General features: G+C 54.2%; 74 protein-coding genes and 2 pseudogenes across 76 annotated transcripts in view, besides 2 other annotated features; 41 read left to right on the top strand and 35 right to left on the bottom strand.

Annotated features, from left to right (window-relative positions):
- The window catches only part of NCS54_01139900 (CN hydrolase domain-containing protein), a gene marked incomplete at both ends in the record, with an annotated part of 3,419 nt that extends 1,140 nt beyond the window's left edge, over positions 1-2,279 (top strand). The window contains one exon of the mRNA XM_053156677.1: positions 1-2,279. This exon is cut by the window's left edge and continues 446 nt beyond it. Within this exon, the coding sequence (XP_053012652.1) occupies positions 1-2,279 (2,279 nt within the window).
- A 1,040-nt stretch (positions 2,280-3,319) lies between these two features.
- Positions 3,320-4,516, top strand: NCS54_01139800 (DUF3669 domain-containing protein; the record flags this gene model as incomplete). The annotated part of the gene is made up of 1 exon (XM_053156676.1): positions 3,320-4,516. One exon carries the CDS (start codon positions 3,320-3,322, stop codon positions 4,514-4,516), a length of 1,197 nt encoding a protein of 398 aa, XP_053012651.1.
- Positions 4,517-5,978: 1,462 nt separating this feature from the next.
- NCS54_01139700 (Hypothetical protein) lies at positions 5,979-7,717 on the top strand (the record flags this gene model as incomplete). The annotated part of the gene is made up of 4 exons (XM_053156675.1): positions 5,979-6,231; positions 6,294-6,375; positions 6,427-6,587; positions 6,636-7,717. 4 exons carry the CDS (start codon positions 5,979-5,981, stop codon positions 7,715-7,717), a joined length of 1,578 nt encoding a protein of 525 aa, XP_053012650.1.
- Positions 7,718-8,317: 600 nt separating this feature from the next.
- NCS54_01139600 (H/ACA ribonucleoprotein complex subunit CBF5) lies at positions 8,318-10,040 on the top strand (the record flags this gene model as incomplete). The annotated part of the gene is made up of 4 exons (XM_053156674.1): positions 8,318-8,444; positions 8,572-8,728; positions 8,811-9,442; positions 9,496-10,040. The coding sequence occupies 4 exons, from the start codon at positions 8,318-8,320 to the stop codon at positions 10,038-10,040; spliced, it is 1,461 nt and encodes a 486-aa protein (XP_053012649.1).
- A 1,650-nt stretch (positions 10,041-11,690) lies between these two features.
- On the top strand, positions 11,691-12,713 carry NCS54_01139500 (Hypothetical protein; the record flags this gene model as incomplete). Its single annotated transcript, XM_053156673.1, has 1 exon — positions 11,691-12,713. One exon carries the CDS (start codon positions 11,691-11,693, stop codon positions 12,711-12,713), a length of 1,023 nt encoding a protein of 340 aa, XP_053012648.1.
- A 1,013-nt stretch (positions 12,714-13,726) lies between these two features.
- Positions 13,727-15,183, top strand: NCS54_01139400 (Hypothetical protein; the record flags this gene model as incomplete). The annotated part of the gene is made up of 3 exons (XM_053156672.1): positions 13,727-14,021; positions 14,082-14,336; positions 14,387-15,183. The coding sequence occupies 3 exons, from the start codon at positions 13,727-13,729 to the stop codon at positions 15,181-15,183; spliced, it is 1,347 nt and encodes a 448-aa protein (XP_053012647.1).
- A 571-nt stretch (positions 15,184-15,754) lies between these two features.
- On the bottom strand, positions 15,755-21,671 carry NCS54_01139300 (SAC3-GANP domain-containing protein; the record flags this gene model as incomplete). The annotated part of the gene is made up of 4 exons (XM_053156671.1): positions 15,755-17,790; positions 18,028-19,893; positions 20,401-21,596; positions 21,655-21,671. 4 exons carry the CDS (start codon positions 21,669-21,671, stop codon positions 15,755-15,757), a joined length of 5,115 nt encoding a protein of 1,704 aa, XP_053012646.1.
- Positions 21,672-22,110: 439 nt separating this feature from the next.
- On the top strand, positions 22,111-24,168 carry NCS54_01139200 (Hypothetical protein; the record flags this gene model as incomplete). The annotated part of the gene is made up of 2 exons (XM_053156670.1): positions 22,111-23,128; positions 23,180-24,168. The coding sequence occupies 2 exons, from the start codon at positions 22,111-22,113 to the stop codon at positions 24,166-24,168; spliced, it is 2,007 nt and encodes a 668-aa protein (XP_053012645.1).
- A 652-nt stretch (positions 24,169-24,820) lies between these two features.
- Positions 24,821-27,649, bottom strand: NCS54_01139100 (GAR domain-containing protein; the record flags this gene model as incomplete). The annotated part of the gene is made up of 1 exon (XM_053156669.1): positions 24,821-27,649. The coding sequence occupies one exon, from the start codon at positions 27,647-27,649 to the stop codon at positions 24,821-24,823; it is 2,829 nt and encodes a 942-aa protein (XP_053012644.1).
- A 3,174-nt stretch (positions 27,650-30,823) lies between these two features.
- NCS54_01139000 (Hypothetical protein) lies at positions 30,824-34,031 on the bottom strand (the record flags this gene model as incomplete). Its single annotated transcript, XM_053156668.1, has 5 exons — positions 30,824-32,479; positions 32,546-33,057; positions 33,294-33,505; positions 33,682-33,710; positions 33,792-34,031. 5 exons carry the CDS (start codon positions 34,029-34,031, stop codon positions 30,824-30,826), a joined length of 2,649 nt encoding a protein of 882 aa, XP_053012643.1.
- Positions 34,032-41,992: 7,961 nt separating this feature from the next.
- NCS54_01138900 (Hypothetical protein) lies at positions 41,993-44,677 on the bottom strand (the record flags this gene model as incomplete). Its single annotated transcript, XM_053156667.1, has 6 exons — positions 41,993-42,899; positions 42,958-42,998; positions 43,054-43,338; positions 43,398-43,828; positions 44,058-44,260; positions 44,349-44,677. 6 exons carry the CDS (start codon positions 44,675-44,677, stop codon positions 41,993-41,995), a joined length of 2,196 nt encoding a protein of 731 aa, XP_053012642.1.
- A 7,588-nt stretch (positions 44,678-52,265) lies between these two features.
- Positions 52,266-57,179, bottom strand: NCS54_01138800 (Telo-bind domain-containing protein; the record flags this gene model as incomplete). Its single annotated transcript, XM_053156666.1, has 1 exon — positions 52,266-57,179. The coding sequence occupies one exon, from the start codon at positions 57,177-57,179 to the stop codon at positions 52,266-52,268; it is 4,914 nt and encodes a 1,637-aa protein (XP_053012641.1).
- Positions 57,180-57,901: 722 nt separating this feature from the next.
- Positions 57,902-59,299, top strand: NCS54_01138700 (Hypothetical protein; the record flags this gene model as incomplete). Its single annotated transcript, XM_053156665.1, has 1 exon — positions 57,902-59,299. The coding sequence occupies one exon, from the start codon at positions 57,902-57,904 to the stop codon at positions 59,297-59,299; it is 1,398 nt and encodes a 465-aa protein (XP_053012640.1).
- Positions 59,300-59,826: 527 nt separating this feature from the next.
- NCS54_01138600 (Aminotran-1-2 domain-containing protein) lies at positions 59,827-61,970 on the top strand (the record flags this gene model as incomplete). Its single annotated transcript, XM_053156664.1, has 4 exons — positions 59,827-60,022; positions 60,165-60,840; positions 60,897-61,256; positions 61,310-61,970. The coding sequence occupies 4 exons, from the start codon at positions 59,827-59,829 to the stop codon at positions 61,968-61,970; spliced, it is 1,893 nt and encodes a 630-aa protein (XP_053012639.1).
- A 461-nt stretch (positions 61,971-62,431) lies between these two features.
- Positions 62,432-63,696, bottom strand: NCS54_01138500 (60S ribosomal protein L4-B; the record flags this gene model as incomplete). The annotated part of the gene is made up of 3 exons (XM_053156663.1): positions 62,432-63,134; positions 63,191-63,341; positions 63,492-63,696. The coding sequence occupies 3 exons, from the start codon at positions 63,694-63,696 to the stop codon at positions 62,432-62,434; spliced, it is 1,059 nt and encodes a 352-aa protein (XP_053012638.1).
- Positions 63,697-64,190: 494 nt separating this feature from the next.
- Positions 64,191-67,520, bottom strand: NCS54_01138400 (Hypothetical protein; the record flags this gene model as incomplete). The annotated part of the gene is made up of 2 exons (XM_053156662.1): positions 64,191-67,392; positions 67,444-67,520. The coding sequence occupies 2 exons, from the start codon at positions 67,518-67,520 to the stop codon at positions 64,191-64,193; spliced, it is 3,279 nt and encodes a 1,092-aa protein (XP_053012637.1).
- A 2,320-nt stretch (positions 67,521-69,840) lies between these two features.
- NCS54_01138300 (Hypothetical protein) lies at positions 69,841-70,314 on the bottom strand (the record flags this gene model as incomplete). The annotated part of the gene is made up of 1 exon (XM_053156661.1): positions 69,841-70,314. One exon carries the CDS (start codon positions 70,312-70,314, stop codon positions 69,841-69,843), a length of 474 nt encoding a protein of 157 aa, XP_053012636.1.
- A 1,046-nt stretch (positions 70,315-71,360) lies between these two features.
- NCS54_01138200 (Elongation factor Tu) lies at positions 71,361-72,779 on the top strand (the record flags this gene model as incomplete). The annotated part of the gene is made up of 2 exons (XM_053156660.1): positions 71,361-71,564; positions 71,646-72,779. 2 exons carry the CDS (start codon positions 71,361-71,363, stop codon positions 72,777-72,779), a joined length of 1,338 nt encoding a protein of 445 aa, XP_053012635.1.
- A 685-nt stretch (positions 72,780-73,464) lies between these two features.
- Positions 73,465-73,932, bottom strand: NCS54_01138100 (Hypothetical protein; the record flags this gene model as incomplete). The annotated part of the gene is made up of 3 exons (XM_053156659.1): positions 73,775-73,932; positions 73,562-73,661; positions 73,465-73,473 (listed from the first exon to the last, which is right to left on the bottom strand). The coding sequence occupies exons 1-3, from the start codon at positions 73,834-73,836 to the stop codon at positions 73,465-73,467; spliced, it is 171 nt and encodes a 56-aa protein (XP_053012634.1). The 5' UTR covers positions 73,837-73,932.
- A 358-nt stretch (positions 73,933-74,290) lies between these two features.
- On the top strand, positions 74,291-75,472 carry NCS54_01138000 (Hypothetical protein; the record flags this gene model as incomplete). Its single annotated transcript, XM_053156658.1, has 2 exons — positions 74,291-74,801; positions 74,856-75,472. The coding sequence occupies 2 exons, from the start codon at positions 74,291-74,293 to the stop codon at positions 75,470-75,472; spliced, it is 1,128 nt and encodes a 375-aa protein (XP_053012633.1).
- Positions 75,473-75,680: 208 nt separating this feature from the next.
- Positions 75,681-76,134, bottom strand: NCS54_01137900 (Hypothetical protein; the record flags this gene model as incomplete). Its single annotated transcript, XM_053156657.1, has 3 exons — positions 75,681-75,766; positions 75,819-75,921; positions 76,081-76,134. The coding sequence occupies 3 exons, from the start codon at positions 76,132-76,134 to the stop codon at positions 75,681-75,683; spliced, it is 243 nt and encodes an 80-aa protein (XP_053012632.1).
- Positions 76,135-76,695: 561 nt separating this feature from the next.
- On the top strand, positions 76,696-79,215 carry NCS54_01137800 (RING-type domain-containing protein; the record flags this gene model as incomplete). The annotated part of the gene is made up of 1 exon (XM_053156656.1): positions 76,696-79,215. The coding sequence occupies one exon, from the start codon at positions 76,696-76,698 to the stop codon at positions 79,213-79,215; it is 2,520 nt and encodes an 839-aa protein (XP_053012631.1).
- Positions 79,216-79,474: 259 nt separating this feature from the next.
- Positions 79,475-81,951, bottom strand: NCS54_01137700 (Zn(2)-C6 fungal-type domain-containing protein; the record flags this gene model as incomplete). Its single annotated transcript, XM_053156655.1, has 2 exons — positions 79,475-81,335; positions 81,434-81,951. The coding sequence occupies 2 exons, from the start codon at positions 81,949-81,951 to the stop codon at positions 79,475-79,477; spliced, it is 2,379 nt and encodes a 792-aa protein (XP_053012630.1).
- A 5,235-nt stretch (positions 81,952-87,186) lies between these two features.
- Positions 87,187-87,768, top strand: NCS54_01137600 (Hypothetical protein; the record flags this gene model as incomplete). Its single annotated transcript, XM_053156654.1, has 1 exon — positions 87,187-87,768. The coding sequence occupies one exon, from the start codon at positions 87,187-87,189 to the stop codon at positions 87,766-87,768; it is 582 nt and encodes a 193-aa protein (XP_053012629.1).
- Positions 87,769-89,955: 2,187 nt separating this feature from the next.
- On the top strand, positions 89,956-91,770 carry NCS54_01137500 (Rhomboid-like protein; the record flags this gene model as incomplete). The annotated part of the gene is made up of 3 exons (XM_053156653.1): positions 89,956-90,649; positions 90,702-91,669; positions 91,723-91,770. 3 exons carry the CDS (start codon positions 89,956-89,958, stop codon positions 91,768-91,770), a joined length of 1,710 nt encoding a protein of 569 aa, XP_053012628.1.
- A 1,503-nt stretch (positions 91,771-93,273) lies between these two features.
- NCS54_01137400 (DNA polymerase) lies at positions 93,274-96,759 on the top strand (the record flags this gene model as incomplete). Its single annotated transcript, XM_053156652.1, has 3 exons — positions 93,274-94,032; positions 94,083-95,896; positions 96,018-96,759. The coding sequence occupies 3 exons, from the start codon at positions 93,274-93,276 to the stop codon at positions 96,757-96,759; spliced, it is 3,315 nt and encodes a 1,104-aa protein (XP_053012627.1).
- A 4,533-nt stretch (positions 96,760-101,292) lies between these two features.
- On the top strand, positions 101,293-102,890 carry NCS54_01137300 (Glutamate dehydrogenase; the record flags this gene model as incomplete). Its single annotated transcript, XM_053156651.1, has 4 exons — positions 101,293-101,353; positions 101,406-101,631; positions 101,689-101,738; positions 101,860-102,890. 4 exons carry the CDS (start codon positions 101,293-101,295, stop codon positions 102,888-102,890), a joined length of 1,368 nt encoding a protein of 455 aa, XP_053012626.1.
- A 1,770-nt stretch (positions 102,891-104,660) lies between these two features.
- NCS54_01137200 (Hypothetical protein) lies at positions 104,661-105,920 on the top strand (the record flags this gene model as incomplete). The annotated part of the gene is made up of 2 exons (XM_053156650.1): positions 104,661-104,721; positions 104,773-105,920. The coding sequence occupies 2 exons, from the start codon at positions 104,661-104,663 to the stop codon at positions 105,918-105,920; spliced, it is 1,209 nt and encodes a 402-aa protein (XP_053012625.1).
- Positions 105,921-106,431: 511 nt separating this feature from the next.
- NCS54_01137100 (Vacuolar protein sorting-associated protein 1) lies at positions 106,432-108,811 on the bottom strand (the record flags this gene model as incomplete). The annotated part of the gene is made up of 6 exons (XM_053156649.1): positions 106,432-106,600; positions 106,649-106,733; positions 106,790-107,051; positions 107,106-108,492; positions 108,560-108,694; positions 108,759-108,811. 6 exons carry the CDS (start codon positions 108,809-108,811, stop codon positions 106,432-106,434), a joined length of 2,091 nt encoding a protein of 696 aa, XP_053012624.1.
- A 3,705-nt stretch (positions 108,812-112,516) lies between these two features.
- Positions 112,517-114,920, top strand: NCS54_01137000 (annotated as a pseudogene). The gene is made up of 4 exons: positions 112,517-113,633; positions 113,682-114,085; positions 114,144-114,769; positions 114,830-114,920.
- Positions 112,517-114,920: a sequence feature.
- A 6,553-nt stretch (positions 114,921-121,473) lies between these two features.
- On the top strand, positions 121,474-123,469 carry NCS54_01136900 (Hypothetical protein; the record flags this gene model as incomplete). The annotated part of the gene is made up of 3 exons (XM_053156648.1): positions 121,474-121,545; positions 121,605-121,766; positions 121,856-123,469. 3 exons carry the CDS (start codon positions 121,474-121,476, stop codon positions 123,467-123,469), a joined length of 1,848 nt encoding a protein of 615 aa, XP_053012623.1.
- Positions 123,470-124,359: 890 nt separating this feature from the next.
- On the bottom strand, positions 124,360-127,596 carry NCS54_01136800 (Importin N-terminal domain-containing protein; the record flags this gene model as incomplete). The annotated part of the gene is made up of 7 exons (XM_053156647.1): positions 124,360-124,987; positions 125,043-125,346; positions 125,397-126,792; positions 126,851-127,021; positions 127,080-127,247; positions 127,311-127,453; positions 127,527-127,596. The coding sequence occupies 7 exons, from the start codon at positions 127,594-127,596 to the stop codon at positions 124,360-124,362; spliced, it is 2,880 nt and encodes a 959-aa protein (XP_053012622.1).
- A 2,275-nt stretch (positions 127,597-129,871) lies between these two features.
- On the top strand, positions 129,872-134,746 carry NCS54_01136700 (Hypothetical protein; the record flags this gene model as incomplete). Its single annotated transcript, XM_053156646.1, has 1 exon — positions 129,872-134,746. The coding sequence occupies one exon, from the start codon at positions 129,872-129,874 to the stop codon at positions 134,744-134,746; it is 4,875 nt and encodes a 1,624-aa protein (XP_053012621.1).
- A 2,463-nt stretch (positions 134,747-137,209) lies between these two features.
- Positions 137,210-138,863, bottom strand: NCS54_01136600 (Hypothetical protein; the record flags this gene model as incomplete). Its single annotated transcript, XM_053156645.1, has 3 exons — positions 137,210-137,256; positions 137,314-137,457; positions 137,507-138,863. 3 exons carry the CDS (start codon positions 138,861-138,863, stop codon positions 137,210-137,212), a joined length of 1,548 nt encoding a protein of 515 aa, XP_053012620.1.
- A 2,461-nt stretch (positions 138,864-141,324) lies between these two features.
- On the top strand, positions 141,325-143,916 carry NCS54_01136500 (Hypothetical protein; the record flags this gene model as incomplete). The annotated part of the gene is made up of 8 exons (XM_053156644.1): positions 141,325-141,460; positions 141,519-141,894; positions 141,945-142,016; positions 142,065-142,188; positions 142,238-142,408; positions 142,455-142,718; positions 142,769-142,886; positions 142,934-143,916. Exons 1-8 carry the CDS (start codon positions 141,385-141,387, stop codon positions 143,914-143,916), a joined length of 2,184 nt encoding a protein of 727 aa, XP_053012619.1. The 5' UTR covers positions 141,325-141,384.
- Positions 143,917-144,328: 412 nt separating this feature from the next.
- NCS54_01136400 (Hypothetical protein) lies at positions 144,329-145,192 on the bottom strand (the record flags this gene model as incomplete). The annotated part of the gene is made up of 1 exon (XM_053156643.1): positions 144,329-145,192. One exon carries the CDS (start codon positions 145,190-145,192, stop codon positions 144,329-144,331), a length of 864 nt encoding a protein of 287 aa, XP_053012618.1.
- A 675-nt stretch (positions 145,193-145,867) lies between these two features.
- NCS54_01136300 lies at positions 145,868-147,472 on the top strand (annotated as a pseudogene). Its single transcript has 3 exons — positions 145,868-146,230; positions 146,274-147,201; positions 147,252-147,472.
- Positions 145,868-147,472: a sequence feature.
- Positions 147,473-147,695: 223 nt separating this feature from the next.
- Positions 147,696-149,204, bottom strand: NCS54_01136200 (Hypothetical protein; the record flags this gene model as incomplete). Its single annotated transcript, XM_053156642.1, has 1 exon — positions 147,696-149,204. The coding sequence occupies one exon, from the start codon at positions 149,202-149,204 to the stop codon at positions 147,696-147,698; it is 1,509 nt and encodes a 502-aa protein (XP_053012617.1).
- A 2,096-nt stretch (positions 149,205-151,300) lies between these two features.
- Positions 151,301-152,378, top strand: NCS54_01136100 (PALP domain-containing protein; the record flags this gene model as incomplete). Its single annotated transcript, XM_053156641.1, has 2 exons — positions 151,301-151,386; positions 151,439-152,378. The coding sequence occupies 2 exons, from the start codon at positions 151,301-151,303 to the stop codon at positions 152,376-152,378; spliced, it is 1,026 nt and encodes a 341-aa protein (XP_053012616.1).
- A 647-nt stretch (positions 152,379-153,025) lies between these two features.
- On the top strand, positions 153,026-153,552 carry NCS54_01136000 (Hypothetical protein; the record flags this gene model as incomplete). The annotated part of the gene is made up of 2 exons (XM_053156640.1): positions 153,026-153,140; positions 153,197-153,552. The coding sequence occupies 2 exons, from the start codon at positions 153,026-153,028 to the stop codon at positions 153,550-153,552; spliced, it is 471 nt and encodes a 156-aa protein (XP_053012615.1).
- Positions 153,553-153,729: 177 nt separating this feature from the next.
- Positions 153,730-154,185, bottom strand: NCS54_01135900 (Hypothetical protein; the record flags this gene model as incomplete). Its single annotated transcript, XM_053156639.1, has 3 exons — positions 153,730-153,920; positions 153,977-154,100; positions 154,153-154,185. The coding sequence occupies 3 exons, from the start codon at positions 154,183-154,185 to the stop codon at positions 153,730-153,732; spliced, it is 348 nt and encodes a 115-aa protein (XP_053012614.1).
- Positions 154,186-155,509: 1,324 nt separating this feature from the next.
- On the top strand, positions 155,510-156,472 carry NCS54_01135800 (Hypothetical protein; the record flags this gene model as incomplete). The annotated part of the gene is made up of 2 exons (XM_053156638.1): positions 155,510-155,973; positions 156,025-156,472. The coding sequence occupies 2 exons, from the start codon at positions 155,510-155,512 to the stop codon at positions 156,470-156,472; spliced, it is 912 nt and encodes a 303-aa protein (XP_053012613.1).
- Positions 156,473-157,200: 728 nt separating this feature from the next.
- On the bottom strand, positions 157,201-160,579 carry NCS54_01135700 (Hypothetical protein; the record flags this gene model as incomplete). The annotated part of the gene is made up of 7 exons (XM_053156637.1): positions 157,201-157,975; positions 158,031-158,160; positions 158,210-158,540; positions 158,591-159,463; positions 159,511-159,599; positions 159,647-159,786; positions 159,840-160,579. 7 exons carry the CDS (start codon positions 160,577-160,579, stop codon positions 157,201-157,203), a joined length of 3,078 nt encoding a protein of 1,025 aa, XP_053012612.1.
- Positions 160,580-161,034: 455 nt separating this feature from the next.
- NCS54_01135600 (Hypothetical protein) lies at positions 161,035-161,913 on the bottom strand (the record flags this gene model as incomplete). Its single annotated transcript, XM_053156636.1, has 2 exons — positions 161,035-161,821; positions 161,888-161,913. The coding sequence occupies 2 exons, from the start codon at positions 161,911-161,913 to the stop codon at positions 161,035-161,037; spliced, it is 813 nt and encodes a 270-aa protein (XP_053012611.1).
- A 2,310-nt stretch (positions 161,914-164,223) lies between these two features.
- NCS54_01135500 (NDT80 domain-containing protein) lies at positions 164,224-166,371 on the bottom strand (the record flags this gene model as incomplete). The annotated part of the gene is made up of 3 exons (XM_053156635.1): positions 164,224-164,974; positions 165,096-165,458; positions 165,509-166,371. The coding sequence occupies 3 exons, from the start codon at positions 166,369-166,371 to the stop codon at positions 164,224-164,226; spliced, it is 1,977 nt and encodes a 658-aa protein (XP_053012610.1).
- Positions 166,372-175,355: 8,984 nt separating this feature from the next.
- NCS54_01135400 (Hypothetical protein) lies at positions 175,356-177,488 on the bottom strand (the record flags this gene model as incomplete). Its single annotated transcript, XM_053156634.1, has 2 exons — positions 175,356-176,848; positions 176,906-177,488. 2 exons carry the CDS (start codon positions 177,486-177,488, stop codon positions 175,356-175,358), a joined length of 2,076 nt encoding a protein of 691 aa, XP_053012609.1.
- A 453-nt stretch (positions 177,489-177,941) lies between these two features.
- NCS54_01135300 (Dolichyldiphosphatase) lies at positions 177,942-179,018 on the top strand (the record flags this gene model as incomplete). The annotated part of the gene is made up of 2 exons (XM_053156633.1): positions 177,942-178,322; positions 178,380-179,018. The coding sequence occupies exons 1-2, from the start codon at positions 177,981-177,983 to the stop codon at positions 179,016-179,018; spliced, it is 981 nt and encodes a 326-aa protein (XP_053012608.1). The 5' UTR covers positions 177,942-177,980.
- A 373-nt stretch (positions 179,019-179,391) lies between these two features.
- On the bottom strand, positions 179,392-181,426 carry NCS54_01135200 (Hypothetical protein; the record flags this gene model as incomplete). Its single annotated transcript, XM_053156632.1, has 4 exons — positions 179,392-180,486; positions 180,535-180,911; positions 180,964-181,124; positions 181,176-181,426. The coding sequence occupies 4 exons, from the start codon at positions 181,424-181,426 to the stop codon at positions 179,392-179,394; spliced, it is 1,884 nt and encodes a 627-aa protein (XP_053012607.1).
- A 1,231-nt stretch (positions 181,427-182,657) lies between these two features.
- NCS54_01135100 (Hypothetical protein) lies at positions 182,658-183,114 on the top strand (the record flags this gene model as incomplete). Its single annotated transcript, XM_053156631.1, has 2 exons — positions 182,658-182,701; positions 182,751-183,114. 2 exons carry the CDS (start codon positions 182,658-182,660, stop codon positions 183,112-183,114), a joined length of 408 nt encoding a protein of 135 aa, XP_053012606.1.
- A 2,031-nt stretch (positions 183,115-185,145) lies between these two features.
- Positions 185,146-185,409, top strand: NCS54_01135000 (Hypothetical protein; the record flags this gene model as incomplete). The annotated part of the gene is made up of 2 exons (XM_053156630.1): positions 185,146-185,267; positions 185,322-185,409. 2 exons carry the CDS (start codon positions 185,146-185,148, stop codon positions 185,407-185,409), a joined length of 210 nt encoding a protein of 69 aa, XP_053012605.1.
- A 317-nt stretch (positions 185,410-185,726) lies between these two features.
- On the bottom strand, positions 185,727-186,521 carry NCS54_01134900 (EXPERA domain-containing protein; the record flags this gene model as incomplete). Its single annotated transcript, XM_053156629.1, has 2 exons — positions 185,727-185,917; positions 185,975-186,521. The coding sequence occupies 2 exons, from the start codon at positions 186,519-186,521 to the stop codon at positions 185,727-185,729; spliced, it is 738 nt and encodes a 245-aa protein (XP_053012604.1).
- Positions 186,522-186,947: 426 nt separating this feature from the next.
- On the bottom strand, positions 186,948-188,834 carry NCS54_01134800 (Hypothetical protein; the record flags this gene model as incomplete). Its single annotated transcript, XM_053156628.1, has 2 exons — positions 186,948-188,690; positions 188,748-188,834. The coding sequence occupies 2 exons, from the start codon at positions 188,832-188,834 to the stop codon at positions 186,948-186,950; spliced, it is 1,830 nt and encodes a 609-aa protein (XP_053012603.1).
- Positions 188,835-190,381: 1,547 nt separating this feature from the next.
- NCS54_01134700 (PfkB domain-containing protein) lies at positions 190,382-191,766 on the top strand (the record flags this gene model as incomplete). The annotated part of the gene is made up of 7 exons (XM_053156627.1): positions 190,382-190,464; positions 190,508-190,904; positions 190,967-191,125; positions 191,200-191,276; positions 191,326-191,339; positions 191,411-191,442; positions 191,506-191,766. 7 exons carry the CDS (start codon positions 190,382-190,384, stop codon positions 191,764-191,766), a joined length of 1,023 nt encoding a protein of 340 aa, XP_053012602.1.
- A 10,637-nt stretch (positions 191,767-202,403) lies between these two features.
- On the top strand, positions 202,404-203,453 carry NCS54_01134600 (Hypothetical protein; the record flags this gene model as incomplete). Its single annotated transcript, XM_053156626.1, has 1 exon — positions 202,404-203,453. One exon carries the CDS (start codon positions 202,404-202,406, stop codon positions 203,451-203,453), a length of 1,050 nt encoding a protein of 349 aa, XP_053012601.1.
- A 931-nt stretch (positions 203,454-204,384) lies between these two features.
- Positions 204,385-206,054, top strand: NCS54_01134500 (Saccharopine dehydrogenase; the record flags this gene model as incomplete). Its single annotated transcript, XM_053156625.1, has 5 exons — positions 204,385-204,434; positions 204,486-204,568; positions 204,680-204,957; positions 205,016-205,028; positions 205,096-206,054. The coding sequence occupies exons 1-5, from the start codon at positions 204,424-204,426 to the stop codon at positions 206,052-206,054; spliced, it is 1,344 nt and encodes a 447-aa protein (XP_053012600.1). The 5' UTR covers positions 204,385-204,423.
- Positions 206,055-206,382: 328 nt separating this feature from the next.
- On the top strand, positions 206,383-207,387 carry NCS54_01134400 (Hypothetical protein; the record flags this gene model as incomplete). The annotated part of the gene is made up of 2 exons (XM_053156624.1): positions 206,383-206,759; positions 206,808-207,387. 2 exons carry the CDS (start codon positions 206,383-206,385, stop codon positions 207,385-207,387), a joined length of 957 nt encoding a protein of 318 aa, XP_053012599.1.
- Positions 207,388-207,581: 194 nt separating this feature from the next.
- NCS54_01134300 (Hydroxyacylglutathione hydrolase) lies at positions 207,582-209,047 on the top strand (the record flags this gene model as incomplete). Its single annotated transcript, XM_053156623.1, has 11 exons — positions 207,582-207,701; positions 207,753-207,795; positions 207,867-207,954; positions 208,013-208,084; positions 208,134-208,167; positions 208,219-208,432; positions 208,479-208,570; positions 208,622-208,756; positions 208,808-208,834; positions 208,887-208,969; positions 209,026-209,047. Exons 1-11 carry the CDS (start codon positions 207,639-207,641, stop codon positions 209,045-209,047), a joined length of 873 nt encoding a protein of 290 aa, XP_053012598.1. The 5' UTR covers positions 207,582-207,638.
- A 638-nt stretch (positions 209,048-209,685) lies between these two features.
- Positions 209,686-210,451, top strand: NCS54_01134200 (Hypothetical protein; the record flags this gene model as incomplete). The annotated part of the gene is made up of 3 exons (XM_053156622.1): positions 209,686-209,766; positions 209,827-210,017; positions 210,079-210,451. The coding sequence occupies 3 exons, from the start codon at positions 209,686-209,688 to the stop codon at positions 210,449-210,451; spliced, it is 645 nt and encodes a 214-aa protein (XP_053012597.1).
- A 647-nt stretch (positions 210,452-211,098) lies between these two features.
- Positions 211,099-211,958, bottom strand: NCS54_01134100 (Hypothetical protein; the record flags this gene model as incomplete). Its single annotated transcript, XM_053156621.1, has 2 exons — positions 211,099-211,427; positions 211,484-211,958. The coding sequence occupies 2 exons, from the start codon at positions 211,956-211,958 to the stop codon at positions 211,099-211,101; spliced, it is 804 nt and encodes a 267-aa protein (XP_053012596.1).
- A 1,162-nt stretch (positions 211,959-213,120) lies between these two features.
- Positions 213,121-214,018, bottom strand: NCS54_01134000 (Hypothetical protein; the record flags this gene model as incomplete). The annotated part of the gene is made up of 2 exons (XM_053156620.1): positions 213,121-213,578; positions 213,631-214,018. The coding sequence occupies 2 exons, from the start codon at positions 214,016-214,018 to the stop codon at positions 213,121-213,123; spliced, it is 846 nt and encodes a 281-aa protein (XP_053012595.1).
- A 2,890-nt stretch (positions 214,019-216,908) lies between these two features.
- Positions 216,909-217,764, top strand: NCS54_01133900 (Pectate lyase; the record flags this gene model as incomplete). Its single annotated transcript, XM_053156619.1, has 3 exons — positions 216,909-217,149; positions 217,206-217,357; positions 217,411-217,764. The coding sequence occupies 3 exons, from the start codon at positions 216,909-216,911 to the stop codon at positions 217,762-217,764; spliced, it is 747 nt and encodes a 248-aa protein (XP_053012594.1).
- Positions 217,765-221,723: 3,959 nt separating this feature from the next.
- Positions 221,724-223,537, bottom strand: NCS54_01133800 (Kinesin-like protein; the record flags this gene model as incomplete). The annotated part of the gene is made up of 2 exons (XM_053156618.1): positions 221,724-223,309; positions 223,363-223,537. 2 exons carry the CDS (start codon positions 223,535-223,537, stop codon positions 221,724-221,726), a joined length of 1,761 nt encoding a protein of 586 aa, XP_053012593.1.
- A 453-nt stretch (positions 223,538-223,990) lies between these two features.
- On the top strand, positions 223,991-224,816 carry NCS54_01133700 (Hypothetical protein; the record flags this gene model as incomplete). The annotated part of the gene is made up of 3 exons (XM_053156617.1): positions 223,991-224,609; positions 224,665-224,732; positions 224,790-224,816. Exons 1-3 carry the CDS (start codon positions 224,156-224,158, stop codon positions 224,814-224,816), a joined length of 549 nt encoding a protein of 182 aa, XP_053012592.1. The 5' UTR covers positions 223,991-224,155.
- A 267-nt stretch (positions 224,817-225,083) lies between these two features.
- On the bottom strand, positions 225,084-225,967 carry NCS54_01133600 (Hypothetical protein; the record flags this gene model as incomplete). The annotated part of the gene is made up of 2 exons (XM_053156616.1): positions 225,084-225,832; positions 225,883-225,967. 2 exons carry the CDS (start codon positions 225,965-225,967, stop codon positions 225,084-225,086), a joined length of 834 nt encoding a protein of 277 aa, XP_053012591.1.
- Positions 225,968-226,573: 606 nt separating this feature from the next.
- Positions 226,574-230,673, bottom strand: NCS54_01133500 (Hypothetical protein; the record flags this gene model as incomplete). Its single annotated transcript, XM_053156615.1, has 2 exons — positions 226,574-226,824; positions 226,875-230,673. The coding sequence occupies 2 exons, from the start codon at positions 230,671-230,673 to the stop codon at positions 226,574-226,576; spliced, it is 4,050 nt and encodes a 1,349-aa protein (XP_053012590.1).
- A 1,180-nt stretch (positions 230,674-231,853) lies between these two features.
- On the bottom strand, positions 231,854-233,860 carry NCS54_01133400 (Importin subunit alpha; the record flags this gene model as incomplete). The annotated part of the gene is made up of 3 exons (XM_053156614.1): positions 231,854-232,768; positions 232,821-233,330; positions 233,627-233,860. 3 exons carry the CDS (start codon positions 233,858-233,860, stop codon positions 231,854-231,856), a joined length of 1,659 nt encoding a protein of 552 aa, XP_053012589.1.
- A 760-nt stretch (positions 233,861-234,620) lies between these two features.
- Positions 234,621-237,015, top strand: NCS54_01133300 (Protection of telomeres protein 1; the record flags this gene model as incomplete). The annotated part of the gene is made up of 3 exons (XM_053156613.1): positions 234,621-235,169; positions 235,221-236,187; positions 236,243-237,015. 3 exons carry the CDS (start codon positions 234,621-234,623, stop codon positions 237,013-237,015), a joined length of 2,289 nt encoding a protein of 762 aa, XP_053012588.1.
- A 507-nt stretch (positions 237,016-237,522) lies between these two features.
- On the bottom strand, positions 237,523-241,221 carry NCS54_01133200 (SCD domain-containing protein; the record flags this gene model as incomplete). Its single annotated transcript, XM_053156612.1, has 3 exons — positions 237,523-240,438; positions 240,491-240,702; positions 240,756-241,221. The coding sequence occupies 3 exons, from the start codon at positions 241,219-241,221 to the stop codon at positions 237,523-237,525; spliced, it is 3,594 nt and encodes a 1,197-aa protein (XP_053012587.1).
- A 445-nt stretch (positions 241,222-241,666) lies between these two features.
- Positions 241,667-242,656, top strand: NCS54_01133100 (Hypothetical protein; the record flags this gene model as incomplete). The annotated part of the gene is made up of 1 exon (XM_053156611.1): positions 241,667-242,656. The coding sequence occupies one exon, from the start codon at positions 241,667-241,669 to the stop codon at positions 242,654-242,656; it is 990 nt and encodes a 329-aa protein (XP_053012586.1).
- A 160-nt stretch (positions 242,657-242,816) lies between these two features.
- Positions 242,817-244,049, bottom strand: NCS54_01133000 (Hypothetical protein; the record flags this gene model as incomplete). The annotated part of the gene is made up of 1 exon (XM_053156610.1): positions 242,817-244,049. The coding sequence occupies one exon, from the start codon at positions 244,047-244,049 to the stop codon at positions 242,817-242,819; it is 1,233 nt and encodes a 410-aa protein (XP_053012585.1).
- Positions 244,050-244,782: 733 nt separating this feature from the next.
- NCS54_01132900 (Hypothetical protein) lies at positions 244,783-246,466 on the top strand (the record flags this gene model as incomplete). Its single annotated transcript, XM_053156609.1, has 2 exons — positions 244,783-245,212; positions 245,268-246,466. 2 exons carry the CDS (start codon positions 244,783-244,785, stop codon positions 246,464-246,466), a joined length of 1,629 nt encoding a protein of 542 aa, XP_053012584.1.
- A 796-nt stretch (positions 246,467-247,262) lies between these two features.
- Positions 247,263-248,770, bottom strand: NCS54_01132800 (Hypothetical protein; the record flags this gene model as incomplete). Its single annotated transcript, XM_053156608.1, has 6 exons — positions 247,263-247,768; positions 247,817-247,884; positions 247,938-248,026; positions 248,082-248,378; positions 248,432-248,539; positions 248,600-248,770. The coding sequence occupies 6 exons, from the start codon at positions 248,768-248,770 to the stop codon at positions 247,263-247,265; spliced, it is 1,239 nt and encodes a 412-aa protein (XP_053012583.1).
- Positions 248,771-251,282: 2,512 nt separating this feature from the next.
- NCS54_01132700 (Kynurenine formamidase) lies at positions 251,283-252,212 on the top strand (the record flags this gene model as incomplete). Its single annotated transcript, XM_053156607.1, has 2 exons — positions 251,283-251,416; positions 251,474-252,212. The coding sequence occupies 2 exons, from the start codon at positions 251,283-251,285 to the stop codon at positions 252,210-252,212; spliced, it is 873 nt and encodes a 290-aa protein (XP_053012582.1).
- A 160-nt stretch (positions 252,213-252,372) lies between these two features.
- Positions 252,373-253,772, bottom strand: NCS54_01132600 (Hypothetical protein; the record flags this gene model as incomplete). Its single annotated transcript, XM_053156606.1, has 2 exons — positions 252,373-252,885; positions 252,948-253,772. 2 exons carry the CDS (start codon positions 253,770-253,772, stop codon positions 252,373-252,375), a joined length of 1,338 nt encoding a protein of 445 aa, XP_053012581.1.
- Positions 253,773-256,535: 2,763 nt separating this feature from the next.
- Positions 256,536-258,519, bottom strand: NCS54_01132500 (Zn(2)-C6 fungal-type domain-containing protein; the record flags this gene model as incomplete). The annotated part of the gene is made up of 2 exons (XM_053156605.1): positions 256,536-257,693; positions 257,755-258,519. 2 exons carry the CDS (start codon positions 258,517-258,519, stop codon positions 256,536-256,538), a joined length of 1,923 nt encoding a protein of 640 aa, XP_053012580.1.
- A 6,965-nt stretch (positions 258,520-265,484) lies between these two features.
- On the top strand, positions 265,485-267,657 carry NCS54_01132400 (Cyclin N-terminal domain-containing protein; the record flags this gene model as incomplete). Its single annotated transcript, XM_053156604.1, has 4 exons — positions 265,485-265,496; positions 265,635-266,717; positions 266,770-267,309; positions 267,361-267,657. 4 exons carry the CDS (start codon positions 265,485-265,487, stop codon positions 267,655-267,657), a joined length of 1,932 nt encoding a protein of 643 aa, XP_053012579.1.
- Positions 267,658-268,965: the final 1,308 nt, after the last annotated feature.

Here is a 268,965-nt window from a genome sequence, read left to right as displayed (position 1 = left end):
AGGCAGACGATTCCTCCAAAAAGGGCAAAGAGGTTGAAGAAGACAAGAAGAACAAGGGCGAAACGGAGACCAAAGACAGCCCATCACCCAAGGAGGTCACAGAAGCCAATGATTCAAGCAAACGCTCAGTCGACAAGTCCATTGACGACAAACAAAACAGCTTCAAGGCCAGGGTTTCCGAGAGCAAGCACAAATGCCTGCCACCACTACCTCAATTGCCCGATGACCTTGCCGAGGACATGAAGCCGTCCAAAAGGCGCCAAGCACCTACAATCAGCATCCCCAAGGAATCAGACCTCATCAAGGCCAACTCAGCGCGCTCTCCTGGAACTGGAAGACTCAGCATTCCCACTCCATCAGCACCGAGTCCGACACCCATGGCGATTCGCCCCCGTCTGATCATTCCCGAGTCCCCTCCTATCATGCCGTACCAATACCCACCAGACCACCCACTCAGTGCTGCATCGTTGAGATCAGAAAAGTCGATCCGTTCTTTCAAGTCGGAAGAGTCTGAGGCTTCTTCAGTGAGGACTGTTCGCACAAATCCTCGGCCACCAGAGGAGAGCACCCCGTATCCCGATAGCGGTGCGCCTCTGAGCGGTTATCCGTCAAACTTCTTCTCCTCAGAGAAGCTAATTTACGGCGGGGAGGTCACTATCCAGAGTGCAGGCCCATTCAGCCCAACAACTCCGTTTGAAGACGTCTCTCCTGTTTCTAACCATCCGTATTTCTGGCGCTCAAATGACAACTTCATGCGGACACCTATTTCTGGTGGAGGTTGGACGCCTGGCACCCCAATTGGGAGAAGACCAGAACCCTTTCCCTGGCCGGCCATCACCGGGAGCCAGCGCCCAGCAAGTCGAAACGGTGTCAAGGACCGGGTCAAGGAGAATGCAACTCCCAAGGATCTCCGACATCTCCATTCGCTGTCCCCTCAGTCCAACACCTCTTCCAACCGTTCTAACCGGACTTCCAAGAGCCACCGAACGACGCATTCGGCATCATCTGTCAATTCCAAAGGGACGGTGCAAGCAGCGGTGGTAGAAGACAAGTCGTTGGAGCGGCCGTCCTCCCCCAAGTCGCGCAATGCTAGTCGGTCAAGGATGCATGAAAGATCTGACTCTTCCCTTGGGGATCGAGAGACCAGTGCCGCAATTTCACAACACCTGGAAAACATCTCTCAGCGAGCCGAATCGGTGAACAGGCTGCGTTCAACCTCTGCTACCACGCCAGTTGCTGAGCGGCGGGTCCAATCACCTCACTCCAGGAACCAGAGCCGTTCTCGTCCCAGTGAGCCTGCCACCACTCCATCGGATCAGCATACGATTCGCATTGCCGCAAGCCCGAGCATCCTTAGTGATGAGGGGCGAAACACTCGCCAGTCCCTGACCCGAGCGACATACCATCAGCGCAGCAATTCGTTCCCTGCAAACAATACGCTCGCCACCAATGACAGAGCTGGTACCCCAAACTCTGCAATCAACATGGCTCGCCCAGCTTCGCGGGCTGCCAGCCGAGGTCGGACTCCTGGGCCCAAGGTTTCCCCTACCCACAGTGTGCCAGAGGACGACGCCGAGGTACCACCCCATGAGCGAGCATCATCGGCGGATTCGACTCGGAACGACAGACTCCATCGTCGTATCCGCTCGAGTCAATCTCGTACCCGACCATCTCGAACCGGAAGGGGCTCGTCTGTCAGCAACAACAACAACAACGGACGGCGTCGGTCGGATGAGGGTCCCTCAGAAGGGTTTGAAAGAGTCGAGGCCATCATTTCGCCGAGCTGCCCTGTTCATGGCCGGAGGCCGTCATCTAACAGAGGTCGTGTCAATGAGATCTCAATACCCGTGTCGCGATCGCCCCCAGAGCCATCCCCGCCACAGAGACCGGCCTCTAGCACTGGCACGTCGCAGTACTTGGAACCGGGACAGCCTGAACCTCGTCGAGCATCATCTGGCGATGCCAGCCAGATGGCCTTTGTAGAGTCCCAGAAACCCACCATCAAAGACACACAAGTTTCGCAGAACGAGGCTGCAGAAGCCAGTGACTGCGGATCAGTCACGGAAACGCTCCAGACTATCTCCACCCCCGGGCGCTCGCCTGCTACACCTTACTTCAACCCGTCCACACCCAAGGCGATGGTGCTCAACACGAACGATGCCGACGTTGAGCCCCTGTTCAGTGGTAATCTGGAGGGTACGGCGAAGACACCCACGCCTCGATGTGCTGAACTGGACGCCCTCACCCCAGTTGAAGTTCCCGCCAGCTCCGTGGCGTGACGATTTTATGACCTGTACTACATCCACTCAGTGGAGTTTCGATTCTATACAATTCATTTTATGTTGATAAGAGAGCGGCATTGACTGGCTGTTTGTTAGCCAGCGATCCATGGATGAGACGGACGAAAATTTTGGTAAATTCATGATGGGATGCGGATTTTTGGCTGCCCTCGCGAGTAGCTGGCGGCCACGATACCAATGGTGCTTTGTTCTTCTGCAAGCCCATGATGATCTGGGTGGAGGATTTGGTTCATTTCATACTGCATGTTAGATGTCGGGAGTTTGCACTCACCTTAGCCCATCTTTCGTTGCAACCGATCTCCCTCCGATCCTTTGGGATTTCTTTTGTTTGGATAGTGTTGGGGAACAGAGCCAGGAGTTTGGTTTGGTGGTATGTAGATAATGGATATAACCTTCAAATCAAATTATACTACAATGAACCTTTTGTGCTATGCGCCATGGCTTGTCCAAGGTAGTGTTGAAGCCGGTGGAACTATTAGAGTGTAGACTTTGACATGACTTGTGTACTGAGAATGAGTTTTCTTGTTGGGATTGTTATCTGATGCTGAATGGAGCGAGGTTTGTTTGCTCTTTGAGTTTTACAGCCACAGGAGCGCTCATCTTGTGACTCATGGATCCAAGGTTTCTGCATATATAAACCTTAGCAGTAACTCTAATAAACAATATCATAAGCTGTTTATAACCTCGCCTTCTTTCTACGGATGCAGTTAGACCATTTCTACACAACTTGAGATAATTCTATCATAATCATATCCCATTTATCTTACTTTCAACTTTAGATTCTACGGTGCTTAGGTGTCTACATCTATCACTCCGGAGGTACCTTCCCTCCGGCTGTCAACAAAGGACCTAGACGCCCAGCTGAGCCGACTGTTCTTGCTGGATGAGATCGTCTTGGCGTCACCAAGCAAAAGAACTGTCACAGTTACAGAAGTCGATCAACAGCAACAAGAACCCTTTCGAAAGATTGGCGCAAGCGCCTACGGAGCCATATTTGGTCGCTACCAACAGATTTCACCATGTCCGACGATATTGAAGCTCTCTCGAAGTCGGTCCATGCTCTAGGGTTGTCCTATATACCTGATGAGTCCCGACACCACTCCCCAAAGCTCGTGGATAGTCAGCTTAAACACGTTTTGTCCTTGAACCGAATCGTCTCGACATCCTCATCCTTTAGCAGGAAGCACACAGTGGCCCAATTTGAGCAATCCGATGGCTTTAGAAAAGTCGGCGCGGGAGCATGCGGAGCGATATTCGGTCAGCATGGGAAATCCCTAGTCATCAAACTGGCCAAGGTCAGCGATGATAACGAGCTGTGGAACGACTACGTCAAGCACAAGATCCTCCTGGAGCAGTTCAAACTCCATCAAGTCACCTCAGTGAAGATCCCCAAGTGTTACGGCTTCGTACCGAGAGACCGACAAGAATTTTGGGACAACAACAAGGCTCTCGTGGAAGCAGCCCAGTCCGTTTGTCATCTCCCAACCCACGGGCTCTGCACTGAGAAGATACTCCCACTCCCGGGGCTAACGCGACAACTACTCATCGAACGATTCTGCGCGGAGTCAGGGAAGACCAAAGCACTCAATGATCCAGCAAACCAGGACTGCCTGGTACGAGTCTACCTTGGATCACAGAAGGGGAGAAGCGGCGGGATGTTCTTCTCCCTGCGCAACTTTAAAATGCACCTCAACCATGTTATTGAGCTGGACCTTGGAGTGGAGGAGATCGCCTTAGGAATGGCGACTGCCCTTGCGGTGATGCACTGGGGGGCGAAGACGGACGCAAGAGATGTTGAATTTGCCCTTGGGAGCGTCACGGAGCCTCTGCCAAGTATGAGCGCCGCAGATATCGCTGCCCTGCCTCCAAACACTTGGACTGGCCCCCCCAGTGATGACCTGGAAGACTTCCATCATCGAAAAACTGTCCTGTGGCTCCTAGACTTTAACCAAGTCAGAACCATCACCATGGACGCCGAGGGCATCGCCATGGCAGTCCAGGCCTTTGGGATAAATGACCCATATTACCCAAGGCCGCTACAAGAGTCCACAGTCGCTCAGGGTCTGTGGGATCAATTTGTCAAAGTTTACCTGGAGACAGCTGGGAGAGTCTTGGCGGGGGAACCAGAGGAGATCCGAGATCTGCCAAATCAGTTTATCCAGGGGGTGGTGAGGTTGGAGGAGGAGAAGCAGAAGAAGATATCGTCGGTTCCCTAATTGGGAAGGTAAGGGTATGGATGAACATCCTTAAGGGCAGAGCTAAAAGGTTGACAAGGAGCTTAACTTCTTTCGTTGCCTTGGGGATTCGAGGTTTTCATAAGTTGCCTTGGGACCCAAAATTTCGGGTCCAATTAAGGTTACGTTAACATGGTCTACAACATGAAACCATGGCAGCTTAGTGCAAGTGTTGAGATGAAGCATAGTGTCACCTGGGTTAAGCAAAAAGCAAGACAAAAGGATAGACATACTAGCTCATTCTCCCCTAAATATTATTATTAAAATAAGTAAATTGATCCTCTGGCGTCTCGTTTATTTCCATACCCGCGTGAGTGTCCACCAGCCTATTACTGACGAGTTTTGATAGTAATTACCACCGCGGCTGCTAGTCGGACAAGCTATTGCGCATCGTATGGTTTTCGGAAATACGGAAAGAAGCATCATACGACGCAAATGTCTCATTGAGGCCAGCAACGGGGAAATTCGAGCATGTTTGCGCAGTAGATACTTGCTGCGAGCACTTGTTGGCTGCACGTTGCTCGAGTTGAGGTCTTTCGAGTGTGGATCTTTGCTCAATCCTTCAGAGGGGAAAAGCCGGGAGAGGGCGCTAGACAGGGGTCAGCCCTGACGGGACAGGGCTGGGCGATCGATCATTGAGTGTCTAGCCGCCGGAGCTTGTGTGAAAAGGACAAGGGGGGGCTTGCAGTGAGCGGTGATGGCTCCTGTGAGTGGCTGGTTCCCCTCCTCGGTCGTGCTCTGGACCATGCCGGCTTGGATGAAGGAAGCACACCGCGTCCGTGGCTCCCGGCCAATCCTGGACTCGAGAGGACTCATTCTTGACCTTGGACGACTGGGGTTTTGAGGGCCAAGAGAGGCGGAGGCTGGGAAAACCCTCTCGCCCCCAATCACGGCATGTCGTGGACGACGGCCGCTTCTTTCTCATCACCGCGCCATTTGAACTCATCACTCGCATCATTCACAATCACACGATCCCCCCCTTTCAGTCCGGAGTAAAAGAACTCTTGCCCCCCGAGTTCCTGTAGCCGCGCTGCAACAGCAGATTCCCCCAGTATCGCCTCATCCGAGCGGCACCAGTCCAGGCACAAGAAGCGCCTGCTTCACTGCAGACCTGTCGGCATATGTCACATCACACACACGGGCGTCTGCACAGACATTGCGGAGCAGAAAGGCGCAGGAAAGAAGGGTCTATCGGGTTGATATAAGAGCCCCGGCCGATCGTCGTTCGGCCCCCAACCTCGTCCTACAGTCCACAAAGTAAAACCTCGCCCACCTACCTACCTATCGCCTTGCCTATCGCATCGCATCGTCTGAACTGGGCATGTAACTCAGCGGACCCGTCGTCGCCGTAGGGCTCCGTCTTCTTTATTCTTCAGTCTCCGAGCCCTGTTTCGGATTGTCAAACCTTCTGCGACCACCACCTTGACCTCGTTCTTTCATAACGATGCGTGGCTCCAGCCTACTAGCAGTAGGCCTCGGCCTGCTCAGCCCTGCCGCCTCGCTCCTCGTCGCCTCCGACTCGCCTTGTGGGACGCTGTGCGGCAACGTGCTCTCCTCCACCACCAACAACGATATTGTCTGCCATGAGGACGACTACACTAGCGGATCTGGCGTTGTGTTTCAGCAGTGCCTCGCCTGCGAGCAGACGAGCGACTACCGCACCTCTGATAATGAGACTGACCAACAGTACTACCTATGTGAGTTGCCGCACTCCGTTGCTCATGCTGTCGACATTACTGACCTGGGCCGGCGCATTCAGATAATCTCCGCTATGCAGTCTCTTACTGTCTGTTTGGAATCCCCGATAATAAGGATGTCATCAACACGCCCTGCATGACCTCGTACGAGACCTGCCATCCTAATTGCTCGAGCATTTGCTAATGTGTCCATAGCAAGGCCTGTGGACCCTTCCATGATGCCATTGTGTACAAGAACCTCTCTTCCAAGGTCGACAAATATGAATATTGTGATATTTGGCCTGTGGATGATACCCTCGACTTTAACGGATGCACGGAATGTCTGCAAGCTGGCGACAACCATTTCCTTGCCAATTGTACGTGCCATAGTCTCACTCACTTGTTTCAAAGCTGACCATCCACAGTCATTACCGTCCTCCAAGCCGGATGCGAACAACAACCTTCACCCGGCACGCTAGTCTCTACCGAAGGCAGTATCTTCTCAAAGGACAATGTCAATGTAACGGAACCGACACCCATGCAATCTGTGAACCCCGACTGGTTCAACGAAGGGCCTTTGACCCTTGATGCCAAGGTCGGAATCGCCTTTGCTGGATTTGCCGTGCTTCTGGTCATTCTCGGCTTCGCCATTATCTGGCGCGGCCGGAGACGGAGAAGGGCCTTCCTCAACACGCTCAATAACAAGCCGCGCAAGTCTTGGCCGGGCGTTACCCCCATGTTTGGCACCACTCGCGACACCCCCATGAGCCAGAAGCCGTTGAGAGGCTGGGACGAGTCGCCGATTAGCGTTCGATCCGAGAAGCCGTTCCAGCAGCACGTGTCGCCTTTCGCCTCACAGTACAGCAGCCCTGTGAGCGCGACAGAGCTGAAGCTCGCTCACTGGCCCGTGATGGCCCCCAACTCTTCGATCCCAGACCTACCGCTGTCTGAGCAGCAGCAACAGCAACTGTACCAGCAACAAATGTACCAACACCAACTGTACGAGCAGCAGCAATTGTTTCAACACCAGCAGCTATATCAGCAACAACTATACCAACAACAACAGATGTACGAGCAGCAAAGGATGTATCAGCAGCAGAACCAAAGCAGCCCTCATATTGGGGTTGCTATGGGTGGCGATGAAGCCTCTGTCCACACCTCTGGCTCAAAGGGCAAGGGCAAGCAAGAGGAGGAGTACGAGATGACCTCTGTGGAGAGTCCTCAAGGGGCCATGGGAATCTATCAGCACGAGTACACTCACCCGGGATATACCCAAACTGGATACCCTCAGCCTGGATACCCCCAGTCTGGGTACCCTCAAACCGAGTATCCCCAGCCCGGACAGCCTCAGGCTGAGTACCCACAGAACGGGGAGTCCAGCCGGGGACACCGTCGAGGGAAGGGGTCCTTTTCAGACAGACTCAGCAACGTGGATGACCCTCACACATATGATGAGGATGATCCGCGAAGTGGTCGCACACCGCACCAAGACGGTAGCGACAGGTAGACATGATCAGATGTCTTTTTGTTTTGTGTGTATGAGCCTGGCGTTTGGCGATGGAGATACCAATGTGTGTTAATGAGAGATGAAAGATCTGGATACCACCACTATGTGGGCATTTATGGGATGAAGAGCCCAGACTTGAAGAATATAATGACATGAACTTGTGATGAAGCTTCCCAGATTGACAGTGAACATGATGGTGATGGTGATTGGTGACTTGAATGAGTTGAATCCTCTTCGGCTTCAAGGGGAAAAGTGGCTAGTGACCGTGGCTAATACGTCTTGCACGTGCTCAATCGTGGCTAATGTATGTGGCTGGGAGCCAAGGTGACCTAATCCGGACTAGTGCTCAATTGCCGCCACACACCGGTCGCGCTTTCCTCCCGGCCCCACACAATCATCCTTCTCCAGCGAGCCAGAGGAAAAAAAATTTGGAAGCTTCCAACCACCACACCGGGCAAGACACCGAGGAGACCAACGACTTCACCCTTCCGTTCTTTCCCTCCTGTCAAGAAAGAAGCACCTGCCGCGCTCGGCCCGGTACATCTACAGATTCTACAAAAAGGGAATCAACATCTTTGATTGTCATTTGCTCTAATCATCATGTCCAAGGAAGTCGCGGTCGTGAAGAAGGGGTCGGAGGAGGATGAGTACACCATCAAGCCCCAGGCCACCACGCCTGCTCTTGACACGAGCTCGTGGCCGCTCCTGCTCAAGAACTACGACAAGCGTGAGTCTCCTCGTGACCCTCAGCTTCAGCATCATCTTGGCTGTCGCTGAGGGCTTCAATTGCTCCCTGTTTTTTTCTTCGCAAGACGTTCAAAACGCTAACGCATGATGTTTGAAAACTTCAACAGTCCTCGTGCGAACTGGTCACTTCACCCCGATCCCCAATGGCTGCTCGCCTCTGAAGCGCGACCTCAAGCAGTACATCAGCTCTGGTGTCATCAACCTCGACAAGCCTTCTAACCCTTCCTCTCACGAGGTTGTCGCTTGGGTCAAGCGCATTCTCCGGTACGCAAACTTTTCTCTCCAGATGGAGCATCCGCGTCAATGCGCGTTCCAGAAGCATTCGCTAACCTGTCGCGCGCAACAGATGTGAAAAGACTGGCCACAGTGGTACTCTCGATCCCAAGGTCACGGGCTGCCTGATTGTCTGCGTTGACCGCGCCACCCGTCTCGTCAAGTCCCAACAAGGTGCTGGAAAGGAGTACGTGGCTGTCATCCGCCTCCACGACAAGCTGCCCGGTGGCCAGGCTCAGTTCGCCCGCGCTCTCGAGACTCTCACCGGTGCGCTGTTCCAGCGTCCCCCCTTGATCTCTGCCGTCAAGCGTCAGCTCCGTATCCGAACCATCCACGAGAGCAAGCTCATCGAGTTCGACAATGACCGACACCTGGGTGTCTTCTGGGTCAGCTGCGAGGCCGGTACCTATATCCGAACTCTCTGCGTCCACCTGGGTCTTCTTCTCGGTGTCGGCGGCCACATGCAGGAGCTTCGACGTGTTCGCAGTGGTGCCATGGACGAGACCAAGGGCCTGGTCACCCTCCACGACGTTCTCGATGCTCAGTGGCAGATGGACAACACCCGCGATGAGTCGTACTTGCGCAAGGTCATCTCGCCTCTTGAGACTCTCCTGACTTCCTACAAGCGTCTGGTCGTCAAGGACAGCGCCGTCAACGCTGTGTGCTACGGTGCCAAGCTGATGCTCCCCGGTCTCCTGCGATACGGTTAGTGTTCACGTGAAATCATTTCTGGATCAGTCAACTAATAAAGTGTACAGAGGCTGCCATTGAGCACCACGAGGAGGTCGTCCTCATGACCACCAAGGGTGAGGCTATTGCTCTGGGTATTGCTCAGATGTCCACTGTCGAGATGTCGACCTGCGACCACGGTGTCGTTGCCAAGGTCAAGCGATGCATCATGGAGCGCGACCTGTACCCCCGCCGATGGGGTCTCGGCCCTGTTGCCCTTGAGAAGAAGAAGCTCAAGGCCGACGGCAAGCTCGACAAGTTCGGCCGCCCCAACGATGCCACTCCCGCCAAGTGGACTTCTGAGTACAAGGACTTCAGCGGCAACGACACCTCTGCTGCTGCTGCCGCCGCCGCTCCTGCTACTCCCGCCAAGGAGAGCGAGGATACCCCCATGGCCGAGGCCGCTCCCTCGTCGCCTGCTGCTGAGGACAGCAAGGACAAGAAGCGCAAGAAGCACGAGGGCGAGACGGCAGAGGAGAAGGCTGAGCGGAAACGACGAAAGGCGGAGAAGAAGGCGGCCAAGGCTGCTAAGAAGGCGGCCAAGGGCGAGGCGATGGATGATGACAGCGATTAAAGGGATCCTGACCCTGGTCCTGGGCGTGGGGACGGACCTGAGCCTGAGCCTGAGCCTGAGCCTGAAGCTGAACCCGAACCCTCATCCGGATCTTGATACCCGAGAAGCAGGGTCTGGGCTGTTGATATGGGGCGGTCTGAAAGCTGTACCATACTGTCTGCCGTGTTTGCTGCTGGAGTGTTTCTTGTTTGAACTGTTTTGTCGTTCTGGGGACTTGGCGTTTGGTTCGAAAATCCTGGTTGGAGTAGATGAAAGGCCATCAATACAAAGAAGGATGATCAAAGCAGAAAGCTCCGAGACAGACGGTGCGTGTGATTGTGTGCGTGTGTGCGTGTGTGCCCATGTTGTACTGCTGTAGATGGATGGATTGTGGTTGTGTGAGGGCAGAGTTAGGGACGCAGGCACTGCCACGCATGATGGAGGCGAGTAGTTAGCGAACATGTAATATCTTGGTCGCTAAGGATCTGGTGGAGTTGGTTCTTCTGCATCTGCATCCATATCTGTCTCTACTATTAGAGTCTGTCCCGTGATATCCATGGCATGGATGTGAGCCCGAGCCGAAGGATCCACGGGTTTGAAACGCCGAGACGGTCTGGGCGATGCATGCGTTGGCGCTGAGGCGATGATGACATTTATACTGGGGACGACGATGAATGGATCGATTGAGGCTGAAACTGGCGCGTAGGGTTCCACCAGGAGCGACATTTTACGAGCCATGGAGGGCTCTGAGCTGTCCAAGTTCCACAATACGAGGAACTCTGTTGAGGCTCAGGCGACTGAAACTAGACGTTAGCTGCAGGTGTGTGAACCTGAGATGGTGAGAGGTGAGAGGTGAGAGATAAGGTGGGCGAAACGTGGGAAACATGTGGGAAACATTGGGCGAATCACGGACAGACGAGAGTTGCATCGCCCCTGTTTCACATGATGACTAGAAGGGGGCAATCAAGGATCTGTCTGCATGGCGGTATCTTCTGAAAGAGAGTCTTGTTCTGTCTGGCATGACACGGCATGAAATCGCCCTGGCACATCCTGGTCGAGCGCTTACTTGGACACGCGCGACTGGAGCCACCCGACGCGCCGGGCTGGTCATGGTCCCTACACTGCCCTTGTCCCCTTGGTGTAATTAAACCAATGCAGGAAAGCGAAGAGGTCTTAAAATACCCTCATAAACTCAAGCTAGGCTACTTGGGGGGTCGCGAGAAGCGAACTGAGCTGAGCGGTACGGTACGCATTGAAGCTATATCGAAAGCGTTCGAGGTGTTGGCTTGGCGAGATGATGGGGCCATTGGATGGGGAGGTGTGAGCTGGACAGGTATAAAGATAAGAGAGAGAGTGTGTGGTGAATGGTGTGTCTGTTGGGAGGTTACCAGCAGTTTTCTTCACACTTTCAACTTTTGCTTCATTCCTTTTTTTTCCTTTCTCTCAAACTGTTGTTAGGTGTACCCAGCAGAGTCAACGACGACAAGACAAACAAAAACGTCAGAGACTTGCTGATCACCACTTAGTTGCACCCAGAGCTCCAGTGATCAACCCTCCATGACATCTGAGATTGTCAGGAACCTGGATTGAGGCTCAAGCATTCGACGACTTATAACCCACTGGCTGGAAAACTTCTCTCTCCTCGTTGAGCTTTCATAAAGGACGCCCAACATGTCTACTGCTGCAACGACTAGTCCCTGGAGGACGATACTCTCCCTTTCTCTTTTACTCTCTCTTTTCAACCCCGTCACTTGTCTTCCTACAAAGATTCCCTCTCTTCACTATGCATCTACTCCTGTTCTTGGATCACCCCCTGAACAACATATAAGACGGAGACAAGACGGCACTACAACACTCGAGCCGAGGATAGGAGTCGACTTTCCTGACCCGTCCATTCTCAGGGACGGTGACGGACGTTGGGTCGCCTTTGCAACCAGTGGCAACGGACATCACATTCAGGTGGCCACTGCTGATGACCCCTTTGGCGAGTGGACTCATCTTGACCAAGACGCACTTCCCACTGATGGGTGGACGAGTGGTCGCAACTACTGGGCCCCTGATGTCCGACAGCTGAGTGACGGTTCGTACATCATGTACTTTTCAGGAGAACTTCCTGAAGGCGGTCACTGTGTTGGTGCTGCACGCTCCAAGAAGAGCACTGGCCCTTATACGATGGACCCCAAGCCCATCGTGTGCCCTCGAGACGAAGGCGGAGCTATCGACCCGACAGGCTTCTTTGATGAGTCAACGGGTCGACGATATATCATCTACAAGGTCGACGGCAACGCTCTCGGCATCGGTCATCCTACCCCCCTTCGTCTCCAGCGCGTATCAGCCAAGGACGGCACAACACACATCGGCGACCCCGTAACCATCATGGACCGCATCGCCGAAGAAGACGGCCCCCTTGTCGAAGCGCCAAGCCTCGTCCGACTGCCCGACGGAGGCTACCTCCTCTTCTTCAGCAGCCACATGTACACTGACGACGCCTACGACGTGAAATACGCCGTGTCGCAGAACGACATAAACGGGCCGTACGTCCGGGGCCCGGCGCCGTTCCTCAAGACGCCGGCGCTGGGTCTCCGGGGTCCTGGAGGCGGCACAAGTTCCGAGGACGGAGGGTTCATGGTGTTTCACGCGCGGTGTGAGGATCACAAGCGGTGCATGTATGCAGTTGGGTATGGGATCATGTGATGGGACGGGTCGGAAAAAAAATACCACGGGATAGAACGGGAAGGCGTTTGGAATTGGTGTAACATTAGCTGTACCTACCTATTCAGTTCGAATGGATGGACTTCAAGTCCAAAAATGGACAAAAAGGGGCTTGGCCCTGCATCCTGCGATCTCATCAAGACCCAAACGGTCGGCGCATCGACACCGCCCAGACGCAAAGACGGCCCAGGCGCTGAAGAGCACGGTCAGGCACAGGCAACGGGAGCACTAAGCGGTACCGTACGGTAGGGGGTCCAGGCGCTGAAGAGCCATTGGCTGTAGGGCAAACCTTAAGCGCTCTGCGACACTGAGGCGCTTGCTCTCGGGCACGTGATTGGCCAATCGCGGCCATCTTCCCGCCTGGGCCCAGGCACCCGGCGCAGACTCGCCCTCAACACCATCACCATCACCATCCACTCTCAGACCTAGGCGCCCGTCGCCGTTTCCACCGGCAGCCATTCAAGTCTCTCATTGGCTGTGTCGTCGCAAATGGGCGTGATGGACACGGCAAAGCATTGGCGGCTCTGCCCGTGCCAGAGCAAGAGTCACAATTTATCCTGTGGACTATTGTTTCTCTACTTTCTGGCGTCTGATGCTATTGGTGGCTTGCTCTGCCTGACCTGAGACCCTGTGGTCCTTTCATCCAGTGATGATAATGATATACATTCGGCATCTCGCTCGTTTTCTTGTCAAGTTTGCTTTGTTGTTTTCATTTGCTCTTCCCGTTGTTCGTTTGTTGCTCTGTGCTTGCTACAGCACATATCTATCTACAAGTATATACTGTGACGAGCATGCTGTAGGTCAAGAGTGGCCGGTACACTCCTCGGGCCTCCAATTCGACCTCGACCGATCCTATTGTTTCAGTCCCTGGTCTTTCCCTCGTCCATTCACGACGTCCAACAGCCGGCCTGGCCTCGACCGCATCCTTCGACCTCGAGGCCCCTATCAGCATCAACAACCAACACTTGCACAGCCCCCAGCTTCATCTCGCAACAATGGCCCGTCATCATCAGCCCGCATCACTCACGATGCTTTTGCCTCTGTTGTTCTCGGCTCTGGCTCTGGCATTGCAGGTCGCCCCAAACTCGCCCTGCGCCCACTTCTGCCTTGACTCTGCGGACCTCGACCGCTCTGACCCAAGATCGTCCAACACCAACGGCGATGACATTGTCTGTAACGATGACGACTTCAAGAACAAGCCCGCGGGCCAAAAGTATCAGAGATGTCTTGCTTGTCTACAGGATAGCACCTTCAAGCGTGAAGATGAGAACGACCTGGATTGGTTCTTGTGTAAGTCAGCCTGCATGTCACTTCTCCATGCAGCTTCCATCTAATCTCGCAAACTATTAGACAACATGCGTTACTCATTCGACTACTGCGTCTTTGGCTACCCCAACGCTACAGATGTCGGCTCGGGCCCCTGCATCACCTCTGAGGCCTGCGGCCCTCTCGAGGATGCCCTGAAAGCGGGCATCACGGAGCCTGACGATGATAGGAAACAGTATGGCTACTGCGATACTGATGGCAAGGCAATGCTGGGTGATGCATATGCCAAGTGTCATGCCTGCGTCAAGGCCGACAGCAGCCACACCATCATCTCCAACTGTTGGTCCATCCTGTACCCTATTAAATGCTGCGATCTAACCCTTGTTCAGTCTTGGTTGCTCTTGAAGCTGGATGTCAGCAACGGCCCAAACCTGGCGCCACTCTCGGTCTCAATGACACCGTCTTCAGTGAGAGGACCATTGAGATGGTCAACCCATCTGCCCCTGTTGCCCCTGGGGATAACTACTCGCTCCCCAACACCTCCATCGCTGCCATCGCCATTGGTGGATTCGTCTTCCTGCTCGCCATTGCCGGCTGCGTCTTCGTGCAGCGCCGTAAGCGCCAGAAGCGTTCTGTCCTTAACCGCCGCTCCTCCATGTCATTCCACTGCCAGGCTCGTCTGACACCCCGGGGGACGGCCTTTCGCAACATTGACAAGGAGTATGTCGGCCAGCCTTACATGGACGAGGCCAAGTCCCCATCCGGATCGTCCCTCTGGAACCCGCGCAATGCCATGACCAGTCTACGCGGCGGCCATAAGCTGGACACCTTTGCCCCTCCCCTTTCTCAGCCCCCTCCCGTCCACACTCCTATTCAACAGAGCCCAGCCGACGATATCTCGCCGATATCGACCCTCTCAAGCAGCTCTGCTGCGCCGCTGATGGCCGGCCAGTCTCGTCACCCTGCCACATCACCCAACGTGGACTCTCCTCTTTACAGCCCCGGCTTTACCATCACCACCCCTCGCTTAGGCCAGGACAGTAACAACCCCTGGCAGCAGCAACGTGCTGGTGGATCAGGAAGGAGCTTTCGAAAGAAGCAGCGCTCTTCTACTACACAGAGTCCTGTTGAGACGCGCAACATCCAGCTTGTATTTGACCCGCCACCCAAGAAGGCAACCAAGTGATGAGTACAAGTTAACGGTGTTTCGGTGCTCAGCCATCTTTACTAGGCTACTTTGATTTCTTAGCTAGGTGTCAATCGGGTGGATCTTTGTTTCATGGCTGCCATTTCGTTGTTCCCCTCGATTCCAAGCGTTGGCGTTGTTAGTGGTGACATCTTGAGCATACATAGGCAGTAACTATGCTCTAGTTGGATAAGAAAGATAATGGATAATACCAAAAATCAATCACGAGTGCAATTCAACGACCTCGATAGTGTGGTCTGGCTTCAATGCCAGTTGTGTATATTTGCTTAACCATTTTCCCCTGCCGTGAGACCCCCATCCAAAACCTATGTAATCATGCCATCCCTTCATTCATCCCCTGTTTAACAAAAAAAGACAATGCGATGCTGCAAATGAGTCGCTAGTCAAGAATACAGATGCCAGAAAACAAATCCACATGCTTAACCTTTATCATCCCCCCCATCCAATGCCACGGGTATCTCCACGAGCTCGACACTGTCAAGGCTGGGCTACATTATCGGCCTTCGTCGTCAAACACATTCTTTTGTTCCTCTTTTCCCCCTATAACATGTCATGAACCTTGATCCCACGGCGTCGAGCCGCGGCTAATCATCTCGCTCTGTAATCTCTCGTTTTGATCGTGGAACCAGGAAGCCCCTTCTTCCATCTCCGCCCTCATAGCGCGAAGTTCGCTGATCAGCTTCTGCGCGTCGCTCATGACGCGCTTGTGCGTGTTGGAAGCCCCTTGTTGAGGTGTGTCGTCATCATCCTCTGCGGCACGCTTCCGTTTGTTATTAGCGGCTGTGCCGTCAAACTCGGTCGTGTCGATGGCTCCGTGCGAGCTGGATAGGCGATGTCCCCCTTCGGAACGGGCGAGGTCGCTCACCGAGGCTCGACGGATGAAGCTGCTACTAGGCGGCCCCATGGTACCGGTTCCCGAGTGTCTTTTCTTGCCGTACTGAATCTCGTTTGCCAGTGACTCTGGCATGGCTGTGCCGTCTGGCATCTGAACGATGCCCATGGCCTTGAGCCGCCAGCGTTCTGATACTTTGCTGACACGGCTGCTTGGCTCAGGGCTTGATCCGTTCCCTGACATCGACGGAGGTAGCGAGCGTCGGAAGGTGGAGGACCTATCCCCAAGGAGCTGCTCTCGTAGAGCTCGCGTCTTGGATCCGCCCTTAGTGGTAGATGCCCTGGAAAGCCTCGACTGTTGACTAGACACTGTGCCGTTCACAGATGGTGGTCCATGTACAATCTGTGCGATGACCTCTCGCTCGTTGCCAACTCCTGACAACACACCGCTAGCGAGGAGAGCATCCTCCTCTGACTGTCGACGTTTGCCTGGCTTCTTGTGCTTGAGAAGATCCATGAGCTCTTCCGGGCGGTGCCGGTTCAGCTCCGCAAGCTCAGCCTTTTCTCGTGCTGCTCGTCGAGCCTCAGCCTTTTGAGCCTTGACTTGTGCTGCTCGCTGAGCTTCGTAGTACACTCTCATTTGCTCTCGACCGCTGCGACGAAGCTGGCTAAGTCGTAGCTCGCGTGCCGTGTCCCTCCAGCGGTAGAAGTATCTGACTGAAAGGGTGTATCTGCGGAACTCGGTTGCTTTGGCAAGTGCCTGTTCTTCTTCTTCCTTCTGTCGTTTCCTTTCTTTGTCCTTCACAAACTTCCGGTATACGCCCTGCAGGATGTTGTCCAGCATAAAGGCTTGGAAGTCTCCAAGCATGCCTTCATCGCCAAGCACGTACCACTTCGTGAAGTCTCCGATGAGATCACGAGGCGGTTGTGGTGGAGCTGGAGGGGCTGGCGGAAGAGTTGGCGGTTGTGGTGTCTGGATTGTTGGTTTGGGAGGTGAAGTAGTAGCAGGCTGAGGAGGAGTGATGCCTAGTGGTGAAGGCTGATAGGATGGGGTCGAAAAGGCAGGAAACGACAGTTGAGGCGTTGATGTAACAGCCGGACTGGAGCTGAGAACACTTGGTGCTGGGTTGTCCTGCTTGTCGGCTGAGGGCAGTGGTGTTCCAATGCCAAGCCCACTGATCGGTTTAGCCACGCTGCCCAACGGAGGTGGAGTAGGCTTCAGATGCCGAAAAGCGTCAACGGTTGGCCCAGAGGATGGAGGAACTGCATTGTTATCGATCTTCTTTGCTGGTTCAACTGCAGGAGTTGCTGGAGCTTGAGGCAGCAGGCTCGCAGGCTTGTCCACCTTGCTCGGAGGTGTTGGAGCATCATTTGATGGTACAGTAGGTTGGGGTGTGAAAGAGGGAAAGCTAGGAGCTTTAGGCGTTTGGGATTCAGACGTAGGCGGCCAGGCAAATGGGCTGCTCTGGGCGGGACCAGTCGAAGCCGATGGTGTAGTAGACGGAGCAAACGGATTTGACGTAGCCGTAGCTGTTGTTGTAGCAGCAGCTGGCTCCTGGGAGCTGGGTGTTGTACTGCCAGGGGTGCTGATTAAGAACGACGGCAGAGTCGAGGTAGTAGCTGTTGCAAATGGATTGACAGCTGGCTTCGCAGGCTCTGCTGCCGGTGCTGGTGTCGGAGCAAAGGGGTTCTGCTGAGGCGTTGACTGCTGAAAGGGGGAGGCAGAGGCTGAAGCGTTCCCGTTGAGTAAAGTCCCTAAGCGAATACAACGTCAGAACCAGTGGTGTAGGCGTTTCTTTGCCAGATTTCCAGTGGTTCGTCTCGAGCCAACCGTGTCACCCCGAGATGGTCTTGCGGGTTATGGCGTTTAGAGTCTCCGGCGGAATGTCTGTCAAGGAGAGGCTCTCACACGCATGTGCAAGATGCAATGAGAGAGCCATGAAATGCAAAATCTTGGGGGTAAACTATATAAAAGGGTTGGTGGGATCTTACCTGAGTTGCCGTTAACAGCATTGTTGCTACCCAAAACTCCATTCGGCTTGAAAGAGGAGAAGGGGTTTGTTGTCGTACTGTTAGGTTTTGATGGTTCAACAGGCTGTGGCTGTGCCGCTGGCTCCGGTTCATCCGTGACAAAGAGACTCCCCTCGCCATCTCCATTAGTCGTTGGCTTCGGGGCATTAGGATCTTCGTGTATTGTCTGATGAATAAGGTCTGGTAGAGGCCTGGAGCCGCGTTTCTTCTCTACCAAACTCTCAGAGAACTGGTGTTGATAACGGTGGTGAGGGAGACGTTTGCGGTTGTCCAGTTTGAGATATTTGCGGGCGATATCCGACGGGTCGTCTTCGCATTCGCCAAATTCGAACTCGTGAAGCTCTGCAAAGTCAATTGCTTCGTCTATAGTGTCGAACCGAAGGAACTTGTTGAGGACGGCGGCTGTGACGTCCTTGGCTGTCTCTCGAGGCCGGGCTAGTGATTTTTTGATCGTCGTCAAGATGGAGCGACGAAGCGGGGGGAAATGGATCTCTGCGAAACAAGCCATGGTGTATGAAACCTTAGGGTCTTCGACTATCCGGAAATACGAATGGTATGCTGCAGAGGCGGCCATTGAAGGTGCGTCCTTGATCGGTCCGTGAAAGTCTTGGGTATTTTGAAGAGCCTCGACGAGTGAGGCTGCCGTTCGAACCGCGTCAGAGTCTTTCCACAGGTTCGGCTTCCATTGTCGCTGTAGCGTCTCAATAATGTTCGAATCAAAGGCGTGGAAAATAAGGTAGTAAGCTCGGAACTCGGGTTCGTTCTCGCACCGGATGCCCTGGTCGTTACAGTCGTCATATGCGTCGCGGAGGGAAAGAAGAGCTTTTCCAAGTTGCTCAAGTTCCTGCTGCTCGACAAAGTCTTCTGGTGCATTGCCTTCCTGGGAGAGGAGGTGGAGTGCTGTGACGTGGAATCGCGCAATGTTCTCCAGTACATAGACCTGTGTTTTCATCTCTTCGGGATTGAGCGATGAGAAAAAGGTAAAGTCTCGGCGAATTGCTCGTGTACGATCCCAGAGAAAGCCGTGCAAGCTTGGTAGGTTGTCGTCGTTTCGCAGCAGTTCGTCAATTAGGTAGTCCAACGTCCTCCGGAGAGCCGGCACCGATCGCACGTCCATAGGAAGAGGGGCTTCTTGACCGGCAGCTGAGCGCGCGAGCTTCTTGACCATGCGACGGGTGTTGGGAAATGTCGTCCTCGGGTTCTTTTCAGGTTGGTGGACGTCCATTTCGTTGATGCGCTGGATCTTTTCGTACTCGGGGCACATGTCCTCGCAAATACCCTTGAAGTCAATGGCATCTTGAAGAGTCTTTCGCTTGTCCGGATCGTCGATCAGGCCAGCCTTTGTCAACGACGCGCGCGCCTTGCGGCGGTAGGCCTCGTACTTTTCGCGAAACTTGGAGACCTCGCCCTTGTTCTTGGGGTCACCGGGCTGCGACGGCCACGGCGGAGGAAAGATATTATCTTTTCGAAGCTGCTCGTAAACCTTTCTAGCCTGCGGATCGTTCGAGTGGTACGCTTTCGGGATTCCGTCAGTTTGCGATTCGGCACTCGAGGACGAGGTTGGTCGCGATTCGTTATCACGCGTCGACGTGAAGGGATTGAATCCGTTGGCCTGCGCGTCCTTGGGCGCCTTCTTGGGGGGTTTGACACCTTCAAAGGCCTTCTTTATGTCGCCGTTCTTTCTCTTCCGCTCCTCCCCCTTCCACTTCTTCTGCTTCCCGCTGTCGCTCATGTTGGCGTCTTTGTTCGACTTTCGCTTGCCCTCGTTGTCGCTCTTGTCGGCAGGTCGCGAGGATCGCTTGTTTCGCTTGGACCGGTTCGAGTCGCCTGCATCATCAATACCAAATGAACTGTCTCCGGCCCCCGAGTTTGTTGCGAAAGGATTGAACGCTGGAGGTTGACTCCGCGTCGGTTGGCCAAAGATGGAAGTCATCTGTACTTGTGTTGATGATGCAACGGTCGTCGCACTCAACCAGCGAGTCGTTTGAACATGGGGAGGATTTTCAGCGCGCAAAGTGCGGAGCAGAAATCGAGGAACAAAGAATCGCGATTGTCGGATGTTGATGCTGAATGAAGTTGAGCCTCTTTGGATGGATTGGATGGCAGCTAATTCCTATTCTGGGAAGCTCAGGGATCCACCACTGCACGTGACCGTGATGAACCAGCCACCCTCTACCATTTTAGGAACAATTTGGGAACAAAGACATCAGCAATTCAAATGAAGAAAACGTTCGTTCATGTTCATTACTACCAAATGACTCCTTTTTCCCAACCCAGTTCTTTTGTGGTATTCTCAGCCCGAAATGTCACTAATCTTAGATCACCTTATCCGACCTCGAATCCGAGCAGGACCCAGCCCCTTTCGAATCTCATCCAGCTGTTCGAGCCCTGTCTGGGCCTTGGTCTTCTTTGATGTTCTCTTTCCTGGCTTGGTGAAATTTCCAAGGAAGTCGTCCATGATGTTATCAAAGTCGCCGCGGATTGGGCCCTGGACGGTGGACATGGTAGACACGGCCGACATGGACTGCATGTCGTCGTCAAGGTCCTCGTTGTACCGCTCCTCAATCTTGTCGAACCTGGCATCAAGCAATGTCATTTGCTCAGTTCGCACCAACGACGAAGATGTCATGGAGTAGCTTGACGCATCGGTCAGGGCACCCTTTCTCTTCTTGCGTCGGCCACCGTTTGTTGTGGTGGTCCAGTTGGACTGCATCTCAGACGGCGCCGCTGGTGCGCGGCCGCTCTTCTGCTCCTTCTTGAACTGCTTGAAATCTTCAAGCCAGTCCTGCGAAGGGCCCTCTTCCGGGTGCTCTGCTGGCGCCTTGACAAGCTGGGGCACCTCATCGTTTTTGTACTCCTTGTTGGGCTTTGCCGTGGCATCCGACTCCCAACCATCGTCCTCATCAAACTGTGTATCCTCAAACTCGTAGTCGTCTAGTTCTCGTCCATCCTTGGCGAGCTGCTGGAAAAGGTCGTCATCCTCTTCATCCACATAAGCGTCGTCGTCCAGAGCCTCGAGAACCTCTCGTAGCCGTGGGTCCATATCCGGCTGGAAGCCCTTGATGGAGTCTGGGATATCTTGCTGGGCCTCATATGTGACCCTAGTGAGGTTCTTTGAAGGCAGAATGTCCTCATCGAGAATATCGCCGGCCTCTTGATCAATATCCAGCTTCTTGAGCGCATCCTCAAGCGACTGCTTCTGCTTTCCCTTGCCCTTGTTGGCTGTCGCAGTTGATTCGACAAACACAACCTCACCTCCTCCAGTGTTGAGATCGCGCAGATGCTGCATGTAATCATACTCGGTATCATCGTAGTAGACGCCATAGCTGGCAGCCTCGCCTTCGTTTGCGCGGATGTTCTCGGCCTCGTAGCCCAGCTCGGAGGCCAAATCGTCTAGATCTTTCGACTTTGAGGAACCCTTCTTGGTCTGAGTAGGGTTGAGCACCATGGAAGGCGCATTTTCGTCGTGGATGAGCGGGTCATTTTGCGGCCGGTGGACGAGGGTGAAGTGCTGCGCCGACTTCTTGTCGCTGGAGCATTTGGTGAGTAACTAAAATATCAAAAATTGTCTCTGATTTCTAGACTTACATCCACTTTCGAGGCATCTTGGCGACTTGGAGCGACAAGATTTTGGGTGTGAGGCGGGTATTGGAGGGAGAGAAAGAATGGACGGCAGTGATTCGATGTTAGGCCGCGATCACACTCATCCGGGTGCAGAAATTCTAGCGGGGTGACGAAAAAATCCTTATCGGCAATACACAGTAATCTTTTTGTTAACACCGTCTTTTGTGTGGTTATTTGCGTGTAACATACAGTGTTGATATCACTCTTGCACGGACACCCTGAAAATTTGCCCCTCCATGGACAGTCATTATTCAGCGGGGCACAACCATCCAGTTCACTTCATGCCCTCACATTTCAAGCCATTCAACAACTCTACACAGCGGCATACACCTCGATAGGTATATTACGCCTTGGAACATCGATTCCTCGTACATAAGACACCAGAAGATATCCCAGATTTGACCAGACAACGCCGCCATCATGGTTCTGGCAAAGTCTAAAACCTCGGTGGGTTTGGGAAATGCCCTGATGAATGATCGCTTCGGCAAGGGCAAAGGCAGCGACAGGAAGAGGACCTCTGCCATCACCAGGACAAACCACGCCACCGGCGAGCAGTACCTCGTCAACGAGAAGCAGGATGCCGCCTGGGTCAAGATGCGATCCGTCACCGAGCAGGGTGCTCTCGATGAGTTCCTGGCTACCGCCGAGCTGGCCGGCACCGACTTTACTGCTGAGAAGACCAACAACGTCAAGATTATTCACACCGATCAAAGGAACCCTTACCTTCTCTCTGCCAACGAGGAGAGGGCCGTTCTTGGAAAGCACAAGCAGCACAAGGCTCGTCTTACAGTGCCTCGAAGACCCAAGTGGGATAGCACAACTACACCCGAGGAGTTGGACGTTCGAGAGAGGGAGAGTTTCCTTAACTGGAGGCGTGGTCTGGCCGAGTTGCAGGAGAACAACGATCTTCTCATGACACCGTTTGAGCGAAATCTGGAGGTTTGGCGACAGCTGTGGCGAGTTATCGAGCGATCAGATTTGATTGTCCAGATTGTCGACGCCAGAAATCCCCTGCTCTTCCGATCCGAGGATCTTGAGAACTATGTCAAGGCTGTTGACCCCAAGAAGGAGAACTTACTCCTCATCAACAAGGCTGATATGATGACACTCAAGCAAAGGACAGCATGGGCAAAGCACCTGCGAGCAGCAGGTATCTCATACCGGTTCTTCTCGGCGCAACTGGCCAACGAGTTGAACGAGGCGAGGGACTTGAGCGACTCAGAGGAGGAGGCTGGTCCTTCATCATCTGGCAAGGCTGCAGAGAAGGAGTCTGCTACTGAGGAGGAGCAGGGAGAGGACAAGCAACAAGAGGGCGCTCCTCTGACGGAAGAGTCCGTGGCAAAGGTTGAGACAAATACAGAGGAGGAGGTTGATACCCAGATTCTTACCGTGGAAGAGTTGGAAGACATCTTCCTCCGACACGCACCAACAGAAGAAGGTAAGTCAAGCATCATCAACTTCACAAGACCCTCAACTCACTGTTCAACAGGCGCAGATCGCAAACTCCAAGTCGGCCTGGTCGGTTACCCCAACGTCGGTAAATCATCCACCATCAACGCCCTCATCGGCGCAAAGAAGGTCTCGGTCTCTTCCACCCCCGGAAAGACCAAGCACTTCCAGACCATCCACCTAAGCGACCGAGTCATCCTCTGCGATTGCCCCGGTCTCGTTTTCCCCAACTTTGCCACCACAAAGGCCGACCTCGTCTGCAACGGCGTCCTCCCCATCGATCAGCTCCGCGAGTTCCTGGGCCCCGTCGGCCTCGTCACACTGCGTGTGCCCCAGCCCTTCCTCGAGGCCATCTACGGCATCACAATCCGCACTCGCCCTATCGAGGAGGGTGGTACCGGTGTTCCAACCGCCGCTGAGCTCCTCCGTGCCTATGCCCGTGCCCGTGGTTTCCAGACTCAGGGTCTTGGTCAGCCCGACGAGTCCCGTGCCGCCCGGTACATCTTGAAGGACTACGTCAACGGCAAGCTGCTCTTCGTCTCGCCGCCCCCGGGAATCGAGGACGCGGCCGACTTCAACCGTGAGCTCTACGATGAGCAACACCTCCCTGAGAAGCGCCGTGCTGCCCTCGCCGCTGCCATGGACCACCTCTCTGTCGCCGAGTCATCCAACAGCTCTCACTTCATCCCCATGGACGATGACTCCATCGACCTCGCCTCCACCGCCGACGTGCCCATCCCCGCCGGTCCCAAGTCCAAGCAGCTCGACAAGGGCTTCTTCGGCCCCTCGGGCTCCAAGGGCCACGTCACCAAGCCCTTCAACTACCAATACTCGGAGCAGGGCAAAGAGGATACCCTTGCCGGAAAGCACCTCTCAGGCCGCAAGGCTCGCGCCGTGGTCGCTCTAGAGAACGGCCTCGACCCCAAGGAGGTCCAGATGGCCTCAAGCAAGAAGCACTTCAAGGGAAACCCCAAGGGTGGAAAGGGCAAGCGTCGTCTCGCTCGAAGGGCCAACGATGACGATGATTAGACGCAACGGATAGAGATGGCATGAATGATGGATAGCATGAAATACGAGAGGGAAAGGAAACACATAAAAGGAGGGCTGGGTAAATGGGAACATTTGTTGGTCTGGTTTGAAAGGATCTGGCTAGGGATAGGTTTCAGAGACGACATGACACGACACCATGTATGTCCTCACCATGATGGTCAGCTATGGAACATGAATTCATTTTTTTCTTTTGTTTGAATAAATGTCAATATTTGCGCTGCGTGTATGATCATGGTCGATCTCCCCAATCTAATGTCTAACCAAGGTCCATCGTGCTAAATCATGTCACCCTTGCCGCATCCCAAGACTTCGCCAACAGTTGATAATGAGGTTCAAAAGAGAGTAATGAAAAAAAGGAAATCTGGGTATTGACTGTCTACACTGCTCCGCAGTTCGCCCCCCGATGAAAAGACCGTGCCGTTGAAAACAACAAAAATGAAAATGCTATGCCTTTGTATGCCGTTCTGCCATTGTTCTCCTAAACTCCACAAAGTGAGGTATCTCGATGCCGTTGGGGCGTATCTCCGGATTCTTCCTTGGTATAAATGAGGGTATAAGTTAAAGAATAAGTAAGTGATTGGTTGGTGGTGATTGTTGTTTTTGTGTGGTGTCGGTTGTAATAATGCCAATGTTATCGAAGGCTTCCTCTTGAATCTCGACGGTCTTCGGCTCTTTTGAATAATCGCTTCGTGCCGCCTACTTTACCCAGCTCACCAAACTGACTGCTTGACGAGATCTTTCGTTCGCCGCTTGCAATTCTAACCTTCTCTTTCACGCTTTCGACCCATGCCTTGTTCTCCTCGCTCATCTCAACCTTCTTGCCCGAGGGTCCTGCAAGTCCCAGGAATGAGCTTTCGTCCTCGCCCCAACTAAGTCGAGAACTAGACCTCGATCGGTTGGATTCTCCTGACGACGGACCATCCTCGCCCTGTGCAGGTGCCACGGCAGGTGTCCTGGGATGGAGTCTCGGGACCTCACTGCTCATGGCTCCAACACTTCGTCGCGTCTTACGGACAGCGAGGGGTGACATGGGAGACATCTCGAGTGCCGAATGTGGTCGGCTTGTTGGGCTCGATCCAAAGTTGGATCTTCGGGTAACAGGCACATCAGGGAGGACCTCGACCTTGGCATTGGACGCGCCGGCGGATCGCCGTTTGTGATGGTTAGCATACTCCTTGAGGTACTCTCCAAGATCTGCCCAGCCACCACCGACGCGGACCATGACACGTTCGCCTTGCTCTCCAACGCAGCGGATGAACAGCTTGATCGGGGCCTCGCCAGTCGACCGAGAGAGATGGTAGACCTTGATCTCCTGCTGACCACGATTCCGGACCCTCGCATTCTTGGCCGGCGAGAGCGTAAACGAAGGTGTTCCTGCTCTAGAGGAAAGATTCGAAGCGCTCCTGCGGAATGGCTCTACAGAGGGTCTCTTTCGTACCCGCGGTAATTGCAAGTCTGGCGGGTTCAAGTTGACCTTAGGCAACTCGGTCGACAGCTTAATCTTTGCAGGAATAGACTCAATGATTTGGCTGATTTGTTGCTGCAGTTGCTGGTCGCCTGTGCTCCCTCGACGATCAAAAGGACCTGTATACTCGTAGATGGAAATTTCGTCGTCAAAGTCATCCGTAAACGAGTCATCGATCGCATTAATCGACAGGTTGAGGTCATCGATGCTCCGGTTGGGTCCCAACAGAGGACTATCAAAGGGAGGCATAGACGATTCACGCGAATCAGCTACTCGCATAGGCGGAGAGCTAGGTGGGCTAGCTTGAATGTACTCGGCCTCCCGAATTCGAGTACGAGGAAGATCGGGAGAAGCGGATATTTCAGGGGGGTCACTGGACAAGCCATCGAAATGGCTTGACGACCGACGAGTGACAGTAAGCTCTCGAGCAATGCCGCTCCTTGGCCTGGCGAAAGGGATAGGACGAAGAGGTGGCAGATCCGGAGACTCGTCGAGGTCGAAATCCTGGGGGAAGTGACGGTTGGGTGTTTCGGGGGTGTGAACCAACGAAGAGCTAAAGTTATGCTCGGTAGTCGGTGTGGGAGGTTGAGCTGCCCCCAAGGGAGATGACATCTCCCTTGTACCATCAAAGGTTCCAGTCAAATCTTGGCTCGGCTCTGCAAACTCGCCGGTGATGTTGAAGGAAGGACTATCAGGCTCGCTTTCTGACGACACATCTTTCGTGATTGAGTCTGGCACAACTGTCTCGGCCTCGGATGCACCAGAAGCCATTCTGGACTTCTGCGGTTCAGCCACTGTTCCGTTCTTGCGCGGCAATAGTAGTGGAATGGGCGCGAGGCCCTCGTTGGCGTCTGCGGTGCTCTCTGCATCACTAGAAGAGTCGTCGGCAACCAGGGTTTCGCCGTAAACGGTAGATTCGTCGACGTCGACAAGTTTCTTCAGTGGCGAAGGGGATCGAGGTGGTTGCAGTCGAGCAGATGCGGCAGCCCATTCAGTCTCCCTAACCTTCCTTTCGCAGACTGTAACCCATTCAACGTAGCCCTGTTCCACAGCGGTCATGCGATCCAGCCAGTCGTCTGGGAGTGTGTCGACCAATCCTTCTAAGCAATCAAGCATGTAATCGAGGGAGCGGCCTGGGCGTGAAATCTGCTTCTCCAGCATCCCCTTCATCACCTCGAAATTATTCCTTGTTAACGTCGGTTCTCGTGGAGAGACCTTGTTGTAGGTCTGCGGTGTCTGAGTCGAGGGCAACGAAATAGCGTTCCATCCCGACTTGAGAGCAACTTCAGCATCCTCAATAGCGATTAACAAAGGAGGAACCTGGCGTAGAACTGTGAGCCGTAAGCCCCAGGAATGCAGCAACCGGGTCACTTTGGCCAGGTTGGGCAGAGCCTGGACGACAATGGCGGTGATGACGGCGGTGAGATCCTCCATGCGGTTATAACTGGAACTGGACAGCTGCCCGACCCTGGTGAACTCGGTGAGGGGTGTACCCGGCCTGGAAAGCGGTAGGATGTGGTTGTTGAGGACATGCGCCTTGATATCCTCGATTTCGAGATCGTCCAGATCGCGCTGGATCTCAACCAGCCTCCGCTCATATTGAGTAACCTCTCGAGCCAGCAAGCTACCCATATAACCGTCGTTATCCCCATCAGGTACTGTAAGCTGCATGGATTTCCTCTTGCGCTCCTTCTCGCTGGGCATCTCGAACCCAGCAGAGCTAGATTCGGTGGGCCAGGGCCAATTTTGCAACTCGTCGACCCACATCCAGATGGCTTTGGACGCAGAAGCTGTGCGCAAGAGAAAGTCGCGCTCTGTGGACGAGGAATTCGTCAGACATGCCCGAAGGGCACCGGTAGCGGTGTTGAGGGCATCGACGACGGTGCGCGGGCCAAGATTGGCCAGAATATCATCGGTGAGGCGATTCTTAGGGGGCGGCGAGGTAGCGGTGGGATGCCGCGCATGCCGGATGACTTGCGTGGGCGGATCGCTCATGGTTGTTGTCTAGCACAGACGGAGACTCGCGATGAGGTAATGGGCCGAAGAATCATGGTCTGTCTTTCTAGGAGCCTGAAGACAGGTCGACGGGGCGGGCGCGAGCGACGTTTTTGATGCCCATGTCGAACAAAGACGCGCCGGGGGGTTACGTCGTCGATGGGGCCTTTCTGAGCGTTCTGGCTGCTTCTTTGACGACCGCGTTCGTTTGGGTGACTGATTGAGAACGAGAGACAAAGGATGCAGGGAGATGAGAGATGAGACTGCTGGCGTCAGGCAGAAAAAAGGGCAAATGGATGTTGGGATCCACGGATGAAGAGGCGGACTGAGCGATGAAGTCTCGGTCTGCGGCTGGTCTTACAAACCAACCCACCCTCGGCCGGAAAAAGCAAGGCCGAGACAGGCGAGCAAGGCCGAAAGGAGTGAAGAAGCGAGAGGAGCGACTCTCGACAAAGGTGATTGAGGTGAACAGAGCAACCTGAAGGCGAAGCAATCGCCAGCGGGTGGCGGGCGGTAAAGAAAAGGCTGAAAGTTGTGTGGGCGGCAAGGGCCACGTCGCGGTCGCGTTTTGCGGTCCTTCGTTGGCACTTCGGCTGTGCGAATGGAGGTTTACCGTGGGAATTAGCGGCGCCCCCCAGTCCAGTCAACTCGCGACAAGAGATGGTTCGTGGGTCGTGGTTCGTGTGACGAAAGAGAGGCAGTTACAGTTACACGTAGATCGGTCGACTCATCCAAATTGATGCCAGAGTCCCGTGCGGCCCCGGTCCAAAGAGGTAGCTCTTGAGGAGATTGAGGTCGTTTTAGTCAGTGTATTCCGTCTTTGTGAGCCCTCAGGTGACGACGGCTCGACTGTCGGAATTAGAAAAAAGGTACCCTTAGAAAAAGTGGATTGAAGCGGCGGATTCCGAAAGGCAAACGAGTGAGGCTGCAGGATGATGTGCAGCGCGCAGTTGATGGAGTCAAGTTGGCGAATAGGGGACGTGAGTAGGTAGAGAGAGCTTGAAGCTGTGACCACTTGTTAGGCGTCGATGGTGAAGGGATAGAGGGAGCTCTCAGGGAAGGTGAGCAGGCAGCGACAGAAGGAACGACAATTGGCGGACGATGTACAAGACGCAAACAAAGAGCAGGAAAAGAAAAGCAAGCATAGTCGTTCGTGGTGGACGAGGCGACAGGTAAGAAGAGAATGTTGTAGGTTGTAAGTAAGGATGGAAGAGGAGGGGAAGATGGGATGAGAAAGGGGAACTGGCTCTAGCTACGTCCCGTCTCTTTCGAGATAATCGAGAGGACCCTCGCCCCGTAATCCCGACAACCTGCCAGCCTAACAACCTTCTACACCTGGGTAACCAAGACAATTCAGCCCAGCCCAAGTCGACGACTCAGATTCCGTATTCTTCTTCTCATTCTCCGTATCCGTACAAGCGCTGCCTACATCCCTGAGCAGTTCACCTGGGCCCTTGCCCATGACGACGGTCCATCAACCGCGATCGGCCCCCCGAAGCGAATATTGGCTTGATTGCCCTGTACGACCGGGCAAGGGGCTTTGAATTAGATCTCATTATTGTTTTTTTCTCTTTTTATCCATGTCCACCTGTCGGAAGCAATGTAACGATGCACCTGCCTCTTTTTCATTGACGGCTAAAATGATTCAATCTCTCTTGACAGAGTCACCACCTCCTGGTTGAGGTCTTCAACAAATTTGTCCCATCCGTAGATGCATATGAGACTGAGGGGCAACCCAACGTCAACAACACCCAAGACAAAGAAAAGGGGCAACAGCAATCAGAAACAACCTCATCTCGTCATCAGCTGTCCCCTCTGCATCCGGAGCCTTTGTCTCTCTCGTCCCTCATGACATCGCCGCTTGGAGCGTTCCCCCTGTCTGCCAGTCATCATGACCATGTCAACAAACCATGCAAACCCACCACTACCCGTCCTTCTCTTCATGCTTCCTTTTCTCACCACACCCCAGCTCATAATTTCTTTTCGTCTTTTGCCTCCCGTGATCATAACCACCGCTGTAGGCTCACCGTCCTGTCCGCTTCGAGCCTCATCCCGTGTTTTGTTTCCCACAAGGAACATCCCATCCCTGCCGCTACCGGAGCCCGGTAGTCCCCCTGTTAGGCATGGCCTCCCCAGCTGAACACCGAGAGACAGACAAACGCCACTGCGAGCAGCATGCCCATCGACTGTAGCTGAAAGACAGGGTGACGCGGTCGTGTCATCTGGTTGGCTGCGGGCCGTGGTTGTCTTGACATCGTCCTCCTCCATCCATCTCTTCAACCTCCACAAAGGTACGAGTAAAGACACAGGCAGTTTAACAGTAGTCTCCTGGGTCATTGGAGAATAAGAATAATATTCGGCCTAATTAATTCAAACCTTTGCTCAACTCCCATGACACGTGCGTTCCGACGTAACTTCATCCACCTCAGCCATTCTCATCCCTTCACCATCATGACTTGGCAAAATGACTTTCACCGTCACGATTCCCATTTCTAACCCTGTCTAGCCTGGATGGTGGCTCAGAGCTCTCATGCCTCGTTTGAATCGTCGATTGCCACGAGGCGAGATGCGACCCGCTTCGGATCATCAGCTCACAAACTGCTCACCCCGGTTCAGCTCAGATCGAATCACGCCATGCCACCCCATCATTGTCTGTTGGACTCTGTTGTGACTCGTCCGATGGGCCAGACTCACGTCACATCCCAGATTAGATACTCATCTCGAATGGATCTTGACTCTTGTTTATTCACTAGCTAATATGTACTGTGTAGATTGGCTGTTTGTGTAAATGGCGAGAGTGAGGGCGCCAAGAGATATGGGTCATGATTCCTCTCAAACCAGGTGCGCCCTCTTCCTTCTCTTCGTCCTATTTGCTTAGATCCTTCAAACTCCGAATGTGAATTCCCTTCATCAACCGTCATGCCAAGCGTTGCTTTTTGATGCCCAGGAACCAACCCAAGCAAATCCCACCCAAATAAATCCGCCGTCCCATACCCAAACAGTTGCGCCACCTGGAGCCAGAGCCCGCGCTCAACGCCCCGAGTTCCAATATCGCCGGCTCTAATGCAGACATGTACACCAGGTAACACAATAAGAAACAAAATGCCAGACTCCATCCATAAATCATCTTCAAAAATGGGTCAAACAAGAAACAAATAGTTGCCAGAGTCATGTTTACGCCTGGGCAGGAACTTCTCCCTGGACGCGGCCATCTGGCTGCCTGGCTGTGGCATCAGCCTCGGCATTGATAGCCCAGTTCAGAGCTTGCTCGGCCGACATGGTAGGCTCCTCGACTCCTCGTCCAAGCACGCCAGCAATCAGGTTGTCATCCTGGTTGGTGACACCCTCAGGAGGGAACTGAAGCCATTGATCAACATCGAAGTCAGTTCCGGCCACGGCGTTCCAGTCAAACTCATCGTGACCCTGCATGAAATCAAGATCCATGTTTCCGACATCCAACTGAATTTCCTCCGATGCGGCGCTGACGCTGGGTGTCAGACCAGCAGGGGACTCCTCCAGTTCGGTCTGGGGTGGCGAGTTCGTAGAGAGCTCCAAGGCTGCAGCATTGACCGTATTGGGCGGCATCATGGTCGGGGTCGGCTGTGGTCGAGGCTCCTTCGGCCTCTCATTAAAGAGAGACTCGGCGGCGGTCATGTAAGGCGCGTTCTCGGGCGGTGGCGTCTGAGCGCTGAATTCGACTGGCACTCGCTTCATCATGGCCAATGTCGAGGGACCAACGCTAGCATTAATATCGATGGCGGCCTTGCGCAGAGCAGCATCGAGGAAGCCAGTTGCGTAGTCGGCAGCCGCGTACACTTCTCGAAGCTTCTCCATCACCCTCATGCATTGACGGAAACCTCGAGTGGCACGCTCGCGAGCCTGTGGTGCGGGGTTCTTCATCTCGAGTAGGTGAATAATCATGGCCGGGAGAATGACGGTAACACCAGTCGTGGGCAGGAATCGCTCCAAGCGGCACTGGTGAAGTTCCGTGGCCATTCGAGTAATGTGCATGGCGGCATCACGCACTCGCAGTCGTGACATGTCTTGCACCTGGCGTGATGTCGTGGGGGCCTGCAGAGGCGACGACGGCAGAAACTGAGGTCGATGCAGGGCCGAAATAGTCGTGTAGTAAACCATGTGGAGCAGCGTGCGCTGCACGGCAATGGTAGATCGTCCATCCTTGACATCCAAAGGAGTCAGGGTACGGTACTGGCAGCATGTTGGGAGGGACTCTGCCCATGCCATGAGCTCGTGGTCGACCTCAGTAACGCCCTCGACGTTATCTAGCTGCTTGTTAGGAAACAGCATCATGGTGCTGTTGGTCGTGTTCTCGGGCTTCATCTTGTCCCGAATCAAAACCGAGTACTGTGCCTTGAGCATGTGGCTGATGCACACGCAGAGCTGGGCCTTGGAGATACACATGATGGCCAGTTCTCGCTGCATGTCCAGATTGCGGACCAATGTGCAGCTAGCGGGGATGACGGTGTTGTCCTCGGCTAGGATCTCGATTTCAAAATCGCTCTCCTCGAGCATGGGGACGTCAAAGTCCTCGTCCTTGATTCGGGTGGGTCGTCGCATGCCGAGGGCAATAAGACGGTCTCGCATGAAGCACGACCACCAGATTCGCTTCCACAGCTTCTGCTTGGCCGGGGCCATGCTCGTCGATCCAGGGTTGCGGTGGAGGCCAATGGTGTGAGCCAGCGAGATAGCCACACCCATCCAGTGCCAAGTGTCTTTCTGATCATCAGGGGTCTCGTACCAATACGTCATCAGGAGTAGTGCCTGGACGAGAACAAGGCGGTCTGACTCGTAATCAAAATCGTAGAGAAGCTATTGGCAAATGAGCTCCAGTCCATTCAAATCAAAGTTTTTAATCCCGCGTGGTTTGTCACTCACCCTGGTCTTCTGGAAAAAGGACTTGCGGGCAGCCTTCCGTGTAGTGTAACCACCCTCACGAAGATACTTCATATCGACGAAAGCAGAGGCGGCGAACATGACCGCTTGGTAGAGGAAGAGACTGGTCTGGCCATTCTGACCGTCACGTGTGTTGATGATGCCGAGAAAGTTGTTCAGGTCCATGAGCGGCATATACGGGTGGACGTATTCGACGTAGGCCTGCAGGAGGGCATTCTGAAGCGGCAGGGTGGGCACAGACAGGGCGCCCTTGATCTGAAGATACTTGACATCCTCGGCGGCAATCTTGGTTGGTAGGGGGCGCAGAAAAGCAGGGAGTTGAGTGGTCGAATCCTGCTCCTCAAGCGAGCTGATGAACTGAGAAGTGCGCAGACTGTCAAAGACGGAAGGGGTTGACATGAGGTTATTGGACCACACGGGACGCTGAGGGTTGCCATCATTGGAATGCAGCTTGTTTAACAGAACAGGGTCGTGGCGGTACCCAGATCGTTGGTCTAAGGTCGCGTGGTCAGCCAGCGCGTCGACAAAACCGGACAATAGCACGTCCAAGATTTCATGTGATCAAGAGTTAGGCGGGGCGGGGTGCAGGAGAAAAGCGGGCCAGGGGCGGCTGAAAATGCGGAGATCGGAGGCTTCTCCAAAATTTTGCGGGCAGCCAATCAGAGGTTCCAGACCAGTGCGTGCGCACAAAAACCAGTGTTCTTGAGGTTGGGAGGCGTTCAAAACTTACAGATCATGTGAGGGACATGGTTGTCAAGTCCGGAATTGCTCAGGAAGCTGCTGGGCCCGTCAATGCTGCTCGTCGAGATTGCAGAGCCGCTGCTGGGACGCCGAAGATCGGCTGTGCTCATGCCCATGGGATTGCTGGCTGCGGTCTTGCAGCGCAATTGGGCTTCGGCGGAGACGGGCTGGCCCGCGGTGCTGGCGGTAAGAAGATTCTTCCTGCAGGACCCGTTAGCAATCAATGGCTGGATGGTTGCAAATTCCACCTCCTCCAAAGTGCCGCATTGCATGACGCCATCCGAAGCTGCCGCTCCAGTAAACCGGAAGCCGGCATCGAGGTCCGGGATGGAGCCGATCGGAAAACCATGGCCGGAAGGGATTGGGAATCCACTCACTTTCGTCTGCGGCTCTCTTGTACAACGCACTGCTCAAGAGTCAGTCACTGCTGGGAGATGAGAGCGGGTCAAGGCCCTTAATGGCCCAGAGATTCCGGAATCTCACTCACCTCGACATTGTCCCAGCGACAGTTCCCACAAGGGGCTCCTTCGACGACGTCGCAGCGGACCTTTCGGGCACGGCAGGACACGCAGGCACGAGCAGCTCGTCGCTTGGTGACCTTTGTGGGCTGTTCCGAGTCGCCGGATGGCGAGGCTCGCTTCTTGTTGGTCTTGTCGGTGACAGTCTTTGCTGATGTCGACGCCGGCGAGGGCGGAGCAGCCGAGCCTTCTGGTGTTTCCGTATTCATGATGATGTGAGTTGGTGTCGCCAATGGGATGAGGTGAGATCGGTGTGTGAGATTGACCACACAATAGGCGAATTGGTCAAGAGGCCTGTCGTCGAGGTCGAGTCGTACTTGAAGGGTGAACGATGTGTGGAATGTAAAGACACGGCTCTATTATGCTAGATGCCTTGGTTGAATAGGGCCGAGTAGACAAACTCAGGGGAGACCTGAAAGCGGATGGTACACGTCGAACTTGTTGATCATTGAAGCATCCGGCGAAGCGGACGGTGAAAGATTAGAGCGGTAGAGTGGAGAGTGGAGATTGAAAAGATCAAATCGTCAAGCAGATATTCGTGACTGTCGTCGTGATTCAAATTGCGCTGGTTATCGTCGTGAGAGGCAGTTCCTTTGTCGTGCTGTTGTTCAGGTCAAGAGTGGAGAGTAAGAGTGAGACTCAAAGAGGCGATGAGGGCGAGGCTGCAAGCTGCTGGACAGGGACAGGATGAGGCTCAGTGGTCGACCACGATCCTTGGGATTTGGTTGGAGCAAACGCCCAAGTCCCCGTCGAAGAAGAGTGCAAGTTCGTGACAGTTGGAGAGGAACGAACACACAATGAGGAGTTCGAAGCCAAGGGAACGGAAATCCGGGGGCGGCAGGTGGGGGGGGTGGATGGTTATTATATTCTGGTCGCTAGACTGGCTGAGGGCTCGTTACTCAAGAAGGGGGGCAGAAGAAGTTTGGTCGATGAGAGCCAAAGCAGGGCCAAGCCCAGTGGAGGAGGGCGTGTGGGAGGCGTTGAGGGTCCATGGTAGGGTGCGGATGGCGTCTGGGAGACCAAAGAAAGGCAGAACAAGGCGCAAAGAGGGTGGATGTAGTGCCGGGGACCCATTACCACTCCACACAAGGAACCCGGATGATGGAGAGCGCTTTTCCTGGGTGAGGGCGGGTCTTCTCCGATTACGGTAAAGGGCCTTGCCAGGAAGACAAGTCTGGAGGTGGCACCGTGGCATCGGGGTGCGTGCGCGTGCATCTGCGTGCGTCTTGGTTGTGGGGATTACGGTCGGGGGGGAGGGATGGTGCGGCGGTGCTCACAGTGGCAGTTGAGACGCAGATGTTGACGAGCAGGTTGAGTACCATGAGTGATTACCACCGGTAATGCCAAGCCGACTCTGGGGAGGCAAAGGCAAACGTCAACCATTGACGGCGTCGTATTCTGGAGATGGTTTTCCTTTTTCCTTCAGGTTCAGCCCAGACAGACAGACAGAAAGAGACTGAGGCAGAAGCGGAGGAATGGTGGGGTTACGTACCTGCCTACGCGAGGTGAGGTGCCTGACTTCCAGGCATTTTATTTCATTCAACTCCTCAGACTCTCCACCACACCTTGACCTTGATGAGACTCACTAATCCCTCTTGGAAGCCGACCCCAAGACTTGTGTGGTTTTTGCTCCTTCAACAGCAGCACGACAATTGAGATAGAACCCTTGTGGGCGACCCCGGATAAATCCTTGTCCTCCCACCCATCACGCCTCTTCCCCCTCTCTTTATCTTACTCCAGCAGCCACCACGTCCTTGCCCAGGCTTCTCGACCAGCTCTTGGCGGCTGGGCCAGATGCAGTTCACTTTCTTGGGTCATCTTGGTCTGGGGTGGGCGTTTCAATCCTTCCGGGTATGGGCGGACACGGCCGGGGAAAATCTCTAGCTGCCACCTGGTTGGACAGACTCGAGGCTGTCGTCGCTCATGGCCATCTCAAGGCCACGCTCAAGCCCTGCAACAACTGATTGCCTGATCCTGGAATATCCGGGGCATTGGGGCTTGGTGTCGTCAACAGCGCCTCCCCCTCCTCACGCTGGTCCCGGCTCCACGCGAGCATCAGGGCCATTGGCACACGGACACACACACAATGTGCGATCCCGCACGATATCGACGTTGACACGACGTACGACACGGCGCGACGACACCAGGTCCAAGGGTCCGGGCATTGAAGAATCAGACCAAACTCTGGGGATCCGGGGTTGCCATGTGTTGACTTGTGCGGCGATGTACACGCCACCACGCTCCAAAATCTAACAATTTCCAGCACGACAAGTCGGGCATAACGGCGCCCGCAATCCACATCACGCCGCCCTCGTGGCATCAGAGACGTGACAAGCAAAGAGGCAAGCGGTTGTTACGGTGCCCGCGCTAGACCCCGACAACATCGTACGGACCCTGTCATAAATCAACTTTGACCCAGACAGGACAGTCTGCGTGCGTTACGCTGTCAAAGAGGAAAGGCAAAAGAGATGTCCTCTTTGGTCTGGTTTGGAGCCTGCCCTTCTCCAAACATTACCCCGATGTCCAGGGAGGTACCCACTCGCTAAAAAAGACTCGCCGTCCCTCATCTTCATGATGATCCTCATTCACCTGGCCCGGAGGGCCTCCCCTCCCCACAGTCGCCCAAAGCCTCATGAGCCAGTCTAACCAGCGGCTTTGAATCTTGACAGATCTCACTCGCTTGTCAGCGATGGCGAGATGGATGTCATGAACGGGCCCGGGCCTCTGCCTCAAGGACGCAAAGACCTGCCGTCCCCAGCTTCCGTCCCAGCTCGATTCGTCTCCGATCCTGGTTGCGGGCTCCGTGGCCAGGGTGGCTTTTCTTCGCAGGCCTCCCCCCCACAGTTTGTCATTGTAGTGTGGAGCGGCCAATCACCGACCCGGCTTGGGGACCTGAATCGAGTCAGCAGCCCCGTTGAGCTAGGGGGCGTGCCGGAAAGGCTGGCGCATCACGAGGCGCCGCAAACGCAGAACTGCGGGCTGTGGGGACAAACAATACACGCAGCGTTTTGCAGCAATATTCCTTCCTTTTCTCGTCATTCATCTCATTCCGCGCTACCGTTACGGTGCGGTGCGGTGTGGTGCCCAATGCCGTTTCATTCTTGCACCGTCCCTGCAGCCCCTGTTAAAGTCAGTCGTTCCATCGGCATTGGAAGACGTCAAGTCAATGTCGACATCTCATCCACAACACGCCGGTCTTCTGTGGATGTGGAGGTGGATACCACGCAGTGACATGGGTTCTCACGGTTCGCGGGCGGAGTGCCGTGGTCCATGCCAAGTTCCTCCCAGGTCCCGCTCTGAGAGCTAATATTGCTCCCATAGGCTGCCCTTTTCCTGGTCGATTTCATCAAAGCGTCCCCCTTCTCTCCACTTGGATGGAGCTCTGTCTTGATGATAACTCTTTCATTTTTGAAGGCGAACAACCACAAAGTCAAAGTGATGTGACGCAAAAGTTGCAATGCGAGGATTCATGGCGCCTGTCCATTAGTCCGGTGCAGCCTTCACGGGCAAGGGGAAATCTTGGGTTGCAGGATTTGGAGCTGGGCCAATCATCAAGAGAGATCGAAGAGAGCCTCTAAATTCTGGACCAATAGCGGAGATTAGTCGGCAATGTTCGGCTACTCCGTCAACGAAGCCAAAAAAGACACAAATCCTTGGTGGGCGGCCAACATTTCGACTCTGGCGAATCATGAGGCCATGAAATCTCTGTCGCCAGCGCCGAGACCCCATTTCCACTTACAAGCACTGGCGTAAACACCATCCCAACGTCTAGGGGGCGTGAGGTTTTGCAAAGAGGCAACGCTGTTCTGGTTCTGTCCAACGGTGCATGTCTCGACGGGACGCCCCGGGTTGGGCAGAACCTTAAGGGGCTTTGAAATGCGTTTGGTTGTCGACGATTGGACCAGCCTCTGCTCAGGGATTACTTCACATTCACTGTCCAAGAATGCCTCTTTTCGTCCCTGGCTTATCTAATCCCTACTGCGACAGCTGGCTGGAAACTCTGATGGATGCCAGGATTTGGTGTATCAACCTTGAGCCAATGATGGCTGCCTGCGGGTATCTGGGGAGTCGGACATGATGTGTGAGATGAAGCAGGCACGGCGTGCATTACCTCCAAATTTGGCACCTTCCATGTTGGCCGGCCGGCTGGCTGCCCTGGCTGACGGCGGCTGATGAAATGGAAGGACACACACACACGCAAAGCGAAAATTCCCTCTTCCCCACATCAGCTCCTCTTCACGATCCATCCATCTCACTCTACCCACGCCGCATATTTTTGCCGACTGCGTCGCCATCGCAGTGCAGCTCAGCGCAGTACATTGCCTCCGTCATCATAATAAGGTGACGCACCCCTCCTTCTCCTTTTGTCTGTTGCTACGCATCGCCGCCCCCCAATCCCCATTCCGCGGCCGGGTTCTGATCGAAGCCAAGGCCTCCGTGAGCTGGACGGCCAGCTTCACCGCGCCGGTGATCGATCATGTGGAGGGGTGTTGGAGGTCTTGGTGGGTATTTCTCCCCGTCACCGCTTCAAAACTCGATGGAGCGAGCAAGGTGAGCATCCCAAAGAGGAATGAGCTAACATAGGTGAGACGGCTCGAGAAACAAGAAAACCTTCGCGAAAGGGATTCAAACACGATGCTTGGATGCAAGTCAATCACCGAGCCCGGCTCCAGCAAGCTGCCAGCCCAGCCTCAGCGGAGCCTAGACCGCAGTGGGGCCGGGTCCCCGGTGCCTCCGGTCCTCTCCCTGAGGGACACACTGCGGGATGCTGGGAGACGCTGGAACCCAGAGATCTGCCCCCCATCGGCCACATACCGAGCCCGCTGGAAACCACTGAAGGCCGCTGGGGGCTGGGCGGGGCGGATACTGACGTCCGACTGGGTTCTGCCCGGGCGTGGCTTGGGCCAAGGTGAGAGCCCCTTGGGCGGATGGACATCGAAGTCCAAGTAAAGCGGGTCCCGAGGCCTTTTCACCTTCCATACAGGCTCTCCTGCTTTTTCTCCATGGGGTGCGAGTGGATCGCGAGCCTCGCATGCAGTCTCGTGCCGGGCCAGGGCCTTGGACATGCAGGACTAGCCCAGACGTGACCGGGCCTGACAATTGAGCTCTTTCTTTCTGGACGGACCGGCTTTGGTCGGTGAGCATCGGTCTGGCTTAAGCGAGCTCTAGAGACCCTCAGAGGCGTGCAAGGCTGCTGCCGCTGCAACTCCCTGATGGTTCTTGGGCGCCCCAAAAGCCGTCATGGTGTTCTAAATTGGAAAATTCTGATTGATGTCCATGCCGGTTTCCTGTCGGCAGGCGACTCTCAGCCGCGACTCTGTGCTACCTATGTACAACGCTCTCGATGCTTCCGCCATGCAGCTGCAAAGTCCCTGGGGAAGTTGGAGGAGGGGTGGCTGATCTCCCGCCAGTGGGCGTGCCACGACGGACTGACGTCCTACTTCTGTCTCCGAATGAACCATTCCGAGATTGACTTCTCCGTAGCTTCTTTTCATTGCAGCTCACCTCCGATCTGCGTACACACCAACGGACAAATTCGCGATGAAAGTACGCCAATATCAAAGCACAGATACTACGTACGCGCAGTGGGATCGAAGGCCGGAGCACCTGGGAGGACAGGGGTTTCCCGGTACTCGACTCGAAGTTCACTTCAGCCATGTCATGATGCTTCAGGAAATATTCAGGAAATCGGGATTCGGTCTTCTGTCTTGAATCTCGACATCCACAATCCGGAATGGACGGAACATCGAGATGTGAATGAAACCGTGTCCAGAGTCGATGTCAATCTCCACTATGGGGATTTCTCAGGCAGGCTCATGGGTCACAGCCCAAGATCAGGAACAGGCGGAGCTGTCCAGAGTGTGAGGTGGAATCTCGACGTCGGCGTCATGTCATGCGCAGGTCCATCCATCTATGATGGAATTTTCAAACGGTGGTCCGGCCAATTTTCGCAATCCGACCCAATCGCCGATATTCAAGGATCATGTTTTCCATGCTTACCTACTTGGCGGCAAAGAACTCGGCTCTCGTCGTAATGTCGCTCGTCTCGCGGTTGCATGCCATGGAGACCAAAGGGAGGCACAGGAGGTACAGGGCATGACAGACAGACAGACAGACAGGAGGGCGCTATGCTGATATGACACCTTGAGCAATGCAACCACGAGCCTCGACGCCACCGTGCGCCCATCCACACACCCAGCATCCAACATCCAGTCTGCATCCCAAGAAACGTCACGGTCCAATCCCTTTGCTGCCGGTCTCTTGCCCTCCCGCGCCCTCCGGCGTCGAGCGCCGAAAACTGGGGCCCGGGCCCGAACGGGCTCCACTAGAGCCAACCCCATGCATACCCCATGCCCGAGGGAGCCATCATCACAAACCCCCAAGGCCGCCGTCGCCGCCGCTCAGATGCCGTGTAAGAAACGGCATCCAACAAGCAGAGATTCAACTCGACTACCCTTGCTCGCTTCAAGCATCCTCCACCCACCCTCGCCGCCGCCCAATGGCAGAGCCCTCGTTTGCCTTGACCAGAATATGTCTCATCCTCTCCCGCAGCCACGCGCCAATGCTGGCGCAGATTCGCTAGCTGCCGCCCCCGATGCACCCAACAGAAACCCCTGCTCGGCGTTGACCTCCCCCATCCCCGAGCTTCCAGGCGAGCTTCCGCTCGGCTACCGACGCACCGAGAAGGCCCATCTACCAACTCCCGCCCATCCTACCACCTGGGAGAAATCAAAAACCATTGACCCCCAACCACCACCCTCGCTTGTGCTTGTGCGTCCATCTGGATGCCCGTCCATTGAGATCGAGATCCTCAGTTCCTAGGCCCCCGATCGCGCGTGGGAGTCCCGAGTCTTGGGGCTCACATGCCAAACTCTTGAAACCACCATTATCAAGGAGATCCCCATATCACCACCCAAACCTGGGCATCACGCCAGCTTCGCCGTCCTCGCCAGCTTCCCTGTCTCGTCCCGGACATTAATGTGCGGAGGGGGATACTCACATGTCGTGATCCCTTCGCTAATCAGTCAGCTGTCCACCATCACTGGTCAAGCTTCCATGGACCTGTCACACACTCAATCCTCCCAAATCCTCAACTTGGCTCGGGGAGTCTAGCTCTGATACGACTACAATGAGAAAGACAGCATAGCCCTCATCGGCATACTCCCTTCATTGAAGTCAGTGAAGGTGGGCATTTGTTCATGTCATTACCACCGCTATCCGACCAAACAAAGGTAGGTAACCGCTTGTTCCTGGGTTAAAGATGTCACTCGGATCACCTCACCACGTCCTCTCACCGATCAACATGGACAAGCACGGGAATGAGACATCATGACCGGCAACAAGACGACACACATACTGAGATAATACCGGAACGCCAACTTGCCAGCCAGGGCTTGTTGCAGCCAACCCTTGGTCAGGATTGGTGATGCCAATCACTACTTTTCTCCTACCTTCAGATGGCTCAACATCAGGGTAGGTATGCAGTTGACTCTGGACCATGAGCCCACAAGGATCACTGCATTACAGAACGACCATGCATCTATCTACCCATGGTTTGCCAGCTGTCCCTGGAGCAGCAACTATCACGACTACGACAAACACGACATGTACCACGTCACCATGGACATCTCAGCATCTTCAAGCCTCAGCCTCAAAAACGAGTTTCAACAACTTATCAATCACAAACAAGGCACATTCAACATGTAACGATGAATCCAACTCCTATTCAACAACAATCTCATCTACCAGTATGTACGCTCTCTTCCCACGTCTTGTTTTGGTCCGCCTCTATCCTGTCAGGCCCATGCCAGAGGAAAACAAAGATTAAATAGCCGTTAACGCATCAAGCAGATTATGAAAACGCAAAAACGCCCATCACTGGAGCCGCTCAACAGAATTCTCATGGCCACCGTCCAGAGCGTGTGGCATGACATGAGTAGGTATCAAGTTCACTGGCAAGGCAAACGAGAGTCCAGCCCCAGTGAATCCATGACACGGAAGTCCGGTCAAGGGCCATGGGTCGTGGTCAGCTCAAAACGCCCAAGTTTCAAAATCTCCGCAAGTGCGATCTCGACGACGAGCACTTCACAGTCGAGAAACACACCCGTTCAATCCAAACATGCTGCAAATCATACACAAGTGTGCACAAACAAGCTGGGACACGATCCATCTACAGATGGGTCTTGGCATCAGCGAAGCAGAGGGGGTCATAGATGTGCTTCTTGATGTAGGTGGTGAGGGCAACATCACCCCACTCCTCCCACTCGGCCCACTGGGAGTCAGGGAGCTCAGAGACACCACCACGTCGGGCAGCCTTCATCACCTCACGGGCAACGATGACGCTGGCGTCACGGACACGCTCAATGCGGGGGTAGATGAGACCCTTGTGGACCTCCTCAGCAGTCAGGGAACCAGCCAGAGCAGCGGCAGAGGTGTAGATCATCTCGTCAGTGACGCGAGAGGCCTTGGCCAGGATGGCACCGAGACCGATACCGGGGAACACGTAAACGTTGTTACCCTGGTTGGGGTAGTAGGTGGTGGGGTGAGACTCGTCACCGAACTTGGCCTTGACGGGGCTGAAGGGAGAGCCAGAGGCGAAGAGGACAGTGCCCTCAGTCCACTCAATGGCCTGCTCGAAGGTGCACTCAGCCTTGGTGAGGGGGTTGCTGAGAGGGAAGAGGATGGGGCGGCGGCCAAGACCACCAGCCTCAACGGAGGCCTTAAGGGAGCGGACAATGTCCTCGGTGAAGACACCGAAGGTGGCAGTCAGACCAACAAGAGCGCTGGGCTTGACGTACTCAATGACGTCCTGAAGAGTGCGGTACTGCTGGCCGTCGTTGTCGGTACGGGCAAAGTACTTCTTGTGCTCAGCAAGGCGGTCACCACGGTCCTTGGTGACAAGACCCTTGGTGTCGACAAGCCAGAACTTGTCACGGGCAGCCTCCTCGCTCAGGCCGCGGCGAGTGTAGTACTCGACGAGCTGCTTAGCAACACCGACACCGGCGGAACCGGCACCCATGAAGACCAGGCGCTGCTCCTCCAGGGGAACGCCGGACTGCTCAACGGCACCAATGTAACTGCGTTGCTATTAGTCCTGATGTCAAGTGATATCGGGCCAAAGAGATTGCTACATACCCAGCCAGGACAACGGCACCAGTTCCCTGGATATCGTCGTTCTATAGGTCTGTTAGTCATCATTTTCTTTTCCTCTTGGTTCTCCATTCCACTTACGAAGCAGCGGTACTGGTCGCGGTATCGGTCGAGGTAGCCAAAGGCCTTCTGAGACTCGAAGTCCTCGAACTGCACAACCATGTCGGGGAAGACGTCACGGACAGCCTCCATGAACTCGTCCATGAAAGACTGCTGCTCCTCGTAGGCGGGGCGCTTCTGTCGCAGACCCAGGTAGAAGGGGTCCTTCAGGTTCTCTTCATTGTTGGTACCGCAGTCGAGGACGATGGGGAGGGTCTTCTGGGGGTGGATACCAGCAGCGCCGGTGTAAAGAGCGAGCTTGCCGATCTACAGCGAAACGTTAGCAGTGTCCTCGAAGTGCGCTAGCCAGAGCGAATTCGACTTACCGAGATACCGACACCGTTGATGCCCAGGTCACCGAGACCAAGGATACGAGAACCGTCTGTCACGACGCAAATCTCGGGGTTTTGGCAGGGCCAGTTTCGGAGCATGGTCCGGATGGACTTGCGCTGCTTGATGGAGATGTACAGAGCCTCGGGGCGAGTGTAGATGCTCGAGTACTGGAGGCAGACATCACCAATGGTGGGAGTGTAGACGAGGGGCATGAGGTCGCGGATGTTGTCGATGAGGAGGCGGTAGAAGAGGTCGGTGTTGGACTCCTTGATGGAGGAGAGGTAGAGGTACTTGTCGATGGGAGTCTGGCGGGTGTGGATCATCTTCATGGCTCGGGCGCACTGGGTCTCGAAGCTCTCCATGGTGTGGGGGAAGAGACCAGTGAGGTTCTTGGAGGCGCGCTCCTCGGGAGTGAAGGCGAGACCTGGAGGGGTTGAGGTCAGCGATGGACATTGGAAGGGCTGATGAGGAGGGCGCAAGGTATGGAAGGGACAACGACATGATCCATTGTTGGGTCATGAGCTTGGGAGTGTATGCGATGGTGGGAGCAGAGCTCAACCAAGCTTCGAGTGAAGCTCAGGCGGGAGGCACCATGCAGCAACACCATGGTGATGTTGACAACAAGTGTTGATCAAAGGAACGGGGAAGCTTACCCTTGTTCCAGAGAGGCTCTCGCACAATCTGGTAACCGGCAGCATTCGTCTCATCGATGTACTGGGTAGGCCGGTCCTGCTGGATCTCGGCATAGTGGTCTTGGGCGTAGCCACGGTGTTGGTCGAGGGCAGTCATCTTGATCTGTTCTTCAATCTTGGAAAGGTCGACAGAGGACATGGGATTTGAATCTGTAAGTCTTCGCCTAGAGGGGGGACATGGGCCGGTTAGATATAGATGTCGACAGTGGGAGGAGCAGGAGGGAGGGGAGGGGGGAGAAGGGGGGTACACACGATGACGAGGTTGATGAGCGAGAGCGAGGCGTGGCAATGTCAGAGCTGGCGGTGCTATAGGGAGACGACGACGCCATGGACATGGACAGTAACGGATGGGGTGACGGGGACTGGGACGACGGGGAGTAGGATGAATAGGAGAGACGGGGGAGCGGCAGTCGAGGGCGACGATTATTAGTAGTCGCGGTGACAGCAGACGAGCGGGTGAGAGCAGACGATGTCGCGGATCGCAAGGGGCCACTAGCGAGGAAAAGTCGGTTTAAGACGTTTTGGGCGGATCCGGGTCCCGAAGGCGAGGCCACCGTCATGGTCGAGAGCGTCTGGCCCATGCGAGCGAGTTGGAGTCAGTCAGAGAAGAGGGACTCCAGGAGATACCGGAGTATGGGGGAGGGCAGCAGGGGTGAGCTCGGGGGTCGGGGGTCGGGGGTGGCTGTTGGTTGGTGCTGTTCTGGGCAGGGTATGTAGGTAGGTAGCTTTGTTGATGCAATGGATGAACGGATTCCAATGCAATGATGCTGTGGATGCCGATTCCGACACTGGTTGATGCGAGAGTGTGTGCTGCTTGTCGCAAAGATGTGCTTGTAGCTGTCCTGTCTAGTGGAAAAGATGGCGAAAAGAACCGATCAAACTAGAGAGACGGCAACGGATGGACGAGAACAACTTTTTTTGGTCTTACACCCTGTAGGTCGACAGGCAGGCTCTCTGTCCTTCACTCTGGCGCCAACGGAAAAGTCTGCGGGACGACCGAGTGAGCTTAGCACATCCCTGCAACGTTGACTTCTTGGGCGGACGGGCGGAGTAACGTCAGAGGGGAAGGGAAGGAAAGCCAAGGGCGTGCAAGTGCAAGTGCAAGTGCAACATCTCCTCAAGGTGAGTGATCAAAGTGATTGATTGGATTGCATTGGGTTGGGTTTGGGAATTGGGATTGAAGTCGACGGATTGGTGGGACGCCGCCTGTGGGAATGGATGGGGAAACCGCATGGGGGAATTATTTCTTTGGGCATTGGGGCTGAATGGTGAGTGGATGGTGGGGCCGATGGAGTCGCCCGCGCTTGCCTGGGATGACCGCGTGGGAATGGGACCTGGGAAGGAAGCATGGATGGATGGATGGACAGGGGTTGTTGATTGGGGTTATCGGTGTATCGGGGGCCAGGATATTGAGGTACCCGGGGCATGGGTACATGGGTGGGTACATACCTGGTAGGTCTGATGGAACGAGACCCCTGCTGCGGAAGCTGCAGGTCGAGCTTCTGCGTTCTTTCCTCTTGGGGCTTGAGGTCACCCGCCGACGGCCTGGGGCAGCTGTACTTTTCTTTTTGTGTGGGCGAGCAAGAGCCGTTCTGTATGACTCTTCTTGAAAGTGGCTTTTTTTTTTTTTTTTTTTTTCAAGGTGAATCACCTGAAAGATAGCAGAGTCGGGATGATAATGGCGGCGGCAGTGCTGCTGCAAAGTGGCCTGTGGAGAGCGTGTACGTGCGCTGCCTCACGATGCGCTGGGATGTAATATGATGCTGTCGTGTCGTGTCGTTGATCAGCGAATATGTCCACTTTCCTCTGTCCGCACACCGGGAAAGGGCGAAACCATGTGCGTGTCGGTTGACCGAAAGCACGCCAGGACTCAACGGCGCGGCGAAACGGACTGGACTCGACCACCCCCAGATGTGATGGGATAGGTTGCCTTACCTCTTGGATCAACAGGCAGCTCTTTACAGCCTCGGACGGGATATAACGGTCAAAACGTCCAGAAAGCGCCCCCGGGCGGCGGGTAAAAAGGGACGGACGGGCTGCAACGGGGGGGATGGACCGTATGCTGCGGCGAGCGCTGGGCTGGCCTCGCGGAATGGAATGGAATGGCAAGACGGGCTTGTTGACAATGGCCCTTGATGGGGTGATGGTGGGGGTCACGTCACGTTGTCGGGGGACAAGAATCGACGTTTCTGGCCAGAACGGACTCTTTTGCTGGGTTGTCGATTTGTCTGTTTGATGTTGAATGATATTGCTGATAGGGCGGGAATGGGGGGTGCGCAGGCGCGGAGGGAAGGAAAGGCAAGGCAATTTCCAAGGGGAACAAAAAAGACGGACGTTGCGATTCGTCTCAGTAGCGTTGGCTTTAATGGTATGTTTCAAAGCCCTAACATCAGTCATTATCCTACGATTTATTCCCCTATCTCATTATCGGTCACTCTTTTTGGACCCCCCAGCACCAATGGTTATTTTTTTCGTTGGGGCTAGGGGTTGGAGTCATGCCGATGGGTGCCGTCTTCAAAGACACAGCACACAGCGAGAACGCAGCTATTCACGGGGGAGACAAAGAAAGTCACGGTGAACGGAGGACGGAAAACGGAGGTCCAGCACAGCAGCAGCCGACCTTCACGGCTCCGACTACGGGGGGCCTACTGCCGCTACCAAGTGGGCAACATGGGGAGCCGACTGGGGGGGTTCCATGCCATGAGATGCTTTGTTGCATGTCGTGTCTTTGTGGAAAATGTCAGACATATTTGAGATTTCCGTTTGACAAGGGGTGGACCAGCGATGCTTTGTAACATGTACGTAGCAGGACAGGAGACGGGGTGACTGGGACCAACAGGGCATTGTGGCTTGGCTGATCAGGATCGATGCCGGTTGGACAGCGATTTCGAGGGATGGTTGATGGGGTTTGAAAGTGGTCTGAAGACGACGTCTTGACGAGATTGGAAGGCCCCCGGAAAGTCCAAGAGGTCAAAGCCCCTTGGAAATCAACTTCGGCCGAAAAGTCCCCGTCGTATTATCATGCATCGTGGTCTTACGCTCAAGGCGTCATCGCAAGTTTTGGGCCCTTTCGGTTTGATGAAAAGTATTCGGGGCATCAAGTCCCGGTATGAATCCACAGAGAGAACCCGAAGATACCCACTCCGCGTTGCAAGAGCTCCTCCGGCCGACGGCGAACTACTACGTGCCGTTAGCCAAAAGTGTAATTAGATGGGGTCGTCGGGTGAGACTTTTTTCTTCACATTGTGTGATGAATCTGCAAATCTGTGAGAAATCTGTGAGATTTTCATGATCCTCCCTTGCCTGGGCTTCTAGACGCTGGGCTGCCCGGGCTTAGAAATCGGGCACTAACTGGGGTGCTCCGCTCACCGGCACCAAATCTGTGGCCGCCGGGCTGCTACACTGAAGGACCTGACCTACGCCCCGTTGAGGGAAAACGTTTACGCAGTCACACGAGCTCGGTAGCGCTTGTTAAGCGCTTCTAGGCCCTGTTAGAAGAGTTCCATGTTGCATTACACGTCGTGTCTCAAGCTGCATGCAACTCCGTATTATGCTGGAATCGATCCAAACTCGAGGCTGGCCTCCTGTTGTGTCTCGACAACAAAAGATCTGCACCAGGTCCGATCCAGGTGAGAGAAAGGTCAAGGTCCCAGGTGACAGCGGCGGCGGCTTGACGGCCTCCCACACATCCATCAAACAGAGCGCGGGCCAGTCAGAGGGGGCGCTTATGCCTCATTAGGCCAGGCGACATTGGATCCATCCCATCCACGGATGGATCTGTTTGCTCGTGGAGACGCTCTTCTTTTTTTGCTTTGGCCGTGGGGCCGGGACGAGTAAACAGAGGCGACCACAGCCGCTGCCCGCCACATGCACTTACAACGGCGATATTACAGGTTGTGTTTTCCCATGCCTCATCTCATCAGCTAATCATCCCAAGGGATAAGAATCTCCTGAGCGGCCGCCTCGCAACACTCTCACCGAGATATAGATAGAGGACAACAGCTCGGGCGATTTGAAATCACATCACCCGAGCCAAGGTTACGGCCCGACCCTTTCAGCCTGGCCTGGTCCCCCTTTGAAAGTTCACAAAAGGGGGTAGCGGTATCCGTAACAGAAAAGGCGAAATACCAAGAACCATGTTCATCGAACCGTGCAGGACCTGCCAAGCCCTGTCCGAGTATCTGTGTCTGTCCTCGACGGGGGAGGGCGGTCGGTCGGCACGATGGCATCCCTTGCCGGGTCCGGGGTTCGGCGAGTCGTTGCGTCTCCGGTTTACTCGAGACACTGACTCTTTGAAGGGCTTCCAAAGACTCGATGCTACAGAGAGATAGCAACAACGGCTTTGGGCTCCGTCCCCTCCGTGATTCAGCTAATATGGAGACAAAAGGGCGGGAGAAAAAGGAATACAGTCACGGTGAGAGCAAAGGCCCCGCAGTCTAGGGCTGCGGCTGCATGCGCTGCCGTTCCTGTTGCTTGCTTCTGCTGAGATCCAATCCCATCACCATCTCGGCCCCCGCGCGCGCCATTGGCCATGCCTGTCGTTGTCGTCACCCGTTGTTGTTGCGTGTGTGCGCCAGGTGTGATACGGTCAGCAAGTATACTGTACCAGCCCATGCATTGTGCCTGCAGCGGTTTCTCTCCCGCAAGATTGACCACTGGAGCTTGCTGGGTACGGCTATCTTTAGGCGCGAGGTAGGGAGTACTTGCATACCGAGTCACCGAAGGTGAAATGATAATTGGGGAGGGAAATTGGAACGGGTGTGGTTGTGTGTGTCATGGCTTGCTTCCAGATCCTCAACGTTTGAATACTGATTACCAAACCTGATGAGCGGGCATCAACTACTGGTAGCACTCGAAGCAACCCCAATGCTTTTTTTCCCTTGCCCCCAGGTTTAATTGGCATCAGTCATGGTTTTACAGATCAGGTAAATGGTCGCGCATCTCTCTCATCTATTAACCCAGTTGGTGAATAGCATCCGTACCTAACATTTGCAACCTGATACCCAAAAGCATGCCTCTCATTTGTCGTTTCCCCAGTGGGAAGCACACACCGCGCGGACTTGAAAGAGGCTCCACTTTCTTTCCGTCGGACGAAAACTAGGGAATGTCTCCCGACTTCCAGAATCGCCGTGGGGCTTCCGACTTTGCCCGAACCCGCACAACCCCCCCGGCCGAGGGACAGCAAGCACGGCGATGCTAGCGCTGCCGCCCGTTTGCCAGCCCAGCGCTACGGGTCAGGCAGGAGCTGCCCCGGCTTGCAAGCTACCATCCCGAGGAGAGGTGAGCAAAAGTGGGAGAGAAAGAGAAAGACGTCTACTACATTAGTCTTGCTCCCCCGGAGCTGCAGGAAAGGACAGGGCCATCGCAGGTACATGCTGTAAGTACTGCGCTAATTTGATGCAATTAGCGAGGTGAGGGTGGGTCGGGGCAGGTACATTGTGGATCCCAGAAAGGTGGGTGTGGGTGTGGATCGGTATGTGTGGGTCCGGCGGGGAAGGCGCGACCAGGGACTTGCTCGGGTACGCCTAACCTCTAGAGGTTCAAGGTCTCGCGGGTCTCACCACGGAATCTCCAGGATGACCTGACTCCACCGAAAGGGCCGCCGGTCAACCCTGACTGCCTGACCTCTTTTTCACCTCAGCCCGTCCCCACCGGTGGTGGCTACGTGCAATCCTGGCTGGTTTCCCCTTGGCTGTCCTGTTGTTGACTTTTTGGTTGTCCCTGTTTGTTGTCTGATCGCGCTGTTAAACTCCGTGTCAATAACCTCTAGTTGGCTTCTTGCAGCTCGACACTTGTCCCGATGATTCCCTCTAGCTCAGGTCAACAGTCGTGACGGTCAGCCATGTCTAGCTCCCCTATTGGAGCCCACACCGTCACCCCGCATTTCGTGCACACCTTGGATCTTGTTGACTCGCCTGGATCGGCCTCTAGCAAACTGTCAACAAAAAAATCAAGTCCAAATCTAGGGGACCTGTGTGTGGGTGAGACTCGGTGACTCGAACCCCAGCACACAACATGCTTCACATGCACAGGCACACGAGGCAAGCCACGGGGGCATGGGTGAGACCTCTAGAGGCATTGGCATCATCCATTCATTCCGGACGAGCCTCGGGTTCCTGTGTCAGCTTTGTCATGTGGTTTTGGGTCGTTTCTGATATCGCATCCATTGCATTGCTACCCTGGACATTTTCGTCTCGATCATGCATCACGAGAATGGCAAGAAACAGCGAGCGAGATAGGACATCTCTCCGCCTCGCCGAGCATGTCACCTCTGCAGTTATCCCTTCAAGTTGTACACATCGGTATCCCGGTGATTGCACCGATGTGGCGTCTTCATAATACGTAACTGAGCATGATTGGCAACCATTCACACGTTCAAAACAGTCATGCTGCGTAGGCGCTCAACCGAGAAGCTCGCCAAGCTTCACACCTCAGGGCAGGCAATCCGACCGACGGCTAAACCAAGCACGTCACCGCGGTAGTTCGTCCGCTCCGCTGCCGGCAGCTTCAGGGCCCAGTCTCGGGCAGCTGCTCTACTGCTGCTGTCTGCTGCTAGGATCTGGATGGACATGCTCCTTGATGGATCCGATATCCAGTGTGGCTGCACCTACGTAAGCCACTGGTATCCGAGTCTCTCGTCGGAAATTAACCATGCAATCCCACGCCAGAGCTGTGTCTGACTCTTCTGTCAACCCTCTTTGGTGCGCCTGCAGCTTGTTCAAGACCAGTGGCTGGGAACTTGGGTCGGCTCGGCTCAAGATGCCGACACCCTTCGACTCAAACCCTGGACCTGAAATCCTTCAGGCCCAGAGGCTAGCTCAGCCGTGGGAGCGTCGTGATGGCCTCACTTACAGCTGGGATTCGGTTCGGTTTGCTTCGGTCCAGTACAGCTCTGTAATCACCGCTCAATGGGCTGCCGCCTCCAACTCCGTGTCTCTCATCATCCCTAAGCCACGTCAACAATTGCTTCTCGGAATAACTTTCCATGCACCTAATCGACAGTGTTGAACAAGCCCTGCGTCTGCTCCATCACATGGGGGTTTCAACCTCGAACCAGCTAGTCATACGCCCAATGGCATTCTAGGTACGGCTTCACTCACACACCTCGAATTCATGCCCTGTCCTGCTCCTCCTCCTCCTCCATCTCCAGATCCTCGTCCCTCGATTTTTCCGGTTCCCCGGGCTCCCCTCTCCACACTCGTCTCTAGCCTCCCCCGCCTCACGTGTCTCGACCCTTAAACTTCAGGTCCAGGGCGAGTCAATCGACGCGTGGTGTTGAGATCTACTACTACAATTGGCAATCCCATCCTCCTCCCCGCATTCATCTTCATGCCCTCCCCGAGCTAGAGCTCCTCTGACTCCCCGGACTCTCGCCGAACCCCCGAGGGGCGCCTGAAGAGTCAGAGTCACGGCCATCGTCTCTCTCTGCAGCGCCCACTTGACTTCACGGACAAGGACCGAGAGAGGACCGCTGCGGCTGCGGCTCCGTGCTAAACGAGGCCCCAGACAGAGAGAGGATCTGGGGATGGAGAAGCTTGTTTGAGCGAGCCGTTTGTCCTAGCTCCAACCCACCCGCCAGAGGTGGAAAGCATCCGTTCCTCCAGATTTGACTGTGACTCCCCTCCCCACGTTTTGGACCTGAGCCTCGGAACCTGTCCTTGAAGGGCAAAAGTCAGACACAAGAGCTTCAATGGGCAATGACACATGCGCCGATACCGGCAGCCAAGCAGCTCTGACCACAGCTTAAGCTCAAGCAAGCTCATAGCTATGACTGGGGAGCTTGCACTTGCTTGCACATGGGGTTCAGCTCATCTCATCCTCGGCACGGCATCTGTCGTATACCTGCACCTCCACCATGGCAAATGTGATCGCTTGTGACTGTATCTTGCCTTGTAGAATTACATCTAGACTCCTCCCTATCTCATGAATGAGTGCCAATTACATCATGCATATGCAGTTCGCAGTTCGCGGGTGAACGGGCATCTTCCTCGACGCCCTCACCTCGTTACTTTTTTTGTTCCTCTCCATCTGACCTCGAAAAATGAAATGCATGAATACGCCTGTATGTATCGCCGTGTCCCCAGAGCCGCAAGTAGACTGTGGTAAATCCTCCCCATTCTCTACTGCATGATCCCTGTCCTGTTCCTCAACTCACACCCCCTTTTGTCCTTATTTGGTGTCGTCCTTGCCCGCCTCGGTCACCTTCCGGCTGGCCCTCTCGATCTTCTCCATCGCCTTGTCATCTAAGAGGCTCCACCACCGCCGTAGGCCCTCGGCGTACTTGACATCATCCGCGGTAAGTTCGACGGGCGGGCCCTTGACCTGCGGCTCCATCTCCACGCCCGCCTTTTCAAACACGGCCCATGCCGAGGCATCCCCCGCCCGGAGCCCAAAGCCCCGGCCCTTCATTGACACCACCTGGAACCGCCGGAGGAGGACCACATCTCCGATGTGGACGGCCGGCATAGCGGCGAGGTGCGGCCGGAAGATGTGGGCCACACAAACCCCGGAGGGAGCCATCGATGGATCGGTGAGATTCAAGGTGAGCATATAATCCCGGGGCCCGTGTTTCGGTCGGTGTGCCTTCTCCGGCGTTGCTGTCGCTATGGCCAGGATGTCGGTTGTTTTGTTCAGTGAGTGTCTGAGCGACTTGAGCGACAAGTAGTCGGGCATGGTCGTGCGCAGGCTCCTAAGCAGCTGCAGCTTGACTGTGCCGACATTTTCGTCCTCAGCCGCTGTAGCAGCAGACCCTGCAATAGACGGTGACTTGAGCGCTACTGAAGTCGCCCCTGGTGTATCTCCTCGAAGCTGTAGGCTTCGAGAGGCTGACCGAGTCTCACGCTTAGGGGTCTCGCGCCTGTGATCCGACGTCCTGCGGCTTCGTGTCTGTCGCGTCGAAGGGCTCGACGCCTTGATGAGGCGAATGCTGGGGTCATCCTCTACCCTCTGACGGGTCACTCTCAGTGATCCTGGCGAGCTGTTTTCTGCGCTCGCAATGCTCTGACTGTCGGCAGCCTTTCTCTTTCCTCTGCCCTTGCCTTCATCTGCCTGCGCTGATGCCCTCACTAACTGGAGGCTAGGATCATTCTGCTCCGCCCTGCTGCGCGTCACACGAACCGATCCCGTTGGGCTGTTGTGCTTGACATGACCGTCCCCATGTGTCGGTGCGGCCGATCCTATGGCCAATAGAATACTGGGGTCAGGCTGTGAGAGGTCGGCATGGTCGGATGATTTGCTTGACCTATGGCGCCGGCTGCGCAGGGACTTGGTGACAGGGGCCGCTTCGGGCGCCCGCCGAGCGGTTCTCGATGGCGTTTCGTGAAGTTCCTCGGTCTGCACAGTCTGGGGAGACGATTTGGGCACTGAAGCTGTGGGGGAGCATGCGGCAGGGCTTGCAAGCTGAAGGGTGGTGTCTGGTCGAATGGGGGAGTGCTGAAGGATTTCGGCCATGATCTGATCCTCTGGGCCTACATCACCTTCGTCGGCCGGCATGTCTTGGTTGGTCGTGGCCGTGGTGATGGTGACGGCCATCTCGACCTCAATTTCCTGCTGTGTCTCGCCAGGGGTGGGAAGATGGGCGTCGTGGTGATCGTTCGAGATGATGGATGTAGCCTGAGAAAGCAAGGGTGCTTCTCTGTTGGTGTCTTGAGATGCCTGTGCGTGAGAAAACTGCGTTGGCGGGGGAGACATCTGGCCATGGGTTGCCAGCTGCCCATCGGCTGCCAGCTGCTCATCACTGCCAGCTTCCCCGGTACCCTCACCCTCACCGTGGCCCGTTTGGTCTACAGCACCTGTTGGCTGCTGCTGAGCCGCTGTTGTCAGCTCAGAAGAAGCATCCTGCATTGTGGCGTCAGGAGATTCGGCTGGATCCTGGGCTTGAGATTCTCGAGCTTCCACGACTGCTTCTCGATTGTCTGGGGCTGCACCCGTCTTCTCCCCGGCCAGGGCAACCCCCGCTGCGGGAGCGGTTGGCGATTTCGATGGCTCGACGCCATTTTCTGGGGTACCGTGTGGTTCTGCAAACGCTTCTTCCCCAGCTGGGGCCTCGACTGGGGTGACCTTATCCTTGTCTTCCCCCAATGGCCCCTGTGCGCTCTCCGCAATCGTGCCATCGACTTCTTTGCTGACAACAGTAGTCGTGTCAGCAATCTCCAAAGATATGGTCGTTGTTGGCTCCTCGGGCGCCTCATGCGTTTCATCGATATCCATGGCCTCAGCTTGTTCCTCGGTCGTGGTAGTGACAGGGTGAGCCTCGTCCGAATCGTTCAAGCCAGTGGTTTTGTTTTCCGCCTTGTCTTTCGATTCCTCAGCCAAGACGGGCGCATCGCCCATTTCCACGTCAGTCGATATTTCATTCTCCGGAGCCGCTTCGGGTTCTTCATCTTGTCCAGCATGCGACCCTTGCGCTGGCATAGATTGCGGAGATTGAATCGACGGAGCCTGGTGCGCAGATTCCGCATCTGGGATCTCCTTATCAGGAGGCGCACTGTCATGGTCTTGATCTTTGCCTGCGTCTGTTACTTCAAGATGTGATGGTTCGGTGTCGACTTCCATCTCGCCGGTAGAAGGTTCAGCAGAACCTCGGGCATTGTCTGGTCCCGTTGGTTTGCTAGGGGTGGTGGCTTCTGCCTCGTCAACCTGATTTGCCTCCTCCAGATCCGCGCGTGGTGATTTCTCTGCTGGAGGCTCTGGCTTAGACTCTGGCTCTGGCTGGGCGATCGACTCTGTCGCCACCTCCTCTTCGGGCTTTTCCTCCTTGGATTTCTCCTCTGGTGGGTTTTCTGGCTCCTCTGCTTGTTCGGGTTCCGGCTCTGGTTCAAGTTCTGGCTTTGGTGCTGAATCTGGCTCTGGCTGCTCCTTTTGTTCGGGCCCGGACTCTTGTGCAAGGTCTGGTTTCTGTTCGGGCTCCGGTTTTGACTCTGCCTCGGGTGGTTGTTGGGGTTCCTGCTCTGGTTCCTTGTCCTGCTCTTGCTCCGGGTTTGATTGATCCTTATCTTCGTCTTCGTCTTCAGAATCAGAGAGCAAGCTGATGAAAACAGGCTCTGCGGGAGGGGCGAATCGACCAGGAGGACCAGCTCGTGTGTCGCCGTCTTCTTCTTCTTCCTCTTCTCCCTCCTCCTCATCATAGGAGCCTTCTTCACCCGAGTAATATTCGCCTTCTGCATCACCATCGCTGCCTTCGTACTCCTGGCCCTCTCCTTCGAAGCCTTCTTCGTACATTTCCTCCTCATATTCATCGGGCTCTTCATCCAATTCCCGCTCTTCCTGTCCATCGAGCTCCTCATCTTCATCCGCTTCGTCTTCCTCGGGATTCATGATCTGTGCCTCCACGTCGTTGTTTAGACCTTCTTCTTCAGAGGATTGGACGTCGTCATCGTCATCATGTGCTCGGTCGTAGTTCCGTAGATCGTAATCGTCGCCAGGTTCATCGCCTCCATCTCGGTAATGCTCTGCCTCACTCGAGAGTTCCTCCAGTGCCGGTTCTGGCGAGGCTTCCGCAGCAGCGTCCTCGGCTAGATCCTCCCCTGAAGGTGAGAAGGGCCTGGGACTTGCTTCTCTGCTGGGCGATGAACTCAAGATTTCAACTGGGTTGTCTACATCGCTTCTAGCGATTGCATTAGAGAACGGCCCAGCTGAGACTTCAGGCGCCCACGCAGTCTGTGGCGATCGCGAGGGGGCGTCGAATACGGGGTGTAGAGTTGACGCCGAATCAAAAGAAACTTGATGGTCTGTAGGCTGGGGGCTGATGTGCGATTCGTGCGCAGAAAGACTTGGATGAGAAACGGTACTTTCAGGGGGGAGATGAGTGGCATCCAGGAATTCTGCTGGGTAGTCCTCTGCCCTCGCGCCGCGACTAGGCGACTCTGGTGGTGCATCTTGGTCGTGGTCTGCAGGGAAAAGGCCTGGCGCAGACGGGAAGAGCACGGTTTGAGGGGTGAAACCGAATGTGAGCCCGGTATCGATGTGGTTTGGCGAGTGACTGAGTAGGTCAGGGTGTGCCTCGGGATGGAGGTGTTGATGACCCTCGGCTTCTCCTTGAAATTGCAAGGAGTGGCCCAATAGCGCATTGCCTGCCTCGATTGGCTTTGTTCTTGGGAGTGGTGTTGGGGTCGCCTGCGGAAACCCAAAGGTAGGCCGCGACTCGGCCAAAACTTGGACACTAGCCATGGGCGTGAAGTCGACGTCTACTGTCTGGCATCCCTGATCAATCATGGGCGGCCGCGGAGGCGTGGGCATTGGCGTATCCTCAACTGTGCCATTCTGACCAAGGGAACCGTTCGTCTGGGGCGCGTCGTCTGCTTCCTGGGAAGCCTCATCGGGTTCGGGGCTGGGAGACTGGCTGGTATATCTCCAAGCATTGGCAGGCAGACTGAACCTTGAGCGCTTCTTGGACTTGGCCTTCTTAGTGATTTCCTCATCGAAAATGTCCAGGCCACCCTCAAATAGTCCTCCGTATGAAACTCGAGCTCGCTTGAGAAAGGCGGGAGACGAGAACTCTTCTGGTTCTCGCTCAGGAGCATTTCGCTTGGCTGGGAGAGAGATGTTCGGGGATCGTGGTGAGGGTATCGCAAAATCGGTGTTGGATATGGTGATGTCAGCAGGCGCAATGCTCTCGGTCTGGTCGTTGGTGGCTTCGGGCTCCGTGGCTGGCGTGTCGATGTTGATGACTTCATCCTGCTCTGAACCAGGCCTGCGGATGCTTAGGATCAGGCGATTGTTGAATTCGAGTTGCCATTCGAGTGTGCTACCAGCAACCTGCGTCTGCGTCTCGTTCCTCTCCCATTTGACTCCTTCCAAGCTTAGGCGGATCTCATCGCCACCTCCTAGAGAAGCATCCGAAATAGCCTTTGCTGAAGCGCCATGGAATCGAATGCGCACCTGTCCCTTTTCGCGTCGAAGTCGAAAGTCGCGCTCGGCTAGTAGAAATGCGATTGATTTGTTGAGAACGCTGAAAGGCCATGTAATGGTGATGGTACCGTCGACGACTCGTCTATTCTGATCAGAAACCTCGGGGTTCAGCTCGGCGATGGCGGTGAGTTGTCCATCGCGAAGGATCTCTGCTAGAGGTTGGTTGTCGGTCATGTTGGCTGAATCGCAAAGTCGATCGCGTCGGTGGGGAGCCGCGAGGTCATGGAAGGGGAGAGTAACGTTCTATCTCAGATCATGAGATTTCGCCTGAGACACGAAGCTAGTACAAGCCCTCAATATCGATGACACATGGCGAAGCAGTTGTTTGCAGTCTCGCGATGCGTGTCTTTGTTGTTGATGATTGTTCGGTTGGTTGCGGTCACAAGTAAAGCCTACCTAGGCAAGCTCCCAGCACAAAGAAGGTGGAATGAAGCTAAGCTCCCGTGGGGACTGTCCCAAAGTGGAAGGCGGTGGGGGCGGCACTAACATTTTTTTACATCTCAAAACCACCTTATCTTGGCGCATTGACAAACCCGACCACTAACAATCGGCTTCGTTCCGTTCGGCGCCGCTCGAGAGCCGGGGCAACTCTGCTTACCATATCAATGGAAGGCGACCTTGAGTCACGTAGGTTAGTTGCCGGCGTGGGCGAGCCGGAGCGAGTAAAGAGGCACCCACGCACAGCAAAGCACGATGTCGAAATAGTTCCACTCCCCACTCGACGTGTTTTTGGTTTGGTGCGTGAAGGAGGGCAATCATCGTCGGACGATTTCTCATCTTCCATATATAGACGGAGGCGAATTGATCTTGTCAACACTACCTCGACAAGCAAGAGCCGCTACAGTACCAACAGGACGCTGTGATCTGGTCTGTGTCTGCTAACAGCTGCTGCAACCATGGGCTCCTACCCTCCGGCGTCGTTCGACGTCCGCAAGATAGCCATCATTGGCGCTGGTCCGGCTGGCCTGTCGGCTGCCAAATACCTCACGGCGCAGGGGTCCTTTGACCAGATTGTCGTCTTTGAGCAGCAGGACCAGGTCGGTGGCATCTGGAACTACAGCGGCCTCGCTCCAGGAACTTGCCCGGCTCCCCAGGAGGACCCCTTCTGTCCTCCCAGTGAGCCTATACGCTGGTGCGAGGGCGCCGCACCCATCTTCACCTCGCCCATGTACGAGCAGCTTCACGCCAATCTCCCCAATTCTGTGATGAGATTTTCCTGCCAGGCCTTCCCCGACGATGCCAGGCTGTTTCCTGAACGGACCATGATCCAGGACTACCTGCTCAAGTACGCTGAGGACGTCAGGCCCCTGATTCGCTTCTGTCAGCGGATCAACCGGGTGACTTTGAAGCCACAGGAGAATGGCCGAGACAGCTGGGAGGTTGAGGCGCAGTCGACAGTCGACGGCAAACTCACTGTTGCAGAGTTTGACGCTGTCGTCGTCGCCAACGGCCACTACACGATCCCCTTCATCCCAAACATGAAGAACCTCGCAGAGTTCAACGAGGCATATCCTGGCGTCATCACCCACTCGAAGCAGTACCGAACTCCTCATCCCTTCAACGACGAAAAGGTCATTGTCGTTGGAAACGGCCCCTCCGGTCTGGACATTGCTCTGCAGATCAACCAGCAGTGTAGGAGGCCAGCCATCTTATCTGTGCGGCATCCTACTGCCCCGGACAGGCTAGCCCATTCAGGCTGCGAAGAAGCGGCTGAGATTGACGAGTTTTTGATCGAGGAGAAGGGGGTCCGCTTCAAGGATGGCCGGGTCGAGAAGGACGTTGACGCCATCGTCTTTTGCACTGGCTTTCTTTACGGCTTCCCCTTCCTTCCAGACCTAAACCACAAGCTCGTCACTACAGGACGAGGTGTTCACGGGTTGTACAAGCATGTATTTCACATCCAGCATCCTACTCTCGTTTTCCCTGGCCTCAACATGAAGGCAGCCCCGTGGCCGCTCTGTGAGAGCCAAGCAGCACTCTTCTCGGCGGTGTGGTCCAACAACCTCAACCTGCCTAGTAAAGATACCATGGAAGCGTGGAGCCAGGCGCTAGAGCAGGAGGAGGAGGGGGATGCATTGCATGTGTTTGGTCCCGATGGGGATGGTCACTATATCAATGAGCTGCATGACTGGGTCATGACAGCCCAGCGGCTGGGCAAGGAACCTCCGCGGTGGGATGATGAGCACATGTGGCAGCGCAGCGTCTTCCTCGAGGCCAAGGCGCGCTTCGAGCAGCTGGGCTGCACGGCGCAGACGCTCGAGGAGATTGGATTTCACTATCAGCCTGGGCCGTAGCCGTGGCAGGGCAAAGGAAACAAACGAAACAGCTTGCGAGCAACGGACAAGCCGAGAGAGAGAGGGATAGGACCCGATAGACTATTTCGCCATTTGTTAAGGCCAAGACGTTTTGCGTTTTACGATATAAGATCCGCTTCTCCAACCCATCCATCCTCGTCGTGCGCCCTCATTGAAGGGCGCAGACAACAAACAAGATGCATCTGCGAGCGGTGGTTGGCCCATCCCGCTCTATGCCCGATAAACCCCCCGGGGAAAAAGAACCAATTTATGGGGGAGTGCGAATGGTGCAGCGAGGCGATGTTGTGATGGTGGATAAGAATGGCGGAGGTTGTTGTGGATTTGTAATGGTTGGCGCGATGCCGCCATCGGGGGATACGATTAACAAGAGGATCCTATTGCCGAGACCTTCAAGGGGGGACTTGTACTTGAAGAAGAGAACGGCCCTCAACCTCTCGTGATCTCTCATCATAATCGTATCACGGATCTCAGCTTCAACAGCCGCCAATCTATAGAGAACCGAAATCATGGCTCCCTCTGCAAGCATTGATACCACTGCTGCCGCTGCTGCTGCGGCACAGGCTGCGGCGACCCTCAAGGCCCTGCCTCACCCCAAGGACCTGTCGCACCACTACTCGCAGGTCACCAAGAACAGGATCCAGAGCAGGATCAAGGCTTTTTACAGGTTCATCCAGACTCCTGGTATCAGCAACTTTTCTGGAGGTGAGTGTTTTGCGAGTGTTTCTTCCCCGTGCCGGCATCTCGGGGCGGAGCGGGGCCGGTCTCATGCCGGAGCTTAGGCCGCTACCTCCGACCAAACCTTTTTGTCTCTGTATTTCCGAAAACTGACATGATGATTTGATAGGAATGCCCAATGTTAAATACTTTCCATACGATACACTAGAGGCCGACGTAGCAACCCCTGAGCGGTGGCAGCCCTCGCCAAACACTCCCGCCGAGGTTCAGCAGCAACTAGATGAGGCATCGTCCAACGGCCATTCCAATGGCAAGACCAACGGCAACTCCAACGGTTCAAAGAACGGAAACGCTCCCCAGGACCCTGACTACAAGGGAACCACAGCACACATTACTATTCCCAAGGTCCTCCACGAGCCGGACCGCACCAAGAAGATCGACCTTGCGACCGCTCTCCAATATGGCCTCGCCGCTGGCTATCCACCTCTGCTGTCCTTTGTCAAGCAGTTCACCAATGAAGTGCTGCACCCCAGTGTTCCTTATCATGGCGGCGCGGACGTGATCCTCAACAACGGTGGAACGGACGGTTTCTCCAAGGTGCTGCAGCTCCTGGTTGACCCCTGGTATGAGGGAGTCCACCCTGTGACTGAGCGGCCAGGCATGCTGTGCGAGACATTCGTTTTTGGAAACGTTCTTACACAGTCTCGACCTCTTGGAGTTCAGGTTGTGCCTGTAGAGCTTGATCGTGAGGGTATGCTGGTGGAGGGACCAGGAGGTCTGCGGGATGTGCTTGATAACTGGGATCCTCGAAATGGCCGACGACCACACTTCCTTTATACAGTGACGTGAGTACTTGGAAGCAGCTGAACAAATGAAGGCCCAATCGCTAACTGCTCACTAGTATGGGACACAACCCCACAAGCGGTGTCTTGGGAATCAAGAGGAGAAAGGAGATCTACGCCCTCGCCAGCAAATACGACATCATCATCGTTGAAGACGACCCATACTGGTACCTTCAATTCCCCTCGGCCGCCGTTCACGAGGCCAGGCTCAGGGGCCACGAGACACCTCGACACATCGAGACGCACACGCCAGCAAAGACGTCTGGCTACGAGTTTATCGACTCGCTCGTGCCCTCGTACTTGAGCATCGATGTCGACGGTCGTGTCATTCGCCTTGATACCTTTTCCAAGACAGTTGCCCCTGGCTGCCGATTGGGTCATGTTACGGCCCAGCCTGCCATCATCGAGAGAATCACTCGGTAAGCACTTGCAGTTCTCATCAACCTTGAGACACTACTAACACAGATGACAGAATCACCGAGGCTAGCACCAGCCAACCTTCAGGCTTTGTCCAAGCCTTCATCGCCCAGGTTCTCCTTGGCCCACACTCCTCCGCCCTGGCAGAGTTCGGCGCCCTCTCCGAGTCCGAAAAGGCCAACTTCAAGGGCTGGAAGCTCGACGGCTGGGTGCGCTGGCTCGAAGGTCTCCGTGGCGAGTACGAGCGTCGCATGACACGCATGTGCACCATCCTCGAGGACAACGCCTTCCAGCTGAAACAGTCGACCCCTGAGAAACCAGACTCGGACTGGGACGTCATCACCAAGACAAAGCTCTTCGAGTTCGACTGGCCTCGTGGAGGCATGTTTGTCTGGCTACGCATTCATTTTGAGCAGCACCCTCTCTTCAACGCCCGCGGCACCGACGTCCCCGTCATCAACGGGCCAGAGCTGGCAAAGGCGTTCCTCATCCACAGCACCCAAGCTCCCAACCTGGTGCTGGGCAGCCCTGGAGGCATGTTCAGCGCTACTCCTGAGATTCTGGCTGAGCACGGCTGGAAGTACGTGAGACTGTGCTTTGCTGCCGAGAGCGACGAGAATATTGATGCTGGCTCGTTGAGATTCTCCAAGTCGGTTCAGAACTTCTTTAGGATCACTGATGTTGCTGAGATTGAAAAGTTGATTGAGGAGTTGTAAGCGGAAAAGGAAAATAACCTCAACTCGTAGAAGTACTTATGCCAAGATACTGAATACGATAACTCAAGACATGCAATGTTGGTCAATGTGTGTGTGTATTGTGTGCTGAATGACTGATGACTCTATGTAAAGAAATGTCATTGGGAGGTGTTGCTTGATGTATAACCTCACAACCCTAGGGTATCAACATGTCGTGTGTCAGGACAAGGTCACACTGGATCTCACATATCTCTCATCACATCACATCAATAATTCAGAAATGACGCAATTCACAACGCTCAATCGTTACAAACATCAAAGTACGGAACCAATGCCGAGTCTAGGCTGGAATTCATATCAAATCTCTGATTCATTTTTAAGAGCTCAACCTTCCAGAAGCCATTACGCCTCGATATCAAATCATGCCAGACCCGTCACCAATTTCCCTCCCAGCCTGCTGCACACCCAGCAAGTCGAGAATCTTAGTTCTGCTTCTTCTGAGCCTCCTGGGCGAACACGGAGGCGTAGGGGTTCAGGCGAAGCATGACCTGCTTGTTCTTGAGGGGGTTCTTCTTCTGGACAGCAGATCGTCGGGTGACGGCCTCGCCCTTGGGAGCGTTGAGGGAGCTCTGGATTTCGGAGCTGTTGATCAGGCGGGTGAGGTCGGCCTGGGAGACAACGTTGGAGGGGAGGAGGAAGTCACGCTTGTGGGTGGAGGCCTCGGTGGTGGAGCCGTAGATCTGGTCGAGGGCCTTGAAGGCGGCAGAGGTCCAGACGATGAATCGGCCGAGGTGACCACCAGGGGCGAGCTGGAGGAGGTTGAGGGCGGTGACGGGGGAGGTCTCGACACCGGGGATGTTGCGGAAAGCGGTGACGAGCTCCTTGCCGTCGGTCTCGGCATCGTAGATGACGAGAGGGCCACGTCGCTGGCGGTGGCGGCGGCCACGGAGCTTGCCCTTGCCAGCTCGGAGCTTCTTGGACTTCTTGACCTTCTCGATATCGGCACCAGCACCGACAGCCTTCAGGAGGCTGAGAGCGGCAGCGGTCTTGGCGATAGCGGCACCCTCGAAGAGGGCAGAGTCGACAACCAGGGGAACCTCAGGGACGGAGCTGACCTGGTGGCCACGGGCCTGGAGCAGGGGAACGGCAGCAGAGGCAGCCAGGGCGGAGCAGACAGCATATCGCCTAGTTTCGATGTTAGTTTCGTTCCTTCGACCATCTTTTCACCAAGAAAAACTCACTTCTGGCCCTGGTTGACCTTGATGTGCCACTTTCGCCAGATCTTGGTAGGGGCGAACATGCGACCGGAACGGCACATGTTACCGAAGGCGGCCTGACCAGCACGGTGGGTACCACCACCAGAGACACGGGGGATACGGGCGACGGCACGACCTGTGAGATATCCTGTTAGCAGCTGTTCCCCTCGTTGTCGTGGTGGTTTCCTGAAGCATCTCCTCTTCCCGTGGATGCCATCCATGCCCCGGCGCCCACAAAAATTCCCCTCCAATTCCTTCAAGTCGAAAAAAAAAGTTCTTCACATACCAGTTCCCCAGGACTCAGCGGAGGTCTGGTGACCAGCCTTCTCGCTCACAGCATAGGGCTGTCGCTTGTTCTTGGCGATACCGGTGTGAACCTGCTGGACAATGTCCGGTCGGATCGGGCTGGTGAAGACGGCGGGAATGGCGTGGGTAGCTCCAGTGGGAGCACCATCTTTGCCGATGATGGAGACGGTAGGTCGCGAAGCCATTGTGAAGGTTGGGACTTGGACCTGACGAGGTTAATTGAGTCAGTTGAGGTCTGGAAGGGAAGCGTTGATGTTCAAGTCTCACCTTGTTCGTCGTGCGGCGTCGAAATTGGTGATGGAGTGGGAGGTTGCAATTCGGGCGCGATAAATTTCACATCGATTTTTTGGTGGGCGCCAGGCGGGACCCTAAGCCCCACCAACAACTCCGCCCTAGCGAGTGGCACGTGACCGCAGAGCTCCCCTGCTCTGCACTAACACAAACACCAGTCCAACCCCACTAGAGAACGTGAAAATGGACAAAATGCTTTAGTCTGTATCGACCACTCATACAACTTCGAGGGGCCAGGATTCTACATAGGCCTTATATCATATTTACAGAGTAACCGTGCATATTGCTTCATCTTATTATACGTACATGCATGTCGTCATTATGCCTAGTCTAGGTATTTTCAAGATGCAGATACCCGCCCCGTCCCAAACCGTCCCCCCATAGTTCATCACTCCCATCTCTTCCACTCCTGAATCAACTTGTCCACCTGTTCATCCACCCACTCTTCATCGTTTCCTGACCTGTCCAATTTGGCCAACTTGTCGTGAATCCTAGCCTCAATATCCATACGCTCGACGACCTTGTTTTCTAGGTACTTGGGGTCATTCCAACGACAAGCCTTTTGGAAGATCTCCCTCATTCTGGGAGAGTAAAGTTGGCATGTTGCCACTGGTAACCTCTGAGGGTTCATATAGAAGTTGCGAGCAATCACGTTGTCGTCGTTGATCAATGGACGGACGACCTCATCAAAACACTCGCCGCAGACAGAGAACTGACGGAGGAACTGCATGGTATGCCAGTACCCGTTGTGGATGGGTGTATCCTCCTGGCATTCACTGACGGCAGCCATTCTTTCCACCTCTTGAGCAAGACTCTTGACATCTGGCTCCTCGTGTTCCAGACGGGCTTGATCCGAGGTGGTCTCCATGGCGTCGAAATACATGACGAACCGTTTCCGCTTCGGCTTGAATCGCATTGCGCAAAGGCCCCTTGTTGGCTCTGAACGGGGATCAAGGGGAATAAAGATGCCAGTAAGGTTAGGAAGCAAAGCCTGTATGATCCTGGCGCATTGGGGGCAAACGGTGAAATCGTAGACAAGCTGTCGCGTGTACGGATTGTAAAGCGTCAGCCAATTGCGAGTAGTTGTCCTCTCACCAGGGCATGGAATGTTTTTAGTATCAGAGATGACGCTGGCAACATCATGGAACAACCGCAAGTCTGGCAAGTTGTTCTTTAGGGTGAGGAGCCAGGCTATGCGATACCAAGGGCCAACGCCAAAGTCACAGGCGATAGGCCTGTCTGTCGGGCGAAGCATGGGTTGGAAGGGGTTTCGGTACTCGGTTTTCGAAAAGACGGCACCGTAACAGTCCGGGCAGATATTGAAGTCCGTCCGTGGCAAAGTAAGCCAGTCCACCATGCCTGCTACAGGATGTTTGCGTCGGCACTCCGGGAACGTGGTGACACCGGTCGCTTCTGTATGCTCCGAGTGTCGCCGAACGGCACCAACGGGCTTCTCTAGGTAAACACCGTCTCGATTAGGATCGAAAGCCGGTGGTTGCCATGGCTGCGACGAGAGAGGAGGGCGTACACTTGACGGTATGGCTGATGCAGGTCTCATCTCAAGGGGTGTTTCAGGGCCACCGATAGGAACGGGTATCGGGATCTCAGGCATAGAGACGATTGGGTCTACCTCGTAGCGAGACCGTGGCCTGCTGAATCGTTCAATGCTTCCCCGGGGATCGAGAGGATCAAATGGGTCGTCGTCCACGGGGTAGGGAAGTTCGTTCTTGGGTCTCTCGGGGAGAGCATGCTCGCTTCTGACAATCGGCTCTCTGGGGATGGCTATGGGTTCCCTAGTGATAGGATCTCTAGCGATAGGCTCTCTAGTGATTGGATCTCTAGTGATTGGATCTCTGGCAATCGAGTCTCTGGAGATAGGGTCTCTTGTGATCGAATCTCTCGCGACTAAGTCGCCAGCAGTTGGGAAAGTTGCTGCAGCCCGCGGGTTTGGAGGCAAGTCATCTGAAGGGGCCGAGCTGGAGCCAGAGGGAATCGGAATTGGTATAGGCACCATAGGCAATCGAGGTCCGGACCTGGGGCCAGTAGGGGCGTCGACTTTTTCGAGTTTGGACTGTGAGTCGCGTTCGTCCTGAAGTACGACAGACTTTTTCCGCCGTGCGTGGAGTTCTCGTGGCCCCTTCGGATGCTCATCACCAGAGCGGTTATCATCCCCACGGTCATCGCGACTATCGCGGCTGTCACGGCCGTCACGACGATCGTCACGACGCTCATCACGGCGGTCATCACGGCGGTCATCCCTGCGCTCGTCTCGGCGTTCGTCACGTCGGTCATCGCGTCTGTCGTCTCGACGGTCATCTCGGCGAGTTGCTGTCTCTCGAGAGGGGTATGTCGAAGCCCGGCTAAGGTCCTCTCGGTCTGCTCGCCCATACGAGGGCGACCTCTCCTTTTTGGCGGTCCTAGGTGGTATATACTCGCTGCGATAAGGAGTTTCATTAACCCTATCTTTCGAAAGTGGTCGAGTTGGCTTCTCAGGTTCAACGTTTGAGCGTTTGGAGGTGGATGCAGTTGAGGAGGTGCGGGTATGAGTTCCATCGTATCGTCGGTCATCCGGCAGATTGGTAGAATAAGTTGGTCGAGTTGGCGATCTGCGACTGGAACCCTGAGGCTGTGCATAACTATGATAGGCCTTCTCACGGCCGCCTGCGCTATGCTTGATGACTTCAGGTGGAAGTGGTGGATCGATTGGAATCTTTGGTGGTCGCACAGGAGGCTGATCTGGTCGGCTGCTTGCTGCAGCAGATGGGCGACTACGATACTTTTCGGGCAGCTGGTCGTCCCTAAATTCCGTGTCAAGTCGGGGCAAGTCCTGCCGACTTCGGCGCTTCTCCAATGGAGGCCTGCTGCGATCTCTGCTTGTTGGCGCACTGGTGTTAAGATTGGTGTCGTATCGTCGACTTGACCTCGTGTCCGCATGGGTATCGCTGGATGGTTTTTCGTTTCGCTCAACCCGTTCAACCCGTTCATTTCGTTCAGGTCGCTCGTTTCGTTCAATCCGCTCTGTTCGTTCGCCCCGCTCAGGCCTCTCAGTTCGTGCAGGCCTCTCGACTCGTTCTGGACGTTCAGCTCGCTCGGATCGCTCTGGTCTTTCAACTCGTTCAGATCTCCCAGCCCGTTCAGGCTTTTCAATGCGCTCTGATCGCTCGGGTCGTTCTGGTCGCTCTGGTCTCTCGACACGCGCTGGTTTCTCAACACGCTCTTGTCGCGGTTGCACTGGCACTGTCTTCCGCTCTGTCTCCCCGCCTTCGGATCCACTCGACGAGCCTGTCAAGATGACGAAACGACGCTCTGGATTGTACTCATGAACTTCCATGATCAATGGAGCCTGGTCAATTTCTCCCCGGGACGGAGGTTCGTCCTCGGGGTTCTTGACATAGTATGACCCATGCTCTCTCTTGAGTGAGGTCTCCTCATCTTCAACAGAAGGTGGCGGCGGGCGGACCCTTGGCGCACGCGACGACGAGTTAGAGGAATACGGCCGCGAGGATTGTTGGTAGGACGACTGATAGGACGAGGAATAAGACGACGTAGGTTTGGAGTAGGAACTAGCTTCGAACTGCGAGGATGATTGCCTGCAAAGACATGTAAGCGGGGAACCTGATGGTCTGGCGGAGAGGGCATACGGCTTTGGGCTCTTGGCCCGGGATGTTGTAAAGTACCCCGTCTGGAGGAGGTTCTGGATGTCAAAGGACTCGACCATGGTGCGTGTCTATTCGTTATTCGTGCGAACGGCAAGAAATCATTATAGTCTATCCAAGAAGAGAGGACAGGAAATGCGCCGGCGAGAATGAAAAGGTGGGAAGCGGGCAACTGGAGTTCGGGCTGGTTGCTGGTGTTTTGTTTGCTCTGGTCGGGCTGTTGTCTCGGTGTCGCACAGGCCGTGCTGGCGCCCTCCAGGCGGCGCTCGATGATAGGAAGCAGCAGAGCAGTCGCAAAAAGCTGGACTGCACTGCACACGACTCGGAGGCCCCTTCAACTTAGGAGGAGGTTTTTTACGGAACAAAAAGCCCAATAAGGAGGAGGCGGAATAAAGAGACGATCTGTTTGGTTTACGACGTCAGAAAGGTGAGCGAGAGCAAGCCCGAGACGTCTTGGGGCGCAGCTGGGCCCAACCTGCCTTCCTGCGTGAGAGATGACATAGCACAACGGCTAGGTACCTGATGCCACGCCCGATGGCCCAGCCAAGCACATGTACCTCGGAGTCGCTGGGCATCCACCCCTCCTCGTTCTTGGCCCTGTGAAGCCCGCCAATCGCCCCGCCAGGTTGCCCCTCCTACGTCTTGCTTTGCACGGCTGGTCCATGCCGATGGCTTTCACGGGAACAAACTAAGAAAAAATGTACCGATATTGGCGCCTGCGTCATGTGTTTGTGTGATGTGCTCTGGGGAATACCCTGCTCGGTGAACCTCCAGAGCCTCTAGTGCAGCAATGCGCCGTCGCACAGAGTTTTACGGCAGTTGCAGAGTATTACCTATCACAGCAGCAATCATGTTCGGGCTAGAAGTACTTGAACTCCATTCCAGCGCTGATATTTGCATGGCCGGGTACACAATCATGTTCGGGGCTGGTACCCGCTGGACGGGAGTGAGTGAGTATGTAGCATAACAGTCGTCACCGCTTCAACGGCCGTCCATCGATCATGGCGGGTGCTGGTAAACACGCCATAATTCCGCCAACAGGTTTTGAGTCTTAGCAGCGCATATACGGTGAGCTGACTTAGCAAATCGATGATATTCCCAGATGATCCCAGGTCATGAAATGTGACGGTACCGACAGATCTGCCCAGCGGTCAAGGATATTTACTTGTGCTGTGGGACCCATCCTCGCGAAATAAAAGAGTACTTATAACTCCTACCAAAGGCACTGCTACTTTACGATGCAACAATTCACAAAAATACGAACGACAGAAATAGATACTACAATAGAAGGTAGTACTGTATAATTCTGTAGGATATTATTTACATATTTCAAGTTATAATTTGAGCCATAACCTGATACCCAAGATACATAGAAGTATGTACCAGTGTCTTCTTGGCTCAAGCGCCATCATGAGGCCCTGCAAGCCATCTTCATGATGGTCCCACAGGGGACGACCCACAATCGGGCAGGACGATGCAACTTCTGGAGGCTTCTTTGGAATGTGCATATGTATCTGTGAGGTCGTTGACACTGTTTTATTCCCTGGGAGACTTCCAAAGGATTCCGCCGTACCTTGCCACAAGCCCATCATGACGAGTATCACTGAAATTGGCTTCGATAACATGATTCCATTCATAAGAGAAAGCCATATGTGCCTAGGGGAAGGCTGGATCGCACCCTAGAACTTAAGACACTGCTAGGGAATCACCAGCCATATTTCTACTCAATTCTGTGATACAGTCAGAGCGAGTACTATGCAGGTCAAGGGCATGTCGGTACATGTCGGCGGTACCGGGCGTCATATGTGACCACGAGGTTCAAGGCAACTTGAGACACTAGGCGTCATGATATGTTACTTGGTAAATCACAAGGGTCCAAGCAGACGGACAGCAAGTTTTCAACCTCTTCTCAAGGGTTAGCTACGTGACAATAGACCTCAGTAGTATTTATAGTCCTCATTCATTATGCTATGATCCTGGGAAGGTATAACTTGTCTCATCTTCAGTGCCCTAGTACCACTCTAGAGATCCTCCAGGGATTTATTAAGAGCAGTATTCTGACAAAAACGGTGAAAATTGTGCTAGTTATTGGTCAGTCTGGCATGTCGTACAGCATATACAAGCAACCAGGCTCTTCACCATTCAACGACACAGCTCTTGGCGTCACAGGCAAAAGACATTGGCGGCCTCATTCAGCTTCCTAAAAATAAAAAGTCCTAGAATCCAAGCTGATTTGATACAGTGTGCAAACCGGGCGTTGCGCCAGCACGTAAAGGATAATTAGTGGTATCTTCCTTCACATTGCTCCATCCAGTCTTGACCCCATGAGTAACGTCGTTTCGTACAGTGCCCAAGAATGAAAAGCCCCAACAAGTGCCCATTCTAGTCCTCAAGAAGGTCTGCAATGTCCTTGTCCTCCTCCTCCTCAAGTCTCCGTTGCTCCTCGGCCTCAAGCAGGTTCTTGAGCATGGTCCTCTGCCTCACCCTGGCCTTCTGACCCCAGTCGGCACCCGTGCCATCGCCCTCCTCGTCAATCTCAGGTTCCTCCTCAGCCAGGCCCCGCAGCTCATTGGGCGAGATCTGAGCCTTGCGCTGTTCCCTCTCATCCTCCTCCTCCATCTTCTTGACGGCGCCCTTGGTGACAAACTTCATCATGTAGGGGCGGAGGAGCATGTAGCCGCCGACAATGACGACGAGGCGGATCCAGGACTGCATCGTCATGTTGTTGAAGGTGTTTGAGAGGTTGTTGGAAGCGTTGGCTCCATACTGAAGGAATTGGGCGGTGAATTTGCCCAGGGCATTGAGCTCAATGTCGTCTTGAGCAGGCTGCTCTTGCTGCTGGGCCAGGGGGTCCATTGTGAAGGGTGTGTTGAAAATGAGGTCGTAAGTTGTAGATGACTTGTCTTGAGATTTATCCCGATTTTAAGCTCCCAGACGTGACCCTGATGAAAGAAGATTGTTTTGATGTCGAGCTTAACTTTGATCAAGCCGAGAAGCTGAAGCTACCGTGTCGACAAGGCAGCTCAGATGCGCCAAAATTGAGACTTCGGGTGTGGTCAAAAGGGAAGACAAGCGTCGAGGTCTCACCTGCGATCGAGGCAATGGGGGATTAAGTGAGATTCGTGGTGTTTGGGTGATGGTTGAGCTGAGATGAAGTGTTGGAGCATCAGGGTTTTATATGGCGCGCGAGTCGGGAGGTTTCTTTTTGGCTGGATTTCTCCGATGGAGCCGGCGCCCACTGGCCACATTGACTTGTTCTGGAACGGGGTGGCCAATTTGCCAACAATAAACACCGCAATTCAAGCGCTTTGTCCCTGGCTGATTACGGACACTCTTGAGTTATTTTAAGTGGAATTGACATGGTTGCTTGACCGAGGCAGTCTTATTAGATGCTGTTGATCGTCGCGACAGCGTGTAAAGTGAAGGTTACAAGTTCCACCCATACATTAGCAGCGAGGAATGTTTCTTGCACAGCATGAAAGCCAACACTACCGAGTTATGTCACGAATTTTACCTCGAGCAAATAAAGGTACTCGCACCTCACTGTCCACCCTTCAGCATGTCCTAAACCCACAAATACCTCTCTTACACGCATCTTGAAGCTGGTCATGATCCAATGCCAGATGCGCTCCACGTGACTTGATTAGTAGCTCTCGCCTCTGACTGGATGCCTTGATCCCTGGGCCAGCGGCTGGTCGGCTCCACCAAAAGAGACTCTCAAGCGGGCAAGAGCGACCAGAGCTGCTGTCGAGAAATTTTCGAAGCCTCATACCCGATCATCTCCTCCTCAGCAGCACCACGGCGTGTTCTGAATCCCCTCATCTCCCCTCCTTCTCCCTTCTCCTCTCCATCTCCTTCTCGTCCTTTCGCAATTGGTCTTTATTATACCCAGAGCCGTCACAATGTCGACCGCCTTCCGATCTCTTGCGCCTTTCCTGCGCACCGCCCGCCACGGCCTCAAGGCGGCTCCCATCAACCCCCTCCAGTCCGCCCTCAAGAAGCAGAATGCCTCTGGCGTCCTCAACCTCTACCGCACATACGCCGTCTTTGAGCGATCAAAGCCCCATGTGAACATTGGTACCATTGGTCACGTCGATCACGGAAAGGTACGAATCTACTTGCAGCGCACCGTTCCATCAATTGGTTGCGAAAAAAAAAAAAACCTCGGCTGACCTGATAATTCCCAGACCACCCTCTCCGCTGCCATCACCAAGCGACAGGCCGAGAAGGGCCTCGCCAACTTCCTCGAGTACGGTGCCATTGACAAGGCTCCCGAGGAGCGAAAGCGTGGTATCACCATCTCCACTGCTCACATCGAGTACTCTACCGACAACCGCCACTACTCCCACGTCGACTGCCCTGGTCACGCCGATTACATCAAGAACATGATTACTGGTGCTGCCAACATGGATGGTGCTATTATTGTCGTCGCCGCCTCTGACGGTCAGATGCCCCAGACCCGTGAGCACTTGCTGCTCGCCCGTCAGGTCGGTGTCCAGAAGATTGTCGTCTTCGTCAACAAGGTCGATGCCATTGACGACCCTGAGATGCTTGAGCTCGTCGAGATGGAGATGCGTGAGCTCCTCAACACCTACGGCTTCGAGGGTGACGAGACCCCTGTCATCATGGGCTCTGCTCTCATGTCCCTCCAGAACCAGCGCCCCGAGATCGGTAGCCAGAAGATTGACGAGCTCCTTGCCGCCGTTGACGAGTGGATCCCTACCCCCGAGCGTGACCTTGACAAGCCTTTCCTCATGTCCGTTGAGGATGTCTTCTCCATTGCCGGTCGTGGTACCGTCGTCTCTGGCCGTGTCGAGCGTGGTGTCCTGAAGCGCGACCAGGAGATTGAGCTCGTCGGCAAGGGTAACGAGGTCATCAAGACCAAGGTCACCGACATTGAGACCTTCAAGAAGTCTTGCGAGCAGTCCCAGGCTGGTGACAACTCTGGTCTCCTCATCCGAGGTGTCCGCCGTGAGGATGTCCGCCGTGGTATGGTCGTCTGCGCCCCCGGCACTGTCAAGTCCCACACTCAGTTCCTTTCTTCCCTCTATGTCCTCACCAAGGAGGAGGGTGGCCGACACACTGGCTTCCAGGAGCACTACCGGCCCCAGCTCTACCTCCGAACTGCTGATGAGTCCATCGACCTGACCTTCCCCGAGGGTACCGAGGACGCCAGCAGCAAGATGGTCATGCCCGGTGACAACACCGAGATGGTCATCACCATGGGCCACCCCAACGCCATTGAGGTCGGTCAGCGATTCAACATCCGTGAGGGTGGCCGAACCGTCGCTACCGGTCTTTGCACTCGTATTCTCAAGTAAGGGAGGGGTGATCTTATAGACAGGAGAGGGAAAATTTTGGGGTAGTGTACGAATTATGGCGCTCATGTGAAACCGGGCATTGTCTCCCACTTTGAGTCCAGTTTGGCTCTTGTATATCTAGCTACGGCCGGGGGGGCTCAAAGATCTCCGCTCTGCTTCCTCCCGTTGTCTTGACGATTGTAATGTAGACAAAATTGGGGAGGCAGTAATAAGACATGTAAAACTAGCACTTAAATTTTTTTTCGTTGAAGTGATGGTTTTATGAGATTTTGGCAACGTTTCTCAAAGTTGTTGTTTCGTGAACGAATCGTTCCGACTGGGCATTTCAAGCCAATGGGCACAGGGAGTTTAATCGATTTCATGTGTATTGATTCTCATCTTCACAATGAACCGACACGCTTCATAACCGTAATCCAGTCATGTTGGCAGACGAGGATAGTCCGGACACACAGACATGTGAGGTCCAATGCAATGGTATTCGTCTATCCTCGGAGGATGTTCGTCAGACGCACGATCTTCCTAAGGGACCCAAGCAAGCCATAAAACTCCTGTTCCAAGCGGCCGCCCTCCGAGTGCTTTTTTGTGCGCAAGGCCTTGACTTTCTGCCGAGAGTTCCCCCATCCACTACTTGTTCTCTCTCAACAACCCCCCCTTAACCGAGAAAACTTGGTGTCATGATGATCGTTTATCGGTACTGTAGAGACGATCGGTCAGTCTCTGTTCGTGCCTCTTATTGTCGGGACCCCTTGGGTAGGGGAATATCGTGTTCGTTCGAAACTCACCTTGTTGAAGCCAATGTCCTTGGCCTTCTCACGGAAGCACTGACGGCAGAGGTTGAGGTCGTACTTGCGGATAAGACCAGCCTTGTGCTTGCAGACGCGGCTACAGACCAAGAGAATGTCAGCATATTTTCGTTCGAGGCGGGCATTGTCATCGAGGATTCCCCCCGTCGCTTGGGGATTTTGGCGTCCGGGGAGGAAGGAGATAAATCGTACCAGCTGCGAGAGCCCTTGCCGTAGCTTCGGGGGCGCGAGTTCCAGACGCTTTCGTGAGACATGGTTGCGGTGCTTGGGGGGGATGACCGAAAGCTGGAGTTTGCGGGATGGTTGAATTCGCGAGGGTTGAAATTCGGCGGGAAATTTTGTGTGAATTCAACGAGACGTACCGCGCACCGATTGGAGGGCTCCGCAGCCCCAGCCCAGACGAGGGTGAGCGTGGGGCATCCTGCACGTGATCAGAGCTGTGTCTTATGTCACGTGCTCCTCTCAAGGTGACGACAGCAGCGCTAGCGGCAGGAGCTCACCCTGCCTTAGCTCATCCCGCTTACCTCACCGGTCCGTTCACCTACAAGGGCCATTCCGTTGCAAGCTGGCATCTCGGGTGGATTTCCAAGCAACCACCGAGCAACAAAGCACATCTTACGATTGTGTTTTTGATCAGCTCTTTTCTTCTTCATCCAATTACTCCATCTCCTTCGTAAAAGTCAACTTCCTCGAGGCCTACCATCCACAATGGTCTTGATCAAGAGCTTCGTGCTCTCGGCCCTCGCCGCTACGGTGGCAGCCAAGTCGGCCGTTATCGAGCTCCTCCCCTCCAACTTCGACAAGGTCGTCCTCAAGTCCGGCAAGCCCACGCTCGTCGAGTTCTTTGCGCCGTGGTGTGGCCACTGCAAGAAGCTCGCCCCCGTCTGGGAGGAGCTTGCCTTTGCCTACGAGCACACCGACAAGGTCCAGATCGCCAAGGTCGACGCGGACGCCCAGCGTGAGCTTGGAAAGCGATTCGGCATCCAGGGCTTCCCGACCCTCAAGTTCTTTGACGGAAAGAGCGATAAGCCCCAGGAGTACAAGTCTGGCCGCGACCTCGAGAGCCTTACCGAGTTTATTGTTGAGAAGACTGGTGTCAAGCCCAAGAAGAAGCTTGAGCTGCCCAGCGAGGTTGCCATCTTGAACGATGGTTCGTTCGCCGAGATCATTGGTGGAGACAAGAACGTCCTGGTTGCCTTTACCGCTCCTTGGTGTGGCCGTAAGTGTTCCCTTGGGTGAATTGCTGACGAACTCTGCTCATTCGTTTCTCTAGACTGTAAGAACCTTGCTCCCACCTGGGAGGATGTTGCGACCGACTTCGTCAACGACAAGAATGTTGTGATTGCCAAGGTTGACGCTGAGGCTCCCAACAGCAAGGCCGTCACCGAGCAGCAGGGCGTCAAGTCCTACCCCACCATCAAGTGGTTCCCTGCCGGCAGCAAGGAGGCTGTCGCCTACGAGGGCGGTCGCAGCGAGGAGGCCATCCTTGCCTGGGTCAACAAGCACGCTGGAACTCACCGTGTTCCCGGTGGTGGCCTGGATGCCATTGCTGGTACTGTTGAGTCTCTTGACGCTCTTGTCGCCAAGATTGCTGGTGGCGCCGCTCTTGCTGAGGTTGCCGCCGAGGTCAAGAAGGAGGTCGAGGGCCTTACAGATGCTATTCAGCAGAAGTACGCCGAGTACTACGTCCGTGTGTTTGACAAGCTTAGCCAGAACAACGACTGGGCGTCCAAGGAGCTCACCCGACTGGACGGCATCTTGTCCAAGGGCGGGCTGGCCCCGACCAAGCGAGACCAGATCCAGCAGAAGACCAACGTCCTCCGCAAGTTCCTCGAGAAGGCCGAGGAGAAGGTTGAGGAGAAGGTCGAGGAGGTCAAGGATGAGCTATAAAGGATTAGGAATGTGAACAACAAAAGGCAAGAGAAAGCGAGTACAAAATCATCAAGGTTTATATAGTAGTCTTTGGTTACTTGATGTCATGACTGAAATAACGTAACAATGAGGCAGCTTCGTTCTATGCGTGAAGACCAACCACCTTTCGTGAAGGACAACCCAAACGCCCCGCAATTGGACAGTAAACGGCAGGGTACATTGCTCTTTACGACTTTGTCGAGCCTCCGTCCTTGGATTTGCTTTCTTGGAGGGCTGCTTCGAGGTTATCCAGCCTCCGAGACATCTCATCCACTTTGCAAGGTCAGCGTGGGGCAGAGTGCATGACTGCGGGCAGAAGACTTACTCTTGGCAAAGATCTCTGAGGAGACGCCAGCAAACTTGTTGGACAGTGAGTTGAGGAGCTCCTCGACGGCGGCTGTGACATCGGCACGAGCATCATCCGAAGACTACAGGAGGGAGGATGGTCAGTGGCGTCGTCGAGACTTGGGCCATGGGGGCACTCTGCAGTCGGCGCTTTCTCTGATGCAGCTGGTCGTGTGTAACACGGCATGCATCAAAGCTGCTGAATGGTGGGCGAGCAGAGTCGAGAGGACAATAGCACATACGTTCTCAGGCTTGAGGCCTGCAGGGGTCTCTGACTTGGGGTCGTTGCTAGCCATGATGCTCTGTTTTGGTTGCGACGAGGGTGGCACGAGAGTGGTCTATTCACAATTGCCTGCCGTCTTCAGGAGAGACCACGGGAAAAAGAGAGGATAGGAGAAAAAGACTGGGTTGTTTGTGTTGCAAGTGTGCGTCCTTTCCCCCCCTGGGTTGTAGCTTAGGTAGTCGTGGGATTGTTTGCTCAGTGGCTGTTGATAGAAATGGCCCGTATTCGTACTGTGTCCTCTGTAGGTATTGATTTGAATGGCCCCGGCGGATACGGCGTTTCTCGGCTTCCGCCAGTGGAGGGAGGTCGGGGCAGGAGCACTGCAGGTGTGCACCTCAGGCCCACCTGGTACATTCCGTCATGAACGGATACGTACCACTCTCACAAATGACCGTCTGCAAGTGAAGGCAGCTCACTCACATTCATATCATTGACATCCATCTTGAAACACGCGCCATCACATCAACCACCAACAAACATTTAACTGATTTCTTGAGGGGCCGTTCAGCAGTCACCATCGCCCTTAGCAGACCTAGCATGTTGCAGCGGTAGTCGCGTGCCGCCGCGGGTCATCATGCCGCAAGCGCAGCATCCGATCGCCACGATCGCTTTCATCATATTTATTATCTGGCTCGTTTTCCCCGAGGGCGACTACTCGAGCCAGTCTCTTACACTCTCCGACCTGGCCGCGGAGAGGTTGGGGCGCTTTCACGATGCGCTCGACGTGTTGAATGCCTCGCGCTGGGGGGACTTTACCCCTGCTCCGAAGAAGGGTTCCAAGACCAAGCCTTCCTACTTGAATCTTACGGGGTTCCGCGAGGAGGACAAGTTTGCTTGGAAAGACTTGAATCGATTCCGTGAGAGGAGCTTGGAATTCAGTCGACATGCCATACCGCCGGTCGGAGGCAAGAATCTTTGGGATGCTGGAGAGGGGGATGCAGTTTGGATGAATGCGTCAGGGACAGTCCACGGTGAGTGGGTGAAGCGCAAAGGTTCTGCGGCTAGAGGGTATGACAGCTATAACCTCACCAAAGTTGCTCCCGGGATGGATTGGATAGGCGACGAGGTCTCTTGGGCACGAAACATTACGGGCACCTCTGGACGAATGATGCTACGACTCGAAGGGAACAAGACGGTCAACGAGTACGAGCAACTGCCAGCCCAAACCAACACACCCGTCGCTGGTGGTCTCATCCGGAGTGTCAAGGGCACAACGACTATCGAGGACATGTCGGGTTCGGGCCACGACTGGGAGATGAAGCTATGGGGTGTCCATTGGCCACGACAGGGTGTCATCCTGATGACAACCACAAGCGAAAAGTTCGAGGGTATCTTCGGTCTACCACACCTGGCACCGAGTGAAGACTTCTTTCAGTCCAGTCAGAAACTGCTCAACCAGTCGATCGCCCGAACTATTACCCGGAAGGAAGAAAACATCTATGTCGACCAGACTGTTCCGTGGACATCGGATCTTGAAAATCCCATGTATACCACCAACCCGTCACCACACTGCGAGTACATCATGTACGCCCAAGTCTACCCACCCAGTCGACAACACTTCAACCTAGACCCGAACGAGCCAACCAGAGACGCCATGGAGTCAATCATTGGCGCAATTGAATCAGAGTTGCAATCACCGGTGGGCGCGCCGATTCCCAAGATTCCCAAGCTCCAGATATCCGCCGTCATTTACTCTCCGGACTGTGGTTTCTTCCTCGAAACGAAAGGACCCCCTGACTTTAGCCCTAGTGAGGCTCAACATCTCACCGGCATGAAGATGGAGGTGCAGATTTACCAGGTCAAGACGTGGATTCTGGTCTATGCCGTCATCGTCTTTGCGCAAGTCAATCTGCTCAAAAACCAGATGCGAGAGTCGTGTACTCCCTCAACTATGGGTCGCGTCAGCTTCTGGACCATTGCCACGATGATCATGGTTGACGGCATGACCTTTACTGCCGCTGCCACATGGGTTTCTTCAGCTGCTGCTACATTCTTGCCCACATTGGCGTTCTTGTTTGCCGCGTTCCTGTCCATGACCATCGGAGGCAGCTTCTTGGCCAAGATCCATGAAGTTCAACTTCCCGAGGCACGTCCGCGTCGTGACCGGGACCAGACATCGAGCACTTCCACCAGCAGCCCCGATAGCACACCGGCCTCGGCCACCCCGAATCCCACCAGCACCGGCACCGGTTCACTCCTCCCGGCCCCCGTAACAGCAAGACAGCCTACGATACGTCCGCCGCCGTCTCAGCCCGTCATTGTCCCATCCGATCAGGACGTTGATGCCGAGATTGCCGCCTCCGCAACTCCAGTGCCTGGGGCTACAACCGCCGAACGCACACCCCCTCCTCCCCAATCATTCCAGAGCATCATCAGCCGCCTCATACTAACCTCCTTGTGTATCATCTTCTTGGCTATCTCCTCCTCAACTTGGTATCCCAGTCTCCGCTCCCTCTTCCTTAACCTTTGCATATTCTTGTACTTCTCGCTCTGGATACCCCAGATCTACCGCAACACCCGCCGAAACTGTCGTCGCGCCCTCACATGGTCCTTTGTCCTCGGCCAGTCCATCCTCCGTCTCCTCCCCGTCGCCTACTTCTGGGCCAAGGAGGACAACTTTCTATATGCCCGACCCGACCGCCATGCCTTTCTCGTCTTTTGCGCATGGCTCTGGATCCAGCTCATTATCCTCGCTGCCCAGGATGTCATCGGTCCACGCTTTGGTGTTCCAGCCGGCTGGGCCCCTGATGCCTGGGACTACCACCCTGTCCTCCGAGAAGACGGCCTCGAGGCTGGCGGCTTGCCCATCGGCCTTGTCGCTGACGATACCCCGGGTATCGAGCGGGCTCGCTCCGGCGACGACGGCAGTAAGCGGAGCTCTACCCGGAGCATCGACTGCGCCATCTGCCGTGAGGTCCTCGAGGTCCCTGTACTCACGGCCGAGGACGAGGATACAGGAGTGGCGGGTGTTTTTGCGCGCCGCTTATATATGGTTACGCCCTGTCGGCACATTTTCCATAGCGCATGCCTTGAGGGTTGGATGAGGTTCCGGCTTCAGTGCCCTATATGCCGAGAGGAGCTGCCACCACTATGATCACAGATGAATAATTGCTTGTATAGCATCGCTTGGCTTAACATGGCGTTGGTGGATATAACCTGTGTTGGGCACAATAAACATCAAATGTCTTTCTTGAGACATTGTCTTTATACAGCGCTTGAACGCTTCAACTTTTTTACATTATGCATTGACATGTGCAGAGTACCCATATTCCACAGACCAGTCATGTCCAGGTGGGTTATATGGGGGATCTAATAATCTTATATGTAACCAATCGGCCTTTTATATCAAACGCTCACCATGTGAGCCGAGTCTGCCGGAACTTGGGATCAGGCAACCCAGGTTGGAGGCCGCGGGTGCCGACTTGCAGCTCTGCAACTCGGGCACGCAAGTCAAAGTCGACCGAGCGTATCATTACACGCTTCTCCTCCGGAACTATTCGTGGAATAGGCCTCGCGCTACCGTCGCTTGGGAATGACTCTACCCCCATCGCAAGTGACTCCGATTCCTCCAGGTTCATGACCCAGGTACTGATATGTGCCACCATCTCGCTATCCCACATGCCCTCGCGACGGGCGCTACTGCGCAGAAGCCGAATGGCTTGCCGTCGGGTCCCAGGGTCACGACACTTGGTTGCCACGACGAAAAGGGGGGCGATGATGCCCAGATCAGCGGCGAACCGAGGCCTGATGTGGGGAGCTGAGAATCCTCCGCTCGAGAAGAAGTCTTGGCTCTGCCAGTGCTGGTGCTGTTGGTGTTGACATTGCTCAGGGCTAGGGCAATCTCGAAGGGCGGCACGTCGCTCCTCGTCACTGATTATCTCGAAACCCAACTCGACCATGGTCCGGAACTGAGGCAGGAAAGCATCAAAATCAGACTCTTTGTCGCTGAACATCATCAGGTATAGTATTTGCCCGTTCGTTGCCAGCATCTTCAGGGCAGCAATACCAGCCTTCTCCTGAGGACTGACAGATGGGTTGTGTCGTGACTGGAATATGCTATCAAAGGCACTGCACCAAGTCTCGATCTGACCCCTGAACTGGAGGCCATAGTCTCTCCACGACTGAGGGAGTGTGCCCTTGAGGTCTGTTTTAATGGCGAATAACCCTTCGATATACCGCATTATTCTCGCATTCAACATGTCGCAGGCTATACGGGCTTCGAGGACCGAGGTGAATGTTTCGGGGATAGTCCAGGGCTCTTCATGCGGAGGAGAGCTAGGGCGACTCGAACCGGGGGACTGCGGTTGTGAGGGCGAGCTGAGTCGAATGCTAAAGGGTTGTGGAAAATGGAAGGCCATGTCGTAGGATTTTGCTTGTATTGCCAGACGTGTAAAGATAGTAACGAGCTCCTCTTCGACGGGGTCTTCTGCGGCCGGTAATAGTCGTTCCCTTTGCTGAGCACGAAAGGTGTTGAGTAAGGAGAGCCCTGTTTGTATCTGGTGGATTGCTTGTCTATGATCTCCAATAAAGGAGTCGAAGCAGGCTAATAGCACATTGGCCATGATGAGAACCTTGTGCGATCTTTGGTCCTGGCTGTTGAGTTTGACAAGGGCGTTGCACGCATCGGAATAACGCTTGATGGCCACCTGCCAGTGACTCCTGACCATCTCAGCACGAGCGTCAGCGCTCAACCCAGGACGAGCATGCGCATTTGGCTCGGCTGTCTGCTCAAGGGTCTGGTACAAGGCACCCAGGGCGATGACGGCGCACTTGATGGCATCTTCAGCGTGACATTCCTGCAAGACGCGGCGAGTCCAAAAGGAGTTGTCGAAGAAGCCAGACAGTTCGCTAGCCGTGTACGACCGGAAGATTTCGAAGTAGAAGCCCTCGTTTGACGGTAGTTGCAGACCCAGGGAAGGCTGGTAAGTGGTAGGAGATGCAGATGGTGTCCCGGGAGAGGCGGTCCTCAGTGTCGCTAATGACGTTCTCTGGCGGGCTCGGCGAGGTGGCAGATGAAGGTCGCTGTGGAGCGGAACGATTGCGGTGCTCGGAGCAGCCTGAGTTTCGCCAGCTGGCATGGGCTTCGGTGCGATTCGGACCTCCTCGAAGGGGCGAGCGCTGCGGCTAGGGGGTGGGTAGCCAGTGCAGACTTTGTTGCTTCGAACACAGTTTGTGCAGGCTGGACGAGCCTCGTCACACTTGACTCTTCGTTGCCTGTACAAGGACCGGTGTAAGACTCTGGACACGATCGTGTCGAAGTGGCGAAGGGGTCAAGCGATGAGGGGGCGTGCGAGAGGGGGAGGGAGACGAACTTGCAGTTGGTACATCCTGTCTTCACCTTTGGCTTGCTGGTCCGGACACGTTTTGGCTTGAACTGCACGGGTGCTTTACCAGTTGATGAGGTCTTAGCAGAGTCTGAAGAAGCGGCAGCGGGTCCAGAAGAAGAGGCTGCCGCTGAAGCAGTACTGGAGGCGATATTTGCGTCGCCGCTGGTGACAGGAGTAACTGGGTTACTAGAGGCGGGAGAGATGTTGCTGCTGCTGCTTTCTATATACGGATTATCTATTGTGTTGAAGCTGCCGAAGGTGGAGAGATCCAAAGAGTAACTTGAAGATGGCTGAACCTCCAAAACAGGTGGAAGGGCCGGGGGGGCCGTGGTTGCTGATGTTGGAGTTCCAGTTGGGTTTGGGTTTGGATTTGTCGACCCGGAGGAAGGCACAACCGGGGTCGGATCGATACCCCGATCTGAACCCGCTTCTGCTTCTTCTCCCTGTACCGCTTTCGCGGGTCGAGGCGATATGGATTCCTCTTTTATCCAGCTTTCGGCCATGGGTTCGATTCAACAAACAGCTACTACCCGGCTGACAAGACAAGACAAGACAAGACAAGACTCAGAGTGTTGGTTCGAACACCTAGCTTCGGATCGCCGGTTTCCCCCCCCACGATAGCTCCAGCAGGGCCCAGCACGTTTTCTAGCGCAACTCGTTTCGGCCGAGATGGCTGGGAGCCAGGGGTCAAGAGCGAATAGTCAGAAAGATGGCCAGGGGCATCTGTGACAGGGAAGATAAGATGGTGAAGGTGGAGGGAGTAAGATGAAGATGGGGGGCCGAAGAGTGGGAAAAGAGACAGGTCAGGAGAGGACGGGAGGATGAGGAGAAGTGGAAGAAGTCGTCACGAAAAGAATAAAGCAAGTCGACGGCTCAACACAGACAAGTACATGCACAAGGGAAGCCGGCTCACGGGCGCCTCCAGCCCTTTCTATAGCTCTGCCGGGTCATGGAATCCCGGGGGCAGATCAAGCGTCACAAGCGCGATGGGGCCAATATCACTCCTCTGGCTCGAGTTGCCGCAGCGGCTGTCGGAGACGCCAGAACCAAACACGGGCTCGAGACAGAGAAACAAGCAAGACACGGAAGCACCAGACCAGACCAGAGCAGGAGGAACCTCCCCTAGCTAGCTAGGCGGGATAGGGCAGACACCAAGAGATGGCCGCGTCTTCATCCTCGTCCTTCGCTGTTCGCTGTGGGGAGAGGAACAGCCCGGAGGATGGAAATGCAAGCAAGGCCCCCCCCTCCCCTCCCAGCGTCAGAAGGGTCAGTCAATCAAGCACAAGATGGATCATGGATCGTCGTGTGGATTCCTCTGGGCGCATCTCGCCTGCTCGCTATTCCCACCGTCAACCCAACCCACGCCAGGTCTGCCAAACTCGGAGTAGCATGGTCTGTGTAACCGTCACTAAGACGAGGGATGGCGGCGAGACAGGCGCTGCAAGACGCATTGCTAGACGCAAGCAACAGCCATGCTATGCCATGGTGAGTGCTCGGAGCGCGTACACGCCTCTGCAGGGTGTTTGGTGACCATGCTATAGGTAGTTGCCTACTAACTACGGATACTTGACTTTCTAGGCGCAGGGCCACGCAACGAGCCAGGATGGATGCTTGGAGAAAGCTGTGATGCCTTTCCGCATGGGGATGCCATGGGGTCGGATGAGTGGACGGATGGCATCCCGTCCATGGGACTGGAACCTTTTGACGGAGGCTCCCGTCTTTGTCCCCAGCATGTATGTAACTCAGCAGGAGAATTCTCTCCTCCTCCACTCCGTAGCAGGCTAATAGGCTGTCTGTCCATGTCTGATGAGATCCATGGTGGATGGACATGCCTTCAGCGCATGTACCGCGCCCCGAGGCCGCTCTAGCGCATCTTGTTAGCGCGGACTCGTGGGCTGGGCTCCATTGTTCGCCCCGGGCCTAGCAGTAGGGTTGCCTCCTTGTTGGCTTCCATCGAGGAACCCCCTGGCTTGGAGCTCGCGCGGGTCAGCACTGACACTTGACAGGGGCGCTTGGTGCGCTCCTAGTGTTGGTAGCACAAGGGGCAGCGACCATGACGGAGACGCTGGGCTGGGCTAATTAGGTAGGCCGGGCTGGACTGGCGCTGGTTCCAGTGGAATCAGGAGGCGGCACGCTCGCTGCTTTTGTTAGGGGCGCTGTTAGCGCAGTGGCGGCGGGGAGGGGGTGAGGGCGCTCTTTGACGTCTACACCAGAGGCGATACAAGACGGTGGTTCGTCAGTCAAGGTCGGGGCATTTATTTCAGTGTTTAGCTCTGAGACAATCACCAAGAGATTCATTCTTTTTCGAGTAAGCAACCATGTGCATCGATTAACTAACAGCACTTGCGATCCAAGACCAAGACTTGTTGGACTCTTATTCACCCTTTCCAGAGACGCATAATCTCGGCCCCAAGATCCATCTTGGCAGACTGGATGCCTCCGACATATCCCCGTCCGTTGAAGATTGTATGTTCCAGTTCAAGAAAGGTATCCTGCTCGGCGAATTCCAAGTTGGGACGTCCATGGTATTCGTGGCCGTCTCCATTGGGGGGTTAATAGACCCCCAGCGCGGCTGCTGCCATGGGTACCATGGGTACCTACGTAATCCTCAAGGTGCGGTGCAGTGGTGACAGCAGATGAATATGCAGAATCTCTGTCTACAACAACTCCAGACCTCGCTATGGAAGGATTCTCGTTGGTGGAGTCATAGACCATAGCCGCCTGTTTTTCAGTCACCGACTGTTTCCAATGGATGCTTCAAACATCATTGCTTGGCTTGCTTGCTTGCTCGACGCAGGGACTTGGCGGGCTAGAACTGGACCTGAGACTACAGCCACGATCCTACCAGAGCATCAACGGTCGAGAACGACGTACGTGCACCATCAGGCAGCAGAGATTCATCGAGCTAAGGAAGAGATAGTCCGGGTAGGAAGGATCTGACAAGGTCGACGAGTTCTTTTTCGAGCCCAGATTTAGATGCGGGAGAGCCCTACGGCAGACGAGTGTGGCTGTCTTGGATCACATCCATCCCATCAATGCCGCCATCCACGTCCCGTCTCCTCACTGCCAAGCCTCGAGGATGCGGCGGACAAGGTAGTTGTCGGATACGATCTCATACCGTATCCCTTGCCTCCATTGAGGTACTGTAGCTAGCCCTGCTGGGCAATACCAGACGTCATGCTCTGCGTGGCTGCAGTCGCGCGAGCGTCTCGTGTCTCATCACAGCTATCCCATCCCATCCTCCAGCTGCGCATGTATGCGCATGTATCTCACCTCAAGTTGACGCGAGCGGTAAAGCACGGCAAATTCCACTGACGGGACGAGACGAGACTCCTGTCGTGCTGCCAAGACGACATCTCCACTATGGGTGTCCAGCCGTCGAATCCTCCCCTCGTGGGTGGCCTGTAGGATCGAGGTCCAACGGGACGGCTTATTAACCCGTCCCCGTTCTTTGGCTTTCATGCTTATTCGTGTTACGGGGAAGACCAACGTCACACACATCAAGGCATTGGCAGGATCTGTCTTTACGCAGTCTGTCCGGAGATTACTGCAATCTCCATTCCTGCTACACACATACAGCTTCAGCCTTACGGCAATGAAGATCTTGGGACGACGGCACCAACCAACAACCAGACTAGATATACCTCGCCGAAGCGGGACACACGGTCCGTCTTGGAAACCGGGCCTTTCGATAGTTTGGGCGAACCCCTGACATGCCAGTCCTTCCCCCCCTCCACTCCACGTGTGCTTTGGTCGATCATGCCCTGGGCCGTTGAGTTAGTTACTTGTCGCCAGCGGCGTCTCTTTTTCATAAATCTTTTCGCTGCCGCGATCAACTATTTTCCTATCCATCGCTAACTAACACGAGTGCCCCTCCTTTCCAATTTTACATGTACCTGATCCTGGGGCTGGGCCTCTGCCAAGTGCGACGATACAGACGAGCTGCGCCGGCCTCCTCACATAAGTTCCTCACGAAGGAGCCAACATCAGGCGATGACGAGTTTCAGTCTCGGGGCCCCCAGTGAACCCCTTGCGAAGCCCACCGACGGCCCAGCCCTACGTAGGTGGCTAACCCTCGTCTCTACCTACAGCGAAGCCCTTCCGGAAGGGAGGGCCTGTCTTCCCGGCCGCCGTCGACAATGAGCTTGTTGAGCAGGTCAGGGGTGGGCTTGAGTAGTGTAGCGTGCTATGCTATGTGCGTATTGCGTAAAAACTTAACCGCGCTGGAATTGCCAAGGCCCTTGACGTCCCTAAGACTTGGCGGCTTCGCCGATCACGATAGTACGGGTACGTGTGTCGACTCCGCAAGGTTCAGCCCTTTCGGCCATGCTCCAAACCATTCGGCTCCGAGCAAATCGAGGCTAAGGATGGCGGCCGACAACGTTCGGTCCAGGCAGAAACAGACAGGCATTGCTTAAGCGAATGCGAACAACCCTAGGCCGTATGTGGGTAAAGATGTGCTATTAGTTCTCCCTTTTGGATATGCCCTTGTCATGTAGTCTCAGGCGAAGCTGGCTTCACAAGTCATGTTAGGACCAAATCCTCTTGGTTCCACTTGGAGACACGATATCCAAGCTGAACAGTAGCTTCAAAGGGCACAGCTTCGTATTGTTCAAACGCGCGTTCTCTAGGCAACTACACAGCTTCAGTCATGACACCTTGCTGCAAATAGCATGCACAGCAGAGGAACTCGTGGTCCAAGAGCCGAGCTGTCATGTCCAATCTCCATATCGACTAGCAGGCATCATCCGCCTCAGCCGTTCCCAACAGCGAAAACGGACGCATAGCCGGGCCAGCTGTCCCGTTCCGGAAATGCCGTCCGCCTGCCCCCGTCCCATCAGCCAGCTGTCAGAGTTGGATGTCGTTCGTTCCCCGGCAGCTTGGTTCGGCAGTCTACCCCGAGTCCAAAGATAGAGGCGCCACGTGCCGGCTGAAACCCTCAGAACGTTGTCGTGACAGCATGTGTGTGTCCGTCATTGCGGGGGGGTGATGATCGGAGCTGCAGTAGGATACAGTCGTCCCGGGTTGCTGGGATGGTGTTTGATTGATCCGTTCACGAGGTTGGTGTTCTAGATCTCACCGGAAGGATTGTAGGAAGCGCGCCGTTGCCGTTATGCTTACGTGCTAATACCCTTAATATTTACTGCCGGTTGAGAGGGGAGCTGAAAGCTAGGCAAACATGTCGCCTACGTATGAATGCGCCAGATGAGTGTGGTTCTCATTCATCAATGACATGACTAGTACCTAAGGTAGTCTGAGACGCATCCAATGTCATTGAAGCACTCAGGCCAGTATCTCGAAACAGTCCACAATGCTACCAAAGAGTGCCCCTAGATAGCATACAGACAAAAATTCCACTATATCAGAACACATGTTTCTAATTTCCATTCAATACGAAATAGCTACCCTGACTCTAGGACGAAAGGCCACCAACGTTGGAGCGAGGAGCGAGGAGCGAGTGTACCATCTACCCTAGAGCTGGAGTAGTACATCTGGCCACACCAAAGATGGCAGAGACCAAGAGTATCTTCAAATTAATGTCCTGACCAACCAGATGATACTGACCCGCAAAAAAAGTTGTCCAGCATTGCCCATCGACGCATCTTCAACTCCGTATCGAAACTGCGACGACGTGAATAGACGTCAATATTTCCACTCCGATCTTCGCCAGAGGCACTATCCAAGCTCAATTCGAATCATACAGACCGTCGATACCGGGTTCGGTTGATTTGCCCACCATGTCGCAAGATCAGACTCAAACACAGCCCCCGCTGCCCCCGCGCAACGAATTCATCCACAACTCTGCTATTGCCGGAGTCATCGTCGCACCCCTCGCCATGCTTCTCCCGCCGCGAAAGATGGACTTTCGGTTCATGATCCTCGCCGGTGCCTTCTCCATCGCCTCGAACCAGCTCGTCTACGAGTATACTGGCTCATCAATCTACTCTCGGTTCGGCGGCCGCATGGGCTCACTCGTCGGAACCGATCTGCCCGAGGGCGCAAAGCGAACACAACAGCTCCTCCGAGAGCACCGCGAGAGAGAAGCGGCGGAGAAGCATAAGGCCGAACAGGCACAAGAAGAGGAGAAGACGGGCGTGGCCAAGAAGCTCAACGACGTGTGGATGGGAGGCGAGGACAAGGACTGGCGGGAGAAGCGGGCAGAGGAGCACCGACAGAAGTTTGAGGAGGGTAAAGGCATCGGCGATATCATCATGGAGCAGGTTGCGGACGTCTGGAGCGGCAACTGGGGCAAGGGTTCCAAGAAGCAGGACGGGGAGGCAAGTTCGAGCGACGACGCCGCGCCGACAGAGAAGAAGTGATGGCATGAACATTCACGATTTCGAAGAGGGATGGCATCGAGAGATGTCCTGTGTACAAAAGCTACCTGTACTATATCACGACAATGAAGTAAAAAAGGGCGATAAAGACCGGATTTTGGCATACGCGACAATGAGAGATTTAGGAACATACCAGAGGGTCATTGGTCATGTACGAAATACATGGCCTGTATTGTAGCACACCAATTTGGCGTTTGATACATGTTCGTGGCTCCCATACTGGCGTATGAATTGAATGGATAATTCAGAAAAGACTCGGCATCAGCAATGCTTGGAGGGGATTCTGGCTCCCACGCTGGCTTCCTAGGAGATGGGGTGATGTAAAAATCTCGGTCGAAGATTGTCCTCTTCTCTTCAAATAGTGCCATAATATAACACTCTAAAATGGCAAAATCCGCCGAGGATAGGTCCATGGGTATGCTATATATCCAAGTTGGTATTCTCTGCACCCCATATCCACTCCCTGTATCACCACTCACCCAAATTGAAGTATGTGATTTCTGACACTGGGTGCCCAAGCAAACTCAACTTATCTCACCTTCTCATGATACAGCATTAGCTGTGCTGCAAGCTGCGCAAACGCACATCGAGTCGGACGGTTTCGGACGCAGGAATGGAACTTGGGTATACTGCCCGCTTATGAGTGAGATGACTTACAGAGCACGCCAAGGGAGCTGCTGACAGCGCAGCATAGCACGTTCGATGCTCGAGGAGAATACCACTCAGTTCGTCAATGATTATCCCTCACGATAATAAATGCCAAGGTCTGATCCAGGCCTAAAGGGCGGTTACAACGGCACCCTAGGGCAAAATGTCCGTGAGGTTCCACCAGGGGCGTGGAATACGGGGCAGTATTCGTCACCAGATTGTGGCTGGCTTTGAACGTCAGCTTCACCTCAGCCACCCCGACGCCCAATAGCTCCATTTGCAGAATGAACAGCCTGTGATCGTGAAGAAGCCAAAGCCTGATTCTGCTAGGGCTGGTATGTGATGAGAAATCAGCGCGACTAGAAGTCAAATTCGAAGCTGTTGGTTAGTTCACCGCCAACATGAAACACGCTGGTCGCAGAATGAGGAGGTGTGATGCAGCGTATGGTGCTGGCTGCATACGCACTCCGACTCTGTGAGCAACTTTCTCAATGGGTATTTATTTGATACCCTCTCATCTATTGAACTCCCGAAACAGTTGGAACGGCCGTGGCTGAAGGCAGTTTCTGTCCATGACTCAAATCTTGATCATGATCAAAGCGAAGCAGAGCAGAGCAGAGCAAAGTGCAAGGCTCAAGTCACGGAACCCGAGGCTGTTCATCATCGCCACGGGATGACCAAGACACAGCTGCTGTTCTAAATCAGGAACATGGTGCACTAGGGAAGTGTCATGAGAGGCTCAACACACCTGAGAATGCCCTACAGGCGACTACAGTCCCGGGCGATCGTCTTGGCTACAAGGGTTGCAGCGCAGCTGGACGGGTTCTGGGCTCCATCCTGTCAGCATAGCCCCGGCACTGTACGTCACTGCACTGCGCCGTGAGTTGTTTCGTCATGGCACAAACAGCTGCTTTGTCGGTGTTGATGTGTGTGTGTGTGTGTGTGTGTTGGGGATAAAGAAGGGGTTACCTAAGGTCCATCGCGGCGACCACATCCATTGTTTATCCCTCTCGTTTCCCCTCTCCCTCTTTCTCCCACCATCAACACACTCGTTTTTCTTGGATCATCTCTCGTTTGCGACCGCAGAACGTGCAACGGCTCCATCCATCCAAAACGTCCCTTGGCCCGCTATTCTAACGCTTGTCAGCGCCGATCCGTCGAATCAGAACCCCCAGACAGACCCTGAGGTGCCTGCGCCTCCACGCAATCCAGCTCCACGACCCGACGTAGCGCGCTACGTGCCAGCGTACCCTTGGAAGAGCGCCTTGAATAGATCCAGCCACCAAGCCTCGGATTTTTTCCCTTCTCATTCAACTTTTTCAACATTCAACTTTCCAAACATTTCTGAGTATTTTTGACATCTCTATCGACTTCATCGACGCGCCGCGAGACGCCAAACTGCTTAGCGACGCCCTCTTGGCCCTGGCTCTGGTCCTACTCTGAAACCGCTTGTGGCAGCTGCCTCCTTTCTTTGCCGCCTAGCGGCTGACTTCTCGACTTCGCAACTTCGTCTTCATCACCATGGCCGCTCAGGAATACTACAGCCAAGGTGGCCGTCCACAGCCTCCCTACGGCGCCGACTCGAACTCATCACCTTACTACCAATCTCACGATACTCCTTCACCTGGGTCGACACCAGCACCGCCGTACCAGGCCGCGTACTCGGCACCACCCGATACTTCAATTTACCCTGCCGAATCCGCAGGTCACGTCCCTACATCGAAACCGGCCCCTTACTCACCCAGCGATATATCGTACACACCGGCAGCCGCGTACGCTGCTCCTGGGCAAAGCTCGAGCTCACGACCTCAAGGCCAAGGTCAAACAGAGCAGTCTCCATTTGACACTGTCTTTGACGACAACGCCTATCCGATGAACACAAACTCGAGACCGACGCCTTCCTCTAGCACAGGCGACATTGGCCAGCATGGTTTTTATCAGGATACGAGTTATCACGGCGGACCCGACCCAGCTCATGGACATGGACAAGGGCAGGAGGCCATCCCGCTTCAAGATCGACCTGGAAAGGATGTCGATGCTGAGATGAACGACCACATCTATGACGCCCCTGGACGGAACAGAAAGGGCAAGAAGGGCAAGGTTCGCCTGGGCGAGCTGGGCATGCTGGGCGCAAACAATAAGAGAATTCCTTGGGTCGTCTACATCTTTTCTGTGGTCCAGATTGCAGTCTTCATCGCCTGCATAGCCAGGAACGGTAAGTGCCCGTAACATTCCACGCGTTGTGATGCTTGACTAAACAACTGCAGGTGTACTAACCGGGTCTCCCATTGCGATCAAGCCCGATTTCAACATCTTCATCGGTCCCTCGTACCCAGTCCTCATCAACATGGGAGCCCGATTTGCTCCCTGTATGCACAACGTTAAGGGCATCCAAGACCGAGAGATGCTCAAAACCTCGAGCGGCCTGCAGGATCCTGTCGTTTTCATGTGTCCGAACGCCACTAAGAATGACACTCTCTGCTCTCTCAAGACAGTTTGCGGCTTTGGTGGAACTGTCCCGAACCCCAAGTTTAACGGTGACATCGATCAGAGCCCACAGCCGAACCAGTGGTTCCGATTCATCACCTCTATCTTCCTCCACGCTGGTGTGGTCCATATTCTCTTCAACCTCCTGGTACAGCTCACCATCGGAAAGGACATGGAGAGGGCTATTGGACCTGTTCGATTCTTGCTGGTCTACATCAGTGCTGGAATCTTTGGCAACATCATGGGTGGAAACTACGCACCACCCGGCTACGCGTCTATGGGTGCTTCTGGCGCCATCTTTGGCATTATTGCTTTGACCCTTCTCGATCTTCTCTACTCTTGGAAGGACAGGAAGAGCCCGGTCAAGGATCTCCTTTTCATCTTCCTCGATATGGCGATCGCTTTTGTTTTGGGACTCTTGCCTGGCCTGGACAACTTTGCTCATATTGGTGGTTTCCTGATGGGCCTCTCCCTGGGCGTCTGCGTTCTTCATTCTCCCAACTCACTGCGAAGACGGATAGGCCAGGAGCTTTCCTACTCAGCAGTGTCACCCAGCACTGGCGAGACACCACCCCCCTTCTTTAAGAACCCTGTCGGTTTTTTCAAAGGACGAAAGCCGCTTTGGTGGGCTTGGTGGTTGATTCGTGCTGGATTTCTGGTCATGATCATCGTCGTTTTCATCGTTCTCCTCAACCGATTTTACACCAGCCACGAGGTTTGCAAGTGGTGCAAGCACATTAACTGTCTGGTAAGTTGCAGTTCTATCCGATTTAAGACTATTCATTTGCTAATTCTTTGTAGCCCGTCAAGGACTGGTGTGAGTTGGGAAACTACGATGACCCGAAATAAGTTGTTAGAGCGTTGGATCTGCAACATGGCATTCTCAGCACCCATTCATTACCTATTTGGATGCAGCTTATAGAAAGTTTTGGGCAAAGGCGTGCTGGCTGAACTATCAACAAGGGAATAAATATCACGCATTGCACAGCATCGGCGTTGTCATTGCAGTTTACTTTTGAGAGAGCTGTCAGGATCTCAGACGAGGCCAGCTCCTATTTTCGAGTTTGTTTTACGAAGTCATGATTCGTACAGTTCAGGGGACGCAACCAGTCACATTTGATCGGTGGTTTTCGGGACGGTGTTTGGGGTCGAGCTACCATCGTCCAGTCGACCGGCAGTGGGCAGGAAGAAGGATCAGGTACTTTCTCAGCCCGATCGGGTCTCGACATGGATATGGGACATGGGTTGGGGATTTCATTACATGAGAATACAGCTCTTGGCCCTCGCCGGGCTCAACAAACGCGACGCAAAGGTCATGCGATACCCCGCAGGCTGTTGGCTGTATGACTAAAGAGTCACTCTACATTAATATCTAGTTACTTGGCGGTAGTATAAATGGCGTTTCTTGCCTCCTATTTTATGACCCTTTATCCGTGATTCTCTCATCCCCTCGAGCTGCTTTTGAAGTGGCCAAGTAACTACTATGTCTGTCTCTGTTATCTGACGCTCTACCCATCGACAAGTAAGTCTAGATTTCTTTGTTTCACTGTTTCGTTATTTCATGATGAATCCTTTTTTATGCATGGCTTAGCTGAATGTCCCGAGAGGGATGACGGATGCTTTTAGAATGGATGTCTGAATGTCTTGTTTCTTCCAATTTGACGAGGAGAGCTGGAACCGAAGTTCTGATGGCACCATGAAGCTGACTCGTCTGTGCAGATGTGAAACGAAGGCAAATGCATGATCTGGGAGACATTGAGTGGCTTGCTGGGTTTTTGTGGTAGGTAATGTGCGGTGAGGGGGTTGAGCCATGCCCCGAGTAGGTAGGTGAATTTTGAATAGTTCTGTAATTTTATCGAGAATTTGAAGCCAAATGTTTATTTTCATCCCTTCAATGTCGTCTCTTGGAAGTCTAGTCGTCGTCCTGTTTGAGCTACCCCAGATTCTGATGGGCCCCCCAAGTGATGCCTCACCAGGGTCTCAGCCGAGATTCACACCTCAGGCCTCAAGAAAGGAAAAACGCCAGGTCACGTGATGTTCCCGACACGACCAAGGTGGGGCAAGTCACGTCACGCCCTTTTGGCAGTCGCGTTGACGCGGTTATGGGAGCTCGTAATCAATTAAAGTCGTGTCGTCGATTTCAAACCCAGAAACTGCATTGCCCCGTCCAACCGCTCAACGTCAACAAAGAAAGACGAGGGGACCAAATCTCGGGAACATCAATCACTCTCTGCCACACCCGATTTTGATGAAGCCGTGAATACTGAATCCATTTCCCCTTTCTTTGCCTTCCTTTTCTTCACTCTTGCTTTCTCCCCCCTTTGATACCTACCATTCATCACCGTTGCCACCATGGCAAGTGCTGTCCTCCCCCAGAAGCGGGTGCTGGGCGAGACCCTCACTCGTCAGAATATTCCATCTTCTCCTTCATCGATCAAGAAGCGCAAGGTCGATGCCTTCCCGTCCTCGCCGGCCGCCGCTCGAGCACCTAGCTCGCAGAACGACCACCGATCAAAAATGAACTCCAGCCAGCCCAAGAGTGCATTCGAGTCTGAAGTTCTCGAGAAGCTGAGCCAAGACTTGTCGGACCGGAAAAAGAACAACACAGAAAAGGATCAGGCATGGGAGCGACCGCCTGTCGTCGACTTCGAGCCCGAGCGAGACAGTCTTTGTTTCCAGTCTATCGAGGCCGAAGAGGGGACATTGCACGGTGGAAGGGCAACCGTCAAGCTCTTTGGTGTCAATGAAGCCGGCAACTCGGTAATGCTGCATGTCACCGATTTCAAGCACTACCTGTACGTTCCTGCCCCTGTTAATTTCCAACCGCAAGATTGCGCCGCCTTCAAGGCGTATTTGGAGACACAGGTGGCTCAGCACCAGCCGACCATCCATTCTGTTGCCTTTGCCATGAGAGAAAATATCTACGGATTCCAGGGAAACCAATCCAAGCCATACCTCAAGGTCACGGTGACGGATCCCAAGTTCATTAACAAGGTTCGATCAACCATCCAACATGGCAATGCCAACTGGAAGCGCATGTGGAAGAACGACGGCGAGATCCAGACATTCGACAACATCCAATATGTGCTACGATTCATGGTGGATTGCAAGGTAAGCAGATACACAACGTTGGCGAAAAACACATACTGATACTTGAACAGGTCCGAGGAATGTCTTGGGTAGAAGCCCCGGCAAAGACCTTCAAGCTCCTTCCCGAGAACCTTCGCCAATCCAACTGTCAGATCGAGGCCGAAGTGAGCTATCTCGACCTCATCGCCCACGAGCCGATCGGTGAATGGTCCAAGATGGCACCCCTGCGAATCCTGTCCTTCGATATCGAGTGTGCTGGCCGAAAGGGCATCTTCCCGGAAGCAAATCACGACCCCGTCATCCAGATCGCCAACATTGTGACGAAATACGGAGAGAAGAAGCCCTTTGTTCGAAACGTGTTTTGTCTCCAAGAGACAAGTTCCATTGTGGCAACTCAGATTCTCGAGTTCGAGAAAGAGGAGAAGATGCTCAGCGAATGGCAAAAGTTCCTGATCACGACGGACCCTGATATCATTACCGGCTACAACATTTCGAACTTCGATTTCCCCTACCTCCTGGATCGAGCAAGACATCTCAAGGTCAGCGGGTTTGAATACTGGACTCGAATCCCGAGCGTAGCGTCCAAGGCCAAGGAAACCAACTTTTCGAGCAAGCAAATGGGCAACAGAGACACGAAAGCCACCAACACGAACGGTCGACTTCAGCTGGATATGTTGCAACTGATTCAGCGAGATCACCATCTCCGAAGTTACACCCTGAACTCGGTGTGCGCCAATTTCTTGGGCGAGCAGAAGGAGGATGTCCACCACACCATGATTACAGAGCTCTTCAACGGTACCCCAGAATCGAGACGGCGTCTTGCGCTGTACTGCTTGAAGGATGCCTACCTCCCACAGAGGCTGATGGACAAACTCTCGTGTCTGGAAAACTATACCGAAATGGCGAGAGTTACGGGTGTGCCGTTCAACTTCTTGCTATCTCGGGGTCAGCAAATCAAGTTCATCAGTCAGCTCTTCCGAAAAGCTCTGGAGCAGAAGCTCGTCATCCCCAACCTCAAGTCTGAAGCGTCCGATGAGCAATATGAAGGAGCCACAGTAATCGAGCCTACGAGAGGCTATTACGACGTTCCGATTGCCACACTAGATTTCGCTTCTCTGTACCCCAGTATCATGCAAGCTCACAACCTTTGCTATACCACGTTGGTGAGCAAGAAGGCGATCGAAGCGTTTGGCCTCAAGAAGGACGAGGACTACATCGTCACGCCAAACGGCGACACCTTTGTGACTGTGAAGCAACGCAAGGGTTTGCTGGCGCAAATTCTCGAGGAATTGCTTGCCGCTCGAAAGCAGGCCAAGCGCGAATTGGCGGTTGAGAAGGATCCCTTCAAGAAGGCTGTGTTGAACGGTCGCCAGCTGGCTCTGAAGATCAGCGCAAACAGTGTGTACGGCTTGACAGGTGCGACAACAGGAAAGCTTCCCTGTCTGGAGATTGCCAGTAGCACAACGAGTTTTGGCCGCAAGATGATTGAGAAGACCAAGGAAGAGGTGGAAAACCGATACAACATCGCCAACGGCTACTCGCACGACGCCCAGGTTATTTACGGTGATACGGATTCGGTCATGATCAAGTTCGGCACCAAGGACCTGAAGGAAGCCATGAAGCTCGGCGAGGAGGCGTCGAAATACGTGTCGGACAAGTTTGTGAAGCCCATCAAGCTTGAGTTCGAGAAGGTGTACTTCCCATACCTGCTCATCAACAAGAAGCGTTATGCAGGTCTGTACTGGACGAAGCCAGAGAAGTACGACAAGATGGACACCAAGGGTATCGAGACGGTCCGACGTGACAACTGTCTGCTGGTGCAGACGGTGATTGAGAAGGTGCTGCGAATGATCCTGATCGACCAGGACGTCCAAGGCGCACAAGAGTAAGTTGCCACCCCTCCCCCTCCCCCTCCTCCGATCTAGGCTCCGAGATGGGTTAAGGTTATCACGGAGATATCAAACTGCGCGGGGCGAAAGCGGGATGCTAACGGAGAGATAATCTAGATATGTCAAGGAGACGATTGCGGATCTGCTGCAAAATAAAGTCGACATGTCGAAATTGGTCATTACCAAAGCGCTCACAAAGGACGATTATGCAGCAAAACAGGCCCACGTCGAGCTGGCTCAGCGCATGAAGAAGCGCGACGCGGGCTCGGCCCCGGGACTCGGTGACCGAGTGGCCTACGTCATGGTCCGAGGCGCCGCCGGCGCCAAGAACTTCGAGAAATCGGAGGACCCCATCTACGTGCTGGAACACAATGTGCCGATAGATACGCGCTACTATCTGGACAACCAACTGGCCAAGCCACTGGGCCGTATCTTCGAGCCGATTCTCGGGGAGACTAAGGCACGCTCGCTTCTGACGGGAGACCATACGCGCACCATCTCGGTTGCGGCTCCCACCGTCGGTGGCCTCATGAAGTTTGCAAAGAAGACGCAGACCTGCATGGGCTGCAAGAAACCTCTGACAGGCAAGGAGGAGGCTCAGGGAGCGGTGTGCTCTAACTGCGCACCTCGCGTGGGAGAGCTCTACAAGAAGACGCTTGATCGAGTTTCGGACCTCGAGGTGCGTTTTGGGCGACTGTGGACCCAGTGCCAGCGCTGCCAGGGCAGTATGCACTGCGAGGTTATCTGCAGCAGCAAAGATTGCCCTATCTTTTACATGCGCATGAAGGCCAAGAAGGACCTGGAGGACGCGGGCCGTGAATTGTCTCGCTTCGACGCCGACCAAGCAGCCATCTGGTAACGAGGTTCTGAAGGAGGACGTGTGGGAGAAGAGAGTAATGATGATGAGATTGGCGACGGGGAGGGGGATCTCGCTCTCCTCGTCCGTGTCGAGCTACCCCTTGTTTGATCTTTCTTTCTGTGGTTTTACTATACGGATATAAGCAATTGTGGAGGAAAAGAGTGACTGGCAGAGAGGGATCTGTCGACCCGGGCGGCAAGACGAGGCCATGAGCCGGGATGTGATATGAAAGAGAAAGCTGCTGGGACAGGCGCGGATGGATGGACGGATGGTACGCGCCCAGGTACAAGCATAGTGATTAGGCGCAAGGCACCAGGCGCAGGCGCAGGTATCGTGTTTTGATTTTGTTGTCGTTGAATGTACGTAAGGCGTTTCCGGGGGCTCGGGGCCGGGGCGGGATTGGAGCTGGAGCGGACCAGGGCCCGACGTCATTGCAGATATCACCACATTTTTTATTACTTTTATAGGTAGTATAAAGAATACAAGAGTGGCATTGCATTGTACGTTTGGACCTCGATGAAGGATTCTATGACAGACGCAACGGAGCATTGCAATATTACGAGAGACTACGAGTTTTGTCAAGAGTGGCGTAATCTTGGCACTATCCCGTCAAGATGTTGCATGTTGTTGAAGCAACGGTGGAAACATTCATGATGCAGCTGTGGAAACATATCGTGAGCATTGGTGGAAGCATTCTGGAAGCGTATGCTTGCAAAGTAGTCGGTCACAAACGGACCAGCAAGGGGTAACGTCTGTGTGTCCCGGACGGTGAGAGGTGAGGAGGTGAAGACAGGAGAAAAGTGGCACGATGTCCATGAAGTCGGATGCTTTCCAAGGGCTGCTCAATGCCTGTTCCCTTGAAAGATCGCCGGTCGAGGCCTCTGGGGTGTCGATGCGGCGTCTCGAGTGGTCGGACACAAAAGACATGACGGTCTGAACTCGGGAGAGGAGACCCCGGCCGTGGGCAGACCGACGGTGAAGCGTGAGGCGGTATAAACGCAGAGCAAATGAGGCACCGTTTCGAGAGACGAGAATATCTCGGAAAACAGAGGAACAAGACGGAAAGAGTCGGAATCAGGGATTTAGCCGGGATTATTTTCCAGAGCCCCAGGGTGCGCAAGGGCCTCAGGGCCTGTCAAGGATGAGAGCCCAGGGGGGGCGTGTAAGATGGTGGGTGAGATGCAGTGATGGGGGTTCGGGGATGGGATGCGAGACATCCGAAGGGTGGTCTGGGTAAAAGAGAAAGAGCGAGATCCATGGGAAAAACGGATTCATGATGGTGGTCGAATTTGCGGAATCGGGGGATTGCCGATGCCCTGGTGGTCGGCTGTCAAGTCCGGGGTGTCGACTAACACCCGGAGGAGATCCGAGGGCTTTAGGCGAGAACAACGAGATGCTGCGAGGGTGAGGGTGGCACATCGATAATCACAAGCTGAAATCGTTGGAGGGCGCTGAAAAAAAGAGTGAAAAAGTTGTCGGCCGATTATCTACCGTAGCGCAGATTCTTTCCTCTGTGGACTTCAATGTCCGGACGAGCGCTCCAACGGAGCTGCGAGAACGGAAACGGTGGCCAGCCGTGCTTTAGCCTCGGCCGACGAACTAGCATTGGGAGCGAGATAGAGCCGCCTAAAGGTGGCATCGCCTCACGCTGCACATCGCCCAAGAGGACGGAAGAAAGCGCCGGAGGTGAAACGTAGCGTGCGGACTCTAATCGGACCGGGGAATAACGTTGACAATTGACAACTATTCATGACTGTTACGGCAACGAGTCACGGATGAGAGAGCGTCGCAAGCGTCAGGGTCAGAGTCGGAGAGCAGGGTCTTGGTCTCTCCCCCGGATTCATTTCATCCTGGCACCCCGCTGAGGGGGATGAGAGGAGAGGCGAAAAAAGGCCGGTCACGGCGGCGGGTTGTGCCCAGCAGGCATGAATCGAAACGGACCAATCCGTTGTTCGGGAAGGCTTCGGTAGCATCTGGTGGCCTGCCTTGCTGTATCGAGTTTTGAGGTCTTTGATCGTTGTCTTTGCCGTTATAGGTCAAAGAGAGCGCCAAAGGCAGCTGCCATTGGTTGGCTGTTAAGGTTGATGGCAATTGATTCTTCAAACCAGTTGGCAAGGCGGCCAATGAGCGGGCTCTGATAGTATCTGGTCTAAGGGTCTGGAGAGGAGTGCCTAGAATGCGCGTCGATGGGGCCACGGAGCTAGGGCCGTGAGGCTTGGGATGCTTGAGTTGCCCGGGGGTTTCGCTGTCTGCGGGAAGATGGAGGCGGTCGCCGAGCTTGGCAGGCTAAGGTGAGGCATCGTAATACTAACGACGTCGGTGGAATCTGGCCGAGGCCGGACATGATTCGATGCGCGGTATCCGTGCATCAAGGCACACATGGAGACCTTACTCGGTAGGTCCCAAAGAAGGCGGGTTTCCCCAGTGGCACGTCAGGGTCCGCACAGCGACATCAGTTACTGCAGGTTCGCATGGGAGCCGGGGGGCCAGGGTAGCAGTAGCAGATGCAGACGCAGACGGGATTCCCGCGTGCTGTGCGGCCTCTGATTCGGTAGCACATATATTTTATTTCCTTTCTGGGCTGTTCAGTCAAAGTTTGGGTTGAGAATTGGTAATGGATTGTTGATTTGGGGCTTGTCGGGTTTGATCCCCGGGACTCATCCCCATGCTGAGTCTGCGCTCTTGTTCGGGTTTGATGGAGGCTGGCGTGTCTTGGGCGGCTGTTGTGGCGGCGGGAGACGAGGTTGTGTGAGGTAGATGCCTGTAAGCCCTCAACGACGGGCAGACAGGTAGATGGTCGATGCACTTGGGGAGAACGACCAGGGGCATGCTGAGATTCACTCGCTACTGAGAGCCTCGAACGCGGGATGTCGTGATGATCTGGAGTAGTGTGGGGTGTTTGTTGGCTGAGGGGACAACTTCTCTTCCCCAGAACAGAAGCAGGAAGAGCGTCAGCCCAGCTCATACGTGCGCCAGAGCCAGAGCCAGACCCAGCTGAAGTGTATCAGTATCGATGATTGATGACGATGATTTCAATGACCCAAGAGGCGGCGATAAGATGTGCATACCCCCACCACGCGAGCAGCAGCGCGGCAGCGGCAAGCGTGGAGTGCACGCAAGGGTGGAGAAGGGGCTAGGAGCCAGTTGCCATCCCATGGACGGGGATCTTGATATTAGCTGGGATAATGAACGTTGGCTAATGAGAAACGGATCATGATGAATGAATGGCCAGAGCCTCGCGGAGGGCCAGATACTGTCTTGAGCGACAATGTTGGATGCTGGGATCATCGCTTTCGAAGGGATGGTCCGGATGAGAAGTGATACGACTCGGAGCTGCGGCTCCAGCTGCTGTGCTTACAGTACCGTCTGTACCTTCCACGACTTCTTGTCTGCCAACTGTACGCACATTGTCCCTGTTTCATGGAGCAGAGATTGACAACGGACAGGCAGGAGGGCTGGACCAACGTTTCCGAGCGAGGTTCGGAGCAAGCAGGAGCGATGCAGAATTGCGATGGCGGCGGCCGAGAAGCAAAGATGAGCACAAACGCAACCTGGAAGTAAAGGTTGCCCAAAGTTTGGTGGGGTTTTCTACCACGCCCACCCCCAGCCAGGCACGCCCCCAACACAACGATGAAGCGCTCCTTCCACCCAGGAGCTGGGTAAGGTAGCAAAGTAACTCATACCGAGACAGTCTAGCGTACCTGCCATGGATGGTGCATGGCTGCAATGCCCGAGTTAGGCACGACTTTTTTTTTTCTACCGCAGCGTGGGCAGGGTCCAGAAGAGGGCCCGGACTGCAGGGCCGAACCATGGCGCACTTGCCAATTCTCTCTCGCTGACCTGAAGCTTTCATGTCACCGCCAACAGCAAAGTGGTCTGTTTGGTTCCCTTCACATCCCGTCCGCCTATCCATGCCCTCTATGGCCTGGGCCGCAACCAGACCAGACGACGCCGACCGAGGGCACGTCAACCCAGGGAGTGGAGGGCCGAGTACGGGGGAAGACCCCGGGAGGCGAAGGGGGGTGTGTCTCTGGGGTTTATCGGGAACAAGACAGAGCCCAGAGATTAGGAGCGCCACACAACGAGATGGGATACAGTAATGGCACTTTGTCTTGCGGAACGCAGGTGTGGAGTGAGTTTTTTTCTGTCACTGACTATCCTATCCTATCCAATCCAGTCAGGGCTCGCCGTTGGCAGAGTAAGCTTCCTTGTCGCATGTCGTATGCCTCTCCAGAGGTTAATCGGATGCGGATGCGGCTTGGGGCTTGCGGGTTGGGATGGAGCCCCATGGAGCCATCGACAACAGGAGGGAGGCTTGGAGATCTCTCCCCATCCGTTGTCCTCTCCGAGCATATAAACCTCGACTCCCATCCTCCTCCAGTCGAACCTTCTTACTCTCCATCTCCAGCTCCGGCATCAGACAGCTTCTTGGTTCTTATCTCGATCACCTCCCGCCATCTTTGAACCTTCCATCACGACTCGACTTTAAAGCCGACCTCCACCACTTATTCAACACTTCTTCACACAACGCAAATGCAGCTGAACACCATGTCTCACCTTCCCTCCGAGCCTGAGTTCGAGCAGGCTTACCACGGTAAGCATTCCTAACACTATCCTATCACTATCAGTCCTAATCATCCATACAGAGCTTGCCTCTGCCCTTGAGGGCAGCTCCCTCTTCACCCAACACCCCGAGTACCGCACCGCCCTCGCTGTCGCCGCCATCCCCGAGCGTGTCATCCAGTTCCGTGTCACCTGGAACGACGACCAGGGCAACCTCCAGGTCAACCGTGGTTACCGTGTGCAGTACAACGGTGCTCTTGGCCCCTACAAGGGTGGTCTTCGATTCCACCCCTCGGTCAACCTGTCCATGTAAGTTGATCATCGCCGGGCTTCCTTGGCTGCATCGTTTACTGACACTCCCTTCAGCCTCAAGTTCCTCGGTTTCGAGCAGACATTCAAGAATGCCCTGACTGGCCGTGAGTAACCAACCTTTGCGCTTATCTAGGCAACCTGCAACGTTCCTGCATATACAGCGGGGCGACGGAGGCTTCCTAGATGGCGCCGAGCCAAAGACAAAGTTGCTAACAACCTTCCTAGTTAACATGGGTGGTGGCAAGGGTGGTGCCGACTTCGACCCCAAGGGCAAGTCTGATGCTGAGATCCGACGATTCTGCCAGGCCTTCATGACCGAGCTGTCCAAGCACATTGGTGGCGAGACTGATGTTCCCGCTGGTGATATTGGTGTCGGTGGCCGAGAGATTGGCTACCTGTTCGGTGCCTACCGCAGGCTCCGCAACCGCTGGGAGGGTGTCCTCACCGGTAAGGGTCTTACCTGGGGTGGCAGCTTGATCCGCCCTGAGGCTACCGGCTACGGTCTCATCTACTACGTCAACCACATGCTTGAGCACGCCAACCGTGGCACTTTCGAGGGCAAGCGCGTCGCCATCTCCGGTTCCGGTAACGTCGCCCAGTACGCCGCTCTCAAGGTCATCGAGCTCGGCGGCACTGTCGTTTCCCTCTCCGACTCTCGCGGTGCTCTCATCGCCAAGGAGGGTTCTTTCACCCCTGAGCAGATCCACAACATTGCTGCTCTCAAGATTAAGCACCAGGCCCTGACTACCTTTGAGCACGAGGGTCAGTTCACCTGGATCGAGGGTGCCCGCCCTTGGGTCCACGTTGGCAAGGTCGACATTGCCCTTCCTTGCGCCACCCAGAACGAGGTCAGCCCCGAGGAGGCTCAGGCTCTGGTTGAGGCCGGTGCTTTCATCGTCGCTGAGGGTTCCAACATGGGCTGCACTGCTGCTGCCATCGACGTCTTCGAGGCCCACCGCAAGGCCAACGGCGCTCAGGCTATCTGGTACGCTCCCGGCAAGGCCTCCAACTGTGGTGGTGTCGCCGTCTCCGGTCTTGAGATGGCCCAGAACAGCCAGCGCATCCAGTGGACTTCGGAGCAGGTCGACGAGCGCCTCAAGCTCATCATGAAGGACGCCTTCTTCGCCGGTCTCGAGACCGCCCAGAAGTACGTCGAGGCCAAGGAGGGCGAGCTCCCCAGCTTGATCGCTGGCAGCAACATCGCCGGCTTCATCAAGGTCGCCGAGGCCATGCACGACCAGGGTGACTGGTTCTAAATGCAAGGTTTAAAAGAGAGCGGAGACGAGAGCGAGAGCCGCTGAGAGAGATTCCTTGAGACCAAACAGAAAGACCAACATACCCGAGCCGGCCTCACCAAAGGTTTTCTGGACCTCTCATCAACTCCTCTCCCACCCAGTTTTTGACTTTTTTAATCTGCACGGGAACGGTGTTGGACTACACTACACTACGCCTAGCTTCTGTAGGTTTCTTGTTCTTGGGAACTGTCTCGGGCATGCATTTGCGTAGGGCGTTGGCGGGGTTTCAAGAAGGGAATCCCCTGTTTTACTTGGTCTGGTTTTTTGATAGACATGATTTTGGGTCTGTTACAATTCGCTTATTCCCCCTTTTTAGCCCATGATAGTACGAAGAATGAAAGACGTACCATTTTTCTAAAGATTGTTTGTTTTGAATTGTGAACATGCTTCATCCCCTTTGACATGGTTCATAGTTGCCTATATAGGCAGCCTAAAACCTAGTCTAAAGTAAACCCTAAGGATAGTCCGGGTTAAATCTAAGCTTGTTTAGACTTCATCACCTTGTCGAAAAAGCATTTTGTGTTGATGCAGAGATCTCTAGTTGATACGTGCTATGAGAAAATCTAGAGATTATCTCTAAGGGTGAGGTTGGGTTGGGGGAACCAGCATGTTTGTTGGTTGGATCTCGGGATGGCAAATCTCATGTCGCATGCCTGGGTCCCTTGTAGCTTTCAAGGTGTGAATGCAACAAAAAACTCAGCCGCAACCCATCTACCAGGGCGGCATCTCGGTGAAGGGGGGAGGGGGCACGTCAGCAATTCTAACACCACCATCTCGTGATATCTACCGTGGTTTCCGGAGCCCGGGGTATATGGTGAGGTGAGACTCACCAATCCTTGACCGAGAGCGGGGACTTACGGTGTGTGGTGTGCTTCTCTCAGCCTTGTCGGGGGCGTTTGACCTTTCTCCTCGGTGAAGTGACGATTTCACCGTGGATTGTACGTAATATCTCGGCCTGGTGTTGATGGCTGTTGGGAGGGTAGTGTTGAAGGTGTAATACGGCGTTGGGGGTTAAGGATGCCCAATAAAGGGGGCAGAAAATCATGAGGTTCTTTTTTCCTTTGGATGTTCTAGATCGGTCGTTGGCCGAGAGATGCAGCAGGAAAACTCGCTTGGCGTAATAGCAAGTGCATTTGCAGTGTTGAGAGTCTGATGTTGACAAAACATGAGATGGCGGATATATTGAAGAGTCTTGGCTAGATGCGGATATTGGTGGTTACAAGTGGCATCAAAACTTCACATGCAAAAGCTTCCATCCTTCCATCCTTTCTTTTCTTTTCCCCCAACCCATCCACACCCCCAAAGCCCTTGCTCATCCATCCCCCTAGCAAGACGGCATGTCGTCAGGTTTACCAGGGGATCCGTTTCAGTGGGTTCCGTGGTTCCCTAATTTTCGGCTTGCTTCAGGGGGGCTGGTACAAAACCCCGCATTATTTTTTAGGGCGCCGTCGAAGAGGGCCCCACCTTTGGAAGGAGCAACTCTTTCTCTTTTTGGTATCCCCGGCCCGTGGGTTGCTCACCAGGCCCCGGAGCTATCAACGGACCGTGGGACCTCGGCTTGTGATGGCATCGATCGCGGGGGATAACTTCATATGTCGAAGATGACACGGCGTTTGTGGAGACCTGGACATATAATCCATTGATGATTATATGAGGGTGAATGCTGAATGTTAATTGATTTGGTGACTTGATTGATATCACCCATTCAACTTTAGTCTGTTCACTTTCAACATGGCTGGCCCTACTCCTCTACACGGCATCAAGGTCCTGGAGTTTGCCGGCCTCGCCCCAGGTAAGTTTACCAAAGGCACCATCAACTCAGTAATCAACTAACATCCCCAAGGCCCCTTTGCCGGCATGCTCCTCGCCGACGGAGGCGCCTCAGTCCTCCGCATCGACAGGGCTCAGGGCACGTCAGCCCGCGCCGTCCCGACGGAGGACATGCTCGCCCGGCACAAGGCCTCCATCACGGTGGACCTCAAGTCCCCGCGTGGCGTCGCCCTCATTAAGCGCCTCGCTTCACAGGCCGACGTGATCATTGACCCTTTCCGCCCAGGTGTTCTTGAGAAGCTCGGTCTCGGACCTGATGAGCTCTGCGCCCTGAACCCGAAGTTGATCTATGGCCGCATGACGGGGTTTCGTCGGGATGGAAAGTATGCCCTCATGGCCGGCCACGACATCAACTATCTCGCCGTGTCGGGCGTTCTGGGAATGCTAGGTCGCGAGGGGGAGAAGCCACATCCGCCGTGGAACATCCTGGCCGACTTTGCCGGCGGCGGCGCAGTGCTGTTCCAAGGAGTATTAATGGCTATTATCGCAAGGCATTCTTCGGGACGTGGTCAAGTTGTCGAGGCAAACATGGTTGATGGAAGTGCTTATCTGGCAACCTTTCCTAGGATGGCGCTCAAGACGCCACTGGGGGGACGGGGTCGTGGGAGAAATCTACTCGACGGAGGTTGTCCCTGGTACGATACATATGAGACTTCAGACGGCAAGTACATGTCAGTTGGAGCTTTGGAGCCGCAGTTCTTTGCGGCTCTGGTCAAGGGGTTGGATCTCACAGGCCAAGGATGGGAGTCGAAGCGACACGACACGAGTCTCTGGCCCGAACTTGAAAGGCTGATGAGAGAAAGGTTTAAGACCAAGAGCCGCGCGGAGTGGGAGGTTATATTTGACGGCACAGATGCATGTTGCACTCCTGTGTTGGAGAACAGCGAACTGGAGTCAGATCCCAAGCGTGAGGGTGATCAACGGCCAGCGGTGACGCTACGAGATACGCCCTGTCTTGCTGTCAAAGAAGGAGCTGGGCATACGGATGCGGCAAAGTTTGGGCAGGGCCCAGGGGTTCCAGGGGAAGGCTATGCACCAAAGTTCGTCACACCGGGAGAGGGAGGCGAGGACACTCTGAGAGGGTGGATGGGATGGGAGAGTGGGAGGGAGTATGAGCTACATGAGGGAGGATTGGTGCTGAAGGAAACATCAAAACTATGATGATTCTTGGTAACGGCACATGGATGACACACAGCCAAATATAGGGGAAATGATTATATATTCTACCTACATCTCGTCACTCTGCTGACCAGTCATCAGGCATAGTAATAACATTAGCAGCTAAGAGGCCAAGACAAAACCGTCGCACTCCGGCCAACGCAAATCCCCCATGTACTCCTGCTCCTTGATAACCCTCACAGCAACCAACCTCGCCTCCAAACCCCATCTGCCGTGTTGCATACATGGTCCAGGAAGCCATGCACCCCAATATAAGTCATTAAGCAGTCTACTCTAGGTCTCCTTCTGAAATGTCGTGGTATCGAAAAATAAAAGTGATGCTCGGGACGTCGTAAAAAAGGGGGGGGTAGGGTTTAGAGAACGACTGCTGTGCGGTGATCCCCTTGGAGCGTGCGGTTTATGGAGGAGGGTGTGTGCGTTGAGGGATACAGTCTGAGGGTGACGCCGGATCGAGAAGCGAATAGATGAGTAGCCTCGTTCATGAGTGGTGGCATTACTGGACTTGGCTGACAATCTCGCTGGCCTTGGATAGAGACTCGACCATCTGCTGGCACTCTTTCCTTCTCCGGATGGTGAAGTCGCTCTCCTTCAGCAACTCATCCAGTGTGTCAGTTCGGTACATGTTCTCCAGCAGCTCCCGTTGCATCTCATCTTTGGTGAATCTATGAATGTGGTTAGACCATGTAGAGGCCAGTTGCCGAGTTACTTACTGGACAAGGTTAAGCATGATGGCCTTGGGGACCATATCGATCATGGTCCGCTTGACAATGTTGTAGTAGGACGAAATCAGCAGCTCTGTCGATGAATTAGTAACTACATTCACACGGAAGCGGTCTTGTCTCATCACGTACTGATAACCTCAACCTCAATGTTCTCCCGCTCCGACAGGGTGCCAGAAGCCTTGAGGGTTGGTGGAGGAGCCTCCATGGCGGCGGCCTTCTTCTTGTTCTTGGCTGCGAAGAAACTGCCAAAGAAGCCAGAATTTCCAGATGACTCGGGCTCAGGAACTGTTGGACTGGCGGCGCGAGGAGTAGAAGCCAGGGGCTTGCCAGTCTTGGGGTCAACCTGGACAGGCTTGGAAGGGTTGTATCGCTCATTGACCATAGCCATTGCCTATAAATTTGGGTCAGCGACGTTCTCGGATAGTCGTGTCAAGAATTAACTTACGCGGTGGCCGTTCAAGAAGTCAGGGTGACCAGTGTTGATGTAAACCGACTCCATCGAGACCAGATCTCGGACCAGCTTGTTGGTGGGCTCCATGGCCTTCTTGAAGAAGGCGATGACAACGCCGTGCATCTTCTCCTTGAGCGAAGGGTAACGGCGGTACAGCTGCTTGGCGAGAAGCTGCGACAGGATGCGCACCAACTCGTCGTAGACGAGCGAGACACACTTCAAGCTGGGGTCCTCCAGGCGCTTGATCTGCTGCTTCACAATCAACTCAAAAGCGGTAGTGCCAACGAAGAGTGCCGGAGAAGAACCGGAAGAGTTGTACAGAATGGTACGGATATCAACATCCTTGACCACATCAAAGGGGTCGATGGCCTTGACACCGTTGGAGTAGAGCTCGTGGAAGACGAAGCTGATACGGGCACCACCAGAAAGCTCGGTGCTGGACAGCTCAGTGTTGTTACCATCCAGAACTGTTCGCCACTCGTTGGTAAACTCGGTGATGATGTTGAGAACGATGTTGGAGGTGTTGCCAAGCATCGAGGGGCCAAGACTCTCCAGCTCGGCCGTATACTTCTGCAGAGAGCTGGTGATGCGGGCCTTGATATCAGGCAGCGTCTGCTTGATGTGCATCATGAGGATGAGGTTCAGCTTGCGGGCCAGGTAAGGAGTTCCGCAGTATGAGCTCTTGTTACGATAGGCCTTGTGGTTCTCAAAAAAGTTCTTCTCGGCCTCCAGCGCCTGGTTGATGGCCTTCTTGTTGTCAATGTCGCGCTGGCCTCGGTTGACCACGGGGACGTAGCCTAGTCGGAGAGGAATGACACGGTTCGACAGAATGTCAATAACGTCGGTTCCCTCGTCCATCAGATCGACCTTGGTGAGGACACCAATGGTCCGTTGGCCCTCGGGGTCGACCTCTCGCGCAAGCTTCAGACCATCGGAATTGGCCAAATCTTGGTTGGCAGCGGTAACTGCAAGGATGATGGCGTTCGACTTTCCAATATGCTTGAGCACCATCTCTCGGATCTGTCGCTCGATATCGCGGGGCTGGTCGCCAACGGGCACCTTGGTCAAACCTGGCAGATCGACCAATGTCAAGGTGAGGACATTGGGAGAGTAGATGCGCAGGTTGATGGGAGCTGGAGAGATGCCGGCATTCCGTCCAACCTTGGCCTCTGTTTCCCGGTTGATCTCGTCTCGAATCTTAGTGAAGTCGTAGAACTTTTGACCAGGGACGTGGAGGAACTCTCCCCACTCGTCGGCGTTCGCTGCCTTGTCGTTGGATGTGTCGATGTCATCGGCCTTGACACCGTTGGATTGCGCAGGGCGGTTGATAAGCTGAAGGACGAGAGGTCGTCGGGTCACGATACCGGAACCTCGGGGCAAGCTAGGATAGCTGTCAGTCTCCAAGCAACTCGCAGCACAGCACGGCAGAGGCGGTATGGGCAACTCACAAGTCTCGACCGACGATGTTCTCCAGTACTGAACTCTTTCCACTTGACTGACTGCCCACGACGGCGATCTGGGGCAAGTCGATGGGGTTGTTGACGCCAACGGTCGCAAATACATCTTGAAGCTTGTTGACGAGCCTGAAGGTGCGAGGTTAGAGGCAATCCACGGCCACCGAGGGGTTAGCGTAGCGGGGGGGCTCACTGGATCAGAGCGGGATCTGAGATGCCGCCCGGCGTAGAGAGGTTGCCGCTCATGTTGTGTACTATGATTCTGACTCCTATATGCGTAGGATATGTGCAGGATCAAGTCGGATCGACGGTGACGAAGACGGTGACGGAGGGTGGAGGGGAGTAGTGGTTGACTTTCGGTAAGCGGTCGGGGTGGAGGGCTCCTGGAGCGTAGGTTGCGCAAACACGACTATAGGGGAATCGAATCGGTGTGGTCTCGGCGATTCCAAGGCTGACTCAGGTGGAGCAGACTGTGATGAACTGGATAGAAAACTGTCTTTGGCGGGCAAAGGCCGTGAAATATGGAAAATGCGTGGTGATGCTGGATAGAATAAGGAGGGACCAAGAAGACGACACCGAATTCACGAGCCTAAGCCCAAGGGCCCTAAGGTTGCGCCGCCCGCTGCCGGTGCTGCTGCCCTGGCTGGGCCGTCATTACGTCCCCTTCGAGCCACAGAGTGGCGCAGCAGCCTTGCCCAATCGATCGTTCCTGCCTGGTGGCTAGCAGGGGTCTAGCTTTTTCCCTGACAAGCGTGGCAGGCACGTGACATTGCTTTGGTACCAGCTTCATCCAGCTGTGGCTTGAATCAGAAGGGTTGGAGGGGAATAATTCTGCAGCCTGGGCAGTAAACGTCACCGCGTGATGCGTTCCTGAGAGAAGAATATGGATGCCTCCAGTCGAGGTGCCACAGAGACGACGGCAATGACGAGGCCTTGCGAGACATGTCTGTCAGTTGTTTTGTCTTGCTGGAGGCCTCGATACTTTGAGGCGGGAACCACTTTCATGGCGAGTCATTAGAGGCCAGAGGATTAATCTCGCTCGTGAGTGATACCGATAAGACAGGAATAGCCGAGCTCAAGTATCGCAGCAATATCAATATCTACTTATCGAGTACGAATTTCGTGCTCTTATGTAGCGTTAACCACGAGAATAAACAGAATTGCTAGAGTGTATATGAACATGTAAGCGAAATCAGAGACATGGAGATGCTCACCGCCGAAAGTCAAAGACCTTGGCATGACCCATATTGGAAGCCAATCAGGAATATGACAGCCAAGTGAGTTATCAAACTAACCGTTCAGGGGTCAGGCTATCCTTATCAATTAGGGCGAACGCAGGTTCATGGCGTTGAGGGGAGCATCATGCGCGAGAGAGTTGGTGGGTCACAAGGGAACCCGCCAACTGCATGGGCCGAATACGACGAGGCATGCGACAGTCAGTAGTTATACAAGAAACCAACTACTTGGGTAGGCGAGCATATGTCATCTCTCTCCGAGTACTAAGCATGTCTAGAAGAACAGCAGATGAAGTATTTAGAACGAAAGATGACTCGTCTCTGGCTTGGTTGACCAAGTCCCCTCCAGAGCAGAGCTTATCCAGGTCGAAACTCACCAGTTCATGTAGTGATATTGGTGTTCGTGCAGCTTCCACTTAAAGGATATTTCTCGCAGTCCTTGAAATCTCGATTTAGAGATCCTGAACATCGAGTCAGGGGGCAGCTCGCCTCATCATCGGTTGCCAGAATCCCATATTGTCGATGTGGGGAGCAAGGACAAGACTCATCAAAGCTTCATGACATTTGAGCTCTTGTAGATATTTGCTCTTTTAAGAGTTTGCCTCCCCAGGTAATGAGTCCTTGTCGAAGTTGCCGTGCTCGCCCAGTCTTCATCATTCTCTATCAGGCTCTGGTCAGTCGCTTCTTCGTATGGTAGTCCATCCTTCAGGAGCTCCAGGCATAGCCCTCTTCGACCGAAAGGACGCATAATCTTCAAACCCATGGACTATAAAAACTTGGCCGTGTAATATATGCATCGCTGGTTGATTGGGAATGTGCAATTCGGGCTAGCATATCTGTTTAGTGGTGACCCCTACATCTATCCCGATACGCCACCTTTTTCATGTCGACCTCTAGCCTTGTTGTGATCAGCATTGGGGCAAGGCAGTTTTCCATGATGCAAAGCATTTGTGTGTTATGACACCGCCAACTAAGGCACAGAATCCTTCACGGAGCTTTTCAATCACCAAGGGGGACACAACATTGTTGAGGTCAACACCCACGTGCCTCTTCTGGATGTGTTTTGGAACCAGGTGTCTGATCTTTGCCTCAGAATTGTGCCCATTGGTCAGGCATTGGTTGTATGGGAAGAACCATTCTCATTAAGATGACTACTGAATGCGGTTGTTCAAGTTCATCTTGGTGAAAAGTCGTATGTAACAGTACGAGCAGGGTAGATAGTATTCTCGTGGCAAGGCAACACATATAGCCTCCTTCCCACAATGACTATTAGAACTTTGTCGTAGCCATCGTATTTCATCTAGTTCCTAGGGTCGTCGATACAGTATTGGCACTTGCGTCAAGCTGAAGTCCTGGCCACAGTTGGGATAAAGATGAGGAAGCCGCGATGGGGGGTCAAAACTTGCTGGTTGTGTGAAGTCTGCACTTTGGTGCTGAAGATCGCTATAAGAGCTCGCGTAGATCTCACGGCCAAATATTTCGTCTCTCCTTTTTCGTGTCTACGAAGATTTTCGAGCAGATTGGGATATGACACAGAATACCAGCGTGGTTGGTGAGAGTGTCTGAGGTCATCGATATTAAGACCGGATTTGGTTGGGTCATTGCCCGTACCTTGGCCCCTGTCTGTTAAGATATGCCGCCTGGCTGGCAGTTTATAAGGGTGAACAAAATGCCCGATCAAAAGAGAATCATCTTCTAACTCCGTACCTAGATTGACACAGGATGGAATGCCGGCATGGTCCCAAATGGATGACGAAATGCGCTGCCGCGTTATCGCTCGCATCTGATAACACCCAGCAAACGATTTTGGTGAGGATGCAACATCGCGCATGGCACAGACTGGATATGCATTCCTAGACAAATCGCTACTTATAGGACAAACACATCGGCCCATAAGAGTGAAGGCATACCTACAGTTGTTACTTGCAGGACATTTATCAAGACAGGTGAGGAACCTCTAGAAAAAGCAGGGTCCAGTGGCTGTGATGCCTTGCTCCAGGGTAGGCGACTGGCCAACTGAGGGCCATTCATCACAAGTTGTACTGTAGCAAGTTTACCCGAGGCATTAAACCTATCCATGCCAGATCTTCGCTCAAGATAATCACCCTACGCAGGCATCCACAGCTCATACCTGCATAATACCCAATCCAGAGTTGCTGCATTGGACAAGAATCTCGTCGTGTGACGATTAAAGTAGGTGGCCCCCCCCAAATAGGTAGCCCTGAGGCCCCGGGCCCCCAAGACGCTACTGGATCGTCACTGTCGGCCCCCAGAAACGCCCCAGCAAGCGCCTGTTAGCGACAAGCCTCCTCTAATGAGGTGACCTCACGACACCTCAGGCCCCAGAAGGCGCACCTCATCGTCCATGCAACCCCATCCACGGAAGCTGCACGGACTGGACAACCTCGCCCCGACAACCACCTGGCATCATACCTACCTTAGCTGTGAACTCTCAGCTCACTCTCCAGCTATCTAAGAAAGGCTTCTTCTCCCTCTCGTCTTTGTCTTGTTCCTCGGACGACCCCGTATTTCTCACACGCCTCATCCGTCACATGCGGCCGGATCCCTCCTTCAGCTTGAGCGCCGCCACCTCCACCTCCCGCTTCCAACTGCAATCACGACTCCACACATCATCGTTCGCAGCTGGTCCCGAGCCAGCTTTACGCCTCTACCACCCTTTCACTCGGATGCCGCATTCTTCTGACCAACGGTCAGCTTCTCGTTAACCCCAGCTTTTCTTACCGCGGTCTCCTGCCGCGGAGAGGCCGTCCTGGACTCCTCCGGCGAGCCCTCACGCCCCAGTCTCCCCGATCACACCTCCGACCACCCACACACGCCGCAACTCCCCTCGATCTCTTCCAGCACTGACATCTCTGCCCAAATCCCCAACATTACCACAGATTATAGCTTCAACGCCCTCCACGGCGACAACACACACCACCCGAGTCGATCCCCAACCGGCATTGCGAATATAGGTTCTTCCGTTGCTGGCCTTGACAGGCTCTCGAGTCCCGTGCCGCCTCAGATCCTCGGACGACGCCCACGATCGCCGTCTTTCGACCCTCTTCTGGACCTCCAGACTGACTCTTGTCTCGAGTCTGAGGGCGTCTACGACACTATTGCCGAGCCCCCTTCTAAACGAAGACGAGGCAACGACAGGATGGGCGCGAGTGATACACTTGATCCGCACAATGGCGCTTCCCTAGGATTCTCCAACGGCTCGACCGCTCCGCAGCCCCAGCAGTCGGCTTCTACAGGAGTGACTAATGGCCACAAGGCCGCGCTGAATGGTTCAGCCGGGGACAAGAACAATGCTGCTGGCAGACCGAGCCAACGACCCCAAACATACTTTGGTCATGACCGTCAAGAAGTGACCCGGCTGTTGATACAGGCGTTATCTGATATGGGATACCAAGCTGCCGCCGATAATGTGAGCCAGGAGAGTGGCTATGAGCTCGAGAGTCCCACTGTGGCCGGCTTTAGATCTGCCGTGCTCAGTGGCTCATGGCCCGTGGCAGAGGAGTTGCTTGCCGGCGCTTCATATGAGGCAGATGGCCAAGGGAATGGGCTAGTTCTGGCAGCCGGTGCCGACCGCAACGCCATGAGGTTCTGGCTAAGGCAGCAGAAGTTTCTGGAGCTGTTGGAGCAGAAGGACACCAGCCGGGCTCTCACAGTGCTTCGAGGAGAGCTGACTCCGCTCTCACACGACACCGCAAAGCTCCATTTCCTGTCAAGCTTGCTCATGTGCCGTTCTGTTGAGGACCTCATGGTAAGGGCAGAGTGGGATGGGGCTGGTGGCGAGTCTCGAAAGCGACTATTATCGCAGCTTTCCAGTGGGTTGCCTTTCCTAAGCATCACTAGACTCTAACTGACTTGCGCAGAATGTATATCTCCTTCGGTCATGTTACCTGAGAATCGCCTTGCAGTCCTCCTTGAACAAGTCAAGCAGAGCCAAATCGACACCTGTTTGTATCATACTGAGGCGTTGTCACCATCACTATACTCGGATCACCTTTGTGATAAACGAAACTTCCCCACAGAAGTGGCAGTGGAGGTGTCTGATCTCGACGGAGAGATCTGGCAGGTCCAGTTCTCACATGACGGAACCAGGCTTGCTGCTTGTGGCAGCAGTGACTACGTTATGATATGGAGTGCCAAGACATTCGACGTGCTCAGCGTTCTTCGTGGCCACGAGGGTGGTGTTGGAAACATATCATTCAGCCCGGACGACTCCATGATTGTGTGTTGCTGCAGAGATGGCTATGCTCGGTTATGGAACACCCATGTGAGTAGTTGGAAGAAAGGCCCTTTCCTCGCATGGGATACTGACAGTTGATTTCTAGACCGGCACACTCATCAAGAAGTTCAGTCGATTCGAGGAACCCGTAAGTGGTTGTGTCTGGGACCGGAATAACCGGTCATTCGTTCTCGGAACACTTGATCCCAACTACAGCCTGCGGACCGTGAATGTGCATGATGACGAAGTGTACGAGTGGGGGAAGAAGCATCGTGTTCAGGACATATGCGGATCTCCCGATGGCCGCTGGCTTGTCGCCGTGGATCATCTGCAGACAATTCATGTCTACAACGCCTTGACGCGAGAGCTCGAGTTTGATATGGAGCTCAAGGCACTTCTTACGTCGGTCAGCATCAGCGAGGACTCGCGGCACCTGCTTGTCAACAAGAGCGATGGAGAGGCGCAACTCATTGACCTCTTCACGCGGAACTCGGTGCAAAAGTTCTTTGGCCACACCGGTGGCCAATTCCTGATCCGGAGTTCCTTTGGTGGACCGAACGAGAGTTTTGTCCTGAGTGGAAGCGAGGACGGCAACATCTTGATCTGGCACAAGAACACGGGCGCTCCGGTTGAGCGGCTACCCGGCCACCATCCTCGATGCAACGCTGTGACTTGGAATCCGACGGATCCGTTTGTGCTGGCGTCTTGCGGAGACGACGGCCGACTCAAGATGTGAGTGATATTCGCGGCCAAGTGCTACTTGGATATTTGGCTAACGGTGATATGATGCAGCTGGTCAAATAAGACACGTAGTATTGAACTACGGTCTCGATTCCAACGGGACTCTAAAAACGGTTGGAGAGACAATGAAGGAGAAGATTAGGGCTTAGAACTCCTCTTCTTGGAGAACTCGTGTGTGGAAATGGGGACTAGCCATGGCTGACCGACTTGGCTTAACGATCAGTACTTGAGGCAGGCATGGCATGGCATGGCATGGCAGCTCGGTGTTTGAGTATGTTATTAGAAGGACGAACGGGTACATGGGGTGCTATGGATGGGGGGCGCCGTTTTCGTGCCGACATCGCTGACATCTATTCATCACTCGGGAGAACCAGGGGTTTCTTGTTTCTTGGTTTTTGTTGTTGTTTATGGCGTTGGAGCGATGGGTTGGTTCATGAGACGGACGGGGTTGGCTTTGATCCAGCGTCTCTTTGTCTATGGTAGACTGGCTAGTGCAGAAATCCCACTTTGTTACGTACAGCAGCTCAGAAGCCGAGCTGACGTCGGTTACGTCGAGTGCGATTCTATCTCTGGCGAAGTGTGGATGGCTGGTGCTGCAAGTCTGGCGTGATGTGGTGGGCGGTTAAAGTCAAGCCCTGTCTTCTCAGCTGAAAGTGACATTCTCCCTTCTGCCGGATACAGCAGGCCACAGTTCACAATGGCTGGCCGGTTTGCAAGACGTGTCAGAAGAACAAGACTTGGGTGCTGCATACGGCCAGTTGTTGTTGAGGCAACCGACATGATGGTGTGGTGCGGTGGTGGTGGTGTAGTCTATGGGCCGCAGAAAAGGCTATGCCGGTAAACCTTGACGGTTCCAAGCGACGGCACAGCAGATAGGTAGTCTGGGACAAGGCCGGATGCGAGAAAAGAGACAAGACGAAGTGGAGTGATAGTTCTTTATGGATCCGGCATATTGGATGATGTCTAACAGACACAGCTTGGCGGTTCGCCCACTCGATTGCACGCGGCCCATGGTGGTGCGTGTAATGTATCGAGATGCGCTGCATGTATGATATTATCCCAAACCATTGGCAATGGTCTTGCTCGACCAGACCAAGTCGGTGTGACCCCGGCCGGAGTTCGATCGCATCCTGGACACCGAGGCCGGCCTCATTCAGATCGAGACGAACATGCTAGGGTTGCCTGGGATCGAGGGAGGTGACCACATAGAGTTTGACTGTGCCGTGCGTGATACAGGGCGGCCCGCTGCCGACTCTGGTAGGTGGGGATCGACTTCCAGGAGGTGGAGGAGGGTGTGGACTGTGGAGGAGACGTACTGTAGCGAGAAATCTAGAAGCCGACTTGGAAGCGCTGGGTCAAGGCTCAGCATGGCATGGATGGTGCGTACCACTCTTGCATGGGCAGCTCCGGCTGACGTAAAAACCGAGCCGTGACAAGAACCGAGTTGTGACCATCAACAATCCATCGTCAGCTTGTCTCCTCATAGTCAAAGAATGCCATGATAGGCAGATCCGGAGACGGGCTTGCTTGTGTACCAGACTCGGTACCTGCATGATCTGATACCATGACAGCACCGGGACCAGGGCCGGCGGGTCATGGCGAGATACAGCACGGGAAGGCACGCCATTTGTGCACAACAGAGATCGAGCATCAGGCCCCTTCGCCTTGGACCACACCCTCAGAGAGGTTGAAAGGTCCAGCTGGTGGAGCGACTTGGTTCCGCGCGGTTCCAGATAGTCCAACCCCTAGCCCGTCACGGACCATGATGTTGAAATGGACAAAGACATTTCAGAGAAGCGGTCAAGAACTTCTCGACCAGGGGCTTCCTACGAAGAAAGAGAGCTGCTCCATCGGCCGGGAGCGTCGGAGACGTTGATGTAGCGACGGCTCGCAATAGTTGAGACGGTGGCGAGAACTGGTCATGAAACGGACCGCGCTGCCGTCAGGCTTGGTGTCTGGTGGGGAGACTGAGCTGGTATGCGCACTTGTTGATGCATTTTGCAGTCTCTATCCGGAAGGATACCCAGTATGCAGAACCTTCCACTGCATCCTCTCCAGTGATGACGCCTCATGCAAGGGGTCAGGTCAACCAAGCTTCCTTGTCCAACCTCAGCTCTTCTCTTGACGCTCTATGCTATTTTCGCCTTGGAATTCCAGCTGGTCAGATAGGCACGGTCGGCTTGCGTTCCGACATGCAAAGACGTGGCAGAGTCAAAGGCAACGCCATATGTGTGCATGCGTGTGCATAGGCGCTGCGTGAGAAGTGACACTCGTTGGCGATCGTCGATGAGAGATGGCATGCAATGCGACAATTACGTGAATGAACGGGACCAAGCGACTGTCTCGGTGGGATTCATCATCAATCGTTCCAGGACCGTGGAGCACGTCGGCCGTCACCGGTCCGTGACTCCAGTCCAATGCATCTGCGATGCAGCCTCTTGTAATACCAAACTTCCAATCGGTGGGAATCTGCGGGGGCGGTTGTGCTGAGACAAGCAGAGTCAAAGAGCGAACTGCGAGGTTTCTTTTCTTTTTCTCCCACGGCGCGTATCTGTACCGTTGTGTTCCGGTTGCAACCAACGAGTGAAACAAGCAGACAAGTTGGAAAGGCTGTCGAGTCTGGTCTCGATACTTGTTGAGACTCCTGCCATTGAACCAACATCTGCCTGTGGTGGACATTGGCCGATACAGGAGGTCTTCAATCCTTGGACAGGAAGCCCCCGTGAGAGCAGACTTGAGAAAGGGACATATCCTCGGCCCAACAAGCAAGGGACTAGTATTCGTCCGTTGTTTCCGTAGATAGTCACCATATTCCTCCTTTTTCAAAGCCCGTGGAGAGTAGTATCAAAGTGTGGGGGGAACCAACGGTGACAAGGACCAGAAACCAGACGACATCCCGCTCAAGGGTCAGAGTGGTCAATCCTTGACTTCTTCCTTTGAACCCATGCCGATGTGCCCCGTGCATTATCGAGCCATCAGCAATGAGGCCCTCGCCCCTGACGCTAACAGCTCCACGCGCAGAGGACGTGCGCCGCGAGGCCTTTTGAAGCATTCATCAGCGGTTTATGAGAAGTAAACAAAGGGCCGAAGCTGACGGTATTGCTGATGGGCTACGACAAGACCAACCAACCAGTCTTGGCCGGATAAATGGCCTCATGATGATCTCGACGAAAATACCGGCCGAGGACCCGTGAAGCAAAGACCCCTGCAGGCCCCAAAGCCTTGACTACCGGGCTGCAAGGAGCCCCTGCTGGATGACGGTATGGTGGTGGTTGTACGACATGTGCCCGAGCTGAGAGGCAAGAAACAACCATTGAAGAGATCCTTCAGGCAAAAGGCGATACTCCGCGATGGAATGGAAACGTCTCGGTAGTCATTCTTGAGGATTTCCAAGCACCGCCGCGTCTCACTGTCGATCAACGGGAGTTCGAGGAGATGATAACTCCTTTGGGACAGGAACGCATGAGAGAATACGTCAATGTCACCTTGAAATCTTAAAATTCCCCGAGGTTTTCGACATGTCTTGCCCCTTGCAAGATGTCGCCTGTAAACGTGAACCAGGAACGGCCGCCGAAGGATATGTTGGTGGTCAGTCATAGGTAGATTAGATGTGCGGGATCTTTGGCCAGAGACAATGATCGCCGAACCGAGGAGCTTGTCGTGTTAGTGTGGTGTAGTGCAAATGACCTGTATTGCGTGTGGGAGGCCCAGGGTGATGGTGAGGACGTGTTCGTATTGCCTGCCAACTGCAAGTTTATCTTGATCCCATATGTTCTGTGCCGAGTACGTACACCAAGCGCAGCTGAGCTTGGGTTATTCGTCAAGGTTGTTGATCGAGGAGTTGAATTCCCCAGGGTCATGTCCGAGGAGGTAGGCTGGTGATATCGTGTTTGGGCGCACCTGGGACCTGGTTTTTGGCGTCATCACAGGGATATGCATGGACGTCCGTGCTTACCCATGTCCTGCCTATTCGACAGGTCTACCCCAGGAGCCTAGTGAGGTCTAAAGGTAAAGGAGAGACAATACTCCGTATCAAGTGCGTAGATATAAATCAGAGAGACATGGAGAAAAGCGCTGGTGCGGGCGTCGGCCGATTATCAGTAGCATCGCCATTGCTAATTCGCCTGGCCAGTAGATCTTGAAGTTGACGCGGGATGAGCCGGCGCCGCGTGACAAAGGGAATCACTTTGGTGTGTGTGGTGCTCTCTGTCTTGCTAGTTGTGTGGCGCTGGGGAGGAATGCCATGTTTATCATGTCCGGTCACAGTGTTCCTGGGAGAGCAAGGACTGTCATGGCGTTTCTCAAATTCTCGCAAAATCTATACCGCCTTTCCTGGCTATTACTTGATGGCGAGAGAAGGAGCTTGGAACATGTATGAGCCAAGGATGTGTAGCGAGCGCATCGTGATCCACCACAGGAGGCTATGGCCTGGCTGAGTCGCAACGACGTCGTTTTGCGTGTACGCAGACCCCAGCCCAGCTCCTTGATCCTGGGGCAGCCATGCTCCGTCCATGAGGAGCAGGGGCTTGCAAAGCCACGAGCAGAGGCACGGGCACAAGCGCGATGATTCTCTCTGGAGGGTCTCGTCTCCATGATGCCGCCTTCGGAGGGTTTCGTCGGGGGGGACCTGCAGGGTTGTCAGGGTCGCTGGGTCCTGTCCTGTCGAGTTCTCTCAGTCTGTCATAGGGAAGCGATGAAACCTGCCATGGATGGCGCGCACGAGCGGTCTGGCCTGGCGGCCCCCAAGATTGTATTGGATCCAATAGCCCATAGCCTGTCGACCCATGCATTCAAAAGTTGAGACGAAACAGCCAAAACAGCCGACACTAGGGCCAATTCCAGAAATGACAAACGAGAGGGAGCATCAACGGCGGTGACAGAGTTTCATGGCGGCGGCGGCTTCAGTGGCAAAAACGGTCCCTGGAAGAAAAAAAAAAAAAAAAGCTCATCAGGAAGAGTCGGTCGGCTCTTGTTTGGCGCGGGCTCGTTGAAAGGAGAGCTCCAGGTCTAATGCGCCTTTTGCAGGGCAGTCCTGCTAGAACGGCGCTGTCTGAGTCGTGTTCCCTGCAGGAAAGTGCAATGGATGGATGGACTGTTGCGGCTGGGAAGGACTGACCTCTGCACGGGGATGCACCTACCTTGTGGTGTACATACCAAGGAGGGAAAGGTAACTGGTACCTGGACCAGTACCTGCACCCGTCCCGTCCGTTGACCGGTGCGCGCCCACCCGTCCATCCATGGATGATGGCAGCAGGCATGGACGCAACACGGCACGATGCGCGCCCACTGCGGCAACATGCACATCCATCTCATCTGCAACTAAAAGCTGTGCGTACCGTACATACGTACTTAGGGGCGGCACGCACTGAAAGCTGCAGCTTGGAGACCCTTTAATATGGATGGGATATTATGCTTCCTTTTTCCTCATTCCATCTACCGTACCCCGTACTGACGACGAGAGACATGACGGACAAGACAGACAGACGTCCGAGTCAGCATCCTGGAACTGTATTGGTATAGCCTCTTGCGCAATGGCCCGAAGAGGAAATCCGGCTTATAGCGAGCTTCATCTTCAGCTCCGTCTCTAGGTTGCAAAGATTACCTACGGACCAACCGTGTGGCTTGACAAGCCTAGGATGTGTCTGAGGTTGATTGAGACTCGACTTGAGCTTGAGGCACGGATAGACAGACAGAGCTGATCTCAATGATGTTGCTAATTTCGGGCCCGCAAACTGTTTGTTTGCTTGACTCTTCAGTACCTATGGTCCATCGGTCTTCATCTATCCGTCCTGCAGCGCTTTGTCCCCAGAAACCGTCCACCATCGGTGTACCTGAACTAGGCTGAACCTTGTAGCCAGTACGCGGACGGTCTTTGTCCCTTCCATTTCTGTTCGAGATGTAATTTCGCCTTTTCTCAGCGGGGGCAGCTTGTACCTACCTTAGTACCTGCCTTAGCACTTGTCTCCCCTGTCCTGGCACCCTCGCCTCCCCCCTCAAGCCCTCAAGCAACGGTGGGCCCTGGCCGCACCTAGTGAACCTCGTGCCAGCCCAGTTCTGTCCAATTAGGCGAGCGCCTCGCATCATGGGGTCCCCCTCCCCCTTCGCCTCCCGCATCCGTCCCATCTCCAGCGGTCGGCCAAGGTCGGTTAAACAAAAGACCAGCAGCTGCAAGCCAACCCAAACCACCTTCATCGTCATCCATCCTTTTCGCTCGCTCGTTTTTTTCAGGTGTGGTCTACTTATTATTTTTTTCCGTTTCTTTTCTTGCTTTCCTTTTCCGAGACAAGTCAAGACAAGCTTCGACGGGGAAGTGGGACGTTGGATGGTACAGTAGTTTAACTCGCCCGACCTGATCGACTAGCAGCCCGTGTCCGAACAGCTGCCGAATCTTCCATTTTCCGGCCGAGTCCCCTTGAGTTTGCTCTTCGTCGCCACCATCATCATCTTTCGAACCTTTACATACCACGGGCAACGGCTCTTCTTCTTGTTTTTGTTTGTTTGGTGTTTTGGACACAGCCCGGCTTGTGCTGCGTCTTGGGAGTTGCTCGACATCCATCGTTCCCCGTCGACCTCTAGCTCATGGTTGTGTACTCATGATGCGACTGTAATCAAGCCTCTTGACCTCTTGTCGCGCCTCTACTCGGATACCTCTACACTGCACACCTACGTCGAGCATTCTCAAGCCGCCGCCCACGATGGAAAACTTGGAGGGGTTGCTCATGGTCCCTCCGGACAGGGGCCAGATTCTTGGTAGAGCTGTCTGGAAGGTTTGTCTCTATCATATGCGCACGTTTGTTCCGCGCCCCTAATCGCCATACCACTCTAGCCGCGATACGTTGTCGTTGGAAGGCGCAACGCCGGAGCCGGCCATCCAGGTAGCCCCAGCTACTCGCAATTAGTATCCAACAGCCGCAACAATAGCCTTGGGAACAAGTCTCTCGCCAAACTACCTACCGAAGAATGTTGCATCTTCGTTTACAAGCACAAGGTATGTGACTCCGGAAATGGCCATGGAAATCCCAAGCCAAACCTCCGCTTTATTGCCTGGCGCTGTAGACTGACCCCATTGGAATTCAGGAGGATACTGAACCAAGCCAACAATGGCCCATAAACTCTATTACCGACTGCCAGGTCCAGCAGATCGCCCACCGCAAACAGGGCCCTGTCCTTCCCACTCTCGTCATCTCTATCGCCGACAAGGAGAAAAAGCGACGGTCGAGCCGAGCTGCCGGCCTTATATCCTCCAGTAAAGAAGCCAACGCAACGACACTCTGGTTCCGGACCCCTACAGACGACCACCACTTGAGCTTGCACGAGTGGGCTCGTTTCATTCTCGCCAGAAAGTCTCCCATGAGCCCCGAGAGCCCAATGTCACCCCAATTTTCGAACCCGTTTTCGTCGAGACCCCGCGATACATCCGACTACTTCTCGCGGCCAACGAGCGGAAATCAGTCTGGCCGTTCTGATACCCGTGCTCTTCAGCATAAGAGCTCCTCCAACACCCACTCGACCGCTACTCGAGATCGGCCCCTTACATTCAGCTCCGAGTCGCCTAGCTTGCGATCTAAACGTAGTGACGTGTCTTCCCCTTCGAGCAGCAACTATCCAATTCAGCAGATGAACTTTCCAATACCTGGACAGCACTACACTACGGTCCTTCCCACCGACCTGCCATCTCCTGTTACCACAACGGGAGAATATCAAGGAGAGTTTATTGAGGGTTGGACATCAGCGCAAGGGCGATCATCCACGATGAGCTCGCCTATTCGAGGACGCAGCAGCATTGGCTCACAGCCGCCTCATCCTTCAACTGCCGCAACCGACTCGAGTTCTCCCCCTGGACCACGCGAGACCATCTTAGACAGGGCCTTCCAGATGCGATGTATCCCTGGCTCTGAACGAGAGGTGCCAGGCGAGGAGAAACTGAGTTCTTTGGCGCGGTTTGATGCGCTTATGCGGGAAGCTGACGAGAAGCGAAAACAGAGGGAAGAAGCCGAACGAGCCCAGCAGATGGCGATGCGTAGTGCTTTCGAAGCGTCTGACAGCTCTAGCGAGGAGCAAGATAGTGATTCGGACGACTTGGATGAGGACGCATACGGCGGAGTACCGGAACGACGGGGACCGGCATTGATACCGCCTACAACGCAACGGGCTCTGCAGTTTATCACTGGCCGTCACGAAGCGGCGCCGCCTTCACCATCAGGTCGTCCCCCTGTGACTAGGACACAGATACCGCAATCGCCTCCGCTGCGGCCGCATACGGCGCATGCCAAGAGTCGTCCAACTCCGAGCCAGAGGACCAACAGCACCCCCCAGCTGACTCCCGGCATGGCCAATCTGGAGATATCAACAGGAACCCCCACCAAGGTATCCGATGATGGCGCGATACGGCCGAATGCAGACAAGCGTCTGTCCACTTCGAGCACCGCTACCAAAAGGTTGAGTTTTACCGAGTTCACCAAGAGGCTATCGAGCACCAGCAGCTTACTGCTCGTCCAGACGAACGCTAGTGGGGGGAGTTCCCGGGGAAGCAGCGAGATCGACATCCAGCCCTCGTCCCTACCCCGTGGGACGCTGAACCCGCGAGGGACAGGGCCACCTCCTCGAGACCGAGACACAGATGATTATGGAGGGAGATGTCGATGGCGTAACAGTGTTGGCGTTATCGGGAAGGACGGCACCTTTATCTAGACTCACTGGAAAGAGAAGTCAAGGGCAACACTAGTTTTCTGGCTCTCATGTCATCTGCTGCCATGGCCATCACGAGACCTTGGCACAGAGGATGAGGGCTTATTGTTTACTTATCTATCGTGCCACGGCACGCAAGGGGGGAGGCACGGATGTTATTTTGGGCGGCTTTGCATGCTTTGTACGATTTTGATACCAGATGATGGCATCATCACGACTCTTACGATGATGGAGTGGGAGAGGGTGAGGGGGTCCGTCAGGCACACGGTCCCCAGGCGTTTCTTTGTCAACGGACGACTATTTTGTCTCTGCTAGCATCACTCGGTGTTTTGGGTATTTCTTTTTGGCGGTCATGATGTGGCATGTGACGATGATGCACGCGGATTCTCACACGAGGGGGCTTACCATCCCATATGCTTCAGCTATGTATGTATCGACGCATGTCTATGATGGTGGACGATAGGATGGCGAGAGACGTTGCATTTGAGACACAGAGGCCCTGACTCATGCTGTATGATAATAGGCACACGAATGAACATTCAATGCCCTAACTAATCAATCCAATGCCACATTAAAGGGATCAAGACTGGATGGGAGTACATATTCTGAAGGCGACACAAACTCGGCATTTAACTACCCAGGCTCTATGGCATCAATCAACGCCGGCAAATCTTGGTCGAGCTTCCCTCAACTTTTATTATCGTCTAGTAATTCTAGACGCTGTGTCCTTTTTTCATCTTTCGTAAAATCGACTGTATCGATAACCGCTCTGGATCCTGGTATTCCTCATAAAATCCTGCCTTGCGTCCTCTTCGCTGTTTTAATCCTGCCTTGTATTGTCTTTCATCTTACACCCCATCATGCCGTTCCGAGTCCCCTAATCATTCCGTGACTTATCGGATGTACTGGGCAATGGCAGCCTGTTCCTCGGGGCCCAGTCGCTGGCCGATGAATCCTTCGACAGCACCACCATGTCGCTGGTTCGCGGCGATCATGTACTCATGCACCCACTTGGCGACGTCCTGAACCTCTGGGAAGTCATCGCGGACGAGGGCCTTGCAAGTGTTGAGCGCTGTGAACGACATGCCGAAGCCAATGTCATCCACGTCGGCCTCAGCAACAATCTCGTCACCCGTACCAGCAGCCACGGTGGGAGGGTTGGCGAGGAGCGTGAGGAGAATACGGCAGGTGTTGGCCCAGCCCTTCATGAACTTCTGCGCGAATGCCTGAGAGTCGCACAGGGTCTTGGTCAGGGACACAACAGCAACCTTGCGGTCGACAGGGCGAGCGAGCTTCTGCGTCTCAGCCAGCACAAAAACCGGATAGACCTTGGTGAAGACACCCTCCTCAACCGAGTCGGACTGCTTGATGAAGTAATCAGTGCCGTAGCCCACCTCCAGACGAGCAGCGACGAGGTGGTAGAATCGCACGAAGCGCAGCTTGAAAGAGTCGGCCGGGTTTCCTTGAAGCTTGGTGTAAACAAGGCGGAGAATGGTGCCAAAGTATTGGTCCAGAACAGAGCTACGAGTAAGTGTTAGTTTCCCTAGTTTAGTCCTAGGGGTAGGAGGGTACTTACGGCTCGAAGGTCTTGACAATGGAGTCGAGGATATCAAAAGCGAGGAGCTCCGACTTCTTACCACTCAGAAGCTTCTGGAAAATGCCTAGGACGGGCTCAAGCTGGTTCTCAGCAATGATGGCTTGAGACGCGCGAGGGATAACGGCAGACAGCAGACGAGTGCATGCGGGAACATTGCCTCGTGTCTCCCACAGGGTAGGGTTGAGCAGGGGGCCGAGAAGAGCCTTGTAGTTGTCCGAGATGGTCTCAGACGGGCTCGACTCGAGCAACTGGGCCAGAACCTGGAAGACGTATTGCATGAATTCTGGATAGCCTGTTAGCAGAAGACTTTACTGTTCAAATCACATTACTTACCCGTGACATCCTCAACCAGGATCTGGTGGAAGGGTCCCCACAGCTTCTCGTTGAAGAGAGCGGCATTGGTGGCTGCGCAGTATCGGACGAGAGCGCCGATAGCCTCGAAGTGATAGTAGTAGAAGCGAGGGTTACTAGGATTCTGCTTCATGACATTGGTGATGAGAATGAGGTGAGTGAGCACATTCTCCAGCAAGGGGACAGCGCCATCCTTGATGACAATCAGAATTCTCATGACGCATCGCATCAAGAACTCGTTCTCTTGCAACTTGGCAGGGCTCGACTCCTTCTCAATGAGCTTGAACAGGTGGCCGAGGAGATCCTTGGCAAAGGGCTCAATGTCGGCGCGAGGGAACATGGCGTTACCAGCGTCGTCGGCAAGGAACAGGACACGCTCGACGGCAATTGCAGCGTAGGAGTAGACAACGTAGTTGTCCGAGTTCAGGTTCTGGATCAGAGGGCCCAGAGCAACTGTCCACTGCTCCTTGGACAGCTGGCTGCGGAAAGTGTAGAGGTACTTGATGGCGTCCACCTTTGAGATGGGCTCAACTCCCTCAGAGTTGATGAGATCCTGGGCGATGTGCTGCTCAAAGAACTCGACCACGTTGACAAGAGGGTTGACGGTCTTGACACCTTGAGCGGCGGTGACGGCGCCCTTGGCTGCGACGGACAGGAAGAGGTAGATGGCAGTGTCCTTGGCCTTCCAATCAGATTTGCCCTGGGCAAGATAGTGGTTGATATACTTGGACACCACCGTGGTGACGGGGGCCTCGAAGCGCTCCTGAAGCTTTCGCAGGAAGTCGGTAGCAGATCGTCGTCTCGAATCCGTGTCCGAACCCTCGAGATCCCTTCGAATAAACTCGATGGGCTCATCCTCAAAAAGCTCGATGTCAGACTCGCGCAGCGCCACGTTGGGCAGGATAACCTTTTCGACAATCTGAGTCAAGACATCCTCGTTATTGAAGATTCCGGAATGCTCCTTTGTGGAGGCGACAGCGGTCAAAAAGTGCAGAGCCTTGCTGACAACAATGTCGTGCTTCGTCTCGGTACCAGTCGACGACAGGAGGTTCCAGGCCTTCTCAATAAAGGGCTGGCAGTACTTGGAGAAGTCCTCATCGAACTTGACAGTGTAAAGCTCGAGGACCTCGCAGATGTCGGCCTTGACGGTGTCTGCTATGCTCGTCTCGGTTTCGTCGTCGGTCTCCAAGAGTGGGTTGGAGTATGTGAGGTACTTGTGCAGCAGCTCGGAAATGCTGGCGAGGTTCTCCTCGAAGATGGGAGGCAGATCGTGGCAGGACATATCGTAGAGAATCTTGATCTGCAGGTCGAGAGCCTCAAACCAGCCTTGTAGAACATCCTTCTTGTCGCCGTTCTCGGTGATCTTCTTGTCGATTGTCTGCGGTAGATTACGATTAGCAAAGTTGCAGTCGAAAGGTGAATCATGCTCAACTTACCACTAGAAGCTGAACAAAGGCCTGTCCAAATGTACTGATGACGTGGTTAATCTCCATGTAAAGCTCGTCGGTGCGGAACAAAGGTCGCCATCGCACAAAGATGGAGTGTGCGACTTCGAGAACGCCAACGTTGACCTTAGGGTCTGTGGCAGAGAACCGGCTGACAAGTTCCTGAGTAGAGAATGCGTTAATACCATGGCCGTAGTAAAGGAACTGCAGAGGAGATTACCTGAGTAAGGGTATCCCATCGCCTCCAGAAGTCAGAGTCTGCGATAACGCTAATAGCGTCACCAAGCTGGGCCTGAATGTTGGCAGGTGATGAGATCATGAGGCCGATCAGGCGCTCCTTGATGATCTGAACCTCATCTTGAGGCAGCTTGTAGTTGCCCTCCTCGTCCTACAGAAAAATTCGAGTTCAGCTCTTTGCGCATCGGCGGATGGGGTTTGTGTCCGGACGCACCACATAATTTGTTCGAATGAAGTTCTTGAAGGCGAGGGCGGCAGCGAGTCGCGTCTTGGAGGGTATGGAGTCGGAGTTGACGATGTTGAGGAGACTGAGAGAGTATTGGGGCTTGGTAGCCTCCTGCTTGAGAGCCGTCTCGGCTGTTGGTGATTGTTTGTTAGCATTCGAAATCGCGGGGCAACGACGAGGTGGGACGGGCAACGGAGAGGTTACCTTTGCGGTGCTGAGACGGATCGAGGGTTGCATCAAGCAGCTGGGCGATGTGACCAATGTCGGCCGCCATGATGAGAGATAGGATGGAGAAGGGGCTTATAAGGAGAAGGGCAGGGAAGGGGAAGCGAAGAGGCGGTGGTGATGGTGGAGGAAGATGTTTGGTTTTGGCTTGGACTGGAGGTTGCAAGCTGCGTTGTTGGCAAGCAGGCAGAGGCGACTTGTATTTTTTCCCACGGTGATAGGCGGTATGCTGGGGCAACCAATGAGAAGCCTCAAACAGCCAGCTTTTGATGAGCTCCAGACCTCAAATGCGCTAAACAGCTCGGGCTCGGGGCAGACTTCAGTAGGTGTTAGCGGGTCGGTTGCCCTGTAAGCAACCGGAGTTCAGGGTCCCGCCGGGTGTTCAAGTGGGGCTGACCGTGGATGGGTGCCTCGACGACTGGAAGTTGAAGCTCCCGCTACAGGTATCAATTGACTTCGCCCCTTACTCGTATCCGTCGATAGTCGCCCTGTATGGATGCACCTTTTATGAATGGACGTTGAGAACTGAGTTCAAATGAACGGTTCTGAGTTAAAGATAGGTAGACACCATGAGCCGTCGAGGTATTCGAGTCTTGGCATTGACCCATACCTACGTACACAGATAAATAGGCGGTCAGGATTATCGAAGTGGGCTGTTGGCAATAAATGTTGAGCGTAGGCTCGACCTGGAATTGAGTTTGACAAGGAACTTGCCTGGTTAAGAGAGGTATGTAGAGTAAGGAACCTGGGGAAACCTTGAATCGTGATATGTGTCATGCCTTTCTAGAGCTTTGACTTCTCAGGCAAGCAAAGCGTGTCCAATCTACTTGCAGATTTCAGTTCCTGATTGAAAGAGGTTACAAATATCGGCAGATGTCCCAATAAACTCGAGTATAGACAACCTCTTTATTCAGCCAGCCATGATACTTATTGTCTCAGCATGACCTTGGTATGATGCAGACGACTCTCGCATATTACCTTGGCACACTGGAAATCGCTGCGTTTCGCTGAACTATTTTGAATACCTAAGTACAGACAATAGACTGTCGGGCCTCGGCTCTGGCAGGTCTATCAAACAAAACTCTGTCCTTCCTTCAGTCGCCCACCTAGAACGAAAACAGCACAGAGTACAACCCTACTGGATCTCTCGCAACCGATCAACCCAAGACTGCAGGTACGCTGTGGCTGAGATGCTCTGCTCCGGCATAAGGGTCCCTCATGTCCCGGGATTGGCGTGATTGGCTCTGGTACCTTACTTCCACAGTTTGGGGGCTACAGGTGAGATCCCTGAGCTGTTCGCGTGCTCCCACCCCAAACGGCCACTGAGAAGCCACCCAGCAGCCACTAGGCGGCGCGAGGCGCGGCAGACCGGCCCGCGATTGGCCCGTCGCACGGCCCTCTGGGAACTGGACGAAGGAGGAAGTGACCTCCCACTCCACTCGCACGGGAAGCTGGCACTGTTGGATGGCTGGCTGCCCGGCTCGGAGTCAAGGTACATCGGCTGAGGTACCCTCGTCTGATCGGCGAGCCCTGCAGCTACCTCTGCCCATTGTCAATTGCAGGTCGTGTCAGAGTCTGCCGCACCGCACCGCACTTCATCCATCCTCCTTCCAGACCTCAGGTGCTCGCCCGTGCCCGGCGCAAACTCTCCTCCCATCCTGAACCTTTCATCAAACTCCAGCCTCTTTTGATTCCCTTCCCTTTGTCGTCTACCAGCCTTAAGACGCCTCGGATCCCACACTCGATGACCGATCGACTCTTACGCTAGTCCGCGCACCCCAGCTGCTTTCACTGCCTCCTCCGGCCTTCCGCTTTCTTGTCCCGCCGACCTGCCCGCCCGCTGGCTTCCGCCCCGCCGTGGTGCCATACCGGGCCTCCGTCCACCTCCGCGCCATCGCTTTCGTCGATTTCAACACCACACCTGCGCAAGGCTGCGACGTCATCCACGATCTCGTCTCTCCGCCCTTTAATGACCACATCCTCTTCTACAACCCTTCACAAGCTCTCACAGGCCCCGTGTCGGCCTAGGTAGCACATGTTTCGCCGGTGAGACTCGTCTGCACTGCCTGCCCATCTTGCACCTGCATACGACATCCGAGACGCCGTGCCGTCCGTCGCACCCAGAACACAGGCTCTGGAGGCACCAGATCCAAGCTATCTTGACACTGGTGACCTTGTTGAGCTTATCAACCCGGCCGAAACTCTGCCCGCACCTGCCTCGCTCCATGTTCCTCGTCCATTGTCTTGATTCCTGATTTATACCGACCGATCTGCCTTGCCGATGACGACGACCCTAGCACACGGACGTCCGTTCTTCTGCTAACATGCTGCGCCGTCTAGCCTCTCTTAGCCATCCAAACCCCGAGGAGACTTCACAAGAGCACATGTCACCACAGCCAGGAGATGGTCCACCGTCACCAGATACGTCCCGTCAGGGTGGCCTTGCCCACGTCCTGCGGGGCCTGACAAGCTCAAAGCTCTCCAAGTCGTCGCCATCAATAGCCTCGCCTTCATCCTCTACTGCGTTGCCGACCGCCGAGTTCGTTCATGCCCCTCTCGCGAACCTGCCTGTCCAACAACCTCGAGGCTTGTCTTCAAGTCACATGGAGTCATTCGAGCTTCTCAAGAACGGCTCTCCCAACGAGCGTATCGCTGCTGCCAACTCTTTGAAATATGCCATCGCCGAGTACCCTCTGAATCCCGTTTTGGATATATGGGATGCCGCCAAGGATCTTATCGATCCCGCAAAGCCCACCGCGGCTCGGGCAGCTGGCTGGGAGCTTCTGACGGAGTGTGTCAAGCATGATGCCTCTTCAGACCTTGAGCGGCAGGAGTACTTTGCAACCTTAACGGCTCCTGCAAACGCCGAGGATTTCCACCTGCAGTTGGCAGCTCTTGTAGACCTGACCCGCCGAGGCCGCGTCTTGACCGGATTTGATTACCAGTTGGTCCCTTTGCTGACTACTTGGCTTTGGGAATCCTACAATGTGGTCCGCGCGGCTCGGAGAAGGGCGTCTCGGACTCCCAAGGGCTCTTCCAGGAGCCGTGCGGCGGTTTCGGGCGAAGAAAAGAACCTCGCTCAGTTATTCAGCTTTCTTATCGATGTGATCAAGTTCAGCTTCAACAATGCCGATGAACCTGCTGTGGCTGGTTTGGTCGATCGCTTGATGGCAATCTGCATGAGCACAAGCGTGGAAGACGACCTTAAGTCGAGTATCGCCGTTGTCGATGCTATCGTGACTTTTGGATCCATTCCAGATGAGAAGCTCAAAGGTTGTATTCATGTGTTGAGCTCCATCTATTGCATCGTGGGAAGCCTGCAAAACCACTCGTGGCATACATTGTCCAATCTGCTAAAAAGTCACAATGGCCAGGCAACCGTCCGTATCCTCCTCGACATCTTGCGCAACAACCCTGGTGATGCGAAACAGGAGAAGGATATCAACCGAGAGATACGTGGCGCGTTGGCCGTGCTACAAAAGCTCATGACCAAAACCCCCGAGCAAGGTTACCCGGCTGTTCCCTTTGCCTTGCTTGTTGACGGTCTGACAAACATTGTGAGGTCTGCTACATCCATCAAGACCTTGACTGCAATTCTACAACTCATCAACGGTCTGTTCGACGATGGAGAGGGCCAGATGCATCGCCTTATCATTGACGAGGATTGGTCGGTGATCCTTGAGGCCGCCGCGGAATGTTCGAAACGAGTCACTCTCGAACCCCATGAGATAGACAGACTTCGCAACAACAGCAGAGACGAGAAGGCTGACGAGGGCCTAATCCGGGAACTTATAGTTCTCATCAAGCGACTCGATGTTCTCATCAATCAGAAATCTGGTCACTTTGTTCCCAGACCAACGGTCGTCACATTTCTCACTGAGGTTCATCAGTATCTCCCTGATGCAACTGCTTCCTCAGTTCTCGACTACTTTCAGCAATTCAGGTGCTGCTCTCCCTCGGATCTGCAGTGGGAAGACAATCTGGCTTTGGTCTTGAAGGGCTTCTTTGGAAACCGCGAACGATCCTCTCAAATCCGACTTCGGGCCCTCGAGACCATCATGGATGCGTATGAGGTTGTGGACTTGGTTGGCGACGACCCTGAACAGAGTTTTATTCCTCACCTTGCCAAGAGTGTCCTGCAAGATGTGGCCGAAGAGACGGACGTCCTGGTGCTCGAAGGTATCGTGTCCCTAATGGTTTCGGTCGCTGCATCCTGTGACATGGAGCTGTTCGAATACATCATCGACGCATTGCGGGGCATCGTTATTGGCGATCGACTCAAGTCTCCGATTTTGTCCACGGCTTCTCCCAACCCCCTCGCCCAGGCTCCCTTGGACGATGCTGTGTCTCCAGAACAATCTCCCTCGAACGTTGTGGCAAAAGGATATGCCAAAATGTTTGTACAGACAATGGACACTGACAGTGGGAAGAGCATAAGACTATATCATGCTCTAGTTAACATCGCCAAGTCAAATCACTGCGACGCAGATGCGCGGCTGACAGCCATGAAGCTACTGTTCCGTCTGCGTGCCGACTGGGCGAACCGCATCTACATTACGAAGGTCCTCGAGACTAACTTTCTCGCTGCCTCTATATGCCGAACACCAGAGACTCTTGCAAAGAAGCAAGCCGAGGAAGCGGCCCAATCGGTGCGGTTGCTCAGCCGTGATCACGGGGGAGGATCACGAGCTTCTCGCGGTATATCTTTCAGCCAAGGGCAATCCCATGAAAGAGGCCTTCCCATTCGTTCCGCGAGCGTCGCCACTGGAAGCGTCCCAAGGAGCAGCGCGGGTCGGTATCATCAAATCTGGAGCCTCCCAGACCCCGAGGCTCTGCCTGATGCTGTCACGGGCACCATCAGCCCGGTCTTGGTTTCTCACGCACCAGAATTGGAGGTGGACGAATCAACAGAAAAGTCTGAGAAGGAGGATGGCGATACCGGGACTTCTGTCCTCAATATTGCGACCTGGCTCGAGGCCGTCCTTACTCTCCTACACGGGTGTGACTGGGAAGTCTACAGCTTCATTCTTGTTCACCTGCCGTCTCAATTGAGCAACCACGCCATCTTCTGCGACACTATCCCCCAAATCCAGGAGCTTCGAAGGCTCATTTGCGAGCAGATTCGGACAAACTCCTTTCAAGAGCCACCAAATGCGTCGGGCTTAAGACGTGCGGACGTGGCAATCTGTCTCTTCCACAGTCTGACCATGATTCTCAGCTACCATGATCACTTCCAGAAGGGAGACGAGGATGAAATTGTCAAGACGTTTGTCCATGGCATTGCTACCTGGGAGCGAAGTGCCAAATGCTGCATCCACGCCCTGTCCATATGCTGTCACGAGTTGCCCCTTTCGACGAGCAAATCACTTGTACAGCTCCTTGCTAAGATGTCGACTATTATCACTCAACCGCACGTCTCGATCCACATTCTCGAGTTTCTGGCCTGTCTTAGCCGTCTACACAACGTGTATGTCAACTTCAGGGAAGAGGAGTACAAGATTGTGTTCGGCATCTGTATTCGATACCTACAATCGGTAAGAGACAAGAAGGATTCCAACAGGAGCAGCCACACGAGCGAGCCATCGACGCCACTGAGTTCGTCTGACTCGGTGCATCCAAGTGCGACGGATGACCTGCCACAATATGTGTATGCACTGGCATACCATGTTATCTTATTCTGGTTCTTGGCCCTCAAGCTCCCTGATCGAGCAAACATGGTGGGATGGTTGGTTCGGAACATGTACAGCGACTCGGAAGAGGGACATGCCGATAATGAACAGGCGCTCACCTCGATCGACTTCATGCAGAGGGTCACATACGCCGACATTGAAGAGTCTTCGCCGGACCCTCTTTTCACCGAGGCTCGGTTCGGCGAGATTATCAAAAAGAATTGGCTGGTTGGGTATAGTATCGTCACGGTGATGCAAGCTACGACCACGGGTTGGGCACAAATCGTGAAGAGACAGCCATCGGGCACTTCTGTCTTTACGGTTCGAGAAGCTTTTGATCCACCACCTCCCCATCAGACGGAAAGTTATGTCGACGTTAGCAGAGAGGGCCAGCCATCAACCAACACGATCTTGCCCAGTCACCTGCTCGTTCAGCTCATGTCATCGGTCCCTCAAGGTCACGATCTGGCGCGGCCCATCCCGCTACCCGATGATGAGGTTGTTGATAGAGCTATTCGAGTCTTTGATCGAAGCTCTACTGTTGATGGTCACAAAGTCGGAGTCATTTATATCGGAGAAGGCCAGACGGACGAAGCCGAGATCCTTGCCAACGTGTCCGGAAGCAGCGACTACGTCGAGTTTCTGAACAACCTGGGAACGCTGACCAAGCTCAAGGGGGCTACGTTCAATACCCATGGTCTTGACCGTGAATTCGACTCCGATGGCCAGTACACGTTCTGCTGGCGTGATCGCGTCACCGAGATTGTATTCCATGTTACAACGCAGATGCCTACCAACCTGGAACATGACCCCCGATGCACTCTCAAGAAGCGTCATATCGGCAACGACTTTGTCAACATCGTTTTCAACGATTCCGGAGCGCCCTTCAAGTTCGACACGTTCCCCGGCGACTTCAACTTTGTACACATTGTTATCACACCCGCGTCGCGAGCATCGTTTATTGCTGCCAGGGACACGTCCAAGCACAGTCAACCTTTCTATCGTGTGCAAGTCATGAGCAAGCCGGGCTTCCCCGAAATCTCGCCCGCTTCCGAGACAAAGATGGTCTCTCTCAAGGCGCTGCCAGGGTTGATCCGTCTGCTTGCGCTAAACGCCTCCGTCTTCTCGCATGTCTGGGCAAACCGCGAGGGTGGAGAACATGTTAGCTCATGGCGGAGCCGTCTTCGTGCCATCAAGCGACTTCGCGAGAAGCATGCCCCGTCAAAGTCGGGGCAGCTGACACCCTCAGCATCGCAAAACTCATCGCTAGGAGGTCCAACACCGCTGCACCAACAACAGCTGCTGCAACAACAGGCCGAGGCCTCTTCACGGCCGGCTAGCACTGTTCGGGATAGCTTCACCAGTCTACGCCGTACCAGTGTTGCGACCTTCTTCACGAGCACAAGCGAACAGACCTCTCACCGGTCATCAATGCTGTCGTCGTCCACTACGACCAACGATACAGAGATTGGCACAGTCCATGGGCAGGACTCTATTGTTGACACGGTCGACTTCTCAAAATGGGCTTAAGCGAGCAAACATTCACCAAGGATAGTTGAAGAATGAAAGAGGGGGAAACAGGGATTTAAAAAAAAAAGGAGTGCTGTGTGTATGATGATGATGGAGTCTATTTGATCCTTGTTAAGGTGCGGGAGGCGTCTATCTATACGAGGGAATCACGGATACAAAAAGTTCTTGCTTGGGTTTTGATCATGCTGTTCGTTTGTTCGTTTGTTTATTCATTATTGTGCCCTCTGTCCAAAGTTTGGCTGCGTATATTTGTTTCTCCCCCTTTTCTCTCAACAGCTTTTTGGCTTGAAATACCCTTGATCTGCATCCTGCTCTGGACAAACGATGGATGGATGGATGATTTGACTTGGCTTCCTTTGTCTACGAGATCTTGTTTGTTGTGTCGGTGAGACGGCTATACGATTGATTACACTGCAAAGACAAAAACAAATAGTACCTCTGAGGACCTCGCGGTCCGGCAATTTCCCCTCCTCGGATTTAACATGTCTCCAAAGCATCTCTCGTCCGTTCAGGTGTGCTCACTCCTTTGCATGGATGGGTATCTGGCCTAATCAGCCGATGAAAAACCTGTCATTTCCTGCCCTTTCTGTGTGACGCAGGCGGGAAGCTGTCGTGTAACCTGCATCCAGCGCGCTTTGGATATTGGACCTGATGGGTCCGTCTGACCGGCGCTCACTATCGGCGCTTCGTCCGTGTCCGCTTGTCAGACCGGGTACTCGGGGCTCAGGCTCAGTTACCGACCTCCTGCCCTCTCCTTCATCAACCCCCCTGCCGCCAATCCCGACTACTGAATCGTGGCAGCGGTCCGCCTACCCACACATGACCCAGGGCTGATTTGTCCGCGGAGCTGGGGACGGCATGGGATGGAGGGCCATTGATAACCCAGCCAGCCAGCCATCCATGGTTACACAGCTGCGGCGTCTGCGGAATCCACCGGATGAATGCCCAGCCAGGGAAAAAACAGGATTGCTTGCTTGCTTGCGCCCAATCGAAAACGTGGTCAGCCGGCACACAATCATGGTGACACAAGGGAAAAGGGAGGGCATCTCTTTGGAGACACGACTCTCAACAAGGAAAGTCGTAGAGCCGCGAATCAGAACACGGGTCGCGGTTGTCTCGACTGGCAGGCAATCCTGCAGAGACAAACGTGGGGGCTTGGAAGAGACATCGAGGTCGATCACACTTGGCGTCTATTGCCATCATGGACCTCTGAAACTCGAGTGGCTAGTTCAAGAAGGGGGCTGAACCAGGTGCAAGCAACAGAAGAGTTGCGGGTGTGGACAGTCTACCGGGAAGCTGTTTGGTGTTTGAAGTTAAGTAGGTATGGCTATCGAAATAACGGCACGGCAGCACATCGAGCCACGACGTGACCAGTCGGAGCTAATAGCGACCCGAGAGCGAGTTGTGTGATGTGATGTGATGCGGTACGGTGCGGTGCGGTGCGATGCGGTATGGTATGGTATGGTAGGTGGTATAAAGCCAACGGGCTGCCGAAATGAGACCCAGGATGACGGTTGTAAACAACGGGCTGCCGCCATCCATCATCGCATGGCCAACTCGTGGATGCGAGTTTCGACCCAATCCCAGAGGGCCAATATGACCTGTCAGCCAGCCATGCAGCGTGCCGCAGCGGGCTAAATCTCTGGACCGTCTAGACCGATAGATCCGTCAATGAGTTTTCTAAATTCGGTAATCCTTCCACGACTGCGGTGCCGCAAGGTGAACGACGAGGGATTCCCCGCATGGCGGGGACAGTTGGACAACCCCAGGAGCAAATCAGCAGACTCAGCGAGTTTCCCTTCCTTGGCTTCGACCCTCAAGTCAAGCCAGGCCCGGGACCAGGGTTGCTTCAGTAACACAATACGGTGGCGTGCTGTCAAGCCTGTCTGCTGTCTGCCCGTCTGTCTTGTCTTGCTTGTCCCTTCTGTCTTTCGTGAGGCGAGCTGAATACCACTTTGTCAGCTCCACGCCAACAGACCAGTGCCTCGAAAGGGTTGCGATCTTCATGACCTTTCTTCTGCGGCTCCGGGCGGGCTGTCCAAGGGCAGAACCGCACGTCGTCGCTTGCAGACGCGCGCAGGTTGGGGATTGATTGCGTATGCATGATCCAGAAAAAAAGAGGGCCCCGGCGTATTCAAGTCTCTTGTCACTGAGGACAGGAGGCGGGCGTAGCGGACAGACAGGTGGACGGACAGAAGACAAAGACATGCGCAACAAGAGAGTCGTCGCTTACAGGCAGGTAGATGGACCGAGAGTTGCTTAGAGAAGTGTTGGCTTAGAACTGAAACTCGGACTTGAGCTTGACGGTGTCCTGCCTCCAATTCCTCCTGGTTTCCAGTGAGAGTCGCCTTCCATCAGGTGAGGGCAGCGCCCTATCCCATTTTCTCATCATTGAAGCAGTCTGTCAGAAGCAAATCGCTAGAGTGGGAGCTTGCGAGCAGCGGCTGACTGAGAGTGCTCAGCTCAGATCTTGCGCCAGACTTCTTTGTACTCTGCCCATTTCCGAAACCCTGTAGAGTATCATTGTTAGCCATCCTGCGATTCTCACCTCAGATATTGCTCCTTACCGAGAGATGACAAGACGTTCTCGTCAGATTTGATTCCATCCACAAACATCCCTACCATTCCCCTCTCAGTGAGCGATTGGCGACATGCCAGAAGCAATCTGATCATGACAGAGTCCCGGCGGTTCACCATGTCTGGATCGTCATCTGGTGTCCTGTTAGCGTAGGATGCTTGCGTGGTAGCAGTATAACTTGCCTTTAATGCAAATGCATGAAACGCCTCCGATATCTTGCCCGACTGCAGCTGGCCATGGGATATCTGCAGCACATGGGCTGCCGTTGTTGGGGAAATATGTTATGGCTGCCGCAACCAAATTGTCCCCCTCAAGCCCAACGATGACATCGCTCAGATGACAACTGTCTATTGTCTTAGCGTACTGGTCGTACCACCCAAACCCAAACTTCCTCTCTGACTCCCTATTCGCCATGCCGATGATATGATGGGCGTCTGGAAGCTGGCATGGCCTGAAAGATAAACCCGCAGAAGCCAGGTCGGGGACTGGGGAATCCGCGAATCTCAAGCACCAGTCTGACACGGGTCGGCCTTTCCCAGGCGTAAGCTCGTTTAGTTTCCATCCTCGGTTCTCAAACCACTCGCTGTTGTCCACGGGATCAGGTAAGCCGTAAAGTAACCGTGGGAATGTGCTTCCAATCTGGATTCGACCGACGCCTCGGATCTTGTTGAGTTTGCTTAGAACTTCGTCGTGAAGCATGCGCCCAATTCCTCGGCCTCGAAAGTCCTGGTGGGCAATAATGGCAGCAATGGACCCGATAAGTCGGTCGCCGCTGCTGTCCGCAAAGGTGGTGAATGTTGCGCAAAATCCGACAATTCTCCCGCTGCTGGGTTCCCGGATGATGTGGTGCATGGCGTACCCGTCGCGCTTCAATAGTGAGCCAAGCACAGCGCGACTGAGGTGGAATTTTGGCGGCAGGGCCGCTAACCACAACATGTGCACTTCCGGAAGATCTCTGTCGTAGTTCCAAGGTTGGATTGGCCATAGTGCTTGGGGCTCAGGATCGATGTCCATTGCCGGCTCTGTCGTATTTGTCAAGAGGGCCGCAATGGTTTCCAGGTCTGCTGCGGAATATCCAGGGCATTGCAGCACTGTCTGAAATCCGAGTTCGTGAATTCGATCATGTCCATCTTCGGGAAGTTGACAGCACGCCACAAGGGCTGTTGGGCGCTCCTCGCACACTTCTCGAACTATTCCAGCCACTTCTAGCTGGAAAGCACCCTCATCCGAGGAAAAGCCAGCGAGCATAAAAATGACGACTCTGGCCCGTTTGATGAACGCCACATGAGTGCCCGTAATGCCACGGTCTTTGACATATGGTACGTGGCGAATCCATGGGTGCCTCCTCGCAAGTGCCCGGCCGAGGGGTTCGAATGGATCGCTCGTGCTAGTTAGATTCGTGTTTAGAGGAACAACGGCCGGAGTCAGCAGCAGAACCAGTTCCTCGTCAGCTAGAATATTCTGAATGGGGACCAGATCCTGGTGATCCCACAGCAAAGCAGCCGACGAGGTCTGGCTTCGTGAACTTGAACTCGACATCGTCTGTGGCCGTATTCAGTTTGGCGATTTACATGGCCGATTCAAGCTGCAAGTTGCTGATGACAATGACTCCTTTGGCTGGGTGCGTTCCTCACAAGCCCCGAACTTCCTTGATCAGGAAGCCGGGTTGTCAGCGTCTCAAGAGGCTCAGGCGTGTTGAAGCGATATCGGGCGTGGTGGCAAGGTTGTGCACTTGGGTCTAAATCCAGACCCAGGTTTCGCAACTTGAGGAAGGGCCCCTGAAAACGGTGTTTGGCGATGAAGAGCGGCGGCGAAGCTCGCGAAAACTGAAAAAGACGTCTAAGTGGAGACAGTTCACTGAAGGGGTGAAAGAGAAGTTGCTGCCCAGGGAGTTGAAACTGGGCGGCGGGCGGTCTGCGAATGGAGTCTTTTGTGACGACAACGACCTGTATGGCGTTGCTGGGGCCCCGTGGTTTTGACCGTCCAGACTGATGGAAGAGATCAGGAATGGGTTAGATTAGTGGGGGTAGTTGGGACGAAGGCTCCGGCGTCGATTGGTATCAGCATCAGCCGCCTTGATGCGTCTGGGCTGCAGTGACTCTCCAGTTGCCAGGATGCGCAAGGATACCTGGCCCAGCAGCTCAGCCTCGGGCACGACCGGCTAGAGGTCAGACGGGCGAGACTGTGGGTGGGATCCCAAGAATGATGGGATGGGATGGCGGATGGCGAGGATCCGTACCGACGGGGAAGGCCACTGGGGAGTCAGGCTGCGCATGCGAGAGGCTGACCGAAGGTAACACGAAGATGCACGTCGGCAGAGCCGGCCAAGCCGTTTGGCAAGGATGGACGAGGTGGGCGTCAGACTCAGCGCGGCCCGAGTACTGCCATGACTCGAGGCGGCAGTTTCGATCATGAGAAGGGAGACGGGCCATGGATTGATCAAGATGCAAGCCGCAGGGGGAATGCCAGCCATTCTTTGCTGGCCAGCGGCTTAGAAACGGTCATTCATTCCACCTGAGCGCTTGCTTTGAAGAAGCGGGAGACGCCCGTTTCGTTAGACAATCGATGTCCACTTTTGACATTCTGAACAGACATGGCAAGAGAAACCGTTGAGGGTCGTACCATGCGCCAATTGAAGCTCCAGAGCACCAGACTGCCATCCCAATCACCTCGATGACGAATCAACCGCGCCCAGGGATCGTATCTGCTGTCGAATGGGCATGATTTGGCCCTCCTGCAAGGCGGCTTGGCCGACCGGGGATATTCCCTTCCAGTGTAACGCCGGATGAGGTGGGTTGGGTTGCAAGCAGCAGCGGGTTTGGTCGGCCGATTGAGACATCGGTGACTGGTCTAGGCGCGTGGTGGAAGCCCTGGCGAGATGAGAGGAGGAGGAAGTTTCGAGGGCGTCGATGGGGGATTGAAGAGGTTTACAAGAATGACGTTTCTTTGATCCGAGGTAGGAAAGACTGGGAGTCAGGGGAGAAGCGAGCAGCTAGAAGAGGTTAGGGTCCTTCCTTCCCCAGAGGCATGAGTAGGTTGACAGGAGGAAGGCACGGTATTCATAAGAGGGAAAGAACGGTTGTCAACGGTCAATGACGTGAACGTCTTTGCAGTTTTCAACGCTATCTGCAAGGTGCAACTTAATTTGGACTTCTGACGTAGTCAAAAGCTACTATTGTCGGCTCAAACGACACCAAAGAGATAGGGATTGTCCCTGGCGTAACATCGACGATGGCCTAGCCTACGATCTTGGGAATGCTTGGCTCGACTACATGACTCCAAGAGAGAAGCGAGAAACCCCCCCCCCCTGGCGGCACAGGAATGCCATGTCTCGACAGCCCTTGCCACCTGGAAGTCGAAATAAGCTTCATCGCACTGATCTCCCCGTCTCACGAGGGTTGACAGAGTAACAATGGCACTGGAGTTGCCCTGGGAAAATTGCGGGTAAGCAGGTGGGACTGGAGTCGTGCCTCTCAGCAATCAGGCCCGGGTAGTGACCAACTGCAACATCTGCCAAGCCTGCTTCGATGCCGGTTCTGGGCACCTGAAGGATCTTGAACGTTGGGCAAATCCCCCTTTGTTTCTTTTTTCTCTCGTTGCCCGACTGGTTTAGCTGAAACAAGGTCCGAGGTTGTCAGCATGTTGGTGACGGTTGGGTAGCCCGGCATATGTAATATACTGACGAAACAGCCCATATGTGATATCAATCAAACTTGCAGTATTAAGGACTAAATTAGGAAGCCCCCCTATGCAACAGGAGCCTAAGGTAACACAGAAATTTGGTTCCTGCTACTGTACGTACACAGTACGGAGCACAAACAGCGAGCTCAGGCCCCGCCCCGGGAAGCCCCACTTCGTCCTCCGAAAACGCGTCTTCCTTCTCCGACGCGTCTCCCGGGGTGTCCCACCTAATTCACACTCCTGTTCTCCGTGTTCCGCGCCGACTCTTTACCAGCCGCTCCGATCCGGTGCCCCTTGTGTTCTTGCCGGTTGACCACCGGCCTGGCAATTAACAGCGGGGCTCAGCCGTTTGTTTAGAAGTCACGGCTCGATTGTTGTGATGATGGAGGCGGACACAGATCCCGCCTCGGCGGGCCATGATGAGCTCCGGCTCCTGGTTGGCGATGTCATTGAGGGTGAGACTATCACGAGTCAGTTCAAAGATTTCCAGATTCATACTTACACTTCAACCAGCCTCTAAATTGCCTGCCAAGTCCCGCACCACCAGCATCAAACCCACTGTCGCCAATCTCACTTCCCTTGCCTATGAATGGGGCGTCCTGCCAGACACGCTGGACGACCTCATCAACCTCATCACAACACCAAACCATCTTGACCAAGCAAGTCAAGCTGCCATTATCAGAAATCTCTATCCCATCTCCCCCGTGTCGCGAGCTTCCACTCTACGAGTAGTGTCATGCCTCGGCCATGGAAAGCTAAAGCCGTCCTTGACCCTGCAGGCTGCTCTTCTCAAGTGGCTCATCATGGTGCACCATAACCTTGAATCACCCCAAGTCCTCTCTCAAGCTTACCCTGTCCTCTTCAACCTTCTCGATGGTGCTGCTACTAGGTAGGTTTACCACGGCCACCAACAGTACATAGTTGCTAACGTGCCCCAAGACCTCATCTCAGCCACCTTCTGGCCCTCATCACGCGGAGAAAGCACGTCAGGCCCTTTCGAATTCAGACCCTGTGAGTGCTTAATTTCTCTTGGAGCTACAATTGTCTGACCCTACATAGACTTAGTCTCTCGCGGCAAACCGGAAACGACCCTTGTTTGATCGGTCTCCTGAGAGTGTTCAAAGACTACTATCCCGAGGTCATTGTTGGAGAAGCGGTTCGAGGGAAAGCCTCGTCCTTCAAGGTACATTCAGGAGTTCCCATTTTATCAACATTTTTAACACTCAGTTCAGCACCCTGATCTGCAATGGAGAGCAAGGCTGGACGAAATCCAGGAGGCGCATCAGCAACTGGCCCAAGAAGGCACCTCAAAGCCTCGAGATGGTTTCCGAGTTCATCGCCCTATTGGCCGCAGTGCAAAGAATAAGCTCGTTCCCATGGTCCACACATCTCATGCGACAGAGGTATGCAAATTCAAACGGCGTTGGCAGCCATAGCTAATGTTATTAGGACTCAGTTACGCTTGAGGAGATCGAAAATGCTACCGACTTTGTTAAGAAGATTGACAAGCTGGAGCTGCCTAACCAAATGGTCGCCGTCCTTGTCGACCCTCTTCTTCAGAAGCTCATGCTACTACGACCCAGCGAGGAGTCTGATCAACGGATAGCCAACTGGCTCAGCTCAATCCTTCAGGACGTCACGGAAGGATTTGAAAACGAGGAGACACTATTTGATATGATGGATATCTTGCGAGACTATGTGGTATCTGCCAAGGTTAGTCTATTGCCTACTCTGCTCCATTCAACCTATCTAATGTGATACAGAACCTCCCTCCACTTTTGCTGAACTTCTTTGCCCACTTCCTCCCTCTATGGAACGGCACTGGGCGCAGCGAATCCATGTTGGAGATTCTATCATATGCCCCCTTACTAGACTTTCAAGGTGAGTTTGATCAACCATCTGGTGATCCCTCACTAACACTCCCATAGAACTCTATCAGCACATCTTCCAACCGCTAGAAACAGCAATTCTTGACAACACCCCCGAGTCCCAGCTGACTCTCCTCGCCCTTTACAAGAACCTCCTTCATCACTGGACAGTCATCCTCCAGTCTAGTGACCCCATCCCAGAAAACGCCAGCAAAATCATCACAGACTTGATCAGTCACGTCAACCCTCTGGCACTCACTCTCGTCCAGACACGCCCAACCCTCTCTGTCTACTCTGCCATTCTCGACTTTTACGAGCAAAACGCTCGCCTCGTAGGTCACGAGACTCTCAAAAACTACATCCGCATCGAGTTGCCACCCTCGTTTCTCATCTACATCCTCTTCTTCAGCAGCTCTGTCGCCACCATCTCGCGTATCTGCGCCATCCTCGCCTGCTACAAGAAGGGCTTCGAATTGGCCATGCTGTCCAAGCCTCGCCGGGACAGAAGTCAACTAGTGGACTCGTCGTCATACAATAGAACTTTTGTCAACTTGTTCAACGGCTTCCTCATGGACATGTGCAACTGCTTCTGGCGCGGCCGCGCGTTTGGCGATAGCGATGCCAACGCACATGGCTGCATGGTTCCACGACGTCTCGTCCCCGTTCTGTCCACGTATGTCACTTCTGTGGACAAGACTTTGGCGCTCGCCTCGCTCTTGTCACTGTCACACTCGCCTGTTCTGTGCCTGCAAAGCATCAAGTGCGTGCGTGATGTCGAGGACGCTGAGATGGACACCGACGGGACCTTGCGGGCTAGGCACGAGGGACCAGTGACACAGCATAGCCTGGGACAGCTGGCTGCTTCAGGGGGGATACAGCTCTCGTGGCAGAACTATCGTATCAAGATGTTGGAAACGCTGAGCGCCAAGGAGCTCGCAGGCATCACGGACCTTCTGAAGAATACGATGACAGTTCTGAGAAAACTGATGGATGGCGAGGGGGGCACAATGCCAACAGGATCTCAGGCAAGCCAGGTCAGGTAATTTAGAAGCACTGAAGTTGCCGTCAGCTCTTTCAAGTATCTGCTAGAGATTTTATGAATCAAGACTTGTCTAGTTGATGTGACCAAAGCCTTTATCCCCTTGGTTGAAATACAGGGTATCAAGTACACGTATCAGAGAATAGAACCCAGAGCCACCATCCAAGTAAAACCTCCATGCATGAAAATGTTGAAAAGTATCAAACGCCGTAGAAGCCAGGGTTGAGGACTGTTTTCTTTCAAATCGAACGCCATGCATGAGCACCATATCCCGTCATCTCCGTCTTCCTTGTGTTCCCGCGCGCCTGAAATGCAGTTGAGTGCCACCCGTCCGTTTTGAACTCCAGGCAAAGACAAATGAAACTCGAGGTGATTGTTAAGAAACCCTCGATGCAGCTCTCCTAGTCAAGTCGTGTCTAGACCTCGCGCTGCTTGGACTCGTCACCGTAGCCGCCGATCTGGATACCGCCGAAGCCGTACGTCTTACCCTCAGGTGCGCGCTTCGCATGGCTGCGGGGACCTCGCTCCGTTCGATCATCTCGCAGCCAGCTCAGGACAAGCTCACCCAGGCGGCTGTTGCCGGAAGCGCCCACAGTGCCGTCAATGGTGGAGAGCATCTTGTCAGCCTCATCCCATTCCTTGACTGTGCCAAGGTGCATGTGGACGAGGTGACTGGGCCAACCGGCGAGGTTGTCGAGAATGTGAGTAGCGTAGACGATGGTGCACTCTCGGATCTCGGTCTCACGCTTGAGCCAGCCAAGGAACTCGGCGCGGCTGAGGACGTCAAGATCGACGGTGATCTCGTCGAGCAAGAGGATAGTCCAGGGTCGCACGAGACCCATGGCAAGCTGAACGCGACGACGCTCGCCGTCAGAAACGGCGTGCATGCGCCAGTTGGTGTCAACATCGAGCATAGCTACGAGCTCATCTCGACGCTCGGGGTAAGCATCGCCACCGACGGAGCGGAGAAGCTCATTGACACCAATATCATTGCGAACAATGGGGTTGAGGACCCATTCGAGGCCGAGATAAGTGACACCCTCGAGACTCTCCTTGAAGGGATCAACTCCACAGATGGAGATGGTGTTGCTGGGCGAGAGACGCTTGCCGGCGAGCAGGCGAAGGAGGGTCGTCTTTCCAGCGCCGTTGGCACCGATCAGAAGAGTGCGTGAGCGCGGAGGCAGATCGAGGGTAATGTTCTTGATGCCGGTTGAGTAGTCAGGGAATGTGTACGAGAGGTCGTTGACCAGGATGCGAGGAGGCTTGGGGGGAACAGTCATGATGGGCGGTAGAGGAGGTGAATTGAGGTTGTGATAAGGTATGAGAGGGTGATTGATGAGATGATAAGAAATAGGCTTAAACGTAGAAGAGGATAAGAGAAAAAATAGAGTCTAGTCTCTACGAGATACTCGTCTATGAGTAGGCCAGATGTTGTAAAGTTGAAGAGACAGAGATTTTCCCCTCCTCATGAAGCATCCAGTCCATCCATTTCTTCCGAATGCGGGGGGTCTTTGGGTCATGACCCCGCCGCCCTTCAGCGGTCTCACCGCCCAAATCCAGCACGTCATACACCTAAAAGAGAAGCTCGGAGTCCACTGGAGTTGCCCCCATCCCACTATCCCGCCGGGGTGGCCCATGCCTGCCTGCCGTTGTCCAGCCACTTTACGCCAACCTTCGTTTCTGACGCGTATCAAGCTTCGGAACGCGTTTTCTTGCATTCAACTTTGACCACCAGTCAAAGGCGGCTGCGATAACCACGATATCGGGACACTGTGATATCCAGATTGATATCCAGATCTTCGACAGCAGAATTCTACAGCTTGAATAAAGCCAATCTCTGCGCCATCGTTGTCGTCCTGTCAAAATGGTCGCCCTCGAAGAGGTAGAGGGTAGCCTCCTCCAGAAGCCATCGCAAGTCGTCCTACCAAGCCCCCATAACGACGCCTCATCCAAGATCTCGACTAACACAATACTCCTATAGTGATGCCGCTCACCAAGTCCCTTCTCGAGTCCCCTCCGCATACAAGCCTATGCAGTCCTTTGTTCTCGACAAGCAGCGATCCTACCAGCAACAATATGGCGACATGTACTTTTTGCGTCTCACAAAGATCAAGCCCGCTGTCGATCAAGTCGCCGAGGCTGCATGGAGTGGTACATCTATCGGTGGCGAGACGGCTAAGCGAGTTGAGAGAGTGCTCGATGTCCGCCAGGGAGAGCTTTGCTGGGTGACGGGCACCGTGTATATGGAGATGCCCCTGAAGCCTAATATTCTCGAGGATGTGTCCAAGGATGTATGGTCTACTCCCCCAATTGGTCTGGTACTGGGGTATACTGGACTCCTAAGCTAACTTGTGCTTATAGCGATGGATCTCTGCTCCCATCTCGACGCCCAAATATTTTTCCGACGATGACCAAGTTATGCTGGAGGACGAGTCAGGTCGCATCAGGCTTGTTGGTGACTTGCTCAAGTCGCTACACCTCGTGACGGGCTGCATCATCGGTGTTATGGGCACCGAAAACTCCAATGGCGAGCTTGAGGTCATTGATGTCAAGTTCCCGGATCTAGCTCCCCAGCCAGAACGCTGGAGCCTTACCAACCAAGCCGGCAAGAAGGCCAAGGGCGAGGATGAGGAGATGGTCGATGCCCCTGAAGGGAAGAAGGGTAACAACAAAGTCGCCATTGTGTCTGGCTTGTCCTTTTCTGGTACCGATGCTTCCTACGCGCTCGAGCTGGATCTGCTCCTCGAGTACTTGCTCGGCGAGGCACTCAGTCCTTCCAGCCAGGCCGATGTCTCACATATCAGCCGCCTCATCATCGCCGGAAACTCCATCTCAACAACAGACCAAAAACCCCAGGCCGCAGATGAAGCCCAGCCGGAGAAGAAAGCCCACAAAAAGTACGGCTACGACTCCAGCGCCTACAACCCGCTCCCCTCTCAGCTCTTCGACGCTTTCCTTGCTGAACTCCTCCCTTCTATCCCCGTGACGATGCTCCCTGGCGCCCAAGACCCTGCCAATGCCAGTTACCCACAACAGCCTGTGCACCCAGCCATGTTCCCCAACTCGCGAGCCTATGCCCGTGATCCATCTTCTCCAGCAACGAAGCCGGGCTGGTTCGATACGGTGACGAACCCTTGGGAGGCCGAGGTCGAGGGATGGCGTTTCTTAGGCACCGGCGGTCAGAACGTCGACGATGTCTTCAAGTATGTCGGCAGTGATGATCGGCTCGGTATGATGGAGGCCATGTGTCGATGGCGGTGCTGTGCCCCGACTGCGCCCGACACGCTGTGTAAGTGCTCGACATACAATCATTTGTTGTGCTCAACTAACAATTTACAGGGAGTTATCCTTTCCAGGAAGACGACCCCTTTGTCATGAAGACATGCCCACATCTGTACTTTGCTGGATGCCAGCCCCAATTCTCAACCAAGGTTGCCCACGGCCCTGACGGTCAATCCGTAAGACTCATCACTGTGCCTTCATTTTCAACGACAAAGGAGATCGTGTTAGTGGACACGGAGACGCTTGAGGTGGAGAGAGTCAAGATATCAGCCAAGTAAACAGACATGAACAGAATGGGAGTTAGGAGGTTTAGAAAATAGGTTGCAAAATACCCCGAATGCATAGACCAGTTGACCAAGCTACCTAAGCTCTCTTCATCTTCATAAGCAACGTTGTCCCAGAATTTCGTACCCTTTCCCAAGCCAGTTCCCGTTTCAACGCCCAGTTCCTTAGGATGCATCACCGTGTTACACAATGCGCCCTTTGATGTGCCAATTGTGCTCAGTTCGGCTCAAACTCAGAGTCTTCGTCCCCTTCATCTTCAGAGTTCCCTTCCGTCTCGTCTTCCACTACCCAATCGAAAGCCTCTTCGTCGTCAGGCCCGAGGTCGTCACCTGCTGCACCATTCGCGTTCTGGCCGCTCGCCTGGGCGACAGGCTCTTGGACGTGCTTTCTGCAGGCCTGCAAAACCTTGTACTCGAGCTCGGCCAGCTGCCGATTGCACCACCTGATACCCGCCATGCGAAAATCTTGCATGCGGCGGTCACCTCTGAACAGGTCGAGGGGCTCTCGGCCGCCGCTTTGGCGGCTGAGCTGCTGCAGCTTTCGGTGCTTGGCAAATCGAAGGTACTGGAGGGGCAACGAGATCTCGCTCCTGACGGGGCCCTCTCCCTCGTTGAGAAACTTGTTCCAGACCTTGATAACGACCTTCTCACAAGCGATGCCTTTGAGAGCCTCGACAAGGGTCGAGCCTTGCTGGAAGAAGTTGACAAAGGTGAAGGTGCCGTTCTCATAGCGAGGGCTGATGACAATCTGCAGGGTGTGGACATTCATCTTGCTGGGGAATTTGGCGAATGTCTTGATGGCCTCGATCATAAACTCCTGAGTTTGGGCTGAGTGACGATTGTGATCGGCCTGGATAGTCAAATACCGGAAGTCTTCCCCAAACTTGTCGACGTTGATGGTACATTCCTCATGCTTTCTGGTTTTCGAGGCTCTCCCAGGGTGGTAGTCGTCTACTGCAGCCAGCTGCTGAGCTCCTACCATCTGGTGAGATGGCCCAGGGGCATCGCGAAGGCGGTACAGGAAAGTGTTCTCTCTGTAGAGGACGCCCGTCGCCTCTAGATTGATTCTTCGGTTCACCCGGAGGATGCAAGTGTCGAGTCCTGGTCTCTCGCGCTCGTAAACACGCTTCCAACCGTCGTAAACGGGAATGGGCTTGTGTGAGACGAGAATGTGGCGGTAAATACCCTCTCTGACCTCCGTGGGCATACCCATCAAGCTTGCCTTCTTGAACTTGGGCTTGAGCTTGAGGATGGGCCTGCGCTGGGACCTGGGTTGGAGCTTGGGCTTGGGCTTGGGTCTGGGTGGTGTCACACCCCCGGCGTACGCAGAGAAGATGAATGGAGGAGGCGCAACGTCGTCTTCGTCAAGCGACTCTTCATTCTCAGATGCGGGTGTTGGAGCTGGAGTGGGCCACTCTGGGATGCTGGCCATCAAGATGGCATCGTGAATGTACTGGTCGCGAGGGATCCCGAATTCTTTTTCGAAGTCTTCAGGAAGGGGAGCCTCAATCTCAACAGCAGCTTCTTGATCAAAATCGGAATCGGAATCTTGAGAGGGAGTGGACTGGCGCCGTTTCTTGGCTTGGCGGTTGTTGGGGACTGCCTTTCTCTTGCGGCCCGTGGTGGACGAAGAGCCATTCGTGGATGGCGTGGAGTTGCGGCTCGTCCGCTGTGAGCCTGCCTGGCTTCGTATGGGCAGGTTCTCAGATCGAACCGCTGTAGGCATGATTGGTTGTGAAAACCTGAGGGAGTTAACAAGGGGCAGATGGGAGTCGAGGTTGTGTTGGTATGAGACGTACCAGGCGTGGGATGTTGAAAGAGCTGAGACAGACGTGGAGGGGTGTAAGTGAGGAGAGGGGGTTGAAGGAATTGTGGAGTTGGAAAGGAGAAAGATGATGAGTGAAGATGTAGGCTGGGGATTGAGGAACTCTTGTTGAAGGCAGTAGAGTCTTATGGTCAAATTGCGATGAGAGTAACCCAAGTGTGAGCAGAGTGAAGAGAAATGGAACAGAAAAAGGAATTCAAGGAGAAAAAACGCGAAGAAATTGAAATGGGTCTGAACATGAAATTGTGTCGGATGGTGAATTGGGTTGAAGGCATTGAGGAGCGATGAATGGGATTGAGTAAACGATGAACGAGGGTGGTCTAGAGAAGTGGACTAGAAGGCTCGACGACGTTTCGAGACTACAATCTGAGCAAGTGACTAAATGGGTGAGAGGGAGAGAGGGAGAGAAAGACTCGGACTTCTATCGAGTTAAGATTTGGTAACTTAAGTGAAGGGATCATGATTCACTGCCCCTTAACATCGGGTTGAACGTATGTGCCTCCTGAAGGCTTGGAATTGGAGCACATATGGACAACACTAAGTAATTCTGAAATTGGGCAACGGATAGCTATCATCCAAGCTAGGTATGTTGTTCCAGACACGATATCTCGACTCTCCACGCGACGCCTTCCAGTGAGCCCCTGAAGCTGAAGCTGGCATCACACACATCAGTGATGAATAAATGACGTTTCCACAAACTGCAATGCTGAATCTTGAATATTTCAAGAAAACATAGGCCTTTGTTCAAATGTTATTAAGTGCCATCCGAAGCTCCATTCACTCAATAACTCCCAGGCCCTCAGTTATCCAAGTTGTCACAACCGCAAACAAAGAGCTCTAGGCAGGTGAATCAACACTCCAGCCTACCAATTATATGTCAGCTGGGCCTCATATAACTAGCTTATAGCAAAGAAGTCCATCTACCATGACGGGCAGACGACGTTCAAAGTTTGCCGCTATCCAACGTCCACGAGACTACCCAATCAGGCAACGACTAAACACCACAAAAGACTTTCAAGAACAAGACGATACATCTCGTTTACACCGCAAGATCCAAATCAACGGTTCTCAGGCGGTCAGATCTCACAAAAGTCAATCTTGTCTCGGTATACGACCCTGCGTCAGGCACATGAGCCACCTCTCGACGGGCGCATCGCATCCCCTGATCTGGCCGTGATGCGCACCTGCATTCCTATTACCCTATAATTGACCTCTGATTACCCTATAGATTGTATCTCGTTCCTCTGAAGTGGTTGCGGCGACGCGTTGTTGGGGTTCGACGTGACCTCTTCCGGGAGCTCGGCTCAAGCGGGGAAGTCGGGGTCACGATGGCTTCAGAGTGTCCGTTGTGAGGAAACACGAAACTATTACCCTATCAGAACGTCATGTGAGAAATCTGAATCAATCTCCCCGCTTCGAATCAAAGTCAGCGTCTCGTCTAGTGACACAAAGAACACCTTCGAAAAAAATGAGGTCTCAGAAAGAGGACCCCTAGAAACAGGGCATCAAAAGAGGGCCTGGAAATGCCCCAGAATCATCCTGAACATGCGACGTCTGCGCCTTTCCAATGTCAAGCGCATGTCAATCCTTCCAGGGCGCGCCAATCAAAAGGCGAGCGAACCATTGGCGAGCGCTAAAACGGGCAGAGTTACGCGGGTATTGAGGCCCGTTCTATCCGTAAAAGTCGGATACTTTGTTCAAACAAGAATTTTCTTATCATTTGGGTACTTATATAGTACTTGTCTGTACAAAGCCACTACTTGCCCCTGCTGATCAAACTAGAGCCGCCTGGATAGACTTTTTTATTCTTCCTTCTGTTGCTAGTAACGGCTTCTTTCGGGTTTCAAATTCGGACGTGTCCGGCCGAGAGCGAAGATCAACACCGATATACACCATCCATCCACTATCCAGATACATATCAACCTGCTCGCCCAACGACATTCGACTGGCACTTTCAACACATTTTTAATTATCAATAATTACTCAAGTCATTCACAATGGGCTCTCTCGATGTCGACGCCAAACTCCCCTGGATCAAGACACCATGCATCCCAAGCCCCCAACTATCAAAAATAGCAGGCTGGTAAGTCCCCTTTGCCTCTAATCACTAGAAATACAACTCACTCTTTATCTAGCAATGTCCACCTCAAACTTGAAAACCTGCAGCCGTCAGGCTCCTTCAAGTCCCGCGGCATCGGCAACCTCATGACCCGGGCCGCCGCCTCGGCTCCGGGCCCGGTTCACTTTTACTGCTCGTCGGGCGGCAACGCCGGCCTCGCGTGCGCCACATCGGCCCTCTCGCTCGGCCAGCCTGCCACCATTGTCATCCCCCACATCACCTCTCAGCTCATGAAGGACAAGTTGCTGGAGCTCGGCGTCGAGGTCAAGCAGGTCGGCAAGAACTGGGCTGCTGCTGACAAGTATCTCCGCGAGGAGCTGCTGGCCAATGATCCCTCGGGCGTGTATGTGCCCCCGTTTGATCATCCCCATGTATGGGATGGAGCTTCAACCATTGTCGATGAACTACGGGAGCAGCTTGACGTGCCCATCGACGGCATCGTGTGCAGCGTTGGAGGCGGAGGTCTAGTCAATGGCCTCATGCAGGGTGTCGAGGGTCATCAATGGTCAACCACAAAGCCAACCGTGCTCGCGGTCGAGACGCTGGGCGCCGACAGCCTCAACGCCAGCGTCAAGGCCGGCGAGCACGTAACGTTGCCCGAGATGGCTTCGATAGCAACATCCCTAGGCGCCACGCGCGTGTCAGAGCAGACTTGGAAGTGGAGCCAACACCCGAGCGGCACAATGAAGAGCCTGGTCGTTTCCGATGCTGATGCCGCCATCAGCTGCGTGCGGTTTGCAGATGATGGAAGACATCTCGTCGAAGTGGCATGCGGAGCGACTCTGGCGATTGTTTACCGTGGGGACCTGCGGACATTCCTTGGCAAGGGCTTGTCTGACGAGGAATGGAGCAAAAAGAATGTTGTCCTGGTGGTCTGCGGCGGCTCGAATGTCACTCTAGGCATGCTGCAGACATACAAGGAGAAGTACCAAGCAGAGTCCTGCATCAAGGTGTAAAACCTTCAGTTGACTCACGGGACAATAGATTGGGTGGACGCTCAGTTAGATGCGGCCTGGCGTTATAGCTCGGGCATATTCAAGAGGAAAAGAAATAGGACAAGGCAGATCAGGGTCGTTTAAACTTGTGATTTAGGTCTAGCGTTGAAATTAAAACCCGCCTCTCGTACAACATATGCTTGAGCGATATGCTTAATATAGAGCCACGGCGGTAATCTCAGACACTGCACCGCATGCGGAAACTTGTGAAGAGCGCAGCCTCAGCCAATATTGACTGGCGAAGCCTCCAACTCGTCGCAGGCTGCTGCAGGGCTGACGGTCACCCGCCAAGGCCTTCTTCAGCCGTTCAATAGTGGCGTCTGGTGGCGCTCCAGCAAGGGAGTCGTCGCTCGGGCAAGGGCTCTAGGACTGGTGAACTGGTGACGCCGTAAGCAATTGGCGTTATCGGGGGAGCGCCATCGAGGCTTTTTGAAGTTTTGTCAAGGCGGAATTGAAGCGGCTGGAAATTGGTGGCTCAAAGAGCGGAGGACGAGTTTTTGGACGAGTATAAGAAGTTGAGGGATGGACGAGAGATGAGTGTATGCATCAGAAACCACAAGCCTCACTCAATTACACAAGATCAAAGAAAGCTTCTGAATCTCTTAAAAATGTCCAAGACTCTTGCCGCTTCATTGGTCCTCCTGGCTGGCTCTGCCATGGCCATGACCCCAAACCCACAGACACAGAGCCTCAAGCCTCGCAGTGAATACTGCGGAACCGACCGTAAGTACTCCTTCTTGAAAATTCATGTAGAAAAAAAATCCTAAAACGTCCTGCAGAGTACAACATCGACTGGTACTGCGTCAACTCCGACACCTCCTGCTGTGTCGGCAGCGTCCAAGGCGTCTGCATGCCCACAGGCTACTCATGCTGCGACACCGGCTTCTACTGCGAACCCGACGAGCAGTGCTACCTCGTCGGGAATGTGCAGTACTGTATCAAGGACGGAAACAAGGCTGAGGCGACGCGCACCGCCGAGTCGCACTCTGTTGGTGAGACCGAGGCCAGCAAGAGCAAGGACAAGGGTAGCAGTGACGACAATAACGATGACGAGGACAACTCTGCTGTGGCTTCCACGAGCAACAGGATCTTGCTTCTCCTGCCTCTCTTGGGCGCCGCGGCTGCTTGGCTGTGAGGGATTCACTTATAATGTGGCGTTTGGAGTTGAGGGTTTCATGAGAATAATGAGGAGCCTTGAGCCGGGAAATAGTCATTAATTAATTACTATAATCTGCACATACATGACATGTCAGCAATCTTTTCTCTAAGGTCAAATACAAACGGGCATACCTTCTTCTGTGCTAGACACCATTTATCGTCTTCCCTTACTTGTGCTCCCTCTCCCCTTGGCTGCCTCCTTATCCGCCTTGGCCTGATCAATAAAATCTTTCATAATTTGGTGCAGATCCGGGTTCTTTCTAGCGAGTAGGAGGACATCATCTGTCGTCACGGTTGTGCGACCTGCGTGGTTGCTAAACGTCTCCAAGTCGGTGGCCACATTTTCTAACGCCCGGCCTTGTCAGCACCTATCCCATATGAAGCACAAGGAGAAGACACACCTATCTGGGCCCAGACGAGCTCTGTGAGGGCGCCGATAAACTGCGGCGTAGCGTTGCGGTTGCGGATGAGTGACTGCTCGTCGACAATCTGACCGACGGCGTACCACAGCGCAGCCTTGAGGCGCTGGAGAGCTGGTTAGCGGGTGTTTTGCAAATCAACTGGCGTGCTGTAATACCTCGCGATCCTCATCACCTGTTGTGTCAGCCATTTGATGCGTTGGTGACGTCTAATGTGAAATGGTGAAGTAATACTAAGAAGGTTGGAGCGTGCCTTGACGCGTCGCGGGGTTACAAAGGGAGCTTGTGAAAGTGCCTACGAATAAAGAGGCGGGGTGTTTGCTTGGTTGCACAACAGCGATGGAAATAAAGCCACGTTCATAAGACAAGGAGAAAATATTTGTGTATGATTTGAACTGTTTCAATTCTGTGAGAAGAGACTAGAAACCAAAGGTACGGTAACATTGATACCATCTTGTGTTGCGCTGGCAATCCCATCCAACAGGGCCTTGCGCAACAATGGATCGATACGATAACCAAGCATGGATAGAATAGACCCAGACTACCTATGCAGGAGTTTAACCATGTTGGATAATACTTACCATTCGTCTAATAAATACAAGAGAATATTAAACCTATGTGCAAACACTATTTCGGTTTGGAATTTGGAAAGAGCCCTTGGCTTTGTCACAATATACCGTCTATTCAAAGGTATTTTGCCAAGTATCGGCGTTGTTCCGTTATGCCATTCACACAGCCCTTCAACCACCACCGTTCAAGCTCAATTCAATGCCACAATTCTCGCAAGTCCACAATCCCCTGTAAATCATTCCCTTTTACGTCAATTAGAAAATTCTGCTTCTGAAAGTTCCCGAACTCATTCGTCATCACGTTCATGATCAGCGCTGGAGTCAATTGACATCATCAGCTCCATCAAAGACCCAAAGACCCTGAATGGCGATCGCCGCCTGTGAAGTGAAGCATGTGTTCAACATTTTCCCAACGCATATGCGAAGGTGTAAACTCTACAAGAAAAGGTCCGACTCGGCGATAAAAGATCGCAGCTGATCAGAAAACAAAAAAAGGTTGGTGAGCATGGCTTCCAGAATCTCGCAATTCGTCCGAGCCACAGTTGAGCCCATCCCCCCATCCACGAAGATGGCTGTGTTTCACCTCCACCCAATAGGATACTACTAAAATCCAACCCCACACTTCCTGACGCCATGGCTTAATGCACCAGCCACGCAAACCTCGTCATCCTTTGACCAAGCTGCCTCTCGCCACTCACAGCCATCCCATCCATGGATCCATCAAGCAACAGGAACACCCATTCACACACTCGAATCAGATGCTTTCGGGTTTTCGGCCCAGAACGGCGCCTACGTAATGCTACTGTACTTTACCTTTGAACCGTCCCTGTAAATAAACTTGCGTTCGCCCGCTTACTGGTGTGTAAACCATTGCCGTTTGATCTCACCCAACCTTCTCTTGACAAACATCACCAACTCTCACAGAGTCGCGATAACCTCACCAACCATGGGCGCAAGATCAGGCGTCACTCTCAAGTTCCTCCAGTGGTTCATCCGCGGAGTCCAGTTCGGCTGTGCTGCCCTCATCCTCGCCATCTACTCGTACTTTCTCGCCGCCCTCCACAACCACAAGCTCCCCATCAGCGACACTGTCCGCGCCGTCGAGGGAATCTCAGGCATTGCCGTGCTCTACACCCTCGCCGGTTTGCTCCTCCTCTGCTGTCTTGCGGGACGGACCCTCTCTTCTTTCATTGCCATTATTCTCGATGTCGCATTTATCGGCGCATTCATCTACGTTGCCGTCGCCAACAAGAATGGAGCCAGCAGCTGTGACGGCTATCTAGACACTCCGTTCGGCAAAGGTAAAGCTAGCCAGACAGCCAAGGGAAGCGATGGCTTCACGGCCCTCCCTAGCTATCGCGTCGCTTGCAGACTTCAATCTGCTTGCTTGGCCGTCTCCATCATTGCAATGTATGTACCCCATCTCACCTCGTCCAATTCCACCATCTGACATCAGCACAGCTTCTTCTTCGTCTTCTCCATCCTCATGGAGGTAGCCCTCGCCCGCCACCATAACAAGGAGAAGCGCTTCGGCCCCAGCCCCGCCAACAACTACACCTCCGGCTACGGCAAGCGACCCGGCTTCTTCGCCCGTCTATTCCGTCGCAAGACGGCCGCCGTCAACGACGACAACGAGCTTCCCGAGCACATCCACCCCGACCAGCTCGACGACAACGCCCGCCAGAGCCACGGTACCGAGCGTACCGCTGTCAACAGCTACCCCGATAACACGTACAACAAGTACGACAGCAACGGTTACAGCTACCCCGACGCCGACCACGGCCGCCAGGACGGGTACGGGCAGATCCACTATCCGGAACCCGAGTACGGTGTCACGCAGTCGGCACCTAACAACAACCACAACAACCCGAATTACCGATATGACGACGGTGTCTACGATCGTGCTTAGGAAATTGGGAATGTACGGATGAGAACAAAGGATCAACAGAGAATGAGATACCCGGAATGTTGCTCCCGGCTAAAGCAACCGGTCGCTTACGAACATTTCATATTCAGAACAGATAGATGACAGAACCTAATGAGCTAATAATGCATAATATTGTACGGTTCTTTACACTTATAATGCCCCATCTACTTCAATTCGCCCCATGAATGTCCCAAATTAAGGATTCGAGTAGCCGTAGAGATGACGAAACACAAAGTCTGGTAGCATGGCAACCAGCTCAACAAGGTTCCACAACGGCATTGCGTTGCCATCATGACCTCTGACAAAACCTTGTTATAAGGTTATAACAAGGTGCTTACTACACCGTTGAGGTTGCTCCAAACCTTGAATTGGCCAGAGTTGGTGATGTGTGTGTGTGTGTGTGTTAGCTGGCCTTCAACTTGACAGTAACCAACCATATGAGACAGCTAGTAACACAAGTTAAGATTTGTGATAGCGATAGAAACACATGCATATTGTATTACATGGTTGAACCTGCACGAAAGTTGACATCATGTTAGCTGAGTTGTGATAGTAAACCGCTAGATTGACGTTGTATGAGGCATCATCACAGTCAAAGACAGTTTAGTTGTGCTTGGATTTGCTGCATTCATAGTTATACTCGCTGTTTGTGAGCAAAACATCTGCATAGCAACTGACAGCTACATCACTTCATTCAACAACCACCATGTTCACCATCCCTCAACATGCTCCAGCTCACTCATCCCATCATCAGCCCCGGGGTCCGGCCAGCTCAAATCCAGCTTTTCAAGCTCCCTCGAGAAAAAGTCCTGCTCCTCCCTCATCGCAGCTCTGATATCCGGCGCAATCTTATCCGGGTACCGTCGAATGTTGAGCCAGTGCGTCAGACTCCTGAGGGCCTGCTCCAGCGGCAAGGCCGCGTCCACCTCGGCGTCGACGTCGCTACCGGCGAGCCACTCGTCCCGGAGCTCCGGTCGACAGTGCAGGTAGACCGCTGTGATGACCCTCATGTTGCTCTGGCGCCACTTACGGCCGCAGTATGGGACCTGGTTCTTGAAGAGCTTGAGCGTGTAGAGGCGCAAATCTGGCTGTGGCACCTTGAGCGACTTGCGGAGAATCGTCGACGACTTATACTGCACGAGAAGCAAGTTTCGGTGTGCTTTGTTCTTGCAGATCTTCTGCATCACTCTCAGGTAGTTGATGAGAGAGAAAAAGTTGCGGCGGGAAAAGTCCGTAATAGGTTCCATAGGGAGGGCGTTGATGGGATATCCCAACTCGTCAACCTCGGGTCTTGTGGAAGACAGGTCATCACTCTTCATATCTCCGTCCTCTTCCTGGTTTTGTTGCGAGGGTGGTGACCGCCGTCTCTTGATCGGCGGGGGCGCTGCTTCGTCTTCGCTCTCTTCTAGATCGTCGTCATCTTGTTCCATCTCTGCAGCTGCCTTGTCTCTCGACTTTGATAGTAAGTTGCAAAAGTGAAAGAAACTTCTTCAATAGTCAGCAAGCCAACCTAGTACTCAACAACAACAACTCTGCTCACCTGTTTTCAGCTCGGTCCATCTTGCTGTCGACGACTTGCTGTACATCCTGATGAGCGAACAGCTTAAGAACGAGAGGGACGTAATTAGAGTCGAGAAGTAGTTGTGTCATGTACTCAAACTTGAGCACATCTGATACGATATTAGCAGTGAATACACGCATTACCCAAGATAAACCTACGAGAAACCCGTAGCCACTTTAGTAGGAGGATGAGAATTCCAGTCATGGCTTTGGAGGTAATCTCTCGTGTCCTTGCAGCGTCGACTTCTTCCAGGGACAGTTCTGGAGTTGGGACCCTAGGCGCATTCTGTCCTGGCAATTCTTGTTGTTGCTGCTGTTGCTGCTGCTGTTGTCTGTTGCCTGCAGGACCTCCGTTCATGCCAGGATTGTTGCCCCTACCCATTCCCGGCGGTCCTTGTTGTGGTTGTTGCGCGACGACCGCAGTCACGTTAAGAAGAATCGGCCGCAGAAGCACAATCACCAAAGATTGGAGGTGAGGCAAAGCATCGCGCTGGAAACTGTCAGCATGCTCAAAGTCGTCCATCTTCCCAAAACACTCACATAAAACCTCTCCACAGCAAGAAGTCGTTGCTTATCCTTTTCAGTCAAGGCTTCCGGCCGAGGGCCGTAGTCTATCTCAGGTTCAGCAGCTGCTGGACGCTTGGCCTTCTCTTCCGCTTTTGTCTCCGCTCTGACTTCTTTCAATATTTCCTGCTCTTCCAGCGAAAGCTCGTTTAGGTCGAGATCCTCAATGTCGTCGTTGTCATCGTCATCGCTACTATCGTATCCACGTTCAAACTTGAGGAATCGCTCGCGCTCCTCCCATAGCTGACGGGTTGCCCGGGTCATCCTCACCCGCGTAGAGAACAGCTCTCCGGCCTCGAGGATGGACGCGGGAATATCGCTGCCCTCCCATTTCCGGCCAACCAGAGCGTTTTGGAGACCGGCAGGACCCTTTCCGCCAGCACTGTTACTGGTGGCATCCAAAGGCGGGTACATGAATGGGAAGTTCTGGTTCGTTTGGTAATTCTGCTTCTTGCCGCCTTTCCCACCAACGCCTGGTGAGGGAGGTGGTGAAGGGGCTGGAGTTGCGATATGAACCGGCTGGTCCAGGATCGAGGTTCCTCCGCTTTGAACCTGTGGCGGTGCGGGGATAATGCCATTAGCACCATTATTCCTAGATACTTGGTTGGACAGTGGGGGCAATAAGGAGGTGTTATCTGCTTCCAATGGGATGGCTGGTTGAGGAGGCACATAGGCCGGGTATTTAGAGGTGATCTCTTGGCGGAAGACGTGATAGTCTAGGGGCGAAGCAGTGATGGTGTCTTTACCAGCTGCCTTGTCGCCCATCTCATTGGTAGCCTCCTTGATGGCCTTGAGCTCCTTGGACCCGCCGAACACAAGGAGGATAGACTTCCAGAAGAGGAGAAATATCTGCGGCATGTAAGGAAGGAGTCTGGTTTTACACCAAGGATACATACATGAGTTTGGGGCATAGTGTTATGCTCGTCCCAACGGAGTTTTGATGTTGCTGTAAACATGTAATCGACCAACGAGGGCTTGAGTTCCACTAATAGCTGTTAGTTGCGGTACCACATATGCCAATAATAAACTCACATAGCTTTCCGTGCGTGGAGGACATGTCCTCTGGATCGCTCAGAGTCTCTTGTATGGCAATATACATGATAGTCATGAGGTTCATCAACTCATCTTGTGCTTCTTGAACATTGTTAAGTTGCCCCAGGGGTTCTCCTGACCTAAAATTGCCAATCAGTTTGGAGTGGAATAACCAAGAAACTGGTATAGTCACCAATGCACTTCAAAGCTATTTCTGAGGGCTTCCCATATGACATGCAAACCCTCCAAAGACGTCAAACACTCAACCCCGGCCTTGATGGCCTGGAGCTGGGATTTACTCGCGACCGACCGACTATCACCAGGCGTCGCATTCGACATGGCAGTATCGTTCCAACGCCCCAGAACAAGGTACACCAGCTTCCCGATTGAAGCGTTCCGCAGCGCGGCATCGTTGGACTGCACGCCTGCGATGGCGGCCTGGATGAAGCGCGCACGTGTGTCGTTGTCGGCGTCGTCCCACTCGTCCTGGGCGTGGAACTCGTGCTGCCAATGCCACTTAAACGCTCGCTGGGCTGCACTCAGTCGTACCCACTGTGGTAGTTGATAATTGAACCACTCGTCGATCTCCTCGGCGTGCGGGCCCAGGTCGGTGTACTCAAAGTCGTAGGCGACGGGCTCAGAACGGTTGAACTCGGCGACGATATGGCGTAATTGCTGTAGAGAGAGCGAGTCGGTCGGATTCGGGGGGCCATTAGCCGGAGGAGGAGCCATGGGTGCCGCGGGGGGAGCTCCTTGCAAGGCGTTGCGCTGGAGGGGAGGTCTCGCCGGCGGCGGCGCGGGGACGGGTGGAAGCTCATGTTGCTCGGTCTCTCCGGCCATGTCTGTAACCTCTCCCGTGTCGGCGACGTCTCCGGTGGGCGTGAGGGCCTGTGCCCCGTCTTGAGCGGCCCTCGAGGGCCAGAGGTTGCTCATGGTGTATGTTCGGACGTTGGATCTCGAGGCTGGTTCGAAACGATGCCCCACCAAGATTGTTCTCTATTCGGCTCTGGCTCTCAAGCCATCGTCACGGTACAGGGTTCGTTCTGGTCGTCGGCGAGTCTAGGGCTATTACAAGATGGATACTGTTTCCAAAGGCGAAGATGCTCGGTGTGGTAGTGGATGTGGACGTGGCAGGCTGGAGGATCCAATGCAAGCAGCTCACTTCAGCCTTGGGGATTTGGAGTTGCGCCGGCAGAGTTAATTGGTGGCCTGGGCGCCTAGGAATACAGGGTCCACCTCCCACCACAGACTGCGTCACAGTTGATCTGGACCATGGTTGGCTTGTGCGACCAAGCCTCATTTTGTAGCTTGAAGTCTCAAATCTTTTTTTAAACGACGGCCAAGGGATTGATCAAGGCTAGATTTGGGTATAATAGAATACGATAGAATTACTCAGAACCCGCAGAGTCGTCATCAGAACCTCCTCCCTCTCCGTTGCCCGCTTGCTTCTGTTCCCTCGCCTTGGCCCTCTTTCTCAGCTTCTTTAGTCGATTCAACCTCTTCTTCTTATCTTTGATATGCTCCTCCTTCTCCGTCAGTCTCTGCACCTCGGCCGCCTTCTTTTCTTCCTTGGCTTTCGACCTCTTCCTTAGTGATATCCGTTGCTTCTTGCCTGGCCGTCTTTTGCTCTTGCTCGCCTCGTCTTGTGTCTTCTCACCCAACTTGGCCTTTCTCGTCACCGTGATGGTTGTAACCTTCCAAGGAAGTTCGAGCCCCCAGGCCCTATCGTGCGATCTTTCGAGCACCTGGTCCCCACTCATGGCTGCGTATGCGTATTGTTGCTTCAGTTGTGTGGGCACATTCGCCACCACGTAGTAGGATAGTGGTCGACCACGGACGAATTCGCCTTCGCCTGTAGGTTCAACATCTTCCTCCAGGACAACCTTTTGCGCGGCAGGGGCGCTACTGAAGAGACGGAATGCAAATTCCTCCTCGGCATCCTCCCCTGTCCCATCAGGAGAACCAGAACCCCCTGCTTCTTCGTCACCTGACCCTTTGGGTCCTGCGAGATGAGAATTCCCCATAATCAGATCGGCGGCCGGCTGGGCGAAGCTGTCATCCAACCCCAGCGACTTTGCGATCTGCGCATTCAGCCTCGCCCGCAGCTCAGCGTCATGAATACCATCATCACTCTCACTCCCATTGTCTGATCCATTCAGATCCTCTCTTCGAACCCTAAGAGGAAATTAGAAACCGAATCTCTAGTCTCCCGTAAGGAGGAAGAATGGAACCGTTACATACCTCTTTGCTTCTGGAAGGTCAAACATGGTTGTCGTCTCGCAACCCCCCTTTCCCCTCAATCGATTGACGGAAAAGATGGAACGGGCTGAAGATGCTAGCGGGCTTACCAATATACGCTACCGTCCACGTCGTATTCAACAGACCAGAGCTGAAAAAAAAAGAAGAAGAAATGGTCCGTCGCCGGCGGTCCGCGGGATCTTGAGCACGCGCGGCGTTGATGAGGATCGGGCAAATCAGACTGGGCGCGAATGAGGCAAAAAGAACTGGGTCTCTCGTTCTCGTTCTGCACAGACGAAGAAATGAAGGGGGACAAGGGGGCACAAGAGGAGGTATGGCCACGACAACGCGAAAAGCAGCTGAAATCTCCAGTTTATCCGCTTTTCAGTGCGACGACGTCAAGACGAGACTATGGGCGATGCAACCCAAGAATTTCCTTTTGCTTATCTTATCGCGCCCGGCGCCGACGTTGCCTGCCACAAGTCAGCACGGCCCGCAGCGGACAAAAAGAACCAGTCAGTCTAGGAGCTTGATATTGGGCATATTTCTATGGAGTCTTCCTCTTACACCACCTATGAGTGTGACAAGCCAAAAATAACATGAGATGAAGCTCAAATCTTACACCGGCACATCATTCTTTCTCTAGTATTTAGCCTCACACAGCGTATCATCGAAGCTATACTACGTCTACGGCAAGCTCCGTATTGCTTCGATTCCGGTCTTTTCTTTCCACCACTAGCACTACCCGCTAACAAGACCTCATTCTCCCCCTCGGCCAATCATCCCTCCCCTCCACAACGACCATCACGACACCATCCCACGGCGTGCCACCCCCTGGTTAGAGCCTCGACTTGGGACCGGGCTGCCGGGTGCCGCTATTCACGAATCTGGTAAATACCTCGCGACTACCTACGGATACACGCTCGTGCGTGCTCCCACTGCCGCTCCAAGCAGGCTTCGGGCGGCTTGGATGGCCCAAGCCCCCGGGATCCACGGGGGAACCGATTGTCCATGACCCTCGGTGGCGCCCGCTCGTGATGACCGCCATGATGCGACGACACCAAGCAAGCTGCGACCTCGCCAGGCATAAAGCAGCTGGCATCCCCGAGACTATCTGGGATGGATGGATCCTTTACCACCCCTTTGGTACTGTAGACTCCACCTGCTTCCGGGGGAGCCACGCAACATCAGACTCGATCCAGACTTGGCTTGGCCCTCAGCCCATCTTCACGATGTGCTGCCATGGCTTTGTTGGTCGCAATCGGTCGTCTCATCGTAATTTCCAGCCCGTGTCTCATTTCCTGGCGGGTACCTCAACCGCCTCAGGCGAGTACCTCAACCGCCTCAGGCGAGTACTTCAACTCTCTAACCCCCCAGACTCGAGTCTACCTCGGAATACACCTTCACACAAGCGACGGATGTTTTCCATTTGATATGGTCGTGGAGAACAAGAAACCAGTCTAACAGCCAGCTGGAGCCCAACTCGACTACTCACCAACTATCAACGCCCAAGCAACTCATACTCACTCCCCGCACATGGACGATCACTGATCATCAATCACCGACCACATATCTCGATATAAATCATTCATTAAAGATTGTCAACTTCTGCGAATTACTTCATCAATACATAGGGGAACTTGTTCTCAGCAGCCATCGTCTGGTCCACGCGCCGCTTGACAAAACACAACAAAACGTCCATCTCAGAAAACATCTAATCAGAACCGACGATAATTCGCAAGCTCATCATACCAGGCAAGAAAGAACAAAACGCCTCTTCTTTTCGCCTTGTCCATACGTCCATCGTCCATCCTTTGGTCTCAGCCATGCAACAGTGTCTCGAATAATCGCATTCCCGAATCTTTGCTGGACAGCAAAAGACGCCGAGTTGTCGAATCTTGATCGTTCTGTTCCAAGTCATGGACCTCTAGTCGTCGACCATCTTGATGCATCGAAAACTCTTCACCCAGCCGATCCGCCAGTGCCGCCTCCGATTATCCCGTCGTTTGAATGAGGAGTCGTCCGTCATGCCAACCAACTGTTTTACCGCCAGCTCGTCGTCCTCCCATCAACCATCCATCCATCCGTCTACTTCCAGGTGTCCCGGAATTCTCAAAATCAGTGCAAGCCGCCCAATTCAGTTCAGTTTCCCAACACCGGCCGTCATAAAATAAAGAAAACTCCAAAAAGGTATTGTACAAGCTCACTGACATATGAACCAAGCGCTCGACAAAGCCAGTGGTGTTCATGTCTCATCGTCATGCCAACATCTTTTGTTGGCAGCTTTTGTATATCGTCAAATGCGAGCTTCGCCACTCGAGAGGACGAGCGCCTCAGGTCTAACTGGGGTTCCAGGAATACTGGTTCATGGCATCAAATGAGCCTCGCTGTCCACCGTTATAGACCGATGGAGGTTGCGATTGGCTCGACTCAGTCTTGACTGGCGAAGTGCCGGCCGTGTTGTTTTTGTACTGGTCTTGGGGGAATGGGTACGGACGCGCTTCGTTGCTGGCGTACGCGATGCTGTTGCTGTGCTCCCCCGCTGCCGTCGTCCAAGTGTTCGAGGGTGGATAGTAGTCCCTGGCTGGGACCGACGGCGGCGCAGACGACTCAGCGTTGTAGCCCGGTTGCGCCACATCGCTGGGGCTTGTGTGGACAGGTGCGTATGACCCGTATCGGTACTCAGGGGAAGCCTCGTTGTTCGCTATCGAGCCCGTGCTGCGTATCGATGGGTGGCTCATGTGGCGGGGACTCTTAAGTGGTCGCGGGTTGTCGACATAGCGGGGAATGTTCATTGCGTGCTCGTGACCGCCGAGCGGCGCCGTGTGAATCGACAGCTGCGGAGGAGCTGTCGTTGACTGCATGTAGGTGTATTGAGACCGAACCGGTGGGTGCTCCGAGTCCGTGGCCACCATGGAGAGCGGCACGGAGGGCTCCATCGATGTTTGGATAGGCAACCCTTGTGGTTCGGCAGTAAAGTTGGTGGTCCCTGTAAGGGGTCCCATTGTCGCTGCAGGATAACTCTCAGGACCAGAGGACGGAACCTGTCCCATTGGCACCTGAGTCGGCGACGTCCAGGTTGGGTACGAACTACTGTTTGTCAGTACAGCTCTAATCCAGGTCTCCCCTAGCGACTCGGGGCCGACTGTGTCGCGTCCGGCGTCCAGTTCCCCATAATCTGACTAGAGGGATCGTAGATGGGTCGACTCACTTGGATCGTATGGGCCCTAGCTGGGTGCCGGGCATTTTAGGCGCGCTAAAGGTAAACGCGGTTCGCGGTAGCTGTGTGTCGATGCCTCTGGCTTTTTCTTGGTGCTTCACAGTCAACGGTCCTGCAACAACGCCCAGCCCGGTTTCCACAAGGGCCTGTCCACGAGATCCTGCGCTTGACCCCAGAAGAGGGATCTCCTTGCGGGCCTGAAAGTTGCGAGGGCTTCGGCCTCGCACCACGATGGGCGCCGTCGTGGATTCCGTCAATACAGCCTTGGTGCCGTTGGCCAAGGTTCCAACCACCTTCAAGTGCAATACAAAATGCTGCTGAAGTTCCTTTCGTCGACCGTTGTTTGCTGTCGCACTTGATTCTCTGTCAGCACCTCGACGTGGCTTGTGTACAATAAAACTTACATTCTAAATTGCAGTCGACGCCAGCCGATAGGGTACACGGCAAACTCTCCATCCGCTTCTGTTCCATCTTCCTGGAAGGGAATCAGAGGGAGGGATTGGGGTTCTTGGTCAGGACTCTGGTTGGTCTCGGGCGAGTTTGGTGGAGGTGTCTTCCAAGGGATAACAATCAACCGGACGGGGTTACCATCGACAGACTCGATGGCCGAGATGGTGACCTCAGTGCTGTTCACTGCCACAGTTTCTCCCGCCTCGGTGATGACAGAAAGCTGACCACGCGGAGTTACAAGGGAGCCGCTGATCTGGAAAAGGTTTCTCCGGTAGCAGGTCAGTTCCGGCTGTCGAAGCGAGCCGTCGGCTGTGCTGGTGGGCATCTCGGAAAGGAAGAACATGCCGTGGAGCTGAGCGGACAATTCGAGCTGCTGCACACGGCCTTGCTGGTCGACGATGGTGTTCTTGTCCTGGGTCCTCTTAAAGGCCAAGAGCTTGTGCTCGTGGCTGGCGCTCATCTTGGAGTTGTCGTCGCGGAGATCCTGGACGATCTCCTGATACGCGGGTGGCTCCGTCTCGGAAAAGGACCTCTTCAGATTGGGGTAACCGTGGTGAGAGACGATTTCCGGATGCGCTGACCTCTCGTACGCCTCCTGGTCGTCCGGAGGGTATCGACTGTAGGAGTACGGAGGCTGGTCCATCTCTGTGTGGTTGCTGCTGGTTCGTCCAGAGAGCGGCGAGGAAGTTGACGGCATGGAATCGGGGACTCGACCCGGGATGTGCACTGAGCCACCATAACTTGACCACATGCCCGAATGCCCCGGGTGGCCTCTCAGATCTGCCATAGTGGCCGGATATGCTGCTGCGGTTGTCATGGGAGCATAACCTGATCAACTCGCCGCCTCCTCAACCAGACCAGAATGTCTGGGCTAAACCCGTCGCTAGTAAGGCGGCCCAGAGAGCATAAAAGTTGAGACAGGCCTGGGCGGACGGGCAAGATGGTTGTCGGCAGAGAAGAAAGGGCACGCAGATTGTTCTTGGCACAGAGCAGAGTGCGATGGCGATGGGAGCGTGCGTGCGTGCGGTGTTGGAGGCGATGAAAGGGACGGGATCCAAGACACAGGGGAGTGAAGTCAAGGTTGCAGGTGCAAGTGTTACTTGTATATGGGAGTGGATGGCGACCAGAGGAACGGCAGATGGTGGAGGGGAGTGTTTGGTAAAATGCCCGGCACTGTCTCCGGGGTGGAGACCGAGTTGGACGGGGGGAAGTTTCGAGGTCCAGGCACAGGGACTTGGGTCAGCACTCTCGACCACGGCCTCGCATCAAGCAAGCCCGGAGAGAGTTCTCAGTAGAGGAACTCAGAAGGGCCGGGCATGAGCGTCTGTGGGTTGGGGAGGCCACTCCAGCGCACGCGGCCGTTCTTGGAAGGAGGATGGATGGGGAGTGGAGGGGCGGATCTGAGAGAAACAATCACAGCCTGTTACGGTGGTCGAGGCAGATACCCTGCAAATACTCGGCAATGCTGGGGACGAGGTCTCTTAAGAGACGGTGATATCCCACGGGATGCGATGGTATGGCGACGGCGGCGATGAGGGTGATAGAGCAAGCAGGCAACGCGCGCGGGCAACGCAGTTAGTTAGTTGTTCAAGGATGAGCTTCGTCGGGCGCCCATCATGGGAGGTCTGATAAGGTGGATGCGTTGATGGAGCGTAATGGAGCTTAGACGAAGCTATGCCCCGGAGGTAGTCTAGCAGCAAGAGGGTCCAAGGGAACCGCAAAGTGCCGGGTACAGGCAGGCAGGTTAGCAGACCTAGAGGAGGACATGGAGACAGGCCTGCTCTGCTGCTAGGAGGCAAGGACCGACGAGCCCGGTGGCTCGCTCGCTCTGGGGGCCAGGGCCTTTGACGCGAGGTGAGAGAGAGACGACATCCCAGACACGCCCCAGTCCACCACAGTCCCTTCCCTTGCCATGCCATCCCCTCGTCAGCGTCTACCGAGGGGTTCGAGAACACCCCTGCCCGTTGAGTCGAGCATCGAGACTCTTTGCAAGAGGTGGCCATGTACTGTTGACAAGCGGCAACGCTAAAGTCTGGATGAGAACATGCCATGTGTAACCCAGGGCCCGTGTACTGGCTACCCCGTCCATGGCGGTTGGGATTAGATGGAGAGAGGCCGACGAGCAATGGGTCGAGTGGAGACACGGGGGCCATCTCTCGAGGGCCGGAAGCCCCTCCTCCCTGAGGCAAGGCGCCCCATTCATGACCAATCCCGGGCCATGATGCCTGACCGGGGATGTTGATTTTGAAAGAAGAATCCTCCGAGCTCGAGTAAAGGCTGCTGGCCCGCAAATTTCTAGAAGACCGTTGGACAGAGTCGCCAATGGGGCAGCGCGAAAGAGCAGGGAGGCGAGGAAACAGAGCAAAATTCGGACTCGAAGAGTTTTGCTGTCGACAAGGGGTCTCGTCTTCTCTCGGCCATTGTTTCCCCCTCTGTCCGCATCGCGATCTGCTGTCTTTTCTCAGAGCGAATGAATGCCTGAAGGCATTAACACGGGGCTATATCAGACAACGGGCCCTGCACCCCATGGTCCATGGTCGAGCCTGGGTAGCGTGCTATGCTAGACGATGCGCAAGCAACGTTGGATCGAGACCCGGTCACAAACCGGAGCAGGTATTTGCCTTGCAACGATCCGTTTTGGGATCGACTCGGGAGATGAGAAACTGGAGCACCTTCTCGGTCTGGCGAAGAGATGGCTTAGCTTATGCTTACCCGAAGCATTTTGGATGCGGCATTGGTGGGCGCCGGCTGACGGAGAAGAGGTGGAGACGACGGTGCGGCCCCATCATCAGCATAGCGCTGCAGTATGGCATCAGCCATCCGCTGCAGTGGCAGCAGGGACGGGTGCGCTACGTGGGTAGTTGCGTGCTGTACTGTGGCATTGCGGTAGCCCAGCAGCAGCATCTCCAGTACTGTATCGGAGGCACTGCAGCCATGACAGCAGCAGCAGCAGCCTGGAGAACCAGCACGAACCATAGGCCATCCCAGGGCCATCCTGGGCCTTCTGTAGGGCCGTCCCATGCCATGGATGCCATCCAATCTGTTTGGAAGCTTGTCCGTAGCATCATCTGCGCGAGGTGGCCTCCCAGCCTGGGCATGCTCGTGCCGCATTGTGGAATTGAATTTGGCCGATGGTGCGGAGAAGCTGGTTCCGGGTCGCAGCCTCGTGTTTGATGGAGATTCAGGACCACGGCACTGGCATATGGCGTATAGACCACAGGATCCGTTTGCTCATGGGCGAATGGACAAACAGAAGACGAGACTGCGGTTGGGCCGGGAGCTCGCTGCTGGGCCATGTGGCTTTGGCTCGGACCAGCACCACAATTTCTGGGATTTCCAACCCTTGCCTGTGAACGATGATGCTAATCATGACGATGAGCGCGGCTTACGGCGAGCTTTCGGCGTGTGGATAGACGAAACAGGCGCCTTTCGTCACGACTCAGTAATTGCTGTCATAGTGCTCAAGCTTGCTGCGGCTCATGATGAATACACGCGAGGGGGGATAGCCCTTGGAACGAACGGGCGCCCTTTTGGAGATGGCTTCACCTCGCGCCGTTGCATCGATGTCTCGCGTTGTCGTTGGTTGGTTCGTGGGTGGAGAAGAATGCCAGGGCCGGCCAGGGCCAGCCCCCCCAAAGGAAAAAGTGAGACAAGGGCACGAGGGGAAGGAGCTTTGGAAGGAGGTTCAAGTGGAGTCGCGACCTTTGTTGGAGGAGGCAAGGAGACGTGCGAGGGGAAACCACGACCAGGTCAGAGCCAGTCGCAAGCATGCAAGCATGCACTAAGACAAAATGAGCAAGAAGCAAACCAGGGAAAGGCAGGAGCGGCCGGGGCCGTGCCCCCTTCCCAACGGCCGCCCCCCTCAACGGTCGTCCCCCCACAGTGTCTCAGTACGGTGTGCCTAGTGCTTCCGGCACCGTCCAAAACAGCCCACTTCCCAACTTCGTTCTCGCGCCGCTCGGCCAAGGTCCAGGCTCTCTGCCCCAACAGGGCCTTGTCTTGTTCTGCGTCCGCCTCCTCCAGGTTTCGCATGCATGCAGGCATGATGAGGAAACCTAATCGGTCGCGGGTATGGCATCCGCATCGCGTGTTTTTGTCGTCAGCGTGCCTCCAGGGGGCGGCTGCGATAGCCCCAAGCTCCATTTCAGCGACTTCAGGACACCAGGGCAGATCCAAGTCGCCAGGGCCTCAAGCGCGCCAGCCTACCTTAGGCGAAGCGAAGTCTCAAAGTCCATCATCCACCAAGGTTTGGCCGATGGCGCGAAAGGGCGAAACGCTCGCCTTGCTCGAGCAGGCCTCCTTTCATCCCGACAAGGACTCTCTGTCAAGACCAAACAAAAGACACCAAACCTGAAATGACCAATTCAGACAAGTCCAAACATTTTTTACCCAGGATACAAGACCACCAACCATGCCAGAAGGGAAAATGAGGCCCTGCTATCTACCGGGGCACGACTCGAGGAGCAACTCGTCGACGAGAGAGAGCAGGCAAGGGTGTGCATTCCTCCATCTCGACAAGACAAGCACACACTTTGCGCACGTCCACACACCCGCATCGCCTTCATATCCAGGTCCGAGTAGCACAGACTGAAGGAAGCCCACGGACACCGCAGATGCTTACTACGAACAAGCGACGAAGACGCAGATTCTCGCGCGCAGGTCATCACCCTCACATGCCGGCGGCGGTTCTCGATTGCGGGGATGGGTGGCCGGCTCTAGTCCTCATTCGCTGCTCGAGGTGTACGGCAAATGAATTCGCACCTCTTCACCTGCGATCATGGTTGCGGGTGTCCTTGGTTGAGACTTGCACATCGCCCGCAAACACGGCTGCCAAGCCCGCGCCCTGGAACCATAACCCAAAAACACAAGCCCCCCAAACCCAGACAAGGGATTGACTTTCACCGGTGGGCAGTCCCTCCTGACACACGCGCCCAGACGCCACTCCGACGGTAGTTCCTCGTCCCTATCTCGTCCCGCCGTCTATCCCTCGATGTAACCATCCCAGGTGGCCACGGCGATTTTTCTGAGATCTGGCAGTCCAGTGCGTCCGCCTGGCTTCGCAGCAGCAGCATTGAAATGGGATGCAGATGGCTTGCGTGCCCATTGATGCCGCTTGCCGTCTCACGGGCCACCCAGGGTCCTCTCCCAGGATTCCCCTTCGGGATGTGCCTGGACGCTCCACAATTGGCCATTGTGACGGACTCCCGTTTTGGCCGGTTTGGGGTCATGGTTGACAGCTTTAAGAGCGTATCCAGGACAAGGGCTGGTCGCATTGATTATTCGGGGCCTGATGCGGACGAACTACCGCTCCATGTGCCCTCGAGGTCGAAGCAAGCTTGCAATTTCAACGCCCAAGCACCAGCACCCGTGCTCCTGCACCGACCGATGACGAAGGATGGATGGGCGCGGTGCAAACACTGCGCGGTGCGCGGGAGCGTCGCGGGATCCGCGACAAAGGGGCCGAGATTTGAGCGACTATTGTGACTTGTGGACTCTGGCCGAGATTATGTTTCGCACATCCATGGTCTTAGAACGCCGGCTTAAGATATATCAGCAAGCTTTTATGGGCACTACCACTGACGGCCGGTCCATGTCATTGGCTGCTGCGGAGGGTCGCTAAAACGGCGCTGCAGGTGTGCATATGCGTGAGGTGAGAGGTGTGCTGCTTTGAGCGCATCCATGTTCACACACACGCCAGAAGCTACACCAGGCCGGCCGTCCGCAGCTTGTGCGGCCACGCCAGAGTTCAGAGCCGCACTAGATGGGATGGCTATCTTTGTCCGCCCGACGCAACGCGGTACGACATGGAGAGAGAAGGTAGCAAAGGTTGTTTGGAATGTTTCACGGCTGCGACCAACGATCAAGAGGTGCCGTCGGGGTGGACGGGAGGCTACGATGATGACTGGCTCCCCAACCGCAGCGTAACCGCAGACGTTGCAACGCGCCAGCAGATCGCGGCAGTTGAACGCCCACAGCCCACAGTGCCAGTGCCATGAGCCAGAGAGCGGAGTCGAGGCACTGGCTCCCTTGCAAGCCCGTCCAAGCAGGCAAGCCCAAGCCTTGCTGCTGCTGGCATTGGGTTTTAGTGCTTCTGCCCCCGTGGCTGCCGACGAGTCCCGCCCCTTGTTCCCTCAAGCACGCAAGCCCACTTTTGTCCGGGGTGAGGGACGAGAAGACTCCAACGGGCTTGGCTTGGGCCCGCCTCTCCGGCCGGTAGACCCTTTTCGGACGACGATCATCGCCCAGCAACCCTGACTGGGAGGCGCTTGACTCGCTTTGGGCAGTGGACTAATATTATCGACTTGGCTGTTATTCAACGCGAACGCCGATCGAAGGGGGTTCAACCCGGCTCTTGTTAATGATGAGTTATGCCTGGATGAGGAATCAAACGCATCTCGGGGTCCCCTTTCCACATGCAGCAGGCAATCGACGCACATCGGCCGACTAATTACCTTTCCCCTGAGATTGCGAGATGATGCAGATTGATGCGCATAACGTTATTTAACTCTGAGAGATGAGTCTGTGGCTGGGTTGCTCGCTCTTGGAGAGTCAGAGTTCAGCCTTGCCGAGGGGGATGGATGGATGGATGGAGTGTTTGGTTTCTCTCTGGTTGTTGGTGGCCGATCGATCCCCTGCCAATTCCCGACGGCCTCAACCACCACCTGGCTACCTTAGCAAGTCTCAGGTAACTCGAGACAAGCGCTACTTGGTTACCCGCGTTGGTGGCTCTACGACATGGGACGATTTTCCGCCTCTATGTTTGGAACTAGCCAAATAAGCAACTTAGACTTTGGGACAAGCGCACCTCTGACGACACAACGGCTCAGTCTCTCTGGATTTTGCACAGTGTCGGACGAACCAGGGCTTGGCAGAGGAAGAAGAAACAATAACAGCAGCAGGCAAGAAACAACAATGATGACAACCAAACATCCGAGTTGAAACGAAACGTTGGAGTTGTTTCTTTCCCCAGCCACCAATCGCGGCGTTTGTTGGGCCAGGCTAGCAAGCCCTTGAAGGCAGACTTAGCCTGGGGTTGCGGAGTCTCACGGCACCAGAATACTCAGCGATTCCAACTACGTATTGTGCAATTCCATGGCCGCTGAGGAGCGAATCGCATCTTTTCATCCCAAGTGTCTCTGAGGGCATCAGGCCACACCAAGACCAATAGTCCCGATGAGAACTGCCCGTGTAGAATCAACCAAGCGTCATTTCCCCAACGCCTACGGTGCAGCTTTTGGGGAGGAGGGATGGTCCTTGTACTCTCGCCTGGCCCACCATCAGCGGTAGATTGTCGCGCCCCAAAGGATCCCTGCGAGGCTTTGCAGACGCACTATGATTATGGCTGGCACGAAAATACCTCGAACGGAACACTCTCCTGGACTGACTCGTCGACGGTGCCTGATTCGTGTACCTGTGTTGGTGAGTTTCCTCTGTGCGTCGATGTGGTATCGACGACTCAGCCCTACCACTTTTAAAGGCACTTTGGTGATGCACTTGCGGCTCCCGACCTCGACGATCCAGGGGCATCTGACTGATTGACGATCAACGCAACGTGCCGGCAAGCATGGGGACCTCCCCCGGTGCTCCAGTGTCATGTCTAGACCTGTGAAGCTAGCAGAAAGCCGTTGTGCTTGCTCCAATTCATTGCAGAGGAGGGCCACATGGGCGAGTGAGGCGTGCAACGGGGCGCCGCCAAACGCAAAGACCTCGACGGGACAGGACAGGACGCAGAGAAGCCGATATGCATGGCGCACGCGTGGCTATGGGTCCATCCTCCAAGGCTTGCAAGGGTGAATTCAACGGCGGCTTGCAAACAAGCCCGTCTTGGGAACGTGTGATGGTTTCATCACATTATCAAGGGCGCAGAATGTCTCTGCCGGCTGGAGGATCAGCTCGACTTGCCCTCGAGGCTTGAGTGAGGCAGAGTGAGGAGGACAGCTAGCCAACGATGGCCGTGTCTCGACTGACTTCTGACAAGACGCGTCTGGCTAACAAGCTCGTCACACGCTGAATGTCATGGTCGGGTCTCTAACCGAACCGATCTACCCGTCCCGAGAGGCGACACAAGAGCCGGCTTGCGCCAGTTCTGCAACTGTCGGCCCAGACCGGCCGCTACCGCAAGTCAACAATTTCAACGTTGGCCAGAGATTCCAGCAACAGCAGTAACAACGACAACATCTGTGTGTATGTGTGTGTTTGCGTGTGTGTGTGAGAGAGCGGGGGTCTCTTTTTAGGTATGTGATAGCTGTGGGTTGGACATCTGCAAGCTCCTGAGCACAAGTTCCTCGTTGGATCAGAGTTCCGGTACAGTAAGCTGGCTGTGGGAGGCTGTATCAACGGCAGTTGTCGAGAAGAGACGAGTCATTCCCCTTTGCGGCAAACGGACGGAAGGACGACCCATCAGACGATCGCGCCATGTCGTCTCTTTCGCCACAACCGGCTCCTCGAGGACGAGAAAGGAGGACGGACTCAACATTACATGTCCCGATCCATCCATGGTCCTCTAGCCCGCCCCAACTCGTCGCTTCCCGAGTCCTGTCAAAGATGATGCTGGTCTAGGTTATCCCTACTTGGGTGCATAGTCTCTCTCGGAGGGCAACCCTCGGCGTCTCTGCAGACAGGCAAGACCAGGTGCGGTACCACGTGAACTATTCAAATACGACGGCAGACTATTGGAAGATGTTGTTGCTCCGGGGTTTGCCTCGCGTTCGCGAGAGATGCTGGACCAGTCGGTGTGCGTCTTGCACCAAGGTTGACAAGATGGTGTCGATGCCCTTGGCATCAAGCCGACGGGTGACTCTGGTGCTACCCTCCTTGCGTCCGGGCTCTAGGCCTCGTTTAAGTTTTGTGCTCTGACCTTGGCTTTCCAGACTTGCTGAGAGGAAAGGGACGGTTCGAATGGTTCAAACTGGCCACGTTGCCATGAATGGTTTCGTCATTCTTTGTGAGAGGAGAGCAGGTGAGCAGAACTCTAGGCGGGTCATACTCTACGGCACGGCAGTTGTTTTTCAACCTTGTGCTTGGGGAGCGGTTCAACCGGCTAGCCAGTAAGCCAGCGCTGGGAATTCGGGGGATCAACAAAGCCAAAGGTTCAATATCGCCGCCCAACGCCGATCAGCATGTGATGCCTGGCATCAAACATGGGTCTTGGAAGGGATGGTCCCCCGAGTAAAAGCAAAAGGGCGAGTCAGGCTGGGCTGGTGTTTGAAGTGATCGGCGAGTCTTGTCCAGGATCAGGTTGCTCTACCGAGTGAAAAGCCCGACTGGCGGTCTGGTGCTCGCTCGCACCCAGGCGAATGGGAGAACCCATGCACACCAAAGAGCGGTTTGAGAGGTGTAGTATCCACAGGATGATCAAGGCGTACGTACGTTCCACCTGGGCAAGAGTCTAGTCTACCGGATATGTCAAACGGTGCAGGGAGAGAGGGTCTTGTTGTTGCACAAGATGATGCCGCCTTGTTCAACGGCCGCCGCGTGCATCTCACTTTATTGTAAGTGGTGTTGCTCATCCGCGAGAGTTGAGCGGACGGAGTGTGGGAGGGTATAATACTGACATCCCGGACAGGAAGACATCGTCATTGTGGCAAGAATGATTCAGTTTCGAGAAGGATATGCAAAGAAAAAGCTCGTGGATTCATTCATTTATACATCATTCTTTGGATCTCGGAAGCAACGAGATCCGGATTCGCTATACATACGCACAAGAAACGGCTGTCTACAGTATGACATTTGAGTCACTCGGGTTGAATGAGGACTGCTGGATCATACAGGGAGGGCCCCTACTGGGCTTTCATTTCCCGGTTATTGGATTATCCAGTTGTCGCCCTCTTCGTCCGAGTCGCCTTCGACGAGGTCTTCCTCGTCCAGCAGGGCCATCTGCACGAAGCGACGAACCCATGCCTCTTGGGCTGGGTCGAGGCCGGCCTGGTTATTGTTGTTATTGTTATTGTTGACGGCCTGGTTCTGGGCCGGTTGCTGCTGCTGCTGTTGGTTGTGATGAGCGGGTGGTTGGTGTTGTTGTTGATGTTGATGTTGCTGATTCGGTCGTTGACGTGCAGCACCTCCACGCCCTCTTCCTCTCCCTCGGGGTGCCGGCGCCGCTGGCTGGTGTCTTCCACCGCCTCTTGCACCGCGTCCTCGACCCGCCGGGCCTCGAGGTGGGCCGTGGTGGCCGCGGCCCGCTGCTGGCTGTTGTGGTGCGTCAGGCGCAGCTGGAGGGACCGCCCGGCGGCCGTCTCTGGCATGGTTGTCGACTAGTCGGATAACGAGGGGACCTTCGCGAGCGACTTCGATGGCCTGACCTTGAGCGCCTAACTGAGCCTGCGGCTGGTTGGCGTCGGCGGCATTGCCCTGATCCTCGTTGTCGCTGTCATCGTCAGACTCGAACTCAACCACCTCGAGCGGTACCGCCGGCTCCTGTGCCTGTGCCTGTGCAGGACCTCTTCCTCCGATGAAGCCAAGGCCCACGTCATCGCCGTCGCCGCCCTCGAGTTCCCAGAGCCGCATGTAACATGAAGTGACCTTTCCGCCGGGCTGCTGGTTGTAGTGCTGATAGGGGTTGACGGGATCGAGCCATGACGAACACAAGTAGCAGAAGTGGGTGTCGCAACGGGAGCAGATCATGTGGTTGCAGCCGTGAGTCTTTTGCGCGGGGGCGTTGCACGTCGGACAAGGACTTGTGTGAAGCTGGAGATACTCGAGCGAGGCCTTTTCCTCCTCGCTGAGCTCGCCCTTGTCACGTCTTGGTGCGCAACGGACAAATTCTCCGTGCCATGACTGGTAACACTGGCCGCAGAAGGCAAAGCCGCAGTCTTCGCAGATGGCCAGGAGGTCCGCTCTGTTGAAGATGTCCTTCTTCTTTTTCTTCTTTGCGCTGTTGTCTCCCTCCTTTTCTTCGTCCTCTTTCTCAGACTCGGCATCAGACGTTTCGGCAAAGTCGAGACCTTCAGGCTTCTTGTGACGCTTAGATCGAGCAGCACCGTTACACCACTGGCGAGGACAGTAGATGGTGTTCTTGTCAGACTCGAGCTCGGTCTTGTACTTGAGCGTAACGTAGCGCTTGACCATGTCCTCGGCGAGGCCAATCTGGAGAAGTTCGCTGGGGCTCACGGCGACCTTTGGTTTCTTGGTCTCTTTAGAGGCAGCACGCTCCTTGGCACAGTTTGGTGCTAAGCACCGTACAGTGGATAGATTGCCCTCTTTGATGGCGTCATTGTAGAACTCCTGAAGACATTGTATGCAAAAGATGTGACCGCAGTCGAGCATCTTGTGACACTTGGATCCCTTCTTGGGGTCTGTTGATAAAGAGTTAGCATCCGAAGTCGTCAGTAAGCAATGGTGGGTCAACTTACCAAGACAGACACCACAGTCAAAGGTTTCCCTTTCAAAGGCAGCCTTCTTGGATTTAATGTCGTGGTCTAGCACGGCGAGCTTGTGCTCAGGGTCAACCTCGAGGGTTCCCTCGGCGCTGATGGTCCCAAAGACATCCTCAGCAGCACGCTGGATGTGATCAATATAAGTAAAGGCAACCATGTCACGTCCGATCTCATCCCACAGGCGCGGACCATCATCCTCGAGTCTCTTGATGGTCTCTTTCGTCAACCACTGCGGCGTCGTCGATATCTGCACTTTTGGCGGTGCATCTACAGGGTAGCCTTCGGGAAGACGGATCTGCAGCCGCAAGGACGGGAGATACGAGACCTCGAGAGAATCCACCTCTGGCTGGCCATTCTCTGCGGCCTGGCCAGGGGTGTTCAGGCCCGGGTGAGCGGGCGCAGAAGCTGCTGGGAAGGTGACGGTGACGGGAGCGGCGGGCTCGACGGGGAGCTCAATCTCAAAGGCGAAGGGGTCCTTGGCGTCAGGGTGACGGATCTCGGGGTAGATGGCCTCGAGGGAGCCGAGCTCCATAAAGCGGGGATCATCGCTCTCGTCCATGGTTGTTGATTGTGTGGGTGATATCAGGAGTGTTCATTATCCTGGATGAGGTGTGTGGTGATGTTGGTGAATGCAGAGAAAGGCTGAGCGCTCTCTGGGCAAGAGGTAAACAAACAGAGGTTTTTTTGAGTTGATGTTTGGGGTATTCACGAGTAACCCCAACAGCTTTGCTCGGTCAAGCCTCCATTGTTTGTTCTTTGACTCTTCTTTTCAAAACTCAAACATTTATCGTGAAGCGGGGGGAAAGAGAGGCTTTTGACATGGGGGGGGGAGAAAAGTCCAAAAGGGGAAATGGCGATAAGAAGAAGACAAAGAAGCGGAGACTGTTCTAGAAAAAGATGACTGTGTCCGGACAAGAATAAAACAAGTCTTTTTTCTTTCTTTCTTACTCCTTCGTCCACTTAGAAACTGTTGTTTCCGAGGCTTTTGAAGAGAGGTTGGAAGTTGATGACTCTTTTCGCCGTCGTTGGATTCGCCCACTTTAGGCGGCAGATGATGGAGTACGCCACGGAACGCCACTTCCGGGGTGGGGGGAATGCTATGCGCCACATATGCAAAGAAAGCACCAGCCACAACAAGCACGAGGCGCAACCCCCTTGTCTGTATCATGTGCATCATCTTCATCATCTACAATTGCACTTTTGCTTTCAACCCTCGACGAAACGACCTGTCCAGGCAGACAAGACCTTTTCTCTTTTTATTTTAAACTGTACAAAGTATGAAGCCTTGAAGTGTCTTTCGCGATCCTCTACAGACGAGACCTCAGAAAGATTAGTTGCCGTCATGGAGGACACGACGCCCCTTGCCTCCCTCTCCGTCACCCACGTCTACTATGTAAGCCAACATCTGCACCCTCTGTCTCCAAAACCTCCCCTAATGTAATGATTCTAGGACCCCCATGACAAACTCTCCCTCGCATGCGCGTACCTCGCCCTCCTCCCCCAAGCCCTCTGCGTCGTCTATGCCACTCTAGTCCTCTTCACGCGCGAAGTAGAGGTCGCCCTCATGTTTGCGGGCCAGCTCGCCTGCGAGGCCATCAACTTTGCTCTCAAGCGGCTTATCAAGGAGGAGAGGCCGCGGCGTATACATGGCAAGGGGTACGGCATGCCCAGCTCGCACGCGCAGTTTGTCGCATTCTGGAGCGTCTCGCTCGCTCTGTTCCTGCTTGTGCGCCATCGACCGAGACCAGCAAAGGATCACCGTCATTGGAGTGTTCCTGAGAGGTTGGCTGTGAGCGTCGCGGGAGCTGTGATTGCTGCTGCTACCGCGTGGAGTAGGGTTTATCTCAACTATCATACTACGTGGCAGGTTCTCGTGGGGTACGCTGCCGGTGTGATAAGTGCGGTTGGGTGGTTCGTCATTGTTGCTGTGGTGCGACAGATGGGCTTGTTGAGCTGGGCTCTAGACACAAAGCTAGCTAGGGCTTTCAGAGTAAGAGATCTGGTCGTGGAAGAGGACATGTGTCAGGCTGGCTGGGAGAAGTGGGAGGAGAGGAGAATAGCTGCTTCATCCGACAAGAAGACGAGGTAGATTTGCATCGACATGAATCATAATACACATTTGATAAGTCGTACAAGTAGTAGTTGGTTCAATGCCTCGAGGCCTGTCCTTGAGAACTGCCTGGGTTTCTAACTACCTGGTCTTTTCTAACACCCCCCTCAGCAAAACTCACCAAGGGGGTTATAGTTTAACCCTCCTGGTATATAACAAGAAGGCAACTGGATATCTAACAAGGTCCCAAACAATGCAATGCTTGGCTTTAAGAAAAAAAAGGAGAAGAAAGTGTCAGAAAAAGCCGCCCACCCGCCCAATCATGAATAAAAAAAAGATGGTCATGTCCCTTTCCTTTCCTGTCCGTAACACACCCAAAACAAGTCGCAGTTATCCGTTTTGACACGCGTCATCAGATCCACTGATCTTTTCTCACCTCTGGTCCAGCTCTTGAGCCCTGACGGCTATGTATCCCGCGAGAACTCACGGATGAAGATTTCGGGTTATGGGAGAAGGGACCAGGTTTTTGCCTCTGCGGGCTGTACACAGCCGAGCTGAGGGTTGGCTGGTCGTCTTGAGTCTTGTTGTCCTTGGCGCTCAGAGGGACAGGAGGCAACTCCTTTTCGAAGTTGTCCTTGACCTGGAATGTTGTGCCCTCGCCTGGCACATCAACGATGGCAATGGCTAGAGGGCTTGTCTTTCTTGGGAAGAAGGTCACGGTGCTATTTGGGCAGTCAAGGTTGTGCACCTTGTCGGCGTCTTCTTGGACTGGCGCTTTTGAGGGGCGCATGTCGTTGATGTTTGACAGGCGCAAGCCGATCTGGACAGTAGCAGTTGATACCACCGAGGAGCCACGCCGGCGTGGGCCGTCCTCGGGGACGTGGATGGCCGGTGGTGCGAGGAGGCCATCAGCCAGGTTCGCCGATGTCGAGGCCTTCTTGGCTGATGTAGGAGAGTAGGTGGTCGTGGGCAGTAGTAGTACAGGTGACTTGGGCTGCTCTTCCTTGGGGAAGATGCTGTACATGCTCTTCTTGAAGTTCTTGAGGGAGGGTTTTGCTGAGGTCCGAGCTGGTCCCGGCTTGGATGGAAGGATTTGCGATTGACGCATGCTTCCGAGTCGCAGAGGTCTGGGGAACGCATGGTTGAGCATGTCTTTTCGTGCTCCCATGACCTTGCCCTCGTCTCTAGCTTCTGCGAGCAATGTCTCCCTGCTGTTCTCTTTTCGGATTTGTTTTGGGAGTTGAAGAGGTCGGGGCATGGCAGAACTGGGGGTCGATGGTTCCAGCTCTTGTCCTTCAAGATCTGACTTGAAGCCTCTGTTCACATCGTCCTCCTCGTAGCTTCCGCTCGGGGATTTGGTCGATCGCAGGAAGAGATAGAGACATCCCGTCAAAAGGCCCGAAAGGTTGGCCACGACGGATACCACCATGGATAGTTGCATTGTTTCGGGGCTTGCTGATTGAGGATCTTCGAACGAAGTGTTGTAGAAGAAGGTTATCAGGAGTGTCTGTTGTCATTAGCTTTAAACACGCTGTAGAGAAGAAGAAGTACTCACGTAGGAGAGCAACGCAATCACCATATAGTAGACCATGCGCGAAGCCTCATCCCTCACCGCAAAGCTCATCCTGGAACCAGTGTGAAGCTTGAAAGAGATGACACCACATTGAATGAGTATCGACAAGACGATGGTGGTGAGAAGCCCGAAGCAGCCGAGATTGTATCGGTGGAGGTACCAGAACAGACCAGCGAAGCAAAAGTTTGGAGGCTGAATCGCAAAGGTGATGGAAAATGTCACGAGTAGGGAAAGCCCGATGATGATGAGACAAGCAACAACGTTCCATCGTCCTCGTGCCGGGAATATGTTTGGCTTCGTAACTCGGATCGCCAGTTCGAGGCCGAATATTAGCTGGATGAAGGGGGTGATGAACAGAGCTGTAGTCGTGTTAGTTGATGCATTGTCAGTCATCTACCATTGTTGACTTGCCTGGTAGCATAAACTGAGATATTGACCGGCATCCAAGAATCATGAGAGACTGGAAACCTTTGGACTGAGCTACCGCGTAGACAATCCCTTGAACCACGATACCGCAGGATAAAACGAAGGGGTGTACATCACGGCGCTTGATGAGCCGAAACCAAGAGGTCCTGGTAAACTTGTAAGAGTCTGCAACCTTCCTTTGGAGAACAAGTATTTACCTCCACGTCCATGCCGCATCGGTCCGCTTTGCCGTCTTCCATGACTCCCAGAATATGCTAGCAGCGGTCGCAAAGGCCGCCAACACATTGAAGCTCGCCAGAACGACGATCGATGTCCGAACTGATGCGGCCGCGGCGAGCTTGAGCTGGTTGTCCCAGGCTGAGGTCGAGTTTGCCTGGAACTGAAAGCCCGCTGTGTCCAACTCACTGCCGTCCTCGGCCCTCGGCGCGATCCAGTTGACGCTATCCATAATGTCTCTGTTGCAATTGCCGGTAGTTTAGGAGAAGGACAGGCTTCAAGCCTTAGCAGTGCCGGCACTGCGTAGTTGTTCGGGGGCATGGGATTAGGTAGACATGCCGCCTTTGCAAGAAGAAAGATAGTAGACAGGTAGGAGAGAGGGGTCACGCAAAAAGTAAAAACGAGCGATCAAAGGAGCACACGACAATGGCCGCTACAGTCAAGTAGTGACCTCTTGCCGCAGACTGGAACCGTCTGGACAAGGCGAGGCTGCGAAAAGAGTGAATTGATACACCAAGAAAGGAGAGAAAAGGAAGGCTCCTGGCCTACACCAACAACTGAACTGAATGTACAAAGAACGGTATGAAGGTTCAACCCAATATCATCCGGACTAAGGCAAAGAGGCGATGCAAATCTTGATATCTCTGTCCCATCGGAGGCGCATCAAGCCGACTCAAGGGCCCAGACTGGTCCTCGACCACCCCGGCGACGAGAAGAAGGGGACCCCTGAGAAGCAGAATCTCAGCAGGAGCAAGGGTTCTGGGTGCGCCATGACGGCGTTTGGTAACATCGTGGATGGACTCCCTTGTAGCCCTAGATGGGGGAGCTCAAGCCAAGCCCTCGGTATAGAGGGATGTCCTGCATTAGGGTGACAGGAGGCTCCTGTTGGAGATGGGGGTATTGTTTCACCTGGGGCATGTCGAGTTTTTTTTTTTTTTGAGCGATTATGTGTGATTATGTGGCAATTCTTCACTCGTAAAAGAATTGCTTCTCTTGAAGCTCTTCAAGAGTCTTGATGAAAGAGTTGATCAAGTCGTCGTAGTCATCGAGTCAGGTTCCTTCCGTTGGAGCGCAGGTTAATGCAACGAAATTGATCAAGGTGCAGACCAAAAAACGCCATCAAAGCCCAAGGCCGCCCCCGAGAGCACGCATCTCGACGCTTAGCATAGCTAGTATGGAGCCGAACAAAGCCGGCCGAGAGGCTGAAGCATTGCTGGAACAAGGTCGAGTTTCGTCGTGTTGTAGAAGGAGGAGTTGAAGTCGTCGGGGCCTCTGCGCTAGTTCGTATCAGGACTAGCTCGCACCCCCTGACGGGCAGCGATAAAACACCAGAAACGACAGGGGATGAGACGCTATTACTACACGAACAACACTCGCTCGGGGGGGGGCAGGTCTGAGATCCGGATGGCAGGTAACACGGATCCAGCCAGTGCCGACACAGGCTGGACGCGGGGTGAACGAACATGGTCCAAGCTGCTAAAAGCTCTTCAACAGTTACAGGTTACAGGTGTGTCTTGTTCCTAGGTCCACTGAGCTGAACCACTGACTGCCTGTAGCTGCAGTGTGCACGGCCAGACCAACAAACACGAGAAGACGAAGAGAGAAAAGAAGTGCTCTGTGCGGTGGCTGGCGTTCTCGATTTGTTGTTTCAACATGTCGACAAGGGCCTTTGAAACTCTCGGCCGTGTAAGCGAGGACGGACATCTTGTTCGATTTGGGTCAAGATTCGCCAAGTTTGTCCAAGAGGCCGTCCTGCTGTTAGCGAGATCTTGTGTGCTAGCTGTCAGCGGGGTGGCGATGCCATTTGACAGCTTCACCAGGCCAGGGTGTCAGAGTTGTCCTTCAGTTGGAGTCTCTCAACGAGGCATGCTTGGTATCTTGAAATTCAACCTCAAAACAATATCATGCACAATACTATAATTGGCGCCAATAGCCCATTTACTTGAAAACGAAAAAGAAACAAAGTGAGGCTTGCTCACCACAGACTCAACCTCCAGGCCTCCATTCCCAGCCTCCCGGTCCCGTGCAATCAATGTGAGACTGCCCGCATCAAGCTCTATCGCCCACGCGAACCCAATTGCGGAAAACGCTACATGCACTAGAAAGTGCGCATGGAAAGCAACGAGTCAAGTCAAGTCAAAGTCCAGCCCGCGATATCAAAGCCCTTGTCCAGGCGTTGACTGTTGAGTCCGGATCGAGTTGGCACCGCGAAAGTAAGCGAGGGCATGAACCAACAACCAACTAACAGATACGAGAACAATGAAGGCGAACCAACAACTTGTATCTCCTGAAACTACCTGCAAAAGACATCACAGAAATCTCACTTTACATTCTCCTGCTTCAGTTCAGTGATATCATCTCCCACGTGCAGCTGACGGGCATACACGTCCGTGAGCCGCTGGAGTGTGGATGGATTTCAGAGGCACAGCACAGCTTTGCTGAGCTTGGCAACCCGCATTCTTTGACAAGAAGACATCTCAAGCTCTCAAGCTCTTACTTCCCGGCGGCACGACGGGAGCTACGGAGGTAAAATCCGGACGTGGATACCCCCCCTTTCCAACGGTATGGTATCGTTTCGGCGCGGTTCCGCTGGTGCAAGAGTTCTGAGGACAGACAGAAGCTCCAATACAGCTACCACCGCGGAATGCTCCGGAGCTCACGTGAAACGGGCTTCAGAACGGACAAAGTCTCTTGCGAGTTTTGATATCCTCTTGTCTGTAACAAAGTGACAGGCCTAGGACGTCATCCCTGGTCCGGAAAGCAACAGCGGGTACTCCCGGCGGAGGAAGAAAGGACAAGCAGCCACGCAGTCATGATATCAGAGCAGAAGAGAGAAGAATGAAGAAGGTGCAACGTAAGAAACCAAGATTTTTGAGCTTACTCCAACGCCCGAAAGAGGAGCAAAAGAGGCAACAGGATCAAAAAGCCCGGAGGCAATGCTCCGTGTAGACTGAGCACAAGCAAGAGTTAGATCTCGATGTCGGGCATTGGTGGGGGATGCATTCAGCCGGCGGCAGGTGCAAAAGCAGAAAAACTGCAGAAAAACGATCGTGGCTGGAGAAGATGTAAGCCAGCAAGCAAGACAAATCGGACGTGTGAGCCAACTAGACACGCAGTAAGAGAAATTGGCTGAATGCTCAAACGTCTTCATCCACGTCATAGCAACTCTTCCATACGTCACCGCCACATCTTGAAAAACCCCACCATTTGTGGCGCCGCCAGAGAAGAGAGCACCAGCGAGTCCAGAACACTGGGCAGAAAGTGGGCCATGAAGATCAACAGCCGCAAGAAGGGAAGGAATTCGATCATCAATACTCGTAGAACATGGCATTCTGTACACATCTAAACCGTAATTCGTGTACTTTCTTACAACCTGCAAGGGGCAAGATTGCGTGTTGAACTACAATTACCCCGCAACGCGAGAGACGCGACTTGTTGCAAGTCTTGATGACGTCTGAGTGATGGTCGCTACAACTCTGACGTCAACCGAGCTTGTTTGCAAGCAGTCATCACAAGCCAAACACAACCAGAGCAGGGCCCCCCGTATGGAGCCTCAATTTCTGCTGTTATCCGTACGTATGTAGTAAGAAATCAACAACAAAAAAAGTCTATGACGACATTTTCCCATGTTCACCCCCGGTTTGCTTCACATGACATTCTTCCGATCTGGTTGCTGCTCTCTTTGACAGTGGAGGCAGGACCAACCAAAGATCGTGTGCGTGTCAAACGGGGAAATGGGCAAGCGCGATGACGAGAGGAGAGGGAGCTCCTTCCTCCCTGCCTGAGGTCCGGGGAATTCTCTCAGAGAGTGAATCATGATCTATATAAACCTCCTTCTGCCACCTCCAAGATTCGATTCTTCTTCTCTCATCATCACACACACTCTCAAGCACAAAGCACCACAACAACTTTCAACCAACCTTCAAACCAACCCAACCACAACCTATCACAATGGATTCCATCAAGCAGGGCGCCAACTACGTCGCTGAGAAGGCTCAGGAGGCCACCTCTGGTACCTCCAAGGAGGCCAACAAGCAGGTCGCCAAGGACTCTGATGCCGGCCTCGGCACCCGGTAAGTCACTCGACTCTCTACTCCTCTATCAACAGACGACTAACACTTCTTCAGTGCCTCTGCTGCCAAGGACGCTATTGGCGACAAGGCCCAGGAGAAGAAGCACGAGGGCAAGGGCGAGGCCCACAAGGAGGCCATCTAAGCTCAACCACATCTCGACAAACAACAACCACGAGTTGAACGGAGGAGATATGGAACTATCCTGAGGAGGATTCGGGCTGACTCCCCATTGTTTTGGAGCAGCACCGCGAATTGGCATTCAGATACCCTACATTCAGTAGCCCCTCAATCGACCTAATAACGACATGAACATGTGCCTGCTTGTGATGGATGTGATGATTGTTCCTCCTTTTTCATGGATGGCTACCTAATTAGAGGCCTACCAGATGACAGCTGAAATTGTGTTTTGTGCCACTTCTTCGAGCTGCCTCGAGCTGTTCAAGACTCTCCTGTGAACTCTCACAGGCTCTTCTTGCTCTGTCGCACACTCAGCGCGTTGGAGATGTCCTTTGCCGAGTACCAGATGACCCAGAGAGGGATCCACACCCAGAGCGTGTTGAAGAAGACAAGATACACCCAGAGGTACATGAAGTTGCTCGTGTCGAGGTTTAGGTTACCAATGAGCCACTCGGGGCAGAAGGTCATGAAGCCTGGCAAGTCACCGTTAACCAAACAAGCTCTGTCTCTACGAAGCCATTCAAACTTACCTCCATACAGCTCGCAGGTCGCTAGGATGATCATCCAGATGCTGACCTTGGGATCCCGCTTGGCAAGGCAATAACAAATATACACAGCCAACGGTCCATCGAAAAACACCGTCAGCAACTCCAAGCTCACGACGCCCAAGTCAACACCCGCCCATCGCTTATCCGCCTTGGCATACACCATCCACAGCTGCGCAAACGGATTGCTGCCTCCAGACTGCGCGCCATACACGCGATCGCTGTAACCCAAGAACCCAGCAGGCGTGGGGAAGTATCCGGCCGTCGACTCGGAGATCTGCTCGTGCGAGAAGAAGCAGTGGTAGAGGAAGCTGCCCTCGAGGAGGAAGTGGCATAGCGCGTCGGCGAGGTGCCAGATGAAGAGGAACCGGAGGGTTCCTGTGGATGACGAGGGGAGGAAGCGTAGGGACGCGAGGTAGGCGGCTGCGACGATGGCGAGAGTCGAGAGGAGGGAGATGATTGTCGTCTGGTCGAAGAGGTCGGGTGGGAGGGACGAGGTCCACGACTCGGCGGAGGGAGCTTCTGCGGCCATTGTGATGGGATTGCGACTTCAATTGGGTGCTTCCAAGACTGTAGATGGCGTTGGAATGGTTTACACGAGACAATTGAGTCGTGTTTAGATGGGAGCGGTGTCGAGATGATGCTCGACGGGGAGTTAATTTCACAGCCATTGTGGGGTGCAGATGTTACACCTGCATATAAGCAGCTGCCTGTGCATGCACACTCTCCACCATCCAATGATAGAGGATATTCACATCTATCAAGACTCTCGCAGTAATGTCTCTTACTTGGATTAACAGTAGAATACATAGTCATTGCTGTATTAGTCCTTGCGTTTGTAATTCTTGGTCCTATAATACAGAATACACATTTCCCTGGTCCGTTGATCCCTACATGTATATGCACATTTCATAACCCATACTCATGCATCCATCCATTCATATACCTCCACAACCCATCATTTGTCCCATTCCTTGAAGCTCTTCTGCTTCTGCCTCGTGTTCCAACCGAGCTTCCCACTGATGCTATTCACCCAATCCTCGCTCCGCCGTCCCTCAGACTGCACCGAAGCGAACGGATACCGACTTGCGCTGATGGTGACGTAGTCGCCCGGCTTAAGCTCGATACGCTCGCGGCCGTCAAAGCTGGCCCATGACGCCGTCCGCGCATTGTACGGCACTCCGATACGCAGAACGATCGTGTCGGGGAGGATGATGGGTCGGAAAGACAATGTGTGCGCGCAGATGGACGTGACTAGCATCACGGGGTTCTCCGGGTGGCAGAGCGAGCCGCCGGCCGCCAGGTTATACGCCGTCGAGCCCGTAGGCGTCGACACGCAGATGCCGTCGGCGAGCACCGAGGTGAAGTGCTCGTCGTCGCCAAAGATCTCGGTGTACGACATGGCTAGAATATACGTCAATGATACAACATCTCCTGCAGGGGCGGTGCGGGTTATGGGATTCTCACTTGGATTGGGCCCTCGGTCCACCACCACCTCGTTCAGAATCTCAAACGTCCCATCCGGTCGATGCGTGTGCTCGTCTTCTCTCTCCTCTCCGATTAGTTCTTCCACGAGGTCGCGCTGTCGGTGCAGCTCTTCCCCATCTTCCTCTCCGGCCTCGTCTTGAAGCTCTGGCCGTTTCCGTGGCTGGCTCCTCATGACGGTGCCCTCGAATCGCAGCCGTAGGCTCACTGTGACACCCTTAGCAAAGGCCGATGTGAGTGTCCGCTGGTAGTCCTCAAAATCAAACTTGGTCAGAAAGCCTAAGCTTCCCAGCGCAAAGCTCAGCACAGGGGGCACGATGCGCTGGAACAGCCAGCTAGCATAGAGCACCGTACCGTCGCCACCGAGCGAAATGACAAAGTCAAACGTGTGTGGCCGTGTCCGGCACATGTGCTCGTCCCAGTACCGCAAACGCTTGTGAAGCATCTCGCGCGCCGCCTCCTCGTCCATCTCTCCCAGCCCGGCGTATCCCTTGCTCAAATCATCGATGAGCCCCTTGACGTCAAATCTCTTGTTTGTCTTGAGCTTGTCCTGAACGTAGACGGTGTATGCGGTTTCCCGGTCGTGGTGAAGCAGCCAGTGCGTCAGCTCGCGCGTCTTGGGGATCAGGTCCTGGTCATAGATCTTTGTGAGGAGGAAGATGGACTTGACGCGGAACCGGATGCGCATGCTGCTCAGACGACGGCTCAGCTCCCGCACGCCCCAGGCCATGTCGCTGAGCTGCTGCTTGGTGAGCAGCCGGCTGCGCACGTCGTCGTAGTCTGTGAGGTCCAGGTTGGAGAGGCTCTTTGTCATCTGCTGCGTCCAGGCCTGCTGGTCAGCTTGCCCACCGCCGAGATGATCCATGCTATCGGGTTCGACAACGGCTCGGCACTTCTTGTTGGACTTGGGGTCGACCAAGACATCGAGGCTCTGGTCCCTGGGATCAACCTGATCGCCATCATCGGTGGTGTGACTTGTGGTGACGCTGATGTCCGGCACGTTGCCCATGTACCCGGTCGAGGCCTGTCCCGTCGAGTATTCTGAGTCGGGCTCGCTGGCAGAGCTGGCTGCATCCTTTGCTCGGCGTTGGCTGTCGAGGAACTGGTGAACGAGGCATTCGTCGCGGCGGGTCGGACGGCGAATCATGGGCTGCCTCATCTCAGAGGCGACCATGGAGCTCTTTCGACGATAGGGGTTTCCCGGGTCAAAGACGACCTGCAAGCGACGTCAGGAGGAGCCGTCGAGCACTGCAAAGAGGAAGAGAGGCGTTACCTCGACGGCGTTACCATCGTCATCAGAGCTCCCGCCAGAGCTACAGCTCTCTTCAAAAGTGATGTGTTTTCCTGCGCGCTCGCCCATGGCTGCGTGCGTATGCTAATGAGTAGTGACAATTCAGCACGACACAAGCACACCCTGTATCTACTCTCGTCTGATATCGCCTGTCGCGTCGCGTGTTGTAGGTTCCCAGTAGATGACGTTGTGCGCCGGGTCTTGATGGCGGGGCAGATGGGCCCACTTGATCACCTCCAGGAGAGGAGAGAAGCAAGATTGCCGCAAGAGGAAGTTGGATGTGAATGAAAAACTCTCGTAGGATGAGATGCCGGTTTTCGATTGCGCCTCGACGGTAGAGCAAGGTTTTTGTGCGAGATGTAGATGTAGATGCAGCTGGTCAAGGTTGAATGAGGAAGGGAAGCCTCTTGCTGGAAGCGGCTGACTTGGCAAGCTCAGATCATCGAGGCTCGTTCGCCCAATGGATGTTTTCACCGATGGTAAGTCTTTGGCTGCTGCCGCAATGGATGATTCTTTCAGGTGGGGTTGGGTTTCTCAGAAGCCTTTGCTAGAGCTACCGTGACTGATTGTGCCGCATCTACATCACAACCATGATCTCTATAGCTTGTCATTGGCTACTTGAGTCGGCCGACTGTAGGTAGGTAGACAGCCTTGTCTCTTTTCTCCGTGAGCAGAGCCCCTCTCATGTCTGGCTTAGTGAAGCTGACTCAACCTGTAAGCCATATTATCAAGACCACGAAGGATTCGCCAGAAGTTAAGCAGTCAAGCAGGCATGGCGTCTCCCGTGCTTAGCGCCATGTTATCTCAACCTCTCTCCGTCGATTGGTGTTCAAGTCGGCTACCCTGAAGCTGTCACGACGTCGAGCTCTCCCTCCGTTTTGGCTGTAATAACACTGCGGCTTCGTCTTTACACAAGCTTGCCGTGATAATTTTGCTTTTTTGTCCTTACAGTCTGGTATTTTAGCCATACCCACAAGTGACAAGTAAATATCCTGGTCTGTTCCATGGTGAAAAGATTGGATACTAGACACTCGTTGCACGCCTTAATGATATCTGTATTTCCTAGTATACTAGCAATCCTAGATCAAGAAAAAAGAGCCCCAAGGCATACCAGAGGGGTATAAATAATTAGTCTCTATCCCACAGGCAAGCCCCTATGACAAGACAGTAGCCCTCCAAAATGTTGTCGTTGTGACATGTGCCTCAGTCTTCAAAACTCAACCCACTTGGCTACACCACTGCACATACCCTATACCATGCCCATCAACGGCCCTGGAAGCCACAAACTCTAGACAGATACTGGGCGTTTTAGACTATGCTTCACCATTCCGAGTTCACATCGGTTATCATAGATCAGCATCGTAGATTACACCGTGAACAGAGCATTTGTCATGTTTTGACAAAGGTAAATCGGTAAAAAGGCCAATCAACAAAACTGTGGAACTCAAGCCCTCGCCCTTGGTTGGCCGAAACGTCTTCCAACCGGGTCGAAATGGCCGTCACAATCATCACCACTACATCTACACAGCACAGAGATACGGATATCACAACGCCATAAACCGCACACGCCTCGAGAACGCAGCAAACCAGAAAGCCCGCTCGAGACCTCAGCCACAATGGCCGACCAAGCCAAGAAGCACTTGATCGTCGTAGGAGCCTGCTACTTGGACACGATCCTCAGGAACGCACCACCAACCGTGTCTACGAGGGCCGCCATGGCGTCTACTAACTCACCTCTCCAGTGTCCCCTTCTTCCCGTCCGAAGACTCCAAGCTGCGCGCCACCAGCCTCAGCATCCGACGTGGGGGCAACTGCCCAAATTCCCTTGAGGTCCTTGAGCAGTTGTTCGTTGACCATGATGCCCTCCAGCTGCATCTAGTGTCACCCCTACCCAATGCCTCGTCATCTGCAACACGACGCATCATCTCGTCCTTTGGTCCAGAGTCCAACATCAACTTCCACCACTGCATCTACCGTGATGCCAGTACCGAGGCGGCTAGCAGTTATATCATCCGCAGCGAGGAGTCAGGTAGCCGTACCCTTGTCAACTATAATGACCTACCAGAGATGACCCGGGACGAGTTTGAGCCCATCGCGCGGAGCTTCGATCCGGACCAGGAGACGTGGTGGCACTTTGAGGTGGGATCCACGAGCACCAACTTCGTCCGCCTGCTGGCCTTGGGCTGACATGGAGGAAACAGGGCCGAATCCCTGACACGACTCTGAAGTGCATCCGTCTCCTGCGTAACGTGCTACCAAGCGCGCAGATAAGTGTCGAGGTAGAGAAGCCGGGCCGCGAAGGTTTGTCGGAGCTGGCGGCCGAGGCAGACGTCGTCTTTTACTCGCGGAGCTGGGCCGAGGTATGAGCAAACCCACAATCCGCCCGTCTGTTTGTCGTGAGCCGGCACCGCCTGACAATGCCATGGATGCATAGAGTCGAGGACACCAGTCCCCGGAGGCCTGCCTGAGAGCTGAGGGACACCGCAAGGCGTACGTGGAATCCGAGATTGTGTATGCCTGCCTGCTTGGGCTTCGTTGGCTGACCATGATGCATACCTAGGTCGCTGGCACTGTGTACGTGGGGTGCAGACGGAGCCGCTGGTCTGTCTCGGTCCGCAGGCGAGTGTTTTCGCTGCCCTGTCCAGGGCGAAGCCAGAGGAGACATATCCGTGGTCGAGTACGTCGTCCCGCCCTGCCCATCTTCCCATGTCATGTCCCAAGATGCCCCTCCTTGGCATAGCACAAGAGCACAGTAGCGGGAACTGCAACAACTGACCATTGCCCGAGATATAGTGCGGTGGGAGCCGGGGACACCTTCATAGCTGGAATGCTGTACGGGCTGCTATGCCACCCCGGCGACTGGAGCACCGGGGAGAAGCTGGGTTTCGCCGTCCGACTGGCCACACTGAAAGTGCAGCGGGAGGGGTTCGCTGGGCTCGGGGCAGACATGCTGGGGACTTGGATGCGGTCGAGTGCCAGATTGGTCTCCTCTGCCGCCTAGCGGCTCAGTCGGTAAACATGATCCTCATCTGCTTGACGACGATCGAGGCACCACACGCTCAACCCTTGGTGCAAGGGTGGGCCGGGAAAGAAGACGGAAGGTCAAGGGATGATGCCGAGGGCGCTAAGTCAACAAGAGCAAAGGAAAAAACGACCAAGACAGACAGACAGACAGGCGACAGATGGCTTACAGCGGCTGCGACTCGACTGTGCGAGATTAAGTGGGAGGAAGAGAGTGTGAGCGAGCCTGGGCCTGGAAGGGGGGCTGACGGTGGACGGACGGGGGAGTAGGGAGGGGGAGAAAGGCGGTGAAAATGGGATAAGGTCCTTCCTCTGCCTATAGTGGGTGCCAGACAAGAGTGGTGACAAGGGGCAGCAGGCGTTAGCATCGAGTTGTGTGCACTATCGACATCTTTCTCCAGGTCCACAAGACCACCATGTCTGTCTCAATCTTTGCTCTGTTGGGTGCCGTGGTGATGCAGGTGGATGCAAAGGTTCTGCTGCTAAAAGTAGGGGCCGGGAAAATGCTGCAAGACACGACCTTTGGCCACGCGGATGTGCCGGGGGGCTTCTGCATGAAGACAACTAGTCTGGGAGCCGTCTCTGGTTGAGCACATCACCATGGGCGATACCCAGGAGAGTGGCCAACGTCTGTTGCTAATGCATCCTAGAGGAGCAAGCGGCGTCGTCATGCCATGAGGAGAGGTTGCCAAGAGGTAGGTTGGCTAAGGTGATGAGTCGTGAATCGCTGTCTGGCTGGTTGCTGCTGGGCTTGGCTCTCCCAACTCACATCGCAGCATCATCGGGAAACGGGGACAAGCTTGAGACGTGTCAGATGGGACGGGAGGAAACGTGAGAGGGAGTCAGTGGCTGCCCGCTTGACAGGGCCGGCGCCATGCTCGTAAGGGTTGGGCCGCGAGGGGATCGAGACGCTCTCACGGTAGACCTAAACAAGGTACAGAGTACGGATACAGTACATCCAGTACCGGCAGTGGACTGCTAGAAAGGGGCGCGAGGTTGACCAGGAATATCGGATCATATTGACTTGCGACCTAGAGAAACGTAAACGGTGGTGCAACATCCGGTTGGTAGAACAAAGGGTATCAGAAAAAAAGAAAGGACCACAACCGAGTCAACAGCCGGTCAAACCAAACTAGGCTCGACGGGGAGAACAGGCAGGCCAAAGGCTGTGGGAGGATTCATTGAAGGGGCGATAATTGGTATGTGGAGCCATCACCGATCGAGAGGGAGCTGAAGGCGAGGAGAAAGCCAACCGAGGGCAAAGCTTCAGATCCATCCCTGGCTGCACATGGCTCCCATCTCGGTAAGAGAGTGCTGGATGACGCTGGTCCGTCTGCAAAGTGAGTGCATTCTCCAAGGCCCCCTTGACAGCAAAGAAATAGGGGTGCTTGCTAACCAAAGTTGTAGAGGGGTGGTTGCAGCGCTAAAGCCCTTGAGCGTGCCCAGTCAGAGTTGGACGGCGCCCAGGCCAGACGCCGTGAGATTAGCAAGGGGCGTTCGCTGGCAAACATGACCGAGGGAGGGTTGCGGACTCGGAGGCCCAGGCCTCCCAGCATCCGTGGCGTGGCTGAACTCTGGCCCGCCCTCGACGTCCCGATCGGTGGGGCTCTCGGACGGAGCAGCGGGCGGCTGCTGGAGACATCTCGGCCGCCCGGGGCTCCATAGCAATTGTCAGAACTACGCCGCAGGCGTTGACCATGCACTGGACGGGACTGGACTGGACGTCTCGTCCCTGGTCACACAAGTACCTAGCGTTGGCGACTGATCATCCCAAAGTAAATGTCTCACATCGTTTGAGCAACACAAGCAGGCCCTGGCTGACTCTACGTCGTGAACAACCCTCGTCTTGTCACAAGCGTGAGTGCTCATGGGCAAAGACCCCGGTCATGATCTTGCTTGTTGTAGTTATCATAGGCTTCCTTGTTGATTGTGAACCTGATGATAGAGGCGGTGGAGTCTTGTACTTCGCAGTGCAGGGCGGATAGAGGCGCTTTGGTTCCGTTGTGAATGGCACAGTGCAGTAGCCGACCTATGGATAAAGGTCCCCGCCAGAACTTGTTCCTAGTTTCGAATCTTGATGTTGAAATCCGCGCATTCATTTTGGTCAAGTCAAATGATGCCAAGATGGCTCTGGCGGGACGTCATCTCAAAGCCGGGGTGACGCGTTCCAGGAAACGGTTGTGGCGGCTCATGCAGCAGTCGTACTCGCGACTTGACCGTAATGTGTGTTGGCGCGTGCCCAGATCGTCAGCGTCTTGATCAAAGTAAAATTGGGCAGCTCCAAGGTGGAAGCCTGTCAACTTGTCTCATGCTGCTTCGAGGCTTGGAGCTTGGTGAGATTGGGTTGCGACGGGGACGCTGGGGTCCAATCAAAAGGGGTAGTTCGCAAAAGCAAAGTGCAGCGGGCTCGGCTCCTTTGGCTGGTCGAGGTTTCGGAGTCGACCTGCTCTGGTCTGCTCTGCTCAGACAGGGTCCGGCCATCGTGGTAGGCAGGCCTCTTTGCCGTAATTGACGGCGCACCGTCCATGGGCCGCATTCCGCCCGTGGCGGTACCGCGCGGCCCCACCGAGCACCACCAGATTGGCATTGACATCAATACAAGATGTGGGGGTCGAGGAGGAATCTGCAGGCGGGCTGTAAAAGTCGGCAGCCCAAGACATCCATTGATTGATTAGCATTGGAAGTGGGTGAGAAGAGCCGCCCGTTGTCCATGCCAATAGGGCTAACCATCATATGTGAGGATATCAAATGAGAGAAGCCCCTGGTATGAGAGGGCCAGGTTTCATGAAATATTGGGCAATATCCGTCCTTCGTACCAAAATATCTGGACCTAGCCAAGCAACGCTTTCCTCAATCGCTCGATTGGCCATGCTGGGCCATGCTGGGCCATGTTGCAGCCGAGTCCTGTGGGTGGTGATCCGTTCCACTGGAGGCCAGCCAAGCGGGACCCAAAATACGCCAAACACCTTCGCTGCCTTTTGCGTTGAGTGATTCAGACTTTTTTCCCCTAAAGCACCACTTGTCGGGGCCACACCAGCCCAGGGGTCGAAGCCCCAACCCGTCCATCACTGTCGGCCAACCTCATCATCAGAGCCCTTCTTGGTCTTGACAAGCCTGACGCCAATATCAATCGTGGTCGATACTGCCAGTAAGAGCAGGTCCTGTCGACGAGTCATGGAGGAGTGTGGGTGTAACGAATGACTGTGTGCAGGGTCATCGTCTCAAAGAAGGCACCTGCATGATCATAAACCTCCCGTATGCTGTGGCAGATGGATGGTGCTCAGTCCTGGCGGCGAAGCCGGGGCCATCGGAACCTCTGGCGGCGAATCTTGCTTGCTTGCATCCATTGCAAGAGGGAGGAGGCGTGCCCAAACACTCGGCCGCACGCCACAGTAGCCGACAGAAATACCAGTGGATCCTTGGTGGAGAGGTCCCCATAGGATGAATCAATATTTATGTCGACTGGCTTCTGATGTGGGGTGTTTGTGGCAGCCTTCGCGGCATGGGCCTTACATCGTTTAGCCCTAGCGGCGGGTAGGATGGAGTTGGGGCCTTGAATGTGTGCGCTGCCGGTTATAGAACCCATTCTACCCCGGCCTGCATGTCCAGATGATGCCAAAGAGACCGTGCTTCTGCACAAGGGCCAGTCACCACGCCAATTGCCCGCTCCCCTCAGTGCTGGACCCATGGCAGCAGTTTTGCAAGGTGGCTTCCGCCACACGTTTGGAGTCTAGCGTAAGGGCACGGCGCATCCCAGGCCCAGGTGCAAGGTCCCTGGGTCTGATCATCTCCGAACCAGTGCCCCTTGGTGTTGAGGCGGCAGCTGTGGGATGTTGGCAGCATTATCTTTTTGAGGTGCTGTCGAGTCCGAGTTACGTGTCCATGACCCTGTCTCACCCACTTGGTGAGTGCTGTGATTTACTTCCGAGCCTTGCGTGCACAAGGTCGTGGGAAGTTTGGGCAAATGTGAATATGGATGGGATGAGCAAGTTTATCATCAGTGATGGGGTCACGGCTTCGACGAATTCTTCTTTTTCTGTTCCTTGGCGGGACCCAGGCGCCGAGGCATGCTGATCCCTGGCGGCTTTAGCACTCCCATTCCACGCCTCCCCTGTCGTAGTTTCAAGCCTCCACGCTCTCCTCGAGTTAGTGCAGGATGGGCCGTCCGCCGCCTCCAGATCCTGGCTTGTCCCCCAGAGCAGAGAGTGCATGGATCTTGCTGAGCCACCAATGAACTTAGAGTCGAAGTCAACGGAGCTTGTGATAGACAAAATCATGCTCCGATGCGCCAAGCGAAACGTTGACCAGTTGATGTGGTGGCTTGGTTGGAGTAATGCCTTTTTAGATTGCCGCCTCCATTCATGGGAAACGAGACGCAGGCTGACATACCTCCGGTTTTCCATCCTCTGCAACAATACATGGGACCAACATTGAAGCAAGCAAAAGAATCCTTTGTAGTTCATAAGAATCCTTCCAATTCGGTTCGGGCTTCAGCTTGACGATGTAATGCGTTTGGACCGGAGATGACAAGGTCTCGTGTGTATAGCCTGTTTCTGCATGACGTGGGAAACCTAGCGAGGTTGCTTCTCATGTCTCGTCTATCCACAGACACTGGACTGATTGCCGATCGTGAAAGTGAGCCTTCCTCCCGGGTGGGCTAGGCATTCGGTAATGAGAGGACGATTCCCATTGTGTGGTTTTGGGGTAGCAAATAGAATACGGAGTAACAGGGGTGTGCCCAACAAAGCCCATGGGCTCTTTGGGAAGAGGGGGTATAAAAAAAGCTTTCAGCCTTGATGGGCCTGGCGCGGGATTGCTTTAGACCCAAGGAGCGCAAGCAACCGTGTTGCTTGTGAGCGCGCAATCGTGAACATTCGACGAGCTTGCGGATCCAGACCTGAAGCCGGGTTGGTTATTGCTTAGAAAGGTGACCTTGCTACCGATAGCTCAGCCGGGATAAGCCACCAGGCCGTGGTCAGTGTGGTACTGTAGTCATCACTGGTTGGTGATGACGAAGATGCGATCAGCACTGCCCAGGTCGTCGAGACAGCAAGGTGAACGAGACGGGGCTTATTGACGCGACGTGTTATCTGTGACAGCGAGGCAAAGAGTACAACACCCGACCCTCAAGTTCACGGGCGAGGATCGCCGGAGGCTGACATTCGTTGTATATCCGGATAAACACGCAGGTGAGACGGCTCGATGTCTGCAAGGTCCGTTCTTGGATGGTGGGCACACAAGGATAAGGTCAACCAATTCAACACAGGACTGGGCTGATGAGCAAGCAAGGCGGTGGGTGGACGATCGGTCGCAAAAAGGTATTTGGATGACGCAGCTGGTTGGCCAGGGCAATGGTTTGAAGCCCTCGTCAGCCGCGATAGGCAGATGTGATTCGAGACAAGGCGCCGGGCATAAATGTGTGGAGCTGATGATGTGGTGCTTGCTCCTCCAAGGATCATTGCTGAGAAGCGAGCTTGCGCCAGGCCCAGTGAGTGTGGTTGTGCGCGAAAGCCTCTCAGTTGCCCATGAAAAACCATCACATGGTGGCTGCACTTTCGTGACTCGAGTGACACACAAACACTGCAAGGAGACGCTGGGCCGGTGATCAGCAAAGAAGGACCCCGTGGGTACAACGTTGTGCCCATGTAGCCCCGCCATACCGAAGCCAAAGGCCCTGGGGGACGAGAGTGTTGGGATGAGACACCATTGGACTCCGGCCGAGGGCGAGTGCTGACACCATTCCCCAGCCGGCGCCTCAGCCAGCGCGCAGGTCAATGCGTGACCCAGCACTGTTTTCCTCTGGTGTCAAGCAAGTCACGGGGCGAGAGACGGTGGCACCCTTCCATTTCCAGCGGGCCACGGCGAGTTCGCGCCTCAGCCCGGAGCCCATCCCTAAGCCCGGCGACCTGCAAGTTACGGAGGGCGGTACGTACTGTAATTAGTGCAGGATCAGCGTAACGCTGTCAAGTGGGCTGGTGAATTGGTGGTGAGCCCCGACGCAATGAGCTGAGCTGAGATTGCCTGAACATTCCCTTCCTTGTTGGGTTCGGACTCGGAGAGTTGTTGGTGCTGTGGAGAGCATAGTATCCGGCTTGTCAGCGGCAAGCAAGGGCAGATGGCATCGTGAAATGTGAGAATGAGGCGGAGTTCGGAGAACAATCTCAGCGAGGCAGCCGTGAGATGATCCTCCTGAATGTGTTCGTGATGTGATACAATCCATCCGACGAGATGACATGGCGGCAGCAATGTTCCCGTTCAGCCCCCATGTCCTCTAGCGCTGCAATGCTGTCTGTGGTGAACTGAGGTCCTCGTCTCTGAGGCAGCACCTGTATCCGTAACTTGTTACGAGTTCCGGTGCCCGGCGAGCTGCGCTAGGTTTGAACGGGCGTTAAATGGTTTGCTGTGCTGTAAAGGTGCACTGGCGACTTGACTTACGCGTAGAGATCGGCTCGTATCCCTACGAGCAGAGTAATAATAGCTAAGACCTGATTATTGACGCGCAGGCAAGGAAGGGCTCACCGGGGTCTGGGAAAGTCAAAGATCCATCGAAGCGTCCTGCTCCCTCCGAATGGAGGAGTCGCTGAGTGCTTTCATTCTCTTCCCCACCAAGCAAAACTCGCAGAGGCCACGGCACGTCTTTGGTGGCGCAACATAACAGCCCCTGTAGGATGTCTGATTCAGTGGATGATCAGGACACTTCAGAAGCAGGCTGGCATCCCTCAGGGCCTACGGGCCCTCTCGACCCGCTAAAGGACGGTTGATCCCACCCAATCCTTAGCAGGTCTGCTTGGCGGGCTAGCCAGTGTGGAAGGTCCGTCGTCAGCAACCATACGGTAAGGCGCCCGAGTTGTCCAAGGGGCCCTGGTCGCAAGAGTTGAATGGGCAGCGTCCGGTGAGAGCACGGGGGTACAAGGCCTGTACCGTTCTTGACCAACTCGTTCAGTTCCACGGCCATGATGGTCAGCAATGGAACTTTCAGAGTGGGGATCGTCCGAGTGACGACTCGCCAAGCAGGTTGTTGTGAACTGTGGGAGGGAAGAGGGGCGACAAGTGAGGGGAGACGAGAAAAGCGGCAGACGATGGAAAAGCCGAAACTATGGCGGCGTGAGATTATCGTCGCAGCATCTCTGCGGGTCTTGAATCTGTGCTTGTGGGCAATGCTGGGGCATGTTGAATCCTCACTTTGCTTCTCCCCATCGTCAACAAGGGGCGGCGACGAAATTGACAGAAATCCGTTTGTGACAAATGTTTCGGCGTGCATGCAGCAGCAGCTCCCGCCTTGTTTGCTCCGTTGGGGTGCCGTGGTACGCGTGTGTGGAATGAATGATTAGTGCCTTGCTGTGAAGGCTATCAGCCTCTGTCCAGGCTCGTCGTCGGGTTGATTATTTCGGCCAGTCATGGGCGAGCCATGCATCAACAATCGCCCTGACTTCGTCAAAGCACCGGAGCCTTCAGCACCGCATCGTCGGGCTTGCAAGCGTGCATAGGAACTTGGCTCGCCCTGATTAAGTTGCCGGGATGATGTCTCGGTCCTGAACTGAATCGCCAGACAACGACGTGGCGGACCATCATAGAGCGCTGGAGCCGTGCTGGAGCCTCGAGTCCCGCTGGCAGGCTGCCTGTTGTGTGAAGAGCGCAAGCAAGGCCTTTGTGAAGTCTGGGCTGTCGCACAGGGGCCATTGAGACCAGCGGACCCTGCGAAGTTAATGTGGGAGGATGAGCAGGCATCCAGGATGGCGGCCTGCATGTGCTTGCCTAGGCTAGTAATCTGTTGCAGCTTCCACAGCCCCTGAGTGGAGGACGGAGAAAGACCTGGCGCTCGGCCCTGGATGGATGGATGGAGGATGGATGGGTTGATGACCGCCCTGGGCTTGATGTGGGATGGAACTGGCAATGGCAGAGACAAACTGGGGACACGGGGAAAAGAAGGGAACCAGGGCCTGGAATCTCGGTGCTCAGAGAAGTGCTCGTGACTTGTCGGAGCTGCTGCTGCGAGGTGGAGGGCCAGGTAGCGTGGACATTTCGAGGTCGACTATTCCTTCCCAGACGCTCAGGCCGCCAGGCCGCCAGACCAGCACCAAGCCCTGAATGCCTTACCTCCTGCCTGCCTGGCCCTTGGATGCCTCACCACTCAGGCGCCCCTTTCAATGGAAACGGCTCCGTGACCGTGGCCCCGTCTTTCCCGGTATTCCTGCTCTAGTTTTGACTCTAGCCTCGCGAGCCTCCATGACTCTTCCTCATGCCTCTGTGCCCTTAGCTCAGGGCGTTCTCCGCAGCTAAACCCGCCTTAACGTCGCCGATACTTTGTGCAGCGAAGCAAATTGCGCAGACAGCAGGGTCTCTGGTACCCGCTTCCACTGAGCGCGGCCTTGACTGTCCCCGTGGCCTGGCTCTGGCACCGGCTCTGGCACTGCTCTGGCACCTTTGCCACCCACCTGGCCTGGCGACCTTGACGCCTGGAAAAAGGCTCCCACCAACAGACCCGACAGCGTCCCACACCGCCCAGCGCACCGAGAAAGGCATCATCTGCTCCAGGGCGACCACCCACGCAAATATCTGTAGCCACACTAACGCCAACTTTGCCGGCGTTGGGTGGTTTGCTTTCCATGGCCGACGCTGCGACGCATGTCGGCATCGGGCTGGCCCTGCACGCAGCGCAGCGCCAGCCACGCGTTTTGTTCCCAAGGAATCGCCGTTCCCACTCTTTGACGGCTCCACCTTTTGCTCCTCAACTTCGATGGCCCTGCAGAATTCCCTATTGAGCTACCTCCCTGATGCTTGTGATGGTCGACGCGGCGCCCCTCGCTGGAGTTGCCCTGCGCCATCACTGCCCTTGACGACACCCCTCGTCTCGTCTCGTCTGATTAAAACTTCCACGACCGTGACCATCACGGCCAAGCCCCGGCGCCAAACTACCGTCCATCGAAACCCACCGGAAAGAAACTTCATTGCTTGTCACAGCTGCCCTCGAACCATGCTGACCGTCTCTCCGGAGTACCGCCAGTGGCCGCCCCAGAGACATGAGCAATGCAGGAGCAACAGACAACGGATGGGAAGCATCGAAATGTGAGCAGTTCGTCTTGCTGGTGTCTCGCTTACCGTGGTAGTGGCTTTCCCCGAGGAACGACCAGAAACCCGTCGCAAACATCTGCCATCTCGAAGCGCCTGCCGATCAGATATTATTGTTTCTTCTACGGCAACGCCTTGTGCTTGACACGCCTTGCTTCAACTTGCACGGGTTGCTCACAATCGCGTCAGGAAATGGAGCATCAGGGTGTCACAGCGGGGGTGGTCATAGTACCAGGCCCAAAGCATGCCAATCCTTCCAAGTGGTGATGCACATCCCGCCTGAGTGAGATTCAAAACCCCTTCCCGGTGGCGCTTTTAGCAACAAGGAAATGTCTGTCCCATGCTCTGGGCTTGGGCACCTTCCTAGCTGCGGTCCCCCAGCCCAGGCCCCAGAGGCGCATCTGCATTGTGGCGCCGCGAGCTTCAACCCTTGATGCACTCCCTTGAAGCGGTCCACACCCCTGGCAATGGTGCTGGCCTCTCGTGGAGCTCGGCCTGAGACTGGCTGGGTTCACTTATGTCGTCTCTTATTACGACGCCAGCCCGTGGGCCCAAATCTTCTCCATCCCTTCGATTGCCCACGGCTTGAAGCAAACTTGCATCCCTAGCGGCAGGGGTGGTTTGCCAGAGTCCAGACGACCCGATGGTGCCCACTTGCTGGAGGGACCTGCAAGCCAGCTAAGCCGCTTGAGCTCGCTCATGGGTCTGCGACACAGTCGCAGCGGGAGAGCCCATCAGTGCCATCACCACCACCCTGTTTTCTCGTTTCTCGCCTTGCCGGTACGCCAAATTTGGCGTGGTACTGACTTTGTCGACTTGGACCCCACCGAGTGAGCAAGCCTTGCTGGTTCGACACCCCAGCACAACACAGCACACACCCACCCACCCACCCTCACACGGCTTCTTGTCCAAGCCCTCCACTCTTCGACGACTCCTCCGTGCTGCATACGTCCCTATCCCCAGAACACCGGCCTGATTCTCGCTCTCCGGCACTACTTCCCGCCCACCCTCCTCCGACTGTGGAATCCGCCCGTTGAGGCACCCCCTGCGCGCCCCGTATGACGCAGGCCACCCGCCGCAGCTGCCATGCCTGACTGACAATCCTAGCACCCGGACTAGCAGAGCAAAGGACAATTCTGATGAGGAACCTAGCACCCACCCCCGGCGCGCTTCGCGCTGATTCGACGCTTGTTGTAATTCCACGGTTTGCGGCCATCGTGTTGGTGTCAAACCGTCCATGCTTCTTTATTGCCTTGTGCCCAGGCCCACTCCCAGATCCATGGCGAGTTGATCTTGGTAGACTGCTAGGCTCGATTTATCCTTTCAAGCCATCGATTGCCCCATGTTTCGTTACTCCCTTGAGCCCCCTGGGGACTGTACCTCCACTCCACGATACATAACCCAAGCCGAGCCCTTCTTCAGATCTTCCAAGTCTATCATACATACGACAAAGCTATCACCAACCATAGCACACAGCTCTCAACTCTACCTCATCTCAACCATTGCGATTCACCTACCAGCTCTCACTCGATTACTTGAACACCGAAGATGATGCACCCACTCTTCGGTATGCAACCGGCAGGCTCTCTGCCCGTCACATATCCCTACGATGCTATGGTTGACGACCACTCTCGGCAAATGGCTTGCTCTCAGGCTGCACGAAGATTCTCTCGAGGCTCCAACGGACAACGATCAGGAGGTGCCATGAGGGTAGTCAAGCCTACCAGTGCTAGCAACAGCCCCCGTTCGTCTGGTGTTATGGCTCGCCGGAAGACCCTTATGAACGATGGCAACTCGCAACGCCGAAGACAGCAAGTCCTGGACCAGCTCTCGATGTTCTATGACACGGAGCAACAGCAACCTACCCAGCGTTCTTCACGCCCTGTCAGCTGGCATCCCAGTTCCTATGGCCAACAACCACAGGCTCAAGCCCAGCCCATGTATGCTCTCACCTCGAGCAACATGTATGCCAACCAGCAGGATACATATGGCTACCCCCATGTTTCCCCCATGCTGGCATCAACCTCCTGCGACACATCCCCCCTAGCTTTCTCACACCTCTCACTACCATACCAGACTGCCGATAACCTGCCCTACTACCCTTACCAAGGAACCTCGATGGCTCAACAGTCACCGGCCTCTTGCTCGGGCATGGACACACGTCAGGTTTCTACGGAAGCCTCTGCACCCAACGACAACACGGCCTATGGTAATGGATGGGACTGGAACAGCTTCATCATGCATGGCTTTAACGCTACAACCCCACCCACACCCGAGACTCTTCCCCAGGCCGAACTCTCTCAACCGGCTGTGTCTGATGACATCCCCTACCAGGCGCTTGAGGAGCCTCTGCAGGAGGAGGAGGGTGAAATTCTTGTTGGCATGGGCCTTTACGACGCCCCCGACAAGTATGAGGAAGATCCTCAGCTCAACAACTATCGATCCACGGTTTCTTCCCTCCTTGGATCAACATTCAGAGGAAACGAGCCCCGAGGCAAGGGCCTTAAGCTCGAGGAGACTTGGGAGCCTCCCAAGTCCGATGAGGAGGATGAGGACGACGACGAGGAAGCGGACGCTTCTAAGACGAGCTCAGTCTGATGACATGAGCCACCAACGAACTTGACTGCAACTTTTGCATGAATTACGACTTGGGAAATGTACAATAAAGCAAGGTGTTATCACAGGCCTGGGAAACGGCCTTTTGGGACGGTAGATGGAAAACTATGGATCTCGGAGCGGACATGGCGCAAACGAATATTGTACTTTTTTGGGGGGAAAGGGGCATGGGAACAAGCGCTGAATTTTTTGAGGTTCATAGAATCAGGCGAGGATACCCGTGCAAGATGGCACAGAGAACTAGGATGGCACAGCCGGCCGTGCCGTGCTAATAGCCGAAACAAACAACCAAATAAAGAAATCAACAAACCAAAAAACATTGTCCCAAAATGAGAAGAGCCTAAGAAAAAAAAAACCGCATCCCTCTCTGACCTGCACCAAGGTTCCAGTGTTGACGCTTACCTTTGACCGTCGACGGCGGTGATGCATGCAGTTACTGTAAAAGCAAAAAGTAAGAGACCGTTGTCTCGAACAGAGTGCCGGCGGCACTAAAAAGGTACAGGGAAGCTAGAGCCTCTCTGATCCCTGTTAGACATGTGGCACACGCCGTGTGACGCCCTCCTATTGGCCGCACAACGCCGATCGATCAACCCCGGCCCCGCCCGTTCTCCCAGCCCTGCGTGGGCATGTGCGCCGTCCCGTTGTGCCCCGCCGCTCCTTTACATCATGATCGGGAAGGAGGCTGGAGAGCAAGTTGAAATTGGGAAGAGGCGCTAGCCGCCGTGGCGCTGCATGTGGCTGGGCACCAACGTGGCTGGTGAGGCCTCATCCTAAAGCCGACTCGAGCCATGCCATGCTGAGCTCATCTCAGCTGGCCAGTGGCCGTTATCGGAATTGGCATTGAATGACCCCGCCAACAAACTCTGAAGCACGCAGCTAAAAATTTTGGCGGGGTAGATTCTTGAGTTTGGAGTCATCACAAACCATAACACGATACACGAAAAATATCAAGATGGTGCAGCAGTATGTATTCTTTTTGGTGTATGAGCTTACAAAACTGATGATGCGTTAAAGGTCTGTTCTTATGCTCGGTGCGGGCTTTGTCACGCGTCCTACTCTGGACGTGTTGACCCAGAGCGGCATTCCCGTCACTGTTGGTGGGTAACCTCGTCCGATCTTAGGCTTCATGCTTGACTTGGGCTTTTTCGAGCTCTGGACGACCAAGAAGCTCAATGGATGTCTGGTGTCTTGATGTTGACCTTCTGCAGCCTGCCGAACCCTCGAGACCGCCAAGAAGCTCTCCGAGGGCGTCAACCTCGCGACCCCGATCTCGCTCGACGTTAGCGACGAGAAGGCCCTCGATGCCGAAGTTGCCAAGCATGACCTTGTCATCAGCTTGATCCCTTACACTTTCCACGCCCTCGTCATCAAGTCTGCCATCCGCAACAAGAAGAATGTTGTCACCACCAGCTACGTCTCTCCTGCCATGATGGAGCTCGACGAGGAGGCCAAGGCTGCTGGTATCACCGTCATGAACGAGATTGGCGTAAGTTTGATCCATGGCCATCAATGCATACGAGAATTGACACTGACTGTTTCTTTAGGTTGACCCTGGTGGTATGTTGTCATCAAGACCCGATGACTTTGTTTTACTTTGGAACAGCCTGCTAATCACCATATATAGTCGACCACCTGTACGCCGTCAAGACGATCGAGGAGGTCCACGCCGAGGGTGGAAAGATTCTGTCTTTCCTCAGCTACTGCGGTGGTCTCCCCGCCCCCGAGGTGTCTGGCAACCCTCTCGGATACAAGTTCTCTTGGTCTTCCCGCGGTGTCCTCCTCGCCCTGCGAAACGCTGCCCGATACTACCAGGACGGCAAGATCGCCGATGTTGCCTCCAAGGACCTGATGGGCACCGCCAAACCCTACTTCATCTACCCCGGCTTCGCCTTCGTCGCCTACCCTAACCGAGACTCTACCCCCTACAAGGAGCGCTACAACATCCCCGAGGCTGAGACCATCATCCGAGGTACTCTCCGATACCAGGGATTCCCTCAGTTCATCCGAGTCCTGGTCCAGATTGGCTTCCTTGACGATACCGCTCAGGAGGCTCTCTCTCAGCCCATTGCCTGGAACGAGGCCACCAAGATCATTGTCGGTGCCAAGTCCTCCAGCGCTGCCGACCTTGAGGAGGCCATCGTCTCCAAGGCCACCTTTGACTCCCCTGAGGATAAGAAGCGTATCCTGAGCGGTCTCCGCTGGATCGGTCTCTTCTCTGACGAGAAGATCACCCCGCGCGGTAACCCCCTCGACACCCTCTGCGCCACCCTCGAGAAGAAGATGCAGTTCGAGGAGGGCGAGCGTGATCTCGTCATGCTCCAGCACAAGTTCGAGATTGAGCACAAGGACGGCTCCCGCGAGACCCGCACCTCTACTCTCGTTGAGTACGGTGACCCCAAGGGCTACTCCGCCATGGCTCGCCTCGTGGGTGTGCCGTGTGCCGTCGCTGTCAAGCAGGTCCTCAACGGCACCCTGTCTGAGAAGGGTATTTTGGCTCCCATGAACGGCAAGATCAACAACCCTATCCTGAAGGAGCTCAAGGAGGAGTACGGCATCTTCTGTGTTGAGGAGACTGTCTCCTAAATTGGAAAATGATATGGACTTGTACTGCAAAATGGCTCCGGAAATGAGAATATGACACCGGTAGAATGTGGAATGAATAAAAAGAACCACAAATTGGACGTCCCATGAACTGAAATGTGCATAATATGTTGTGTGATAATAAACATTTGGGTTGCTGATACCTGTGATGTTGTAACCCACTGTCAAGCGCTGGAAAATTATTTCACCCTGCCAAATCGTAAATCTAAGACTTCTCATCTCAACACCAAGCACCATCAAATCCTGTTAATTGCCAAAGCCTAAGACGAAAACAATTCTCTCAAAGAAAGCTACGATCACAGTTGTTCCCATGGTTCAATACGTCTTCACGCCGTGGCGCGACCGCTATGAACTTTTGCTTGTTCGCGAACAGCTCTACGCCTCATTTGACGGAATCAGCACTACCACCCAGGATACAGAGCAAAAGTCAGAAGATGCTGGTCAGCAGGAGCACTCGGGGATTATTCGGCCTCGCCAAAATACAGACGATAAAGAGGCAAGGAGGAAACAGCATCAGGCGGTTGCGCGGGTCTCGATGTGGATGCAGCGAGGAAATTGTCCTCATATGGTCGAGTCGACAGCCCTCTTGATGGCAGCCATGTTGAGTGATGGAGAAGCAGCTGCAGGGGAGAATGCAGCCTCCTCAGCGTATGCTATACGGGCTGCATACTCGGCAGCCTTTAGTCGGTGAGTCTTCGTATGGCATGTGTTGAGCAAAGCTCACGCGAAGTTCAGGTTCGTTACTGGCCTCCTCGATGGCCACCAGGACAAGCAGCGCAAGCAGAGCATGTACTCGATCGCAAAGACGATAGGTTTACCAGCCACATTTGTCGAGCTGCGGCATCAGTCCACACACGAGCAGCTACCCTCGTTGGCAAAGCTACGCGCGGCGGCAAAGAAGGCTCTTGGGTGGATCTGGGACTACTACTGGAAGCACCTTGGCGACGACACGGGCGATCCATGCCGGCAGATGGTGCTGCGGTATCTGCGTGAGGGAGACGAAGCCGAGTTGGGCATCATGATTGGCGAGTTTGAGCGGTGGCCGAGGGAGCGCGTCGTGAAGACGGTGGACGAGGTTAGGAGCAGTCTGCCGGGGAACCAGGTGTTTCTCAAGTGCGCGGAACTGAGCCAGCGGTTGAAGGATTTGGATGGACAGAAGGGCGTTCGGGACACTGGAGCTGCAGATATACCCATGAAGGATACTGAAGCTCATGAGTCTGCCGCAGGTGATGGAGAGGCGGCAGAGGTTGACCAAGATTTTGGATGGTCACAGTTTGAGGGTTCTTGGAAGCCCAAGCCCATTGGCATTGTCTAGACTTGCTTTCAGCATAAAATATTTTGATACCCCAACTTGATATCATGACAAGTCCCTCCAAAGCTTGCCATGGGGTGTTTCTCAATGGCTTGAATGCCGATATCACGTGCCGCATCCCCATCGGGGCAACGTCATGATGTTGGAGACATGATGCCTCGCTAGCCCTGGCCAAGATTACAAAGCCTCACATCCCATTCGGCATCGTCCTCTTACACTGCAACCTTGACTCTTTCCTCTGCATTTACACACCTATGTATAGACTCGCGGCCAGACGACCGTTTCTCAACAAGAAATTTGGAATCATCTCAACAGCGGTAAGTCAGTTGCTCTCGACTTTTCAGAGTTGTATCGCTGAGTTGACGTAGCTTGCTGCATCCCGCGCCATGCATATCCAGTCGATTCCTATGTGTATGTAAAGCTTCTCACCTGGTTATGGGGTTATCTGGCATTGAGGGGACGGAAGATACTGACTCTCATAGGGGAGGGGAGCCACAACAATTACGCCTACTTGGTAGTCGATGACAAATCCAAGGATGCTGTGATTATCGACCCTGCCAACCCCCCGGAGTACGTGGGACTCATGAAGGATTTCCGAATTGGTCTGGCTAATGGTCCATTTCGATAGAGTTGCCCCGGTTCTGAAGGATGCTATTCAGGCGGGCAAGATTAACCTGACGGCCATTGTCAACACTCATCAGTGAGTGCCGGACAACCCCTCCTTGTGCAGCAAACTGACCCCGCCGCAGCCATTGGGACCATGCGGGAGGTAACAAGAAGCTGGTAAGGTGCCATATCGAGCTGGACTCATGAAATTTCACTAATCTTGGTAAGCTCGCTGAACTTGGAACTCCCAAGCTGGACATTATCGGAGGCAAGGACTGTGAGGGTGTCACCAAGACGCCTGGTCATGGCGAGACCTTTAAGCTGGGTGACATCACCGTGAAGGGTGTTCACACGCCCTGCCACACCCAGGACAGCATTTGCTTCTTCATGGAGGATGGCAATGACAAGGCTGTTTTCACAGGAGATACTCTCTTTATCGGCGGTAGGTCCCCATATCACCCGTGTGTGGATGAGACTGACCTGGATAGGTTGTGGAAGATTCTTCGAAGGCTCTGCAGCGGAAATGCACGAGGCTTTGAACAAGCGCCTCGCCGCTCTGCCGGACGACACCTTGGTCTATGTGAGAAGCCGGGCAGGTGATTAAGTTGGCAAAGTTCTAACATGGATGCAGCCTGGTCACGAGTACACAAAGTCCAACGTCAAGTTTGCTGCTTCTGTATCGCAGCGAGATGCGGTGCAGAAGCTCCACTCGTATGCCGAGAACAACAAGGTGACAACCGGAAAATTTACCATTGGAGATGAGAAGGTTAGGATGTTGCTTCCGAGACCTAACAGGCTGGCTAACAAAGAGCTATAGGAGCATAATGTGTTTATGAGAGTCGAGGTTTGTCGAGACGTAGGCTGACTTTGAGCCAAGCTGACTGGACTTGGATCAGGATCCCGAAATCCAGAAGGCGACGGGCGAGACTGAGCCCGTGGCTGTCATGACAAAGTTGCGAGAGATGAAGAACAACTTTAAGTGAGTAAGTATCTCTTAGCATCTTCAGTTTTGACGGACTCAATTGACCATTCAAGGGCTCCCGAGTCAAAGATGTAGGCAGTCATGGAGTTTGGGCGGTTGGGAGTTGAGGCACTAGGAGAACACATGCATGATGAAGCGACCGGAGCGTGAATATACTGAGCAGAGATGCTCGTGATAGTTGATTGAAATTGGAAAAAAAAGTTGAAGTCTATGTTTGGCATGTCTCCAGGGATCGCGAGGCATCCGTCTCTGACAACGGCGTCGCTTGCTACCCACTGGAACCACATCGTTTGAAGAGTCGAAGTGGCGGGTTTTCATCTTGCTTCACTGTCCACACTTGCTCGCTGTAGTACATTCAAAGCGGCAAGCTCTAGCATTTTTAGAAGCGGTGGGAGGATATTCTTTCGAGGGTGATTGGAATCGAAGGTAGCAAGACTAGATTCGCGCCTCGACTGTGGACCATTACAAACCTTAAGGCTGTCGCGGTAATAGTTCCCGTAGAGGGACACGAATGGCCTCTGTCCGGCGTCGAGGCGTTGGAGTCTTGGAGTCCTGGATTGTGGAAGAATGTCGAGGAGGAAAGGTTGGGAGCTGGTGAGAAAAACTGATAAAGAAGTCTCGTGAATGCGGCCCGTACAGTAACAGCAATCCCATCACACAGTCTTTTTGCACTGTTTACTGGTCGGCGCCAACCACCCGCCGTCACCACCAAGATGACCAACACTACCAACCGTGAACTGCGTCGCAAGCCGCCAACATTCTTTCCCCGACGAATTACGGCAATATCGCACATGGTACGATACTCTACATCACATAACACACGAAAAAGAGAAAAAGGTCTAACAAGGTCTCAGCCTCCGAAGCGCAAAGCAGCCGCCAGCGGTGGTGCCGCGCCCAAGGCCCGCCAGTCCAAGCTCGCAAAGGAGCACAACGTCACCCCGCAGGAGGAGGGCGAGATCCGCGAGGCGTTTAGCCTCTTTGCGGAGCCCATGGACGGCGAGAAGCATGGAGTTCTTCCCATTGACGATGTCAAGTCTGCGCTGATGTAAGTCTCGAAAAAAGGGTTGTGAAGCCCAACTCTTGCTAATAGAATGTTTATGGTGTAGAGCACTCGGTGTACCGGCCTCGTCTCCTGAAGAACTCAAAGAGTTCATATCCATCCTCGACCCCGAGTCCGACGGCTACGCGACCTTCGAACCCTTCTTCGCCATCTGCGCGCTCAAATTCCACACCCGGGAGCACAACTCTGACGCCCACCGCGCCGAGGTAGAGGAAGCTTTCCGACTCTTCACAAACGGACAGGACGGACCGATCACGCTTGCGCACCTCCGCCGTGTAGCCGCGGTCCTGAAGGAGGATGTCGACGAGGAGCTGCTCAAGGATATGATTCTAGAGGCAAATGGCGGCGTGGGCGTTGCCAGGGGCGTGGGCGTCGACGAGTTTGACGGGGTCATGAAGAGCGCCGGAGTCTGGAGGTGACATGACGTCTCGACACGTGCCTTTCCGCGATACGAATTACGAAGATACGAAACTAACTGTTACTACTATACGGGCGTTTGAGGAGTCGATAGTATAAGGGGGAGCAAAGTTCAGGAATCAAGTATTGGCCATACAATAGCTTGACGCAAGAATTGGACAGGACGGTCAGTGGAGTCGAGTCTAGTGTCAAGGTAAGCCAGCCTTGAGGCCTGACGACGAGATCCATGTGGTTAACTCAGATACCCCTGCAAAGATGGCGGAAATTGAACAAAGGGGCGGACAACCCTTCATATCATGACAAGCCTGTTTTAGCCCTTGGAAGCCATCATGGCGCGCACTCATACGGAACAAAGGGAAAGGGGTTTGCGTATGACGAGCTCTGGCTCTCTCGCCTTGATTGATTTTGAATAGTAACCAGGGGATGTTATGTTAAATCCTTCTAGACGAACTTCCCTGGCCGTAATAGTATATGATTTCCCGCCTACTTCTGAAACGCCATGACAAATGCAATTCCTCCCCCGCCCGTGACGACGGGATGTGTGTCAAGGCCGAAGCCGACACACTTGATGTGTTCCCAAACTAAAGATCTCAAAAAGAAAATTAAACAAACAATGAAGTGAATATCGAAAGGCCGTAATATTCGTAACTCATTGAGGCGACTGAACCGTCACCTCGGGCTGCTCGGCCGGCGCAGCATCACCAGACTCGTCCTGGGTGGACGCTTGTCGGGCGGCTTCCTCGCGGCGGCGGGAGTCGAGAACGGCCTTGAGCTCCGGGGGAGGGTTGAAGCCGAGGTGGTCGGCATGCCTCTTGTAAAAGTATGCGTCGGGCTTGGGGCGCAGCTCGGGGGGAAGCTCCTCCATGACGCAGGCGAGGATGCCCTCGACCGAGTTCTGCTTGGAGGCGTCGCGGTGCCAGATGGTGATGAGGTGCGAGTTGAAACGGACCGAGAGACCGACGCCGCAGAGCTGATCATCTGCAGTGGGTTTTGGTTAGCGCTAGCTTGTATCTGGAGTAGTTGGATAGACATACCCTCGTCGAGGACGCTCTGGAGCTTCTCGCCGATGGCTAGCAGCTGAACACGGGTCCAGACATCAGGCCCAATGCTCTTGGGGACACGAAAGGTCCAGCTACCGCCGAGAATATTGCGGCGATCCTCCCAGACGGGGCGGAAGCCAGACTTGAAGAGGTACAGGGACTCGCGCATCTTGATGTTCTCGATGGGGGTGTTGTTGGCGTATCGCCAAAAGTCCTGGACCGACTCGATCTGGGTGCCGAGCTGCTCGAGCTTGGCGTGGTACTGGTCCTTGCCGTCGGCCGAGGGCTGGCTGTCCTTGGCCTGGCGGTCAAAGTAGACGTTCCAGTAGTGCTGCGTGGGCAGGGCGCGCATCGTCTTGAGAAAGTTGCGCTTGGCGTCGTCTCGCTGCTCGGCGGGGGAGCCTCCGCCGTTCTCGGTCTCCTGGGGGCCGGCGAGGCCGCGGGTGAAGAGGGGGAGACGGGCAGACATGTTTGACTGGGGGGGAGAAGAGGGTAGAGAGAAGGTGAGAGAGAAAGAAAGGTAAGGAAAAACGAGTGTAAGAAATGCGGCCTTGTTTGAGGTTTAAGGCGATGTAGATGGCAAGGTCGGAATGGATGCTACGCTACCTTGTCTGAGTGAAGGAGGGGCACGTCAGGTTGACCTGGGACAGAAGCGGAATAGCGCCCCCTTGTCTGCCTAAGCACGAGCTTGCCGCAGATACTGCCAAGTCGGGAAAGGGCAGACAGAGACAAGAGATTCTAAGGCCTAGGATATGGCAGGTAAGCACAAGTGAGACTTGGGCTTGGACGTGGTTGAGCTGATTGCGACAAGGATAGCTTTGGTGGGGATGAGCTCGCAACTGAAGCAGCAAGGTGCTTCAAAATCCACAGTTTGAACCAAGTGCCGGCAGTAGTAGAAGTAGTAGCGCACCAACAACTTTGGGGGCTAAAAAGGACAGTTGATACAAAAAACAAGAGGATGTGCAACATCTGAGCCGAACCATCCACGGTCTGACCTGACTTGACACGAGACGTGACTTGCGGGGTCAAAGCGACAACGAATGGAAGACGTCAAGATGGAGCAGAGAGGCAATAGCGTGATTCATTGGCTGTAGGCTGCTCAAGTCTAGATCCTCTCAGACAAAGAAATTACAGGCGAATCGTTCCAAGTCTGCCCAGTCGACGCTGAAACTCGGGGTGGGTTGATTTCCTGCACGCAGTCGTCACCGTCGTGCGAATATAGGCCAGGGGGTTCCGTCCAATCACATCAACCCTGTCGGCTGGTCTGTTACTGTATAATCGTTAGTGCTGTTGCCCCTTGCAATTGTTGGGCTGCCGGTGATATTGTCAAGGGAGAATATGTATCAACGACGAGGTTGAGTCTCGGGCTGGACGTGATGTTAATTTAAACTTGAGTTTTGATATAGCCCAGCAACGTTTACTGTAGCAAAAGACAAATTTTCTTTGACCGCCGGCAGGCGCCTGGCCTAGTTACAAAAAGAAGCTCCGTATCGGTATTCCCGAAAAGCATGGCATCTTCAGTCTCGGTTGATGTCGACGATGCGACCTATCGCTCTGATGTTCATTCGCCTTGGCGGCCCAAGATCAATGTTCTGCTCCCAGCGAAACTCGCCCTTCGCCTTCGATGTCCATCACAAAAGATGTTGCATCATGTCCAGGTGCTGTCTGACTGACTTGATGCTCTCTGGCCCAGTGCTCCCCTCACCCTTCATCTCTGAAAGCTCCTTTTGGAGACTGGAGATGGTTGCCCGGTCCTCGACCTGTGCTGCTCGTGTCTCCTCCAAGACCTTTCTGGTGGTTTTCAAGTCTCTCCCTGTCTTTCCCACGAGCTCAATCAGTCTCCGAAAGAGTGATAGCATGTCGCGGTCAACTCCCGAGCAATGCTGCAGTCCCTCTAGCAGACCCAAAATGTTGTCGTTGGTCGTGTCGATCGAACTCTCCAGTGCGTCGACCTTTTTCTTGACCGCCTGGCCCACACTCGACAACTCCGTCATCCGTGGGAGGAGGTAGCCGATGTCGCCCACATGCTTCTCTGTGGTTTTGTCGAGAGACTGCACCTTGTCCTCCATCGTAGCTAGGCGTCCCTGAACTGCGAAAAGCGTTAGTTACGCATTCCGTCGACGTGAATTCGCAGTACTCACTGTCCAGAAACTGTCCATTGCTTGGAACGGTCATTGAAGCAGGTGCCTGGTTCGCATGTTGATGCTCGGTTTCGTCTCCTGAATCCTGTTCCACCATGTCGCTACCTTCCATCGATGTGTCCTCCTCATCGACGAGCGGCATGCATCTCGCCTTCGAAGTGTGGAAGATCTCACCCTCGGAGTCATTGTCGAAATCTGCTCCCCGTTTCTGGCTTCTCTGCTGATGGCCTTCCCGAGGGGCGATGATCAAGGCATCTCTCTGAGACTGACGAAATGCAACGTCGCGATCGTAGATGCTTGTGGCTCGGTCAGCCCGTGAGACGATGACTTGGTTCTGTGGGGTAGGTTCCCAATACCCGGGCCAGGGCGTTTTCTGTGCCTTGGGCATGACGATGGCAGTGCGTTTGATAGGTCTAAAGATGAGCGGATATGGGAGCGGATTGATGTGAGGGAGGACGAAGAATGGTGCACGGGGTTGGGGAGATGTAAGAGAGAGGATGAAAAAGAAGGAATGGTTGGGGAGGAGAAGGAGGAAGACGAAGAGATGAAAGGAAATTGGAGCTAGATTCCTTCCTTATACTTAGACGATTCCACCATCGTGCTCTGGTAGTCATACCTAACTCTTATGATGATGTTGTCAGGTGAGGAGGCTTTAGCTTATGGGAAAGATGGCAGAGGAGAAATGCATTCACTAAAACACTAGGTATTGAGTACATTCCCTATAACTCGTGAAAAGTGCCCGATGTCATGATTGATAGTAGGTGCTGGGCAGAACAGTTGTCGTCAAGGAGCAATCCAATGGTGTATCATGGACTCGCCACAATGTGAGCCATATGGAGGGAGTATTGATGGTATAGTTTGAGGCCCTCTTTATGTGGTGGATAGTCTTGGCTACCCAGACCTAGGTACAGGATTTCAACCGCTCGGCGCGTTGTTCGATAACTACACACGCCAAAGTCAACAAGCCCGCTCCTAGCTTATCCAATAAAGTCAGGTCATCAGATAGGTCTTGTTAATTAAGACCCTTGATCGAACATGCCTCTCACCCTCGCTCAGTCGACTTGGTTCTCATTTCTTGCCCATCCTGTCGACTTTGGCCTCTGGACCAACATCGTTCTGGCAAAGACTCCTAGTGGGATTGTTTAGAGCTTGAGCACCTCATACTATCTTGAAGAATTCTGGCATTCTACTTCTTCAATGACGTATTCATCATACACGAGATCAAAGAACACACGAAGAGACATACAGAAGAATTCTAGCATTGGATGCAATGTAAGAGCTCTAGAAATAAAGTTGAAAGATCGAGCCACAAAGTAGTGTTGTAATATACATGCAAGAGTCCTCTGTATATCAGGAGTAGACGAGTCTCCATGAGTAAATCACACGATGGCTACTATGAGAACCTTGCCTATTGATCCACTGAGAGATGTATGTACGTAATGATGTGAAGAAATACCGGTCTTTTTGTGATCGGAATGATTTCTAGCTGGGCTCAATTGGAATAACGTATCACCATGTCAATAGGGTAGCAACACTCAACTAGCAACTCTAACCTGAAGGACTGCAGATGTCTTCAGGCCGGATCATTTGAAAGGCGATTGGAAGTATGCCGACTCTCGGAAATACTCACTGCCTACGGAAGTCTGTGATCAATCATTTTCGACTTTTGTTACCATTATTTGGACCTGAACCTTTTATCAAGACGGTCTGGCGTCAAGGTGTCTACCATATCCACATTCTCTGTATCTAAACTCTGTATCTATTACACACATAAACCATGGGCTGCTCTGAATAACCCGACGGAAGGATGAAAATCCTGTAGACCGCCCCCGCGGGCCTCGGGGAGGATAACACGATCGGATGATTCCATGACAAGAGGCGGCTCGGCATCAATCCCTGGTCCCCCCGGCCGGACTCTCTTAGCGAGGGCAACCCGACCCGGGGGCTCGGAGGGTGGACCTTGGGAACTTGCACGAGCCACGGCAGCAGGATTGCCGTGACCCACGGCTTGGCATGTCATGGAGAGGGATCGTCGGAGTTTTGTACGGGATGGAATGTCTGAAGGGAGTGGTTACTGGTAGATCGGTAAATATCAGTTTGCTAATCGGAAACTGATCGAGTGTAAACTAACAAGCTTATTCATAAGACTCCTGTAGAACATAGGGAGTGACAGTCACTATTATCTGCTTCAACTCGTCCTCACTACGGGCCCATTTCAACTCTGTACATCAACTTCGGCCGTCTTTCACCCGACAAGCACCTCCCTGGCGAACCGCGGGATATCGATCTATCCCCAATGCCGTTTCGTGATGCCAGCTCAGTAAAATGCAGCCTCCAAGTGACATTTGCAACCCTCTGATCGAATCCTCAGCTGTAGGATCAACGGTAAGAATAGAGCCACCAATCAAGTCGTCCCAGTCGTATGTAAAACTGCCAAATCGAGGAGCAAGGCGACGGAGCACTTCTCTCGCTACCCCGCAAAAATTACCTGTTTGTGAAAGGGTTTCATTGGAAATGTCACGAGTGGTCAGGGTCTCATAGGGTAGAAGAGAAGTGGTACTTTATGGGATGACCAAGTGTGTGGTACCGTCTGACATGCTGCGAATATCTCGTTGGTGCGGATCAGATTCATCAGATAGCACCTTGTTGATAGGTCCCTTTTAACCTTGTGTTGAAGCTTTAATAACTAGACCGTACAAGGAGAAAGCCAAGAAATTTCCATGCGAGTTTCTTGCCGTTATTTCCATGTCAGCAGGACCCACGGCTTGGGACCCAGCAGCAGAAATGAGTTCAGGGGCACACCTTGATCCATCATCATCAAGTGAACGTCTACAGATGACAACGAACTGCGGTGTGACCAGGTAAAACAGACGTCATATCCATTCTGAAACATGGTATCGCAAGGTGATTGCCTGCCTTACCCGCACCGGCCCATTGAGCCGAGATGGACCGGGGTGGATGAGGGTCCCCGTCACGGGCCTCGGAGCGTCGGCGGCACGGTGGACGGGGTTCATGATTTTACGGATACGGGAACTACGGAGGCATCCATCAGTATGTCCCGCGTGAGCTGGTATGGTACGCCTTGTCGTGGAAAAGTCGTGAAAAACTTCCATCAATCAGATGGACTCTTGGTATTGTTCATGGGGTCTCTGAGGCCTCACGAGAAACTGACGATGGAGGATTGGTGTTGTGTCGATGATCTATATAACAGTTCATTACTACGGTCCTTTTGTTTCTAAACCATCTCACAAACAAGCCCATCGCCTACAACTTTCAGCCTGATCTCGACTTGCACAATCCTACCACTATCCAACATGAAGGCTTCAATTCTTGCTGTCGCGGCCGCGAGCCTCCTTCCCTCGGCCATGGCCTGCCTCGGATACACTGGCGGTGTCCCCAAGCCCACCGACCACATCTCCAAGAGCAAGGTCATCGAGGTCAAGGCTGGCGAGGTCTTTGATGGCAAGTGGGCCAAGTATGACCGTGGATCCGGAGCCTGCAAGGGCCAGAACGAGGGTGGTAAGTAAACATCTACACTCACCGACAAGGCATATGTGAAGCTAATATGCTTCTAGATGACAAGGACGCTGTGTTTCTGCTTCACGAGGGTGCTACTCTGAAGAACGTCATCATTGGCAAGGACCAAGCTGAGGGTGTTCACTGCAAGGGACACTGCACTCTCGAGTTTGTCTGGTTTGAGGATGTCTGCGAGGACGCCATTTCAATTGTAAGTATCCAATAATAACAAAGGTAGCCCGGCATATTCTAACAACCCCCTAGAAGGAAGACAAGGCCGGCAAGGAGTCCTGGATCATCGGTGGAGGCGCCTACCACGCCTCAGACAAGGTAGTCCAGCACAATGGCTGCGGCACGGTCAACATCATCAACTTCTACGTCGAGGACTACGGCAAGCTATACCGGTCCTGCGGCAACTGCAAGAAGCAGTGCAAGCGCAACGTCTACATCGAGGGCGTCACGGCCAAGAACGGCGGCGAGCTCGCGGGCATCAACGCCAACTACGGCGACACGGCCACCCTCAAGAACGTCTGTGCTGACACCAAGCAGAAGTGCACCATGTACAATGGTTGTGCTGGTGGCTGCGAGCCCAAGAAGGTTGGAGCTTGCCCCGCTTAAGCGGTTTGTTGATGTTGAAAGGGATACATGGGTCAGTTTGGGCTTGATGTGTCTTTTTGTTCTTGTATATAGGCTTCTTCAATGCTTAGAGATGAGACTACAGTTACCAAGCAAGCAGAAATGGACTTTCCTTGACAAGAAACGGCTTGATGTTGATTGTCTTGGGGCATACATAGCTAACAAGCCCCCCTTAACTCTCAAACTAGCCTTTTTGTCATCAAGAAACTTGGCATGGGCCTTGGAACAATTTCTGACAAGTAGAAGAGAAATCAAATGGTGTGACAAGATCCTCTTTCTCTGTGCTCTGCAAACTCACACTGCGATGTGATCTCACCGCAAAGCAATCACTGGCAATCCCCACACGCGACACATTCCATTTGCGATCGTCAATCAAGCAAGCTTGAAGTAATGTCTATCAAATAATCAGAGCCAACTATGCTCCTGACAAAGTTACACGGTTCGGTGCCATTATGTCAGCTTGATTCTATTACTATAAAGTCACAGTGTCTCCTCCTCGTTTCTGCCACTTACCCTGCTACCCCCAGTCTGCTACTCCAATCCACTCCATTCTATAACAACAATTGTTTCTGATCAAAGACCACCTTGTATATATCCATACGACTTCACCCTTCAAGCATGTGGCAACATTCCCTGCCATTTGTCAGCTTGCCCTGCTGCGTCGTTCTGATTGGAATTGTCGAGGTCCCCGAAGCCTGGTACAGCTTCTAGACGATCTTTGCCCACGCAATTACCAATATAGGATATAGGCGCCCTTTTCATGGTGGATTTCCCCCAATATACTATATAAACTTTCGGGGATAGGGAAACTGTTGACAGCCGGCGAAAACCCGGCTTCATGTTGGCAGAATGCGAGCTCTCACCGTACTCGTTGTCTCGATTACGACCATCACCGTCACCACCATCACCATCACCGGTTGGCGGCCCTCCTTTATATCCCCACCGAGAATTGCTTGTCATCGCATTCTGTTAAATATATAACCTCTGTCAACCTTTGATCAAGCGGAAAGTCGTGTGGATACATATACCGAGTCAAAACCTATTCTGTTGCGCAAGCAGCCTGCACCTTTGCAAGGGACTCTCCGGGACCTTGGTATCAACTCAGCACTTCAGCTTTGCCATGAGTTCTTGGAGTTGGTTGAAAAAGCTTGCATTTTTCTTATTCTGGCGCACAAAGAGTGCGGCACCCTTTCAGCACGAAACGAACATGGATATCACGCAGTGTGAAGGATAGCAACTGAATATCTCCTCCAAGAAACAGCCAAGCGTATCCACTGGCTTTGAAGATTCTTATATACACAATTCTTCTTCTTCAGAATAATTGCGGGTTCCCCCATGAGATCAATACTCCCCAATAGATTGAGGTTGAGGAGTGACTTGGGGCTAGGAATCCGGCTTTTTGATTCCAACCCCTTTCACCCTCCTCAACAGCAGGATATATAGCCGTGCCCAGATTTCATCGCCATGACCTCTCAACCATGATCTGTGTCGCAATGTGGGAACACTTCTGCCCTCTTGGCCGGCGATAAGCAATATGGGCACTCAATTTTTGCGTTGGATCGGGCCTCAACACGGAGCGGTGCTTTCTCAAGGCTGAGAGTGATGAGAGACATGGGGATTCACGCCGTCACCCAATCTGTAAATATTCTGCGTCTCGACTCCCTCACCTTTCTGGAGGACTATATGCAGATAACGATCCATCGCAATCCTTTCGCCATGGTCAATTCATCGAGGAAGAAGTAATATGGCCACATCGTCCGCACATATATAGCAGACGCTCCTGAAGACAGGGACCCGGAATGGCTTGACGATGGCATTGGGAGGATAAAGACGGAGAGCACACAGAAGAGCAGAAAGCATACCTCTTCTTCGTGTCACACGGCTCTAGAAGCAACGCGGACTGTCAGCCTGTACCATCCCACCTTGGCAGTGATCAGAAACTGGTGCAGCTTTTGTCTACCGTCCTAGTTCTTCCCTCTGTCTTATGCGGGGATATATATAACGGTGTTCGTTGAGCGGTCCGAGCCAGTTGGGCGGACATAGTCGAAGAGGGCCGATTGGGGTTTCCCTCTGTGTCTATGCTACGTTGGGAAGATTCCATGACCGAAAGGTACAAATGCCAACCGGTGAGCCTACAATGCGGACACATTCCCAGACTTGCAAAGTGTAGGGTCTGTTGCAGGCTACCTTGAACACCCAACAAACCCTGTTGAATCGCTACCACCAACCATCATCTTGGCACATCTTCTCGCCTTTCCCCGACGTGTTGCTGGAGTTCTTTCATTATCGCGCCTCCTCCTATATATATGGTTGAAGGCATGATTAGCCGAGTCTTTCAAGAACAAGACCCAGGGAACGGATATCCTACTGAACAAAAGGGGAACCGAGCACCCTACAAGCTTCTATATATGAACCGCCATTTTCAAGATTGATGGTCAATTCACCATCAAAGACAAGACAAAAGTTGGAAGAGAAGCCCTCCCCAAGTTTGACGTCGTGATATGCAGCGACAGCTTTCTGAAAAAGCTATATGAGGGCTGGATGGCATACACCCACCTTCTACAAAGCGATCCACCGTGTTGGCCTTAAGCAAAGTACCTTTCGTTCTTTTCTCATGCATACCATTTGCCACCTTCAGGAGACTGGATAGCGAGAGGTGTAACTGAGGTGCATTGAGCATGATATATATAATCAACCGACTTGACGGGGACGAGCTACCAGACGTGGAAACGATCTATGTCATGTCTGCTGCCGGCCACTACTAGTATATTGTCGACTTCCAAGGAATCATCACCTCATCGCATCGAGGGGTGTTGATTATTCCATCGTCGGCAGTCAATCCCCGCCATCATGGCAGAGGCATTGGAGAATCATACCTCTTCTCCCCTCATATCAGGACCAACCGCGCCAACAGCCCATTCTCAGTTTGTTTATGGTTTGAGATAAGTCTTTGCGGCCTTTTAAACAACAAGGGCAACGTGAAGAGTGGACAACAATGGGAGATGCCATGGTAGAAGGGGTTTAGTAAGATGATATATAGAACAACGACGACGACGAAAAATGCATCGAGGCGAAGTGAGGCTCGACGGAAGAGAAGGTGATATTAAGAGGAGAAGATGAGCCGTGAGATGAATCTCTTCTTCTTGCCTGCTCTTTACACTTGAGCTAAGGTGGCTCCCCTTCCACCCACAGGCGCTCACGCCCAACAGGTGCTGGACGGCATCACCGGTCTGGGGTCATTTATATTATACGCAACCCCGACAAATGAGGCAGGCTATATCCAAGGAGTCACTCATTTACCACTCCCATACGTGGTATCAGATGAGGGCCTCGTCGAGAGTTCCAATAAGGGTGCCGACGTCAATACCAAGACCAAGATGAGATGAAGGAGAAGAAAGCGATCAACAACCACAGACGCGCGTTGCTAGCTAGAATGTTTAACTCGAATCTCTCCTACTGCAATGAGCTTGGTGTGTTGGCTTTTACGAACCGGTTATCCATTTCGTTCGTTTTTCTACATTCAAGACGGAAAGATCAAAGACGACATGACCCAAGTCAATGGGCTCGTTGACAAAGATATAATTGTTGACTGTATTCCAACTTCTACCATGGTCAATACAGGATCAACTAGGTATGCTGAACTATTTCAGCAGGGTCAATAATCCGGTAGGCTAGGTAGACAGGAATAGAAACCTAGTCAAAGGATGGATATCATGGGTAATTTAGGACAACATATGCAACGCATATTGAGGCCTCCATGATGGAGTACGGGGTCAAAAATATAAACAAATGAATCTTTTAGACATGAGCCTATGAAAACTAAACCCTACATGAGATATTCAACCCAATCCAAGCCAAGCCAATCACTCAATCGTCATTCAAGCCAACGCTCCCAAAACACCGTGCTCCTGTCAATGCTATGCCTCTTCTCTTAATCCATTTCAAAAGTTCTCCCTCAAGCCCAACGGCATCCTGGCGCTGTCTTCGTCCTTGAACCTCGACAGGTCGCCTCCAATCAGTTTCCTCAAGTTGCCCATGTCCTGGAGATAGCGCTGCATCTCCTCCTGCAGCTCATCCTCGTCTCCGTAAGCCGTACTCTCCGAGTCATAGTCGTCTTCGTCGTAATCGGATCCGTTCTCCTTGTCCTGCTCGTCCAATTCTCGGTCTGTCTTGACCTCGACGGCAGGGATAGGGTTCTTGAGGCTTTCGATGGCCAGCTTCAGGTGCAACTTCAAAGCCTCGTTTTCGGTCTGGAGCTTCTTGATCTTGCTCTCTGCCACCATGCTGCGCTCCTCCATCATACGCTGCATGGTAGCAACCCGGGTCTGATACTCCTCCAACTTCTCCTCGGCTTCCTTGGCGTTCTTTTCTCGTTGTCTCGAGTCCGAGACGGAAAGCTGAAGAACGCGAATCTCTTCCGCCATGGCGGCAATCTGGGCATCTCTTTCGGCTGAGGACATATGGTCTTGGTTGACCACGGCCCTGGTGCGGATACGCTTGGCCTGATCGGCGTATCGGAGGGTTGAGAGGGTCTCTTCATAGTCTGAAGGAGCAATGCAGGCAATCATGGCCGTCTTGCTGTTTCCACCCAGGGAGTCCTTCAGAAGCCATGTGAGGATAGAGTCTCGGTATGGGACCACGTCCTTTCGCTTGCCGCCTCGGTGCGCCTTCGGATCTGCCAGAGCAGCAATAACTCGTCCAAGAGTCGTAAGGGACTTGTTGATGTTGCTACCCTCGCGAAGTCGGGCACCAGTAGCCTCAGTTGCCTTGGCACGTTCACTACCAGCGAGATCCACTAGTCGAATACGGGAGCTTCGTTCCGTCGTCTCATCAGTCTCCATATCATGGTGAATCTGCTTGAGCATGATTGTAAAGACGGCGTGACTTCGACTACTGGTGTCGTTCATCTTGGTGCTTGCCACCGTGCGCGAGGCATCACCCATCTTCATGTAACGCAGAATCTCGTTGATGTTTCGCACAGGCACTTCGGTGAGATCCTTGACGTACGGGCCGTCGGTGGGCGACTCTCGGATCTTGAGATAGTTGGGTGCCTTGTTTGGCACAGCAGGGACCAAAAGGTCGCGGACGTGTTCGTTGTAGACCTCAAAGTACGAAACTCGGACGTTGTAGGCGACGTTGGAGTTTTCGCTGTGAGCAGCGTCGATGCGCTCGAAAAGGTCCTCGCAGGTTCGAGGGATAAGGCCAGGATGATCGGGAGTCCCCATCATGGTGTAACTCTTTCCAGATCCAGTCTGTCCGTAGGCAAAGATGCAGGTATGGTAGCCCTCAAAGTTGTGGTCGAGAAAATCCTCGCCCAGGCTATTGTAGACGTCCTCCTGGGTGGCATAGTGCTTGTCGTTTGTGTCGTGACTCCAGAAAGAGTTGTCGAAAGTGAACTTCTTGTCCTCAATTACCTTTCGGGTCTTGAGCTTGGCGGCAGCGGGATCTTGGTCGTCGGGCGCGAATAGAGTCGTGAGCTGGGTGATGGGGTCCATCTCAATGAGACATCTTGCTTGGCGCTCGAGTTCTGCCAAAGTCAGCACTTGATCGTGTGTCGTTGGAGGGTATCGCCAGTCTCACCTCTCTTGAGGAAGGCTCTCACTCGGACAACAACTTTGACGTTGCCTCCTCCGTCCATCCTGGCGAGCATAGGCATCGCCCCATCGCGGGACCGCAGCGAAGGGGTTGAAGCTGAAGAGTGCACTGTCCGAGCCTCAGAGGGCGAAGCAGGCATCAGGCGATGATCATAAGCCATCGTCAAAAGAGTCTGGTTGACGGTGTCGATGCTGTCGTGAAGTCGTTGGCGAAGGATGTGCTACATCACATATGCCTCTCTCCTTCCTTACTTTCTTTTGTGCGATTTGTTTACTGCTGTCATGGGCGTTGCTAGGGTGAGCTGCAGGGGTGGCTGGCATCGCTCTGGCCGTCTTTGACTGGTGCAACCGGGCTGGAGCTTGGGCCAATGACCCACCGCCACCCGGAAGCGCTAAACTTTGTCGAGATTAGCGCACTAGCCTCAGCAGCTGATGAGTGACAGAAATAACAGCGTACCACAGCTAGCAGTTAATTTTGTCGCCTCTTCAGCAAATCACCTTCCTTTGCTGCAAGTCACTCTTGCACGCGGGGAGGGAGGTGCAACCGCGTTTGGGGAAGGAAAGCTTCAGCCACTTTAGCTCACTAACCATTTTCCCCGACTTGGAGCGCGACTCCAGACTCTTCTTCCTTCACCATCAACGCCAGACTACCAACACGTCCTGACTACGTTGTTGATCCCATTTTAACCAGGTCGCGCTTCCTCGCGTCATTTTTGCATAATTTTTCTCGTCCCTCCCTCTCCCTCAATTCCTCTTCTCGACAACTTGTCGCATCCACCATGGCGCGCACCAAGGACGACGTTGTCGCGACATCACCTCGCGTCGCCAAGTCTGCTGCCGGCATCAGCAAAGATACCGAAACCCCAGTGAAGCGCGGCCGTGGTAGACCTCGCAGCGCCGTTCCCAAGCCCGCCTACGTCCCCAGCGGTCGTCCCCGTGGCCGTCCCAAGGGAAGCACTAAGGCCTCGAGCGCGAAGAAGGCTGCTCTCGGAGAAGCAGTTGGCCTCACCAAGAAGGCCGCATCAACGGATGCCTCTGGCGCTAAGCGAGGACGTGGTCGACCTCGCAAGGCTGCCCAACCCGAAGCCGAAGGCGAATCTACAACCCCCAAGTCTGGCAAGAAGCGTGGCCGGCCAAGCAAGAATGCCACCGAGAGCCCGGCTGCCCAGGATGTGGCTAAGGACGACAATGAGGAGTCCGAGCCCGTGGAGGCTGCTGAGCCCTTGGAGGATGGTAAGCCTTGACCTTCGCGCTCAGTGATGAAGTGATCCATGCTAAGGCGCAGCAGCCAAAGCCGATGATGAATCGGATGGTGACATTCCCACAGCTGGCCAAGAGGAGTCGGCCGACAAGGAGGTCCGTCCATCACCATGGCTATCCGGTCTTAAGAAGATGTTTCGCTGATGATCGCAGTTGCCGGATGATGACTTGTCCAAATAGAATGCTGGACGGAGACGTCTGCGCAGAGGATAGCATGGGCCATGTCTATTCCTAGGACGGATTATACTCCATCTAAATGCCAGGCGGTTTGGCTTGGCTCTGGCATCAAGCTCTGATGCTGGGGAATGTAATGGTATCAGGTTTATGGGCGGCATGGGGGATTACCAGGTTTGCTATGCAGAGGAGTTTTGTGTTATTTATTGATTGACGCTGGGAAAAGCCGGCTCTTTTCACTACTTGATTGTTTCGGTTGCACTCGACGCGTGATCAAATCTTCTTCCACGTCTCGTACTCGTCTTTGAGATGCTCCTTGAGCTTTTGGAACTGGTTCCCAAAGTCCTGACCACACCTCCAGCACTTCATATTCCATTTTAGATACGCCTCCTCCTTTGTGTTTCGCCGTGGATCATCAGCTGCCAGCGGAAAGTCATCAACGTTGACTAGAAACGGCGTGTTGAAGGAATTGTAATGCTTCCGGTGCCTCAGTGCCTCCGAGTACATCTCGCGCGACAAGACGTGCACGTGCAGATGCCGCATGCTGGGCACGGCGTGGACTCCGGAAATGACCTCTGCATCCCAGTCCCGTCCCGCCGGCAGCTCCCCGCTCTCGCCGGGCTCTGCGTCCCCATTGAGGACGGCCTGTCGTTTTGCGTCGCTGCGGCTCTCCGGCCCGAGACGGCGTTGCAGCTCCTTCACCACCAGAGCTCTAAGGCGCGCCGTCTCGGCCTTTACGCTAGCTAGAAACTCGGGATCGTCGAATGCTTCAAAAGGATGCAGGAGATTATGCTTTGTTGAGCGTGGAAGGAGGAGGGTGTGGATTGTTGCCTTGGGGTATCGATCATTTATGGCGACGAATGAGTCGTTGTGATAGATGACGCGCGAAGACGGGTACGAGGCTGGATCTTCAAGGTACGCACCCAGACCCATGCGGTCTCTGAAAGGGTTTCCTCCTCGCGACATTCTAGGCGGCGGAGCGGACGGGGGCGCCTTTCGTTTCGGCGTCATGAGCTCCGTGACTGTGAAGCGTGAGAAGGTGAGAAAGCGATGTGAATGGGTGTTTGCGTACAGGCATTGCGAGCTGATACAGGCGCTTTCCCTTCAATCTCTTCTTTGGTGATGGCCTCTTCGGGCTCAGAGTCTTGATGCGACATGGTTATTGTAGCGAGATTTGTGGTGAGTTGATGGTTTATAGGTAGGGGATGAGGTTGAGGTGAGGTTGTCATGGGTGCTCATGACAGCCTATCTACGGAGGCCCCCACAAGGGCTAGTTGCTGCCTCCAAGACCAGGAAGCTATTTGTTGCATAGCCTCAACTGCCGCGGACCAAATTTGAATGAAAAACAAGAGGAAAGAAGTAAACCACACATAAAATAAACATTTATACAGGTGAATGTAAAAAGTCACTGACAAGGAATTCAAGCTGGGGTGGTGTTTATGGTCGTCCGTAATGCCCCGCCGTGCAACTTCTTCCCACCATGCTCATGACTCCTTATTCTCCCTGGTGAACCAGTGCTCTGTTGGAACATGAATACTAGACATTATAGACGTAAGACCAAAGCTCTGAGCTGAATATTCAAACATTGAATCTTGGATATGCCCTATAGAGTGTTCTTACCGCTCTCAACAGCCTTGCATGGCTTTCACGTTATTCTCGCCTCAACATCAACAGACATAGGAACCTGGTCAAGGTCATTGCTTTTCCTCTCATGAATGATAACCTCACAAACTTAAAAAAAAAAACCCAAGACAACACCCCGTCTAAGCATCCAACCCGTCAAGCTCAATCATCTTCCTCACAAGCGTAATCACCTCCTCATCCTTGACGCTCAGCTCAGGATTCTCAACCTTCTTGGCAATCAACTCATCAACCATGCCCCTCAGTCTCGCCAGCAACACTCCGATACGTGCCCAGCCTCTGAGTCGCAGCCATCCGTCCACGAGGAGTCCTCTGCCCAGGGTGTCGAGTTCGATGGGGCCTGAGAAGAGAAGGAGCGTGTACGCGTTAAATGCTGTAGCCGTGTCAGTATGTGCCAACCCAAAGGTCATGATTAATACGTACGCGTCAGATCCCGGATAAAGATCTTGCTCGTCGAAATGAGGCTAAAGTACGCCATATACGCCGCGTTGCCTGAGAAGCCCTGGCTTCCAAACAGAGTGCTGCTAGGATGCACAAATACTCGCCCATTCTCCTGGTTAAAGTACTTGATCGATCTCGCCTCAGGGTCCAGCTCAACAGCACCAGACATGGAACTGGCAAACTTCTTGTCAGGGTACTGGATTCGCGCGATCTGGGGCGTAAAGGCCGCTGCCACGAGGGCTCGTAAAAGTTGAGGCGAATCAGAGCCAACACCGCGACCGTGGGCTTCGCTCGTGGCTTCAGAAGGCGGGACGATGCCAATCTCTCCAAGAGCCGTGTAGTATTGTGCTTTCGTGTTGGAGATGTCAGACAAGGTCTGGAAGTTGAGGAAGTGCTCCTCGCACCAAGACCGAACTTGGCGCTGCGGCATACGGTCTTGCATCATAGCATCCCACTCCTGGAAGGCATGGAGATCGGTCAAGAGATCGCCATCGCCGCTGTAGAATATCATCCGAGCTTCCTTGGCCTCATCTCTCTTCTCTTGTGGCGACACAAACGGACTTCTTGTGCTCAGGATCGCAGCAATCGTCACACAATCATCCAAGCAGCCAAAGATGGCACCGAATACCATCAGCTTTCCGCATCTCAGGTCAGCGGGCAACATGGCTAGTTGCTGACCCATAGCAGTCAACTCATCACCATCAAGGGCTCCCATGCGCCGCAAGAGCTTCATGGCGCCATCGATAGCCGTGGCATCAGGAGGTGTAGGAGATCGTCCAAGGAATCCAGCAACATCTCTCATCCCCATGGCACGGACAGAGAGACATAGCTGCTCCAAAGGAACACGCCGAATCTCAGGCTCTGGCCGCTCAGGCATCTGCTGCTCTAAGTTCTGTGTAAAGAGCTTGTAACATTGACCCTCCTGGACACGACCAGCTCGACCACGTCGCTGCTTGCAGGCTGCGCGGGATGCCCACGTCTCCTCAAGCTTTCGCATGTTGTTCTGTGCGTCAAAGCTGGTCTCCTTGACTTTACCGCTATCAATCACCACAACGATATCGTCAATGGTGATAGATGTCTCTGCCACATTGGTAGCGACCACAACTTTGCGCTTCCCAGGTGGAGCGTTAGCAAACACTCGCTTCTGCTCGCGAGTCTCGAGCGAGGCGTGCAGAGGAAGAACATGAAGGGAGCTGATGGCCTTCAGAGCGTGACAAGACTGGTTGATCTCACCAACTCCGGGGAGGAAGATTAGAATACCACCCGTCTTCTTCTCATACGACAGCTCGTAGTCGATGGCCTTGACAGCGTCCACAAGAAGGCCGTAGTTGATACGATGTCCCAGCTTCTGAATGACCTTGCCCATGGCCTCATCGCCGATGAATCCATCATCAGACTTGTCGGTTCCATATCCAGTCATCCGGATCACATCATCTAGATAGAACTCATCCACAGGGAATGTTCGACCTTCAATCTCAACCGTGCCCACGTTGAGTCCCTCAGACGCGAAGTAGTTCTTAAACGTTGCCGCGTCCAGCGTAGCGGACATGAGAATGAGCTTCAGCATATCCTTCTTGGCCTTCATGACGTCGCGGATGAGGTTTAGCAAGAAGTCGGTATCAAGACTTCGCTCGTGCACCTCGTCGATCACGACGTGACTGACATCTGCCAGAGACGCCACCACATCCTCAACTCGACCTCCTGAAGTCTGGAGTCGTCGAAGCAAGACACCAGTGGTAACAAAAGTGATACGAGTATCCTTGGACCTCCGTGATTCGCCGCGGATGGCATAACCAACCTCATCTCCAACGCGTGAGCATCGCTCTTCCGCAACTCGATCCGCAAGTCCAAGTGCCGAAATTCGTCGTGGCTGGGTGACAATCATGTTGGCACAGCCGCCTAGCCCATTGGCATACAGATCGTCCAAGACAAACTGCATAGACTGCGTAGATTTACCCGAACCCGTTTCTCCGCTGATGATGGTGACATGGTTGCTCTTCACGGTGCCAATGATGGCTTCCCGCATCTTCCATGCTGGCAGCCTCTGACGCTTCGATAGCATGTCCTTCCACGAGGATGACTCCTGTCGTCGCAGCCATTGCTCTCTGTTTCGCTCATCCCTGATCCACTTGATCATCTTAGGGGCACGGGAAGGTCGCTTCTTCTGGGAAATAGCTGCAACAGGCTTGAACTCGGCTGCGGCTGAAGAGACTGCAGAGATATCCACAATCTTTCCGGGATTTTCAATGATGCCGTTGATGTTCTGCTGAACCCAGTCCATAACCAGATAGATCTTCATCGGCTCATCGCGCAACGATTCTTCGATATGCTCGAGGGCTTTGCGGATGATGCTGAGCTTGATGTAAGAAGGCAGGTTGGCAACGATGGACAGGATCAAGTTCGCGGGATATGTGGCTGGCCGTCGGACTTGCAGAGATGCCTCCACGGTTTGCTGTCCGTTCTTGACCGAATCCAGCTTGATTCGAATGACGTTGTCTCCATCACGCTCGAAGCCATCACCATACATGGCCTCAAGACTTCCAACCTCTTCTTCCCACTGCTCTTCGGGAGAGCCTAAGTCCAAGAAGTCGGCATCATCTGTAGACTGGGAGTCGCTAGAAAATAGCAAGTCCTGCAGTGTCTCGGCAGCTTTGCCCTCATCACCACCTTGCTCATCTAGGACTCTTGTAGCCAGCTCGAGAGAGTACCCCGACTGAGCAAGACGCTTGATAATTCCCTCTCTCCTCAAGTTGGTTGTACCGACAGACACACCAGCAGAGTAGCTTTCCGGCAACGCCCATCTAGGGAGGTCATCTTCGGGAACGTGGATGAGCAGCCACTCAAGCGTCTCTTCTCGGTCCTTGCAATACTCGACCGCTTCTTCAACATGGCTTCGTCGAAATCCAAGCTTGGCTAGTTCTGCGACAATGGCGTCCTTCTGAGCCTTCGGCATGTGAACATCGTTGGGATTCCACTTGACTCCAGTCCGTAGAAGAGTCTCCAGCTGTGCCCTCGTCTTCTTGCCCATCTCAACCTTGGGCGCAGTGCTCCATCCTTTCATAATATTTGACGATCGTCCAGATCCACTGCCGGCGTTGCTCATGAGGACCAGTCCAGCCGCTCCAGGCATGGCCGCCGCCTTGGCCTTGGCTGCTTCAATCTCCTTCCTCTTCTTTTCCGCCGCAGCCTTGGCCTCCTGACGTTCTTGAAGAGCCTTGAATGGATCCGCCTCGTACATCCAAGCCTTGCCCTCTTTTACGTCGGCGGTTTTGAGAGCCTGGAAGTCCTTCCAGAGCGATTTGTGATCCGGTGGAAGAACCGTATGCTTGTTCTGCATGCTGCACACTCTAAAGAGAGCATATGTAGCCGCTGCATGCTTTGCCTCGATAGCTGTCGGTCGCATAATCAGATGCTTATGAGTCGCAGGGATCTTGAAGGGCTCAAGCTTGGTCATCTGCTGCGTCTTGGGGTCCTTTGCGCTCAAGGTGACCCAGACGGAGAAGCCATCTGGGGTCTTTCTGGTGTCATATTCCGGCCGCTCCCATCGCTGCTTTTGGCAGTATTCGCTCAGCAAGTTGACTGGTAGTTTTCCTGTCCATGAGGAGCCACCGATGAGCTGCTTCACTGTCGGTTTAGGAGGACCTAGTGATGGAGCTTCTGGAGTCGAGGTGCCCGCCTTCTGTCCTTTCTTACCCTTGCCTTGCTCCTTGGGCGCAGGAGAAGGGAGCGGATTGGATAGGTCAATCCCCGCGTTGGCCTTGGCCTTGCCCTTTTTCACCATGATGGAGGCTGAGAATCTGGGGGTGTTGTTGAAGAAGGGATAATATCAAACTGGGGGCGATTGGTGGAGCTCTACGGGAAGTGACCAACCATCCTAATCAAGTTGCTTGGATTGGTTGAAAGAGCAAGCAAATATATGTTGTTAGTGGGCACGAAGGATTAATATGGATTCGGTATCACCAATAACAGATTGATCTGTATTTGTATCAAGAAGAGACGGTGGAATACGCTGAGGTTGTCCAAAGAAGCCAGATTTGTGAGGTCAACCCAAGTCTGTCACTGCCTAATTGTCCAGAAAAATTGTTTGAAGAGTTCACACTGTGCAAGTACACGTAGTTGTGTTGTGTGGTACAGTGCGATAGTCGTGATGGTTTCTTACCCCACCAAACCTTTAAAATCGTTTCTGACCGTCTTCAAGAGGAATGAATTCGCAATTATCCGGATACAATTTGAGCTTAGACAGACCTTTTACAAGCGATTGTCCAGAGACATTGATTTCATTGCACACCATGAAGCAGCATCACATGTCATAACTTCAAAGCCATGCGGATCATAGAATGAGGGGCAAACACTCCTTATTTTTGTTGACTACGGGTTTGGCTACTGTTGAACCAGACACACCACCACTTGGTAGTGAATCAGCCGCAGTTTTCAAGCTTCATCTCGGAATCTCCCGATGCACTAGCACGGGGTTCCACCTCCATTCGCATCAATCATACATGATGCTGCCAGACTCCTTCGGCGCCGTGTTGCGCGAGTCTTGTGGGCCTGGACAACACCCTTCATGATGCCCTTCTGCCTCCACGTCGACTCGTCCGCCTTGGCCACTTCTCCGGCACTCCTCTCGAGATGCGAAGCGCCTCCGCTGTCTTCGCTCTCTCTCACTTTCTTCCTCTCTCAGGCTGGAGCTTTCAAGCTACCATAGGGCCTGTAGTCTGCGGGGATGGGATTTTCCCTCGCATAAACCTTCCAGATACATTAAAAAGACGCGGTTGGGTTGGGGTGTGTGATATCATAGGGGTGGGGGGGTAAAATGACAGTCTGGTAGAACTGTACTGGGTAAGGGGTCGTGATGCTACTATAATGCTAGGGTTGAAGACTGCTCCACGTTTCGGATATCCAGTCGGAAGTCATCAAAAGGCATGCATTGTCCTCTCAGAACGCTGCTGCAAGGTCAGGCCCTACATGTCCATCGCGTCGCTGCCCTTGCCAAAATCGAAGCCGCCAGAGGGGGCAGCACCGTTGGCGCCGAAGCCGAAAGTGCCGTTGGGGCCGGCGGGCTGCGAGGCCATACCCTCATCAGCGTTCTCCTCGTCGTCAGAGAAATACTTCTCAATGATGTTGTAGGCCTTCATGTAAATCTCCTCGTTGGCGTTGTTCTGGCAGTCGTGGATCTTCTCCATACCACCACACTCCTCGATGAAGAGGGCGTAACGGTTGATGGAGTCACCGCTCTCGCCAGCAGCCTGCTTGTCGAGGTCGCCAATCTTAAGAATGTTCTCAAGACCATCGAGAGCAACCTGGATGATCTTGTTGTCGGGGCAGGCGAGGAGATCGCAGAGAGGCTTGATGCAGCCCTGAGCGACGAGGTATCGGATCTGCTCAGGCTTCTGCAGACCTCCAGAGGTGGCGTTGCTGATGGCCCAGCAAGCCTCCTTGCGGGTCTTCAGGTCACCGTTCTGGAGAAGGTGGATCAGAGGAGGAATGATGTTGGCATCGATAACGGCCTGGATCTGGGACGAGTTGCCGGCGGTAATGTTGGAGATGGTCCAGCAAGCCTCCTTGCGGATACCGTCCTTGGTGGAGCTGAGCAGAGAAAGAAGGCAGGGCAGAGCGCCGCAGTTGATGATGACCTGGGTCTGGACATCGTCACCGGTGACAATGTTTCCGACGGAGCGCAGCGCAGGGGTCTGGACAGAGGTGGAAGCGTGCATGAGCAGCTCCACGAGTCGGCGGGGGATGCCAGCCTCGATGACGGCCTGGATCTTGTCGTTGGATCCATCAGAAAGGTAAGAGATGGCCCAGCAAGCATCGATCAACACCTCATCGTCGAGAGAGTAGACAAGCTTGGAAAGGACAGGGAGGGCAGGGGCGATCTAAGGGCAGATATCAGCTTGCGTTCACATGGTTCGATGTTTGGTCACTTACGGTGCTCCAGTCGGGCTGAGGGGTCTTGCCACGGCAGAAGTTGCTAAGAGTCCAGGTCGCGTTACGGAGCATGCTGAGCTTACGGCTATCGCCGAGGAGGTTAAGGAGAGGCTTCAGGGCACCGCAGCTGAGGACGTAGTCGCGGCAGTGAGGGCTGTCACCGGCAATGTTGCCGAGGGCCCAGACGGCCTGTTCCCGCACATCGGGCTCAGGGCTGGCGAGAAGCTCGACGAAGATGGGGACAGCGCCGGCCTCGATAACAACCTGTGTCTGGGTGGCGGAGCCGGAGGCAATGTTGGTCAGAGCCCAGGCAGCCTCGAACTGGACAAGGGTATGAGGGGATCGCAGGAACTCGACGAAGCGGCTGACAACACCGGTCTTGATGACCTCCTCGATCGGGGGGTTGCGCTCCTTGGAGAGCAGCTTTCGGAACTTGGTGGTGGCTTGGATCTGCGCATCGATCTGGTCCGAGAAGACGCCAGCGACCATCTGAGGAAGGTCCTCGTTCAGCTAAGAGGAGGGGTCAGCAAGGGGTCTCTTGGTGACGATTCAGGCTAGGATTGTGAAAGTTGAAGGGCACGCAGAGGCGGTAGGGCCATGGAGCGGGACGTGAGCGTCATGGCAAACGTGGTCGGCCTCTGCTCAGGTCACCGAGCCATACGCAATGTGGGGTTCCATGAGATGGGTTATTTTCCCCCACATCACAGGCGGGAGGGACGGGGCGAAGCGAAGGACGGACGAGATTTGCAAGGCCGCCTCGGGCGAAGTAGACGACGCATAGATGAAACGGAAGATGAAGCACATACCTGAGACTCGGTGGGAGCGGACTCATCGTCGCTGTCGGGGGCGGCGCCGAGGGAAGCGCCAGGGCGGTTCTCACCGGTTCCAATACCTCGTCGCTTGGCCAAGTTCTCCTCACGCTTCGCCTTTCGGATCTCAACCTGCTGCTCCTCGCGGCGACGACGGAGCTCCTCAGGCTTGAAGGTGTTCTTGGCCTTGAACTGGGTGCGGCGATGCTCGGGGATGTATCGCTCAGCCATGGTGACTGGTTTTGTTTTGGTACGAGGGGGCGTTGGTAGGTGAACAGCAGCAGCAAATTCTTGTGCGGGGGGAAGCGCAAAAGATGTACGAGAAGGAGGGAGCTCAGCGTTTAAATGAAAATAGGCCGGCTCAATAAGGTTCCTCGCTTGGGTAAGATGGCGGGAAGAGTCGAGAGATGTGAGGAGGAAAGGGAAAAGGAGGAGAAGGAAGATTTTGTTGTTGATGGAGAAGGTGAAAGAGGAAGGCTTAAGTTGGGTTGGTCGACCGGGGACTAGGAGGGCGTTGAAATGATTGACCCAGCAGGCGAGTCTTTCTTTGGGCGACGGGCAACAGTCACCACTGACTTCCAGGAGAGCTAGGCCCAAAAAGAAGCCGCTACCGCCTGTGCCAAAATAAAGGGCCCCGGTCGGGTGATTTCAGCCTCAGGTCTCAGGCAGAAACTTGGGCGCCATGGAAAGCGTCCAGAATCATCCACGCACGCATGGATGGATGGATGGATCCCTTCATTCACCCACTCGCAGCCCAGGCAAATAACCTCTTCTCCTCACTGAAAGGCGGTGGGTGATGGATGGTGCCTGAAGTTGACGCATCAGGTACTTGGCAAACACTGCTGCCTCAACAATTTGTATACAGTATCTGCAGTCTTCAATTTTATTACTGTACCTCCCCCCATTCACATGAAAGCAAAGCAATTTGCCACAAAATTAAGATGAACGGTCAAATCACATGCATCGTCACGTGCTGTCGCGATACAAAGACATGGAGGGGCAAGCCTCTCTACGCGTCTGGGCCCTATCATGTACGCTCAGACGCCATGGACCACCGCGTCTCACTGACCCTCTCCCCATCACACGACGACGTCACATCTCAACTGTGACTATACGCGACCGCGTAAAGCTGCAAACAATCAAGGATCCTCTTACTCACTGTCATTTGCCTCGTGATGCGGGAACTGCCTCGCAGCTCCTTCGTCAGCTACAATGTCGCCGCCACCCTTACTTCCGGGCTATGTCTCGATTCGTAATATCCTTGACGGCCAGATCCGCCAGAATTCCATGGTCAATGTCGTTGGTGTTATCGTCGATTGTCGTGCTCCTGTTCCGACCAGAGGCACTGGTGAGCCACTCTATCATCACCATCTCTTCCTACCACGCTAACACGCGCTCAGACTGGAAATGCCAACTTCGCATCTACGACTCTTCAGTTGAACAAGACACTGAATCTTCAATCTGTCTCAACATTTTCCGTCCTAGCAATGAGATGCCAAAAGCTGGCTGTGGCGATGTCGTACTCATTCGCTCAGCCAAAGTGCGTGCCCCCGCATGCCACGGACAGCATCCTCACTGACCGGCTTCTCAGGTTCAAAAGTATCAAATGGACATGCCTTCGCTCATAACCAACTGGAAAACGGCCATCGCATTATACCAAGCCTCTAAAATTCCCAAGCCCCCAGCTGATGCCTCAGTCGCACTTCATCATCCTATCAAATCCAAGGACCGCCTTCCTGATAACAAGGAGAACGCCTTTGTCTCGCAGATGTACCACAGCATCGACAAAGACCGCCTCCCAACAGAAGTCGAATTTGAGAGTATGGTACTCACATCGACAAATGTCAAAGACAAGTTCAACCTCCTCGAAAATATCAAGGATGGCATGTTCTGCGACATGGTGGTTCAAGTCGTCAAGCCGCCCTACGACATGGGCGATAAGGTGACACTTTGGGTTTCCGACTATACTAAGAATGAATCCTTTTATGAGTTCAGCTACACTGGGGATCTCCCTGGGGGACGAGATGGCGATCCGTATGGCTACACCGACAAGTTCATGGACACCTCTTCCACTCCCAGTTCCAACTGGACAGGACCTTTTGGTAAACGATGCGTCCAAGTCACATGTTGGGAGCCTCACGCCACTGTAATTCGTGAGACCAACCTCAAAGTTGGCCAATGGGTGTCTATCCGGAACGTTCAGATCAAATTAGGGCGCAACAACGCCAATTTGGAGGGTTTTTTGAGAGAAGACCGCGGTGCCAACGGACCAAAACTCAACATCTGCCCACTGACACTAGATGACCCCGAGAACATCAATCCTCATATGAAGGACGCCCTCCGAAGGAAGCGAGACTATGAACGCCTCAAGAAAACCCAGATCAAGGATATGGCCGAGGCAAGCAAGGCAGGCCAAAAACGCAAGTCAGAGTTATCCACCGAGTCGGAACCCAAAAAGAAGAATTCCAGGTCGAAACGGAAAGCAAAACGTGCACAAGCTCAGCTGAGCCAGAAGAAGGATGAGCAACCTATTGAGATCTCAGACCTGAATTCCCGAGGTAATATTAGGCTTCACCTCAAGTCACACTCAGATCTGCTAACTTGCATCTACAGTCAAATGCGAAAACATGGACAAGCCCACCAGCTTCGTGGCTGAAATGACTGAACCTGTGTATCACCAGACAACCATTGATGGGCAGGACGTGAAGCTCCAACTGCCCTTTGTAAACACCAACTACCGCTCCAATGTCAGAGTCGTCAACTTTTTCCCTTCGGACCTCGTGGATTTCGCCCGCCCCAAGAAAGAAAGAGAGTTTGACATCCTCTCGGATGATGGAGAGGAATCCCTCTCTGGCAGTGGCTCAGAGGAAGAGGAAGATGCAGATCAGAGTACACTGGACGACTTTGCAGTCAAGCGCAACTGGGAATGGCGCTTCTATCTGGAACTTGAAGACGCTGCTGTCCCTGAGAAGAAAAGCAAGCAGAGGATGTGGGTTGCGGTCGACAACCAAGCTGCTCAGTGTCTTCTCAACCTCGATGCGTCCAACTTGAGGCACGGGACAAAGGATCTGCAGATGCTTCGTGACCGACTATTCACACTCTGGGGAGAACTGGAAGAGCGCAAGAGTCTGGCCCAGACTAAGAAGAGGGAAGCGCAAGAAGCTGCTCGAAAGGGAAAGCCCCCTAGTGACAGCGACGATGAGGACGACCAGCCTCGCAAGACCAGGAACTCGGATAAGGCGCCGGTGTCTAGTCGGCCGTTTTCATGCTGTATTCGACAATACGGTGTCAAAGTTTTAGAGTCTGACCCAGGCAAGGCCGACGCGGGAGAAGGGAAGCGTTGGCAGAGAATGTACAACCTCTTTGGAACACGGATAGCAGGCTAGGAGTCTGACGGTACTGTTTTGGTTCACGGACGGAGAAATGGGCAAGCCAGAGAGTTTGGGCCGTGGAGTTTTGCATTTCGGCGGCGCTCATAGGTACATGTAGGTATTTCCTTTACCCGGACAACACCAGGAAAAATAGGGCGTAAAAGGAAACTGTCTGAATAAAATAAGTTGCAATGACAACAAACGTTTTGACTTGGGTTTCTTTTCTTTCGCACACACAACAATCTCTAGACGCCGCGAGCTTTCCTTCGGTCACATACCCAGACTCCAAACCCTGACGACACACGTGTGGGAGACCAAGAGGGCTACACCTTGATAGAAACACAGAAAGCAATAGAAAAAAGGGAGGTCATGTTTGAGACAGTGAGCCTACAAAGTCGCAACTTAACAGTAGAGAAAAGTCCAAGAGTTCCCGCCTGATAAAAAAGAGCATCGTGTCCACCGTTTACACATTTGCAGAAGCCAAAAAAAAAGAAAGAAAAAAAAAAAAGACAGCCTCGCCTTTTAATCCCCGAGAACTTCATCATCTGATTCATGAGCTGGTCGTTCCTCTTCGTGTTCGTCGTCGTCGTCGATGGGATCCTCCTCAAGGAGGCCCTTGCGCCGGAGATCCTCCCGCGAGCCCTCCTCGGGCGGCGGCGTGTCGTCAAAGATGTCGTCCGAGTCAGAGTCGTCGTCCCCGATGGTGACGATGGGCTCGCTGAGCTGCGGCTTCTGGGTCTTGGAGACGGCGGCGGTGGAGGGGGGCTGGACACTGGCGGCCTTCTTTCTCGTGCGCTCAGCAAGCTTCTCCTCGTCGAGATAGGCGACGACTTCTTTGAAGTTGTGGCCGAGTTTGTGTTGGTTGCGGAGTAGACGTCTCCGTAGCTTGCCGGCATGAGCGCCACGGTGGTCTACGAGTCTCGCTGTGATGGCGAGGACGTACTTGGCCGTGAGCTCACAGAGCGCCTTTTCGGCCTTGAGCTCAGCAGCGAACCGCTCTTCCTCAGACAGGCTCTCGTCCTCATCATCCTCATCTTCATCTTCGTCATCAGCCACTGGATCTTCATCCTCAGCTGGCTCGTTCAGCGTCTTATCCTTCTTTGACTTCTTGGCGTATTGTCGCTCGGCGCCGTCAAATATGGCCACCAGTTCGGGCACAAGGCCTGACTCAATCTCCTGAATCAGTGACTTGTACTTTTCGCCACCCGTCGCTGCCTCTGACTCGGAGCTTGACGAAGGACGAAAGTGCTCGATTGTTGGTCGAAGGCTTGCAAAAGTGAGGTGAAGATCGCAAAGACTTCCGGTAGCGAATAGTCGAAGCTGGTCGATGGCAGCCCGAGATGAGAGCGTCTCGATGAGATGTCTACGGAAGGTCTGCCGTAGCACGGATAGGCGATCAAGATCAGCATCTGCGATATTCACGCCAGACGAAAGCAGCTTGGAGAATGCCCGGGCCTTCCACATGAAGTAGAATTGGCAGCTCTTGATGGCAAACGAGACCACCTCGTCCTCGAGATCATCGAGGTCCTCGTCGTCCAAGGGCTCGTACTTGCCCCGGTGCACAATGTTAGCCAGGATCTGGATGGCTGGTGATACAGGTGACTCTTCAGTGCCACCTTCGGCTTCCAGAACGTCGATGCAATCCGAGATGCTTGCCAACTTGCTGATCTTGAGAAGAACTGTCGACAGCTCCTTGAGAGGTGCTTCGGCGAGGTTTCCTCGTGATGAGATTTCGCAAGTCTTGTCAAAGTTGTGAAGAGCAGTGACGACAGTTTCCCATAGGTTCGAGAGCTTGCCATCAGTCAGCTCCTCGAGTTCGTCGTACTGTCGTGAATGCAGCAAAGCTGTGGCTGCCTCGGACAAGACTCTCTTATCGTCGTGTCGGTTAAACTGCGTGCTGACCTCATCAAGCAGGCTCTCATATTTGCTGGTATCCTGTCGCAGTTGTTGGAAAACGTCTAGGTTGAGGAAATGAGCCAGACGAAGGACAATCGCTGCCGTATCCGGTTCGGCGCCAAACTTGCTGAGGAGCTTGGGGATGAGACTGACAAGCTCAAGCGCAATGTCCTCAGAGCTCAACCCATCGGTTGTCTGCAGCTTCTTTCTCCCCTTGTCATGCTCACTAGCCTGGGCAAGGCTTGACTTGACTGCTGAACTCAAAACATCCAAGAGAATCGCCTCTTCAGTTGCCGCGGGAGCGACCGCCTTCTTGAATGCCCTCTCTGCATCATTGCCCCTGGACTTTGACCTTGAGCTGGTCGTGTGGTCGTAGAGGAGGTAGCCTGCCAATATCCTCCAGTCCTTGATCTCTTCGACTCTCTCATAGAGAACCTGCGATGCCAACGAGATTCTGGTGTCGGGGATTGTTGTCTCCAAAAGATCCACAGCGACGTCTAGCCTCAGGCTCTGTGCGGTTTGATGGTGTTCCTCGATCTGACTGTCGTAAATAGCGAGCGTCTCGGCGAGGCACTTGAGATCAGCCCAGTCGGCGCGAGGTGCGTCAAAGGGATCCTGTGGTCTTCCATCCTCATATTTTCCTGCGGGTATCTCATCCATCACCTCTGAGCCACCAAGGTCTTCTAGCTTCGAGTCGAGGGCCTCATCAACGCACGCCACAAAGAATCCGACCACGGCTTTTCGGATTCTGAACTCATTGTCAAAGATGAGCTTTCCAATGGCATCAATCTCTTCGGCCTCCAGCATGCCCTTGGCACGAAGAACATCAATCAAGCCAATTGCCGCCACGCGAACAAAGACCTCAGAATCCTTGCAGGCCATCTCTATGAGCCTAGGTCGGAATCTGTCAATAAAGTGGCCAAGCTGAGACGCGTCTCGCTTGAAAACCTTGGTGAGCTGCTTCAGAACCTCATGTCGAGTCGGCGCGTTGGTATCTGACAGCATCCAGCCAAGGTAACGGAGGTAACTTGGCTCAAGAAAGACGTTTGGCAAGCCCAGGATCCAGTTTCCGAGTGCTTCGACGCACTCAGTTCGGATCTTGGGGTCAACATCTCGGTAGCGATGAACAAAAACCGTGTCAAAGAAGGATTGAATCGCTTCACTGCAGATCTTGCGGTTGCTGTTGTTCTTGTCCAGCTCCTTCTGATGGTCTGCTGCCATGACTTTGCTCTTGGCTTTCTTGGCCTTTTGCAGGCGAATCCCGACATGGCTGATTCTGTCGTCCAATCTGTCCGCCACCCTCACCAGCCCCGTCAGAGCGGCTAGTGATATGGTAGTAGCGGTGTGGCGGAAAGGTCGGAGAGACGATGAAGACATGCTGGCCAGCCAGGCGTGGAGATTATCGATTAGACTCTCATCTTGATAAATGAGGTTGGCCTCGTGGATGGCCAAGAGGAGCTCCTCGAAAAAGCTCACTAGGATGTCGCGGAAGGACCGCGTAAACTTGGTCCTGAAGATTAGAGGATAATCTGTGATTTGTTGCTATCATCCTGTCAGTGCCACTTCTGAAGCCTCAGGCGCGTTACAATGGTACCTCTTGGTAGACACTCTGAAGATCAATCAGTCGGTTGGGGATGTTCTCGGGGTCCCGAATGTCGTCCTCGTTGACCTCTTGATCGCAGCCGGCGCATTGCAGGATGCAATTCACGAGGTCCGTCATGGCTGCAGCTTCGTCTTCGCGGTATTTGTGCACCCATTCTGTAACGACCGACTCGACAGATTCTCCTCCAGTACCAAAGAGATCAGCTAGAGAAAAGTTAGCATCGGAAAAGCGCGCATCAAGCCGAGAGTGCGCCTACCGAAAAGGCCGGTTCCCTTCTCGGCCGCCTCCTCAATGCGAACCGTCTTCTTGGGCCTGCTGGGAAGGCTCTTGGCAGCCTGGGTAGCTCGCGCAGGTCGCGAGGGCTGGGATCCATTGATTTTGGGCTTTTTGGATGGCTTCTTTGCGCGACTTGTTTGCGACGACTTCTTTCTGGAGCGCGGCGCAGGGTGGTCTTCGTCGCTTTCATTGTCGGGCTCGTCGCTCATCTCCTCATCGGAATCAGGCACTTCATTCTCAGCATCCTCGTCGTCATCGTCATCATCTGCATCGTCTCGCTTGCGCTTCGCGTTTGAGGATTGAGTGGCGGGCTCGGGGGTGAACTTGGCGGGCGCTCTCACGACGCGTCCCGAACGACGACGCGTTGTGCCGTCGGGATCGGGGGTCGGGGTGAGGGTCGCGTTATTGTCCATGGTCTCTCGTAGAGGCAGTCGCGAGGCTGGCATTGAGTATATGGACTTTGCAGTCTTGAACCCTCGATGCGGGGGCGACAATGGTGTTGCTGGCCACTTGGCGCGTCGAATGTCGCGTGGATGACGGCGCAAGCTATTTTGGAAAGTGGGCGGTTTCTGGTGCTGGATGATGGCGGATGAACGTCGGCGAGGGGAGGTGGCCGCCTAACGAGAGAGAGCTGCCTGAGCCACCTGCGCTGAGCCACCTCAAGCCACCCCTGTTGAGGCCCAAGCTCCGCTCTAGAGCTCGCAGCCCCAGAACAAGCGGGGCCCCAGCCACAATCCACGCACTCTTATCAAGGCTTGTTTGTTTCAACTTGAGAGGAAATGCTTCTACTATTCATGATCAAGATGGAGATATTTTATATCAGATGAAATTGGCCCTTCATTCTTTCCTTCTCGTTCTTTAAATCATACACATCACCAATATGGTTCCAAAATGGAATCGCCTTTCCCTCCGTCCTCTTCCTCCCCCGGTGATGGCCGCATCGTCGTTGGTCTGTTACCTGCTGGTGGGAGCGGTCTCCAAGCAATGACTTATCAGTATCCACTGAAACTGATCTCGCCTGCGCCTTCACCAACCCAACCAAGCATTTTGGTCTTTCTTTTATCATATGGAGGCGGCCTTGTTGCTGGGGACAGCGTCAACTTGACCATCCATATCCGAGAGAAAGCGAAACTCAGCATCGCTACACAGGGACATACCAAGGTCTTCAAATCTCCCTCAGCAGATGTCACCACGCGGCAGAATTTGAATGTCACTATCGACGATGATGCCGCCATGTGTCTTCTTCCGGACCCTGTCCAGCCGTTCGAGGACAGTGTGTATGCGCAGACACAGATATTCCGACTCAAGAGCCGGGCTTCTCTGTGTCTTTTGGACTGGGTGACTCAAGGTCGTGCAGCCCGTGGAGAAAACTGGAGTTTCCACAAATGGTCTGGGCGCAACGAGATATGGCTCTGCGATCAACCCGACGCCTCTACCGAAAGGCTTTTGGTGCGAGACTCGATCATTCTCTCGAGAGAAGCGAGCAAGTCTGTGGGACGATCACTCCCGGACATGATGCAGAACTTGGCGATATCTGGGACTCTCATCTTGCGTGGAAGCAAGATGGAGTCCTTGGGAGAGTTCTTCATGAGCGAGTTTGCCGCACTTCCTCGAATTGGAGCCAGGGATTTCCGTTCGCCAGAGGCGAAGGCGGCGGGCGAGCAAAACCTCTCAGACCATGAGCGTTGGCGCTTGCAGAGACTCGAGAAGGAAACTCAAGGCGGTATCCTTTGGTCTGCAGCACACGTCCGAAGCTGTGTGGTCGTCAAGTTCGGCGCGAAAACTGTGGAGGCTGGGAGAGATTGGATCGGAGCAATGATCATCAAGGAAGGGAGCATTGCCGACCAATTCGGCGACCAGGCTCTTATGTGTCTCCGATAGGACTTGCCAGTCAATGATCGGGCATGACGTTGGTGGTTCCATTCACGTTGTCTATGAGCACATGAACATGGCTTTCATGATAATTTTACAATTTACATCATATACCAAAGACAAGAATCACAATACACGCTCGCCTATCATATATCCAACAACGTTCATCTTATCCTCCGCCCACAGCTCCCGCTACAGCGCCTATCCCTTCTCCCGTGATTTCAGCAAATTTGGACAATGCCTTGATCTGCCACAATTTAAGCATGGCCAAGACTGCCATGTTTGCCCAGTCCGATCCCATCTGCCCAGACGCCCCTCGGCCGACGAAGCAGAACCAGCCCGAAGACTTTGAATAGTCAAACTTGGCTGACTGGCTAAAGACGGCGAGTGCCTCTTCTTCCATGCCTTGGCGCACAAGCTTGAAGCCCTTGCCCGCTTCTCTACCGAGAATACCACTGATTTCCTTCTTCTCCGCCTTGACCCATAGGAAAGTGTTGCCGCCAACATCAAACTTGATCTTGCTTGGGTCTGAAGACTTCATCTCGGTGAACCGGCCGTCTGCCCAGTTGACATTGATCCTGCTACCGGTGAAGCCCACCCCCTTAGCTCCAGCAATCAGCATCTGATTCATGCCGTTCATTCGAAAGAGTTGCATCTTGTGATGGGCACCGAAGCTGATGTCGGCGCGATATTGTACATCGCCGGGGTGTCTTCCGATAGTCATGGTCTTTTGACTGCTGCTCCCATCGAGGAAGATCATAAAGTCGGAAGCGAAGAGACCAAACGGCCTGTCTGGTGCCATCTGGTGAGACTGTGGTGGCGCGTTCGGGGGAGGATAGCTTTGAGGACGCAGTTGTGGGCTGTGCTGCGCGTAGCCACTGGGAGGCGGGCCACTTGAGCTCTGGGGACGTTGTCCGTACATTGGTTGCCCTGGAGGGGGCTGTCCGTATCCTTGAGGGTTTTGGGTATACGGCGGAGGATTCGGTGGTGCGAGGTTCTGGCCATAACTTTGACCGTATGCTGGGTTGCCATAAGCCTGTTGGCCATAAGTTTGGCCACTGTTATTCGGAGCGCCTTGTCCACCATCCCAGCCTGGGGATCCGTAGTAGACGGGAACTTGACCAGGAGCTGGCTTGCCTTGACCAGAATAGTCCCATCCTTGGCCAGGGCCGTAATAAGAGCCCGAGTGTTTAGACTCGCTTGCTCCCATGGTAGGTAGTGTATAGAAGGTAGCGTCACTTGTTGTTGAGGTAGCCTGTAAACAGGTAGGTAGGTATGTATGTATGGAACCAGTTGAACTTGGGCTCAACCAAAATTTGGATAGAGAAACAACAGCCAACATGACGGTCGGGCTCTGCGGTTTATGTAGACCCATATCATCTGCAATAAAGCAGAGGCTCATCAACCAGGCCGCTCCATCGGTGCAATACTAACCACTTGGTGTCGGAGGCTGACATCACAGGCTGACCAATGGAACCCCAGACGCACTTCCGAATCTGGCATAACCGAGCGCTGGAAGGGATCAGGGCGATCAGCAGCCCCGTAGCTGCAGGTTCGAGGGCTGCTACTGGTGACTCGAAATAGAGAGATTTTCATCGAAAGCCGCGAGCTTGTCGCACAACTACGAGGGTGGCTTTTTCAGCAGCTGCGGCAGGGCTATGGTTTGGTTGCTGACCAAGAAACTGCCATTCCAGATGCCCAGAATGGTGGGTTGTTTCAAGACATCAAACCTTCTACTAAGGATTACTAATACGATAAGGCCAAACAGTCGAGGTTGTTGAGTAGTAGGTAGTCTTCAGTGCAGAAGTCCGATCTCTCAGCACATTGATGTTATCTCCAGCCCAAAATGAAGAGCTATTTGACTGAGAGCCCGTTCCTACCTGAGTTGTGGCTGGTGCCTGTGACGTTTCGCGCCAAAGTATGCTTAACCAGGATAGGCTTAGCGCATTATCCAAAGGCGGTGACCACTTGCGACGGCAGAATTGCCATCCCCCACTTGTCCCGCACCCCACTTTGAACTTGGCATTCGAGATCCATCCGAATTTTTGTAGAGCTTCTCCTATGAGTAACCTACTTGCGACAACAACTTCATCTCCCAATTACGCTCTTCCCCTCAGTCAACGAAATACCAGGGTATGAATCGCGGAAGGGCACCTGCCCGGGGCACCCGGAGAGGAGCTGCGGCCGCTGGCCAACGCGCCCCAGCTGCCACTGGCGAGAGCAGCGCAGGCCCTTCAACTGCCCCAGCAGCTTCTACCGCAGCTTCGGGGAGCACGACTCCAGCCATTCGAAGCGCGTCAACTCGCGGCGCCGCAGTCGCTCGAGCGACCAGAGGTGCCACCGTCGGTCGATTTCGTCCCAAGAACATCCGTCGAGATGAGGCAGAACGAGAGGAGCTGGCTCGCCAGGAAGAGCAAAAGGCCCGTGAGAGAGAGGCAGATGAGCGCAGAGCGAGAGGACGCTCACGGTTCAGGAGCAAGAGGAGTCGTGGTGATGCCATGGGCAGAGGTGGTTTCGGACGAATAATTTCCGGCGCCAGTGGCCCCTTCTCGTCGGGCGTAGCAGGTAAGGCGCAGATGCGAATCTTCTTACACAATTGATGGCTCTCTAACAATTTCAGGCTCTTCCGGAGGTGGAGGCTGGTTTGGCGGAGGAGGAGGAGGAGGCAATTTTGGCGGCGGCGGCTTCGGACGAGGCTTCAAGTCAGAATCCAAGCCTGGCTTTGCTCAGGCCGATGGGTCACGGTTCCGCGAGGCACGAATCAACGCCGATAAGCTCCACGTTCACACACCAGAAGAGGAACTCGACAGCGAGGACGAAGCCATGATGAATGTCCTAAGCACCCGCGCCCCCAGCGTCCTGCCCATGGGCATCTACCGAAAAGAACACAAGGAAGAAGGTGTTGTGGTGGCAACAACGGCCGAGCTCGAGGCTGCCGAAAATGCACAGAATGCGCCAGCCACGGCCGGCGAGGAGGAGAGTCTCTGGGTGGACGACGACGCAGGAGAGGCCCAGGCAGTCGAGCAAGGAGAAGAGGGTACCTGGACAGACTCAAAACCAATCATCAAAAAGGAACCAGGAGATGATTCTATCGATATGGATATTAAGGTTAAGCCAGCCGAGGAGAAGAAGCCAGCCGATGAGGCACCAGCAGCCAAGCCCAAGTCCAAGAAGGCAACGGCTCAAGAGCTGGAAGACAAGTTCGCCGATCTCGACCTAGCGCTTCTACGCAGCGAACTCGGTTCTATCGAGATTACAGAGGGCGAGGGCGAAGATGGCAAGAAGGCGGCACCGAGCAACAAGGACGGCCGCTTGTATCTCTTCCGATTCCCTCCTATCATGCCCCCGTTGAAGCAGGTCGCCCAGCCCAAACTCGTCAGCAAGGTAAAACCCGAGCCCACCGAGGCTAATGTCCTCGAATCGACGCCAGCCGCTGCTGACGCGAACCCCGTGGATCTCACACTGGAGGATCTGGTTTCATCTGGTCTCAACAACGGCGCCGACGACCCGGAGAACAAGCATGGTTTCATGCCGAGCCTCATGACACAGGGCGGCATGATAGGCCAGCTTAAGGTGCGCAAGTCGGGTCGCACGACCCTAGACTGGGGTGGTCTCCTACTTGACATGGGCTCCAGCCCAGACCCGGGCTTCCTGACAACTGCCGTCATCGTGGAGGAGAACGACGAGAAGCCCCGTCCCGGCGTCGTCGGAGGTGAGAGCTTTGGTATGGGCAAGATCATGGGCCGGTTCGGCCTCGCCCCCTTCTGGGATGAGGAGGAAGACTGGGAAGTCTCTCCCGAGGACCTCAAGATCACATAATGCACAGCGGTCCAGCCATGACGGAAGCGGACCAGGGATATGAGCCTTATTGGCAGCGCGGTAGGGGCAACAGGTATCGCATAAAGCATTACGTGTAACTATGCTTTCAGATCATGGATATCAAAGAGCAAGCAGACCCAAACAAAAAAGAGAAACAGATACCCAACACTAGTACATCATGCAGTGTGTCGCATTTGCGCAGGCCTCGCCCTGTCATGCAATAGTACACGGGCCTCTTCGGCAATCGCGAAACCCGCACACTTCTCCAACAGCGATTGCGTCAGAAGGCAACTGCATGAGAGAGAGGGGTTCAAACACGGATCCCAATTCCGTATTGTGCCGGATAAGGAACGAATGTTTGGGGATGAGGCAGTAGTCTGGTCAAGACAAGAATCAAGTTGCCCATCGGGAATGGTTACATGTACCAAAGTGTGTCACAAGAGAAGGCCCTTGTGACTCTGGTCTTTGTTTGATGCAGTCATGAATACATTAAGAGTTAGAAAACGTGCCAGCATTGTCAAAATGCGTCCTGCCAGTGGCCGTCGTGGGCCCCAGCTTTTGGTAGCCATGGATCTCCCTCCCCAGGAGGACCAATATCATACAAAGTAAAAACCCATTTGGTATCGTGTGCCTTCGCGCAACTCAGCTTCGAGGCCTTTTTCTCCAACGCCTTGACCCATTTTCCCCAGCCATCTAAAGAGATTCCCCGCAAAGATTGTTGTTGTAGTGAGACAGTCAGTGTACAAGGGAAGTAAGTGTATGCCGGTTGACGGCATATGTCGTATCGTGAAACCCATCATCTCCTGCCGCCGATTCCGTGTCGGTCTATATCCTGGCTTTGCGCTTCGAGGTCGTGTATTTGTTCAAACGAATTGTTCGGTGAAGAAATTTGCGCCGAGGCGTGCCAGGGTGAAGGCGGCGGCGACCGGTTGCCCTGGATGACCAAGATCTCGCTCTTAACAATGCTAACTTGGCCGGGCGACAGAGGGCCGTTGGGTACTCCCCTGTGAGGGGGTAAAGGAATTTCGATATCGTTCGGGATGTTTCGTATCGTATCGTGTTTCGGCTCGACGTTCATCAACGAGACATCGTTGGGGCCGAAACCTGGCATGACACCAGGCTTGGATCGGTTTGCGTTGGATCGCATAGCAGCGGAATGGCCTGTGCCATAGGTGTTCCCGGTGGACTCGAAGCCTCTTATCTTCATAGCCCGGAGAAGGGGTCGAATGGTGGCCAAGCTGGATGCGATGATGGCGACGCCTGGTTCGATAAGCGTCCAGACCATAGCATCAGTACCAGCAACTACAAGATGATTAGCTAGTGTCCAGAACAGAGTCGGGGGTCGCGTACAAAGGATGTCGTCGGTGTCGGTGAGATCGGCGAGAAATCGTAGACGGACGAGCGTTGCGATACTTGCACTTGAGAGAGGATTAGAAGAGTTGCTTAAAGCGGTAGCTGGTATATAACTTACAAAATACCAAGGCCCAGAATGACAATAACGGTCGCCTTGGCTGTCTTGGTCATCTTAACAGTCCATAGCATAGGAATAGGTAGGATTGCCTGTGCCATGTCAATATGTCTAGTTCTCACTAGATCGATGGGAATGTTGACTCACATAGAGCCAGTCAGACACGATAGTCATAGCACTTATGGCGTAGGCGGCTGAGACGATCTGGTCTGCAGAAACACAATGACCACCGGTAATTCTAAAGTCCCATTGTTTCTCGACGGGACTGCACTGGAACATGTTCCAGAAAAAGATGACTGTGCTCCAGATGGTGATGACGGCCAAACTGATCCAGATGATCCATGTGTACACCGGTTTGACCGACAGTCGCAGGAGGAAGACACCGATGCTCAGCTTGATGAACATCATGTCGAGGACATAAGTCGCGGTCGCCAAAGCTTGCCACTGATACAATAAGCATTCGTCATGAATAGGTGCTCCGGTTGCAAGTTGCCTACCTTGAGAGCATTGACCTCAGCTGCATCGTCTTTAATAGCTTCATTGTGTCGGCCGAGTCCTTCTTTCACTCCTTCGAGGATAAAAGCGCAAGAGACAGTAAAAATTCCCTGTAGAATGGTGAGAAGCTGTTTGACGGGATGCCTAGGACAGGAAATGTTGCAGCATACCTGAGCAATGAGCATGAGCCAGTCATCCATTTGGTAACTCTTCATCAAGAAGGCTCTTGTATAGGTACGGAGGCCGACAGAGAGCCAGCTCAAGGCCATAAAGACAATGACGGTGCTAACCAAAGCAACCGAGTTGTCCTCGGAAAGGTCGATGTGCTGGTTGGCAGCCATGGCGCTCCAGCGTCACGAGTGCAGATCGATTTCGAGCATGGCACAGCCTTTGGGCGTCAAAGAGGGTGTAGAGAGGGAACGGAAAAGATAAAAGGAAACATCAAGAGGCAGGACATGGGTGATACCAAAGGGGGGACCGGGTGATATCCCCGTGAGATATATCTCACTCGTGCAAAACACCAACTAGCTCCGAGGTACATAACTGATCTAGGCACAAGCAGTGCGGGTGATTCACACCTAGCAACGGCGACCCAACCCAGAGTTGCTCTGCATGATGCATGGGTGTAAGCCCGTGCCTGCAAGGTACGGACGGTGCCACCAGCCGGAGAGAGGATGTGAACCGGCGTTTGTTTGGGCGCACACTCGCTCAAAACCGTTTGGGGCATGCTTACGGTGCTGCATCTGGGAGGCACGGGGGTAAAAGTCCCATGCAGGAAGCAAAGATCATTACGCGGTTCCTGGGCCGGTTCCTCTATTGAGTTCCAAGTGGAACCCGTCAACGCCTCGTTTGGTGAAGAAATAGGCGAGGGCAGGGGATGGAGTGACAGGGGACAGTTGTTCTGGTGGCATACGTAGTAGCCTGTCGATGACAAGCTTTGTCGCGATGCGCCAAATTGTGCTAGCAGGTCTTGGGTTGGATGGCGGATAGCGAAGCCGGGAAAGAGGTTGCATTCATCTGTCGAGACAAAGGAGCATTGTTCGACGCGAGAGGCTATCGAGGGCTACTCCCAGTTAGAGACACGCCATACTTGAGAGCAGATCATACATACGCTGAGGATAACCTGCGAACTTCTTGTCCAAGCTTCAGACCATCAGCGGGCAACATCAACTGTCCGGGTGGCCGAGAAAGGATAACTAGATCGGTGGGTTCGCCTTGCGCATGGACTCAAAGACCAAGGTACATCATGCGACATGCCAGAGAGTTGAGGCTTTGCGGGGCCATCTGTTCCTGGCTAGCAAAATGTCCAGACATTCATCCTTCAGCTAACGTTAGTGAAAGGCAGATTCATGATACATCTCCAAGACTCCTCCCCAGTCTCTAGACCCATTCGGGTCTCATCCGTGATGGCGCGAACCCGAAGATATGGAAAGGCATCCAGGTTGTCGAAGGTTCCATGCTAGGGCGTTGAGCAGCCACCGTTTCGGTCTCAGCTCTAGGGAGGCCGAGCGTGGGATCCTTGTCAAGTGCCCGGTCTCGTCCCGGGGGCTCAGAACGATTGATACCCTTGTTGGACAACTCCTCCGTCAGGTCGAAACGATAGTCACTCGTCTGGGCTTGCTGCATGAGGATTCGGCAGCAATACCCCGTCGTCAATCTCCTTTGGGTTTGCGCTTATTGCAAGCGCGCAAACGACGAGGCAAAGGCCATCAAGAGAGCAAGCAAGCAAGCAACCGCGGGGACATGGCCCTGGAGGGTTCCATCGGCAGCGGGAAGGTGGACAGGGGCCAAAAACCATCCTGTTTTGTGTGGTATCATGAGTTGCTTTTGGCCGCCGTCAAATCCTTCTTCGGGTAGCATTAGAACCTGTCGCTGCGGAACCCTGCTTCCATTCCATGTGTCAGCGACACGCGAGCACACGGTCCAAGTTGCAAGGTGCAACTGTGATTCGGGAATATTCAGAATATTTCTCCGTTGATTTGATGATCCATGGCCGGTTTCCGGATGCAGACACGTGCATCCCTTGTCCCGCGAACCCATGCCCCGCGTCTTCTTAGGCCGCATGCGACGTCAGGTCAGACAGGATGTTAATTGTAGGGGTGGCTTAGCTGTTTGGCGGAGGCTCGCCCGATGGTTCCGTGAACGGTCCATGGTTTCCGTTCTGTTGGTTCATATTCACACCATTCTGCTGGTATAATTGAGCGCGGGCCACTTTCACCCAACAGTTGGTGATTCCGGTTTTTTCGCTGGCGAACAAACTTGGTGTTTATCGGAAGACATCGTCTATGGTGGTAGATGATTAGTCCAAGTCATCCGGAATAAGGTGTCGCAAGGTATGTAAGTGGAAATGGAAGACGGGAAGACGGAAGGACGGAACACGTTCATCCGCTGTTCCGCGAGCGGCTCATGGAAGGAACTTGAGTTCCATGACGGGCGGGAGGAGCTCCTTCCTTCCCGCTGACACTGGAGCTTGCGACACAACAGTCAGTCGCTCTTGCCAAAAAGCTGTCGTGCGATCTGCCAAACCAGAGGGACCCGACAAAGTGGAAAGAGCGTCCGATTGGCGAATGGGAAGAGCGGAGCATCACCACAAACCAGACCCCTCACTCTTCTCATCAACAGCCGTTCGATGCAAGCTTCACCCTGACTCTTACTTCAGCCCCCACGCGAATGGCCTCAGCGCAATTGTGAATCCCACGAGGTTTCCATCAAACACTTACGATCTGACGTTGACGCCATCCTTGGCCAAGTCTTGATTCCTCCCACCCGTCTCCACAAGTCTCAGCCTCTGTGGTCACCCTGATATCCCGCTCCGCTTCACAGCTCCAATTGTCTCGCCCCAAGTTTACCAAGATGGCGGAGCTTGCTAAGGATCAGTCCCTGGGACTCACTTACACGTCCCACAAGTACGGCGAGCAGAGTCGCCAGAAGCTGGGCGTGTGGCGCTTCAAGGACCGCCCTGACCAGGAAACGGGCTACTGGGTGGTGTATGATGCCATGTGGAATCTGCAATTGTGTCGACGTGCTGATTGATATGCCCACAGGTTCATCCATGGAGGCGGCTGGCGTGACCCTCGAAACACCGAGGACGATTTCGCGGAATCCATCAAGCGCACTGTTATATCCGGTGCTGTCGCGCTGGAGGATATCAAGGGTTTCATCAGCATTGACTACCGGCTGTCACCTCACCCTGAGTTCCCTCATGACTCTGCCAATAAGGCTGAGGCCCGTGATGCCAAACACCCTGACCACATTGAAGATATCTGGTCAGCTCTTAACTTCTTGCAGGGCAAGTACAAGTTGGCAGACGACTACATCTTGGTCGGTCACTCTGCCGGCGCAACGCTTGCCTTCCAACTACTGATGGGAGATGATGTCCTCGCTTCCCATGCGCAGGCACCTCTTCCCGTCGCCATCATCGGTGTTTCTGGCATCTTTGACCTGGTCGGTCTCAACGAGAGGTTCGGTGGCAACTATGCCGGTTTCATTTCCTCTGCATTCGGTGAAGACCAGACTGCCTGGAACAAGGCGTCCCCGGCTCGGTTCGGCTCCAGCTTCAAGGATAGATGGACTAGTGGAAAGCTGACCGTCCTTGCATGGTCGCCTGAGGATACTCTCATCGACGGACCCGAGATCGACAACATGGCGGCTCTTCTGACCCAGCAGGGGATTGATGTGCAGGTGCTCAAGGATCTCAGGGGCGAGCATGACTTTGTCTGGCAAGACGGCAGCCAGATCGCCCGACTCATTATCACGGCTTTGCACCAGTTGCGCAGACTATAAAAAACGACTGCCTCTAGAGCAGCTTTCAATTTAGACATTAACTGATTGCTTTTGGTTAACTGTTACTCTTTCCAACTTGTTCATTCCGTCAATGACCCTGATTTCCATTCCCTCTTTCCAAGCATACTCGATCTTCTCTTGTTTTCTCTCTTCTTCAGTCTCATATCTTGGCGAAGAGAACCCAGCCGCTCGAGGCAATCCGAGAAGCCATGACCATGGAGGCTCCCATCAAGAGCACAGTTCCGCCCCAAACCTGGGCCCAGACAAAGTCGCCGCCAGATTTGTCGATGATGGCACCAGCAGTCGGTGCACCAGCCAAACTAGCAAAGGCGCAGATTGTTTGAACCATACCAAACCTAGTACCCATCTTTCGAGGATCCTTGGTCAGGCTGGCGTTGGCTCCCACAAAGGTGCCCTGACATGCGCCGTTCGCGAATCCGAAGAAGACGGAAAAGACGTACATTCCCGTAACGGTTTTTACGCCTATCCAGGCATAGACCATTCCTCCGAGTACGACGATACCGATGAGAAAGGTATTAATGGGCCCCAGGACGTTGTCTGCGAGATAGCCAACTATGGGTCGTGCAGGGATGCTCAGGGCATTGATGATGAGCAGAAGACTGACTGCTTCGACAGATGTGAAGCCGATAACATTACGGGCATAGACATTGATCTACGTCTCAAGTCAGTAAATTGCATAAGATATTGGGCAAGGACAAGCGGTGAGTGGCTCACATAGAAGAAGCCAAAGTACAGGGCATAGAAGTTGAGAAAGGCACCAAGGGAGAAGAACAGATATGGAAGTTCTCTGAATGCCTCCCACTCTACCAGGGGTCCGGATCTCCTTGGGGGCAAGTAGGGCTTCAAAATAATGTTTGCAAGGATGGCCATGACAAGAGCGACGAAAGCAGCACACCGGACGGCCCAAGGAAAACCAATCTGAGGGATGAGGTACTGCAGAGTAGCTGGGAAGACGATGGCTCCCACACCGGTGCCCATGGCAGCCACGGCTAGGGCAAATGCTTTCTTAGTTTTGAAGTAGGAGCTGACGACAGAGACAGCAGGCATGAAGATGAGGGCGAGGCCAATGCCGGTACAGACACCCTGGGCGAGGAAGATTTGCCAGTACTCAGTACAGAGACTTGTCATGAAGGATCCGAGCACAGCCAAGATACTCCCCACGACAACTGTCTCTCGAGTATACCCCGCGTCAGCGAGACGGCCAGCCGGACCGCAAAAGGCAAAGGTCAGAAAGGTCTGGCATGAACCGATCCACGAGATCTGGGACGATGGAAGACCCAATGTCTCCTCGTAATGCAACTGGTAGACTCCAAAGGTGGCTGGATAGCCCCAGGCGAGGCAGTTGATGAGCAAGCCGGCAAACACCTGGGACCAGGCTCGGAAACCCCCATCGGGAGGGTTGAAGTTGTCCGGGTCAAAGACTGGAGGCGGGGGAGCGTTGGTGTTTGAGATTGTGGGATTGAGGACCTGAGGCTCTTCGGAAGCATCGACGGATGGCTGCCGGTAGGCCGGAGTCTTCTCTACATCTCTGGCAAACATTGTCGTCGACACAATGGGGCAATGGACATGGGGAGGAGTGTGTTCCAATTCAGATGCTACTGTTAATAGACTCTGCGTGGGGGGGACGGCAGGATCTCGATTCTGGGGTCAGCGAGGCTCCTATATACAGCCAAGCATTATTAATTCGCCCAGCCGGAATTGGGTTTCCTTTCCCTACTATCAGCTGGATAAAGGATTTTCTCCCTCTACCATCCATCTTCGGCCGATATCGCGCCCCACACATGATGAACCGCTCCGATCGGGCCCTCGGCGCTCCGTGCTCTAGGCATTGTCATTTGCTGAAGTCCGGCCGTCGTGGGGTCCTCTCTAGTTGACTAGGTTGTTGTAGGGCGCCCTGTCAACGACATGTAGATAGGGGAGGGGGGAAGAAGGAAAAAGAGGCGTCGTAGGGTGTACGTGACAGGACGATGGATGATTATTCCCGGTCCAGGTGACCTCGGTGTTGGAGGTGGATTCCCTCTTTTTTTTTTACCCCAACAAAAGGAGGCCCCCTAAATGCATGATGATGGCCATTGTACAGCATCCAGAATACGGGAAACTCCAAGAGTTAGAGGTGAGGTGAGAAGTTGCTATCAATTGACTGTTCAATTGCGGGTCAATTGGACCTTTTCTCCTCCGATATTCAACGGCCGAAAAAGGGTGGAGATTTTGTGACTCAGAAGAGCCGAACGAACCTCCAGGGTAAGTACCGGCCGGCCCCGATGGCCCCGCACCGACGGCCGGAGCGCCTAAGCACCTCCGGCGACGGATGTCCGCGGCTTTGGGGCAGGAGACGTGGGGCCAATGAAAGGTCTCCGTCACGGGTGGTCGCGGCCATCGGCGCCGAAGGGGAAGCGCACACAAAAAAAAATCAATAAACAAATAAAGGCGCCTGCGAAATGCAAGACGCGCCCACTATGTCCTCTGCAAGCCCTCTATCATTCACCGCATTTGTCGCAACGCGCAGGTGGTGCGCGCTGCTGCGCAGAGAGTCCACCGTTGCGACCGATAAAACGGTTGACGTTTCGGGATGAGAGTTCCGACGCCGAACGGCGCTGAATATCGCCACCCGTAAAGGATCAACAAGAAAAAAGAGTAGCATCATCGCAACCGCCATTCTCCACGCTACATAAAAGCCACCAAAAAACAACCATTATTTTTTTGCATTTTTGGACTTGTCTTGTTTATTATGTCCACCTCTTGTGTCGCGAAACCACCCATGAAGAAGAATTACCCCTCCATCGCGAGCGCGGGGTAAACAAACTGACACGCACAAAAAAAACATGACGTAAAAAAGCAATGACCTGGCATCTCACGTGATGCGACCTTACCGGGATACTGGACCAATCGGCTCTTGAATCGTCCCCGCATGGTGCGGGCGGGGTGGGGCGGGAGCGGGACGCTAGCGCCCGATTCGGGGGGAGAGGGGAGGGATTTGATGGTGGGGTGTAGGTTAAGACGATTGACCAGTTCTTTGAAATTCAAAAAAAGAAGACCGTTGAGATAACGCACGTGAAGGGAAGGTGTAAAATGCGACGTGATGCGATGCAGTATGTAACAGAGAGTGTAATTGGGCTGCAATACCGTTGAGGGGGTTGCCGCGCATTCTATGCGACCGTGTTCAGGCTTGGGATGGTGTCGGCAGGGAGCCCCGAGAAACAAGTTTGCAGCGCTTCTGTCGCAAAATGCCCTCGCCTGCGACACCACATCGTGAAAATCCAGCAACCACGTTTATCTGTATCGCTCCGGAAGACGGGGAAAGCGGTCGCGTACTGTTGCGACGGCTATATCCTTGTTTTTAAACGCCTAGGTCGTGGGCGCCATGTAAAACGGTGCAACCACATTCCCACCCCGTCCCTCACCATCACGTATAAACGCCCAGCAAATGAATAATTGAACATGTTGCGTAGGAATGCATACTACAGCAAGCTATAGAAAATCGCAATAGAACAAGGAAACCAGAAACAGCCACTCCCTGTCGTCTTCGCCGACCCCGAGTCCGTCCGTCCTTTTGCGCGGCTAGTAGACAATTTCCATAGTTAGCATCCAGACGGGCTTCCTTTTTTTTTTTCGTCTGTCTCCCTCTTTGAGCTCTCCCCTGAGTTCATTTGTCTTGCGCTTTCACATACACACTCGATGATAACCCTTCCATATTTCCGTTCCTACCCTTCCTTCTATCCCTTGGGAGATTTTCCAATCCACGCGCCGAGCTCGCCTCCAAACCTCCCTTCCTCGCGCCCTTCCATTTTTGATCGCCCGCCTTGTGGAAGACCATGGCAACTCGAACAGCGAGCCATCCGTCCTTGCCAGGCCTTCCAGAGCAAGAGCACAAAGCAGATGAAACGAAAAGAGAAGTAACAAAAGACACTCGACAACTCCCACATCTCCCCCTCCCCCCCAAACGCCATATAAGGAGTGTAATGGCCGGCAGGCCGTCGTTATTACATCCTCCTGAAAATCATCATGAGTGCCGCCCTCTCGCCTGCGAACCATAGTAACAACAAGATAAAAAAAGAAAAACAAAAAAGGAGGAAGATGAGATAATGCGCATGATATACTGCGATGGTGTTTTTGTCTGATGCGATGTTTACAATCCATTGTTGTGAAGTGAGACAAGTTTGGTTGCGAGTCTGACATGACCGCCTAGATGGTTGATCAAGGCCGAGTGTACATGCTCAAGATTTCGACAATGCGTGTTTCTTGTGCAAAATGACACATACCAAGTCAACATCTAAAAATTCGCCAAGGAGGCGACCGTCACCCCTACCGCTTGCGCTTCTTCGACTTGTCCGCTGTCATTGTTGCGGCGGCGATAGGAGCAGCAGGTAATAGAGCGGGCTGGACAACGGCGGGAACTTCTTCCTTCTTGATGGGTACTCCCATGTGGCGACCGTATCGACCCTTCCGGCCGTTGCCTTCGTCCTCGCTGATGCACTGATCCGCAGAAAGGCCTGCGTCGCGGCAACGTCCGCAGGGTCTCTGTCGGTCACAGCCCTTCTTGCTCTTCCTGCAGCGCTGGCAGCGCGGCTTGGTGGAGAGATCAGGCTGCTCCTCCTCGCCGGGAACAGGCGGGGCTTGTCCAGTTGACACGACCGACTGCTTTCGTGACGGAGGCATAGATGCCGGGGACATTGGGCCGGCAGGGACAGCCGGCAGCTTCTTGGTCTTGGAGCCGTTGGAAGCGCGACCGCCCTTGGATCCCTTGGTCGACGATGCCTTGGAGATGGAGGCAGAGCTCTTGTGCTTGGCAGGAGCCTTAGTAGTCTTTACGGGCTTGGTCTTGCTGCTATTGGAGAGCAGAGAATCATCTGCGCCATCCTCATAGTCGGCATCATCACCGCTGACTTCAGCGCTCTCAGGAGGAGGCATGAAGTGCGCCTCGGTAGTCTGATAGACCTTGCCGATAGCGCCAGCAGCATCAAGCTTTTGGCGGCGGGCAGGAGGCAGCTCAGCCTCGCTATCGCTCTCTCCATCGCTGGTAGCACCAGTCGAGGAAGCAATTTCAGCTCTTCCGCTGAATGTATCATCGAGGGTCGAGGCAGAAGTGCGGCCCTGGGAGATATTGGAGATCTCGCCAAGGCGCATCAGCTGGATGGCGACGTCTTTGTCTTCTTCAGACATGCAGCTGCCGACGGTCGGGTCAGGGGTAGGGAGGACACCCATTCCGCTGCCATTGCTGGCATAGCCGATGCTATTGCGGTTGCGACGGCTGTCAGGGCCTGGTGTCGAGTACATGTTGGAGTGTGAGTGGCCATTGCTGTAACCCTGGGGTGACTGCATGGGGCGGGCGTTCGTGAAGGGGTTCTGGTGAGGCTGCACAAAAGGCATCGCCTGACGGTGAGGCTCAACACGACGAGCAGGAGAGACGGACGGGTTCGATGTCGCCGCCGGCATCTGAGGTGGTGCAAACAGGGGCAGTTCCTGTGAACCGACGCTGTCAGTCTCTTGAGGCCGCCTTGACAAAATGGCGGTCTCCACTTACCGAGCTTTCGAACTTGGCCCTCTTTCGACGTCCACCCTCGACAATGTTCTCGACGCTGATGTCGGTCGTGGGCAGCTGGTCTTTGTTCTTGCCAGACGTCGAAGTAGGCTCATCACTGCTGCTATATCCGTTTATGCTGTCGCTGTGGAGTTCAACATGACTCCTGGCGGCGGACCCCCGGTTCTTGGAGGAACGAGAGCGACCCTTCTTCCCATTTGTGCTGGCAGAAGCACTTCTTCGGCCGCGAGCAACATTGGGAGAAGGACTCCGTCTCCGCGATGACCGCGAGCTGGGTCTGGAGATATCTTGCGCAAAGCGCTGGGTTTGGGGAGCGGGATAAGCGCTGTCACCATAGTAGGGGTGGGCGCCGACCGAGGCGTTGTGGTAATGATGAGCATAGGCGGCCGGGTTGACCGGAGGCTCTTCAATGACCCTAACGTAAACGACCATATTATTGCGGAAGTTTTCATATCGAGCAATGAGGGTGTTGCGGTGTTCATCCTCAAAACTGACTCCCTTTGACCCGGTCGGACCCGAGTACAAACCGTAGAAATTCTTGACGGTCGTCACAATCGAGTCTGTAGTATCGTGAGGGTATATTTGTACTCGCATGGGCAGGCGCGCACGATATTGGGGAGATTCCGGGAACAACAGCTCGAATGCGACGTTCTTGGGGGTCGCCGTCTGCTGGGGTGAGACACTGCCTCCATTCGAGGACGCCCCCGAGCCACCGGCAGCGGTGTTCAGCGGCGACATGGAAGCCATTGTGCCAGTGTGAGTGATGTAGGAGTGTGTCGATGGAGATGGACGAGGTTGATAGGGAGGAAGAGGTGAGGGTTGTGGTTGGGAACAGCGGTTGCGGGCTTTGCCTGGGATAGACTAGGCCAGGCCCTGTTCACGGCAGGATCGCTCAACAGGACGCTCGACAATCTGGTCTGTGGCCGAGGGCCAGAGAACAGAAGGGAAGCGAGTATGTGAAGACGATGCCGGGCTATGGATGGGAGATCAAAAGGGGATCACCATCCAGGGCGTGGGCGGTAAGCGCCGAGTCTTGTGTGTGGTGGTATTCCAGGGCTCGACTTGCGGTGCGGATGACGACGATGGGACGGAGGGTGTTCGTTGAAACGACAGCGACGGCGGGTTGGGCGACCTAGGGAGAGGACTGAGGCGGATTAGCAGCTGGTCGAGGCTTGGACAACAGGTGAAGCAGCTGAGATGGTGTCGGGAAGTGATCCTCACGGAGAGAACGACTGCCGGGCGGACTGGCGCTGGTTGGGACGGGGAGGACGGATGGATGAGAGCGGTCATGGGCCTGGGGGCTCAGGACGGAAGAGGGGAGATTCGGGGCCTCGAGATTGGGTCTCGATGGGGATCGCGCATGATGATACAGGCGATGGGACTCACCAGAGACGACCAGAGTCGGGTTGGGATGGTTGTGGCGGCGTTGAACACTTGGGAAGAGGGTGTGCATGAGGAAAAGAGGAGCCAGGCGAGAGAGTTGAACGATTTTGTCGCTGCCGAACTGGGCTCACTAACACGGGCTGGCTGGCCCCAGGTCCCCTTCCAAGGCAGTTGGAGATAACGTCCCCTGGAGGAGGCCTGGAGAGGAGGCCGCTAGACCGCTGGAAGGGGCCATCTACAGCGTGTCAGGGCCTGTAATGGCAGCACACTGGACACCCACCTTCAGGGAGGTCGGCTCCAGCGCTGAGATTGGACCAGGGTCGGCTTGCCCTGAATCCATTGAGGTGAGGGACCCGTCTATTGTGCCTGGCCGCAACGGGGGATTATGAGCGCGGGCTTGAATATATGGCTGTTGCCATTATTTGAATTCTACAAAGATGGCATTTAGGATTCAGAAACGTCCTCCACGCTGTTATACCGCGTGTTGCATATTGCTTCAGGGGGCGCATTCTTCTTTGACTATGACGGCCGACGCGGGAACTGGAACCTTGAAAAGCGGGTGATGCAGCGCGCAACCACAGGGGAACAATATCTCTTTGCGCGCGCGCACACATACTGTCTGCGCTCTTGGAATAGACGAAAATGGCATCTATCAGATGCTTCTACTCTTTCTCAACTTCCATGCGCTTCCTCCTCAAGCTCTTGCGGGCGGGCGGCATATGTATCTGAGAGGTTGCAAGGGCCCGGGGTCATATGTCGATCCCCGGCAAGCAAGGCGCATACTTTATACGGTGATGATGAGCCTACGTATCTCGGTCATGGTTTGTCGCAAGACGGAACCTTGAGACACAAGGTTCAGGCACGGCTCACGGGAGCGGAGTAGAGGCAATGCGCCCGCTCTTGCGCTGTTCCTTCAACCCAAGTGTGTGCGCTGTGCTGCGCTGCGCCTTTGGGTATGAGTCTTTTGCTCTCCATCCAATATGGATCGCGACGTCGAAACTGACTGACTTGTCCAGTCAAGCTAAGGTAGCCAACCCTCCAGTTGACTTTTCCGTTTCAGCGGAGCCCTTTTGGGGACTTGGCTTCCTTTCCCTCCCGAACCTCCGGCCTCCGTTGGAGCGTCATGCTGCGACCGACCCATCTATCTGCTCCTCTCCCACCGTCCACTCGCGATCCATCCGCTACTAGCGACATCTCCATTGCTCCAAAGGCGACCCTAGTTGGGCTAGGCGCTGGCGCCCAGCGGCCAACAACAATGGCCTCGCCCCCATGAGAATCCAGCCCAGCCCCTCACGCTCGTGCTGTCCTCCGACAACTCTCTTTGTCTGGCCGCCTCGAGTGACCCTCACCTCCCATCCGAATGTAGGTGTGGGTATGGATGGATCCGTAGGGTCAAGTAGGAAAATAACGAACCTGTGGTCCCGGCTAGCTTGAGAACAAAGGAAAATCTGTGAATGGCACACGCTCGGCGACATGGCAGCCAGCAGTTGTTGAGCGCCGCTCCAGACCTGCAGGCGCACACACACACACACACGCACAACGCGCACACACATCCATAATCTCTCTCCCGCTCCCTCCTCCCAATGGGGAGTATCAACTGCGCCCGGAGCTTGGCGGGGGTCCAGTGCGACTCTAATTCAGGGCTTTTTGAGCATCTTCCGGCGCAAACTCGAAGGCGCAGATTTGACCATAAATCAACCTGTAACTCGGCGGCTCGTAGACCCAATGGTGACTCTACGCGCGAGAACGAACGGATTGGGCGGCAGCCGGCTCTTAGCAGGCGCACAATGAGAAGCTGAGAGCTGTTGATCGAGGGCTCAGACAGCTCTGAGCTGGTGGTTGCAATAAGCCATTGACAGCCAATCGCGCTGCTGTCATGGCCGGCCAAGCTCGGGGCCTGTCCTGATCATGCGTCGAGTTGAACCAGACGCGCAGGAAATACCCTTCCCTTTACCGCCGCAGGCAAACAGAGGCTTGCTTAATCTTGAAATAGAATTCAGGGGGTAAAACTAGGGCTGAACTGTACGTGCTTGCTTTATGCCATCTTGTGTCTTGATTATTCCGGGTAAGTTGGCAAAGACGTTGAGGCCGTGTTCCTGTTGTGGGATTTTAGTGTGCCAGTTTTTTTTGGACCCCCAAACTGGACCAGCACAAGGGGGGTTCATCCGGTTCAGCCAGCAATTTGTTGAAGAACAAACCGTTAAACATAATAGATATGCGCTGTATTAGTCTGTTAATGAGAGACTTGAATCAGAGCGACCTTGATTCAACCAAAAGGGGTTTTGCGCCGACCCGCCGTGGATCTGGAATTTCCTTCATCTTCTCGAAGGACAATGAACCTAGATTGTCGACCCTTGAGACAATGAAATCCAACTGCCATGGGGCTCAGCAAGCCTCGCCTTGCGCATGGTTCTCCAGGGGCGCCAGGAATAGCAGAGAGAGACCCTGTTCGTCTTCTAGATCCATTCCCTCATCTCAAGTTGAGCATTTGCATTCATTGCGCGCTCGCTCTCACGCAGCCCCTACCCTGGGGTTCAGCAACCAACTTGTCATGATAACCCTCGCTCGACGCCTGGACCCGGGCGATCAATTTCCCTGTCCATCGAGGAAGCCGCTGGGGGTTTCATCTTGATCGGGCCAGGCAGCGTTGAGACGGCTGGCTCGTGGCGCACAAGGTAGAGAGGCAAAAATGGGATCGAGGATTGGAGCTTGGCCACACGTTCTGGCTTGTTTTGTTTCAGCGTGAGGCCAGAATCCATCCATCCGCGCACGCCGTGGATGGAACCATGCGATCGATAGTTAGCACCCGGCCACTCTCTCGGCCTGGAGAACTGCATTCTCTGGTTATCGAGTTTCCTCTTCTCTTGTCTCTCCCGTTCGCGCTCTGGAAGGTAGGTAGTTCTCCAGCTCATGGACGGACCCCTGTCAGCCGTGGGCCTGCAAAGACCCGGACGGCATCGGCGGGCGATGCATAACCTCAACTGGCATCATGGGACCCGTGACCAGCCTAGCCCAAGCTACGACCGTACTGTGCATGCCACGGACGGGGCCATCCGGACCCTTGCCACGCGATGCGATTCACAGATGCGCAATGCGATGGAACAGACAACTGCAGTGGTGTCCCCTTTGCGCCCTTCTCGCAGGTTGAGCTGCGACTCTCTGCAAGAAGCTAACCCTCACCCGAGGATCGCGCTACTCACCAGACAATGCGCCCATCATGTTTGCGCGTTCCCATGGATGATGGGGGTTCAGGTTGCATCCAAGGGAAGGATGCGATGCGCCCATCGACCATCAAGCATGACGCTTGCGCGCACGCTGTCACCGCCCCGCCCTATCCACGTTTGGATGCGCTGGCGCAAAAAACGCTGGTCAACAACAAAAACAAGATGCGACAGAAAAAAGATGGAGAGCTCCGTTGGCCGAATCAGCGTCCGTCGCAGCCCAGCCGTGACTGAAGGAGCGCGTTGTGGTCTGGTCTCCTCTCCTCATCTCCCTTTGTCTCGCCTCGCACTCTGTTCTGCGTCAAGCTCTGCCAGCTTGCGCGCCTAGACTGGAACTATCCGTGGCAAGCGAGATAGATAATAACTTCATGATCTCCAGTCCGTTCCGACGGGCCCCGCTGATTTGCGATATGGATATGGACGGCCCATCAGTGGTGGATGGCATGGGATGTCGAGGACGCACAGAAGTTACGGTGTGTGCATCTGTGGCATATGCATGGCCCTTGTGCGCCTGTCCAAGAATGTGATGGAGCTCGGCATTTGGTTGTTATTATAGGGACTCTCGCCAGACCTCATCATGGTCTCGGGTGTTTAAAGTCGAATTGCGCCCAGCCTCTTTCGCGAGATTGCGTCTCTCGCCTCATCTCTCGTCACAGCGCAGACTCGTCTGGCATGTGGCGGTCGCTAGATTTCCATGCCATGCAGTTCGGTGCGGTGCGGTGCCTGCGCAGGTACTTATCAATGGATGGATGCGCCCAGTGAACTCGCCGCCATTGGCACCCGTTGGTCCCCGTCGCAGAATGCTGGGCGGGCACAGATTTGATCAAAAGGCGCATATTGAACTGGTGATTACGATCGCCTTATTTGACGAGAAGCCGAGTTAGGCATCGAGTCCGGTACAAGGCGTATTCGCGACAATCGACAGGAGCTATCCGAGGCTGTGGCATTCTGCCCAGTCCTTGTCCATCAAGGGACAGGACACTTGACTATTCGCCACTCTCGTGCTCCAGGGTTAGAGATCCATTGCGACAGACCACATGGAGCTGGCGCACCCTTTTAAACCCGCCTGTTCCTGATTCCGTGTTTCCCGCGAGTTGAGCATGAACTTCTGGAGCTAATAAAGCTTTCTTGACCTTGATAGTGTTCGGCTACTGTCAAAAGGCAATGCGCAATGCCGTGTTGGCTCGTTGAATCCTCTTGTCTCAGCTTCTCAAGCTATCAATGGCGCACACAGCCCCTCCCGTGGCCTGGATGGGTTGGGATTTGCGACAGCGAGCAGATCGGGGAAACTGGGGAACGAGAGCGCGCCATCACTGTTGAATAGGATGTCGGCCGGATGATTCTGACGATGTTGCACCATCGCGCGGCTGGAAAGGTGAGATATGGTGGCGTAGAGCTGGGTTTAGTGCTGCTTGCGTGGCGGATTGTCTGAGGAGGGGCGATGCCATCCACCATTTCATGACGGGTGGACAGATCAGGGCGCTTATCGCAGTTTGTGCGAATTCCTCGCTTGTCGCCCTCAGCTGACTGTGCCGTGAATTGGGTGGAAATAATGAGAGGTTCAGCGCTTCTTGAATCACTGCTTAGGTTGGATTGCGCAGTTATAAAATCCCCGCAGAGGCCGGATGAAACATTCAAGCTCGAATTCCTGAGCTCTCGTTTCTTGCAAAGCTGAGTGTATTTCGCCATTTGGCGGCCACCTAGTTCCCGCGCATGCAAATCAAATGTCTCGGTGGCCTTCAGAGACACTGCGGAGCCCGAGTTCCTTCCAAAACCGGCTTGCGACGAGGTTTCGGTAGCATCGTGACGTGCTGGATATCTGGAGGATTTGGAAGATGCCGTCAAGTTTGAGGCGTGCGCAGGTCACGTGAGAGCGTGGTTAGATCGCGGGAATGCCCTGGTCATACGACGCGGCTGGTGCTGACCGACATTCAATGTCAACAGTGAAGCATTGCTCCACGCTTAAAAGTCTTGGGAGCTCTAAAGTTTTCATGTGAATAAAGGACACCGATATCGATATTTTCATCTGACTTGCCTCCTGAAATATGTCTCACAGAGCTTGTCATCGACGTCAACGTCTTGAAGGCCTTTTGAAGTGAGACGCGACAAGAAACGGGATTGCCCCGATAAGGCTTAACCCCGCCCAGATAGGCTTGGCGCGAACAGCTCGTCCCGAAATATCCATCGCCGTGACGACAGGAAGAACATAATGCACGGGCCAGCCTACGGCCCGAACACAAGCACCGCGCTTCTGGGCCAAGCTGACAGAGCTTCCCTCCCTGCGCTAAGGCGCCTAAAATAATGTCGTGCCTGGGCGTCGCCGCCGCATAAATAAACAAACAAAATCTCATCTCAGGCAAAGAGTGGGGAGTCCCAGGCGGCACACCAATCAGAGCCTCTGTTGTCAGCGACCTCTCAGCGGCCCAAGGCTCCTACACCGTTGCCCGTTGCCCGTTGCACGGCTACGGGTCTTGGATGCTTTTACCCAGATCCAACTTCTCGGGGCGCCTTTATTATCATGCCCTCGCCTCAACTTGTCTTTGTCTGTAATCTCTTCCTCACCACATGGTCGAGCACCTCTTTTGGATCCTCTCCCTGGTCAACTAACCGGTCGCCGATCTCGACGGTAGACTTCATCGTCCCATCCGAGTCAAACCTACCCTGTCTAATCTCCCGGTCCAAGCCCCTTGGGTGCCCGAGCCCCTAATCTCGCGAACAGCCGCCGGCCCCAAGCTACTACCTTTCTTCTTTCCTCTCAAGGAAAAAACAACAAACCACGACTTGTTCCGCTCAGCTTGACTTCAGTTCATCACCATCAGTTCGTGGTTGAGGCGGCCTTGCAGCAACGCGATTGTCGACTTGCGAAGTAACTGATATCAAAGTTCAGTTCAAGCAAGGGAGAACAAAGCCGCCCGCATTATCTGAACTTTATCACCATTTGAGAAGCGGTATTGCATTTTACATGAACTGTCGACGCGCCAGCAGCAACTCCAACGACCGTCGGCTTCTGTGGCTCTAGAAGCTTGACCCAATCAACAACACCAAGCGCGTGTAAATCACGCCGAACCAGTTCCCGCATATATCCAACATCCTCTTTTAATCATCAACATGGACGCCAGGGTATGTTTTGATGTTCACGATTTTGTCCTTTGCCTTGCAGCCAGTTGGGTGTCGTGACTCAACAGCCACTCTCCCTTGCATACCAATGCAGGCCTGGGCAGCTTATGTGAGTTCCATGCTAACGTTGCACCTCGACAGCCGTTCCGCCCTCGAGGCAACGAAAACGCACCTGATCTTCACCAACGGCACAAGTCAACCGGAAACCTGGCCACGATGGCCTCGGCGGTAGCAGGCGGCCTTCGCGGTCCCGCTAAGCGAGCTGCGTTTGGCGACGTCACGAACCTCAGCAAACAGACCGGCCACACACGCGACGAGAACAAAATCAAGATTCACACTTCCAACGGCACTACCCAAGGCCACGTAGCTGTTGCCATCAACAAGGAAAACGTCAACTACAGCAAGGGCGGATTTTCGCATCCCGCGCAAAGGCCCAACTCCCACGCACCCACTTCCAGACCTGCTCTCGAGAATAAGGCTTCCGACGCGAACAAGAAGCTCGGGCGCGGCGCCCAGGAGGCTGCAGGTCAAGGCTACACCAAGAAACCCGTTCATGCAGTGTCCAAGGCCTCAACACTGTCATCGGCTCAAAACGCACCCGCCCTTCAGCCGCGTCACCACAAGAGTCAGCCCCAGCTCAAACAAAAACAACAGCCCAACCTCCGACGCACTCAAAGCAAGCAGCTTGAAAAGGTCGCGCCCAAGCCTGATGCTGTCGAGACGGGTTACAAGAACACAAACGCTGTGTCAATCCCCCTACAAGAAGAATATCCCTACGATCACGCCGCCTACCTTGATTCTCTTTACCTCCCTATCGAAACTGGTGTTGACCTAGACGCGCCGCAGAAGGAAGAGTTCCACGAGGCTGCCACCAAGCTTCCTGAGATCACCGAGGAGGAGCCTGTGGTTCCTGTCCTGTCTGAGGGTCCCGCCCCTGCCATGTCAGAGGCTGAAGAGTGCTGGGACGAAGAAGAAGAGGATTTTGACGATCAAGACCAAGCATACACAACGGCGCATTCTTTCCGTTCCCGCGATCTGACCGCTGGAGGAGCTACAACAATAGTGCCGCCACGAGTGACTGCCCGCGTACAGCGTGAACTAGACGAAGCCCGTGAAGAGGTCGAGCGGAACCGCACTGACGACGAGATTGAGGAGGAGCTTTGGGACGTCAGCATGGTTGCAGAGTACGGCGAGGAGATCTTCGAGTACATGCGGGAGCTGGAGGTACGTGACAAGGATTCGCGTCGCGAAGCGAGCGAGCTAACCATTTGTGTAGATGAAGATGCTCCCCGACCCTCACTACATGGACATTCAGACGGAGATCCAGTGGTCAATGCGATCAGTCCTTATGGACTGGCTCGTGCAGGTGCACACACGATTTTGCCTGCTTCCCGAGACCCTGTTCCTCACAGTCAACTACATCGATCGCTTCCTTTCATCCAAGATCGTGTCAATCGGCAAGCTTCAGCTGGTCGGTGCCACCGCTATCTTCGTGGCTGCCAAGTATGAAGAGATTAACAGTCCATCGCTTGACGAGATTGTGTACATGGTCGACAACGGATATTCTGCTGAGGAGGTCCTCAAGGCGGAGCGATTCATGCTCAGCATGCTGAGCTTCGAGCTGGGCTGGCCTGGTCCGATGAGCTTCTTGCGACGTGTGAGCAAGGCTGACGACTACGATCTTGACACGCGAACTCTCGCCAAATACTTCCTGGAGCTCACCATCATGGACGAGCGTTTCGTTGCCACGCCGCCAAGCTTCCTCGCCGCCGGAGCACACTGCCTTTCTCGACTCATTCTTAAGAAGGGTGATTGGGTAAGCTGAGGTGGTCTCTCATACCGGAAGTTGAAGCTAATATGCAATCAGACTAAGCAACATGTCCACTACTCGGGGTACACCTGGAGTCAGCTGAAGCCGTTGGTTACCATGATCATTGAGTGCTGCGATCAGCCTCACCTGCACCACGCGACAGTCTTTACGAAATACACAGACCGGCGGTACAAGGAGGCATCTTTGATGGTGCAGGCAGCCCTGGAGGCGGGATTCACGCTCCCTCACCAGCTGCACCCCGTCCGAAGGGAACAGTCGCATGAAGCTTATCACGATAGCAGCGATGATTTGCAGTACAATCCTCACGGCCATCTCGTCCCTATCGAAGGATGAATGCCGGCTCGGGGGCAGAGGTCGGCACGTTGCGGTTGAGTACGGTAATGTGCACTGCAATGTGTGAGCAGCGTTCTGCGTGGCGTCTGCACGACCTTATCGCGGCTCTTGTTCTTGATCCCATGGCAGCGATTGTGCCTCGGCGCAAACGTCGGCGTTGATGTTGAGAAAGTGTCGCAATTGCCGTTGCTTCGGCCGCTGTTTCTTGTTGTTGTTGCCATTCGGCGCTCACCGTCGGAGCGATGCCGGCCCGGGTTCGTCTTGACCGTCCACGCCTCGAGACCCGGGCCGGGAAGCGGAGCCTTCATGACGCTCTCCCCCAGCTTTGACAAGCCCCATTCCCCAGCCTTGGTCGCTCTCGGGCGATTTTGTTTTTGCGTTAATCTCCTTCTCGAAGAAGGTGGTTCTTCTTGACAGCGACTTTTTAATAATACCAGGCTGGGGCTGGGCATGATTCGCGACACCAACGACACGGAAGAGGAAGACGGTCCACAAGCTCCCCGACCTGACCCACCTTGGCTTCTCTCATGCCTACCGTTAGCCCTGTCTCAACCCCGGACTCTCGGGAATGTAAGGGAGAAAGGTTGGGTGAGACGGCGAGGGGAGAGGGATCGAAGGAATCTTTATGAAAGGACAACACTGTATAACGACTCTGGATGACTGTTACGAGTACCACGACTTGCGATCTTTGCGTTTAGTCACTTTTTTCTTCTTTTTTCTACTTACCGACCGGTTGGCTGGTTTAATATGCTTCGGAATTCGGCGTTGCGGGAGAGGGACCTGTCCTCCCACACCCACACTGCAAGGTGTCGCAGAGTTGCAGCAGCATGTGGGAGATGACACTGGTGACCCGGGAGATGGACAACGGATCATGGATCGGGGAGGGAGGCGGCGGCGCATGGAAGGATTGTGTGTTAAGGGAACGTGGGGGTGAAATCGGTTTTTTTTGAGTGGTGGCCTTGGCTCTGCCTCCCCGGAAGAGGCGGGCGACAAGAAGCAGCAGCACACACGCACACAAGGACCGTGATAGATGGGATCAATTGGGCTTGGGATCATTGTTGGTGAAGGGGCAAGATGGCCGTCGTGATCTCGGCCGATTTGGTCACCACCACCAAAAAGACCGGAAAACACCAAACCACTGGTCTGGTCTGGCGCCCAGGTTGCATTTACAACATACGTAATTTAGACTCACTAGAGGCCCTGGACGCGTGTATGATATCTAATCCTCAATTCTACTGCTGAATGAGCTGAATCCTACCTGAAGCATCTTGAGTTGATGGTGTTGTGGCGTTTCAATGGCTGACTACT

Source organism: Fusarium falciforme, chromosome 9 (assembly GCF_026873545.1).
Source record: "Fusarium falciforme chromosome 9, complete sequence".
Taxonomy (NCBI): domain Eukaryota; kingdom Fungi; phylum Ascomycota; class Sordariomycetes; order Hypocreales; family Nectriaceae; genus Fusarium; species Fusarium falciforme.
This window is presented reverse-complemented; position numbering and strand designations above follow the sequence as displayed.